The 288,358-nt window shown below is 39.9% G+C and overlaps 1 protein-coding gene across 1 annotated transcript; it reads left to right on the plus strand.

Annotated features, from left to right (window-relative positions):
- The first annotated feature begins 41,931 nt into the window (after window positions 1-41,931).
- LOC126336305 (protein SSXA1-like) lies at window positions 41,932-191,122 on the plus strand. Its single transcript, XM_049999845.1, has 5 exons — window positions 41,932-42,012; window positions 68,111-68,252; window positions 76,290-76,384; window positions 102,357-102,397; window positions 191,054-191,122. The coding sequence occupies exons 2-5, from the start codon at window positions 68,114-68,116 to the stop codon at window positions 191,094-191,096; spliced, it is 318 nt and encodes a 105-aa protein (XP_049855802.1). The 5' UTR covers window positions 41,932-42,012; window positions 68,111-68,113; the 3' UTR covers window positions 191,097-191,122.
- Window positions 191,123-288,358: the final 97,236 nt, after the last annotated feature.

A 288,358-nucleotide genomic window follows, 5' to 3' on the forward strand; every position in this document is an offset into this window, starting at 1 on the left:
AAGAGGAAGACAAGGCACGTACTTCTTCGCCAGCTGTTGGGTAACGTGCTGCTCTGTGAAGAAGCGTCTGTTATGGTTCGCAGTTCTGGTCTCACTGAGTGTAGCGTTTTTATCACTTCTGTGAAAGAGCTACAAGCAGTCATATCAAACATGGATAAATAAATCACAAGAAAATACTTTCGGCTCATAGTGCAATGGTGAAAAACTTACAATGCTGCACAACAGGTAACGCCTCTTTCCGGTTTCTAGGAATACGTAACTTTATTTATGAAATGTCACATTTGCATACCTCTTGAGTATGACACAGCATACCAATTAAACACAGATCCAATCAAAATCTAAGTGAGTAGTATCTTACCAATTCGTGACGATAGAGGCATGTTTGTGTACAGATACTCAGTTTCATTAAAACAGACTTTCGTCGTAAGTTTATCGTGGGTAGTTTTATTTCATTTTTTATAATACAGTTCACAACTTTCGTAAGGTTTTCTTTAATGTTGTTAAAATAATAGTAAACATGAGAGAGAAATTAATCATCAACGATATATACGAATTCTCTGATGTTATCTATAACAGTTTGAAAATGCACATGCAGGTTATTGATTCCATGCATGTAGAAAACTTGTTCTGAGTTAAAGCTCTCAAGCAAGGTTTGAAGAAGAATAAAATGCCACTACCAGACGACAGCTAATGTAGAAAATACTTTTCCGACGTATTGTGGCACGATGCGCTCTACCCATACATTATACAAAAGTTTCGAGATGTCTGGCTGTTTGTTAAACCTGAAATGAACAAAATGTCGCAGAAGTTAGCCCTTTTTCCACATACGACTATTTTGGGTTGAGAAGTGAAGGGAATTATGTTACAAGTTCCATTAGATTGATAACTTTAGCAGACAGCAGAATTGCGTTTTAAAAAATATAGAAATGAATTACTCGAACTCGCGACATTTTATCTACTCTGCGCGATACTTACCATTACGCTACTAGCTGACACAGAGGTGCAAGTCCTCCAGAACTGAAAACCAATTCCTCCCGAACTTCTTCATTCCACAGCGCTGTGAGATAATTCATGTGGCCAGGTCTAGAATTCTGAGAGACAAACAGTTACACCTTTTCTTTTGCACTGCACGATGTTTTCAACAAACAGATAGCGCAATAGAGTAGCTCAAGTGGAAAGAAACACTTCCTATTTAAATTTCTGCATCCTACACTGTTTACAGTTCTGTGTTGGTGGCAGTCCCGTGATTTTATTTTGGTGATTACAAAATAAAATTGAATGTATGCACTGGGTAGCTGAGGCAGCTAGTTCATGGTGATTCGGTCAACCAAGTGTATGAATTCACTGAACATCCTGCAAATTGATAAAGAGAGTCTGTGTGTCAGAATTCTCAGCCAGTGTGGCACGACGGCGTTATGATAGAAAAATGAGCCGCTGAGAAGAGGGTTTGGTGGTCTGTTGGGCTGATGATAGGTTCATATTTCTGTGGTCTGTGTTCGATTCCAACGTCGGTCAATCATTTCAGATAGGGAGAGACAGATTCCATTATCTTCTGGCTGCACTAGGTGAAGAAGATATAATGGCACTGTGGTCTGAAATTCACATTAATATGATATACCTTCTCTACCAAGTAGACGTTACGTTGAACCACAATAAAGTCTGGAGTGGCGACATGTAGAAGCTCTATCACCAGTAACCTTTCTTATTCTAGCTATTTATTTATAGTGACGAAACAAACGCTATGTAGGCTCACAGGACACTTATTCCATCTTTTATCTGAGCTTCTGGATGTCGATAAAATTGGTTCTGAACTAGGAATGCAACTCAGACCGCCCTTAAGGCGGAATTTGTTCCCTTCGTGACAATACAGCTCGGCTACAATTTGTTGTTTGTTCAAAACTGCAGATTCCTCAACATCTCCATATATTGCGCGCCAATGGGTTCGAATTCTGTCCCGGCACTGAAGATTTCATTATGTATTATCAAGATCTAGCATGAGAACACCTATCTGCTGGTGGATAGTAATTTCGATTTTTAATGTATTTTTCATTCGTTGTCAACACTAACGATATTTGACTCCCAGTGAGACACAGAACTATTTGCAAGATCACTGTAAGTTCAAGATGTTATTCCGAGCTGCTGGTGGAGAAAAATTCGGTAGCTGACGTCTCTTTGTGTGCAGTCAACAGCGATATGTGTGGGGCTCTATTCCCAGTCAGCACTGAACTCTTCGTCATATTATTTCTAGTTAAAACACGCTCACATGTCGCTGCTGATGCAACAAACCATATTTAACGTTCGTTTTCTCTAGAATATGCCGGCCGCGGTGGTCTAGCGGTTCTAGGCGCTCAGTCCGGAACCGTGTGACTGCTACGGTCGCGGGTTCGAATCCTGCCTCGGGCATGGATGTGTGTGATGTCCTTAGGTTAGTTAGGCTTAAGTAGTTCTAAGTTCTAGGGGACTGATGACCACAGATGTTAAGTCCCATAGTGCTCAGAGCCCCTCTAGAATATAACAGCGATAGGTGCCTGGTTGGAGTCCTGGGAACGAAAAAATTAGTGTTTCGTCTCGTCATTTCAGTTAAAACATATAGCTACTGCCGAGAAAATCCGATATGTCACAGTTGATTGTGCTTCGATATCTATCTTATTAGGTTCTGGGTTCGAATCCCAGTCCAACACAAAGCATTACCTCACGGCATTTCAAGTAAGTTACTTGTTAAGAAGCAATATTTAACATCTCTCATAGTTCGTTAACAGGGACAATAGGTGCTGGGTAGGAATTCGCGTCCGTTAAAAATGTTTGCGTTATGTAATTTAAAGTTGGTATTTGCTAATTGATACTGTCTAAAATCATGGTATATCACTCACTGTATGCCTAATCAGGAATGACTGTTAGTTTCCGTCAGTCAAGAAATCTTTGCTTAGTGTGCATGACCTGGGTTTAAATCCATATGCAGAACGAGACGGTTCGTCGTGTCATTTGAAGTTCATACATATTCTCAACTAGCTGCTCCTGAATAACTTAAATTTTTAATGTCATTTTGTGTTAAATAGTAAGTACGGTGTGTTACTTCGAAGAGGAAATCATGAATACGACGAACTTACTAAGTGCATTACCTATCTGACGTAATAATGAGTGTGGTAACATTTCAGGTATGTTATTTATTGTAATAAATGTGAGCTTACAAGCCTTAAGGACAGTCTTACCTGTGATACGGTGTTCCATGATGTTTGTAGTATCGTAGTATTACTTGACATCTTGAGTCATTGCGATACAGAGCAGTGTTTTCTAGTGGTGACTTGTTGGAACGATTTTCAATAGTCAAACGACTGTACCAAGGAGCGATTAGAGGACCTGCTAGACAGCTGCGTTATGTGGGTTGCATGCGAATCAGGCGAAATGCGATTCAGGTCGTTCGGATACTTTTGAGCGTGACTGTACATAACTATTCACAGATTTGTAAGTCACGGGACTTAGCATGAAATACAAAATACATCACATACAATGGAATAACGTATAACACATACAATACATTGTTTACATTAATTACAGGAGAAACTATCGACGAAAATTGAAAATTTTTTTGACCAGTGGCTTCTTCGTCTTGGATTTTACTGGCACCTTTTTCCATTAATCTGGTAGGAGGAACAAGTCTTTGTTTTCATCCTTGAACTCGAGTGTAAGTTAAGGTTTACCTTACGTTACGCATTCTTCATACGAAAGACATGCATCAGCATACAGAGAATGCACCTGTAGCCGCTCCACTGAAGCTTTGGGAAGGGAATTTTCCACCTTCTACTTAGGGTAGTGGCAACGACTGCGTGTATGCTATGGCTTTTACGTATAAAATCTGAAAATGCAAGGAATAGTCATTTATACGCAGCATAACCCTAATATGCACAGTGTTTTGTGCTTAAGCACGTTCTGGTGTGCTTGTAAATCATTACCCCTAATAAAACTTCCTACATTAACATGGACATATAAACATAAAATCTTGAAGTTCAGGGTGTAACTGCTATTACTGTCTACAGTGTTTCATAGTAGCGGCACGCCCTTGTGTGCGTGTATCATCTTCAATTAAAGTGCGCTTATAGGCGTCTTATGTTATCATGGGAGAAAAAATACAGACATTTTAATGCATCCGTTGTCATGAAAATCTATGTACACGAATAAACCGACTTTCACAGCCTCAGTGCAGCATGAAATTCTGTATGACGTTTTTTTCATAGTTTATTTTATAGACGATTCCTTTGCTTACAGGTCGTCGATCACACTACTTACCTGTTTCTCGTATACCGGCGATATCATTTTCATTCTTTGTGACTATAAATCGTAATATGTGTGAAAGATATAATTTTGATATGATTTATCATTTAATGTTACAAGTGTGTAAAGTAATTCATACCTTCCTTCTGCATACATGAGCGAAGCATCTCTAATGTTGCACTGTGTATCAGGTTTTTCTTATTTCCTCTTAATCTCGTAGAGTCTTACTGTTTTAATTAAGTTGTCTCTTGATGTTAGGTATACCTGTTTATACGAGGTTGTCTTAGAGTTTAATTTTCCTTATACACTTCTATGTTGTTTAGGTTCCGTACATGTACAGAGCTTCTTTCGCCTTTCACATATTCATACATACGTTTATATACACAAAAAATATCTACCACTATAACATACACTTTGATGGTGGGGCTCCTTTTCGGTACCCTGCACCATTCCCTCAATATTCGAAAATAATTCAGGTTGTGCTGAGCATCGTCGCCTCATACTAATAATATTTACAACTAAATATTTCTTCTTACATACATAACTGCCTTACGGTCCATTAATGCGCAATCATTCCATATTTTGCTCCTTTACACTTTAGCTTTCGTACATGTACCCTCGTGTATAGCTTAGATATTCTGCAAAGTTGTTTGCTGAGTGCTTTAGGTGTTTCCTAACGTTAATGTGTTTCTCTCTCTATAAAGCCTAGCTATTTGTTTTGAGGGCGATTCAGTTCATTACTCACGCTGCATAGATTTGTTTATTACTGTCCTATTTTAAAGCTTGTGTCATTCTCTTCCTTAGTCACAAAAATTCAAGCCCTTATTTTGTTGTTCATTCTGAAAACCGTTCGCTACTGTGTAATGTAAATGTATACGTTATCTCTTTGCTTTCCTCTTTGCTGCTACCTTTTCCCTATATGTAATTGTGTCTTGTTCTCGTGTACATAGCCTTTCTTCCAGTTATATATCTGCATTATTTATTTTTGTCTTTTGTGCTATTTTCTTTCTCCTTCCGTACAAGCTAAGATTTTACTCAATATAATATAATATTACAATACCGTCCATGACCAGTATGTACTTGTATGTTCACTTTTATTACCTAGTACCAGCTTGTAATTAAATTTTCTAAGCTACTATTTACAAGACTTGTGTAGTCTTTTCTTCTTTTTTTTGAACGACTTTCGTCACTGTGTCTCATAGAGTGGTCTCAAACTTTTAAACGTTCCGAGCATGCGCGCTTATGCACCATGACTGGACTGCAGGCGCGGGGAAAACTCTGCGTTGTTGGTGAACATTATTCGTGATAGCCGCCATCGTGTAATATGAGTCAATATGGTTCAAATGGCTCTGAGCACTATGGGACTCAACTGCTGTGGTCATTAGTCCCCTAGAACTTAGAACTACTTAAACCTAACTAACCTAAGGACATCACACACATTCATGCCCGAGGCAGGATTCGAACCTGCGACCGTAGCAGTCGCACGGTTCCGGACTGCGCGCCTAGAACCGCGAGACCACCGCGGCCGGCAATATGAGTCACGTGTCGTCTGGACTCGACCGCGCATGCGCCTCGCGCTTTGTATACACTCAGCTGATCGGACATGGAAGGGAAAGATTTCTCCCCAGCTGGCTGCCTACAGCGCGGTCAATGCCCTCGTCTTGCCATGCCGCTATCGCGTGCTCGTCAGCTGAGCCTTGTATTGCAACTTTGACGCGTGGTTTGTTGCTCGTCTGAAGCGAACAAACTCTGACCTTGGCGCTAATTTGTCATTGTTCCTCTCTCTTAAATAACTGAGTTAGACTAAAAAAGTACCGCATTGTTTATTTTATAGTGTTAAAACACAGTAACACATATTTCATTAGGTGTGGTTAACTATGCGTTTTTAAGCTGGCATATGCCCCCATTTGGTTACTAGTTTCGATGTTTAATTGAAACTTCAGTTATGTTTTCTAGTTTAATGCATGTTTTTCACCAACTGATTGTCTTTTTCAATGTACTTCTTAAACTACGAACACAGGATTTAGAGGATTTTTTTCGTGTACGCATGTTTCTTAGGTTAATGACAGCAATTTTACTATGTGATCCAAGGTTGTATAATTTCAATTTTGTTAATATAACATATAAACTTTAATGAAAAAATTTCTTGATATCCTTGTGGGGGTATAACCCTTTCACCTTGAACGTTCATGTGTTACCTAACAGATAACATCCTGTGTGAGATTTATCTATTATAATGAAAGGGCCATCATACAACAACTGCCACTTTTTGCTTAATGCCTTAATTTTAGAGGATTTTGGGTGGGTACGTAATAGTACTTCCTGTCCAATGTTAAATTCTGTAACCTTTCTTAACTTTTTGTTGAACTTTTTTCTCCTTATTTCTGCTTGTTCTTCCATCTATAGTAATGCTTGACGTACCTTTTCTTCTAGTGTTATTTCCTCTGTGGCTAGTTTAGGTAAAGGTTTAGCCCATTCGTCAAGTTCTGAGCCTTGAAACGTTAACTCTGTAGGTGTAAAGCCTGTTGAGGTATGAATTAAATTATTTACAATATGCTGAAATGGGGCTATGTATTCTACCCATTTTGTCTGTTTATTTAGTATATAAGTTCTTATAAAGCGATTAAATTCTTTAAAATTTCTCTCAATCGGGCTCGATTCTGGGTGAAATTTGGATACCAATATATTTTTTATGTTTTGAGATTCGAGAAATGTTTTCCATTTGTTATTGTTGCAATATCAGTTAATATAATTTTCGGTTTTCCCACTAGTGCTATGTAGTCTTCGATCATGCGTTTGATTATCGATCCCCACAGTACTGCTTTTATAGCATACATTTTTAAGTACTTTGTGAAGACATCATAAAATCACATATCTAACTCCTCCCCTAGCTCGTGGATATGGTCCTGCTCCGTCCACGGAAACTAGATCTCTTGCTCTAGTTGGAATGATATGGTGTAATACGTCCAAACAAGATCTATTACGATGTTTAACCTTCTGGCATATTATACACTTTTTATTATTTGTCCAATCCTGCGTCTGAGATTCGGGAAATAACAATTCGTTGATATTTTCGCTGCACATTTTGATACCCCATAGTGTCCCGATGCTCTATGTGTGTTTCTTATCAAATTGTCTATGTATTCTTCCGGGATGCATACACACCAGGTGTTGGATTGTGGATTGCGCCTGTAGAAAAGAACATCGTTTAACAGTGTGTAATATTGTTTCAATGTACTATTGTCATCTGCCTGTAGTTTTTGTATAACTTGTCTCCATCTATTGTCTTCCTTTTGTAATTTGCTCATGTCTTTACACATCTTTTTGTAATATGGTTGAAATGTGCCAGCATGCATCAGAAAAACTCTAAAATCGGAAGTCTGTTCGATCAATTCATTGAACTCCCTCAAGCCTTGTGGCAAGCGCGATAATGCGTCGGCAATTACATTCTGTTCACCCTTGATATATACTATCTCGAAATCAAATTTCTGGAGGAACAGACACCAACGTGCAATCCGTTTGTGCAACAATTTACATGTGAGTAAAAACGATAATGCTTGATGGTCACAAAACACTCGTGTATATCTTCACCAGAGATAGTATTGGAACTTGCGGAAAGCCCACACTACAGCCAATGTTTCAAGTTCAGTTGCCGAATAGGTTCTTTCACATTCCGTTAACGCTCTACTGGCAAAACTAATTATATTTACCTTCTGTTCTCCATTATCATTTACTAGTTTGAACAGACAAGAGCCTAATCCCTGACATGATGCGTCCGTGCTCAAACAAAAGTTGTAGTTCGTGTTTTGATGCCTCAAAATGGGGGCGTTTATGAGTGCCTGTTTGATTTTTACGAAATCTTCGACACATTTTTCTGTCCACAACCATGTGTGGTTTTTTCTTAAAATGTTGAGTAGGGAATCACTACACAGTAACTGTTTGGGCACGAATTTTCGAAAAAATGACGTGACCCCCAGAAAAGCTTTCAATTGTTTACGTGTTTGTGGTGAGGGGAAATATTTTATGGCATCAAGCTTTTTTGGATCTGGTAAAAGTCCGCCTGGTGAAATAATATGGCCTAAAATTTTTATTCGATCCCTTCCGAATTCGGACTTTTAAAATTTGCTGTGACGTCATATTCTTTTGGAACACCTTGCGTACCAATTCTACATGCTCTTGCCAGGTCTCCGGGGCTATCAAGAGATCGTCGACATACAACGTCACTTTGCTAATCAGTTTTGGACCCAGTACTCTGTCTAAAGCCTCTATAAACACCCCAGCACTCACGTTGAGTCCAAATGGCAGTACTTGGATCAGATAGCTTCTGTCAGCATGAATGAACGCAGTATATTTTCTGCTGTCACTATGCAGGGTTATTTGCCAATACGAAGCCTTCACGTCAACGGATGTTAAATACTTCACTCCATGAAATTTAAGCAATTGCTCATCTACGTTTTCCGGCCTAGTGCGTATTGGTACGAGATGATCTTATTAATTTCCCGCGCATCAAGTACTAATCTGACGGACCCGTCAGGTTTGCTGACAGCTAGGATGGGACTGCAGTACGGTGAATGCGAAGGTTCTATCACCTTCCACAGAACCATTCTATCTATTTCTTTGCGAACCGCTTCCTTCTCTGCCCATGGTATCGCATATGATTTATGCAGTACTTTTTATGGGGGTAGACTTCCATTTTGTATTCATAATTTTTATTTATTGTCGGCTGTTTTCTAAAAATGTCTCGGTATTCATAAATAAGATCTGCAAGTTCATTTTGTTGAGTTTCTGAAAGACAAGCGGATTCCCCTACCTTCTCGTGGGCGGCCTGTTCGTTAATTATATCCGTGTGTAATTGTTCGGGGAAAGGAATATCTGTCAATAACACTTGTGGGTAAACTAATTTGACTTCAGCTTGTTTCTGTAATTGGCCATTACGCTGTATTGTTGACTTTACAAGATTGACCTTCACACTACGACTTCCCACTCGGAAATAGCAAAGTCCACTGCCTATGTCGATGTTTACTTTATACTGCCGCAAAACTTCCATACCTAAAATACAATTGATGATTTATTTGTCAACGATTGATAATGTACAGTTTATTGTGACATCGCTAATGGTAACAGGTATTTGCGTCTGCCACTTAATACTTTTTGACTTGTTACCTACAGCTGTCAGGATTTTACAATTTTCCGTTGGCAACACTGGTACTTTTAATGTTTCCGAAACTTCTTTAAATAAACAATTAGAAATAATATTCGTAGATGCGCCTGTATCTAAAATTACGTTGGTAATTATAATTCCTATCTTTGCTGTTATTACAGACTGCACGAAGTCACTTACCTTGTTCTGTGCTTTCATCTCTTCTTCACATAGATCTTCTTCTACGGTATCATCCTGATCATATCTTAAAAATAATTGTTTAAGATGTAATGTGTGCTTGTTTGTGCCCCCTGTTGTCAAATCGGTCGGCCGTTGGGGGCTCATTATACGACCGATTGTTGTTTACCGGGGGGGGGGGGGGGGGGGGGGGGGGGACAACGGCGTTGCTTCATTACTGTCCGTTACCTCTACGAAGTGTACTGAGTTCCGGACCGCTGCGTGCAACATTTTCTTGCGGCCGGCCGTCGCTATTTCTCCTTGGTCGGTCATTCCTATTACCGTAACTATTGTAATTTTCATTTGTTTGCCACCTTTCATAACGCGGACCTGACCAATCATTCACGTGATTTCTATCATTTCAATACCGGCGTGGACCGTAATCTGTATTATATCTTCGGTCTTCACGTTTCTGTGGCACCAAATTCCTCCGATTGCCGTGATTCCAGTTTCCATTATTTGGCCTTGTCGCATACGGATGCCAACTGTGTGGGTTTTGTCCACTGCCATTAAAATGATTCCAGTTACCGTTGTTTTGATTGGTTACGGAGTGTTCATTCCGATTACTTGTGTTCGGCTCTTCTTCATATATTAGATCAATTGAGTCAAGCACGGAAAGAAAGTATTCAAGGTCGTTCTCCGGTATGGTTACCAATTTTTCGCGGTTCGCTGGTAGACTGTTTTTCAGAATTTTGAGAACATCTACGTGCGGTATTGGATTGTTCCAATAGCGCGTCTTTTTCAAATACTTTTCGAAATACTTTCTCAACCCGCCGTTTTTTAGGTTGAACGGTTGTGGGTTGAATACCTCACGTCGCAGTCTTTCTTGGACCAATATTTCTCCAAGAAAGCCCGTTCAGATTGTTAGTAGGTGACGCACTGTTCAGCCATGTCTGTGGCCCACAAAAGTGGGTCACCTTGTGTGAAGCCTACTACATATCTAATCTTCTGTGCCTCAGTCCAGTTTTTTGGTAAGACATTTTTAAATGCTCTTGCGAATACTACTGGATGGGTTTTTCTGGATTCTGTGGAGAGAACTGGAAATTGTCTATGCTTTAAAAGGCTCTCATCGACTACAATCGTCGAGATGCAAGGCGGCACGCCTACTGCCCGTTGCAGCACCGCAATAGCCATTGTCTGCCAGCGCCGGTGCGTGCACATACTCCGGACTGGGTACCTGATGTTCTGCGTTAGAGGTGGGCCAAACGGTTATTCTGGAGTAACGGTTATCACAGTTCCATTTATTCTTTGATAACCGTTATTGTTAACGGTTACTAATAGCTGCCAAGTTAGGAGCTACAGTTAAATAACGACATAGTTGGAATCCATCAGTTTAGTTATCAGTATAACTGCGAGTAGTGTGAAATGGCAGGAATGTCGTATGAATCATGTCATAACCTTAGGTTATTAACTCCGGGTACATTTTAGTTGATGTTAGAACGATTACTAGTGTTTCATATTACATGTTTGTAGGTTATCGGTCGCTATTAGAAATGTTATCTTCGCAGCTGCAACAGAAAGTACGCTGAACTTCGCCACAGCACTGTTTAAGTAAAATGTGAACAACGTGCGTTTTTAAGTATGAAGTAATATGTAAACTGAGTGCTGTAGGTTTAAATACGAAGCTTAATTTCTTGTGCTGCTCACATAATACACAACAAAAAATCTACGTAATGTGACAGATTCGTTTACTCCTGTGCTGTAAAAGATAGTCCTATCGGGGAAAGTGTGAGTGCGCTAATCCTAGTTTTATGTGAGATTTGGAAACTGCTCGATTTCTCCTGCTACAGCATGTTTATAACATATGAAGACATGCAGATCGAAAAGGTTGACAGTGTTACATTTCTGGGACGACAACTCGATAATAAATTCAGTTGGGAAGGGCATACCACAATTTTTACTCTATAATTTCATAAGGGAGCATATTCTGTGGCAACTGATCAAACGTAGCAAAAGTTTTTCGTATGTAAAAGCATGTAATAAAAAAAATTTGTGGTATAAATTCAAAAACATCATGTAGGAAACTGTTCAAGAAACTTTGTATTCTAACCACTGCTTTCTAGTATATTTATTCCTTAATGAAATTTGTTACAAGTATTTCCAACCAATAGCTCAATACATAATATCAGTACTAGAAATAGGAACAACAATCTGCATAAAGACCTAAAATCACTCACCTTGGCCCAAAAGGGGTCCTATATTCAGAAACATGCATTTTCAATAAACTGTCAGCAACCATTAAAAACTTGGTTTCAAATAAAGCACAGTTTACAGTGTGTTTGAAAGATTTTATGATACAGAAGTGTCTGATTCCACCCATCATCAATATGCCGGAAATGGCTATTTTAAGTGTGTCTATGACGTCACTACATACACATGGCAACAAACACGAAGATACATATAGGTAATACAATAACATCTCCTACCAAAAATAAAATCAAACCAACAGGACAACTACAGGAATTTGGGGGTTTTAGGGTGAGGACAAGCTAGTAAACAAAACACACCATGACCCAAAACACAAAATGAAGAACAAAAAGAAAAAAAATACAGCATTCTGCTACACCAACAAAAATCTGCAGGAATCGGACACTTCCCTTGAACACTATAGGTCAACCATAGGTGACCATACCAAAACACCAATACTCACAACTAAAAGCACGAAAATTGGAATCGGACATTTCCCTTGACCTACATCGGTAAACCTCAGATGACGATACCAAAACATCAACACATGCAACTATGAAAATGGGAATCGGTCATTTCCGGTGACCTACATAGGTCTACCACAGCTACTGATGCCAAAAAAACAACATCTACAACTGCGAAAAATAAAGCCACAATCCCAAAAGTCCATAAATCAATCATCCCTACATAAATTAAATCACATTCAATACTCCATAAATATACAAAACATCACAGCTACAAAAAAAAATTACCACCAGAAAATTCCGGCACTGCAAACTAGATCGGCCAGCCCCCCCCCCCCCTCTCCCCATCACACACATACACACACAAACCAACTCGTAAACACCGTTCCATAATGTCATTCACACACCACAATACCTTTTTATGTCGAAGCAGACGGGTGGAATCGGACACTTCCATTGACCCCTCCTTCTACTCTGTAGATGAATATCGTAACAGAGACTGATAGACCAGCTTAGGTAAAAATTCTGCTATATTTCAGTTTTGACAGCACTTGGTTGCAACAGTCAAGATCAGGTATTCTGTGTATGATGAATTTATTAAAAATGCGTAACTGTGTTTTAGTCTGACAGTGTATCAATTAAGTAAATATTAGCAGTTACTGTAATATATTCACGTATTTTGACAATCTCCTGACAAATGATGAGGATAATAATTATTATATTCAACTGTATTATGTTATACTTCCTGACATGTTATTCGTCATTCGCGATGGCCAGCGGCTATTTCCGAAGAAGTACGTAAATATTTGCTTGCTCCAGTAACTATCATCTCTGAAATATCACCAGGGCCTAAGACTGGAGTCACTGTGTCAGGAACACAGACACACAGTTATTCCGATACCAACTTCCAGGTTACCTGTAATGGTAGCCCGATAACTGCCAGAGAGCGAGAACTGTGGGACAATAACGATAACTGTTAGAGGAAAATACCGATCTCTGGCAGTTATTTCCATAGTCGCTCGAATTCCTTATGGTCCTCACTTTATACTACCCGTCCAAGCTAATTGACATATGAGGCGGTGGCTTAAGGGAACGTCTGTACTTGTTAATGCCTGTACTGCAGCTCCTATCAGCCACCGCTCGGACATTAACTTTATTTCATTGTTTGTGCTAAAAGTAACGAAGACGCACGATATAGTACACTGTTCCTATCAACAGATGGCGCGCAGTCTCACAGTTATTCTCATGGCCTATAGAACACCTTCCAAATGGTCTACCCTCTCCGTAGTTCCTAGCCACATCTCCTATGAGTTGACGGGAAAGCGTAGTACGATCTTCGGTCAACAGATGGCGCGAGACACTGTTGACATTAGACAGTTATTGAAATAACTGCCTGTATCAGAGGAACGGTTATAGCAGTAACCGTTACTTCTCAGTAACCGCTTATTTCTATCAGTTACGCTATTTTTTGCCACCTCTATTCTGCGTTATTGACATCGTAATCTGGCGCGGGCGAATAAGTGTCACGCTGCCTGTTGCTTGGCGTGCACCTCCCCCTATGAACCATGGACCTTGGCGTTGGTGGGAAGGCTTGCGTGCCTCAGTGATACAGATGGCTGTGGCGTAGGTGCAACCTCAATGGAGGGGAATCTATTGAGAGGCCAGACAAACGTGTGGTTCCTGAAGAGGGCCAGCATCCTTTTTAGTTGTTGAAGAGGCAACAGTCTTGATGATTGACTGATCTGGCCTTGTAACATTAACCAAAACGGCCTTGCTGTTGTGGTACTGCGAACGGCTGAAAGCAAGGGGAAACTACAGCCGTAATTTTTCCCGATGGCATGCACCTTTACTGTATGGTTAAATGATGATGGCATTCTCTTGGGTAAAATATTCCGGAGCTAAAATAGTCCCCCATTCGGATCTCCGGGTGGGTATTACTCAAGAGGACATCGTTATCAGGAGAAAGAAAACTGGCGTTCTACGGATTGGAGTGTGGAATTTTAGGTCCCCTAATCGAGCAGGTAGGTTAGAAAATTTAAAAAGGGAAATGGATAGATTGAAGTTAGATATAGTGGGAATTAGTGAAATTCCGTGGCAGGAGGAACAAGACTTTTGGACAGGTGAATACAGGCTTATAAACACAAAATCAAATAGAGGTAATGCAGGAGTAGGTTTAATAATGAATAAAAAATAGGCGTGTGGGTAAATACTACAAACAGCGTAGTGAACGCGTTATTGTGGCCAAGATAGACACGAAGCCCACGCCTACTACAATAGCACAAGTTCATATGTCAACTAGTTCTGCAGATGAGGAAGAAATTGAAGAAATGTATGGTGAGATAAAAGAAATTATTCAGATAGTGAAGGGAGGCGAAAATTTACTAGTCATGGCTGACTGAAATTCAAGTGTAGGAAAAGGGAGACATTTTTGCACAGAGCACAACTTAATCATAGCTAACACTTGGTTCAAGAATCATAAAAGAAGGTTGTATACATGGAAGAATCCTGGAGATACTAAAAGGTATCAGATGGATTATATAATGGTAAGACAGAGATTTAGGAACCAGGTTTTAATTGTAAGACGTTTCCAGGGGCAGATGTGAACTCTGACCACAATCTATTGGTTATGAACTGCAGATAAAAATTCAAGAAACTGCAAAAAGGCGGGAATTGAAGGAGATGGGACCTGGATAAACTGACTAAACCAGAGGTTGTACAGAGTTTCAGGGAGAGCAGAAAGGAACAATTGACAGGAATGGGGGAAAGAAATACAGTAAAAGAAGAATGGGTAGCTCAGTGGGATGAAGTAGTGAAGGCAGCAGAGGATCAAGTAGGTAAAAATACGAGGGCTAGTAGAAATCCTTGGGTAACAGAAGAAATATTGAATTTAATGGATGAAAGGAGAAAATATTAAAATGTAGTAAATGAAGTACGCAAAAAGGAATACAAACGTCTCAAAAATGAGATCGACAGTTATTGCAAAATGGCTAAGCAGGCATGGCTAGAGGTCAAATGTAAGGATGTAGAGGTTTATTTCACTAGGGGTAAGATATATACTGCCTACAGGAAAATTAAAGAGACCTTTGGAGAAAAGAGAATCACTGGTATGAATATCAAGAGCTCAGATGGAAACCCAGTTCTAAGCAAAGAAGGGAAAGCAGAAAGGTGGAAGGAGTATATAGAGGGTCTATACAAGGATGTTGTACTTGAGGACAATGTTATAGAAATGGAAGAGAATGTAGATGAAGATGAAATGGGAGATACGATACTGCGTGAAGTGTTTGACTCAGCACTGAAAGACCTGAGCCGAAACAAGGCCCCGGGAGTAAACAACATTCCATTAGAACTACTGACGGCCTTCTGAGAGTCAGTCCTGACAAAACTCTACCATCTGGTGAGCAAGATGTATGAGACAGGCGAAATACCCTCAGACTTCAAGAAGAATATAATAATTCCAATCCCAAAGAAAGCAGGTGTTGACAGATGTGAAAATTACCGAACTATCAGTTTAGTAAGTCACAGCTGCAAAATACTATCACGAATTCTTACAGACGAATGGAAAAACTGGTAGAAGCCAACATCGGGGAGGATCAGTTTGGATTCCTTAGAAATATTGGAACACACGAGGCAATACTAACCTTACGACTTATCTTAGGAGAAAGATTAAGGAAAGGCAAACCTACGTTTCTAGCACTTGTAGACTTAGAGAAGGCTTTCGACAATGTTGACTGGAATACTCTCTTCCAAATTCTAAAGGTGGCAGGGGTAAAATACAGGGAGCGAAAGGCTATTTACAGTTTGTACAGAAACCAGATGGCAGTTATAAAAGTCGAGGGACATGAAAGGGAAGCAGTGGTTGGGATGGAAGTGAGACAGGGTTGTAACCTCTCCCCAATGTTATTCAATCTGTATATTGAGCAAGCAGTAAAGGAAACAAAAGAAAAATTCGGAGTAGCTATTAAAATCCATGGAGAAGAAATAAAAACTTAGAGGTTTGCCAATAACATTGTAATTCTGTCAGCGACAGTAAAGGACCTGGAAGAGCAGTTGAACGGAATGGACATTGTCATGAAAGGAGGATATAAAATGAACATCAACAAAAGCAAATCGAGGATAATGGAAATGTAGTCGAATTAAGTCGGGTGATGCTGAGGGTATTAGATTGGGAAATGAGACACTTAAAGTGGTAAAGGAGTTTTGCTATTTGGGGAGCAAAATAACTGATGATGCTCGAAGTAGAGAAGACATAAACTGTAGACTGGCAATGGTAAGGAAAGCGTTTCTGAAGAAGAGAAATTTGTTAACATCGAGTACAGGTTTAAGTGTCAGGAAGTCGTTTCTGAAAGTATTTGTATGGAGTGTAGCCACCTATGGAAGTGAAACATGGACGATAAATATTTTTGACAAGAAGAGAATAGAAGCTTTCGAAGTGTGGTGCTACAGAAGAATGCTGAAGATTAGATGGGTAGACCACATAACTAACGAGGAGGTATTGAATAGAATTGGGGAGAAGAGGAGTTTGTGGCACAGCTTGACGAGAAGATGGTACCGGTTGGTAGGACATGTTCTGAAACATTAAGGGATCACATATTTATCATTGGAGGGCAGCGTGGAGGGTAGAAATCGTAGAGGGAGACCAAGAGATGAATATACTAAGCTTATTCAGAAGGATGTAGGTTGCAGTAAGTACTGGGAGATGATGAAACCTGCACAGGATAGAGTAGCATGGAGAACTGCATCAAACCAGTCTCTGGACTGAAGACCACAACAATAACTACAACACTTCCTGATTAAGCGTTCAGACAAACTGTGAAATTCTTTTGTACTGACCATATTATGAAAAGGATAGTCTGCTACAAACCACATAGACAGGATGTCAGGTCTGAGACAGGACAACAAAAAGAATGCTAAACAGGTGTGCTTTTGGCCAACAGGTCTTCTAAAGTAGACAGTACACTCACACATTCATGACCATCATCTCTGGGCACTGACGCAAGCTACTGTGCATGCTGAGAGATGCAATCTGAGTGATAGCAGTAAGAAGGTCATTGGGGTGGGGGAAGGAGGGATAGTAAGGTCGGTGTGAGAGAGGGTGTGCTGCTTCTTGTCGAGGCGTACAGAGCCGACCCATTGTGACCGAGCGGTTCTAGGCGCTTCAGTCCAGAACTGCGCTGCTGGTACGGTCACAGGTTCGAATCTTGCCTCGGGCATGGATGTGTGTGATGTCCTTAGGTTACTTAGATTTAAGTAGTTCTAAGTCTAGGGGACTGATGACCTCAGATGTTAAGTCCCATTGTGCTTAGAACCATCTGAAGCATACAGGGACATAGTGAGGAGAAGATTAGTAGCTAGGTGCAGTCAGGAGATGTGACAGTGCAAGGGGGGGGGGGGGGGGGGTTAGAAAAGGAGATAAATAGGAGACTGTTGGTGTGCTGTTGGAATAGAAATTTGTCTAGTGCTGGAGTGGGAGCAGGGAAGGGGATATGTGGGTGGAGAACAGGGACTAACAAAGGTTGAGGCAAATGGGGGAATGTAGGATGTATTTCAGGAATAGTTCCCACCTGTGTATTTATAAAGGCTGGTATTGGTAAGAAGGATTAAGATGGTTCAGGCTGTGGAGCTGTCACTGAAGTAAAGAATGTGGGTTGAGCAACAAGCTCAGCAACTGGGTAGTCCAGTTGCCACTTTGCCACAGTTTGTTGGTCGCCATTCACACAGACAGACAGCTTGTTTGTTGTCATGCCCACATAGAACACAGTACAGTGGTTGCGTCTTAGCTTGTAGATCACATGACTGCTTTCACGTGTAGCCGTGCCGTTGATGGTCTAGATCATTCTTGTGACATATAAGAGTAGGTGATGGTGGGAGGATGTATGAGACAGGTCTTGCATCTAGATCTACTACAGATATTGGAGTCTGGAGCAGAGTGACCGCTCCAGTCGCAGGTTCGAATCCTGCCTCAGGCATGGATGTGTGTGATGTCCTTAGGTTAGTTAGGTTTAATTAGTTCTAAGTTCTAGGCGACTGATGACCTCAGAAGTTAAGTCGCATAGGGCTCAGAGCCATTTGAACAGATATTGGAGCCATGAGATAAGGGGCTGGAATCAGAGGCAGAGTAAGGATGGGCAACGATACAGCGTAGGTCTGGTGCCTGGGGGAATACCACTAAGTGAGGAGTAGAAGGATAGTAGGTACGATATTCCTCATATCAGGGCATAACGAGAGGTAGTCGAAACACTTGTGGAGAATATGATTCAGTTGATCCAATCCTGACTGGTATTCGTCCTTTGTGGACAGACAGTTGGACTCTGTGATGTAGCAGTTGACTGGAGAGATAGGGCATGGGAGATCTATTTCTGTGAAAGATTGGAAGTGTAATTTCAGTCTGTGAAGGCCATATGGGGGCCCTAAGTATATTATGAAGGGGATTGCTCATCACTATAGTTGTGATGGCCATGGGTGACTAGGCTATATGGAAGGGACTCCTCAGTATGGAATGTGACTGGAGATTACTGTGTTTATGAAAATTTCCTTTATATTTTCTTTATTTTCATACGACTTAATTAATAGTTTAGTAATAAGAATAGAACAATAACCAAAAACGATAAATTTCAACTGAATATAAAACTCTTTGGAGGACTATATAAGCCTTTGTTAGCATATTGTTAAGCTACTACCGTTATTACTATTAATGTTTCGACTACTGGTACAGTTACTAGTACCTACTGCTCCTTGTCAAATGTAGATGCTCATGTGACCCATTTATGCCTTGTGAAGTGAACTCTGTGAAAGTATATTGCAAAATATATTTTAAGGTATTTTGTGTTCAGAGTAATTGGAAAAGTTAACCTTTGAAGACAGCGTTTTTGCCCAAGCAAGAGCTTAATTACAAAAATGAGTTAATTCAGCAAAATCCCAAGCTGAAAGACATAAAGCAAAAGATAAAGACAACGAAAAGTCAGAGATGTACCAAGCATTCTTGAGGGTTGCAAGGAAATAATATCGAATGTTTTTAGTTCTATAATGCGCATTTGCTCTAGTAGCAGGACACAGTCAGAGTGACGTCACATAGAAATCTCACATGTCTCTGCAATGAACTGTGGGTGTATGGATGTGGTGAACCTAATGTTTTGGGCTATTTAAGGTGGCACCCTCGAATTCCCATTCATGGAGTCATGCCACCTCCCTTGTTTTTTTACTTCCTTGGGATTTTGCAATAGAACAGAAATATCTCTGGGGTGAGCCTTAAGCTCTGCACATTGAAATGGAACCACTTTCCCATTTCTATCCTTCCAATTATTATGTGCAGATCTCAGTATCTACTTTCGGTTTTATGCAAATTATGTACATATCTTAATTACGCATTATTAATTTTAATTGTTATTCAAATAACTTTTATATTGTGTGCAGATCTTAATTATCCATTTTCTGGTGTGACATGATTATTTATATTAATTTTAATTATGAATTACTTAATCTTTCCAAAGATGTTAATGTTTTGTCAATTGTTTGTTCTTTGGGGGAGATGTGTTTTGAAGGGAAGCTGCAACGGCGGTTGAATGCATGTCGCTGGTGTTGATGGAACGATTGGACAGTGCAAATGTTTTTCATTTTTTGTGAACAAACGACAGTGACTCAAAAATTCTGCAGATTATTATTGCAACATACACATACAGGAAGACTAGTTGCAGTAAGACCAAGGATTCTATTTCCTAGCGGAGAAACCTACATCCAAAGTAATTTAGGTTAAGTATTCCTTAACCAGCAACAGAGAACTGACTCTATAACTACAAGATTTTCAGTTTTTCCAGATGTGTAACCGGTGGTGGAGGAGACAAAGAAGCATGTGGTTAATTCTGTAAGTGATGATATTACTATTCAATGAAATCTTTAACATGTGAAGAACTCGCTGATTACATTGTTAGTAATTGGAATGCTTCCCAAGGTAGTGGGAACATTTGAATGTGGTCGAGGAGCTGGTATTGCACAAAGCTGGTCTTTAATAAGTTCAAATGTTTGCAGTTAATAGGAGTGTTGCCATGAAAAAAATTCGAGCAAGGATATGCGGATAAAAGAAAGTGATAAGTGAATGGTGACCAAATCATTCCTGAACTGCCACACAAAAGATGAGTACGATAATTTGCGGTAATTTTCTCTTCAATTCCTTTTCGTAGCGTTTGCAAGTGACAATATTGTAGGCAGGCTAAAGCGTAAAATGTGTGTGACGAAGTTTGAGTTTAGGATTTGCTGTTGTGTATACTGGTCCTTGCTATAACAATCACCATGACTAGTTCCAAGAATATAGGCGTTACAGGAGAAACATATACTCCACCACAAGAAATCCACATGTCGACACCAAACCGGCAGCAATCGTCTGAAAGCCCGCCATTTTTGGGGTTTGGATCAAGGGAGAAAGCATCTGGTTTACTAACGAACTTAGCAGAACTATTAAAACAAAATAACAAAGCTCTGCACACAAGTTGTCAGCATTGAACACTGAGTGGCAAGTGATCTCGGGATGAAATGAGGGCTATTCTACCTACTATCCCTCTACCCTCACTTAATGGTATTGTGCCACCCACTAGACCTATGCTACATTGTTGCCCATCTTACTCTGCCTCTGCTTCCAGCCACTTATCTCATGGCTCCAATATTTGTAGTAGACCTAGATGCAAGACCTGTCTCATACATCCCCCCACCATCACCTTCTCCTATATGGTCACAAGAATCATCTATACTGTCGAAGGCATGTGATCTACAAGCTAAGACACAACCACTGTACTGTGTTCTATGTGGGTATGACAACCAACAAACTGTCTGTCTGTATGAATGGCCACCAACAAACTGTGGCAAAGAGGCAGCTGGATTAATATGGTGTAGGCTGTGGAGCAGTCACTAAAGTAAAGGACGTTGGGCTGAGCAGCACGCTCAGCAACTGTGTAATTCAACAACAGCAATGAGACATATTCACTTATACACTCGTGACCAGAACTTGTTATGAATGCAGTTAAGCCCATATTCAGGTTTTTTGCAAACCCTGATTTATGGAGGAAGTGCCTTCATGGAAAGACATAAAGTGTGGATGAAAGCCTCAATAATTTAATGTGGATTAGATGCTCAAAAAGAACATTCTGTGGACATGAAGTACTTGAAATAGGTGTCTATTATGCAGTTTCGTGTTCCAATAATGCAAAGAAAGGTGCTGAAGAGAGTTGGTATAGATCCTGGTGTGTTTACAACAAAAGCATTTTACACCATCAACAAGAGCAGAGTCAAGAAGGCTAACAGATCAGTAGTGTCTTACCTGCAAATATAGGTCAGGCAGATCCAAGGAGGATAGAAGAGATACCTGGAGGATGATGAGTATCAATATGAAGGATTCTAAAATTGAGGTAAGCTTAAGTTAATTTTAGATGAGCAAAATTAAAGACTCTATTAGTGATATAGTTTCTACCATAAATTAATAGCTGTAGCTCAGTGGTCTTATAACATTTTCAGGACACTATAATAAAAGTTTCAGATTATCTACTTGATTAGAATTTGAGTTAAAGCTTTTTATAAGAAAGACAATAAAAAATTACAAATTCAGATTTCTGGAAAAATAATAATCCTGCATACTTTATATTTAATTATATTTTTCCGTTAAAACACAGCTCTTTTGCCTTACATGTGCAAAATTTTAGAACTGTAATTTAATAAATATGGCTGTAATGATTTTAAATAAATGTTTACATCCCCTCTTAATCACTGTAATGACAAACCTTGTAGTTTAAAGTCGATACTATAAAGGGATGAACATCGGATAAAGATATCTGGAAGAATGCAAATTTGTCAGTATCGACATAAAGGTAAGGCAAAGGAATCAGCAAGATCGTGTCTTCTTTTATAAATTTTCTGTCTCTATCTGGATACATTTCGCTCTAGTAGAGCTTTAGTAGTTTGTGTTTAATCATTCATGGCAAGATCTCAATAATTTCATAGATTGTAAAATTTTCTTTCACCTTTTGGAGGACACATTCCATTGCTTTTGAAAGCAGTGCCTTGGAATGATACAAACGAAGCATGTGACGTTTAAAGTAAGATTTTTTTTTCTTTTTAAACTTGAGATAGGACTGTTAACGCTTTAATAAATTTAAAATGGATAAAGGCACTAGACCCAGAATATTAGAAAAGATGCAGTTGATAGGGTTTTGGGTGAGGGAGAATTTGCATGATGAAGATGTCGAATTAGAAAACGATCAGGCGATAATTTGTCATAGCATTTCAAATTCTGACTTAAGTAACCCTGATGAAAGTAGTGTTGGGGTGGCCACTAGTTTGGTCAAGATGTTTCCAAAGTGGTGAAATTATATAATGCTGTGCTACTGCATGAACCAAATATGAATGAGGATATTTGACTGCTCACAGATGCTTGCTCGACAGGGATGGGTGCTTCTCTGTTCCAAACTGAGCAAACAGGTAAAAATCATGTTTCACCAGTACAATTTTATCAAGATGTTAACAGACCTACATAGTGACTGAGCTAGAAGTAATAGCTGTCACTAAAATGTAGCTATTTTGTGTATGGCAATCACATAAAAGTTTATTGTTACTATCAGTCAATGCGTTGTCTTTTATGATGTAGGCTGTTACATGCTAGGTTAGCCAGGTGGGCATTGGTATTGCAATCTTGTGATATTGAGGTAATCCCTGGCAAAGTTGTGACAATATGCCTGATCTATTCTTCCACAAGAACTTCCATATTGTCAAGAAGTGATTGAGGAAAATTCACAATTTAAAGTCTTGTTCATAAGGAAGACACTATTCAAACATTATTACATACAAATGTGTCATAATACGAACAAATTGCAGGATGATGATCCTCAATGATATTGTATAAAAAAATAATTAAGGCAAGATAATGAGGGAACAGAATTCGCAATTCATCTGATATCTGATGATATACTTTATTATAGCAATGATAGGCAAATAAGAGGCGGCGAATTTGTATCCCCCCTCAATGAGTCATGAGCTTTATGTGATTTAGCCATTACACCAGGGGCTACTTCGGCATTGACAAATGTACAAACAATATAATGCAGCATTGTCACTATGTTGTTGTTGTTGTTGTTGTTGTTGTCTTCAGTCCTGAGACTGGTTTGATGCAGCTCTCCATGCTACTCTATCCTGTGCAAGCTTCTTTATCTCTCAGTACCTAGTGCAACCTACATCCTTCTGAATCAGCTTAGTGTATTCATCTCTTGGACTCCCTCTACGATTTTTACCCTCCACGCTGCCCTCCAATGATAAATTTGTGATCCCTTAATGCCTCAGAACATGTCCTGCCAACTGGTCTCTTCTGGTTGTCAAGTTGTGCCACGAACTCCTCTTCTCCCCTATTCTATTCAACACCTCTTCGTTAGTTATGTGGTCTACCCATCTAATCTTCAGCATTCTTCTGTAGCATCACATTTTGAAAGCTTCTATTCTCTTCCTGTCAAAAATATTTATCGTCCATGTTTCACTTCCATAGGTGGCTACACTCCATACAAATACTTTCAGAAACGACTTCCTGACACTTAAATCTATACTCGATGTTAACAAATTTCTCTTCTTCAGAAACGCTTTCCTTGCCAATGCCAGTCTACATTTTACATCATCTCTACTTCCACCATCATCAGTTATTTTGCTCCCCAAATAGCAGAACTCCTTTACTACTTTAAGTGTCTCATTTCCCAATCTAATTCCCTCAGCATCACCCGACTTAATTTGACTACAGTCCATTACCCTCATTTTGCTTTTGTTGATGTTCGTCTTATATCCTCCTTTCAATACACTGTCCATACCGTTCAACTGTTCTTCCAACCTAATATGAAAATAAAAGTGCAAAGATTGTTGATATGTAGGGTGAAAAGTTTTCCCGAATAAACAGGTGTAGTAAGAATGACTTACATCTAATAATTCCAACAAAATCACTCCAGTTACTAGACCGCTCCCCACTGCAAGAGTTAATATTTTTTCTGATTGTGATTTGCTCAGTAGCTATCTTAAATTATATCCCACCTGCTCTGCAAGACTCTTGTTCAGAAATTAGAGCAGAACTATATTAAAAGCCACCCAGAAGCAAGTCCTGTGGAAAGGATATCTCACGAACTAAGTCGCTTCATGAGGTGATATGCCTCAAGACAGCAGACTAAATGGATACAGTATGAACCCATTCTCAAGAATATTTTTAATCATTTGCCCCATTCTTTCACTGATTATATACTGGCAGACGAACTACTAAATGAGAAAGAGTCAAAGGAATAGATAGATCCTCTTCCAAAGATAGCTGATCAAAGTATTAATCAAGAAGAAAAACTAAAATTAAGATTATAAAAGCTGAAACAGACTGCATAATAGCATAAAGTAATATATGACAGTAACTTAGGTAAAGTCATTAAATACCATGTGGATGGAAAGATATTACTCGAAGTTCACTCCAAACCCTCAATAGTGAAGAAGAAAAATAAAAATTGGCAAACAATACACATGGTTCCATACACAATTATCGGTATACCTCACGATGTCAGTTATCTGGCAGTATACCCACCTTATCTTAAATTATATCCCACTTGATCTACAAGACTCTTGTTCATAAATTCGAGCAGACTTTCTGTCGAACCCATATAGTGCAATGAATCTGTCTAGAGAAGATGAAGTGCAGAAAAGTTTCCTTACTTTACTAGTGGCAAAAAGGTTAGTAACATGTTTCAAGAACTATAAAAAGTAGTTTGAGAGCTTATCACAAACATAGAAGGCAAGCGCAAATTCCAGTGTTAGGTAGCTCCAAACTAATGTCATTCTGTTCTATAGAAATCATGTGTGTGAATTACTTTGTGGGAAATCACTAAAAGGACATGTGTAATGTGTACTGCAATCTATAAGAAGGACAGGACACAACTCTTGACTATTGTGATTTATAAATGTGGTGCGCTAGAGATCTGTTTCAGAATTATATCTTAAATAATAAATCTGCCATTAATCTTTCTAACTTCAAGTGTAAATGAAGACCACTATAGCAACTATCACTGATGTGTGGGAAAAAATGGATAGCATGTTCTGGTAACACACTGTGGAGTATATAATATGCATGCTGGTTGTGACAAACTATTTATACAACAATCTCAACATTATACACGAAATAAGGACTGCAAAAGCAACTATCACTACGATGAAAATGAGAAGTGTTCTATCATTGTGAGCATTTGTGTGAAATGAACTGCTTTAGCAACAACCACATTAATGCTTTCGTGATTATTCTATGGCTGTTCAAGTGGAAACTTTATTTTATATCGATGATATGCTCGGTAATGAACTGATGATACAATTGGTATTAGGAAGGTGCACTACAGTGCAAAGTTATTAATAAAATGGTTGATGTACTTCTGCTGTGTTGTAGAGAAATATGCAAACTAACAAACTGTTAATTTGATTAGCTGTGTGTTGAACAAAGATCTTAGGCTATCACCACCATGATTTATGAAATGCACATGTCTATAGACCAAGTGAACGTTTCTTGTATGTGGTTTTTCAGGACACAAGATGCAGATTATTGGTATTGTTTCATATTCAGGGCTACGAGTTCATACACACCTAACTGCAGGCTACCAGCAAGTGGCTGGTCGTCTGGAAGGGCAAGAGTTCAAGCCTGCAGAGCTACAAGAAATGGTCCTGTTAGACCTCCGCTTCTGCTGTCAACCACAGACGTAGTGGGTCATCATATTTGTGGCCTCCTGTCTAAGAGAAATGGTTCTAGCCTTTAGCCACAGGTCTAGCAGGTCATCACATCTGTGACCTGCTGATATCACAGACAACGAAGAGCAGGATCCCAAACATACGTCACTGCTAATTGTAAAACTCAACTTCGAGTTTGATACATGTACATGTATTGAAATATACAGGATGGATTTACATAAGTGAAGCAAACCTGTTAGGTACTTTCCTTAGTTACAAGTGGACTTATTTAAATGGAGCAACCTGTTATGTTGATTTTAATTTGAATCGTGTAAGTATTTAAGTATTGGAGGAATGTGAGGCACATTAGTGGATAACTTGTGAAATATTTAAGTTCAATGTATTTAAGATTTTCTTACTATGAGTATTAAAAAATTCGAACTACAATTTATGTTTTGATTTATGTAGACATGAAGAATTGAAATATTTAAGTTTTCTCTGTGAAAATTACTAAATTATGACCATGTTTGTTGCAGAAATATTTAAGTAGTAATAATGAGATACTTAAGTTATCTTGACCCAATATCAAGTTTAACTGAAATGTGATTTATAAGTGCCATCCTTAAAGCAGCCGACTAGATTTTATTTCACTATTGAGAGCTACCATTAGCATGTTCCAAGCAGGTAAAGTGTGGCATGGTTATAACTGTGATTAGTGAAACAGGTATCCACTCACACTACACAGTTAAGGGGCTTTGTAGCCCCACTATATGTGATTGAAAATTACTGTATAGTTTTATGAGCATTTTCTTTATAATTTTTTAATTTGTGAATGACTTTAGTAATAAGAACACAGCAAATATAAAAAATGATACAGTTCAAACAACCAAATATTGAACATAAAACTCTTCTGAAGACTGTATAAGCCATTGTTAGCGTATTGTTAAGCTACTACCATTATTACTGTTACTCTTTGGATTAGTGGTAGGATTACTTTCACTGCTTCTTGTCAAATGTAGGTTCTCATGTCAGCCATTTATGACTTCTGAATTGAGATTTATGAAAATGTATTGCAGAAAAGTATTTCACAGTGTTTTCGTGATTGGGAAACTTAATCTTTGAAGACAGCGTTTCTGCCGAAGCAAGTGCTGAATCACAGAAAGTATTTAATTCAACAAAATCCCATTCATAGAGACAGTTTCAGATTAGGAAGTTTTTCAGAATAATAATTCGCGACAAAAAGTCAGAGATGTACCAAATGTTCTTCAGAGCTCACTCACAGTGAGTTGAGGAGGTTATCACAAGCAGTAATTAATTTATGTTTATTGGAAATAAAACGGTTCTACACTTGTAAGAAATGTTTTACATATGGAGCAGAGACCAGGAAACAGAATGCAGTCTAACAAATATATATTTGTTTCAAAATAATCCCTTTGGCTACATAGCACAAGTGAAGTGTACAATATGCAGATATGAGATAATTGAAGCCACTACCGAATTCGCAAGAAGAACTTCAAAATATTTATTAGAAAGAGAAAAAAACTGAGTAATGTATAAAAGGTCTATAGCTAGAGTGGAGACCACTATGACGATTATGAACGAAACGTAAACATGCTTATCATAAAATGATCAAAGCTAATATCGTAAAATAAAGTTTTACTACCTAGACTATGTGGAAAGCACAACACATTTGTGTATATTACCAGGAGTAAATAGTAATGGTTACCACAAAATGTAGTTTAGCCTCACGGGAGTAGCGTGGATTTCTGTCACCTGTTCTGAGCCCTAAATTTACCACCTTCCTTTTTTTGCAACTAAGCAAAAAATAAATGAGACCTTAGACAATGCGTGGTGATATTTGGTTAATACGAGGCTCACTTCAAAAGGAATGCACACTTTTTTTAAAAAATCCATCTTTAATTCTACATGTTTGAAAGTTTTACAGTGTATAAATACATCCGTTAGGAACAATATTTTCATATCTCCACATAATTTCCATCCCTCTCAAGTGCCTTAAACCATCTTGGAACCAGAGCCTGTATACCCGCACGGTAAAATTCTGGACCAACCTGCTGGAGCCACTGTTTGGCAGCGTGCACAAGGGAGTCATCATCTCCAAACCTTGTTCCACGAAGAGAGTCTTTCAGTTTCCCAAAGAGATGATAGTCACATGTAGCCAGGTCAGGACTGTAAGGCGGGTGTTTCAGTGTTGTCCACCTGAGCTATATGATCGCTTCCATTGTTTTTTGACTGAAATGTGGAAGTGCATTGTCGTACAACAGCAAAACATTCTGCTTTTGCCGATGTGGTCGAACACGACTCAGTCGAGCTTGAAGTTTCTTCAGTGTCGTCACATATGCATCAGAATTTATGGTGGTTCCACTTGGCACGATGTCCACAAGCAAGAGTTCTTTGGAATCGAAAAACACTGTAGCCATAACTTTTCCACTAGAAGGTGTGGTTTTGAATTTTTTTTCTTGGGTGAATTTGCATGATGTAACTCCATTGATTGTCTCTTCATCTCTGGTGAAAAATAATGGAGCCATGTTTCATCACCTGCCACAATTCTTCCAAGAAATTCATCTCCACTATTCTCATACTGTTCCAAAATTATGCTAAATACCGTTTTTCTTGTTTCTTTGTGAGCCACTGTCAACATCCTAGGAACCTACCTGGTATAAACCTTTTTTAACGCCCACCCTTTCAGTAGTCTGCTAATACTTCCTTCCCCTATCCCAACGTAGCATGACAATTCGTTCACTGTGATGCGTCTGTCAGCAGTGACCAATTCATTAACTCTCTGCATATTGTCTGGAGTGTGTCCAGAACGAGGCCTGCCACTGCGAGGACAATCCTCAATACTGCCGTGCCCACTTTCATCATGGAACCTGCTTGCCCACCGGCTAACTGTACTGCGATCGACAGCAGCATCTTCATACACCTTTTACAACCTCTTGTGGATGTTTCCCACTGTCTCGTTTTCACAGCACAGGAATTCTATGCCAGCACGTTGCTTCTGACGAACGTCAAGTATAGCAGCCATCTTGAAGACATACTGTGGCGGCACCACTCACGGGAACAGGTTGAACTAAGTCTGAAAACAAGCGGGAAGGATGTACCTACACACTATAGAACTTTCACACATGAAGAATGAAAACTGTATTTTAAAAAAATAGTGTGCATTTCTTTTGGAGTGACCCTTGTACTTACAATTAAAAGATAGGGATGCATAACGTATTAAGTGTTTTCTGTGCTTTCCATTATGTGGAGCAAATAGTTCTCGAAGATTATTTACATTACTTGTTTGTGAGAGTTATCCATAGCAGCAAACAAAACCATTATATCGTTAAGAAAGTTTCAACAAAGAAAATATATACAGTCATGCAACGAGAATTACATAATTTACTGCATCCAAATCTACAGGGAACTGGATTTCATATCAATAAATTGTGGTGTCCTGATGTAAGTTTGGGGAGTTCTTATACATATATTACTTTCCCATGTATTACCAGTAGGATCTTAGTAGGCAGTTCCACTGCACATCACACGAGGTGCATCCAGTCTGCATATGGAAAAGCATGCACCAGTTCGTCTGCTTACTACTAGTTGCTGGGATCAATTCAGTTAAACTATGCCTTGCCACGTTCAGGAGAATTTCACGACTCACAAGCTCTTAGCTTGATGTATAAGCTTATCATAATGTTAGAAAAAAAACAGTAATGAATATTCACTCCAATAAGCGACATCAAGGAGGAAAGTGCAAGTAGCAGAGGAGAATGGGAATGTTTATCCAGGGGCAGAAGCCAGTCAGTCAATTACCACAGTACTTTTCCTCCAGACTATAGATTTGGAATACCTAATAAGAAACCGTTGCAGAATCTAGAGCAAAAAGCAGGCATCCTGTGACATTTGGGAAACAAAAAGTCGATTTCTAATTTTGCACCTCTGATTCTCAAGTGGGTCATTACATATTGAATTATGCATCTTATAATCTCGCAGTGTAGCAATGTAATAGGTTGTAAAGTTAATAGGTAGTTGATGAAGGCTTTTGATTAAGAAAATAGACTTATCTGTAGCTAAGGCTAATGTCAGTGGAATATGGCATAGTAGTTGTAACAGAATATCCTTGTCCTGAGATTTAAAGCAAATCTTTAAGTATATCTTGAACAGCGGATAGAACGTTTCTTTCAGGGACTGTGATACGGTTAAGCTTACTTTTTTTTCTAGTCATAGAACACAGGCAATCAGCTGCAAATTAGCAGATTTATTAAAACCCCTTTACCACAGTTTCAACTTTTATAAAAACATCTTCTTCAAAAGGCAATATAGGCAGCCTGAGCAAGTTAACAACGGAAACATACACACAGATACGATCATGTCATATTTTTTTCAGCTCCGATTTTTGAGGGTGAATGGTTATCTATTAATTTAAATTTCTGGAAATTCGCAGTGAAAGTTATCAAAGTGTTGCTGACCTTGTTGTTGGCAAAACCAAACTTCTGTGTCAGCACAAAAATCCAAAATGTCTCGATCAAGGTAAATTCAAAACGCTTCCTGAATTTGTCAGGAATCAAAGTCTGAAGTTTTCAGCCAGTTGATTGCATCACTCTAAAGTAGATTTGGGAACTAATCTGCAAAATTTTTCAAATCGCTAGAAAAATTTACTCTTGGGCATCCTATAGGTGTCGATTAAATTGTAAAATTTTAGAAAAGAGATTCTGATGGAGAGAGACTGATAAATGATAGAGACATGTTTTTGTACGTTTTGAATAGATAAAATGAGCACGAAAAGAACTTGAGAGGAGGTTTGGAGTTCTTAAAAAAACATGAAGGGACAATGGGACTAATTTCTAGAATTTGTGCACTTCCTTCGTTGGCCTATTATATTTATCATCCTTTCCTAATGAATGAAGGTTTTCGGTTTTACATCCATCGAAACTTACTTACGATAAATCTACTTAATTATGTTATTTTACATATTGCTGAGAGTTACTGTATCACAAATCACTATTTACACACTTGAAAAACACAGGAAGAGAAACGAACATTTATACACTTGAGCGACACAGGCTTTATTCAAAACCACACCAGACAAAGGCGCATGACCAAAAGGTACAAGGTTAAACACTTGTAAAGCCAACTGCTGAATACACAGGTACAGAGTTCAGCTATTAAATTTCCAAAGATGAAAAGAAAATACAGCAGCACTCTCCCTTATTTACTAGCTCGCACAATCCAATATTATTTCACAACCATTGAAATCTAACTGAAAACAATGGTTTTGTTGATATGTCAGTACGTTTACCTTCAGTGTCCACTTTTGAGTCTGTAATTTCACCAGTACTAACTAACTCACGAACAAAGATGTCTTATACGAATATTCTTCGTTTGTCGATGAAATTCATGATTCTGGGCTAGCTGGATAGCAGCTTCGCTGTCAATCTGTAAATTCGGTGTTGATATCAACTGATCCAATTCTGTGTAATGCTTCTTCATCTGGACTATCCCTCAAGCAGCTTCGCCAGCGGCTACAATCTCAGCTTCAGTTGTGGATATGGGAATAGAAGATTACCTTTGACTAATCCAGGAGATAGGTGCCCCAGAATATAGACAAAGGTCACCTGATTTTGAGCGCCCTGTGCCAACATCACCACCAGGACCATAATCACTATAGTATTCAAAAATCCCCACTTTTTTAGCTGTTTTTATAAACAAGCCCACAATTTGTTGAACCTCTCAGATATCGTAGAATCCTCTTTAATCTCACAACATGACGACCTCTGGTTTTTCCAGATTTGTAGATACCACACTGACAGTATATGCAGTATCAGGAACTGTCCCACACATAAGAAACATTAGTGTTCCGACAACTTGTCTGAACCGAAATTCAGAGTTATGATGACCTTCTTCTGCATTACTGTCATTTGCAAGCGAGGTAGATAGCGCCTTGCAGTTGAAACTTCCTGGCAGATTAAAACTGTGTGCCAAACGGAGACTCGAACTCAGGACCTTTGCCTTTCGCGGGCAAGTGCTCTACCAACAGAGCTACCCAAGCACGACTCACGCCGTGTCCTCAGAGCTTTACTTCTGCCAGTACCGCATCTCCTACCTTCCAAACTTTACAGAAGCTCTCCTGCGAACCTTGCAGAACTAGCACTCCTGAAAAAGGATATTGCGGAGACATGGCTTAGCCACGGTAGAGCACTTGCCCGCAAAAGGCAAAGGTCCCGATTTCGAGTCTCGGTCTGGCACATAGTTTTAATCTGCCAGGAAGTTTCATATCAGCGCACGCTCCGCTACAGAGTGAAAAATCTCATTGTGGAGCCTTGCAGTTAGTCATGTTTAAGTGCTGTAATATCTTATCTGCATAATGAGACTGACTTACGTGAACAGATCCGCTTCTTTTTAATCAGTTTTCAGTCCTAACAGTCCTAAGAGAAATGATGCAGGTGATGAAGTAATTTTGAACTCTTCTCTTAAATCACTGACAAATTATTGTAGTTACTATTCACTGTGAGCTGCAATCAAACCATGATCAACATAAAGCACAAGGAGTATTTTATTTTAAAGAAATGGCTCTAAGCACTATAGGACATAACATCTGAGGTCATCAGTCCCCTAAACTTAGAACTACTTAAACCTAACTAACCTAAGGACATCACACACATCCACGCCTGAGGCAGGATTCGAACCTGCGACCTTTGCAGCAGCGCGGTTCCGGACTGAAGCGCCCAGAACCACAAGGCCCCAACGGCCGGCGAATATTTTATTAGCCTTTCTGTCTCATGATAATACAAGGATCAGCTTCGGTCCTCTGGAAGCCAAGTTTAGCAAGATGATTACTGAACTTTTCATTCCATCAACAAGGAGCCTGCTTCAATCCGTACAGACTTATATTTAAGCTACATTCTCTCCCAGACCCATCATCACATCCTTCAGGTTGCTGCATGTATGTGATTTCTTTCAAATCACCATAATGAAAAGCTGTTGAAACACATCAGTTTGTGAAAGTTTCATGCTCTCTCTTGCGGCAACACAGAGTAGTCTTGATTGGTAGACACTCTAGTTACAGGACTAAAGGTTTTATCATAGCCAACTCCTCTCCTTTGAGAGTAGCCCTCCATCACCAATCTTGCATGGAATTTTTTTACTGGTCCATCGGCATTTGTTTTTACTTTGTATACCCAACTGATCGGAATGGCCCTCTTTCCTGGTGGTAGTTCAACAAGGTCCCATGTTTTATTTTCCTGGAGAGTTTTTATTTTACAATCCATGGCTTCTTTCCAGCCAGACTACATGGCTTCACTGAATGTTTCTGGTTCTTGGAACAATGCTGAGAGATGCATCACACAATCTCTAAACTTTTGTGGAGCTCTGGGAGTTGATTAATCACACAGATGAAGTGAGGCTCCTTCATTTATGCCTCCTTGATCTTCCTCCTGAGTGTCTTCATTTATATTCACACATCTGTTATCTTCATCAATAATGGACTGGTCATCAGTGTGTTGTGCTGAAGCCTGGTGATTAAAAGTAGTCACTGGGGAAATTAAAAGTTTCTCAGATTTCAAATACATCTCTTCAAAGATTACATCTCGTGATGTAATCAGTTTGCCCTCCTCTTTACAATAAATTCTGCAAAATTCACTGTGATCGTATCCAATAAAAATTCCTTTCACTGCTTTCCAATCCGTCTTCCTTCTCTGATATTTCGGAATATAAGCATAGCAGGTGGAACCTGTCTTTTGCAAACGTTTCAGTCCTGGGTTCTTGCTACACCATAGTTCATATGAGGATATTCTTGGACTATTGGAAGGTCCTGTTTAGATCAAGATGTAAGTTGCACTGTTCACCATCTTCGCCCAAAGCTTTTGTGGAATATTTCCATGTGTATGTATTATGGCTCTGCCAGTTTCCACGACATTGTGAAATTCTGTTCCATTGTCATTGAGAAGTTCCTTCATGATGTATCCAGCAGTTTTTGCTTCAGCTATGAACTGACATAATTTATTTGCAACTTCAGATTTTTCTTTGATGAAATTTAGTCAACTAAACTTCGTATAATCATCTTTAAAAAGTACAAAATACCGATATCCTGTCATTGAATTCTGAAACCGACCACAGAAGCCTGTGTGGATAAGGCCATCCAGTTCTGCCAGTTGCCATAAATAAGCCTTCACACAGTTTACTGTCCGTTTCCAGATTGATATGTAGCTCGCTGCTGCGTACAGACTTCACATGGCACTTGTTTTGGTGTCCAAATCTTTAATTTATTTTTAGCTAAAAGATAGATAATTTCTGATTTAGCTAGTTAAAAATACTGGAAAAAATAGGACGATTTGATTCTTGAGATGAATATGTAAGGGCAAGTAGTGCATACAGGGACATTCATAATCCTTACTGTTGTTTTAGCAGAGTATGTCATTCACTGTCTTTTGAAACTGGAGATGTTATTCAGTTCTCTAATCAGTTATTCTATAGCTGGGTTCCTGCCCTGAGAAAGACTTCAAGAAAATGGTTAGAGTGAACAGAGAGAATTTTGTCATGACGGGAATCGGTGCTTATGTCATGTTTTCAGATGAGAGCATTAAGATCGAATAGAAACATGAGGGTCAGTGTTTGTTGATAAGACAGTAGATAAGACAGAGAATATGGTAATCTCTGCACTTGTCTCTTGCAGCCAGAATAGCTGAGCAAACGATACTGAAATATGGTCAAAGAGTCGAACATCATGGATATAACGATCAGAGGGTTTCACACCCAGTTACAGGCACCATGAGATTCCTGAGAAAGGCCTTGTATGATAATATAGCTCTAATCCATAATTGGAAGTGTAAGTGTTGAGGAGTAAATGAAACAAGAATTTTTTACTATGACAAAAGAGACATAACGAAGTCTCTGGTGGTTAGTATATGAACTAAGAAATCTGTCTATACTAAAGACACTGCTGCTGTTTATAGGAAAATCATGGTACTAACACTCCTATCAGTAACTGTTGCCTCTGACAACAGACTGAAGCTTTTTTCCTCTTTGGACTAACAGTAACACTGAGGGCTCAAGTAATCTTAGTTTATGGTATAATTGTTTAGATTAATTTTTATTTATTTATTTATTGTTCCGTGGGACCAAATTAAGGAGAAGTTTCCATGGTCATGGAACGAGTCAATACATGAAATTATAACACGATAATAGGATCAGTTAAAATGAAATATAGGAAATGTATTAGGCGACAATTCGTAAGTTTAAATAAAGAAAATCAACATGTAACACTGACATTTCCTTAACTTTTCAGCTCTTCAAGGAGCTTCTCGACAGAACAGAAGGAGTGAACCATGAGGAAACTCTTCAGTTTAGACTTAAAAGTGTTTGGGCTACTGCTAAGGTTTTTGAGTTCTTGTGGTAGCTTATTGAAAATGGATGCAGCAGAATAGTGCACTTCTTTCTGCACAGGAGTCAAGGAAGTGCATTCCACATGCAGATTTGATTTCTGCCTAGTATTAACTGAGTGAAAGCTGCTAACTCTTGAGAAAAAGATAATATTGCTAACAACAAACAACATTAAAGAAAATACACTCCTGGAAATGGAAAAAAGAACACATTGACACCGGTTTGTCAGACCCACCATACTTGCTCCGGACACTGCGAGAGGGCCGTACAAGCAATGATCACACGCACGGCACAGCGGACACACCAGGAACCGCGGTGTTGGCCGTCGAATGGCGCTAGCTGCGCAGCATTTGTGCACCGCCGCCGTCAGTGTCAGCCAGTTTGCCGTGGCATACGGAGCTCCATCGCAGTCTTTAACACTGGTAGCATGCCGCGACAGCGTGGACGTGAACCGTATGTGCAGTTGACGGACTTTGAGCGAGGGCGTATAGTGGGTATGCGGGAGGCCGGGTTGACGTACCGCCGAATTGCTCAACACGTGGGGCGTGAGGTCTCCACAGTACATCGATGTTGTCGCCAGTGGTCGGCGGAAGGTGCACGTGCCCGTCGACCTGGGACCGGACCTCAGCGACGCACGGATGCACGCCAAGACCGTAGGATCCTACGCAGTGCCGTAGGGGACCGCACCGCCACTTCCCAGCAAATTAGGGACACTGTTGCTCCTGGGGTATCGGCGAGGACCATTCGCAACCGTCTCCATGAAGCTGGGCTACGGTTCCGCACACCGTTAGGCCGTCTTCCGCTCACGCCCCAACATCGTGCAGCCTGCCTCCAGTGGTGTCGCGACAGGCGTGAATGGAGGGACGAATGGAGACGTGTCGTCTTCAGCGATGAGAGTCGCTTCTGCCTTGGTGCCAATGATGGTCGTATGCGTGTTTGGCGCCGTGCAGGTGAGCGCCACAATCAGGACTGCATACGACCGAGGCACACAGGGCCAACACCCGGCATCATGGTGTAGGGAGCGATCTCCTACACTGGCCGTACACCTCTGGTGATCGTCGAGGGGACACTCAATAGTGCACGGTACATCCAAACCGTCATCGAACCCATCGTTCTACCATTCCTAGACCGGCAAGGGAACTTGCTGTTCCAACAGGACAATGCACGTCCGCATGTATCCTGTGCCACCCAACGTGCTCTAGAAGGTGTAAGTCAACTACCCTGGCCAGCAAGATCTCCGGATCTTTCCCCCATTGAGCATGTTTGGGACTGGATAAAGCGTCGTCTCACGCGGTCTGCACGTCCAGCATGAACGCTGGTCCAACTGAGGCGCCAGGTGGAAATGGCATGGCAAGCCGTTCCACAGGACTACATCCAGCATCTCTACGATCGTCTCCATGGAAGAATAGCAGCCTGCATTGCTGCGAAAGGTGGATATACACTGTACTAGTGCCGACATTGTGCATGCTCTGTTGCCTGTGTCTATGTGCCTGTGGTTCTGTCAGTGTGATCATGTGATGTATCTGACCCCAGGAATGTGTCAATAAAGTTTCCCCTTCCTGGGACAATGAATTCACGGTGTTCTTATTTCAATTTCCAGGAGTGTAGTTATAACTACAAAGGAAACGACTTACCTCACTCGTCGTCGACGTTGTCCTCGTCACAGAAAGTCCATTTGATGTGTATGCTACGGGAAGCATTCAATTTTTGTCGCAACCTGAATAGATTCTGCCAATGTCACTCAAAAATATGGGTAGAGTGTCACATTTCTGACAAAAAAATTCAAACAATTTTCTACATTTGCATAAACATGGAATTAAATTCTATCACGTGAGGCAGTTGGCCAAAGGAACATCTACAACACCAGACATCCCACTCACTACCGATATAAATCGTTTGGTTTTTCCTAGTAACTCGGAAATCTCGATTTAGAATCACATGTTCGATATCCATCATTTGGAGCCCACAACTTTGTTAGGCAAAATTCTTGGTAATTACCATTGAAAACATCGTTTTGAAGTTATAAGTAATACTTTCCATCATCCATTTCATTTAGTAGTAATGTGAGACTAAATTCAAGTTTAAAAGAGTTGATGAAATCACAGGTGCAAAAAAGGCTGAAGTTAGATCAGCATTGTACATTGCAACAGATGCTGCAATAATGAGTACTGATTATCTGCCACAATTATACAATAAGGTATTTTCTTTGAGCGACAGTAAAAGAGTGATCCTCATCTGCATGTGATATAATGTATGGGCATAACTCAACTCGCATCTCACTTTCTGTTAGTGTGAGATACAGACAAACAGAAATTCAATCTTACTATAGATGAATTGACTGACATCTCAGGATCCAAATTATTAGTAGTTGCTGGGCATTATTACAGCACACAGATGAACGAAATTTTTGGGTATCGTTGAGCTACTAAAATGTAATTATGCATCTTTAGGAATAAAACAACTTGACCCAAAAAATATTCAGGGGCTCAAAGTAGACAATACCAGCATGATGCATGGTGTTAACACTGGGGTATATTTTCAGATGAAAAAATAATTTTAAGCTAATTGTTTTGTTCTTCTGCTTTGCTTCTGTCATTAACAACAGTTTGAACTTTCTCATGCTACAGAGGAAACTCTGCCCAGAAACTATTAAGTACTTATGCATGAAACTTATGAATAATTGCCATGTTCTTCTCGGTGCAACTTAAAAAAAAACGTTTAGGCACATGCACATTTATTGTGAACAAATCCGCAATACTTGCTTCTTATACAGTACCACAACGATACATCCATTAAGATGCATTCTGTGATTGGTGGAAACTGGCTGCGTTCTGGCAGCTGTCAAATGTTCATGGGTGCTGCCAACGTTAGCTACATAACAGTGTTGTGCTCCGTTACAATAGGCAGCTGTTATGTAGTAGTGTTGATCAGTAGTGTGGTGTTGTGCTTAGTGATTGTTTATATTATTTACCAAAATGGGCGAAGAGGCTATACCTCAACCTGATTCTTCTATTGACTCGCCATCAACTTTTGTGTCACTTCTGCAGCTCATTAACCTATTACACATTCTTATTTTCCATGAGCTGTAAGCTGGCTGCTCTTAGAAGAAAGAGGCAGGGTGTGTTTTAGCAGCGAGTGTGGTACATGCCAAATGCAAGCTTCCACCTCCAGCATCCTCCGTGCAGGAGCCAAGTAAAAGTATGTGATCAAACTAAAAAAAACCAATAAACTTTCAATCCGAGACTGCGGATCCCTATAAGTTATTAGATAGTTTGGCCGATTTAGTTCTGTCCATAAGATGCAACACAATAAATCCGACAGCTAAAATTGATCCCCTTCAAAGCAATATTGCTAATCATATTGATCCATCCCCATATCTCTGTTACTCGGTCGAAAGTGAACTAAAACTCTCCAGTCTGTCCGATGACGAAAAGAAAACTTTATGGCACAGACGAATTTTACAAAAAAGCTGGTTGAGGAGTTTCAAAATAACCATACAGATAACTTTGAAGTAATCCACCAAATGACATTGCTAAATATTAGAGACACCTTGACAACAGTGAAACATCCTATTACTGGTTTGGTATTAGTTAACGATATGAATTTTAAGCAAAATGACGACAATATTGAAAACCAGAGGGGAAACATTAGCTACATAAAGTGGATATCTCAGACATCCACTTCTGAATTCTGCCAAGAAGTAAGAACAGTGATGCCAGAGGTGAAAATCATTTTACAGAATTAGTCTCACTCTCATTTTTAGTGTTAATTCTAACATGCTCCAGTGCAGGAGCCAAGAGAATTTTTAGCCAGGTAAACTCGGTGAGAAAAAAAACTCAGAAACAAAGTTAAAACGAATTTGCTCTGTATTATTATGACTGTAAGACATGGATTGAAATGTTACCATTAACTGTTCTTCACATGAAGTCCCAGCAGAAATAGTGAAGCTTGCTGGTACAAATGCCGCATATGCGAGGGTGACCAGTGAAATCTGCAGCACCAAGAAAAGGAATTAGCCCGAGGAGAACAATACTTATTTTTGCTGGATAAGTGTTTTTTCGTATTTTTATTTTTTTATTAATTAAACACATTGCTTGTGGCTTAATCACTGTCTTGTAATGTGTAATTTTGGACCCACACGAAAGGAGGGATTTTTTGTTGTATATATTTTTTGATAGTTGGAAGTCAAATTCAAGTACATTTTTTTATGGATCCCATTACTTTCCCCGCCTCTCAACTAGTCCATTCTCCGAGATATTTACCCAGTATTATACCACTCTTAATATATGTGTTCCATTCTCTGACTACTTTCTCAAGCCCACAATTGAACAGCAATGTTGAGAATCCATCCTCCACTTACGTTTTTATTTCAAGGGATTCCGATAGTTCGCCCATAAATTTAATGTACGAAAATGTATTTGTAAGGGTCACTTTTATAATATTAGTTGTTTTCTTATCCAAACCCATTTCTTCCAGGACTGTTAATAGAGATTCTCTATCAATCGAATCATATGCTTTTTTGAGATCAATGAAGGAGATTATGTATGTCTCTGCCCTTGATTTTTGGTATGCCACGATGTTTCTGAGGTTTAGTATTTGTTCTGAACATGATCTAGCCTTTCTAAAACCTCCCTGGTATTCCCTGATTTGCGGGTCCATTTGCGGCTCTGCCCTGTTCAAAAGGACCTTAGAAAGAATCTTGTACGTTATATCCAGCAGTGATATTCCCCTGTAATTGTTGGGGTCTGTCTTCAAACCTTTCTTGTGGATAGGGGGGATCTCTTCTTCTTTCCAGATTTCTTCGAAAACACACTCGAGGGATGTAATTGCACTTTTGTTAGTTTGGCTACTATTTGGCTTTCTCTGGATGCTTCGTTGTTTTTAAGTTCTGAAATGAAATTCTGTAGTTCTTCAGTCGTCGGTGGTTCTGAATCCGGCATCTCACGGTTATTTGGGTTGGGTTCAAATTTTTCAAGGATGGGTTCACAATTGAAGATTTCCCCAAAGTAGCTTGCTAGTAATCTGCAATTTTCTGCGTTATTGTGAGCGATGGTCCCATTTACATCTCGAAATTCGAGGGTGGGTGCTTTGTATCATGATTACCTTCGTTTGAAAGTTCTGTAAAAGCTTCTTGTGTTGTTTTTAGTAAATTCTTCATCAGTTTGGAGGAGAGTTATGTTTCCATGTGTCTTCTTAATCCTTTTTATATTTTTATCTACTAGTTTTCTAACTCTAATGAAATTCAGTCTACTTTCTGTGATTGCCAGTTTTGCCATGCCTGTTTCTTTTTACAATGAGGACATCACATTCCAACGACCACCAGGCATGTTTTTTTACTTTTTGTGTTAGGTGCTATCCATTCAGCTGTAGTAATGAGGTTTTCCTTGATAGCCTCCCTGCTTTGTGTCTGAATGGTTTCTGTTGCTTTTGTGAATTCATCTGATTTTAATATCTTCTTCGAAACACTAAACATGAACTTCAAAGGCCAAATGGAGATACTTGAGCTAAAGGAAAGAAACATTTTAACAAAAATTATAGGACCAAAATTTCAAGACAGTTAGATTATAGTCATCAAAAATGAAACTCTCTGCAAGAAAACTGAAACTTTTAGATATTATGCGAAAAAGGAGGATAAATTTTTATGGCCATTCTCTCAGAATGAGTTCGAACAGATTAACCAAACAAATCTTTGACTTTTCCGTAACCGCAAAACGAAACCCAACTGGTATAAAGAAACTGAGAAAGACCTAGTAGAATTAAAGATTTCAGAAAATTCACTTATCGATCGAGCAGCTAAATTAATTACTAAAGATGAAAACATAAGGTTCCAAGACAAATCTACACAAAAGTCGAAACCCTTTATCTCGGAAGAAGAGAGGAAAAAGTAGATCAGATAGAATGAAGAAATACTGGAAAGAACTACGCACAAAGAAATCATTGATCCAGTGTACCCCAAAGAGGGTGAAACGAAAGAAGAAGAAGAAACATATAAGTTATAGTTTAGCCATTTTGGCCGTTTTGTGAGAATGTTTTAATATTTTCATTGTATGATAGTTGGCAACCCTGCGACTACTTTCCAAATGAGCGCCAAATTGGAATTGATATTGAACATATTATATTGTAGCTTGTTACACATTTTTCTGTGTGGATATTTAGTAGTAAATAAATCTGACAAGGTATAAAAATGTATAAATTTTAATATTCATGTTTAGTTACTATGTAGCATTGATACGATGCTGAAAAGTTGTTCGTTCTAAAATAATGGTTTGCTGTTTCCGAAACATTGTTGTTATTTTGTGTTTGTCATTAATGCTTTTGGTTTGTGGAGGTGAAATGTTAAGTGTTCAATGTTTTATGATTGTGTTATTCGTCGTATAGATTTCTGTACATCGTATGTTATAGAACTACTCTCGTAGTTGGATATACACTTTAGAACAACATTGTTTATCATTCACAGTGACGGCGTCATATGAAAATGATAATTTTAGTTCAGAAGCTGACAGTAAAACTCAACGACTGAGTTCAGAATGCCTTGGTTGCTCGTAAATAGTGAAAGCTGATTGTTTTAATATCGTAACTGCAAGTAGAGTCCTTGATTAGGTTTGAGTTTAATTACTAGTAAATCTTGAAGTTCAGGTATGAAACGCTTACAAATAATAGCGAAATACGTTTACAATTGTTAGTTTTGCTATCAATCTGTGAATACATAACAAATCCAAAAAAAGCCTATTTAAAGAAGTAGATTAATGATCGCATACTTTGGTGTGAAGCAAGCAATCCAGAATACTGAAAAAAACAGTGATTATTCGTTTGCCAGCTTTCTAGTATTAATTATTTCAGCGAGAATTGCAACTAATTATCTAACAGTAAATATCATACGGTATCTATTAAATACTGGACAGTTATTATTTATTTATTTATTTATCCGACATACTTGTGTATCCTTTTATGTGGATCCCTTCAGTGCCTTAATGACATGTCATTTCGTTTGGCTGTTTTTCTTTGGTTACAGGGGTCATCCCACAATGATATAGAATTTGCCCCACAATACAATAAAAATAAATAGCTCCAAATATAGAGAATATGTAAGATTTTATCAGTGGTCGTCCACGACATTATCCATCTTGGCATTAGCCTGAAATGATTTAGGAAAATCATGAAAAACGTTAATTAGGATGGCCAGATAGAACAAACTCCATCCTACTTAGTTTGAAGTTAGTAACTGACAGATACTTATGAAACATTTTCACTAACTTCAGTCTGTTTAGAAAACTGACTCTGGACCTTTACAAGTCACATGCATATTTGATGTTTGTCATTAAAACTGTGTGAGCTTCACCCCCCCCCCCATCCCCCCGCCCCTAGTGTGATGTTGAGCTCAGGAAAATTACAAGGCACACAGTGTAGATCTTTTTCTTTTAAAAGAATTTCATTATGACCACATATTGTGATGTGACAGGGTGCTATAGTTATCCCCTTCCATTATTAACCACTGTTCAGACTCATGTAAATGATCCATAACTGTTTACATTACTTATGAAGAATGCTATAGCTGTATAGCTGTCTTTTTAAACAGATATATTTTAGTATTTTCTCTCATTTTCTTGGATAGGATGTATTATACAATTTTATTTTCTGATAGGAAATGCTGTTTTCAGGTTTATGTTTGTTTTTCCATCTGTAAATGTAAGTCTGGATTGATCTTGTTTCATGATTATGTATGAAACTACCAGCTGTTACCTGCAGATGCTCTGGCAGATCAACTGTCCTGTCATGACGGGTGATGAGTAAGTAGGCTATTTTACATGCAGTAACATTAGCAACCCTCACCTGTCTGCCTGTTTGAGTAACCATAGCTTGTAATATGCACTGCCCCTCCTCCCAACTTCTGCAATGCACGAGATGGCTGTGTTGCTGCCAAGCAGTGTGTGTGGAGGGCCATGGGCAGGAGCACACACCTGTGCACTGTACAATTGAAGTAGCAACATATTATATGGTATATAGCTTACATTTTCTACAGATTTAATATTTTTTTAACATGATATATGTTCACTGATGTAAAATTGATACAGTGGTTTGGTTGTGAAAAGGTAACAGGCAACACATACTTTTGTTTTTATAATATTAGTAAGGGTTATTGGATACTTGGTAGAGCAGATGTTGTGCCCAATGTGCGCAACAGATTATTGGATGTAGGCATACTCACTCGGTACTGTAAGTATAGCCAGTTTTCGTAATAATTCTTTACACTGAGCCTTAACTTCCTCTTAGGTATTATTCTTACGACCCTTTTCTGATATTTAGAAATGGTGTTCAGAATATCGTAGCTAAGAACTGAGTGTATGTAGGAATAGTATGTCACCACAGGACATTGGCTGTTACACACTGATAGTAGAACCCTAAGAACATAACATGCTGATGACATTCTTTTGTTAATATATTTGTGTATTCATTCCACGTTAATTGACAATCAATATTCATTCCTAAAAACTTTGTGTGTGTTACAGAATCCTTAGATGTATCATCAGCTTAATGCAACATACTTGTTTTCCCTTTTTATGCAGGCGTGCACACTGTTTTCTTTTTGTTCAGTGTTCATTTATTACATACGGCCTAATTGTAAAAGATAAGAAGTGAGTAGGTTTAGATACATGTTCCAGTCGATGTGGTGAAGTGTTGCTGTACTGCCCAGTTCTAAAAAATTAGAAGCCAGCAGATATGGATATTGTCCCAGTCTCTGTTCTGAAGGGGTGCATATACAGCACACATGCCCCATTAAGAAACAGAATAAATGAGCCCTTCAATTCAGGTATTTTTCCAGAATACCTAAAGCATGCACAAAGGGAATTTCAAACTTATCAGGGAAATCAGGAAAAAAATACCACTGGAAAAATCTTTTTGTCTCAGTATATGAAGTGGTTTGTTTACTGAGATGTCATGCATTGTTACTGGCTGGGCGGAGCTCAGTACATGTGCCACTTCCCAACTTTCTCATTTTTACTGCTTCTCCCCTTTCTACCGCTCTCCTTAACTTGCAGTCAGTGCTGCCACCACTTCTTGCCACTAGTCTAGCAGCTGCCGACAGCAGGCAGGGATGCGTGAGGTGTAGTTTGTTTGAGTCTGATTCTCAGAGATTGTTGACACGGCCCGTAGACGGTGGTCACATGTGCATGAGTTGTGTCTGAATGATTGTGTAAATGCGTGTGTGTGATTTCATTTTCTGACAATGCCTGTGGCTGAAAATTTAATTGTGAGAGTGTGATTGTCTTTTCTGTGTGCCTGTCTGTGACTCAGTGATACTCTTTATGGTGAGTTGCTACCTATCCTCATTAGTATTGATTCTTAGAGTATTTGTGCATGCTATCTGTTGCAAGGATTGATCACTCTAGTCTCATTTCATCAACATGGTGTCTGTGATACATGAACAGCTGACCACACGAGTGGACTTCCATGATGGACCAAAACCGCAGACCATTTCTGCAGGTATCGCTAATGGATCTGGCCTGCTGATCTGAAGCCCATAATTTCCCACCAATATGAAAGCCCTGCTTGTCAGATCTGGTCTCACTAATCTGCCCACAGGCTGGGCCTGTTTTTATATGGCATAATGTGGCGGATTTTCGTAACTTATCTAAGGACCCAGGACTGCAGTGCTTCTTGGCAGGCCAGAGGCCACAGGCAATGGATTTCAGGAATTGTGACTGTCTCACCACAAGTACATTGTACAGTGTGGTGTTTAATAGACATTTTATTTAATCTAGTACATTTTGGCACTCTGAAAGTAATTTTTATATTACAGAGTATGGATAATAAGAAGGAAAAAAATTTGGCAGTCCCTGGCAGTTTGTACGTTATATATTCATATATTTCTCTAAAGAAAAATTACACAAGACCTTTAAAATAATAGACATAACACAATGGGTAATAACTGACAATAATGAATATAATAGCACTAACATTTTATTGGCAGTCACATATACTGTTGGTTACACTAGCCTTCTGCGCCTTATACACTTCTTCCCAAGGTGTCTACTTTTTTATGAGGTTATTTCTGGAATCAGTGAAGGTATTTTAAATCTGTTTTGTGACTCCAAGGAAATGTGTATTTTTGTCACCAAATGTGTTATGTTTAATTGAAATAAAATAACAACAGTGGCCTTAATAGAAAAATATACCGTTGGGCTTGCTTTCTCCATCTAAAAACATTTCATTACAGAAGATGATGTTACTGCTGAAGATTTTTGCTCACACAGCGGAGAAATACAGAAGTCTTTAAATTTTTTGTCACTTTATGTCTTTACTGACCCTTGAGATGTCAAAATTTGTTAAGGAAAAATGCTAAAACTTGTCTGGAAATAAGTGAAATATCAGGGAATTTCACTTGGGAAAACTTGTGGCAATCCTGGTTATGTTCTCAAGAGTTTTTATCATCAGTATGTAACAACCAATGCCTTGTGGTAACTTACTCTTCCAACATACACTCGAGTGTAACTGTGGCATACTTTTCTGGAGCTGAAGGCGTGAAACATGGACATGATTTTCGAGCTGCTGAAAAGGGCCACAGGAGTAGTAACTAGAAGTAGTCGGGTTTATTGTAAAGAGCCATACTGAATGAGTGCCTCTAAACTATCTGAAGTGTATATCAAGGAAAACATTACTAAATAAATTGCTAATAGTTTTATACATAGCTATTAAAAAAGAGCCATTTTGGACTTACATTTACCAAGGAGAAACAAATAAAAACCCAAAACAGCATTTTCTATTGGAATAAGTAAGTGGTATGTACTACACAATCAAAGACTACTTTGAGGGCTCAGAGTGGTGATTAATAATGAAAAGGGACAAGTACATCACCCTGTCCCATTTCAATACATTATCATGGTTCACTGCTTTTGCAAGAACATCATTTATCAGTATCTAAATTGCATGTCATTCTCCTGTGTTCAGCATTTCACTTATCATGGAAGGATGCTGACTTAATTTTTCAGGTGGACAAAAGAAAGAAGTGGAGTCAGTTTTCAGAACAGATTGGAGCTAGTGCAAGTGGCATATCTGCATCCTTAGGGCCAAAAGTCATCAGTGGAAAAGCTTAGTGTGTATGGCAATGAAGAGCAAAACTGTTTCGTATTATAAGCTTTATCAGAGTACATTGCATAGTAGGTGCCTATTGAGTGACCAGCTGAATGAGGTGGTGCAGCTGTTAAGACACTGATCTCATATTTGGGAGGATGGAATTCACTTTGTCCGGCCATTCTGGTTTAGATTTTCCATGGTTTTCCTAAATCAATGCAGGAAAACATCAGGATTGTTCCTTCAACACGGGTGTGGCTAACCACCTGTTCTAGAGCACACTTATGTATCCTGTGCAGTTATAAATTGAGCTACCCATGACAATTGCTATGTCTTTTATAAGAATGAGTGATCCCCTTCAATTTACATACAATTGCTTCATCATTGTGAGGTGAGCATTAGATTGGGGGGAGGGGTGGGGGTGGGGGGGGGGGGGGGAATTAAATGAAACATCCTTCAGGGTTTCATTTGGTTTTTCTAAAAGGGGTTCTTGTGTTCTGTTCGTGAATATGCTGTTGCTGTCATAAGCAAAGAGAACTTTTCCTCCATGTCTTGTACTGCATAGAAAGTGATTGCTATAGGCATAGTCCATATCAGTTCAGGAAGGCTAGGAAAAATATCTTACCTTTACAGTCTCGGATGTTATTGAATTTAGCACATATTAAAATAAAGGACTAAGTAAGGAACACACATTTTTTTGTTTTCTCAAAAAAAAAAAAAAAAAAAAAATTGTTCTCCGAGATACAGCCCTCCAAAGATGCATGTGGAAGATGCAAATTTTGGAAAAAATTTAAAATGCTGTATACCTGAAACAGTTTCAGGTATATTGTTGTTTTTTTTTATTTGAAAGATAATTGCTTTATGATTACAAAGAAACCCTCCATTTGTAGATATGTGTCAAAGTTCTTTTACTATCGTGTTCTGAACTTTTTTATAATTTATGGAATTTAAAAAAAAAATGCTAATCCATAAATGTTTTATTTTTTTCTGTCGATTAGTACAATATAGTTCACTTTCCTTGAAAAGGAGAGCTTCCACTTTTAGGTTGAACAGATTTTATAAACAATTGAAATTTTTAGCATACATATAACCTGTTTTATTGCCACATTATCACATAATCGGCTCATAAAAATCGAAACCTAGCCTTATTTAACATAATTTTAGTTTTTAAAGATCAGTAAGAGAGACGTTTTTCGAGCATTTTAAATGGTTCCAAAATGTATGTGAAAGGCCCAAAGACTTAAAGGTTTCAATTTATACAACTTCTTTGTACTCTGTTTTGTACTGAAATTTGCCAGTCGTTGAACTAAAAATGTGTTCCACTGCTTCAGTATCTTCCTTTGATATAGAGTGATGCCTTCTTGTTGAACCAATAGGAACTGGAGCACTTACAGTCTTCAAAACATTGTGAACAGGAAGTCAGCACTGATGGTGTTGTTGCTGTCCTTAAGCTGATAACCTATAACCAGCAGCTGGTCCATGTGATAACATAACATTCACTACAATTTCGTTTAATTCATGAACTGGTGTCTATAATCTCTGCAATCCACCAGTCACAGTCATACACAAATGCCATAAACATCCACCTTCTCAGGTTGTGAATCTCAATATTATCCTGCTGCTTCTGAGGTGTTGGTCGAACAAACGATATTTCTTCTGTCTTTCTCTTTAAAGTGCCCATCACTTTGAGTCCAGTAATTTTTCTTCTTTGTTCCTTTCACAGGAGTAGTTTGGTTGGACCATTCTTCTTTTTCCTGTTAATATTAACGACATAGGAGACAATCTGAGTAGCCATCTTAGATTGTTTGCAGATGATGCTGTCATTTGCCTTCTTTTAAAGTCATCATATGATCAAAACAACTTGCAAAATGATTTAGATAAGATATATGTATGGTGCGGAAAGTGGCAATTGATCCTGAATAAAGAAAAGTGTGAAGTTATTCACATGGGTACTAAAAGAAATCAGCTAAATTTCGATTACGTAATAAGTCACACAAATCTGGAAGCTGTAAATTCAGCTAAATACTTACATCTACATCTACATCCATACTCCGCAACATCTACATCTACATCCATACTCCGCAAGCCACCTGACGGTGTGTGGCGGAGGGATTTCAATTACAAATAACCTAAATTGGAATGATCACATAGATAACATTGTGGGGACTGATGGATGACATCGATAAAGCGAAAAAGTACAAAGAAGGGCAGCTTATTTTGTATTATCGCGAAACAGGGAAGATAGTGTCACAGACATGATATGTGAATTGAAGTGGCAGTCATTAAAACAAAGGCGTTTTTCGTTGCTACGGGATTTTCTCATGAAATATCAATCACCAGTTTTCTCCTCCGATTGTGAAAACATTCTGACATTCTGTTGGCACCCACCTACACAGGGAGAAATGATCATCTAAATAAAATAAGATAAATCAGAGCTCACACAGAAAAATTCAAGTGCTCGTTTTTCCAGCATTCCGTTTGAGAGTGGAAGAGTAGAGAGACAGCTTGAAGGTGGTTCATTGAACCCTCTGCCAGGCACTTTATTGTGAATAGCAGAGTAATCACAGAGATGTAGATGTAGAAGTGGATGTGACAATAATTGTCAGAGAGGTAAAGATCTTTTATAAATACTTTAAAATTTTCTCTGTTGATGTCTCTCAGTACATGATGTAAGATAGATTCTGAACTTTTTGATACCATAGTAGAAGGGGTTTTATCGTTTTGCCATGCCAAAAGTGTTAAAAATGTTTAGAAAGTTATTACTAATTTCACCCTTGACAGCACTGATATAAACGCATGGGCCTTCACCTTATAAGGTAGTAACTTGCACATTCATATGGTAATAGAACTACATGCTTTATTTCATAGTCTCCACACCAGTGCTGTGTAATGCATGTCACACTACTTTTGAAAGACTGTTATTCAACTTCAATATGTTGTATTTTTAATAGACTCCAGATTCTGCTGAAAGACAAATAATTATGAACAAATTTTTGTGGTGTTTGTGCAGTCTGGAGTGGTACATTCTATTTTTTGTGTACAAGCTGAAGAAATCTCTATTGTTGATATACTTTGAAAGGTGTGAAGCGTTGTCCTCCTACTTGTGACAACAAATATTTGACAGTGTGTGGCCCGACACTCACCTGCTTTAGTCTCACTAATTAGTACCACCATCTTCCTTTCCCAGTCCTGTTGAGGTGCAGACGATGCCCATTGTAGCTCCACCTCCCAACATTCCCCACCGGCACCAGTGCAATGCGTGACTTGTTAGCAGTTATCAGTGCCATTTCCAGCTGTGCGTTAACTCACCATTAAGCACTGCCAAGATGAGGCTGATTATTCTGCTGGAACAGCACAACTGTCTTCACATTGGTGCTACTTGTCCTGTACGCCCAGTTCAGGTACCTACACTTCTGCCATAACTGCTACCTAGCGGCAGTATTATCTTTGTCCTAACAGTAGTGTTATTCTTATTCTTCCAACTCATGAGTAGAGTCAACTGCACCATCTTGAGGCTCCTCTGCCCCCAACTCTACTAGCTGGAACCTGTCAGTGGTAGACACAACAAAACTGTCCGATCACAGCCTCCCCTACTAGCCTTGTTACCAACTGCTAGTTCCCAACTAACCCATTCATCATTGCCATCCTTCATCATCACTGGCTCCATCCTAGCTTCATTAAAATGTGTGTGAAAGGCACATATCTTCCTTTTCTGCTTCTCTATTAAACTGTTTCTGCAGAATGTTTTGGCATTCCAGACATTCTCTCTCTCTCTCTCTCTCTCTCTCTCTCTCTCTCTCTCTCTCTCTCTCTCTCTCTCTCACTCATGTTTTTCAGGATTTTCCCATCATCCATGTTCTGGTGGGCACTAAGCACAAGAGAATCTTCTTTTGGTTGTTTTTTGATGACATCTTGTTTGTGTTGTTACCTTGGTTCCCTTCTCAGATTTTTTGTGTTTTCTTTACGGCCACTAGTGCTGATCGCTTTTAGATGGTAAATGGGAGACCAGTCTTCAATGCTCTCCAACTCAGATGTCATTGGGAGCAGCTGAATGAGCTGGCAGTGGTGCAGCCATGTGGCTGCATGGGCAGCCGGCATCAAGGTGTCAACAACTCTGCAGCATTTTGGCAAGGAGATAAACGTTACTCATGGCCACAGACATTGAGACAACAAGGCCAACCAGGTCACCAGTGATAATAACCTCTGCTGGTGTGCTGCTAGGTGCAGCAGCTGCTGTAGGACAACTTTGTGCGGTGTCAGTGCTGATGGCAGCTGGAGTGCTTGCACTCCTGCTGACAGCCATTGTGGTGTTGTCATCTGAATGTCGTGTATTTCCTCCCTAGGGAGATCAAACCACCGTCTCTTTGGTTTCTGTCTCGAGCATGCTGTCTGGCTTGCAGGCACCATCTTCTTCCACTTCCAGGGGAGGAGACAGTTGTGGCAGCATTGCTGGCCATCATGTGCTTGATGTTGCTCGAGTCCTCTGTCATCCATGCACCTGATAGCAGCCTGTCTTCGGTTAGCAAGGCACACTGCACTGGTGAACAGTTGCTGACTTAAAATCCATACAGCCCCAGTAACTTGCAACACGCATACCACCATTGTTTTTGCACTTTGATTTGTGCATCCTTGGTAGTGGGCAGATCTCTCTCAAATGGTTTCCTGCACAGTTAACGCTTGCTTCAGAGAAGGAGCAGCAGTCTGCCACCTGTCTCACCCTGTGGCAGCGAAATTTCTGACGTGCTCCTCTCTTCTTGCAAAGTGTCTTGACAGTCACTGTGGTGTAGGCCACTCTCTTCAGCTGAAACAGGAGCAGTGGTGTCTCTTTCTGCATCTGGTGGCCCATGATGCATGACACAGTATGCTCTGTCAATCTGTCTGAGACCCTCCAGTTCTTCTTTAAGGAAGTCTGGGGTTGTCAAGTGTGGAAATCTCTTGAAGTTTGCATAGATGAGCTTTCCCAAAATTGTGGCTGCGTATAGAAGGGCAGCAATGGTGCTGCCGCCTTGCTCGTCACCTCCTCGAAATTGTCAAAGTTAACGTGCTGTATTGCTGGTTAATTCGCAGTCATCCACTGCTTGAGATGTTGCAGGAGCCCCTTTTAATCATCTCTGACCTCTGTAATGATTTGGTTTGACCCGTTGTGCCTGTATCAGCTGCAGGTGATACATGGGGGGCATTGAACATGGACGCTACAGGTGCATTTCCCACCATGTTTTTCTTCAGTCACAGCTGCCTTCTTTGAGCTGGTCTTCGAGACCACAACTGGTTTTGTCATCTGTGTTGATTTCTTGCTCACAGGGTGTGGCTCTGGCCTGAAGTAGCTTCTCTTTTCTTGATTAAGGCAGAATAGCACTGCCTGTGCCGTGCTTCTCTTCCGAGCTGCCTCGGTGAACTTGGAATTACATGTCAAGGCAGAAGGATGGTCATCATTTACCACAGCTCCCACAATGAATCCCACTACTCACTAACTTTTGTGCAGCAGCTTCCACAGTTTCCGTTCATAGCCCTTAACATAAATATATGAAACTAAAAGAAAATCCTGAGATGTATTAAATTTTGTTTCCTGTAAAAGAATGTAACCTCCAAAAATGGGATGAGTTCACTACAAGCATGAGTTCAGTACAGTCATATGTATGCACATAATCAAAATGTTTATTTCACTCCATGTAGTTCCATGCTTACCCATCATTACTAATTCATTCACAAATTTCAGTGCCATAGTTTTTTATCACCTTCTCTTCACAGAGTTGCTGTGTGTTCATACATCTCCGAAACAGTGAAAACTAAAAGAAAACAGCTGAAACAACACTGTGTCGATACATGCACAATAAAAACCATAGACCTATAGTCTTTCAGCAAGTAAATATACTTTGTAAATTTCACAAGTAATTAGCATTTCTGTGGGGTAAAGTATTCGCTTATTAATTTATTCATATTTTGTGTTCTGTGAATTCCATCATACAGGAGATCTTTAAGAAATGTGGAATAAGTCAAACTATACAGTAACAGGCAGAAGGAGCTATTGGAGGCAGTGTATAACAGATTCCAACAGCAACTTAAAACTATTGCTAATCTATTCACACTGAAAATTATAAGAATTTCACTATAAATGTACAAGTACTGTGCATGAAAAATGAAAGCAGCTACTTTGAAAAAGTCACTTAGCCTCCTACTGCATTAATTAGTTGCTGTTTTTATTGTCTGTTACTTCATATTAATCATTTGTATGACTTTACTCCCCCCCCCCCCCCCCCCCCATGAACCATGGACCTTGCCGATGGTGGGGAGGCTTGCCTGTCTCAGCGATACAGATAGCCGTACCGTAGGTACAACCACAACGGATGGGTATCTGTTGAGAGGCCAGACAAACGTGTGGTTCCTGAAGAGGGGCAGCAGCCTTTTCAGTAGTTGCAAGGGCAACAGTCTGGATGATTGACTGACTTGGCCTTGTAACAATAACCAAAATGGCCTTGCTGTGCTGGTACTGCGAACGGCTGAAAGCAAGGGGAAACTATGGCCGTAATTTTTCCCGAGGGCATGCAGCTTTACTGTATGATTAAATGATGATGGCGTCCTCTCTGGTAAAATATTCCGGAGGTAAAATAGTCCCCCATTCGGATCTCCGGGCGGGGACTACTCAAGAGGATGGCGTTATCAGGAGAAAGAAAACTGGCGTTCTACGGATCGGAGCGTGGAATGTCAGATCCCTTAATCGGGCAGGTAAGTTACAAAATTTAAAAAGGGAAATGGATAGATTAAAGTTAGATATAGTGGGAATTAGTGAAGTTCGGTGGCAGGAGGAACAAGACTTCTGGTCAGGTGACTACAGGGTTATAAACACAAAATCAAATAGGGGTAATGCAGGAGTAGGTTTAATAATGAATAGGAAAATAGGAATGCGGGTAAGCTACTAGAAACAGCATAGTGAATGCATTATTGTGGCCAAGATACATACGAAGCCCACACCTACTACAGTAGTACAAGTTTACATGCCAACTAGCTCTGCAGATGACGAAGAAGTTGAAGAAATGTATGATGAAATAAAAGAAATTATTCAGATAGTGAAGGGTGATGAAAATTTAATTGTCATGGGTGACTGGAATTCGAGTGTAGAAAAAGGGAGAGAAGGAAACATAGTAGGTGAATATGGATTGGGGGTAAGAAATGAAAGAGGAAGCCGCCTGGTAGAATTTTGCACATAGAACAACTTAATCATACCTAACACTTGGTTTAAGCACCATGAAAGAAGGTTGTAGATGGAAGAACCCTGGAAATACTAAAAGGTATCAGATAGATTGTATAATGGTAAGACAGAGATTTAGGAACCAGGTTTTAAATTGTAAGACATTTCCAGGGGCAGATGTGGACTCTGACCACAATCTATTGGTTATGACATGTAGATTAAAACTGAAGAAACTGCAAAAAGGCGGGAATTTAAGGAGATGGGACCTGGATAAACTGACTAAACCAGAGGTTGTACAGAGATTCAGGGAGAGCATAAGGGAAAAATTGACAGGAATGGGGGAAAGAAATACAGTACAAGAAGAATGGGTAGCTTTGAGGGATGAAGTAGTGAAGGCAGCAGAGGATCAAGTAGGTAAAAAGATGAGGGCTAGTAGAAATCCTTGGGTAACAGAAGAAATATTGAATTTAAGTGATGAAAGGAGAAAATATGAAAATGCAGTAAATGAAGCAGGAAAAAAGAATACAAACGTCTCAAAAACGAGATTGACAAGAAATGCAAAATGGCTAAACCGGGATGGCTAGAGGACAAATGTAAGGATGTAGAGGCTTATCTCACTAGGGGTAAGATAGATACTGCCTACACGAAAATTAAAGAGACCTTTGGAGATAAGAGAACCACTTGTATGAACATCAAGAGCTCAGATGGAAACCCAGTTCTAAGCAAAGAAGGGAAAGCAGAAAGGTGGAAGGAGTATATAGAGGGTCTATGTACTTCAGGACAATAATATGGCAATGGAAGAGGATGTAGATGAAGATGAAATGGGAGATACGATACTGCATGAAGAGTTTGACAGAGCACTGAAAGCTGCAAAATACTAATACAAATTCTTCACAGACGAATGGAAAAACTAGTTGAAGCCGACCTCGGGAAAGATCAGTTTGGATTCTGTAGAAATACTGGAACACATGAGGCAATACTGACCTTACGATGTATCTTAGAAGAAAGAACGTTTCTAGCATTTGTAGACTTAGAGAAAGCTTTCGACAATGTTGACTGGAACACTCTCTTTCAAATTCTAATGGTGGCAGGGGAAAAAATACAAGGAGCGAAAGGCTATTTACAATTTGTACAGAAACCAGATGGCAGTTATAAGAGTCGAGGGACATGAAAGGGAAGCAGTGGTTGGGAAGGGAGTAAGACAGGGTTGTAGCCTCTCCCCGATGTTATTCAATCTGTATATTGAGCAAGCAGTAAAGGAAACAAAAGAAAAATTCAGAGTAGGTATTAAAATCCATGGAGAAGAAATAAAAACTTTGAGGTTCGCCGATGACATTGTAATTCTGTCAGAGACAGCAAGGGACTTGGAAGAGCAGTTGAATGGAATGGACAGTGTCTTGAAAGGAGGATATAAGATGAACATCAACAAAAGTAAAACGAAGATAATGGAATGTAGTCGAATTAAGTAGGGTGATGCTGAGGGAATTAGATTAGGAAATGAAATGAAATGTCGTGTGACGAGGGCCTCCTGTCGGGTAGACCGTTCGCCTGGTGCAAGTCTTTCGATTTGACGCCACTTCGGCGGATTGCGCGTTGATGGGGATGAAATGATGATGATTAGGACAACACAACACCCAGTTCCTGAGTGGAGAAAATCTCCGACCCAGTCGGGAATCGAACGCGGACCCTTTGGATTGACAGTCTGTCGTGCTGACCACTCAGCTACCGTGGGCGGACATTAGGAAATGAGACACTTAAAGTAGTAAAGGAGTTTTGCTATTTGGGGAGCAAAATAACTGATGATGGTCGAAGTAGAGAGGATATAAAATGTAGACTGGCAATGGGAAGGAAAGCGTTTCTGAAGAAGAGAAATTTGTTAACATCGTGTATAGATTTAAGTGTCAGGAAGTCATTTCTGAAAGTATTTGTATGGAGTGTAGCCATGTATAGAAGTGAAACATGGACGATAAATAGTTTGGACAAGAAGAGAATAGAAGATTTCGAAATGTGGTGCTACAGAAAAATGCTGAAGATTAGATGGGTACATCACAAAACTAATGAGGAAGTATTGAATAGGATTGGGGAGAAGAGAAGTTTGTGGCACAACTTGACCAGAAGAATGGATCGGTTGGTAGGACATGTTCTGAGGCATCAAGGGATCACCAATTTGGTATTGGAGGGTAGCGTGGAGGGTAAAAATCGTAGATGGAAACCAAGAGATGAATACACTAAGCAGATTCAGAAGGATGTAGGTTGCAGTAGGTACTGGGAGATGAAGAGGCTTGCACAGGATAGAGTAGCATGGAGGGCTGCATCAGGCCAGTGTCAGTACTGAAGACCACGACAACAACATACCTGTAACTTTACTATCTCAGAAATATTATAGCTATATTGTGGAAAAATTACAAACTTCTTTAACATTAGCATTCCGTTTACTGTGAATATTTGCAACCCCACGGTCAGTTGTTCTGAGAAACTTTGGTAGATGTACCTAATAAGGAACACTTGCGTTTAAGTTTTGAAAGCTTGGGGACTAATTTCTGCTGACTATACCAGGACATGAAAGTCCATTTTAAATCCTAAACATGGATGCATAAAATACTAAGAAGTTATTTTTAATTCTAATATTGTTATTGTGAATTACCCCAAATACCATTATGTATTTAATATAAAAGTCTAAGAATACAAAAGTTTCAGAATGGTCTTAGCTTCAACCTGTTTGGTTATCAACTTTTCAAACAGTTACAAAATATTCTTACTATACCATTGTGTTACATACATACTTTTTTTGGTTATATCTGTGAAGCCCAAGCAAATTATATCACTGGAAAGGTTTAGTTTATCATGATGTTTCCAATTTCAGTTTGTTATGCATCTGGGTACATAGTTAGAAGTTGCAGTAATGCCTCATCCAGTGTGTATCCTAGCCATTGACCTCTACTTCCAATACATGTGAGTTAGTCATATTGGCATGCATAATATGAGTCTTTATAAGATTAAAATTAATGGTTAAACTGTTTACTATATATTAGCTGTAATCCTGTTCCATTATCGTTATTGCTCTGTCCTGTTATAGGTGTGTTTGGGATGAGTAGACCATACATTTCATCAGCAAACATCACTATGTGTGGTTCTTTTTCTTTCTTTCCTTCCTTTTTAATGATTTCTCTGTTGCCCCTGCTAAATGTGTGTGCAGCTCAATAACTGGAGCAGATCAGACAGAAAAACATCTTTGAAGTCGATTTTTTAAAAATTAATAATGTCCTAAAACTTCTGTTCTCTTCAACCAATTTGATGTGTGCTAGTAACACATTATAAATTATAATTCCAGAATGATTCATGTGTCTTTGAGTACAAGTTCATTCTATTCATTATGTGTGGAGAGCTGTACAGTTGTGTTTGAAATAATGTTGGTAACCAGTGTTAGTTTGTAGATAAGCAAACAGAGCGCTGATCACAAGCACACACTTGTAGGGGGTGTACCAAAATTCATGCAAGAAGTAATTTTGATAAAAACCAAGTTTATAATAAAAAATCATAATTTTCATATTGATTCATAAAGTGTAGAGTGTAGGGTTATGTATGAAATAGCATACCTGGTAAGTGGTCTTCACAGCGTAGTGGCATACACACATTTTATTTGACAATTTCCGTGGCTGTTTTGCATAAATATGGCTGTATTTTCTTGGTACAATGCTCCCTCATGGTGTGGGTGGTCTTGGACCGCAAAGAAAACAGTCCATGTTAAATCACATGATCCGGACTGCCAGTTCTGATCACCCTAAACTGGCAGGTTATGCAACCAGGAAATGACTCGTGCAATACTTGAATTGTTTTCTGGGTCGTATGGCATGTGACACAGTTTTGTTGAAACCACATATCATCCATGAAACCACATATCATCTGCACCCATGTATTGCAATTTAGGCAAAAAAAAGCCTCAATTATAATTTCACAACAGTGAGCACCACTTACTCTTGTTGTCTGCACAGTCACATTTTTGGAAAAGAATGGTCTGATGATGCTTCCAACACAAACTCCACAGAAAACAGTAACACACTGTCAATGCATTTTATTTCTCAACAATAATTTGAGACTTTTCTGTACCTGAAATAAGACAATTTCATTGATTAATCAACCCATTAAGATGAAGATGAGCTTCGCCACTGAAAATAATTTCCAAGTAGACAGTTCTTGTGTCAGCTGAACTTTGTAACCATTAAACAGCCAGTTTTTTGCATGAATACGTTGTAGAGAGCTTCTTGAAATATCCAATCCTTGACCACAGTGTTGATGGGCTGAATTGATGTCCCTGGACAGTCTGCAACACTCTCACAAATTGCTTCTATGTTTGGAGTTGTACGAATTGCTGAAGGACAGCTAGAGTGTTTAAAATCACAAGTTTATGCAGTTTCTGTCCTTTTTTAAAATTAGTCTCTTCAAAGTTGATAAAGTTAAGTCACTATTCTGACCATATGTTGCACGAAATTTTGTAACTGTTGCTGCCAAACTTTCACTATTTTTAAATTATTGCTCAACAATGAAAACACACTGTTCTTTCATTTAGTGCTCCATTTTTAATATTCTTGTACTTTCCTGCTCATATATAAATATGAAAATCTTACTGCGCAGTGGTGTGTGCAGTTACTTAAAAAAAATTCTTCAAAAAGCTTTCATTTGCTGAATGAACTTTTAAGAAGAGGAAAAATCCCATGGAACATGATTTGCCAGACAGTAAACTCATGGCTTGAGTCTTTCTCAGATAGTCTTTACATTATCAAAAGAGAAAGGAAGACTGTGCTGGGGGTTCAGAAAAGGGTATTGTTGTATATAAATGAAGGGCTTCACTGTATTACTAGGAGACTAAAATCTTTCAAGCAGCTGAGTAGTAAGATGGCTTTAATAGAAACAACCACATACTGCCAAGCCATGTACATCTATCTATACATCCACATGATTACTCTGCAATTTATAAATAAGTGCCTGGCAGAAGCTTCATTGAACCACCCTCACCCTATTTCTCTACCATTCTATTGTAGAATGGTGCATGGGGAAAAGCAATCACCTGAATCTTTCCATGCGAGCTCTGGTTTCTCTTGTTTTGTTGTGATCATCATTTCTCCCCATGTATGTGGGCACCCACAGAATATTTTCACAATTGGAGGAGAAAGTTGGTGATCAAAATATCATGAGAAGATCCTTTAACAATGGAAAACACCTTTGTCTTAATGGTTGCCACCTCAGTTTACGTATCATGTCTGGAGCTTTCTCTCCCCTATTTCTCGATTATATAGAATGAGCTGCTGTGCTTTGAACTTTTTTGATGTTCTCCATCAGTTCCATCTGATGCGGATCCAACACCACACAGCAGTACTCCAGAAGAGAGCAGACAAGCGTGCTGTAGGCAGTCTCTGCAGTAGTCCTATTGCACTGTCTAAGTGTTCTGCTTATAAATCTCAGTGTTTGATTTGCTTTCCCTGAAACATTATCTGTGTAATCATTCCAATTTAAGTTATTTGTTATTGTAATTTCAAAGTATTTAGTTCAGTTTACAGCCTTTATTTTTGTGTAATTTATTGTGAAACTTAAATTTAGTGGATTTCTTTTAATATTCATGTGGATGACTTCACATTTACCATTATTTAGAGACAGCTGCCACTTTTCGCACCAGGCGGATATCTTGCCTGAAGTATTTTGGGGTTGGTTTTGATCATTTGATGAGTTTACGTGATGGTAACTGACAGCATCATCAGCAAACAGTCTAAGAGGGCTGCTCACATTGTCTCCTATGTAGCATATGTAAATCATGATCAGCAGAGAGCCTTTAATACTTCCTTGGTGAACGCCAGATATTACTTCTGTTTTACTTATTGACTTTACATCAATTAGTATCAACTGTAACCATTCTGATAGGAACTCACTACTCCAGTTGCAAAACTGTGGCCACACTCCATAGGTATGCAATTTCATTAGAAATCACTTGTGAGGTGGCATCAAAAGTCTTATAGAAATCTAAAAACATAGAATCAGTTGGACGCCTCTTGGTGATGGCACTCATTACTTTGTGAGAATAAAGAGCTAATTATGGTTAGAAAGAACAATAGTTTCTGATTCCTTGCTGAGTATTTGTCAATAAATTGCAATTAGTATCAACTGTAACCATTCTGATAGGAACTCACTACTCCAGTTGCAAAACTGTGGCCACACTCCATAGGTATGCAATTTCATTAGAAATCACTTGTGAGGTGGCATCAAAAGTCTTATAGAAATCTAAAAACATAGAATCAGTTGGATGCCTCTTGGTGATGGCACTCATTACTTTGTGAGAATAAAGAGCTAATTATGGTTAGAAAGAACAATAGTTTCTGATTCCTTGCTGAGTATTTGTCAATAAATTGTTTTCTTCAAGGTAATTCATAATGTTCAAACATAGTATATGTTCCAAGATCCAATTACAAATAGACATTAGTGATATGGGTGTGTAATTCAGTGGATTACTCCTATTTTCTTTCTTGGTTGTTGGTTTGACTTGTGCAACTTTCCACTCTTTGGGTACGGATCTTTTGATGAGTGAGCTGTTGTGTATGACTGCTAAGTATTGAGCTATTGCATCAGCATACTCTGAAAGGAACCTGACTGGTATACAATCTGGACCCGAGACCTTTGGTGAGTGATTTGAGCTGCTTTGCTGCAGCAAGGATATCTATTTCTGATTTACCCTCATGTTGGCAATTATGCTAGGTTCAAATTCTGGAATATTTACTTCGTCTACCTTGGTGGAGGAGTTTTGGAAAACTAACTCAGCTATAGTGGCTCTGTCATCAGTGACATCACCATTTTTTTTTCATGCAGTGAAGGTATTGATTGCATCTTGCTGCTATTGTACTTTACATATGACCAGAATCTCTCTAGATTTTCCGCCAGATTTCAAGACAGAGTTTTTTTGTGCAAACTATTAAAATAATACCAGTGGTGCTAAATTTTGAGCTTCTGTACAACTACACCATTCGTGGGGATATTGCGTTCTTTAAATTTGGTATGCTTTTTTCGTTGCTTCTGCAACAGTGTTCTGACCTGTTTTGGGTACCATTGGAGATCAGTACTATCTCTTATTAATTTACTTGGTATATATCTCTCGATTGCCATCAGTACCAATTCTTTGAATTCAAACCACATATTGTCTATGCATAGTCAGATTAGAAGGAGTGGAGGGTGTATCTTAGAAAGGTGTAAAGTAAATTTTTATCCACTGTTTTAAATAGAAAGAAGAAAAGTAGATATGTAAAACTAAACAACTCAAAGAATGCCCAATAGTAACAGAAGCAAACAGCACTTTTACTTCTACCAAGACTGTTGTGTCTTCCAGAGAATCGATAAGTATTGGGTTGCATAGACGAAAGAAGAGTGGGATTCAGAATGAGTAATTGATGTGAATGGTGTTATGATGTAAGTAGTAAATGGCAAACTTGAGAAGACAGTGTTCGTATTGACTGTCAGTTCTCCATCATTTCTTGAACTTAATAGATTCTGGGTTTATACACCTTAATGTGAGACCATACATTCCAATTCAAAATGGGCACAGCATCATAGGCAGCAAGAGAAGTACAACATTGTGGAATTACTCATAGAGTGGCACTATTCTGTGTCAGCTGTTCAGACAATCAAGCTTTAGGCTTTAGCAGGTGAAACCATTTTGAACAGTTGTACCTGAAAGTACAGCTTCAATGCTTGAGTTCTCGTAAACCAGTAGTGATCTACAAGTAATGGAGGCTGCAAACAAATATACTTTGCAGACCAAAATCTTATCTCTTCAAGCAGATCAGATAAAATCAAACATTATGCCACTAAGAATGTAATAGCCACGATTTCATTTAAGAAGGAGCAGTTGATAATAAACATAACTGCTGAAGGGAAGAACACAATGCCCTCTGAACATGGAGCATTGCCTTTTGGCAGTGAATTTGAAGATGTCTTGGATACTGGTCTGTCTGAGGAAACCAGTAAGCTCCTGATACAACTCTCATCCATCACAGTATCCCCACCTCATTGGAAAGTTAATATAAAGGTAAAGGTAAAGTCAAAACACACTGGTAAGATTGTTGTTATAATAGTACAAAATGATACCTACACTCCGGGAAATGGAAAAAAGAACACATTGACACCGGTGTGTCAGACCCACCATACTTGCTCCGGACACTGCGAGAGGGCTGTACAAGCAATGATCACACGCACGGCACAGCGGACACACCAGGAACCGTGGAGTTGGCCGTCAAATGGCGCTAGCTGCGCAGCATTTGTGCACCGCCGCCATCAGTGTCAGCCAGTTTGCCGTGGCATACGGAGCTCCATCGTAGTCTTTAACACTGGTAGCATGCCGCGACAGCGTGGACGTGAACCGTATGTGCAGTTGACGGACTTTGAGCGAGGGCGTATAGTGGGCATGCGGGAGGCCGGGTGGACGTACCACCGAATTGCTCAACACGTGGGGCGTGAGGTCTCCACAGTACATCGATGTTGTCGCCAGTGGTCGGCGGAAGGTGCACGTGCCCGTCGACCTGGGACCGGACCTCAGCGACGCACGGATGCACGCCAAGACCGTAGGATCCTACGCAGTGACGTAGGGGACCACACCGCCACTTCCCAGCAAATTAGGGACACTGTTGCTCCTGGGGTATCGGCGAGGACCATTCGCAACCGTCTCCATGAAGCTGGGCTACGGTCCCGCACACCGTTAGGCCGTCTTCCGCTCACGCCCCAACATCGTGCAGCCCGCCTCCAGTGGTGTTACGACAGGCGTGAATGGAGGGACGAATGGAGACGTGTTGTCTTCAGCGATGAGAGTCGCTTCTGCCTTGGTGCCAATGATGGTCGTATGTGTGTTTGGCGGCATGCAGGTGAGCGCCACAATCAGGACTGCATACGACCGAGGCACACAGGGCCAACACCCGGCATCATGGTGAGGGGAGCGATCTCCTACACTGGCCGTACACCTCTGGTGATCGTCGAGGGGACACTCAATAGTGCACGGTACATCCAAACCGTCATCGAACCCATCGTTCTACCATTCCTAGACCGGCAAGGGAACTTGCTGTTCCAACAGGACAATGCACGTCCGCATGTATCCTGTGCCACCCAACGTGCTCTAGAAGGTGTAAGTCAACTATCCTGGCCAGCAAGATCTCCGCATCTGTCCCCCATTGAGCATGTTTGGGACTGGATGAAGCGTCGTCTCACGCGGTCTGCACGTCCAGCATGAACGCTGGTCCAACTGAGGCGCCAGGTGGAAATGGCATGGCAAGCCGTTCCACAGGACTACATCCAGCATCTCTACGATCGTCTCCCTGGGAGAATAGCTGCCTGCATTGCTGTGAAAGGTGGATATACACTGTACTAGTGCCGACATTGTGCATGCCCTTTTGCCTGTGTCTATGTGCCTGTGGTTCTGTCAGTGTGATCATGTGATGTATCTGACCCCAGGAATGTGTCAATAAAGTTTCCCCTTCCTGGGACAATGAATTCACGGTGTTCTTATTTCAATTTCCAGGAGTGTATATGTTTCATTCATTTGTGCTTTATGACCGTGTTGAACAAGAGACACTTATTAGCCTTCCACACACATCTTTCAGTACTCCTCATGTCTGGAGGTTTAATGCACACTATGTGCTGTGATATTCTACTACCACGTGTCCCAGGAGTGAACTGTTTGGAATCTCTTGTTGACAGGATCTATGTTTTGAACAAGGGGCAGAACGCAGGCACTTCTGCACTACTGCTGGAGCAAACAATGCCTGTCACCTGGGCTTTGAGGTTACCTATACTTGAATCATTCCAGTGACTAATAGAGAAGATTGAGAACACCAGCCTTGCTCATTGAGTTTTAATGACTCTCACAATAAGCAACATTTTCCCCAGGAGTGATCATAATCCCATGGTTCTAAATTGAGTGAAAGCTTGAACCGGAGAATTTGAAGAATCTGTGACAAGCTAGGCTGAACATCCTAGATTTGTGCCACAGGATTAAGAATTTTGGGGTTCTGTAAATGGGTCAGATGTGCTCTGTTCAACAGAGACTGCTGTCCAGGTAGCTGACTTTGTGTGGTTTGCACACAATGTTTGTTGGAATTAAGTTACTCACCACTCTATTCAGATAATGATAGCTGTAAGAGATCTGGAGGTATCAGGGCAAGATTTAAACTAAAATAAAATAATAAATAAAAAATCTCCACAGAAGACAGTGTTAAAATCCTAGTGATTAACTGCCTAAGCATTAGTAACAAAGTGCCTGTGTTGAAAGTGCTTCTGAGAAACGGTGGAAGTTAGATAATATTAGCTGGCTAAAACATGAAATAGATAATAGTAGATCTTTGCATAAAATTTTACTTAGTATCAAGGGAGAGTATAAACTTATATTTGGATATTTCTGTTAACCACCATATTCATCCCCTCCAAGTGCAATTGAGATCTTTAGAGAAAATTTCTGTTCACTAGTATGTAAGTTCCCCAATACTACTGTTATCATCAGTAGAGACTGTAATCATCCAACGATTGATTGGGATGATTACAGTTTTGTAAGTGATGGACATGACAAGATATCCTGTGAAAAATTTCTAAATATTTCCTGTAAAAGTTTCCTTGAACAGATGGTTCAGAAGCTCACATATGTATCTAAGAAACCTGACCACTTTGAGGATGTCCACTTTGAAACTTGTTTCAGTGACTGTGATGCAGTAGTTGCAACAATTATTACCAGAGTACAAAGGACAACTAATAAACGTACAAAGTTTGATATGCTCAGCAAACTAGATAAAGAGACAATAGTGACATATCTCAAAATGAATCCTTCTGCTCTGGACAGGAGTGTGTTTAAGAACAGTGACTCAAGTTTAAAAAGAATAGTTGAGCACATACTTGATGAGTACACAGTTCATTGTGAATGGGTCCCTTGTGGTATTAAGTCACTATAAACAAACATCTAAAGGAACAGAGACTACTGCATAATATGCATAAAACAAAGAATGGGGCGATAGGTAGAGATTGTGAAATGAAACTCTTTTGGTTGTTGAGAAGACAATATGTGAAGCCTTCAATGACATCCTTAGCAGAACATTATCAAAAGATCTCTAACAAAACCCAAAGAAATTTTGGTCATATGTAAAAGCTGTTAGTGGTACCAAAATCCGTGACCAGACACACTTGCGGATGTGGCAGGAACTAAAGTTGAGGGTAGGGGAAAAAGAAGAAGAAGCAGAAGAACAAAAGAGAGAGAGGAGGTATCTGAACTCCATCTTCAAATGTTCCTTTAAGAAAGAAAATCCAAGAATATTGCCCCAATTTAATTCTGACACCACAGAGAAGAGAGAAATAGAAATTAGTGGCAGTGGTGTTGAGAAATAGCTCAAATAGTTAAAATTGAATAGTTAAAATTGAACAAAGGTCCATGACCCAGCAGAATCCCTATCAGATTATATATCAAATGTGCAGCTGAGTTGGCAACTTTTTTGAATCATTATATATTGTAGATGCCTCAAACAGAAACCTCTATCCAGTGGTTGGAAGAATGCACAGCTCACAGCTGCCTACGACAAGAGCTGCAGAAGAGATCCAGAACTACCATCCAATATCCTCCAATATCCTTGACATCCATTTGGTATTGAATCTTATAACATATTATAAGCTCAGATGTCATAAGGCCTGTGGAATAGAATGATCTCCTCCTTGCCAACCAGCATGGATTGCAAAAACATTGGTCATGTGAAACCTAACTAATGTTTTTCTCTCATGACTTCCTGAAGCTCATGAATCAAGGCAGTCAGATAGATTCAGTATTTATTAATTTCCAAAACCATTTATCTGTGTACCCCACCAACACTTACTAACAAAAGTACAGCTGTATGGGGTATCAAACAAGATACATGGCTAGATTGAGGTTTTCTTCATAGGGAGGAGATACCCTGTTATCTTTGATGGATAGTCATTAGCAAATGTAGAAGTAACTTCAGGTGTGCCACAAGGATATGTGTTGGAAGCCTTGCTGTTCATGTTATGTGTTACTGACTTGGCAGATGATATTAATTGTAAGCTCAGACTTCTTGCAGAAGATGCAAATATCTAAATAAAGTACCATCGAGAAAAAAAGCTTCACAAATAATCAGTTAGAACTTGATAAGAGCCATCCTAGAATGTTGCTAAAGTGTGTGAGACCTACATGAAATGGGATACTAAGATTAAGAAGGGCAACACGAATGGTCACAAGTTGATTTGACTCATTTGACTCACTGGCAGAAGCTTGAAGATAGTTGCAAACTATCTGTGGTGTCACGGCCAGACACCACACTTGCTAGGTGGTAGCCTTTAAATCGGCCGCAGTCTGTTAGTATACAGCAGACCCGCGTGTTGCCACTATCAGTGATTGCAGACCAAGCACCGCCACACGGCAGGTCTAGTCTAGAGAGACTCCCTAGCACTCACCCCCATTGTACAGCCGGCTTTGCTAGCAATGGTTCACTGTCTACATACGCTCTCATTTGCAGAGATGACAGTTTAGCATAGCCTTCAGCTAAGTCATTTGCTACGACCTAGCAAGGTGCCATATTCAGTTACTATAATTACTATCTTCAAGAATGTATTCTGAACAGATAATATTGTGAATCATGTAGCGTCAAGAGCGACGTTCATCATTAATGGATTAAAGTTAAATATCAAACTAATTATGTCCACTTTCTGAATTCTCATCCCTTGTCATGTTCCAGACCTCACATCAGTATAGTTCTTCCCTCTTCAAGCCAGCCTGCGTGAGCTAAAACGCGTGCATTTCAGCCTCCACTCTTAACACCATGTTGGCTCTTCTGCTAACACAAAATTATTCAGTGAAAACTTACTCACCAGCTTTAAGAGATGAATCTAGGAATATACAACAACCTTCTATGCATCACTCACATAGGAGTAGTGAAGCTGAAATTAAAGTAATTACAGTGTGAACAAAGATGTTTAAACAATTATTTTTCTCATGTTCTGTATATGAATGAAATGGGAAGAAGTCCTAGTAACTGGTCAGATGGGAATTTCCCTCTGTTGTCATTTCACATTTGTTTGCAGAGTAGTAATGTAGATCATTGTCTTGCAACAGTGTTACATTATGCTCTTCTGCCCTTAAGGAAACTGGTCGGTGGTGGTAATTAATTGGTAATTTCATCTCCATTGACCACTTACTGATCTGGATGCTCGTAAGAGACTGACCAGAAACTGAAAGGAAGCTGCTTAGATGGATGTCGGAAATAATGTCCATGATTGGATAGATCACTTCACCAGCACTATTAACTCCAATCTCTTCAGGACTCTTCAGAAGACAACCTGTTCGTTGATTTGAGAAGTCAGGAAGAGATACCTTGCTGGGTGAATGTTTTAAGTGCAAACCATTCATGAAAACCCTTGAAGTCTTTGAGTTAAAGAGGGCAAAATATTGTTGTATTAATGAAAGCATGAAGTTTCCGAACTGTTCCACCAAACCAGTGCAAGTATTGGGAAAAATTTATACAATCAGTGAGGGAGTACAAAGTGTCAAATTAATGCAGTAATGCAAAATAGGGAAGTTGTCACTTTCCAACAGGTAACACCTCCTCATGCCGTGAGAAGCATATGAAATATATTCAGTAATGTGGTCACCTGCACACCATGCCATTTCTTAGGCATCTATCAAATGATATTTTGAAAACTATTTGCAAACAGCATGGTCGTGTGAGGTCTGTCCAACAACAACCTTTTAGAAATTGGAGTATGAGGTACCTTGTTATGTAAAGGTTGAAGTAAATCACAACTTGGCTTCTTATTACACTCAAAACTATTGTAGGTGTAACGATTTTTGCAGGACTCCAAATGTCATGTTTATACGGACTTTTTACAGTATTTTAGTGAGATGTGACCTTACTTTTGAGCTAGAAAGTCATCCACCAAAGGGAGAATGAGTCGTTGGAAGTGATATACAACTGGCTAGCTGTGGTGTTACTACTCAGTCACTGAGATGGAATGGAGTGGCACGGTGTTGGCCTGTAACCCAGGGCTATATACGAACATGATACAATGCACCTGTTCATTCTGCCTCTGCTGTACACATTTTAATGGAGTGTAAATTTAATAGAGGAGCTGCCCTCTACTTTAGCTGAGAATGGACTAGTGTTGTGCTGCTTGTTTTGAAATGTTTTGTGTTATCTACATTCAAGGCTAAACTATTAGGTAGGAGAGTTTCATGTGTTGCATAGTAGCTAACTATTTCTTTTTTAGTCTAGTAATCAGCCAGATCCAAGAATTTGCAGTTATATTTTAGTCTCTTTGCTATTTGTACCTTCCCTCATTTTCTCTCAAGTTTGAAGACATGTTCATTGTTTTTGCCTCAAGCTATTTTGGTAAAGGGACTACAGACCAAAACAAATCATATTAAATCTTTTAAAATGACCAGCTAAATGAAGTGCATCTTTTTTTCAGGCAATGGCAGATGAAGATATGGTTGAAGTGCCCGAAAAACTTTCAAAATGGTTCACACATGATGAATGGAAACAGATGTCTTACTATGAAAGGAAAAGAACTCTTAACGTTTTGGAGAACTATCACACACTGACTGGTTTGGGTGAGTATTTTATTCTGTTCCATGTGTGTGAGAATAAACCGTTTTTTGCAATTTCAATAGGTATCTGTGTGCTAACATAATTTTCCATATTGTATCTGATAAGATAATCATATATCTAAAAACAAAGATTCTGTAACTTACCAAACGAAAGCATTGGTACGTTGATATTGGTATGTTGATAGAGACAATAATAAAGACAAACACACACTCAAATTTCAGGCTTTCGCACCCACCAAAATTGGAGCTATGCTGGGGAATGTAAAAGATGACCTGGGGCTACGAAAGCCAGGTATTACAGCAGTGTGGGATGTCATACATTGGTCAGACCGCCAGAACTGTGGACATCGTGGGTAAAGAACACCAGAGACATACCAGACTCAGACAGGCAACTAAATCAGCCATATCAGAGCACTGTCTGGAACTTTTTCATTCAATGGATTACAGTGACATGGAGATTGTGACACAGACAAGATTTTTGGGCAGTTTCATTAAAGAAGTCATTGAGATTAAGGTCACAGATAATCTAATCAACCGTGACTCGGGATACCAAATCAACACTGCCAGGAATCCAGCACTTGAGCTTGTGAAAACGCAATGCAGGACACTCTGGGATTGTACAAGACATAGAAGTGGAGATTGAGAGAACAGCCATGAGACAAGGTGTCAGACATTAGAACAGATTTGACACACCCCAGATCATAAACTTGACTTCAGAAGATGGCCAGGCCGGGCGCAGACGGTGATCGGAACACCGGCGACCAGAGAGGGCCAATGTAGCCGTGTCTGGCTGGCACGGACCGCAGCCGGAACACAGGTCACAGCGCGGACCGATTGTGGAGTGCCAAGCACGAAACAGAAGTGGTAATCATAGTAACAGTCAGGAGACAGAGAACCCAATATCTCAGATGGGGTTTGACACACCTCAGATGACAACCACAACTGTTTAGGATGGCCAAAAAGGGGCACAGATGGCAGTCAGAACATCCGCTACTGGAGGGGTCCATTGAAGTCGAGACAGAACACTTGACCTGGCGCGGACCGATTAGGGAACACCCAGCTCATTCCAGGCATAAATACTGGACTCAATCGACCCAAGGACCAGTCTCAGGTAGCACCTGAAGAAGACAGTGAGGCACGCTGTTGAAATATCGTGTGAGAACGACACGAACATCCGGCTTGATTCCTGAATATCCAAGATGTCAACAGATTGGCGGGAAAGCATGAAGAATTACGTCAATATTCCTATATTTTCCATTTCTTGGACTGAAGCTAAGTCTTCCTCGGTGGCTTTGTTAATCTTCAAATCCTCTACTATTTTACACAGTTCTTTTCTGTCTGATGGGACTGAATCTTTGTTCTGGAATTATTCTTCGCCATTTATCTTCAGGTTGCTCACAATTTGATAAATTTACTATGTATCTGGCAAAGATCTCACTATTTCTGTCCTTGTGTCTCCCAGTTTCCCATCTTCCCTCTCAAAACTCAGGCCTCATGGCTGGTACCCATTTAAGTGTCACTTGGAAGTCATGTAGGAGGTGTGTCTAATGAGCTCGCAGTTTAGTCCTGTAACCCACAGCCTGTTAACCAATCAATTGTGTAGCAGGTTGCACTGTTATTCTTCTTAAATTCTGTCTCCATGCTTCAGACTTCTAGGATATTTGATTTATTTTTGCTTGTCACTAGGTTTTTTCCCTTCTTTTTGTGCACCTCTTAGTTCTTAAATTTGGTTTCTGGTTTGTCTATGTATAATCTTTAATTGGCGTCTACTCTCATTTCAGCTGTTTCATCACAGTCTTCAGTCCACCACTTGTGCTAGCATGTTTGTTGTATGAGGGTGGTCTGATAAGTCTGGTAAAAAGTAAGAAAAAATGTTTTTTTGGTGAACAACTGTCCTTACTTCTCAACAACATAGTTTCCTTTTAGAGAAGTACACTTGGTTCTGTCAGACTCTGACTACAACTATGATTTCTTCATTTAACGAAAATTTCTCCCCAGCAATCCAATGTTTCAGTTAGGGAGTAGGAAGAAGATACTTGGAATTAAGCCTGGTGAACAGGGTGGATGAGGAACCAATTGAAAGCCCAATTCATGCATTTTCGCTATTGTTACTAATTGTATGTACTAGTGCATTATCCTGGTGAAAGAGCAATTTTTGGTCAATCCGCATGAAGTGATCCAGTGAAGGTTGCTTGCCCATTTATAAGTATTTTGATTTTTTAAATGTGGTTACCCTGTAATTGTGAAGTTAAAAATAGGCTTTTTTTTAAAAAAAATATTGCCTTGCACTGTTACTGAATGGCGGCCATTTTTATTTCTAAGCGTACAACAGTTTTTCAGTTTGGAGTCATAAGCATTAATTTAAATATCTGTGCTATGGGTTAAGTTGCAACCGACATGATTGTATTTAGAGAAGTCTCTTCTACAACATTGATTTTTTCCTGAAGCAACCGAAATTCAAAAATAACCAGTCCAAATGACCTCCAAAGTGTGTTATTGAAAATTTAGAAATTTCTAAAATGCACTTTTTAGACTCAAAAATAACAACCAAGGAGTGACTAATCAGAGTGTATTTTTTCCCTCTAGTTAGATATCATAAACTACTAGATAAATTAAAAACAAAGATTCCAAGACTTACCAAGCGGGAAAGTGCCGGTGATAGGCACAATGAATAAAACACACAAACACACACACAGAATTTCGAGCTTTCGCAACCGGTGGCTGCTTCGTCAGGAAAGAGGGAAGGAAAAGGAAAGATGAAAGGTTTTAAGGGAGAGGGTAAGGAGTCATTCCAATACCGGGAGTGGAAAGACTTACCTTAGGGGGAAAAAAGGATAGGTATGTACTCGCGCGCACACACACACATATATCCATCCATGCATACACAGACACCAACCGGCGCTTTCCCGTTTGGTAAGTCTTAGAATCTTTGTTTTTAATATATTTTTCCCATGTGGAAGTTTCTTTCTATTAAACTACTAGATAATATATACACAAAAACACTGACAGATGTTTCCCTAATTACTTTATAAGTTTGTCAAATTTGAAAATTTTATTCATTGTACAGTTTGGGGGATAGTTATCTGTTGTGAGACTATAGCAGATTACTGTGAAAAATTTCAACTGTGTTAGTTGACTCTGAGCAAAGACATGAATTTTTGAAAATGAGGAAATAATTCACATTTTGCTACTTTGACCTTATGGTTGTATCCTGCTTGAATGGTTTATTGTTTCATTGTAATAAAATTTAGTTGTAACCTACATTTAGTCAACACTATCACCCTATTATAGTTAGTATTATTTATTTTGATAAGGAAATATTAAACAATAGGAACAATGCCAAACTAGTTCTACGATTTAAAAAAAAAAAAATTGCCCATTTGCATCTATGTTCATTTTAAACCAAGCACTACATTATTACAAGTTCAAAATGATAAATATAATATAATAAACATGTGAAATTTCTCTGTTGTGCATGAGTTTAGTCCTCAAAACAAATATGTACAGGTGCTTAGCCTCGTAATTTTGTGTGTGTGTTTGTATGTTATTTTATTGTGCCTGTCTACCGGCGCTTTCCTACTTGGTAAGTCTTGGAATGTTTGTTTTCAATATATTTTTCCCTTGTGGAAGTTTCTTTCTAATATATATATATATATTAAAAACAAAGATTCCACGACTTACCAAGCGGGAAAGCGCCGGCAGACAGGCACAATGAACAAAACACACAAACACACACACAGAATTACTAGCTTTTGCAACCGATGGTTGCTTCTTCAGGAAAGAGGGAAGGAGAGGGAAAGACGAAAGGATGTGGGTTTTAAGGGAGAGGGTAAGGAGTCATTCCAATCTCGGGAGCGGAAAGACTTCCCTTAGGGGGAAAAAAGGACAGGTGTACACTCGCACACACACCCATATCCATCCACACATACACAGACACAAGCAGACATCTGATCTACACCTGTTCAGATTCTGCCAATCCTTAGCCCTCATCAACATAGTCCTGCAAAACCATGTCAGTCAGGCACAAACCTCCTTGCAGCAACTTCTCTCCATCCGCAAAATTCTCCTGCTGTGCAATCCCAAATTTCTGGAACCCGTAACACACACTGAAAGTCTTGCCCTCCAGGAACTAGGGCAACATGCACAATGTCACTTCAAAAAGCTCTCCACCCTGCTCTCTTCCTACTCCTACTACTGTCCACCACTTCTACAACAGCTTCCAAACCTCCTCCATGTCCCCTCATAGCTGAGAAATCCTGTCTCGCAGACCTACTACATTTACCCAACCCTACAAAACTCCCTCCCACCACCACACAGAATCCAGAACCTAAATAGATCCTGAAACAGTCATGAAGCTTTCCTCCAGAAGCCTTAGCCCCACAGAAATATGGAACCTTTCCAAAGACCTCACATTTTGCACCACTCCCAAATTCAATCATGCAGGGCTTGTTAAAGACCTTCTCACCTTGTCCTGGTCCCTCTAGTGCAAACACGTTTTTTCCGCCAACCCACCAATCAGGCTCAACCAAAGACCAATGTTGAACCCTGCCTAACTCAGTTCACTCCTCCATCCAACCATGAGCCACCACCACTGCCCCCAGATCACCCCTGTTAACTTTCCAGAATTTCTTAACCTCATAATTTGCCTCACCATCATTACACAAATCCCTCAAAATTCAAACTTATTTTACATCCACATAAAGAACTGCAGTCCACAATCTAAACTCTTATCCCGACCTTATAATCCTATCTGCGGATAAAGGCTCCACTGCTGTTGTTTTGAACCGCAAGCATTACCTGTCAGAAGGACTGTGCCAGCTGTCAGATACATCCACCTACAAACTTTGCCACAGTGACCCCATTCCACAAACCGAGCAGGATCTCCAAAATCCTTAGCCCCATCCCAGCACCTTTCCCTCGAATCCATCTTTCTCTTCATCCCTATCACTCCACACACTCTTATCTTCTACATGCTTCCTGAAGTCCATAAACCCCCCCCCCCCCTCAGGACGTGCCATTGTGGCCAGTTACTGTGCCCCCCTGAGAGAATCTGCTCTCATAGACCAACAGCTTCAACCTGTCACCCAGAACCTACCCTCCTACATAAAAGATACTAACAATTTCCTCCACTGACTCTCCACAGTTCCTGTCCGTATACCAGACGGTGCCCTGCTCATCACTATTGATGCCACCTCCATTTATACTAATATCCATAATACCCATGGCCTTACCGCTATTGAACACTATGTTCCCAAATGCCCGATGGATTCCAAACCAACAACTTTCTTCCTAATTGCCATGACCAATTATATCTTCACACACAATTACTTCTCCTTTGAAGGCATTAACTACAAACAAATTGGGGGTACAGGTATGGGCACCTGCTTGGCACCATCCTATGCCAGCGTATTCATGGGCCATCTAAAGGAATCTTTCCTAAACACCCAGAATCCTTAACCCATCACCTGGTTCAGATTAACTGATGACATCTTTGTGACCTGGATCAAGGGTGAGGACACCCTATCCACATTCCTCCAGAACCTCAACACTTCTCCCCCATTTCCTTCACCTGGTCCTACTCAACCCAACAAACCACCTTCCTAGCTGTTGACCTCTATCTCAAAGACAGCTACATCAGTATCTCCGTCCATATCGAACCCACTAACCACCAGCAATATCTCCACTTTGACAGCTGCCACCCGTTCCATACCAAGAAGTTCCCTTCCATACAGCCTAGCCACACATGGTCGTTGCATCTGCAGTGACGAGCGGTCCCTCTCAAAATATACCAATGGTCTCACTGCCTTCACAGACAGTAATTATCCTCCCAACCTTGCACAAAAACAAATCTCACGTGCCTTATCTTTCCAGTCTCCCACCGCCTCCCAAAGTCCCCTCGTAAGACAGTACCACCCAGGACTGGAGCAATTTTGAATTACATTCTCTGTCAGTGTTCTGAGTACCTCTCATCATGCCCTGAAATGAGAAATGACTTGCCCATGGTCTTTCCCACCCCACCCACAGTACAATATTCCGCCATCCTCCAAGCCTACACAATATATTATTCCATCCCTACACAACCCCTGCTCCCAACCCATTACTTCCTGGTTAATATCCCTGTGATATACTTAGATGCAAGATCTGTCACATACATCCCCCCACCACCACCTACTTGAGTCCGGTCGCAAACATCACCAATCCCATCAAAGGCAGGACTACCAATCTGTGATCTACAAGCGAAGCTGCAACCACTGAGCTGCAGTCTTTGTGTGCATGACAAACAACAAGCTGTCCGTCCACGTGAATGGCCACCGATAAGCTGTGGCCGAGAAACAAGTGGACCACCCTGTTGCTGAGCATGCAGCCAAACATGACATGCTTCAATTTCATTCCAAAACTACACAGCCCTCGTTCCACTAACACACCCAATCTCCTTACTTCTCTCCTTTTCTGCTACCCCCCCCCCCCCTCTCCGCCCCGTCATTCCCCAACCCACTGCCTCCTGTCCCTTGCCCTCCATCTAACCTCCCGACTATACCTAGCTGCCCTACCCTCTATCCACCTCTTTCTTGCGCATTCCCCAGCAGCACTTCTCTGTCTCCATTCGCAGCTCGTGGTCGTGTGGTAGCATTCTCGCTTCCCAGGCCCAGGTTCCCGGGTTCGATTCCCGGCGGGGTCAGGGATTTTATCTGCCTCATGATGACTGAGTGTTGTGTGATGTCCTTAGATTAGTTAGGTTTAAGTAGTTCTAAGTTCTAGGGGACTGATGACCATAGATGTTAAGTCCCATAGTGCTCAGAGCCATTTGAACAATCACTGTCCCCCATCCCTGATCTGCTATACCTCCCCTGCCCCGACCCAGCCTCCTTCTTACCCACACCCAGTTGCCACTCCCATCATGCACAGCTGCCATTGCTTGCAGTGCTGCTTCAGCTGCCAGAGGCTGCAGCTGTTTGTGTGAGTTGTATTTGCATGTGTGTGGATATGTGTGTGTCTGTCATCTGTTTTCAACAAAGGCCTTGTTGGCCGACAGCTTATATTGTGACATTCTTTTTGTTATGCCTATTGGTGACTCAGCATCTGCATTAGATGGTGAGTAGCAACTTTGCTTTTCATAATATGTCACCATGTAATAAATGTTTCTGAGCACATGCATTTTTAAAAGGATAGATTGTGTATGAAATTATGGAAGTTTGGAGGTAAATTCAAATTACACTATACGTTTGCAATGAGTGTGTGTGTGTGTGTGTGTGTGTGTGTGTGTGTGTGTATTTTTGACAAAAGGCTTGTTGGCCAAAAGCTTGTTTTTTGACAGTCTTTTGCCTATCTGTGACTCAGACTCTCCACTGTATGGCGAGTAGCAGCCGTCCTTTTCATAATATTGTTACATTCCATCCTAGATTTTCTATTGTTAAATAATATTTTTGGTTCATGTTCTTTGATCATATTGTTCTTCACTGTCATCCCAAATATCTTACCTTTTTTTTTGCATGAATTCAATTTTTTTTGAAGCTACCTTAAAGAATATTAAAATTTAATTCGATATTATTCCATCTTACAGTAATAATACATTATTAATATAGTCCAAGTTTACTGGGAAAAAAAGAAAGAATGCAAAAATCAAGAGTTTTTGCCTGTAAAGCTCTGTATTTAGTTCAGTTTCTGGAAGCAATTTTGATATAGTGTTTACTCCATCTGTTTCTTTTTAAATCCTTATGTAACTATTAATATTACAACTTTATTATTCATTCATTCAGTTATATGATTGAAGCTTTTGTAACTGAACAGCTTAGTTTAAAATGTCAAGTAATATTTTTTGCATGGATAACAAACCCCAAAAATTTTGTAGTGCAGTACATTTTATTTATTAGTGTTTCCCCCTTTGATTAAACCTACATTTTTTAATTTTATTATAACTGTTGACGTTTCTTAGAAAGATTGAGATGTGTCCCACAAATAATTGTTAATTTTGGTTTGTAAGTGTGGTAACAGTTTTATTGTGTTGCAATAGTCATGTCATCACATTTTTCATTGTTTTAGGTATTAATGTCCCAAAACCTGATTTTATGTATCCTGCTCTCCACAAGACACCCAGACCTCTTTCCCAGATAACTCCAGTTTTCAGCACAAACAAGGTACAGTCTTAGAATTATAGTTAGCTATAGAGTTTTGTTTCTGTACGTTTTGTAATCAAACCCGACAGAGGTGAGAGGGTGCAGGAAAGCATTGAAAACAAGAAGTACATGATATGAAAAGGAAAAAAGTGTATGCTTAACTTTCACACTGACATACAAGATTAGCTGTGGCATTTGTAGCACAATAATAATTTTCTTTCTATTTATTATTTGCTAATTACCCAGTGTTATTGAGCATTTATCCTGTGTTAGAGAAATTGTATTTTTGTGGATTATTTGGTAGCACATTACTAATTTACCTCCTGTTTAAAGAAATGGTTTCAAGCTTATTGCTCTCTTTTGTATCTCATTGTTTATTAAACTTCCTTGCCAACTATCTGAAGTAGTTAATTAAGTAACTAACTCCTGGCAGATTTCATTTGTTGACAGTTAAAATATTGTTGGAAAGCCAAATAGAGAAACACAAACAATGACAACTGTAAATCTTTAGTAAGGGTAATTAACTGGATTTCAACAAAGCACTTGGTTTACAGTTTCAAAAGGCTAACTATCTTCAGTTTTGAATTGTGAAAAGTACAGTAATATCAGTACTTAAATGAGTAAAGTAGAAATAATTTTTTGGCATGGAAAATGCAAAATTATACCCACATGGACAAAAACTTGATAGAACAGGTAGATTAAATTGTGCAGTAATCTGGTGAACACAGTTACAAGGTTTGACATTTGCAGAACTTTTTGAGAACTATCTTCTACTTCCAATCCAGAGGGAATCATAGCCTTGGTAAAACACATGCATTGAAAGATAGCAAACAAGCAAAGAAAAGTGCATCACTCATGAATCATAATACTTTTAAGCATCAGAATAATAGCCCATTAAGATTTCAACATCTGGTTTCATGTATATTGAAGACATCTTCATTCCTTACAGTATGTATCTTGCCACATCTATCTAACTCTTACCTCTAAGCACTCAAACTAAGGGAGAGGGTATACTTATTATAACATCGGAGAAGAACGACTTTCAAATTGCCGTCTTGCCACCCTTTCCTAGATTTTCCATAGTTTCCCAAAATCTGTGAATACTGGTACAGTACCTTTGAATATGACATTGACAACTTTCTTCTTCATCTTTGTCCTGTACTAGCTTGTTTTCTGTCCTCAGTTACCTTGTCATGAATGGGACTCCAAACCCAAATCTTCATGCCATCCAAAAAATTGCTGTTTGTGAGTTCAGTAAACAGAAAGGGTACCAATGAGCAGGAACAATTTTTTGTCTTTTATGCTAAAGCAACAAATGGTTCATAAAAGCCTGTCCACTCTTCTAACAAGTTAGCAACAAATTCAAAGTAGCCAAAACGGAAGTGTATTGCCTTGTCAACCAATCATTTCTCCCCCCAATCTTATAATAGTTTTATTCTAAATAAAATAGAAAGAAACTTCCACATGGGAAAAATATATTAAAAACAAAGATTCCAAGACTTACCAAGCGGGAAAGCGCCAGCAGACAGGCACAATGAACAAAACACACAAACACACACACAGAATTACTAGCTTTCGCAACCGATGGTTGCTTCTTCAGGAAGGAGAGGGAAAGATGGAAGGATGTGGGTTTTAAGGGAGAGGGTAAGGAGTCATTCCAATCCCGGGAGCGGAAAGACTTCCCTTAGGGGGAAAAAAAGGACAGGTGTACACTCGCGCACACACACACACACACACACACACACACACACACACACACACACACACACACACACACACATATCCATCCGCACATACACAGACACTGCTTGTGTCTGTGTATGTGCGGATGGATATGTGTGTGTGTGTGTGTGTGTGTGTGTGTGTGTGTGTGTGCGAGTGCCTGTATTTTACCCCTGCCACCTTCAGAATTTGAAAGAGAGTATTCCAGTCTACATTGTCAAAAGCTTTCTCTAAGTCTACAAATGCTAGAAACATAGGTTTGACTTTCCTTAATCTATTTTCGACTTTCCTTAATCTATTTTCTAAGATAAGTCATAGGGTCAGTATTGCCTCACGTGTTCCAACATTTCTACGGAATCCAAACTGATCTTCCCCGAGGACAGCGTCTATCAGTTTTTCCATTCATCTGTAAAGAATTTGTGTTAATATTTTGTAGCCATGGCTTATTAAACTGATAGTTCTGTAATTTTCAAATCTGTCAACACCTGCTTTAATTGGGATTGGAATTATTATATTCTTCTTGAAGTCTGAGGGTATTTTGCCTGTCTCATACATCTTGCTCACCAGATGGTAGAGGTTTGTCAGAACTGGCAGTAGGCAGGCTATCAGTAGCTCTAATGGAATGTTGTCTACCCCTGGAGCTTTGTTTCGACTTAGGTCTTTCAGTGCTCTGTCAAACTCTTTGCACAGTATCATATCTCCCATTTCATCTACATCCTCTTCCATTTCCATAATATTGTCCTCAAGACCATTGCCCTTATATAGACCCTCTATATACTCCTTCCATATTTCTGCTTTCCCTTCTTTGCTTAGAACTGGGTTTCCATCTGAGCTCTTGATATTCATGCAAGTGGTTCTCTTTTCTCCAAAGGTTTCTTTAATTTTCCTGAATTCGGCAACTTATGCTTTACCCATTATCTGCTCTTACAGAAATACGGCAACCAGTAAATCAGCTGATTATGGTTATTTTCATGCCATTATGGCATATGGAATCATATTCTGTGGAAATCAGCCACTTGCTAGGAAAGTGCTATCTGCACAGAAAAGAGCCATAAGAATCATGAGTGGAGCCCACCCTAGAGCCACATGCAGAAATCTTTTTAAAGAACTTCAAATCTTCACATCCATTGCACAATATATATTCTCCTTGATGTGTTTCATGAGGAAAAAAAAAGCCCCTCTTCAAACCTAATAGTGTTTATCATAATCATGATACCAGAAGAAAAGATGATATCCACTACGAGCATGCAAACCTGAGTAAGGTACAGAAGGGGGTCCACTTCAGTGGTTGTAAGATTTTTAATGCCCTCCCTTCACAAATTAAGTGTTTAGTAGATGATGAGTTCTCGTTTAAGAAAAGCTTAAGGCAGTTCCTATTGCAAGGGTCATTTTATACTATAGAAGAGTTCCTGAAGCACGATGAATAGTACCCTAGTACCTGTACGGATAAGTCTCAGATACATTTCCCACTCTTCATTTGTGATCCTGTATATCTATTACTTGTAAACATCTTAAGTTTTCAGTAGTATATTTTCTGTATGTACGTGTATAGAGTCTGTAATACTTAGCTTTGTAACATTTATTTTTTGTGATTTTAATTTGTAATGTTAATCTAAGCCATATAATTTTAATATGAATAATAGCAATACTTACAAAACACCATAAAAAGTTTGTAAATCTGACACGTTCCATATCCTGTGATGTATTCACAACATGGATCACTGGAACACGAAATAAATAAATAAATAAATAAATGTAGGCAGTATTTACCTTATCCCTAGTGATATATGCCTCTACATCCTTACATTTGTCCTGTAGCCATCCCTGCTTAGCCATTTTGCACTTCCTGTTGATCTCATTTTTGAGACGTTTGTATTCCTTTTTGCCTGCTTCACTTACTGCTTTTTTATATTTTCTCTGTTCATCAATTAAATTCAGTATCTCTTCTGTTAACCATTTACTTAATTGATCCTCTGCTGCCTTCACCATTTCATCTCTCAAAGCTACCCATTCTCCTTCTACTGTATTTCTTTCTCCCATTCTTGTCAATTGTTTCCTAATGCTCTCCTTGAAACTTCGTACAACCTCTGGTTCTGTCAGTTTATCCAGGTCCCATCTCCTTTAATTCCCACCTTTTTGCAGTTTCTTCAGTTTTAATCTATAGTTCATATCCAATATATTGTGGTCAGAATCCACTGGAAATGTCTTACAATTAAAAACCTGGTTCCTAAATCTCTGTCTTACCATTATATAATATATCTGAAATCTTCTAGTATCTCCAGGCTTCTTCCATGTATAAAACCTTCTTTTAAGATTCTTGAACCAAGTGTTAGCTATGATTAAGTTATGCTCTGTGCAAAATTCTACCAGGCGGTTTCCTCTTTCATTCCTTACCCCCATTCCATATTCATCTACTACATTTCCTTCTCTTCCTTTTCCTACTATCGAATTCCAGTCACCCATGACTATTAAATTTTCGTCTCCCTTCACTGTCTGAATAATTTATTTTATCTCATCATACATTTCATCAATCTCTTCGTCATCTGTGGAGCTAGTCGGCATATAAACTTGTACTACTGTGGTAGGTGTGGGCTTCGTATATATCTTGGCCATAATAATGCATTGACTATGCTGTTTGTAGTAGCTTACCTGCATTCCCATTTTTTTATTCATTATTAAACCTACTCCTGCATTACCCCAAACTGATTTTGTATTTTTAACACTATATTCACCTGACCAAAAGTCTTGTTCCTTCTGCCTCTGAACTTTACTAATTCCCACTATATCTAACTTTAACTTATCCATTTCCCTGTTTAAATTTTCTAACCTACCTGCCCGATTAAGGGATCCGACATTCCACACTCTGATCTGCAGAAAACCAGTTTTCTTTCTCCTGATAACGTCTTCTTGAGTAGTCCCCACCTGGAGATATGAATGGGGGACTATATTACCTCTTGAATATTTTACCCAAGAGGACGCCATCATCATTTAACCATGCAGTAAAGCTGCATGCCCTTGGAAAAAAATTACGGCTGTAGTTTTCTCTTGATTTCAGTCGTTCGCAGTACCAGCACAGCAAGACCTCCTTAGGTCCCATTTGCTTGTGACCTCGCACTGTGTAGGCACTTTAAGGTAATAAGAATACTGTGGGAAACCACAAAACAGGAAAGATTACGTTGTAAATTTCAAGACAAGACCAAATTTTTGTTGATGATGTGTGTCTCTATCAGTGTAGCATATAGCATTTTAATTGAATGCCCATGGCTTCTCTTATGGTCTCTTATTGACCTTCTTACGCTCTACTCATTTGTTTTCTTTTAGAAAGACATCACAATTATAGATATGCCGCATAGGTAAAGCCATTATGTTAAGTTATTCAAAAAACATCTATGCTTGGTTCACAGGGGCTAAATTCTACAATGCACCTGATAGCTTGCTTTTGTCATTAAAACATTAATTTTTAGGCTGTAAAATATCCCATTAGTAGTAATCTGCTACTCAGGTTTGAGTGGAAAGATGCAAAATATACATTTAATAGGAGTTCTTGGCTAATACTACTCCTCACCATGAACAGCAGATAAATGACATGCCATTTGAGCAGTTCTCACTGTGGATTTGTCTCAAACCAAGTGGTACATCGTTCCATGATGAGTCTAATACTATGTTTCTGTTTGCACATATTCAAGATTAGTACATTTGATGAGTCTTTTGTCATCTACATACAGCATAACTGACAACCATAATAATGAACAGGAAATGTCAAAGGACAGACTCCTGAGGCACTCCCTTTGTAACTGAAAGTTAATCAGACTTTTATTTATCTGCACCAACTGTTTCCTCCTACAGCTCAGACAGAAAGTGTAGTGATGGAGTTTTCTGATAGGAATAGTGCAAAGGACCATATCAGATGATCTCCTTAAGTCCAACAAAGTGGCACAGATTACCTCATAAATTTCAAAACAATTGCATTCCTTTGCTATTAAGCTTTCAGCTTCTGTAACTATAAAAAAGCTGGATCTGAACCCATACTTTGGGAAGCTACATGTATCATTAGATTCAAAATTTTGGCTTATCTGTTTATGCTTGGAGAACTCTGCTATTTTTATTTAATAGGTGTACATGACATAAATCAGTTACATAACATTTGTTATGAACTGGTCTAACTACAATTATTTTCAAATATTGTGGATACTTGCCTCCATTTAAGATTGCGTTAATATCTTTAGTCAATTGGTTTACAACTTGCCTTCTGATATATTTAACAACATAATTTGAGAGGTCATAGTGATCCCTTACTCTGGAATTACTGGGCTTAGCTATTACAGTTTGAATGAGGCTCACTAACACACACACACACACACACACACACACACACACACACAGTGAGCAGTTATCTTGACTGGAGTGGGTATTCGGGTAGATATATTGGGTGGGGAGGGGAAGGTGTAGTGGAGTAGGGGTGGGAGCAGACTGGTAGTGCCACCTGTGTGAGTGTACAGGAACATTTCAGGGACTATGTGGTGGACTGCTAGGTGCAGCTGCTGACTTGGGGGAGAAGAGAGAAGCAGAGAAGGGGGAAGCACTATGCAGGTATGCTGGGGGGATAGATGGCACGTTTGGAGCTGAAGTGGCAACAGGGAATGTGGTAGAGGCAGATAGAAGAAAGAGACTTGTGAAGGTGGAGGACAGAGGGGTCATGGAGGTTATGAGAACAAAGGATACACTGAAGGGAGTATTTCAGCCTGCACAATTCAGAAAAGCAGGTGTTTGTGAGAAGAATTCAGATATCGTGAACTGTGAAGCAGTTGTCGAAGTCAAGCACGCTGTGCTGCATAACATGGTGAGCAGGAGTCGAGAAACGTTGGCAGACAATGTGATTCAAGTGCTCCAGTGCTGAGTGGTACTATGTCATGAAGGGGCACTCCTTTGTAGCTGGTCAGTGAATATGTGGGGTTTGGTAGGTTTGAGGTAGACGTTGAAATCACCTAAAGGTGGCTTGTTTGACTGAAGAGGACCAGGCAAACTGAGTGGGGAGAAAGTTTTTAGTTCCAGAAGGAATGTGCTCAGATTCTGAAGATGTCATCAGTGAATCTGAACCAGTTGAGGGGTTCGGGATTCTGGGTTGCTAGGAAGGATTCTTATAGATGGGCCATGAATAGGTTGGGATAGCATGGCGCCATGTGGGTGCCCATTGTTGTACTACAGATTTGCTTGTAGGTGATGCCTTCAAAAGAGAAGTAATTTTGAGTGAGGATATAATTGGTCAAGCAGTGGAAAATCAAGGATGGAATGTAACAATAGTATGAAAAGGGAAGTTGCCACTCACCATATAGCGAAGGGAAGTTGCCACTCACCATATAGCGGAGATGTCGAGGCGCAGATAGGCACAACGAAAAGACTGTCACAAATAAATAAAGCTTTTGGCTAGTAAGGCCTTTGTCAAAAATAGACGACAGACACAGATTCTCTCTCTCTCTCTCTTTCTCTCTCTCGCTCTCTCTTTCTCGTTCCCTCTCTCTCTCTCGCATACAGACACACACACACACACACACACACACACACACACACACACACACACTCACACTCACACTCACACTCACGCAACCGCAACTCACACACATGACTGCTGTCGCAGGCAACTGAAACCACACTGCCAGTGTGGTTTCAGTTGCCTGAGACTGCAATTATGTGTGTGAGTGCGTTTGAGCAAGTATGTGTGTGTGTGTGTGTGTGTGTGTGTGTGTGTGTGTGTGTGTGTGTGTGTGTGTGTGTGTGCACGTGTGTGTCGTATATTTTTGACTAAGGCTTTACTGACTGAAAGCTTTATTTATTTGTGCCTATTGATCTCTGCTATCTGGTGAGTGGCAATTTTCCTTTTCAGAATATTGATGTAGTTGGTCATTGTGATCAGAAATGAGGTTTTAAGTTTGGAGCCAGTCAGTTTTTGGGAAAGGCAGTGTTCAGTGGTGCCAATGCCATGGTCAATGGGGATGTTAATGTAGAAGGGGGTGGATTCAACTGTGACAAGCAGGATGCCAGATTGTAAAGGAATAGAAACTGTTGAGAGTTTGCACAAGGATGTGGTTAGTGTCTTTTATGTATGAGTGTAGGATACAGGTAATAAGCTGAAGGTGTTGGTCCACTAGGGCAGAGATTCTCTCTGTGGAAGCACAGTAACCAGCCACAATGAAGCATTCTAAGTCGTTGGCTTCATGTACTTTATGTGGATGTGATGGGAAAAGGGAGTAAGACAAGATGCCAATTGCAGCATAATGCTTCAACTGCTCATTGGATGCTGTCCACCTGTACTGAATGCCTTTCTTCAACTGGTTTAGCGGATGCATAATAAGGGCTGTTTGTGGAAGGAACTTAGAATAATAATTCATCTTTGCCAAAATAGCCTGCTGCTGCTTTAAGTTTTGGGGGTTGATAGGGAGTCAGTAGCTGTGATGTTGTGCTCAGTGGATTCAGTGGACCGAATCCCTTTCTTATTAAGGAAGTGTCCAGGCTATCTGCTTGCGCCAGAAAAAAAACTGTCTTTTGTGGAAGTGGTGCTTGAGTCCTGCATCATGCAATATAGTAAACAGGATGTGAAGATTGTGTAGGAGAACCTGACATGTAAAGCCTTTGACAGTTACGTCATCAAGATAGTTTGTAGAAGCAGGGTTGGACATGGTTTTCTGTTTCAGGTATCTCTGCGAGATTGCCGGAATGGAAGAGATCCCAAAAGGCAAGTGGTTGTATCTGTATAAGCCAAAGGGATTGTTGATAACTATGATGCTTTGCACCTCCTCATGCAGGAGGCTCTGCAAAAATATGTCAGCAATGCGTATCTTAGTAAAATATTCGCCTATGAGAAGCTTTGTGAGGAGATCCTCTGGTTGACACATGGGATAGTTTTATACTTGTGCTTGGACATTGACTATCGATTTAGTCTCCACATAGCGGGAGGGAGCCATTGGGTTCCTTCACCACTACCAGGAGTGTGGCCCAAGCTTTGGTTTTAACAGATTTGATCACCCCAGTCTCATAGAGAAGATTCAAGTTCCTGCTTAATGGCTGTCTGTAAGTAGACAGTAGTGGCTGGACACAACAGAGGGTGTCTGCCAGTCCAAATGTCTTGAAAAAGTAATGAAAATGAACAGAGGTCATGAAAGTAATGAAACTGAGTGAGTGGTCATGAAATTTGTTTTGTGTGTCATCATGTGTGGTTATATAAGGGAGTAGCAACTTGGCACTGCCCCATAATTGTATACAGGAGTCCATTTATTATTTATAAAGATTAACCAAAACTCTTAAAGAAATTTTGGTATCTGTAGGGGTCTTGTATCTGCACCTGTGGAAGCCAAGTTAGCATACCTCTATTACTGTGGTTGGGAGCCTTGAGGGGCAGGTGCAAAAGGGTAAATTTGAAGGTGTGACTTTGTTAACACAAAGCTGTATGATGTATATACTCCTGGTCAAAATGATATGTAAGCTGTAGCTCTGCTGTGCTGTCGTGTATTACGTTGCTGGGGAGTATCAATCAGAACAGTTGTTTCCTTAATTATGTTCCCTCCTTCTTCTATTTAAACCTCTTTAAACTGCATCTTTTCTTGGAAAGGTGTTTCTTTAAAAATTTTAGATGTTGAAATTTCAAATGTACCTAAGAAATTAAGTGGCGAATCTTACGCTGTGAAACAAAAGTCTTGTTCTTTCACAATTGTTATATTGTTTTAAGGAGAACACTAATTCCTTAGCTACATTACTATGTTAAAACAGTATGTATTGTAATTGATGTAATGATAAATGTATCTGAAAATAGCCATACCCCATCCTAAGAGAAAGTTATATGTTTCTATAAGATTTTAGGATTTCATGAATGGTATACTGAAAATCTTGCATAGTTACATTTTTCATGGTGACATACAGTTTAAATGATATAAGAATTAATACTTTCAACTTTCATTTAAAGTGGCTTTTATGTGTACTTAACAAAAAAAATTGTCGCTGTACGATTAACATTTACAATAGGTCATGAATTTAGCTAAAGATGTAAAAGAAAAGTCATGAAAAATAACTTAACACATTGGAGCCTAATGGGCTGGCAATCCCTGAGAAACTTGCTACGATTTACAATTTTTTAATAAATTTACTAATCCACTTCCCTGTTTAGGCAGTATATCAGCTTAACCTTCCATCGTTCCTATTTATGAATATATGTGTTTAGCACAAATAAATTATACAGGGATTTGTAGATATTACTCTAAAGATACAGTTTTTCAGCATTTTCATTTTCCCCTGAAGTGGACAAAATTTTCATAAGTAATAGGGAATGGTAGACTAATGATTTAAAATCACTTGTCAGCAGGAAATACTAAATGCTCCATTTATAGGTAAAGTCTTTTATTGTGAAATGTTTTTCTCTGTTTTTTTTTTTTTCAAATTAGAGATCTTCACTCAGGTATGAAATGTTTCAAAACACTTGGGAACACAAAGACCTGTGTTACGTGATCTACGGTAGTATCTGGTCTCTTTCCTCACTACCTTTCTCTTGTTGCCAATAGACCTTGCATCTTCTAGCTGAGTTTGTTTTCTTTTCTGTTGGTGGCAGTTTCTCAGGAAAATGACATGCTGTGAGTCTGTTTGCACTTGCAACTCCTGATGTTGAATGTGTGTCTCTATTTAGTTCCGCTCTTCCTTTTTGAACCAATTGCTATGCTAATTCATGGATAAAATCTGCTAATGCAGCCTTTTTTGATATTTTGATGTTGCGAATAAAAATCTGCTAATGCACACTTTTTTGATATTTTGCAGTTGTGAATAATGTTGACTTTCACAACTGCCCTCATAAAAATATGAAGAAAATCTTTTTCCACCATTTTAAAATCTTTCGCTGGAATGGATAGTAACTCATCAGCTGATCTACTCCATCAACACCTGTTTTAGACAAGTTGTAGACTAGTACAATGCTTGGCTTTACTTCCTCAACATATCCACTCCTGGATTTTACACCAACATGTGAATCTGTCATCTTTTGCTGTGTTGACAACATGTGTACATTGTGTTTGTCTTTCCATTTCAAGCACAAAAGGTGTTCTTTGTGACAAAATGTCATTTCTCCTTTCTTTAGGTTTTGATTTATTGGGTAACTAGGCAAAACTTTCCTGTTTTTCATCACAGTTCCATCTCTCAATGTATTTCTTTCCCATAATTCTTCAAGGACTGCAGGACCTGTATAAAATCTGTCCATGGATACCATATGTCCTTTTCCCAGTTAAGAGGAACATAGCCTCAGCAGCAGGGATTTGATAGAATTATCAGCATTTCGTTTTCCTCCAATATAAACTTCAGCACTGCATATGTAACCTATTTGAGCATCACTTACAACATATTTATCTCTGGTTTGTCTTTCATACAAACATGGAATACAAGTCTTCCTCAAAAAGGACATATTGCTCCATGATGATGGATGAAAAACTTTTCTGCATCTTTCTGTGAAAAAGTCCAAACAGGTCTAATTTTATGCAGAAGGTCATGACCTGGTTCCTGTTGAGGTATCAATAGTGCATTATTGTTCACATTCAGCATCTTGCGACATTAGCTGAGAAGCAAATGATGAAGAAGCACAGGGTCTTCAGACCAATAATCCCTAAGTTTATGGTTCTTTACAACACATACATGCAAACTGATTGCAAAAAATTAATATACTTCATTTATCCTCACTGCTCTCCATTTATTCCTTAAAGATTTTGGTTTGATTCTGTTCTGACGGCAAAGTTCAGAAATAGTATTTGTAGCATATATATTTGTCTCTGACTTTATTTTTAGGAACAGGCTGTCATTAAAAAATAGCAACAAACAGTCCAGTTCTGTCGATATTGTATTGACAGGAAACTGAATTCCACTCGTTTTTTCAAACAAAGGTAATTCAGGGAGTGCATCAAAATGACACCATTCATTATGGAGGACAGGCTGTTGAACTCAATGACAAACCTGACTAATAGAAACTTGTGCATTAGCTTCTTCATACTCACTACCATTGGTTCTATCGGCAGCACAGCTTTCATTCTCCACTTTACGTGAGTCATCGTCGTCTTCTGAAAAATCTCCATGTCGTCTGAAAGATCACCAAGTTCTGAGCCATTGTTCAAGAGTTCTCCAATCTCTAAGTTTGAAAAGTGATGTCTGTTAGCCATATTCACTATTTATATGTTTTTGCACATGGGAAGGATGCACATAGTAGCACAACACTGCAGCTGACATAGGACAAAACAATATTCCGTGTGCTCGCGCAGTTCATGTAACACTGGTACCAATCATGAGGGACTGGCGCACTCTAGCCATCAACAATGCACTTAAGACAAGCCAAACGATTAGTCTCGCCATTTACAAACATAAAACACACGTTTGAATCACAAATAAATAAGTCGGAAGTTAAGAATGTGTGACATACGTCCGTTGGATTTTATGGTTAAAACATAGCGAACGTGCCTAGTACATCAGTCGGCTCCAATGTGTTAATTTGATCTTCTGAAAACCGGTAGTCACATTAAGGAGATGCATGTATGAAAAACTGTGTAGCACTTCCAGGGCAGATTCGAATATAGTTGCAAAAGCTGCACAAAGATTATTGATTTTCCTTGAAGGTACTGTGTCACCAATGACCTGAACTACATTAATGATTGAGAATCCAAACAATGAATAAGGATGAGGACCATATATGTTTTTGGCTGAGTGACTATCTACAACAAACAGCATTATTTGTCATGTGACACAGGTTCTGGAAACCATGGAATATCAGGGAATTTCAAGCTCATCAGGGAAACTGGGGAAACATCAGGGAAATCTGAAAAAAGAAAAAGAAAAACACTGGAAAATTCACATTTTTGTCTCAGTAGATGAAATGATTTCTTTATTGAGGTGTCATGCATCATTGCTGGCTGGGTGCAGTACAGTATGTATGTCGCTTCCCTACTGCTTCTGCCCTCCTATCACTGCCATCAGCTTGTAGTCAGTGCTGCCACTGCTTCTTGCCTCTAGCCTAGCAGCTGCCGGAGAGGCAGGTAGGCATGAGAAGTGGTTTGTTTGGGTCTTATTCTCAAAGACTGTAGATGCAGAGGCGAGAGACGGCAGTCTTGTGTGCATGAGTTGGATCTGAGTGATTGTGTGAATGTGTGTGTGCTCTCGATTTCAGACAAGAACTATGGCTGAAAATTTAGTTTTGAGAGTGTGATTGTTTTTTCTGTGTGCCTTTCTGCAGTTCAGCATTCATCTTTACAGTGAGTTGCTACCTGCCTTCATTATTATTGATTCCCAGGGTATTTGAACAAGTTATGTGTTGCTTGGATTGATCACTGTGGTATCATTTTATCAACATGCTGTCTGTGGCTCATGAACAGCAGGTCATATGAGTGGATTTCTGTGATGGACCAAAACTGCAGGCCATTTCTGTGGGTATCTGTAGTGGATCGGGCCTACTGATCTGAAGCAATTCGGTTTCCACTAATGTGCAGGCCCTGCACATCGTTTTTAGTCTCATCGATCTTCCCGCAGTCCGGGTTTGTTTGTGTGTGGTGTAATACAGCAAATTTTCTTGGTTTATCCATGGACCCATGACTGTGGTGCTCCTCAGCAGGCTAGATGCAATGGGCAATGGATTTTGGGAATTGTGACTGTCTCACCTCAAGTACATTGTATAATGTGGCATTTTATCGACATTTTATTTGTTCTAGTACATTCTGGCATTTCAAAAGTAATTTATATAAAAAGTATGGACGTTAAGAAAAAGAAGAAGAAAATTGTGCTTTTCTCTGGCAATTTGTATGCTATGTACTTGTATATTTCATGAAAGAAAAATCACACAATACTTGTAAATTAAAGATATAACAGAGTGGGTAATGACTGACAGTAACTATCATAATAGAACCAACATTTTATTGTCAGTCACCTACAGTGTTCGTTCACACAAATCTTCCTGCCTTATACACTTCTTTCAAGAGGCCTACTTTTTTTGAGGTTATTTCAGAAATCAGTGAAGGTATTTTAAATCTGTCTTGTGACTTCAAGGAAATGTGTATTTTGGCACCAAATGTGTTTTGTTTCATTGAAATAAAATAACATCAGTGTTGTCAATGAAACACATGCACCATTTTGCGTACTTTCCTTGTCTAAAAACAGTTCATTACAAAAGTTGTTGATGTTAGTGCTTGAGATTTTTGTTCACATCAGGAAACATCATCAGCTTGCATGCTTTTTTAAATATTTCCTTGTTTTCACTGTTGTTTCTTGTAATATAGGTGTAAAGACAGATTGTCAACTTATGTCTTAACTTACCTTTGAGATCTCAAAATTTATCAGGGAAAAATGCTAAAACTTTTCCGGAAATCAGTGAAATATCAGGAAATTTCACTTGGGAAAACATGTGGCAACCCTGTTCACACGATGGGTGCTGTGCACACAGTGGTGTGGAGTAGCCCACTTGTGTCTATGCTGTGAGGCAGTCTGCCCGTTGCCCACACAGATGGGGTGTGATTGGCTGTTCAGAAACCATCTCTGCATATCATGATGCTGTCATTTAGGAAATGGCTTATGAGTATTGCCACCCTGCTCCCCGTTGAGTGCCTTCCCCCATCCCCCTCAAAGCGTTAAGCAACAGCTGGAACTTGCTAATTGTGAGCTTGCCATGAGGTGCTCATTCCTTGCCTGCATTATTTTGAAAAAGAGTGCACTATTTTAAAAATATTGTACAAAGAATGGTTGTCCAGTTTGAGGGCAACCGTGTGTACCTTTAGATCAAGAGCCAATTGACCACTGTGTCTCGAATTAGAGGTTTTGCATACCGTGTTCGCACAAGTGAAATTGTATCGACAACTCAATCCTTGTAAAATGGTTATCCAGGAGTGATAAGAGTGACCAGAATGCTTGTAATATTGATGAAATTTGAGTTGCAATCCTACCACGTCGAATATTTGTGAATAGTAATTTGAAGGCAACACGCACATTTCCTCACATGTGAGTGTAACTGGGTGTGGGTAGGAGCCAATTTCTTTACTAAGAAAGATATCTCCAGTGAACTTGAAGAAAGAAAAAGCAAGCTTTGAAGAGTATCATTAGAGACTCAAAAGTCACTGTAAATGAAAGTCCCAGTTTCTTTGGCATCATTGAAAGGTAGAAATGCGGGTCGATAGCTCTCTGCCTGGGAGTGACTACTGCCTGTATTTGATAAGTACCCTGGATCTGCTGTTGATCCTTCAAAAGCTGAATTTTCTGTCAGAGGATCTCAGGTTTGCTGCTGCTGTTGTTGAAACTGCTACTGGAACTGCTGTTGCAATTGCTGCTGCATAGGGCAGCTGTTGCATTTATATTCCAAGAGCTGGATTAGAATTTATGATTATGCACTTTATTTATGAGCACTTATAGTTCAATTTGCAGTTTTTCACAATTTCTGTAATAGCTCTATTGGCCATCTCATTGGATGGTGAAATTCTGTGCTTATAGATATATTTGTTCTTATTGTATTATCCGCAAATGATCCTATGGCATCTTTATCCTTATATAAATATTTGTTTGTATTTTACTATCCGCAAGTGATTGCCTGCCACCTTTGTCCTCCATGTACTGGACACATTTCTGTCTGCCACCTTTGTCCTCCATGTACTGGACACATTTCCACTGTAGATGGTTGTATTATTTCGTAGATGGAACAATTCTAGCACACCAACCAAAGTCTAGTGTTTCATTCACACTCCAAATGCCATTTTATAGTGTTTTCATTTGCTTCTCACATTTTCCACTTTTGAGAGTTTGTTCAGAATGTAGAATGTGTGTAGAGTGTTTTCTGTTCAGGTTGTTGATATTCTTCCAGCAGCTGTTTTTGATTTTCTTCCAGCAGCAATACATATATAATGTTTATATTTTTAAATTGTCAGTTTCATATAATAGCTTTGTGATAACTTAGATTACACAGTCTGCAGTGCACATTTGTATGCCTAAACCTTTGTCACTGCATTTCCAACAAAATCAGATATTCTGGCTGAGATTGGATTTATGCAGTATAATGATCACAGTTTTAAGCTTTATACAATACGAACAGGATCTTTATCAGGAGATAGAAAGCTGGTGTTCTACTGATCAGAGCATGGAATGTCAGATCCCTTAATCGGGCAGGTAGGTTAAAAAATTTAAAAAGGGAAATGGATAGGTTAAAGATAGATGTAGTGGGAACCAGTGAAGTTCGGAGGCAGGAGGAACAAGACTTTTGGTCAAGTGAATACAGTGTTAAAAAAACAAAATCAGATAGGGGTAATGCAGGAGTAGGTTTAATAATGAATAAAAAAAATAGGAGTGCAGGTGAGCTACTACGAACAGCATAGTGAACGCATTATTGTGGCCAAGATAGACACGAAGCTCACGCCTACTACAGTAGTACAAGTTTATATGCCAACTAACTCTGCTGATGACGAAGAAATTAATGAAATGTATGATGAGATAAAAGAAATTATTCAGGTACTGAAGGGAGATGAAAATTTAATAGTTATGGGTGATTGGAATTCTATGGTAGGAAAAGGGGGAGAAGGAAACATAGTAGGTGAATATAGATTGGGCGTAAGGAATGAAAGAGGAAGACACCTGGTAAAATTTGGACAGAGCATAACTTAATCATAGCTAATGATGTGGTTGCTACACATGCAGTTTAAGTTATGTGTTTTCTTCTTTCTGATATATTTTTTCAGTCAGTTTTGTAATAATATTACAGGTGATCCACAGTAAATACTTAATTTCTCGCAGCTGGAAATCTTTTATCGCTATTTTTAATTATAGTAATGGAGCTACTACACGTGAATTTTACACGCATTGTCATCTTCCTTACTTCCTTTTCTAGTGAACAGGGGTACTAGACATATGTTCTCTAACAGGAGTGTTATGACACATGCTCTCTCTGACACTGCAACTGATGAGGTCAGATAATGTGAGCTACTACTTCTACATCTACATCTACACTCTGCAAGCCACCTGACAGTCTGTGGTGGAAGGTACCTTGAGTATCTCTATCGGTGCTCCCTTCTATTCCAGTCTCGTATTGTTCGTGGAAAGAAAGATTGTCGGTATGCCTCTGTGTGGTCTCTAATCTCTCTGATTTTATCCTCATGGTTCCTTTGCGAGATACATGTAGCAGGGAGCAATATACTGCTTGACTCCTCGGTGAAGGTATTGTAACAATACGAGTAAAGATAAATGTAACGGAACTTGAATAGTGTATTTGCCTCTATTGGTTATGGTAGAGAGATCGATATTTTGGTCCTCTCTGTATATTTATATATATATATATAATATTGCATGAAGAAAGGCTGGGCGAGTGTAAAGCTATCGTTAAAAACACACGCCGCGCGATTTATGATTTGGTCGGTAATAATAATAACATGCTTTTGAATGCAGTTAAAATATAACGGCGATACCTGTTTAGTGTTATTGGAAATAATATGTAGTAAATTAATGATTAAGGTAGCCGATCCTATAAGAAGAGGTAAAATTGGCCATATTGAGCTGTTTTGCTTTATATCGATGAAGCTGATGATACGGCGTCATTTTTTTTCATTTACTCTTAGAAATAAACAAGTAAAGAAGTTCTAATTGTGCATAGTGAAAAAATATATGGACGAGTTTTAAATAACTACAGTATATAATCAGAGTAACAAAAGGGCATTTAATTACATGAAATTGCAGATAGCAAAGTGTGGTCATTAAATCGAGCACACCTACAGGGCGGTCAATTCCAGGATAAATCTATACGCGTTATTTAGACCATTTTTTAAATTATATCGCAGAGAGTGGGCTCCAGTTCATGGAAAGGAGAAAAATGTTAACTTTTACGCGAACTCTTAATAATTGCGGATCGGAGAGAAAAGTGTGTAATTGTCTTATGCCTAACAAACATTCGTGGAGGCGGTGGCTAAACTAGAAGAGTCAATTACAAAATACTGTATCATTATCATTGACTGTTGGTGTCGAGCAAACAAAACTGTTCATCAAAGGGTTCCGATGGAACTTGGGAGTTAGGGTTCAGGCACTCACTTATACTCCACATCAGAGTGTGAATGAGTGGTGAATGCAAAATAAAACTGTGAACAAAGTTACGTTGAATAAAACAGAAGAAACAAGGCATTTTGGTCGTATCTGTTATTATTCCATAAACTGTAACATTTCTTATCATTGTACGAAGCCTTTATAGACGATAGTTATGACAATTTGCTTTGAAAGGATATCGTTATGAGTTACGTTTTGGGGACCTGGTCAAGAGGGGGTAGCTCGTAAATCCTAACTAATGCAGCTATTCTGGAATCAGGTGCTACCGTGACCGTTGTGTGTTGTTAATGACTTACGGTTACCATATCTCATGCTCTAAGATCGACACACCTTTCCACTTGTTAGAACGGTGCCTCATGGCAACAAGGATAACGCCGACGACAAAGCAAGATACGGTAGAGTATGTTCTCGAAACAACAACAAAAGCCCGTACCGAGCTATTGAGCGTCTCTTTCTATAATCTCTGTAACACTTTTGCAATTACTAAATGATCCTGTGACAAAGCATGCTGCTCTCTGTTGGATCTTCTCATTGATTAACTGTGGTAGCAGAGCACATGTTGATGTTGCAAAATATCTGTTTTATTTGATAATTTATTTTTAAACTTTAAAATCCCACATTTGATTGTTGTGAGCCACTTCTTTATTCTGTGTTTCCCCATGAGTGTCTTTGACTGGTTAAGTATGCAGCTGTGTCCTGTTAAAGGTCCCTTTTATGTGTGTCAGCCGATTATGAGTTTACATGATGGAGTTGTGTTCTCAGTGCATAAAAACATGGTTAAAAAATTATAGAAACTAAAAAGTTGGGAACTTCAGTCAGATTCAAGAACAGCTATTAGTTGTACTTGCTTTCAAGAAAATGAAGGCAACAATGCAGTAAAATGTAAGGAGTGAGTTTACCTAAAGTATGTTGTTTATAGTACCAGGGAATTGGCTTTATGTAGAAAACACATTGGGAAAAACATGGAATAATAGTTGGGGGGGGGGGGGGGGGAGAGAAAGAGAGAGAGAGAGAGAGAGAGAGAGAGAGAGAGAGAGAGAGAGAGGGGGGGGGGGAAGGAGGGAGGGGGGTGATTTGAGGAAAGATGCAAAATTTGTTTACCAGGACTTAAAGAAGGAACTGAGCTTATTCAGTAATTGACATGATGGAAGTTACAGAAACTACTACTATTATTGTTATTATGAGTAAGTATTAGAAAATCCAAGATGGAATATCAATATTAATTAGAATAGATTGTTACACACCACATGTTGTTGTGGTCTTCAGTCCTGAGACTGGTTTGATGCAGCTCTCCATGCTACTCTATCCTGTGCAAGCTTCTTCATCTCCCAGTACCTATTGCAGCCTACATCCTTCTGAATCTGCTTAGTGTATTCATCTCTTGGGCTCCCTTTACGATTTTTACCCTCCACGCTTCCACGCTGCCCTCCAATACTAAATTGGTGATCCCTCGATGTCTCAGATCATGTCCTACCAACCGATCCCTTCTTCTAGTCAAGTTGTGCCACAAGCTCCTCTTCTCTCCAATTCTATTCAATACTTCCTCATCAGTTATGTGATCAACCCATCTAATCTTACGCATTCTTCTGTAGCACCACATTTCGAAAGCTTCTATTCTCTTCTTGTCTAAGCTATTTATTGTCCATGTTTCACTTCCATAATAGCTACACTCCATACAATTACTTTGAGAAACGACTTCCTGACACTTAAATCAATACTCGATGTTAACAAATTTCTCTTCTTAAGAAACGCTTTCCTTCCCATTGACAGTCTACATTTTATATCCTCTCTACTTCGACTATCATCAGTTATTTTGCTCCCCAAATAACAAAACTCCTTTACTACTTTAAGTGTCTCATTTCCCAATCTAATTCCCTCAGCATCACCCGACTTAATTCGACTACATTCCATTATCCTTGTTTTGCTTTTGTTGATGTTCATCTTATACCCTCCTTTCAAGACACTGTCCATTCCATTCACCTGCTCTACCAAGTCCTTTGCTGTCTCTGACAGAATTACAATGTCATCGGCAAACCTCAAAGTTTTTATTTCTTCTCCATGGATTTTAATACCTACTCCGAACTTTTCTTTTGTTTCCTTTATTGCTTGCTCAATATACAGATTGAATAACATCGGGGATAGGCTACAACCCTGTCTCACTCCCTTCCCAACCACTGCTACCATTTCATACCCCTCGACTCTTATAACTGCCATCTGCTTTCTGTACAAATTGTAAATAGCCTTTCGATCTCTGTATTTGACCCCTGTCACCTTCAGAATTTGAAAGAGAGTATTCCAATCAACATTGTCAAAAGCTTTCTCTAAGTCTACAAATGCTAGAAATGTAGGTTTTTCCTTTCATTACTCTTTCTTCTACGATAAGTCATAAGGTCAGTATGGCCTCATGTGTTCCAACATTTCTTCGGAATCCAAACTGATCTTCCCCGAGGTCGGCTTCTACCAGTTTTTCCATTCGTCTGTAAAGAATTCGCATTAGTATTTTGCAGCTGTGACTTATTAAACTGATAGTTCGGTAATTTTCACATCTGTCAACACCTGCTTTCTTTGGGATTGGGATTATTATATTCTTCTTGAAGTCTGAGGGTATTTCGCCTGTCTCATACATCTTGCTCACCAGATGGTAGAGGTCTACATCTACATCTACATCTACATCCATACTCTGCAAGCCACCTGACGGTGTGTGGCGGAGGGTACCCTGAGTACCTCTATTGGTTCTCCCTTCTATTCCAGTCTCGTATTGTACGTGGAAAGAAGGATTGTCGTATGCTTGTGTGTGGGCTCTAATCTCTCTGATTTTATCCTCATGGTCTCTTCGCGAGATATACGTAGGAGGGAGCAATATACTGCTTGACTCTTCGGTGAAGGTATGTTCTCGAAACTTTAACAAAAGCCCGTACCGAGCTACTGAGCGTCTCTCCTGCAGAGTCTTCCACTGGAGTTTATCTATCATCTCCGTAACGCTTTCGCGATTACTGAATGATCCTGTAACGAAGCGCGCTGCTCTCCGTTGGCTCTTCTCTATCTCTTCTATCAACCCTATCTGGTGCGGATCCCACACTGCTGAGCAGTATTCAAGCAGTGGGCGAACAAGCGTACTGTAACCTAGTTCCTTTGTTGTCGGATTGCATTTCCTTAGGATTCTTCCAATGAATCTCAGTCTGGCATCTGCTTTACCGACGATCAACTTTATATGATTATTCCACTTTAAATCACTCCTAATGCGTACTCCCAGATAATTTATGGAATTAACTGCTTCCAGTTGCTGACCTGCTATTTTGTAGCTAAATGATAAGGGGCCTATCTTTCTATGTATTCGCATCTCATTACACTTGTCTACATTGAGATTCAATTGCCATTCCGTACACCATGCGCCAATTCGCTGCAGATCCTCCGGCATTTCAGTACAATTTTCCATTGTTACAACCTCTCGATACACGACAGCATCATCTGCAAAAAGCCTCAGTGAACTTCCGATGTCATCCACCAGGTCATTTATGTATATTGTGAATAGCAACGGTCCTATGACACTCCCCTGTGGCACACCTGAAATTACTCTTACTTCGGAAGACTCCTCTCCATTGAGAATGACATGCTGCGTTCTGTTATCTAGGGACTCCTCAATCCAATCACAGGTTTGTCAGGACTGGCTCTCCCAAGGCCGTCAGTGGTTCTCTTATCTCCAAAGGTCTCTTTAATTTTCCTGTTGGCAGTATCTATCTTACCCGTAGTGAGATAAGCCCCTACATCCTTACATTTGTCCTCTAGCCAACCCTGCTTAGCCATTTTGCACTTCCTGTCAATCTCATTTTTGAGACGTTTGTATTCCTTTTTGCCTGCTTCATTTAATGCATTTTTATATTTTCTCTTTTCATCAATAAAATTAAATATTTCTTCTGTTACCCAAGGATTTCTACTAGCCGTAGTCTTTTTACCTACACTCCTGGAAATTTTAATAAGAACACCGTGAATTCATTGTCCCAGGAAGGGGAAACTTTATTGACACATTCCTGGGGTCAGATACATCACATGATCACACTGACAGAACCACAGGCACATAGACACAGGCAACAGAGCATTCACAATGTCGGCACTAGTACAGTGTATATCCACCTCTCGCAGCAATGCAGGCTGCTATTTTCCCATGGAGACGATCGTAGAGATGCTGGATGTAGTCCTGTGGAACGGCTTGCCATGCCATTTCCACCTCGCACCTCAATTGGACCATCGTTCGTGCTGGACGTGCAGACCGCGTGAGACGACGCTTCATCCAGTCCCAAACATGCTCAATGGGGGACAGATCCGGAGATCTTGCTGACCAGGGTAGTTGACTTACACCTTCTAGAGCACGTTGGGTGGCACGGGATACATGCAGATGTGCATTGTCCTGTTGGAACAGCAAGTTCCCTTGCCGGTCTAGGAATGGTAGAACGATGGATTCGATGACGGTTTGGATGTACCGTGCACTATATAGTGTCCCCTCGACGATCACCAGAGGTGTACGGCCAGTGTAGGAGATCGCTCCCAACACCATGATGCCGGGTGTTGGCCCTGTGTGCCTCGGTCGTATGCAGTCCTGATTGTGGCGCTCACCTGCACGGCGCCAAACACGCATACAACCATCATTGGCACCAAGTCAGAAGCGACTGTCATCGCTGAAGACGACACGTCTCCATTCGTCCCTCCATTCACGCCTGTCGCGACACCACTGGAGGCGGGCTGCACAATGTTGGGGCGTGAGCGGAAGACGGCCTAACGGTGTGCGGGACCGCAGCCCAGCTTCATGGAGACAGTTGCGAATGGTCCGCACCGATACCCCAGGAGCAACAGTGTCCCTAATTTGCTGGGAAGTGGTGGTGCGGTCCCCTATGGCACTGCGTAGGATCCTACGGTCTTGGCGTGCACCTTCCGCCGACCACTGGTGACAACATCGATGTACTGTGGAGACCTCACGCCCCACGTGTTGAGCAATTCGGCGGTACGTCCACCCGGCCTCCCGCATACCCACTATACGCCCTCGCTCAAAGTCCGTCAGCTGCACATACGGTTCACGTCCACGCTGTCGCGGCATGCTACCAGTGTTAAAGACTGTGATGGAGCTCCGTATGCCACGGTAAACTGGCTGACACTGACGGCTGCGGTGCACAAATGCTGCGCAGCTAGCGCCATTCGACGGCCAACACCGCGCTTGCTGGTGTGTCCGCTGTGCCGTGCGTGTGATCATTGCTTGTACAGCCCTCTCGCAGTGTCTGGAGCAAGTATGGCGGGTCTGACACACCGGTGTCAATGTGTTCTTTTTTCCATTTCCAGGAGTGTATTTGATCCTCTGCTGCCTTCACTGTTTCATCCCTCAAGGCTAGCCATTCTTCTACTGTATTTCTTTCCCCCATTCCTGTCAATTGTTCTCTTATGCTCTCCCTGAATCTCTGTACAATCGCTGGTTCTTTAAGTTTATCCAGGTCACGTCTCCTTAAGTTCCCACCTTTTTGCAGTTTCTTCAGTTTTAATCTATAGTTCATATCCAATATATTGTGGTCAGAATCCACTGGAAATGTCTTACAATTTAAGACCTGGTTCCTAAATCTCTGTCTTAACCATTATATAATCTGTCTGTTACCTTTATCTCCAGGGTTCTTCCATGTATACAACCTTCTTTCATGATTCTTAAACCAAGTATTAGATAGGATTAAGTTATACTCTGCGCAAAATTCTATCAGGCGGCTTCCTCTTTCATTTCTTAACCCCAATCCATATTCACCTACTATGTTTCCTTCTCTTTCTTTTCCTACTGACAAATTCCAGTCACCCATGACTATTAAATTTTCGTCTCCCGTCACTACCTGAATAATATATTTTATGTCATCATCTATTTCATCAATTTCTTTGTCATCTGCAGTGCTAGTTGGCATATAAACTTGTACAACTGTACTAGGCGTGGGCTTCGTGTCTATCTTGGCAATAATGCATTCACTATGCTGTTTGTAGTAGCTTACCCGTACACCTATTTTTTTATTCATTATTAAACCTACTGCTGCATTACCCCTATTTATTTTGTATTTGTAACCCTGTATTCACCTGACCAGAAGTCTTGTTCGTCTTGCCACCCAACTTCATTAATTCCTGCTATATCTAACTTTAACCTATCCATTTCCCTTTTTAAATTTTCTAACCTACCTGCCCAATTAAGGGATCTGACATTCCACACTCCGATCGGTAGAACGCCAGTTTTCTTTCTCCTGATAATGACGTCCTCTTGAGTAGTCCTCGCCCAGAGATCCAAATTGGGGACTATTTTACCTCCGGAATATTTTACCCAAGATGACGCCATCATCATTTAATCATACAGTAAAGCTGCATGCCCTCGGGAAAAATTACGGCTGTAGTTTCCCTTTGCTTTCAGCCGTTCGCAGTACCAGCACAGCAAGGCCGTTTTGGTTATTGTTACAAGGCTAGATCAGTCAATCACCCAGACTGTTGCCCCTGCGACTACTGAAAAGGCTGCTACCCCTTTCAGGAACCACACGTTTGTCTGGCCTCTCAACAGATACTCCTCCGTTGTGGTTGCACCTTCGGTATGGCTGTCTGTATCGTTGAGGCACGCAAGCCTCCCCACCAACGGTAAGGTCCATGGTTCATGGGGGCAGGTGATTAACTGTAGACAGGCACAGTTAAATGTAAACTGTTGATTAGTTTTTAGCTGTCAGACAAAGTCCTACATCAGTTGAAAAAACACACTTACACATTCATACATGCACAACTCACACACAATGAATGGTGCACTGAGATGCCAGTAGCTCTCTCTTTCTCTCTCTCTCTCCCTCTGTGTGTGTGTGTGTGTGTGTGTGTGTGTGTGTGTGTGTGTGTGTGTGTGTGTGCGCATGCGTGCTGACAGATAGAATCTTACCGAACTATCAATTTAATAAGCCATGGTAGCAAAATAATGACATGAATCTTTTACAGGAGAATGAACATGAATCTTTTACAGAAGACTGGGGGGGGAAAAAAAAAAAAAAAAAAAAAAAAAAAAAAAAAAAAAAAAAAAAAAAAAAACTGGGCAAAGACAGTCTCAGGAGAGAGGAGTTCGGGCTCCAGAGAAATGTAGAAACATGTGAGACAATACTGACCCTGTTGAGATAAGTTGAAAATAGGCAAACTTACATTTATAGCATTGGTAGATTTAGAGAAAAATTTTGATTGGTGTACACTTTTGGAAATTCTGAAGATACCTGGAACAAAATACTGGGAGCAAAAGATTGTTTGCAACTTATACAGATATCAGGTTAGAGTTAATGGAGTTGAATTGCATGAAACGGAAGCAGAGGTTAAGAAGGGAGTGACATAAAGATACAGCCTATCTCTGATATTATTCAGGATATACATTGAGCAATCATTAAAGGAAACCAAAGAAAATTTTTGGAAGGGAATTAAAGTTCATTGAGAAGTAATCAGAATGTTGAGGTTTGCCAGTAACAGCGTAATTCTGTTGGATGGCAAAGGACTTGAGTATGAATTAAAATAAAGAAGTGGTAATGAAATGTAGCCAGTTTAAAATATGTAATGCTGAGGGAATTAGATTAGAAAATGAGACACTAAAAGAAATAGATAGCAAAATAATTGATGATGGTCAAAGTATAAAGAAATGGCTATCACAAGAAAATCTAAGAAAGTCTAATACAATTTAAATGTTGGCAAGTCTTCTCTGAAGGCATTTGTTACATTTGCCTGGTGTTCAACTGTGTATGGAAGTGATATGTGGACAAGAAGGAGTTTAGACAAGAAGAAAATAGAAACTTTTGTATTGTGGTGCTACAGAGGAATGCTGAAGATTTGATATGTAGATCAAGAAACTGATGAGAAGGTACTGAATCGAACTGCATAGCATAACTTGACTAAAAGGAGAGCTTCGTTGAGGCATCAATGAATCATTAATTTGGTAATAGGGGGAAGTCTCAGCGGTACCAATTGTAGAAGGAAACCATGGGGTGAATACAGTAAACAGGTTCAACCGCATATAGTTTTCCTTAATTATACAGAGATGAAGAGGTTTGCACAGGACAGAATACACTGGAGAGCTGCATCAAACCAGCCACAACATCATATAACAGAAAACTCTTGCACTCAGGCTTGTCTTTTTTTTCTATGTTTAGGAAAATCATTGATGAGTAATTAAATGTGTCCTTTTTTACAGGTGACAGAGAGACCCAAGGAAAAAGACCAGTACTCTTTCAGGTAGTGGCAATTTATTTCATTAAGCAGTCTTGCAAAATACACATGGACATTTTGGTTTTAATAATCAAAAAACTAATACTAGAGAAGATCTTAGAAACAGTGTTTAGAATTTAATTAGACTAGTGAAATATTTGTCGTATTGAAGAATATGCTAGTAATCAATAGAAACATGTTTTATTTGTACAGTTTAGATGACACTGTGATTACTAATTATGGTAGTTGCTTGACAATGTGTAGTGTTAATATGGTAGCAATTTTTTTACTTCATTCAGTTTAGTGTAAGAAATAAAGTGTTAAAATGCTTCCTTGAGAGAGTCAACATCATGGTTAAATAAGGTATTTCTGTGTAGCGGAAACTATGAACAGAAGCCATTTGGGTTGTATTAATGTAACAAAAATATGCCAGATTAATGCAAAGGTGACTCTACCACATTTACTCAGAGTTAATGCTATTGTGATTTTATCTCTGAGGAAAAGCAGATCACTTTGAATCTTGGGTTTTTATGATGAAAGTTTTCTTCTTTGGGAACTGAAATGAAAAGTTATGTAAAAACTATAAAAGACTAGAATTCACTGTGTTCATTTGATCTTAATTCCTATGTGTATAAATGTATTTTAAAATTACTGTCAACTGTTTTCAGCATATCTCATAGCAGTTTGAGAAATTGTGTTATTTTGAGCTCCGAGTTTATCTAGTGGGACTTACACCATATTTAGAAGCCTTAAAGAACCTGAGGAAATAATGAAACATTCATCATCAAAAAATTATCTTGAACAATTAGTAGCTATCCTGTGACTGTGAATTTTTTTGTTTTTATTTTTTACTATTATTATTTTTTTATATATTTTTAGAATCTGTCCAAGGACAAAAGAAGAATTGTGTAGACAATTCCAAAAATTCAATTCTAGTGGCCTCCAAAGGTCTTACAACTCCAGTATGTTCCTTATGTGCTGCAAGTATAACCTGTGACTGCCTTTTTTCACCCCTCATGGTCCCAGCCTGTAATGACTGGGTTTGGGCCTGGTAGCCTTATGATTTCCAAGCTGTAGGCTGTCCAGCAATGCCAACTAGTGATGCAAAATGCCTGGGCATTTTTATATGTTGGGGCAAATGACCAGGATAAATGCCTGGGCATATGTCCAAAATTTATAAATGACCAAGCATTTATGCATTTTAAAGGTTAATTGATAAGTGGTGCTCATAAAAAATCTAAACTGATATTTTGTATTGGAAAAGGTGTTTTGCAACAGTGCTTTGGTAGTGGTTGGGTAACCAAGTAGAGAAAGCTGCTTGAGAGTTAGGGAAATAAATTGGACTGTAAACGTAACTATACATTTTCAGTGGGGGTAGTGCACAATAAAAAAAAGAAAACAAAACTCAAGTTTAAATGTAATTGTGGAAATATGGTACAGTTTGTATTAAGTTGGTGGCCTGTAGGTAGTATTTTTACTTTTGCTATCACCATAAGTCATTGTTCTCATTGCTGAGTGTTGTGACCTCATGAACCAAGTGTCTCCATCCCGGACGGCTGCCAGCTTCTCTTAGTGCCTATTGAAGAGGTAGACCTGAGATCTTCTAATTTGATCTATCTATTTGCTTGCTACTCTTCCTCTTGGTCTTATGCCCTCGATCTTTCCCTGCCAGATTATTTTCTCTAGATTTTCTTCATCTCTTCTCACAATATGGCCAAAGAACTGGAGAATTTTTTCGGTGACTCAAACAGAAAGGCACCTGGAGATATCGAGTTGTACGATAATGGACACATCTGTCCTTCTTTTGGTCCATTTTATGTGTATCATCCTATGCCAGCACCAAAGCTCAAACGCATCAATGTGCTGTTTGTCTCTGGCCTTGAGTGTCCATGTTTTGCAACCATAAAAGAAGACAGAAAACACGAGTGTTTTGACTAGCCAGATCTTCATGGTGTTTGTTACTGCTCTGCTCTACCAGATCTTGACGAGCTTCTTCACAGCTATTCACCCTAGTTTGATCTGTCTTCTTATCTCATCTTCACAACTTCTCGTACTGCAGATATTCTTCACGGGTTTGCAGCCGGATCATTTCGTCCTCCAGACACAATATTTCGGCGGACCAGCTGGCCGCCATCCTCAGGTGAGTTAATGCTGGTGCAGTTGGTTGACCCAAGATAGGTGAAGAAATGCACGACTTCCAGTTCCTTTAATCGATCTGTAAGATGGATCTGTTCTTCCTGATCAATTATCATGAGTTTGGACTAGCTGATGTTGATGTCTAATCCATATGCTAGACTAATGTCCTTTATTCTTGTTAGTAGATCAGCAACTTCATCTTCACTGTTGGCTAAAAGCACAGTGTTATCAGCAAAATGAAGATTGTTGATAGTTCTCCCACCAATTCAGATGCCTTTGGTCCAACCATCAAGAGCTTTTCTAATGACATGTTCTACATAGATGTTGTACAGTTGTGGGGATAGGACACAACCCTGTCGCACACCTTCTGATACTCTGAAGAAGACAGACATGCCAGTACTTGTCTTTACAACTGTGAAGAGATTATTGTATAGACTTTTGATCAATGCTATAAAGTGAGGTGGGACACCGAACTCTGCAAGCACCTGTCACAGACTTTCCCAGACAACACTGTCAAGGCTTTACTATTGTCAAGGAAGCAGATGAAAACTGTAACACAGAACTCTCGCAATTTTTCAAGTATTTGTCTTATGTTGAGGATCAGCTCATGAGTTCCTTTCCTTTCATTCCTTTCGACAAAACCTGCTTGTTCTGTGGATATGTGAGGCTGAATGTATGGCTTCAAATGTTGGTTCAGAATGTGGGGCAAAATTTTACCTGCATGAGATATGAGGGCAATGTAGTTGTAGCAGTACCTGATAGACCCTTTCTTTTGTAAGGGGATGAAGAGAGACTTAAGTGCAAGTCTTGTGTAGTACCTCCAAGTTTAGCATTGAAGTTGCCTTGGATTATTGTCTGTTCTTTGGTAGGGATCTTATTAAGGACATGCTCCAGTTGGTCATAAAACTTCTCCATCTCCTCATCTGACACTAGCTGTAGGAGCATAGATCTGAATTATGATGAGTCTGCATGGAGAGCATTTAGTTTGATAGAGATGATCCTGTCATTAATGGATTCATAACCTATAACACAGTTGTTCAGATTTCTAGGAACAACTATTGCAACACCGTTTGTACTTTGCTCACTACTCCCTGAAAAGTACACAGTGTTCCTTCCTTTAGTCATGAAATGGCCACCTCCTATCCAGTGAGTCTCACGAAGCCCAAGAAAATCCAGGCCACACAGGTTCATTTCTCCCTCTACTATGGCAAGTTTTCATGTCTGAATTAGCCCACACACATTCCATGTTGCAATCTTTCTTACAGTGCGCAGGGATAATTTGCACCGTGTTGTTGGTCTAGTGACTTCTCTCAATCCTGTATCCCCCAGACATCCAACTGGGGGACTTGAAGCTCCGGATAATTTAGAACTGAGCAAAGCTACGGGGTTCTCATGTGAAAAGCATCAGTGGTGCCTTCCCATTTCCTTCTACCTCCAATTCCTGTCTGCTCACCGACTCAGTTTCCTGCTGTGGTTGGTTACCCAACCTTCCTCTGAGTTGCTCGGCTTAACAGGGGCACCACATGTAGGCAGAAAGTTGGAGAATAAAGGTGACAGAGGCTAAGAGAACTCTCTTGCTGAGTTCTTGTAATCGCGTATCATCCCAATTGTTTTGCCAGAGTCTCAAGGTATTCACAGAGATTACTCAAGGTCATCTCATGGTCCTATTACTTATACTATACTACTGCAAAAATATTACAGTAAAAAAAGTTTATCTGCAATGATTGTAATTAGGGATGGGTCATGTGCCGATTGCACATCCACGAGTCCAAGAGTCGCCGATTCTGTAGGAATAGACTAGTGTCACCTTCGGTATCGACTCTATGTTATTAAACCTTTTTTATGAATGTTCTCATTTTATTTTCAAAGCAGTGCAATTATACAAAAGTTGTCTCACATGTCACTACATCTGACAATAAAGTATTTTTTTTACTGAAAAGGGTTTAACATTTATTATCAAGAAACACATGCCAGTTGTTTAATACATTTGTTAGTAATGTTGTTATCAATAATAATTCTTCAGGAATATTCAGAGATTTCACATGGATTATAAAGTGTGTTACATTACAAAGTGATGACCTAAGGCCAATGTTATTTTGTACCAGCTTATCACTACATGGCAGTTCAATGCTGTGTGTGTGTGTGTGTGTGTGTGTGTGTGTGTGTTTGTGTGTGTGTAGAACTGGTAAAGATAAAAAGGACATTGTAAATGATAAATATCTGTCAGTAACATGTGTCCATCATTGGTATAGCAAATTTAAAAAATTTTTTTGGAGGGGGGGGGGTGAGGATTTTCTCTCATCTTTCCTTTTGTTCTTAGTGATAAAGGCAATAAATGAAATAAATATGTTTAAATGTAAACATTTACTAACTTCTAATATCGGGAGTTTTCTCCAATCCCTTGTTTTAATTGTTAAATTATACATTCTAGTAGTAAAAATTTTGAAAAATACTTTTTTTTTAATGCCCAGATTTTGGGCCTTTAAACTGTTTTGGGCAAATTCCTGAGGAATGCTCATTTATAAATGTCCTGCCCCATGGGCATTTGCCCAGCTCACTTCACTACTACCAACTCTCTATTAATGTAAACTTTCAGTATGACCATCATGAGATGTGATGGTGAAATGTTGTGTGCCTCAGAGAGCTGGGGTCTTGGCTTAATTGCCTAGATCACAAGGATAGTAAAAACTTCCCACAACCTCAGCATCAAGGTTTATGACATGCTGATGGGATGGATGGCTGTGGAGGAAAACAAGTCAAATGCAGGCACCCTCTGCAGCAAGTGCTGCACCCCACTTCTATGGGCCTCTGTCTGGGTTAGATATTTGTGTCCCTCACACCTTGTCGGATTGAAATGATTCTTATGGCTCAGAATCACACTCCTGATGGAAAGAGTGGACTGTCAGTGAGTTGTGATGCCAAGTCAATAAAAATATCTCAGGTGACGCTCCTTCTGAGAAAACACACCACGAGAATAGTGTAAATATTAATAGGACACAAATTTGCAATAGTAATAGGCCACGAGTTTGCCAAAGTTCATTTGTAGTAGTTAAAAGAGATACAAGATCTATTGAATAGATCCCACCTTTCTACATTCATAAAGGCTTAAGAGTCCATTGATAGTTTATTGAAATAAGTCAAACATCTTTGAAATGGCATTCTGCTGGTCGAAACAACTACATCACAACAAGTGTCAAAGCTTTTAGGTTTCAAAAATAAAGTTTTATAACCTATTTCAACTGAAGTACATAATGCCATTAATTTTTGCAAACCTGTGTTCCAAAGGATTCGAGGAAAAATTGGCAAGTGTTAGTATCCCAGGGGTGAAGAACTTTATAAAGAAAAGTAAATGGGTAACCAGAAAAAATTGCAGTATTTTTTCTAACATTCAATCACCTATACTACCGGACTATATCAGATCTTAAAATTGAAACTATATATCAAACTCAGTGAGGTGTTTTCAATGCCAAAAATTTCATCACACAACTCTTGAGTGTGCTGGTGAAGCCACATGTAACAGACACTGATCAAAGACACAGGAAACAAATTAATCCTATATATCTCCTCCAAAGTGTTTAAATTGTTCAGTTGATCATCTTGTGTGGAGCAAGGATTGCTGTCTTTATGCAAAGGAAAGAAAAATTCTAGGCATCAGAGGATATCTGTCTTCTGAATGGAGGCCAAGCAACACATTCAGCTCCACCACAGATTCCATCTTGGCCATACTTTCTGTTTGCTATTCAAAACCAGACCAATGAGAAAGAACCTAGCAGTATTTTGGGTCATTAGGGCAAAAGTATGACAAACAATTAAAGAAAGCAGAAAAACATTAGGACAAGTTTTTTGAAATCCATTAAATGCTGCAAACCAGCCACAAGAATGCAGGTGTCTATCAGGAAGATCTCTGGTAAAGGAAGATCGACACCTATCCATGCCGTAATGAATAATGGGAGTATGTGAACTTCCCCAGCTGACATAATGCACGCAATGATGGCATAAGAGAGCCAACATTCCTGTACCAGAAAGAAGCTGTAGGGAGGATGCATATGGAATTTAGTTCAGACAGCCAACAAGAATGTAACTGCTCTTTCTCTTTGTGGGATATGGGAAGCATCTTGTCAGTAGCTATGGATACAGCCCCAGATCTAGATGCTATTGTGCATAGTGTGTTGAAACAGCTGGGTATAGTATCAAAAGAAACTCTTGTTTCATCTTTTAAACTGTATATTGTCAAAGGCCTATATTCAGATTCGTGCAAGGAATCCATAATTGTTCGCCTCCTAGAACCAGGGAATGATGGTACCTCCACAAACTATTCCTGTAGTTTTCCCCTCACAAGCTGTGTAGGTAAAACCATTGAATGAATGGTAAATCACATCCAGTGTGGTTCTTAGGAATAAACTCAGTAACTTCTTCCTGTTTGGTTGCAAGAAGTGTTGTTTTACCCAAGATAACCTGATGCTTCTGGAGGAAGTTTTACAAGAAGCTTTCCTACATAGACATCACCTTATAAGCGTATTCGTAGATACTGAAAAGGCGTGTGACACAATATAGATATGCAACAAACTCAGCCAGCCTCTTAACTGGAGCTTCTGTGGAATGCTACCAGGCTTATAGAAATCATTCCTTGCACAGTGATCGTCCCCTTGCCATATAGCTGATAAGCTTTCAAGCAGTTTTATACAGGAGAATGGTGTTCTTCATGGAAACATTTTAAATTACACCCTTTTTGCTATTGGTATAACCTGTGTAACTGACACAGTGAAAAGATATTTGTTTGTTGTCAGTTTTATGGGTTCCTGCTCCTCCTCCTGTCCTGCATCAAGAGCTAGTCACTTATGAAGGCAGTTCCAGATTGATGAACACTTTATTTATTCCCTTGGTTCATGGTGCACTGTATGATGTATCATTTCAGTTGTATATATGTGATATTTTGGTCTGCATGTAAGTGATAGGACAATTATTAGTAGTGCAACCTTTGCACAGCACAGCCCATTTTCCCAACTACGTGAGCAGACAACATGGAGTGTAATTATCAAGCACAGTGCTGGCTGAAGTGGTTTCTGTGGAAGGGGGTGTAAACGCTACGGATGAAATGAAATGATCGTGGTGGTGGTGGTTAGTGTTTAATGTCCCGTCGACAACGAGGTCATTAGAGACGGAGCGCAAGCTCGGGTAAGGGAAGGATTGGGAAGGAAATCGGCCGTGCCCTTTCAAAGGAACCATCCCGGTATTTGCCTGAAGTGATTTAGGGAAATCACGGAAAACCTAAATCAGGGGGCCGGAGACGGGATTGAACCGTTGTCCTCCCGAATGCGAGTCCAGTGTGCTAACCACTGCGCCACCTCGCTCGGTGAAATGATCGTATGGCATTGTTGGCTGGGAGGTCCCCATCGGGAAGTTCGGCCGCTGAGTACAAGTCCCATTTCAGTCGACGCCACATTGGGCGATTTGCGTGACGGTGATGAGGATGAAATGATGATGAGGAAAACACAACACCCAGTCCACGAACAGAGAAAATCTCCAACCTGGCCAGGACTCAAATCCGGGCCTGCTGCATGGGAGGCAAGCATTGTACCACTGAGCTAAGCAGGCGAACTCATGGATATTTGCAGGTGATTGGTGGCAGTCTGTGCAAAGTGTGCACCATCATGTAAAACCAGGTACAGCCGGACGATTAACTGGAAAAGTGGCTGCACATCAATGAAGAAAGGTACCTGTTCTGGAAGGAAAGTGACTGTGATAACGCCAGTCAGCACTTCAAGGATAGAAAATCATATTTAAGAGAATAGGTGCATCATATTCACAGAGCTGGAGTACTTGCCAGAAGCACTCTGCACTGCATGGTGCATGAAAACCTTAAGTTTGGAAAAGTGTCTTCCAGATGGCTCCCCAAATCCCTAAAAGCAACACAAACACGACAGTGGAAGGATTATAAAATGATCTCCTTTAGTGCCACAGCCAGGATCCAGAAGACTTCATGTTGAACTTGTGACTGACAGCAAGACTTGGGTCCCCCTACTTTGAGATGGAGCTTAGAGCCCCTTCGATGCAGTGGAAGTGTACAGACAGCATCTCACCAAAGCAGTTCTGTACAGTGCCTTCAGAGGCTGGCCAGTCTTTTGGAACAAGGATGGAATCATCTTAATTGATTGACTGGAATCAGTATCCACCATTAACAGCATGGCATATGTGGAGACTCTTTGGATGTTGCATCATGGAATTCAAAAGAAACGGCAAGGAAAATATGTGAAAGGAGTGCTTATGCAACACTACAACCTTCCTCCCTACACAAGCCAAAGAACTGTGGCTGCCATTGCTTACCCCTTACTTGCCATCTATTTTAGGCTATGAAGAAGTTTTTGGGGAGTGTGTATTTGTTTAATCAAATGTGCCACATTTTTAATGACCCAGAACTGCTTATTAATGGCACTATTCTCATTTTCAGTCAGTCAGCTAGGTTCCTGGCGTCATACATTATAAAAAAACCCACAGGCTACCACACTTGTGAGGCCTTAAAATAACAGCATTTAAATTCTTAGTCAAAATAAGTATGTCTCAGTCTGAGGTGCTGATGGATCTAGTCTACAGCAATTTTATAAAGCAGTCATACAGCGTGTCCAAACTTAAGGGTGCACCATTTATGATTCAGCTCCACTTAAATATGTAAAAATATTGGATGCAGTACACCATGTGGGATATTGGACTAACAAAATGGTCTTACAGAACAAACCATATCCCTAGCTTCTTGTGTTAAACGTAGTGAGCGACTACTTTCTGTCTGACAGTTGCTCTTCACTGTACGACATGCCTTCAGAGTACGTCAATGAATGTTCAGCGTCCACTGTCACTGCACATCCCCTAGCTCAACAAATGCACCTGAAACCTCCCCCAACCTCCCCCCCTCCTCCATCCATGAAGCTGTCAGTGATTTGGGTGAAACGTCTTTTAGTAGACATCAACATAGCAGATATCAAGGTTATCCCAGAGTGTTGAGGAGAGCAGCCTCCTGAAACTCTGAAAAGAGCTACAGTATGTTGTAAATTATTGGAGTGATATTGCCAAAACTTCGCTACTACTACCATGACACTTGGGCTAATGTAACAGCACCTGACACAGATCTCCATGCATTATTTGAATTTTTGCATCTGGAAGAAGATAAATGAATGAGAGAGAACATGACCCACAATGCTTTTATTTCAAAACAAAGTAAACACTTTTTCAAAGCAAGTCAGCAGAAAAAGTCTACTGTTCACTCTATCAAATGTGCCAAAAATGGGCATGTAAAGAAACATTGCAAACATAAACCAAGTGACAAATATTTAGCATATAGTAGAGAAAATTATTCATGTAACTGTAAGCAAAAGGATCATTTTGCCAAGGAGTGCTCTAGTGCAATGTTTGACAGAAATATGACAAGTGAGAGACCTGACAAAAAAGTATCAAAAGGTTTCAAACATAAAGTACTATTCACTTATGAGTTTTCTATTGCCAAAATAAATAACATTAATTTGCAGCCTAGTCAAAAAAACATTTGGTACCAAGATTGTGGTGCCATGCAACACACGACATTTAGAAGGGACTGATTAAAACATTAAGTAAAATTAAATCTGTACAAAAGTGTTAATTGACAATGCTACTGAAACAGAAGGAATTGGAATGGGAAATGTTGAATTAGAGGCCTTCGATGGTGAACAGTGGTATGACACAGCTCTGTAAAATATGTTATAAGCACCAAATATACACTCATGCTCATAAATTAAGGATAACTGCAGAATGTGGTGCCATACAACGTGACACTACACAAAACTGGCACTGATAGCATTGGCACATAGGGAACACATACGACACAGATCTGTAAGTCTACGGTATTGGTGATAAGTTGAGAAAACTGTCCCGAAACACATGTGCTACAAAACGCCACTGTTTCCTGCACATGTACCCTGACATCAATATGGGATATGATCACCATGCACACATCCACAGGCCGCACAATGGGTTGGCATACTCTGGATCAGGTGGTCAAGCAGCTGCTGGGGTAAAGCCTCCCATTCTGGCACCAGTACCTGTCGGAACTCCCGAAGTGTCCTAGGGGTTTGAAGATATGCAGCGATACGTTGACCAAGAGCATCCCAGATGTGCTCGATGGGGTTTAGGTCTGGAGAACTGGCAGGCCACTTCATTCGCCTGATATCTTCTGTTTCAAGGTACTCCTCTACAGTTGCAGCTTGGTGGGGCCGTAGTATTTCATCCATCAGGAAGTAGGTGGCACCCACTGCACTCCTGAGAAGGTGGACATACTGGTGCAAAATTACATTCCGATACACCTGACCTGTTACAGTTTCTCTGCCAAGGACATGCAGTGGTGTACGTACACCAATCATAATCCCACCGCAGACGATCAAACCACGACCTCCATATGTCCTTTCAAGGACATAAAGGGGTTGGTATCTGGTTCCTGGTTCATGCCAGATGAAAACTCGGCGAGAATCACTGTTCAGACTATACCTGGACTCGTCCGTGAACATAACCTGGGACCACTGTTCCAATGACCATGTATTGTGCTCTTGACACCAGCCTTTATGGGCTCTCCTGTGACCAGGGATCAGTGGAATGCACCTTGCAGGTCTCAGGGTGAATAAACCATGACTGTTCAATCGTCTGGTAGACTGTGTGTCTGGAGACAACTGTTCTAGTGGCTGCGGTAAGGTCCTGAGCAAGGCTACCTGCAATACTCTGTGGCCGTCTGCGGGCATTGATGGTGAGATATCGGTCTTCTTGTGGCATTGTACACTGTGGATGTCCCATACTCTAGTGCCTGGACACGTTTCCTGTCTGCTGGAATTGTTGCCATAATCGTGAGATTACACTTTGTAGCACACGGAGGGCCTGTGCTACAACCTGCAGTTTTTGACCAGCCCCTGGTCACCCTAGTATTCTACCCCTTATAACGTCATCAATATGTGTTCTTTGAGCCATTTTCAACACACAGTCACGATTAGCACATCTGAAAGTGTCTGCACACTTACTCGCTGCACCTACTCTGACAAGTACAAACACACTTCTGTGTATGGACTGCTGCCAGCACCACCGTGCGATGACCGCAGGTCAAATGCACTGCGTGGTCATACCTTGAGGTGATTTAAACCCGCAGACCACCCACCAGAGCATTGTTTCACCATGTCACATTATCCTTAATTTATGAACATGAGTGTAGAATTTAATTTATTTTCTGTGTCTTAAGTCTGAGATAAAGGCTTTGTTCCAAATGCAAATGCAGACATCTCAGTTGTCAAAGCTGATGACAGAAAACTAGCAATAAGCAGACATGAGGGACAGCTGTACAGAATGTTGTTTCATACAAAAGAGTCTAACAAATATGTGACAGCAGTCTCAATTAAAATGTGTCAAGAAAAGTCAGCATCTCAAACGTCGCATTGTCAGAGATGTACTAAAAAAATTGTCATTGATTATATTGATGACTGGAGTGAATGTATACCTGTTGGTTGTATCTACAGCAAACATCACAAATCTCATTTGACGATATGAAGGTTGCTGAAAATACTCTTGATCTAATTCATGTTGACTTGTGTGAAATGAATCTCATAAAGTGATTGTGGAGTACTAATGAATGGATCATGCAGTGTAGTAACAAGTGTGAGCTATTTGTGAAGTATGTGCTTCACATAACATAATCTATGACATAAATTTATTCTTTGCTTTTCATTAGTATTCTGTTGTTGTTCGTATCTAGTTGCTTGGATACCAGGTGCACCAGTATGAAATGAGCGTTTTTTTGTTGTTGTTGTGAAAATGAAACAATAATTTTGAATTGAAAAGTAAAAACATTTTATTCCAAGTACTGACCATTGCTTTCTATACATTTTGACCTCCTTTATGACAATTTGTGGATGCCACGCCAATAGAAATGTTTGTCTTTTGAAGCAAACCAATCAGACAACCAATATGGAATCACCATATGCCTCGACAAGCATTCGATGCCACTCTGCAGCACTTTTTTTCAAATGAAAACAAAAAATTAATGCTTTCCGCAAATCATCACTTTCTGGTACAAAATTCGACATTGTTAACACGATGAAAACTTATGATGTTGATGAAATGAGCGTTAAAATACAAATGTTCCCTATTGACACATTTGTATCTTAACACTCAATTCATACCGGTATATCTGGTAGAAGAATGTCAAGTTGCATTTATGGTGTTTAATGGTGTGAATAAACCTTCTGGTAACACGATGTGATATCCTGTGTTAACTGACTCATGTGCTAAATGTGGAGCTTTCACATAAGCCCTTCTGTGTGTTTTCTGCATATTTCACCATTGTAACTTCATGATGCAAGACCTGCCATTGACTGCTGACCTGCGCAAAAGCACTCTCATTAACCATGTTATAGTTAAGCCACCACCATTTTGACAACAGAACCCAGTTTTATGGTTTGTGCAACTGGAGAATGAGTTTGTGCTTGTTTATGTAACTGTTGATGACACAAAGTACAGCTATGTTGTCACTGCATTAAATGAGGGCATGGCTGCAGAGCTTCAGGACATTCTAGTATCGCCACTGTGCGCCAACACGAGCTTTGAGAACACATTTCCCACATGGTGCAGTATGAGACAAAGTGGCTAGAGAAGTTACTTTGTACTGAGGAGCTAGGTGATTGCTCACTCTCCTTCGCAGTTACTGCACTGCTTAAGGACTCAGGCAAGTAACACAATTAAAAAGGACATCTTACATACAAAATACTTGGTTGTCGCACCATCCATCCGATGCGCAGATAATACTGACGGTATGCACTGGTGATCTTGACACATTTGTATGGATTACAGATCACATAACAGAAATGTACCAATTCATATGTGTCACAGCCTCAAGTAGATAATAATCTTGCTGCACAGCAAGCACAGATCGCTGAACTTACTTCACAAGTCGGTGCCTTGCAGAGACGGTCACATTGGTACCGTTCACCAAGGAAGTCCAGCCACTCACCTTCCAGTGCGACAGTTCAGTACTGATATGTAGAAATGCAGTCCTCTGTGTGACATGGGGCATGCATCCAGAAGTCAGTGATGATAGTGGCTGGTTCTCCAGATGGTTGCTGTCGACTGTTCTTCATGGAACATTACAGAAAGCTGCAATTCTTAGTGTTCGCAGGTACTGACATGTCAATATATCCATCTGCCTGGTTACCTCGCAGCAACAGTAATGACTACTGCCTATGTGCCGCCAACGATTCCACCATTCTGAAGCTTGCTTATGTCACACTAGTACTGAATCCTAGGCATCCATTGTAAGCCCTTGTGACAATTTATCGTGACAGATGTGGCACACCCTATTCTCAGGGCAGATATTTTGTCCTTATACGGACTACCTGACCTCCATCGTCGTTACCTCCTTGACACTACTACCAACTTGGAATGGAAGTGATCGCTGTGTAGACGATACACAGTGTGGACGATTGCATGTGATTCGCTGTTTATAGAGCTACTGAAGCAGTTTCCGGAAATCACTCAGCAACTACCTACACTAGCACTGGTTCAGCATTCAATGCTGCATTATATACTAATCACACCAGGACTGCGAGTTCTCAGTCAGCCTTCTTGTTTAAAACCAGAGAAGATGAAAGTAGCAAAGTGGAATCCTCCTTTATGCTCACACAAGGGTTCTGCCATCCATTGAGCAGTAGTCACAAATCTCCACTTCACATAATACCAACATTGATACCTCTCCTCAGTGCAGCACGCTGTGAACAATAGGCTGCCATTCCCCCATAAACCTTCCAGCACCTGACTGATCGTATGCCTGCGAGAGTGGAAGCTGTCATCAAGGCTAAGGGTGGGCCAACATCATATTGAATTCCAGCGTTACCGATGGATGGCGCCACGAACTTGTAAGCCATTTTCAGCCAGTTGTTCAGATACTTTTGATCACATAGTATTTATGTTCTCCACATTGTACCTTGTATGTGCCTTCTATCAGAAACCTTATCGCTCCAGACAATGAAGCTAAAACTGCCGTCTTCACTCTGTTCCAACTCTCTGAAGTTACCGGACTTCATTTAGGACGATGCAATGCTGTGGAGACCTTTCAACAGTTCATGTATGAAGTCATGCATGGCCTTGATTCTTGCTATGTTTACATTGATGATATCTTGATTATTTCAAGCTCGGAGGCAGAATGCCTAACACATGTATACCAAGTTTTTAATCATCTCTGTCCAAATGGATTAATTATTAATCTGTTGGAATATGTATTTGAAGTAGCTGAGGTCCAGTTCATGGGTTACACCATGAACTCCCAGGGAATACGGCTGCCACAGGAGAGAGTCAAGGCCACAACTAACTTTCCACAGCCTTCAGCTATTGAGAGTTGGGACAATTTCTTGTCACCATCAACTTTTATTGCATTTCAGGTGTCACCATGCTCTCTTACCTGCTATGCTGAATAACTTGGTACAAGGTTAACTGAAATTGAATGATAAACGGACATGGACTGAAGAGTCTTAATTGGCATTTACTAAAGTGATGACTGCCACCACAGAGGCTACTCTATTGACACACAGTTCTGCACGCCCCTCTCATTCTATTGGTCAGCGCATCTGATACTGCAATGGGTGCCATACTGCAACAGTGAGTAGTCAGACTCTGGAAGGACTTGGTTGTTTTGAGCCAGAAGTTACCACCATCCCAGTAGAGTTGGACAGCCTACAATGGTGAATTGTATACAGCATACTCCGCTATCAGTTCTGCCATCTGCTCGAATGGCAACAGTTTACACTGGTTGCAGATCACAAGCCACTGGTGTATGCTTTCCATCAGTGACCGGAGAAAGTGCCACCACACCAACTGTGCCACCTGGATTACATAGCACAGTCAGCTCTCACATTTTTCACTTCCAAGGGGGAACTGAATGTACCAGCAGGTGCTTCCTCTTGGATAGAAGCAATCACAAATGTGACAGATTTTGAAACAATTGGTTTGGCATACCAGTCTGTCACAGAGGTGTGGGATTTGCTGACACAACCATCAAGTATGCAGATCCATGTCCAAGCATTGTCACTGAGTGCATTGTAATACTGTAACGTTGCTTCCGAGAGTGTTTGTGACCAATGACTTTCATCAACAGGCAATAGCATCGTTACAAGATTTGTCTCATTCTGAAGTGCATGGTATGACAAGCCTATTGAAGTGAGCATTTGTGTGCCAAGCATTGACAATGACTGCAGACAGATCAGTCAAAGGGAAAAGTTCTGCTGAACTGTGTATGGACAAAAAATAGATCTTACTGAGTTGAGATGTTTTGGATGTGACTGCTGTGTTTTGATTGAGGATCACAGATGGGGAAAGATTGAGAAGAAACCAAAGAAGGGACCCTTTGTTTATGATTTATGTTTGCTGTGCGACAGAATCTACCTACCTGATGGAAATGATGTTGTTACCTCTGATAATGTGATATTTGATGAAGGAATAGAAAATGAAGAGGTACTATAGTAAAGACCTTCACAGGAGAAAAGAGTGAAATTAAGTGTCCAGAAGAAAACCACTCATCTGATGACTCACTGTGTTATGCCTCTGAAGATTGCAGCATGTCACCTGATTGTATAACACAAATTAGAGTATTGATACCAAAACTACATGATCAAAGAAAACTTAGGCAGAAAGTCAGATTTACAAACTACAAAATGAATCCTGTGCAATGCAGGAATAATGCAAACTTTGTCATACTTGGTGAACTTGGAAACATTTCTATTTCAAATGTCTTGAGTGACAAAAACTGATATAGGGCAATGCCTGATGAATGCAGTTCCCTAATAAAATTGAAAACTTGCACTAAAATCAAGAAATATGTTATAATCCCCGAGTAGTTGCAAGAGCAAGGGCTATGCTAGTCAGAAACATTTAGTCCTGTAGCACATTGTGGGCCAATGAAATTGCTTTTTAGTCTTCCAGGTAAAAATTTAAAAAATATTACATCTTTTGATCTACAGACAGCATTTCGATACACTGATGTGCAAGAGGTGATGTACATGAATCAACCTGATGAATTCAGTGATGATGCAAATAGAGTTTGTAAGCTGAGGAATAGTTTATATGCTGTAAAACAAGGTCCAAAAAACTGGAAAGAAAATTGTCTGATGATTTTAGGATTTGTTAATACTGACAATTATCCTTGTGTCCATTATAGTGAAGACACAAGCATCATTATAGCTTTGCTTGCTGATGATGGCCTGGTTATCTAAGAAGGACAGAAAGCATTACTAAAGTTTCGAACATAGCTGAATCAGATGTTTCAAAAGACATTTGATAGGATATTTCAAATGTCATTCCTTGGAATGGAGATTAAAATAAGTTCATAAGGAATTTATGTACATCAATCACCATACACAAAGAAAATCTTAATACAGTTTCAGTTTGATGATGCAAACCCAGTAGCTATACCAATGGAGCATAGAGTGGTGACAGTTGAAGAAAATCTTGTGAGTGATGAGTCGTTGGAAAGGACTGAACCCTGTTGAGAAGCTATAGGAAATCTACTCTACTTTTCATCATTATCTCATCCAGATATCATATTTTGCATTAATTACTTTAGTAATAAATAGTGAGTGGTCACTGAAAAATTGTGAAACCCATTTTTCATTATCTAAAGGGAGCTATGAAGTATGGATAATCTCTGTTTGAGGTTCAGCACTGCTTACCTATGCTGATTATGATTGCTGTTTGACAACAATGACTTGACGATTTTGCTAGTACTGTCAGAAGTGGAGAAAATCAGTACTAGTTGTCAGATATTTATTTATCTCTGAGCATTGCCAGTGCCAAACTGTCCAGAGATGCGAATTATTACTGTACACATTGAACAGCTAGTGTCCAGTAGCAAGTAATGTCTGAAAACACTTGCACAGGTGTTTATATTAGAACCAAAACTTATTTTAAGTTGGTGGAACAAGTTAATTTCAGGAATGTTCTGCAATTACTTGCAGAAGTGCAGTCATGCTTAAAACCCAGAGCTAAAATCAGAGGACTTCACTTGAATTAGAAACTTTCGGAGGATATCGTACAAAATTTGAAACATCTCTTGTCTATTGTATAATCAAATATTTGACAACAGGAAAAAAATGCAGTCAGCAGTCTCACCAAGAGACTTCTTGTAATTACTGTTTGTTTTTTGCAAGCAGTATTTATCACTTACATTATAAATGTAACATTAAAAAATTAGCTATAGTTTAAAAACGTCTGTACTACCATTTTACTGTCCTTTCCTGAGGAAAAATTTGATTGATAAACTAATTTCACACTTTCTTGACTGGTAGTGCAAGTTAGATGTGTTTAACGGTTCCACTGGTCCACTTTTTTCAGCCCATCTGTCTTTTTGCCATTCTCCTTTTTGAAACAACATTTTCTCACTGGTACTGAATACATGCAACTTCTGTAAGTGTAAGAAAAATTCTCAGGAGCTGAGAAATTCACCAAGTACTTGCAGCAAGATGCAAGAACTAGAACGAATTTTCACCCTGCAGTGGAGTGTATGCTGATTTGGAAATTCCCTGCAAATTAAAACTGTCTGCTGGACCAATACTCAAACCTCGGAACATGGTCTGGAACACAGATCCGAGAACAGATTTATCAAGCAATCAAACCTCCAGTTCTGATCGAAGTTGACTGTGGGTGTTTATCGCGGATAAATAAACTCTGCTAATTTTGAAAAGCAGTTAGCAGTTTCAGTGAGGAAGATTGAACTGTTATCTAAAATAAAGGGAAAAAAAACCTAGCTGAGAAGGTTTATGTCATGGTTAAAATCACTGAGAGCAGAAGCCAAAAATTAGTCCGTTTACAATCCTACCACTGCAATGTAAATCCCATAGGACAGCCACGGGCCAAAACAATACATTGTTCCAGGGGGAACAATGTCATTGGTGGCATATTGAAGGAAAGATTGCAGAATGTTATTAATTCTGCTTCCTTTCAGTTACTTGACAGTACTAGCAAAGTTACTGCAGGAAATTGCAACAGTTGGAGCAGGAGTTGTGGACATGAGATGGATTAATCGAAATGGCCTTCGATGAGTTGTCGCCAGTGCCCCACCCTCAGACGATGATGGTTTTGAATCAAACACAGATGACAGTGATCTGTAGCGAATATCATTTTGACAGTTTTTTCAGGCGTAGTTAATTATACTTCGTAAACACTGCTGTTGGGATGTGTTTAATAAAAACAATGCACAAACAGATCAATTTTTGACTGTTGATTCAGAGTGCCATAAGTTTTATATCCATCTACTTTCATTATTTTCGATAAACAAATCATAAACTAGAGCTAAAACAATTGTGCGTGGATATGTCAACAAATTAGGTGATTTATGATCTGATACAAGTCTCATTTAAGTAGCCAGTGTTTCTTCGAGTGCCTCTTCCAGTTTCATGTTAAGCACAAAAAACAGTTAGTGGTGCCAGCACTGCTGCAATGAGCCAACACTGCCTTCTTCTCAGTAGCCATTATGCGGGGATGTGGCTGTTCCCAACAGCCACCATGCCAATCATGAAATTATTGTGGCCAGATAGTATAGAGGTGATATCTTCACTAGATCTCCATCAGTGAAGTTCTTATTGTGCAAGGATTACTCATTGTCTGGTAGGCCCAGAAGCAATGTCTCAGGACAACTGCAGTAGCTGAAGCAGAGTACCCAGCTGCTTTCTTGTCAGTTGCTGTGTATGTTGCACATCATACCTTTGCAAGAACTTAGAATTTTTGGTTTTAATCAACTGACAGAACTGTGTATTGACAATCGAGCTGAAACATATATGTTGAAGAATACCTTTGAAGGAAAAGTGACAAGAGGCAAGAACATATTGAAATTCTTCATTGAATAAAACATTGGAATGACCATAAAATTGAAACATGTGGAAAGTTCAAGTCAATTTGCTGACATACTGACTAAACCACATACTCGTGAAGTGCTTGAAGTATGAAGAAGAATAACAATCAAAGAAGAGAGTTGAGAGCTAATTATTTTTCACGTTATGTTGCAATCTGTTATGCAAGCTGTTTATGAATATGTTCCATGTATTAATGTAATAATGCTGTAGTAATTACTCTTTGATCAGTCAGTTATTTTTTATCAAGCATTTTGTATGTGAATAAATTATATTAAAGTATAATCCTTTAAGCATTAGCAACAGTTACTTATCATTCAAATCCGGAATTTATCAAGGTTTTGGCTGTTTTATCGAAGTCATTTTCCGGTGGAGTTGACAGTGGCTTCAATTTTGTTGTTGTGGTCTTCAGTCCTGAGACTGGTTTGATGCAGCTCTCCATGCTACTGTATCCTGTGCAAGCTTCTTCATCTCCCAGTACCTACTGCAACCTACATCCTTCTGAATCTGCTTAGTGTATTCATTTCTTGGTCTTCCTCTATGATTTTTACCCTCCACGCTGCCCTCCAGTACTAAATTGGTGATTGCTTGTTGCCTCAGAACATGTCCCGCCAATGGATCCCTTCTTCTGGTCAAGTTGTGCCACAAACTTCTCTTCTCCCCAATCCTATTCAATATTTCCTCATTAGTTATGTGATCTATCCATCTAATCTTCAACATTCTTCTGTAGCACCACATTTCGAAAGCTTGTATTCTCTTCTTGTCCAAACTATTTATTGTCCATGTTTCACTTCCATACATGGCTACACTCCATACAAATACTTTCATCCTCCTTTCAAGACGCTATCCATTCCATTCAACTGCTCTTCCAAGTCATTTGCTGTCTCTGACAGAATTACAATGTCATCGGCGAACCTCAAAGTTTTTATTTCTACTCCCTGGATTTTAATACCTACTCCGAATTTTTCTTTTGTTTCCTTTAGTGCTTGCTCAATATACAGATTGAATAACATCGGGGAGAGGCTACAACCCTGTCTTACTCCCTTCCCAACAACTGCTTCCCTTTCATGTCCCTCGACTCTTATAACTGCCATCCGGTTTCTGTACAAATTGTAAATAGCCATTCGCTCCCTGTATTTTACCCTTGCCACCTTTAGCATTTGAAAGAGAGTACTCCAATCAACATTGTCAAAAGCTTTCTCTAAGTCTACAAATAATAGAAATGTAGGTTTGCCTTTCCTTAATCTTTCTTGTAAGATAAGTCGTAAGGTCAGCATTGCTTCACATGTTCCAGTATTTCTACGGAATCCAAACTGATCTTCCCCGAGGTCCATTCGTCTGTAAAGAATTCGTGTTAGTATTTTGCAGCTGTGACTTATTAAACTGATAGTTGGGAAATTTTCACATCTGTCAACACCTGCTTTCTTTGGGATTGTAATTATTATATTCTTCTTGAAGTCTGAGGGTATTTCGCCTGTCTCATACAGCTTGCTCACCGGATGGTAGAGTTTTGTCAGGACTGGCTCTCCCAAGGCCGTCATTAGTTCTAATGGAATGTTGTCTACTCCTGGGGCCTTGATTCGACTCGGGTCTTTCAGTGCTTTGTCAAACTCTACACACAGTATTGTATCTCCAATTTCATCTTCATCTACATCCTCTTCCATTCTCATAATATTGTTCTCAAGTACATCGCCCTTGTATAGACCCTCTATATACTCCTTCCACCTTTCAGCTTTCCCTTCTTTGCTTAGAACTGGGTTTCCATCTGAGCTCTTGATGTTCATACAAGTGGTTCTCTTATCTCTAAAGGTCTCTTTAATTTTCCTGTAGGCAGTATCTATCTTACCCCTAGTGAGATAAGCCTCTACATCCTTCCATTTGTCATCTAGCCATCCGTACTTAGCCATTTTGCACTTCCTGTTGATCTCATTTTTGAGACGTTTGTATTCCTATTTGCCTGCTTCATTTACTGCATTTTTTATATTTTCTCCTTTCATCAGTTAAATTCAATATTTCTTCTGTTACCCAAGGATTTCTACTGCTGTTTGTAGTAGCTTACCCGCATTCCTGTTTTCCTATTCATTATTAAACCTACTGCTGCATTACCCCTATTTGATTTTGTGTTTATAACCCTGTAGTCACCTGACCAGAAGTCTTGTTCCTCCTGCCACCGATCTTCACTAATTCCCACTATATCTAACTTTAACCTATCCATTTCCCTTTTTAAATTTTCTAACCTACCTGCCCGATTAAGTGATCTGACTTTCCACGCTCTGTAGTTTCCCCTTGCTTTCAGTCGTTCGCAGTACCAGCACAGCAAGGCCGTTTTGGTTATTGTTACAAGGCCAGATCAGTCAATCATCCAGACTGTTGCCCTTGCAACTACTGAAAAGGCTGCTGCCCCTCTTCAGGAACCACGCATTTGTCAGGCCTCTCAACAGATACCCATTCCGTTGTGGTTGTACCTACGGTATGGCTATCTGAATCGCTGAGGCATGCAAGCCTCCCCACCAACAGCAAGGTCCATGGTTCACGGGGGGCGGCATGGCTTCAAAATAAAAGCTGAAATTAGTCATTGACTAAAACAAGGAACATATAAGCAACTGACTTGGCTATTCTTTAATTCAGTACACAGTTGCAGATCAAGAATGCTACTGAAACACGAAGAAACTAATGGATTTTATCATAACACATGTTCCAATTTGGCATTATCTTCCACTGTGGCCATGTGTAGGTTATGTAAAAAAGTCTTAACAATATAATATTAAACTGCAGAAATTATGTAGTAATTTTACTCATGTATATTTCATTCCCGTTATTAAACTGAGCAATGATGTGTCCACCAGACATGGGCTGCATGTGAACAAAGATGATAAGTTGAAGCTAATTAAGAAAAAAAATTAAGGATGGAACTCAGTTGTTCTAAATTACAGTTAAGGGGTTTCTTTAGGAAAACAAAGTACTGTACTGTCACCAAGCCCAATGGGAGGGTAAAGCCTAGCATCCAGCAGCATCTCAATAATCCAGAAGAAAGTAAATCCCAAGAAGGGTAGATGTTGTGGTTCATCACAGACAATGGTATATTTGGGAGTGCCCAATGGAAACGTGATACGAGTGCTCTTATTCTCTGCATACCTAAATGTCGGGGGAAACAAGATGTGTTAGACGGAATTTCACAAGCTGGTGTGATGAAAGGCAGCTTGCTCTACATGTAGAAAAATGTACGTTAATGTGAATAAGTAGGGAAAACAATCATTTGACATTCAAATACAACATTAGTCACATTTACTAAATATCTATGCATAACACTGCATAGTTATATGCACATCAGGTTGGTAGTGAGGAAGGTGAACACTCAACTTTGTTTTATTAGCAGAATTTTTGGTAAGTGTAGCTTATCTGTAAAGGAGAGGGTGTACAGAATGCTAGTGCGACCCATTCTTGAGCACTGCTCGAGTGTTTGAGATCTCCAACGGGTCAGGTTAAAGAAATTTAGAGGCATGCTGCTAGATTTCTTACCAGTAGATTCAGTCAGCCGACAAGTATCTCCGATATGCTCTGTAAACTCAAATGGGAATTCCTGAAGGGCAGACACTCCTTCTCATGAGGAACTATTGCAGAAATGCAGAGAACCGACATTTGAGGCTGACTGCAAATCAACTCTACTGCTACCAATGTACATTTTGTTTAAGGTCAATGAAGATAAGATGAGAGAAATTAGGTGTATGGAGGCTTATAGATAGTCATTTTCCCCTTGCTGTTTTTATGAGTGGAACAGGAAGGGAAATGACTAGTAGTGGTGTATGATGGCTTTTACTGCAGTTGTCAAGCTATCATTGTTGTGTATTCTTTTAGCTAGTCATGTAGTATGTTTTTAATGTACTTGGTATGCTGAGATAATGACCCACTGCAGAAGAGGTAGCAATGGTACAATCTGAACAGTTTTCATTATACTCATCTTTTATTCTTCTTCTCTGTTGTAAGTTGTAGGGATGTATTCCATTCTGAAAGGGAACTTTGTATATTGATGTAGAGGATGCTCAACTTCAATTTTTTTTAAAATAATAATATGAACACTGATGGACGTTCTGTTGTTGAATAGATATATTTTCAGTCATTTCACTTCGTAATACAAATCAACATCAACTACCATGCTAACATAATAGATATAACTTCTACTCTATCCTCGCACTTCAAACTCATTTTCCAGAAATATCCAATCTGGAAATGGTCAAATAAAGTCTACATCAAAAAGATAAAGTTTTCATATATATCATCTGTTTCATAAATTTGCTTAGAAGTGGAAGTAAGTAGGTAAACGTTCTTATAACCTAAGTTTATCAGTAATTATTTAACCTCCATTTATTTTACAAATTCAGAAATTCTATTACAGAATAGAAATTGTGCTGTATTAGAAATGCCCTTTGTTTCATTCTAAATACTGGATATGAGGGAATTGTGGACAAAAAATATGGAAGCAGCATAAGAAATTCATGCTTGAACATAGACAGAGATGCTAGCCAAGCCAGCACGTTACGCTATTGTATTTGACCACTAACAGCGCCTGTGCAATTCCCTCCATATGTTGCAAGTGCCAGTTGTGATGAGAACAGTGTTCCGTGAAGTTGTGTGTAAATTATGTCGGAGCTAAATGAATTTGAGCATGGGCAAATTGTTGGTGCTGGTATAGTGAATGCTTCTGTGACCAAGAGAGCTGAAATGTCTCAAGAGGCACTGTATCAAAGATTTGTACTACATACCAGTAAAGTGAAAAAATATTATCTGCTATGTCACAATGTGGGCAAAATGTTTGTCGAGTGATCATTTTAGATAATCATTGAGGAGGATTATGACAAACAATAAGCGCACGACAGTGGCAAAAGTCACTGCAGAACTGAACGTCACACTTGCAAACCTAGTCAGCACTAAAACAACACTAAGGCAGCTCCAGAAGCTTTGCTGGGTGACCTGAGATTCCGATGTAAATGGCTGTCACTGGAAAACATGGTGCCAAAGCTATAAAACCTGGCTGCAGAGTATTGTAAGAAGGCCATTTGGTCAGATCTACATCTACATGGATACTCTGGACCTTCACAGTTCTCTATTATTCCAATGTCGTATAGCGCGCAGAAAGAACGAACACCTATATCTTTCTGTACGAGCTCTGATTTCCCTTATTTTATCATGGTGATCGTTTCTCCCATGTAGGTTTTTGTCTACAAAATATTTTTCCATTCGGAGGAGAAAGTTGGTGACTGGAATTTTGTGAGAAGATTCCGTCACAACAAAAAATGCCTTACATGCAATTAATTTTATGTTGTCATTCCACTCTAAATTGCTCCATACAACACTCCTTGATATTTGATGGAAGTAACTGCTTCCAGTGACTGTTCTGCAATAGTGTGATCATACAGTAAAGGGTCTTTCTGTCTATGTATACTCAATATGTTTCATTTGTTTATGTTGAGGGTGAATTATCACTCCCTACACCTATGGTTGATCCTCTGCAAGTCTTCCTACATTTCACTACAATTTTCTAGCATTGCTATTTCTCTGTATACAACAGCACCATGTGTGAAGAGCCTCAGGAAACTTCAAACATATCTACTTGCTCAGTTATATATACTGTGAAAAATAATAGTGCTATAATATTCCCCTGAGGACGACCAAAGGTACTTTTATGTCTGAAGACTTCTCTCTGTTCAGAATGACATGCTCTGTTCTGTTTGCTACAGACTCCTCAGCCCAGTGACTCAGTTGGCCTGATGTTCTGTATGTTCATATTTCGTTCATCAGGCAGAGCTGTACTGAACACCATCCAGAAGTCGAAGAACACAGCATCTGCCTGGGCGCCCATATCTACTGCTTTCTGGGTCTTGTGGGCGAACAGAGCAAGTTGGGTTTCACAGGATCATTGTTCTAGGAATCCACGTTGCGTGCTACAGAGATATTTGTCCTCCAGAAATGTCATAGTATGCAAGCATTATACATGTTCCAAAACTCTATAATAGACTGATGTCAGAGATAAAGGTCTTTCATTTTGTGCATCTGTTCAACCAAGTTTCTTGAAAACAGCAAAGGCCTACCCTTTTTTTTCCAATCGTTAGGAATACTTTGCTACTCTAGAGACCTATGGTACGCTCCTGCTAGAAGAGGGACTAGTTCTTTTGCATACTCTGTGTAGAATCAAATTAGTATCCCATCAGGTCCAGCAGTGATTTCAGTTGCTTTTCTATCCCTTCGTCACTTATTTTGATATCTGTGATTTTGTCATTTGTGCAGTGATTTAAAGGAGTAACTACAGTGCCATTTTCTGTGAAACAGCTTTCGAAAAAAGATGTTTAGTATTTCAGCCTTTTCTGTGTCATCCTCTGTTTCATATTGTTGTATTGCATATTTATGGATACCATGAATTGTATGTTGTAGAGGGGTACATAGTGATATAGGACAAGTAAATTATTGCAATAAATTTTGAAAAGAAGCTGCTGTGTGGTTTAAAGTATATAGCAATAGAAGCCAAACATATAGGGAAAACAGTTCACAGATATGCAAATAAATTTTGCACATACACAGTTCTTACTTTTGGCCTTAATTATATACATTTCTGTAAAATCTTCTATCAAAAGCAGTAAAGGCATTGTAAGCAATCTTAATAGTGAAAACACGCAAAGTGACAATACTCATTTTTCTGAACCCTTAATATCCACTGATTGTGAAGAAGTGCAAAGTGAAAACCCACATTCAAGAAACAAATATCATAACAACACTACTTAAAACAAATCAGTTATCATAGTACTGAAAATGAAAATCAACAAGACTTTCTCATTAAAGATGCCTCATTTCTAAATATGTCTGCTAAATATGTCTGCTTGTGTCTGTGTATGTGCGGATGGATATGTGTGTGTGTGTGTGTGTGTGCGAGTGTACACCTGTCCTTTTTTTTCCCCTAAGGGAAGTCTTTCCGCTCCCGGGATTGGAATGACTCCTTACCCTCTCCCTTAAAACCCACACCCTTTCATTTTTCCCTCTCCTTCCTTCCTTCCTGACGAAGCAACTGCCAGTTGCGAAAGCTTGTAATTCTGTGTGTGTGTTTGTGTGTTTTGTTCATGTGCCTGTCTGCCGGCGCTTTCCCGCTTGGTAAGTCTTGGAATCTTTATTTTTAATTCATTTCTAAAAAGTGTTGATGTGCTAAAATTGAGACACAATGTTCGCCCTAGTATCAGGATCCATCAATTAAATAATCACTTAATCAGTATTCGAAAATCAAATCAGGGATCTTCAGGTGAAGCCACAAGAATCTATAAAGGTGTTTACATTCATGTAGGAACTTAATCCGAACAGCAAGAAACTTATGCAGGTCTTCATGAAATGTAATCAGCAGAATAATCTACAGAAGGTCTATGAGTGATTCTTATATAGAGAGGATAAATTGTAATATTCGTGAGATCTGTAATAATCTAGGAGCAATATTTATCCATCCAAACAAGTTTTTAAGCAACAGATGTCTGGGGAAAGATGGTACTCACTTAAACAGATATTAAACCCCACTTACTAGTTGTCAGTGAACACCAAAAATCTGCAGTTAACATACACCTGTTTAAAATGCAAAATTATTCATTAACTGATCTTTACTGTTGTTCTAACCATAAAGGTGGAGGAATGGCTATCTACCTGAGAACAAATAATTTAGTAGAATCTTACGAAGATATTGCTTGGGTAAAAGAGTATTTCTCTGATTTGCACTATGAAATTGTAGCAATTAAGTTAAAATTCTTGTATGTTGTATACTTTATCTTAGCATTGTATAGATCACCAAATGCAAAATTTTGAATTATTTCTTAATTCCCTTGATACAGTATTATGTCAATTAATGTCCAAGCAAGAACATATAAATGTTATATTATTAGGGGATATTAATGTCAACATGTTACAAGATTCCCAAGAAAACAAATGCTTCAAAGACTGTATCTATTCTTATGATGCAAAAGATGTGTTGGAAGACATACCCACTAGAATCACTCGAGCTAGTATAAGCTCTATAGATCATGTGCAGTGTTACATGGCTTTATGCTTAATTACAGACTTACTATTTTATTAGTTGATTTGTTTTCGCCCGCCGTTTACGTCCTTCTTCGTTGCTGAGCAATGTGTCACTTTTCGTTATGACGCCACAACTCTTCCTTTCCTATATCTTTACTACTTTTTATCTATATAAATGATGAACTATTGGTTTTGCTGTTTAACAACTTTTTAATAACTGTGGAAGTATTACAAGCATTGGGTCCCACCTAATGTGTCACCCGCCTATACGTTTTACATGAACCTTTCAAGGCTCGATCGATCTGTTTACAAAGAGAAAGCAGAGTATCTCTTTCTTTGACGTTGTCCAACAACGACCTAGGAAGCTCGACGGCCTCGCGGCCCATGGCTTGCGGTAGTTTACGGCATTCATTTTATTCCTTGCCCACTTGCCGCTATGTCGAACTTTCGTGGTGATTGTTGGGCAACGTCTTCCACGTTATCTGCAACATAAATAAACTTTCTTCACACAGTATTTCTGGAAACCCAGAAACAAACTTAAAGAACATAATAATAATAACTGTTCTTACAATTATTCGTATAAATCTTGGTTGATTTAATGAGGGGTGGGACGGGCGTAACCTTTGTGACACCACACATGTTATTACTATTTGTGAAAATATTTCCCCAGCTGCTGTTGTAAATGGTCACATCTCTGACCATCTAGTCCAACTATTACTGCTACAGGGAGATCCTTGTATAAAACCAAAGAAAATTTGTGAATACAAAAGAAATCTCTCTGTTATCAACACTGCCAAACTGAGAGAGAGCGTTGGTCATGAGTCTTGCATCTAGTATTTCAAGCCAAAGGAGTGAATAATAAATGTGATGCCTTTCTAGATACATTATCTTATCATCTAAATAATACTATTCCCATCAGAAAGATAAATATTAATAAGAATAAGACAGTCAAGACCCATGGAATTTAATAATTCTACCAAAGAACTGAAAGAAAACTGGAAGAAGTGTTTGTGATACAAAGAGAGACCAAAAACAATGATCACAGGGATAAAAACAAACAATACAAGTACCAGTTTCAGAAGCAAGTCAAAAGATTGAAGGTGAAAAGATTAACTCGAAAATACAAAATTCAGATTGTATCTCCAAGACCTGCTGGTCAATAGTAAATGAAATAAGAGACAATAAAACAAAACTAAAAAGTAATATCAACATACAGATGTCTCATAACAATATTGATGTCATCAATCTTCAATATTGATGTCATCAATCTTCAAGAGATCAGTAACATTTTTAATGACTATTTCATAGATATCATAGAATCTGACTTCTGTACCACAGATAAAATACCTGTTGGAACTCTTGCTGAGGACAATTCTGAAGCTAATCAACTCCACGAACTTGAAATCAAGGATATTTTGCAGCTCATCAGAGAATATAAAAACAAAAAATCCGCTGGCTGGTATGAAATTTCCCCATTTTTACTTAAACAATGCGAAAACAATCTAGCATATTCTTTGGTGCATATAATAAATGGTGTCTTAAAGAAGGAGTGTTCCCTGACATACTAAAATTAGCTATTGTTAAAACTCTCTACAAAAAAGGTGATAAACAACTAGTAGAACATTACAGACCACTCAATTTAACTTCCGTTTTTAGTAAGTTAATTGAAAAATAATTCTGAAATATATGTTAGAGCATTTTAATAAGCGCAACATCCTGGGAGACCTTCACCATGGTTTCAGAAGTGGTCGTACCACCATGACTGCAACACTTCAATTTATTCTGAAAGCTCTTGACAAAACTGATGAAGGCATGCAAGTAGCTGGAGTTTTCGTAGACCTATGAAAGGCTTTTGATAGGGTTGATCATAAGGTACTTCCGTCATAATGCCATGGATGGCATAAGTGGAAAACTGTTGCACCTCATCATATCATATTTAAAAAACATAATGCAGTGTACCTCAATCTCACACAATAATGGAGAAACATTAAAAAATTATACATCAAGGTCATTAATATTAAATTTGGTGTGCCCCAGGGATCGATAATTGATCTCTTCCTTTTTATAGGTTACATTAATGACTTCCCAATGATAGAAACAAATTATACCTTCATTACAATGTATGCAGATGACACTTCAGTCTTTTGTTGGGGAAATGCTATTCTTAATCTCGGCATAGAAGGAAAAGATTTATAGATAATGCAAAGGAAAAGTTTGAAAATGACAATCTAAAAGTAAACTTACAAAAAAAACAAATATAATCCCCTTCAATATTGGTGATTCTCAAGATAGTAATATTTTAGGGAAAATCTGCAGTGAGTGTAAATTCCTAGATATGTGCATAGATAGCAAACTACTATGGACACAACAAATTGACAATGTATGTGCAAAACTATCATCTAGCCTACACGTTTTAAGAAGAATAGCTCCATACATCAATATCCAAACAATGAGGATGATGCATCTTGATTTAATACATCCATTTCTAGCATATGGTCTTTCATTGTGTTTCGGGGCTTCCAAAACTCATGTAGACCGAGTATTTAAAATCCAGAAAAGAGCCTCGAGAATATTAGGCAAAAAAGATGCTAGAACATCATGTAAGGGATAGTTTAGAGAATTTAAAATTCTGACTGTCTATTCTATGTATATGTTCGAAACAATAGTATCAATTTAGAAGATAAGAAATATACATGTCATGATGCAGAAATTTATAATCACAATACTAGACAAGTACAAAATTACCATATGATACACAGAAGACTGAAAAAAAAAAAAAAAAAAACAGCAAACAGTCCATATGTTAATGGAGCAAAATACTTCAGAGCACGGTCAAGTGAACTGAAGGTAATAACTGGAGAGACATTCAAAAACATCTAAAATCGTGGCTCATTGAGCAGTGCTTCTGTAGTCTACGGTAGAAACTAAAATCTAAACTATTATTATGTCAGTTTAAACTACATTATTAAGTTCCTATTATAAAGTAAAATTACATAGTATCCTGTTGTATTGTACTACCAATTGCTATGCATCTCATTACATGTTTCACGCAAACAAATTACATACACACACACATACGTATAACAGTTGACACATACATGGAATATAAAATTAAATTTATACTTAAATATTTCTTATTTTGGCTTGTGGATGAAAATTCAACACTATAGTAGCAATTCTCTAGCAGGTAGCCACTCAATGCAGTTTTGAATTTATGCAAGCCAGTCATTGCCTTAATTTTTTTGCTAGTTTGTTGGGCAGCTTTTTTTTCATGCCTGGGGGGGTCCTTTTTGTTTTAGTGTTCTATTTTCAAAATGCACATGTAAACCTTGATTATTCCTTGTGTTGTATGAATGGATAGTTTGGTTTTTTGGAGCAATCTTTCTGTTGTTATCCATTATTTTCCTTATAAACATTATTTCTTGTAAGATGTCCACCCCCGGTAGCTGAGTGGTCAATGCGACAGACTGTCAATCCTGAGGACCTGGGTTCGATTTCCGGCTGGGTCGGAAATTTTCTCCGCTCAGGGACTGGGTGTTGCGTTGTCCTAATCATCATCATTTCATCCCCATCGACGCTCAAGTCGCTGCAGTGGCGTCAAATCGAAAGACTTGCACCAGGCGGGCGGTCTACCCGGCTGGAGGGAAACATTCCACGTGGGAAAATATATCTAAAAACAAAGATGATGTGACTTACCAAACGAAAGAGCTGGCAGGTTGATAGACACACAAACACACACAAAATTCAAGCTTTCGCAACCAACTGTTGCTTCGTCAGGAAATAGGGAAGGAGAGGGAAAGACGAAAGGATGTGGGTTTTGAGGAAGAGCCTAAGGTAAGTCTTTCCGCTTCCGGGATTAAAATGACTCTTACCCTCTCCCTTAAAACCCACATCCTTTCGTCTTTCCCTCTCCTTCCCTATTTCCTGACGAAGCAACAGTTGGTTGCGAAAGCTTGAATTTTGTGTGTGTTTTTGTGTCTATCAACCTGCCAGTGCTTTTGTTTGGTAAGTCACATCATCTTTGTTTTTAGATATATTTTTCCCACGTGGAATGTTTCCATTTGTTATATTCATATATATCTTCTAAGATATATAAGTATGATAATGGAAGAATATGAAACATTTTAAAATGAAGGTTTGCATGAAGATCAAGTCACTGTGCCTTCCATGACTCTTATAATTCTTTGTTGTGCAATTAATGAGCTTTTGCAGCAAAGTAAACCACATCTTAGCAGCAATTCTGTTTAAGCATAGTACACATTTTTTATGACTTGCATTGATGTGCACTCAGTAAGAAATTTAATAATTAACAAATGATATTTAATTTACTACATAGTTGTGTGTGGTTCTGCCATCTTAGGTCATCTTGGATTAAAACTACTAGAAGTTTGGTGCAATTTGCAGTTTCAAGTCTTTTCCCCAACAGTTCTTTGGTTGCAATTAGAGGCTGTTTCTTCTGCACTGCATGTAGATGCATAGTGTTTATTTGTGTGTGTTTATTATTAAGCTGTTCATTGTGAAACATTCTGATATATGTGAAGTTCTCTTTTTTATTTCATTTAGGAGCTCTTTGATTAGAATATTTGTATTGTCAGAATGTTTAGTGTACTTATAGTGGTTCCAAATTATTTACAATCAGCAAGAGCAGGATTGGTCCCACTATGGAACCCTGTGGCATATCATATTTAACATAGTGTTTTTTTTTGAATGATTGGAAGTTAAACATTTTCATTCTTTGTATTAGACTTCAACGATTTATTGTCTGTTTTGTAGCTATGGCTTTACCCACTCATAGGCTGGCCTCTGACATCAACATTTTCTGGCTTTCTAAGTAATAGAATTTGGTTAATGATGTTAAATGCTCTCAAAAGATCTAGGAATGCTGTTGCTATGTGTTCATTTTTGTTTAATGTGTTCAAAGATTCATTTAGGAAATTGATAATAGCTGTCTCAGTGGATTTAAATTATCAGAAACCATGCTGTGTGGTCAAGAATAGTTGTTTTTTTCCCAATGAAAACTACGAATCTTTTGTAAAAGATTTTTTCAGTTATTTTAGAAAAAATAGTAGGGAGACTAGCCTATAATTTGTTTCATCTCCTTTTCACCTGTTTTGTAAAATGTTTTCACTGTAGGGCAGAATATTGAAAGTTTTGCTTCGCCAGTATATCAGCTATCTCAGTGGAATATGAGTTAATATTATTTTCTACCTGCTGGGAATTAGATATTACAGATGAATTTTCTTTCAGTTTGATATTAAGGTATTTTCTCTGTTTTACCCCTGTTTCTTGTCTTACAATGTCCCAATGTGGCTTTCTTTCCATTTGGTGTGTTTGCTATGGTGCTTCTTTTACAGCTTTAGTTAAAATCTTTTTGTAATTCTTAAAGAAGGAATCAAATTCTGGAGATGTGTTGTGATATGTAGATGTTTCAAGAAGTAATCTCTTTTTCCTTGCAGATATTTGTATCCCAATTGTGATCCAGTTTTTTTTTCATTTTTTATTTTTTCAAATCCCTTTTTGTGTTGTCTTTTTGTGCAGTGGAAAGCAAAGTTAAAAATAATGGCTAACTTACCATTTGTACTTTTACATTCATAGATCACTTCCCAAGTTACTGTACTCAGAATGTGAATGTCCTGGTCATTGTACTTCCTGGATGTAGTTGTTAGGCATTCTGTTGAACCAAGCTGTTTTCCTTGTCTTACATTAATTTTTTGGGTTCTGTGGTTGTGGCAGAGGTTTTTCTGATGTGTGGTGGTGTTTCTATAGTAGCCTGTAAATTGAAAGTTGCTAAGAGGTTTAGTAAAACAGGTTTTTGCTTGGACTCTCTTTCAAAGTTAATACTGAAATTTCCACATATAATTACTTTTCTGATTCTGTGTAGTCCTGCATGAAATCGCTAAATATGATGAATGTATTTCAAATTTACAATGTGTAATCAACAGCTTCAGAAGAGAAAATGACAGCTTGAAGTATGAAAATATGCAGCTGTCATCAAAGCAAAACATGGATGATCTATTGAAAAAGAATGCCGACAATTTGGCTGAATGGAAGAAAATATCCAACATACAGAATGCATTAGGTGCAAAAAATGCCACCGAAAGTAAATTATACAAGGTTTTAGAATGTAAACAAATTTAGTATCCTCTGTTCTAGTAACAGTTTTCCAGTGAGTGAGTCAGAACTAAAGCTGAATTTGAATGTTAAAGCAACCTTGGCAAACATTCCAAAAGGTGTAAGTTGTCACAAAAATTATGTTTGATTTGCCAAAGCCTGAACTTCCAATGTCTAGAAGAGAAGCTTCTGCTGTGAATAAAACAACAAACCGTGTCATATTTTTGCAGACAGTTATGGAAGAGGTATGACCGAAATGGTAAAAACAGTTTTAATAGTGCTGATGTCTGTGGAATCGTGAAACCTTGTGCGAAAATATAGGAAGTGTAGCAGGCTGTGATCCTGACATAGTAAAAAACGATTATGTGATTATAATAAGTGGTTTGAACAATATAGCCCTCAATGAAGGTTTTGATGTTACACGATCACTCAAGGAGAAATTAATGGCACTTCAGCAGTCTAAGGTATTTATTGTGAACATTCGAAAGAGACACGACTTAATCCCACAGTCCTGTGTAAATGATCCCAGTCAGTGTTTCACCCATAACTTTGTTTCCTGATGACACAAATATTGTGTAACAGACATAAATAGGGTATTGCCAACATCTGCAACCAGAGTTTTGGAATACATACAAAACTGGTTTGAAGAGAACAGGCTAACCTTAAATATTTCAAAAACTAATTATGTATATTAGAAAAAAAAAAAAAAAATGCACATTGATAATTAAAGAATGAACTCAGATATTCACTCGTACAATTCAAGAATGTGCAATGACATCCACATAAAAGAGTAAACAAGGCTTTAACACAAAAACAAACCAACATTCAGGGTAGTATTTTGTACAGCACACTTCCAACTCAGCTAAAATAAATAAAAACATTGTCTAAATTCAAGGAAGCAATATTTAAATTCTTAATGACCAACTGCTATTATAGTATAAACTAATATCTGCAGTAACCTTGTAGCAAGTAACTACATTCATATACTATATGTTAATAGTACCATAATCAAATGCTTGACACAGCCTCAATGTTAATTTTTCTGAACATAAGTGTTAAATCTATTATTTACCTGTAATGTATTTCATGTAAAATATCCTTCTTATATTTTTATATTACTACAATAATAAACCCCCCATGAACCATGGACCTTGCCGTTGGTGGGGAGGCTTGCGTGCCTCAGCGATACAGATGGCCGTACCGTAGGTGCAACCACAACGGAGGGGTATCTGTTGAGAGGCCAGACAAACGTGTGGTTCCTGAAGAGGGGCAGCAGCCTTTTCAGTAGTTGCAGGGGCAACAGTCTGGATGATTGACTGATCTGGCCTTGCAACATTAACCAAAACGGCGTTGCTGTGCTGGTACTGCGAACGGCTGAAAGCAAGGGGAAACTACAGCCGTAATTTTTCCCGAGGACATGCAGCTTTACTGTATGATTAAATGATGATGGCATCCTCTTGGGTAAAATATTCCGGAGGTAAAATAGTCCCCCATTCGGATCTCCGGGCGGGGACTACTCAGGAGGATGTCGTTATCAGGAGAAAGAAAACTGGCGTTCTACGGATCGGAGCGTGGAATGTCAGATCCCTTAATCGGGCAGGTAGGTTAGAAAATTTAAAAAGGGAAATGGATAGGTTAAAGTTAGATATAGTGGGAATTAGTGAAGTTCGGTGGCAGGAGGAACAAGACTTCTGGTCAGGTGATTACAGGGTTATAAACACAAAATCAAATAGGGGTAATGCAGGAGTAGGTTTAATAATGAATAGGAAAATAGGAATGCGGGTAAGCTACTACAAACAGCATAGTGAACGCATTATTGTGGCCAAGATAGATACGAAGCCCACACCTACTACAGTAGTACAAGTTTATATGCCAACTAGCTCTGTAGATGACGAAGAAATTGAAGAAATGTACGATGAAATAAAAGAAATTATTCAGATAGTGAAGGGAGACGAAAATTTAATAGTAATGGGTGACTGGAATTCGAGTGTAGGAAAAGGGAGAGAAGGAAACATAGTAGGTGAATATGGATTGGGGCTAAGAAATGAAAGAGGAAGCCGCCTAGTAGAATTTTGTACAGAGCACAACTTAGTCATAGGTAACACTTGGTTTAAGAATCATGAAAGAAGGTTGTATACGTGGAAGAACCCTGGAGATACTAAAAGGTATCAGATAGATTATATAATGGTAAGACAGAGATTTAGGAACCAGGTTTTAAGTTGTAAGACATTTCCAGGGGCAGATGTGGACTCTGACCACAATCTATTGGTTATGACCTGTAGATTAAAACTGAAGAAACTGCAAACATGTGGGAAATTAAGGAGATGGGACCTGGATAAACTGAAAGAACCAGAGGTTGTACAGAGTTTCAAAGAGAGCATAAGGGAACAATTGACAGGAATAGGGGAAAGAAACACAGTAGAAGAAGAATGGGTAGCTCTGAGGGATGGAGTAGTGAAGGCAGCAGAGGATAAAGTAGGTAAAAAGACAAGGGCTGCTAGAAATCCTTGGGTAACAGAAGAAATATTGAATTTAATTGATGAAAGGAGAAAATATAAAAATGCAGTAAATGAAGCAGGCAAAAAGGAATACAAACGTCTCAAAAATGAGATCGAGAGGAAGTGCAAAATGGCTAAACAGGGATGGCTAGAGGATAAATGTAAGGATGTAGAGGCTTATCTCACTAGGGGTAAGATAGATACTGCCTACAGGAAAATTAAAGAGGCCTTTGGAGAGAAGAGAACCACGTGTATGAATATCAAGAGCTCAGATGGCAACCCAGTTCTAAGCAAAGAAGGGAAGGCAGAAAGGTGGAAGGAGTATATAGAAGGTTTATACAAGGGTGATGTACTTGAGGACAATATTATGGAAATGGAAGAGGATGTAGATGAAGACGAAATGGGTGATACGATATTGCGTGAAGAGTTTGACAGAGCACTGAAAGACCTGAGTCGGAACAAGGCCCCCGGAGTAGACAACATTCCATTAGAACTACTGACGGCCTTGGGAGAGCCAGTCATGACAAAACTCTACCAGCTGGTGAGCAAGATGTATGAGACAGGCGAAATACCCTCAGACTTCAAGAAGAATATAATAATTCCAATCCCAAAGAAAGCAGGTGCTGACAGATGTGAAAATTACCGAACTATCAGTTTAATAAGTCAGAGCTGCAAAATACTAACGCGAATTCTTTACAGACGAATGGAAAAACTGGTAGATGCAGACCTCGGGGAGGATCAGTTTGGATTCCGTCGAAATGTTGGAACACGTGAGGCAATACTGACCTTACGACTTATCTTAGAAGAAAGATTAAGAAAAGGCAAACCTACGTTTCTAGCATTTGTAGACTTAGAGAAAGCTTTTGACAATGTTGACTGGAATAGTCTCTTTCAAATTCTAAAGGTGGCAGGGGTAAAATACAGGGAGCGAAAGGCTATTTACAATTTGTACAGAAACCAGATGGCAGTCATAAGAGTCGAGGGGCATGAAAGGGAAGCAGTGGTTGGGAAAGGAGTGAGACAGGGTTGTAGCCTCTCCCCGATGTTATTCAATCTGTATATTGAGCAAGCAGTAAAGGAAACAAAAGAAAAATTTGGAGTAGGTATTAAAATTCATGGAGACGAAGTAAAAACTTTGAGGTTCGCCGATGACATTGTAATTCTGTCAGAGACGGCCAAGGACTTGGAAGAGCAGTTGAACGGAATGGACAGTGTCTTGAAAGGAGGATATAAGATGAACATCAACAAAAGCAAAACGAGGATAATGGAATGTAGTCCAATTAAATCGGGTGATGCTGAGGGAATTAGATTAGGAAATGAGACACTTAAAGTAGTAAAGGAGTTTTGCTATTTAGGAAGTAAAATAACTGATGATGGTCGAAGTAGAGAGGATATAAAATGTAGACTGGCAATGGCAAGGAAAGCGTTTCTGAAGAAGAGAAATTTGTTAACATCGAATATAGATTTAAGTGTCAGGAAGTCATTTCTGAAAATATTTGTTTGGAGTGTAGCCATGTATGGAAGTGAAACATGGACGATAACTAGTTTAGACAAGAAGAGAATAGAAGCTTTCGAAATGTGGTGCTACAGAAGAATACTGAAGATAAGGTGGATAGATCACGTAACTAATGAGGAGGTATTGAATAGGATTGGGGAGAAGAGAAGTTTGTGGCACAACTTGACTAGAAGAAGGGATCGGTTGGTAGGACATGTTTTGAGGCATCAAGGGATCACAAATTTAGCATTGGAGGGCAGTGTGGAGGGTAAAAATCGTAGAGGGAGACCGAGAGATGAGTACACTAAGCAGATTCAGAAGGATGTAGGTTGCAGTAGGTACTGGGAGATGAAGAAGCTTGCACAGGATAGAGTAGCATGGAGAGCTGCATCAAACCAGTCTCAGGACTGAAGACCACAACAACAACAACAACAACAACACAATAATAAAAGTTGTATTACGCAAAAATAATGTGATGGGTACAATGAACCATTGTATTATGTAGGAACTGTACACCCTTATCTTATTTTGTTATACTATGTTCTTCCTGCAATGTACATTGTTGCTGGATGGATAAACTACTTCTACTACTAATATTTACAAGGTTCTTTAACATGAGGTTAATATCGCTTGTTATAGTAATATTTCTCATCACTGATTTCAGTTCCATTCATCTCAGTATCTTTCTTTATGTATAATTTTTCTAAGTAAGCTACACATTTATATTCTGTGCAATTTTTAATGTAAATGCACAGAAATGTTTTTTCCATGTCATTTTCTAACAAAATATGAAATTTGTTTAGTTTGTTGGAAAGCAATTGTTCATTTTGGTGAAATACCATCATGTTCCCCCCATGAACCATGGACCTTGCCGTTGGTGGGGAGGCCTGCATGCCTCAGCAATACAGATGGCCATACCGTAGGTGCAACCACAACGGATGGGTGTCTGTTGAGAGGCCAGACAAATGTGTGGTTCCTGAAGAGGGGCAACAGCCTTTTCAGTAGTTGCAGGGGCAACAGTCTGGATGATTGACTGATCTGGCCTTGTAACACTAACCAAAATGGCCTTGCTGTGCTGGTACTGCGAATGGCTGAAAGCAAGGGGAAACTACAGCCGTAATTTTCCCCGAGGGCATGCATCTTTACTGTATGGTTAAATGATGATGGCGTCCTCTTGGGTAAAATATTCCGGAGGTAAAATAGTCCCCCATTCGGATCTCCGGGTGGGGACTACTCAAGAGGACGTCGTTATCAGGAGAAAGAAAACTGGTGTTCTTCGGATCGCAGTGTGGAATGTTAGATCCCTTAATCGGGCAGGTAGGTTAGAAAAATTAAAAAGGGAAATGGATAGGTTAAAGTCAGATATAGTGGGAATTAGTGAAGTTCGGTGGCAGGAGGAACAAGACTTTTGGTCAGATGAATACAGTGTTATAAATACAAAATCGAATAGAGGTAATGCAGGAGTAGGTTTAATAATGAATAAAAAAATAGGAGTGTGGGTAAGCTACTACACACAGCATAGTGAATACATTATTGTGGCTAAGATAGACACAAAGCCCAAGCCTACTGCAGTAGTACAAGTTTATATGCCAACTAGCTCCACAGAGAATGAAGAAATTGATGAAATGTATGATGAGATAAAAGAAATTATTCAGGTAGTGAAGGGAGACAAAAATTTAATAGTCATGGGTGACTTGAATTTGATAGTAGGAAAAGGAAGAGGAGGAAACATAGTAGGTGAATATGGATTGGGGCTAAGAAGTGAAAGAGGAAGACATCTGGTGAATGCAGCAGAGGATCAAGTAGATAAAAAGACAAGGGCTAGTAGAAATCCTTGGGTAACAGAAGAAATACTGAATTTAATTGATGATAGGAGAAAATATAAAAATGCAGTAAATTAAGCAGGCAAAAAGGAATACAAACGTCTAAAAAAAAAACAGAAAGTGGAAGGAGTATATAGAAGGTCTATACAAGGGCGATGCACTTGAGGACAATATTATAGAAGTGGAAGAGGATGTAGATGAAGATGAAATGGGAGATACAATACTGTGTGAAAAGTTTGACAGAGCACTGAAAGACCTGGGTCGAAACAAGGCTCCGGGAGTAGACAACATTCCATTAGAATTACTGACAGCTATGGGAGAGCCAGTCCTGACAAAACTCTACCATCTGGTGAGGAAGATGTATGAGACGGGTGAAATACCCTCAGACTTCAGGAAGAATATAATAATTCCAATCCCAAAGAAAGCAGGTGTTGACAGATGTGAAAATTACCGAACTAACAATTGAACAGAATGGACATTGTCTTGAAATAAGTGTGTAAGATAAACATCAACAAAAGCAAAACGAGGATAGTGGAATGTAGTCGAATTAAGTCGGGTGATGCTGAGGGAATTAGATTAGGAAATGAGACACTTAAAGCAGTAAAGGAGTTTTGGTATTTGGGGAGCAAAATAACTGATGATGGTCGAAGTAGAGAGGACATAAAATGTAGACTGGCAATGGCAAGGAAAATGTTTCTGAAGAAGAGAAATTTGTTAACATCGAGTGTAGATTTAAGTGTCAGGAAGTCGTTTCTGAAAGTATTTGTATGGAGTGTAGCCATATATGGAAGTGAAACATGGACAATAAATAGTTTGGACATGAAGAGAATAGAAGGTTTCGAAATGTGGTGCTATAGAAGAATGCTGAAGATTAGATGGGTAGATCACATAACTAATGAGGAGGTATTGAATACAATGGGGGAGAAGAGGAGTTCGTGGCACAATTTGAGAAGAAAAAGGCACCGGTTGGTAGGACATGTTCTGAGGCATCGGGGGATCACAAATGTAGCACTGGTGGGCAGTGTGGGGAGGAGGGGGGGGGGGGGAATTGTAGAGGGAGACCAAGAGATGGATACACTAAGCAGATTCAGAAGGATGTAGGTTGCAGTAAGTACTTGGAAATGAAGAAGCTTGCACAGGATAGGGTAGCATGGAGAGCTGCATCAAACCAGTCTCAGGACTGAAGACCACAACAACAACAACAACAACAACAACCATCATGTTTGGAGTTAAGTGTGAGTGCCAAACCCTACTATTCTTGGTACTTACATTTTTATCAATATTTTTGAATGGGACATATTTTTTATTTTCAGTTGCCACTTTTGAAATTGTCGCACTTCACACAATATCAGTTTCCCTTGTTCTTAATGATTTCACAGATGTCCGTGACCATTTTACTGAAATTCATTGAACATAGTCTGTTTAAATGCATGCCATCCTTTCCCAAGCATTTGTCACTTAAAATTTTTTTAGATCAACAAATACTGTGGCAAGTCCGTTGCACTGTTCCCTGATATCGTTCTTTATTATGTTTATGTAGTGACTGCTTACTGACCTTCTGTGCAGAGTTCCATTTATAACCAGTTTTGAGTTTGTGTACAATGCTTTGCCTGAGCTGATAATGTTTCTGGACTCACTTACAATTGATTTCTCGCTATCACCTCATACTGAAGTTGTCCCAGAATGAATAAAAACACCATTGAAATTGGCCTTTGTATCTTTTTCTTTTTTAGTTGTAGACTGTTTTGCACTTAGTAGGATATTTTTAAAATGTTTGTTGAGCTGATGAGTATGGGTACCAGGGTGAGCATCAATTTCACATGTTGGTGGAACTATGTAGTTCAGTACAGAATTGTAAATAACAAAGAATTCATTTTCATTAATCTGTTTTGTGAAGCAATTTCAAATTTCACTTTTTTTATGTTACTGTTTTCCAGCTATATTTACTTACAGATTTTTCACAGTTTAAAGACCGTTCGTCTGTTTTGGTTGTATTCTACCCATGAGAATTTTCACTGTTCCTTTTCGCACTACGCACTGGATTCATAGTTTGCACATGAGAAGTTTCACAGTTGTTTTTTCTGTGTTTGGCACTGGATTCCCATAAACACAGGGTGCTGATTCACTTAGTAATTTGGCATTTGGTTCTTTAATAGATTTAATTTCACTTCTAAGTGATTCAATATAACTTTTCAGGAATTTGATTATTTCATCCTTTGATTTGATTGTACTTTCTAGGTTATTTGTTTCATTTTTTAAATATACTGGTTATGTTCACAGAGAATCATTGTTTATGAGTTTTAGATTTACTTTTGCCCATTTTTTGTGCAGCCTGACATTGCACTTTATGCATAAGATACCTTCCGCAACTTGTTCTACCGCTGTTCATATGATGAAGTGATTGTTTTTTTCCTTTTTATGACAGAGTGATGTGTCATTACACTGTATACCGGGTGCCATCTTTAGTATTAGTAGTTTGAACTAATGCCATTATGGTCCTAGAATGCCTGGATAGTTGGCTTTGATTAATTTACTGATTTAATGAGTCCTGTCCACACTGTTTCAAAATTCTGGCCAAGTTTATGTTTGGTGTACGCTGTCCCAAGCATATGATGCAGACTGATCTATGCCAAGAATGATGATTTGAGCGTTTGATGATGATTTAGGCAGCCATATTGTGGCATTCCATGTGTCCCATGGTTAATCTGCAAGGTCTCATTGCTGCAATGGATTAGGTGACCATTGTGGCTGATTGAGTCTATCCTGTGGTACCGTACAATATTTGTTCCTCTGTGGGGATGCTGTGTTCCAAGACAACACCGCCCTATTCACACAGTTCACATAGTTCAGTACTGGTGTTATGGTCTCAGGGATGAATTTTCGCATCTGCCCTGGCGACCGGAGGCACCAGATATAAATATTATTCAGCCTTGGTGGTCTACTATGGAGAGAAGAGTTCATCTTCGCTACCCACCTCCACCACCATTACCTGAACTTGCCACTATTTTGCGGGAACAGTAGTATAAGATTCTCTTGAAAACCATGCAGGAATTTTATTTACCCATTCTGAGATGACTGGAAGTTGATTTAATGCCAACAGTTTTCCGACATTGTATTAGGCACTGTAACGTATTGTGTTCTTAATGTTTCCATGTTTTTGCCTACTCCTTGTATGACATGAATGTTAGTGATGCTCCTTAGATAGGATGTTGTTCTGAAATTGCTTAGTGTATATTTGATTGCCCTCCTATAGAGTAGTTGTGTACATTCATCTTCTTTCGTAATTTGTCTGATTTAGAGAGGTAATCCTGAGGGAAAAAGATAGTTTCGTAAGTGGATAAGCATAGAACATTTAGAACACCAACCTAAGTAAAGTGAGATTTATACCACTTCATAATTTTACAGCCACAAATTATTCTTAAAGCTGTTTTTTGCATTCTAAAAAGTATGCTATGAGTTGAGTGGCCACAAAATATTATCTCACATTGGAACTCTGGGTGGATCTGTGCATAGTAGTTTGCAGTACTGTTGTAAAATTCAATATACTTAGACCATAGCACACAGATGAAAGTTTCTTTTGTAAGTTGTTGATAAATTAGTTATGTGCATGTTCCATTTTAAGTCTTCTTGAACCCACAGATCCAAACATTTGTCATACTGTAGTGATACTGACCTGACTCTCATAATCTCTCACTAGCGACACTGCTCTTGATCCATAGAGCTGAAACTCTTAAAGTTAGTTAGTTACTCAGTTAGTAAGTAACATATTCCATGGATAATTTTGCACAATACATCATAATGATGTGGAACGAGTCATTATACATTGATATTGCAAATTAATTTGTACATACAATTTCATTCAGAACATTTTTTTGAGAGGAAACGGAAGGATACACAGATGTGAATTAGTAATTCATGCCTTCCACCTTTTACAGATTGCAATAGCTGAAATTCTTCTGTGGAATAGGAGTTGTCAAGGAGAAACTTTCTCAATTTGTTATCAAATTTTAATTTTGTTATCTGTAAGACATTTTACATCTCTTGGTAAATGATCGAAAATTTTTGTTGCACCATTGTGCACCTCTCTTTTTGTGCTAAAGAAACCTTAATGTGGAGTAATGAATATCATTTTTCCTTCTGATATTGTAATATGTACCCCATTGATCCTCTTGGACTGTAGTGGATTATTTACAACAAGTTTCCTGAGGGAATAATTATACTGTCAAGCAGTAGTCAGAACGCCCAACTCCTTAAACTGATGTCTACAAGATGACAGTGGCTGAGCACCACATATTATTGACACAGGATGTTGTTGCGCAATGAAGACTTTCTTTCTTAAAGATGAATTACCACAGAACATTATACCATATGACATTATTGAATGAAACTATGCAAAATATGTCAACTGTCTGATTTTTCTCTCCCCAAGATATGCAGTGATTCAAAGCACAAATGTGGCTCAAGTCCTTTGTTTCAGGAGCTCCAAAATATTTTTTCCCATTTAAATTTTCATCAATATGTGCCCAAAGAACATTGAAATTTCAACCCTACTTACTATTTCCTCACCATGTGTTACACTTATCTGTGGTGTAGTTCCTCTAGATGTATAGAACTGAATATGTTGAGTTCTTTTTATAAATGTCGGTGGGACTGTTCACAGAAAAACCAGTCAGTTATAGTTCTAAGAACTTGGTTTACCATTTCTTCTGTTGCTGTATGCATGCTTGTATTGATTACAATACTAGTGTCATATGCAAATAAAACTAATTATACCTGTTGTATTCTAGACGGAAAATCATTTACATATATGAGGAACAGTATTGGACCTAAGATTGAACCTTTAGGAACCTCGTACTTGATTTCTCCCCAGTCAAGGTTAAGACCCTGGACTATGTTGTTTGAATTACAAAGTACAACTTTCTGCCTTCTTTTGGTTATATATGACATTACCCATTGGTTGGGTATACCATCAATCTTATACAATATTAATTTATCTATGAGAATACTGTGATTCACACAGGCAAATGCTTTAGAGATGTCGCAGGAAATACCAACTGATGCTAGTTTGTTATTTAAGGATTGTAAAATCTGGCGAGTGAATGTGTAAGTGGCATTCTCAGGAGAGCAGCCCTTCTGTAACCCAAACTGTGATTTGCTATGGATACTGTTGTTGCTAAGGTGAGATACTATTCTAGAATACATCACATTCTCAAAAATTTTGGAGAATGATGTCTGCAGTGAAACAGCTTGGTAATTGTCAACAACTCTTTTAACACCTTTCTTAAAAAGTGATTTAAAAATGGAATATTTCAGTCTCTCTGGAAAAATGCCTTGAGTTAGTGCTGTATTACATACCTAAGATAAGACTGGGCTTATTACATAGGAACAAATTTTTAGTGTTATATTGGAAACACCATCAAAATTAGATGAGCTTTTATTTTTTAGAGAATGCATAAATTTCATAATTTCAGAAGGAGAAGTTGGTGATAAATTCATATGATTGAAATTTATGAAAGTTACATTTTCAACATCTGGTGTGATTTTGCTCTTCAGCTATTTGTCTGGATACTTTCAATTGTATGTAAAAATGATTATTAAATGCATTTGTTACTTGTTACTCATCATTTATAGTCCTTCCATGCAATTCCATGGAGCTGTTGTGTCATTCTTTTGCTGGTTACCTTGTCTCTTGCTTCACTACACATGATAGTGCCTTAAGTCTGTTGCCGGTAGTACTGATTTTTGTTATTATGTATATGTTCTGTGATTTTTTAATAACTTTTCACAGTAATTTTGAATATTTTCTGTAGTATGCAACTGCTGCAGAATCCCTACTTGTTCTTGCTGAAAGATACATTTCCTTTTCCTTTCACAAGATACTTTAATCCATCTAGGAACCATGGTTTTTTTCCCTGGCTACTTAGTGTCCTTTCTGACTAGCTTATATGTAAAGCTATTTTTAAATAATGATTGAATTTATCATGGACTATATTAAATTTTATGTTAGAATTTGGTTCATACATCATTACATCTCATGTCATCTCCTGTAAACTATTCTCAAAAACATTTGTCTTGGAGTCATTAATTATTCTATCTGATTTCCACTGAGAAATAGTCACTGTAAGGTGCTGTGGTATTTACCATAACTACTTCTGCATCATGAGCAAGGAGAGCATTTGTAAAAAGTTACTTTCTTACTTTGAGCTTCATCAAAGAAAACATTATCAATTAGGGTCCTACTGTGTTTATCCATCCATGCTGGAAAGTTGATTTCTGAGAGCAAATTGTAGGATCCGAATAAGGTTCCCAGACCATTTTTCCTATTAGAATTCTTTAGGAAATCTACATTGAAATCATCACAGACAATTAACTGCTTGCTGCTGTCTGACAGATAGCACATTAAGGAATCCAGATTCCTCATAAATAGTTCAAAATTTCCCATTGTTGATATATATACAGTTACAATTAAAAAGTGAACTATTTTTGAGCATTAATTCACAAGCACACACTTTTGTGTGCTGATACTACAAAATCCACTTGTCTGGTTGCTTTTGAATTTGTGTTCTGTCTTAATGTATCTAACAACTCCTCCTTTTCCTATATTTTTACTGTGTGAATAAGCTGCAATTGTGTAATCTTTTATATGTAACACATCTAACTCTTTGGTTTGTGGTGCTCAGGCAGCCACAGGATGTCTGTCTTTTCAGAGCTCTAAATTTTCCAAACAGACAAGAAGCTCTTCTACCTTATTACTCAATCCTCTAGTGACCCTTTTGATGACATAAGCTTTCTTTACTTCTCTGTGCATTATTGTTCATTTTGTGGGGCTGATCTGTTATTTTCACTTCTTTCAAAACAGGTTGCTTGAATCCGGATCGTAACATAAAAAACATGCCCACTGACACCAGTAATAACAGATATCTTGCCACATACAATGATGGACCCCCCATATATTATATGCAGGAAGCTGAGCTAACATATCTTTTCCTGGAATTGTGTTTGTTCAAACATGTACAAGACACATTAATTTAGTTCTCACTAACACACATATTTATTCTTCACTATGTGTCATTACTAGGAATGGTGCCCAGTTTGTCAACTGCAAAAATATATGAGCACACTGAACCATATCAGCATTTGTAATACTTACCAGTGACAGTCCAGTGGCACTTAAATGTGGTACAAAACATGATTCACATTTACAAGGAAGTGTCACAGTTTGCAGTCAGTTCTGTAATAGTTAATCAAAGAAGAACACAATAGTGTAATATGACTAATTCAGTCCATTATGACTGCCACAGTGTCCAATAATAAATAGTTTCAATGAAAATTCTCTCCATACTACTTGTTAAATGTAATACAGTTCACTTAAAATGTTTATTAATTTAGTTTACAGAAATCATTCTAAAATTATTTAACACTGAATTTTTGCCGCTGTCACAGGAATATACATTTGGGTGTCTGTTGTTGTGTGTGTGTGTATTTTTGCTGAAAAAAGGGCTAGTGCTCAAAAGGTAGGGTGAACACTGTGTTCTATTACACGTTTCTGTGCTGCACATGTCAAGCCACTGCAGGTGGTGGTTAGCTTTCCCTTATTTTACATATTGCTCCAGCCAGGAGATTCAATTATTATTAAACATTAAAGTTCATGGATGTCAGTGCATTATTATTGTGTACAGAATATGCATGACTGTGGCATGAGCCAACACTGAGAGTGCAACTGACATATGTTTTACTCATGGACTTTCCAACAGCAAACTGCCAATTTTTGGTGATGTCCAATTACTTATAGGTGGTTGTAAGAATCATAAATACTATATATCAAGTCAACATCCCTTTTACTCAACGCATGCTAATTATACAAGGATGAATGAAATATTGTTGGAAAGGTTTTTAGGTGGCTTAATACATTGCATACTGTTTTTGTGCTCAAACTTACTATTTGTGGAAAAATTTACCGTAAGAGACTTTTAGATATCATAGGCAAAAGCGTATCACAGATGTCCATCTTCATACCTATATTTGATGAAGCTAATTTATTAATGAAGAATAAGAGACTCTCTTTTCATATTATCTTATTACAAATACACTTTCATTTGTTTTAAAGTACTTATTAACTGGGTAATTTGTAAACAGGATTGTCATAGATAATAACTTTGACCACTGCAGTAGTCCTTTATCTCAGCCCATTGTACAAGCTGATTTTTCAGAATGAATATCCATGGCTGAATCCTTAGTTCATGTCACAACCGGATTTAGTGAAACATTTCCTCACCCAGTAGATAGTGCGTAGTGTTTCTGACCTACCTTGCTTTGCTTATTCAATATTGTCTTCCTGATAGCTGCGCCTGTCTAACCTAAATCACACTGCAATTAAGAATCCAGGAGCCTAGATTATGTTTTCCAAAATCAAAAGTCAAGACTGTATTCATTGTTGAACACTTATTACAACCACAGTGTGATTTACTTGTTATCACTCACACACACAATATTCATGTGACCAGGCCTCTTACACTTAATAATCGTCACATTAGGTAAGTCAAAAACTTCCAGTATTTAACAATGTTCACAATACATGTTAACTGTTCAAAGCCGAATACAATTACACTTTTTTGGTACCAACCGGAAAAGTTAACCGACTTGCTGCATTTGCGCTCCATGAGAATCTGACTGAGAGCTGCACCAGCTCGGACGTTATATAGATGAGTGCTTGAATATTTTCCAGGGTTAAAATGATCCTTTCTAATTAGGTTTTGAAGTTAAGTATTGGGTTTTATTGCTTAAATAACATGAGTGAGCTGTATCAATTTAAATACGCAGAACAAACTTATGCATCCGCAGTGGAAATTCCCAACTTATAACCATGGCAGCCCTCTTGAACAATAATTTTTACTTTTTCAAATTTACTTAATTCTTAATTAATGCACTTACAAGGTTGAGACTGGAGTCATTTTACGTAGAAAAATAAAGGTAGCAAAAGTATCAAAACAGATCTTGGAATTATTCAGTAGTTTCTTTTGGATGCAGTCTTATAGCTGAATTCGATCTATTAGCTCGCTCGAATTTTACTTAATATGTATTGCACAAAATACGTCATTATTCATAACTTTTATTTCCAATAAAACTAATTAGCTCATTACTTTCAGAATAGACATTAGAATATATTGAAATAATAGATTTTACTAGGGGACTTTTATTTAAACTATTTCTGAATTCTGTGCTATGAGGTTGAAGGCCACAGAATATGTAGTCGGAATCTGAGTAGTGAAAATGGAAAAAAAGTTCCTTGCTTAAATGGAGTGTAAAAACAAAACAGGATAGCAGTGGGCAACCCTGATTCATTACGTCACCCCCCCCCCCCCCCCCCCCCCCCCATGGAATTATCCTGATGATTATTTTTGAATATGAATCTGGATAATTCCATGGAAAAAATTATATACAAGTGTTACGTATATACCAACATCATTTAACTTTAAATTCACACAATAGCTTTTCATACCCTAAAACATTTCCATAGAAAACCCAGGAGGAACTGGTCACCAAATAGCACAGCATAAGAATCAAGAAGTAAGTGGGAATTAGAGAAGTTCGGTGGCAGGAGGAACAAGACTTTTGGTCAGATGAATGTTTTCATACCCTAAAACATTTCCATAGAAAACCCAGGAGGAACTGGTCACCAAATAGCACAGCGTAAGAATCAAGAAGTAAGTGGGAATTAGAGAAGTTCGGTGGCAGGAGGAACAAGACTTTTGGTCAGATGAATTCAGGATTATAAAGACAAAATCAAATAGGAATAATGCAGGAGTAGGTTTAATAATGAATAAAAAAAAATAGTAGTGCGGGTAAGCTACTACAAACAGCATAGTGAATGCATTATTGTGGCCAAGATAGACACGAAGCCCACACCTACTAGAGTAGTACAAGTTTATATGCCAACTAGCTCCGCAGAGGATGACGAAATTGATGAAATGTATGATGAGATAAAAGAAATTATTCAGGTAGTGAAGGGAGACGAAAATTTAATAGTCATGGGTGAGTGGAATTCGAGAGTAGGAAAAGGAAGAGAAGGAAACGTAGTAGGTGAATATGGATTGGGACTAAGAAATGAAAGAGGAAGCCGCCTGGTAGAATTTTGCACAGAGCATAACTTAATCATAGCTAACACTTGGTTCAAGAATCGTGAAAGAAGGTTGTATACATGGAAGAACCCTAAGGCTTCAGATAGATTATATAATGATAAGAAAGAGATTTAGGAACCAGGTTTTAAATTGTGAGACATTTCCAGGGGCAGATGTGTACTCTGACCACAATCTGTAGGTTATAAACTGTAGATTAAAACTGAAGAAACTGTAAAAAGTTGGGAATTTAAGGAGATGGGACATGGATAAACTGAAAGAAGCAGCGGTTGTAGAGAGTTTCAGAGAGAGCATAAGGGAACAATTGACAGGAATGGGGGAAAGAAATACAGTAGAAGAAGAATGGGTAGCTTTGAGGAATGAAATAGTGAAGGCAGCAGAGGATCAAGTTGGTAAAAAGACGAGGGCTAGTAGAAATCCTTGGGTAACAGAAGAGATACTGAATTTAATTTATGAAAGGAGAAAATAAAAATTCAGTAAGTGAAGCAGGCAAAAAGTAATACAAACGTCTCAAAAATGAAATTGACAGGAAGTGCAAAATGGCTAAGCACGGATGGCTAGAGGATAAATGTAAGGATGTAGAGGCTTATCTCACGAGGGGTAAGATAGATACTGCCTACAGGAAAATTAAAGAGACATTTGGAGAAAAGAGAACCACTTGCATGAATATCAAGAGCTCAGATGGAAACCCAGTTCTAAGCAAAGAAGGGAAAGCAGAAAGGTGGAAGGAGTATATAGAAGGTCTATACAGGGGTGATGTTCTTGTGGACAATATTATGGAAATGGAAGAGGATGTAGATGAAGATGAAATGGGAGATGTGATACTGCATGAAGAGTTTGACAGAGCACTGAAAGACCTAAGTAGAAACAAGACCCCGGGAGTAGAAAACATTCCATTAGTACTACTGACAGCCTTGGGAGAGCCAGTCCTGACAAAACTCTACCATCTGGTGAGCAAGATGTACAAGACAGGCGAAATTCCCTCAGACTTCAAGAAGAATATAATACTTCCAATCCCAAAGAAAGCAAGTGTTGACAGATGAGAAAATTACCAAACTATCAGTTTAATAAGTGACAGCTGCAAAATACTAACACGAATTCTTTACACACGAATGGAAAAACTGGTAGAAGCTGACCTCGGGGAAGATCAGTTTGGATTCCTTATAGAAAGCTTTTGACAATGCTGACTGGAATACTCTCCTTCAAATTCTGAACGTGGCAGGGGTAAAATACAGGTAGTGAAAGGCTATTTACAATTTGTACAGAAAGAAGATGGCAGTTATAAGAGTCGAGGGGCACGAAAGGGAAGCAGTGGTTGGGAAGGGAGTGAGACAGGGTTGTAGCCTCTCCCCAATGTTATTCAATCTGTATATTGAGCAAGCAGTAAAGGAAACAAAAGAAAAGTTAGGAGTAGGTATTAAAATCCATGGAGAAGAAATAAAAACTTTGAGGTTCGCCAATGACATTGTAATTCTGTTAGAGATAGCAAATGACTTGGAAGAGCAGTTGAACGGAATGGACAGTGTCTTGAAAGGAGGGTATAAGATGAACATCAACAAAAGAAAAATGAGGATAATGGAATGTAGTCGAATTAAGTCGGGTGATGCTGAGGGAATTATATTAGGAAAGGAGACACTTAAAGTAGTAAAGGAATTTTGATATTTGGGGAGCAAAATAACTGATGATGGTTGAAGTAGAGAGGATATAAAATGTAGACTGGCAATGGCAAGGAAAGCATTTCTGAAGAAGAAAAATTTGTTAACATCGAGTATTGATTTAAGTGTTAGGAAGTCGTTTCTCAAAGTATTTGAATGGAGTGTAGACATGTATGGAAGTGAAACATGGACGATAAATAGTTTAGACAAGAAGAGAACAGAAGATTTTGAAATGTGGTGCTACAGAAGAATGTTGAAGATTAGATGGGTAGATCACATAACTAATGAGGAGGTATTGAATAGAATTGGGCATAGAGGAGTTTGTGGCGCAACTTGACTAGAAGAAGGGATCGGTTGGTAGGACATGTTCTGAGGCATCAAGGGACCACCAATTTAGTACTGGAGGGCAGCGTGGAGGGTAAACATTGTAGAGGGAGACCAAGAGACTAATACACTAAGCAGATTCAGAAGGAAGTATGCTGCAGTAGGTACTGGGAGATGAAGAAGATTTCACAAGATAGTGTAGCATGGAGAGCTGCATCAAACCAGTCTCAGGACTGAAGACCACAACAACAACAACAACAACAATAACAACAAGAATTAACACATCTAAATTTGAATTTTCAATGACATATTGAAATCTTCCTATCTCAATACAAGAATAGTAACAAAACAAAAGAAAACTTACAAAAAATTTACATAATAATATTTATATTACATGAAAACATTCTTATTTCACACTTATGACTGCTTGTCAGTTATATCGACCATAAAACAATTTGTAGCTGACTGGTAAGTCATTCCTCACACTTGAGCTATCTCATTTCACTTGAGATCACTGCCGTAGTGTCCATTATTTTAACACTATTTAGTACCGCAGATCAACAATGATTTCCTCCAAGCTTTCTATAAAGTTATATCATTACATGAACATTGCATATGAAAAAACATTTCTCTTTATGGAAACTGTTTCTATGATAAGTTCTCCACTTATTGTTTCCTAATTAATTTTTGAAAAGGAGGTGAGATGTGATGGAGTCTAACCAGCAGTACACGTACTTTGTCAAATGCTAAATATTTTTTTTAAAATTTGGATTCAACAGGTGCCATTTTAATAATTAATTCCTTAGGAGTGCCATATTGATTATAGCAGAGAACCAATTTGTTGCCTTTCTTTACCCAGGTGTCATAATACCTATTTGTATTCTAGTTCTTAACTCCTCATTATAATGCTTATCTATATTTCAGTTGTGCCATACTCTCTTTTTTCCTCTCTTAACTGTAAACATGTGAAGTGTATCCCTACTAAAACATTAATTACAGCAGACACAGGGTCCCTAACTATTCTCTAACCATTACTTCATTTTACTATTTCATACTCATTGACTTCATATTCCTTATTCATCATTATTCTCATTATCATCATTAAATAATTAATTAACTAACCCCCTGCTCTGCCTTTACTCAACCTCTAATTACGAGAAAGACACTTCATTGTCACAGTTTTTCATTCTTTCTTTGACTTACTTGACATACAGAACTTCATTATTGCACACTTGATATTCTTCAATACTCATCATATTAATGATTATTCATGCTTGAAGTGTCAAACTATTATCACTCCTGAAGACGTTTACTTCATTCTATTTATACTCCAGATATGCAACTCTGTTTCATCATTTGACGGTATAACCAATATTCCTTCTAATTATAATTGCAAAAAATGGCATTATATTTCTCATATTATTTTATAACCTCACAATATTATTGCTGCTGTTCACTGATAAGCTTTTACTCTACAGTTAGGCAAGTGTTTTCTTACTTTAATTTGCATTTTCTCATTTTGCTTTTTACCTCCTAGGTTCCAAAATAAACATAATTGTTGTCCAAGTAATCCGTAACATTTATATTCAAACACTAATACATGTTGTATTTTTAAAACTTATTTCAAATCACTTTCCAGCTTCCATTTTCACCTGTTACCAAATATCATTACTAATACATACATAAATAGTAAACTGAAAATTAAATTTGCATGGCCTTACTTATATGATAAGAACACCAACCACCTAAGATATTCTCAACGGGCACTTGCCAAGTAGAAAAATGGGTAATATCAATAAAGTTTATCATTAATCATATTTCCTCCTCTGCAGCTTTTTATCTAATTATTTCTCCAAATACTGTTACAAATACTATGACAGCACCTCCAAATAATAATTATTCATATACCATAGCAACATTGATCCAGCTTATAGACAAAGGGATAGTTAAAGATAATTGGTTTCACTTATACACTTAACACAGGATAGCAGAAAAAGAAAAAACTTGCCTGGAAAAGAAGAATGGCAAACACAGCTGGGGAGGCACCAAATGCCAACTTGGTGTGTCCATTAAAATAAATATAGACACCCTACTTTAGTAGGTTGTGTACTTTTATGTCCTATTTACCATGCCCTCAAATCTATTTGCAAATTGTACCTCTCCCAGTTTTTTAAACAGCTCCACTTGCTGTGGATCAATCTTTAAATGTCTGACTGGCAGAATATATGGGTTTAGATCAATAATGTTTTTAAGGCCATAAACTTTACCTGATGTAACATCCGCCAATTCATATGCGTCATCATGTGCTATCCTTACTGTTTTAAAAGGTCCATTAAAAATGTGTAAAATTTTCTTAATTTCTTCATTTACTTTACTTGACTTTTCCTTGGTTTTTACTAACACCAAATCATTTACTTTAAAAGTAACAGGGTTTAGATTCTTGTCATGCGTTTTCTTCCTACCCATTGCTTTCTTTTTCATAGTCTCTTTTGCAAGTTATTTGTTCTGTCATGAGATATATCACTAATCACTGGAAAATCTACCTCCTCACTTATAATATTTGATGGTCTCTCTCCAAACATTAATTCCACTGGACCAAATCCTGTTGATTCATTCCACACATGAATAATGATATCTTCAAAGGATTTAATATGACTTGCCTATGCAGTGTGCTTTTTGCTACAGTAAATTTGACACAGTCTATTTATTTCTTTCATTACTCTTCCACTCACATTTCCTTGGAGAAAGTAGGTTGATATCTTAATATGTTTTGTTTTGTATATGCCCATGCAGTGCATAAATCTTTATGATAAAAATTAGGGCCAATTCTCAGACAGTAAAGCATTTGGCACTCTTACATTAGGAAAATAATCAGTCTCTAATTTTTCAACTATTGTTTTAGCTTGGCCCTCTTAATGGGATACAACTTAATGAATTTGGTGAAGGTGTCCAAAACAACAAATATATATTTACAACCTCCTGTAGAAGCAGGAAGGGGTCCTAGTAAGTCAATCGCTAAAAGTTCCTTAGGTTCAGAAGGGAGGACAGGATGCATTAAAGCCCTAGAAGTATTATTAGCTGTTTTTACTCTCTGACATAAGTCACTTTTCTAATCTCTGTTTTACCTTTCTCCAGAGATTATTGAAAGTTACTGTTTCTTGAACCTTAGCAACAATTTTTCTAACCCCATAGCACCCATAGCTTTCATGCAAACAATCTATCAGTTAGTCAACATGTTGTTCAGGGAAACACAGTTTCCAGTCCTGATCATTTAAGGATTTTCTTCTAAATAGAACCTCTTTATACATAGTATAATATTGTTTTACCTTGGGATAATCATTGGATTTATGTTATTGTATAACCAATTTTAAATTAAGGTCATCATTCTGTTCTTTCTTCATTCCTCACACTTGAGCTATCTCATTCCACTTGAGATCACTGCCGTAGTGTCCATTATTTTAACACTATTTAGTACCGCAGATCAACAGGGATTTCCTCCAAGCTTTCGTTAAAGTTATAGCATTACATAAACATTGCATATGAAATTTTCCCGACAGCTCTCTCATTCTTCACCCCCTGCATATAGAACAGTTTAATATGGTCTTCCTGCCCATCTTCATTTTCCTGGTCGTTTCTACCCAATGGCATTCTAGATAAAGCATCGGCCACTATATTAATTTTCCCAGTTACATATCTCACTTCCAAATCAAATTGCTGCAAATACATAGCCCACCTAGTTAACCAGCCATATTTCAGTTTACATTTTTGTAGGTAGCTCAAATACTATTACTCTATGACCCAACAAATAGTACTCAAACTTTTGGCACCCAAAGATGATAGCTAAGGTTTCTAATTCTGAAAGATAATAACTTTTCTCATGATCATGTAATGTACGGCTGGCAAAGGCTATAGTTCCGTGTTCAACACCAGTTTCAGTCATAATCAATTGAAAGATTTCAAGTCCCAGCCCACAAATACTGGCATCAGTACTCATACAAAAAGATTGTGAAAAGTCAGGATGGTACAATAGCTTACTGTTTACTAATTCTGTTTTTAATTTCTGAAAAGCTTCTTGGCATTCCTCGGTCCAAACCCAGGGTACATTTTTCCTGAGTAATTTACCCAAACATGGATGACTGAATCATTGATCAGACACATATTTTCTGTAGAACCCAAATAGACCGAACATGGCTTTCAATTCTTCCTTATTTCTGGGAGGTGCAAATTCAGCAATTGCAGCCAATTTACTTTTGTCTGGTAGTATCCCTTGTTCATTAATTATGTGTCCCAAAAATGACAGTTCCTTCTTAAAAAATTCTGATTTACTTAATTTCAGTTTCATCCCTCCTTGGTATATAGCTCTCAACACAGTTTCTAAAGTCTTACAGTGCTGAATTTGCAACCAATATATCATCTACTTTTTTATTTCCTTGGATAATACATCTCCTAATACTTTAACAATAGAACTGATAAAAACACATACAGATATATTTAGACCAAAAGAAACCACACAATATTGGTAGACTAATATTCCAGTATCCACAAGTTACATCAAAAGAAGTCAGAAATTTACACCCATAAAACTTTTGTAAAACCTCATCAATGTTAGCTGGTCTGTCACTCTCTTTTATTACTATTTCGTTCAATTTCCTAGCATCAAGGACCAGCCTAACACCTCCATCCTTCTTTTTTACTACAACTAAGGGGTTTGAGTACCTGCTGTTTGATCTTTCAATTATATTCCAGGACAACATCCTTTGTATTTCTTTCCTTACAGCTTCCTTTCTAGAAAATGGTATAGCACATGGCTATTTAAAGAATGGTTCATGCTCTTGTATTAGGGGAAATAAGTTGGACTGTAAACATAACTACACATTTTTAATGAGTTCAGTTCTGAGGCTAGTATATATCTACAAAAAAAGTATCAATGTTAAAAATGTTTATCCATAATGGTTTTAATTAGGTCTGAGTCATGTGTCAATTCCAGTTTCACGAGTCCAAGAATTGCTGATTCCCTTTACCACTAAACCTTTTTTATCTTCATTAGTAGTACAGTCATACAAAAGTAGATAAAGAAAGGACAAGAATAAAAAACTTTTTTTTTTCCTTAGCTGAAAACAGTTTAACATTTAAGAATACAATTATTATTGACGAACATATGCCAGCTGTTTAATAGTTTCTAATAATTTTATCAATAGTCATTCTTCAGTAATATTCAGAGATTTGACATGGATAATAAAGTGTGTTACTTTACAAAGAGATGGTCTAAGGAAAATGCTTTCTGTATATTAGATTAGATTCAGTTTTTGTTCCATAGACCTGAAAGGGAGATGATTCTTATGGATGTGGAACATTTCAGAAAGTACAACATACAAGACATAAAACATGTGAATATCATTCTTACTTCCCTGCATCTGTCAGGAGATTGTCAAAATGGGTGAATACATTACAGTAAACTGGAACTGCTGATATTCACGGAATTAATACACTGTCAGAATGAAACATTGTTATGCACTTTTAATAAATTTATAAACAAAGATTCCAAGACTTACCAAGCGGGAAAGCGCCGGCAGACAGGCACATGAACAAAACACACAAACACACACACAGAATTACGAGCTTTCGCAACTGGCAGTTGCTTCGTCAGGAAGGAAGGAAGGAGAGGGAAAAATGAAAGGGTGTGGGTTTTAAGGGAGAGGGTAAGGAGTCATTCCAATCCCGGGAGCGGAAAGACTTCCCTTAGGGGAAAAAAAGGACAGGTGTACACTCGCACACACACACACATATCCATCCGCACATACACAGACACAAGCAGACATATTTAAAGGCAAAGAGTTAAGGGCAGAGATGTCAGTCGAGGCGGAAGTACAGAGGCAAAGAAGTTGTTGAAAGACAGGTGAGGTATGAGCGGCGGCAACTTGAAATTAGCGGAGGTTGAGGCCTGGCGGATATCGAGAAGAGAGGATATACTGAAGGGCGAGTTCCCATCTCCGGAGTTCGGATAGGTTGGTGTTGGTGGGAAGTATCCAGATAACTCGGACGGTGTAACACTGTGCCAAGATGTGCTGGCCGTGCATCAAGGCATGTTTAGCCACAGGGTGATCCTCATTACCAACAAACACTGTCTGCCTGTGTCCATTCATGCGAATGGACAGTTTGTTGCTGGTCATTCCCACATAGAAAGCATCACAGTGCAGGCAGGTCAGTTGGTAAATCACGTGGGTGCTTTCACATGTGGCTCTCCCTTTGATTGTGTACACCTTCCGGGTTACAGGACTGGAGTAGGTGGTGGTGGGAGGGTGCATAGGACAGGTTTTACACCGGGGGCGGTTGCAAGGGTAGGAGCCAGAGGGTAGGGGAGGTGGTTTGGGGATTTCATAGGGATGAACCAAGAGGTTACGAAGGTTAGGTGGACGGCGGAAAGACACTCTTGGTGGAGTGGGGAGGATTTCATGAAGGATGGATCTCATTTCGGGGCAGGATTTTAGGAAGTCGTATCCCTGCTGGAGAGCCACATTCAAGGTCTGATCCAGTCCCGGGAAGTATTCTGTTACAAGTGGGGCACTTTTGGGGTTCTTCTGTGAGAGGTTCTGGGTTTGAGGGGATGAGGAAGTGGCTCTGGTTATCTGGTTATCTGCTGGTTATCTGCTTCGGTACAGAAGCAGATAACCAGAGCCACTTCCTCATCCCCTCAAACCCAGAACCTCTCACAGAAGAACCCCAAAAGTGCCCCACTTGTAACAGAATACTTCCCGGGACTGGATCAGACCTTGAATGTGGCTCTCCAGCAGGGATACGACTTCCTAAAGTCCTGCCCCGAAATGAGATCCATCCTTCATTAAATCCTCCCCACTCCACCAAGAGTGTCTTTCCGCCGTCCACCTAACATTCGTAACCTCTTGGTTCATCCCTATGAAATCCCCAAACCACCTCCCCTACCCTCTGGCTCCTACCCTTGCAACCACCCCCGGTGTAAAACCTGTCCTATGCACCCTCCCACCACCACCTACTCCAGTCCTGTAACCCGGAAGGTGTACACAATCAAAGGGAGAGCCACATGTGAAAGCACCCACGTGATTTACCAACTGACCTGCCTGCACTGTGATGCTTTCTATGTGGGAATGACCAGCAACAAACTGTCCATTCGCATGAATGGACACAGGCAGACAGTGTTTGTTGGTAATGAGGATCACCCTGTGGCTAAACATGCCTTGATGCACGGCCAGCACATCTTGGCACAGTGTTACACCGTCCGAGTTATCTGGACACTTCCCACCAACACCAACCTATCCGAACTCCGGAGATGGGAACTCGCCCTTCAGTATATCCTCTCTTCTCGATATCCGCCAGGCCTCAACCTCCGCTAATTTCAAGTTGCCGCCGCTCATACCTCACCTGTCTTTCAACAACTTCTTTGCCTCTGTACTTCCGCCTCGACTGACATCTCTGCCCTTAACTCTTTGCCTTTAAATATGTCTGCTTGTGTCTGTGTATGTGCGGATGGATATGTGTGTGTGTGTGCGAGTGTACACCTGTCCTTTTTTTCCCCTAAGGGAAGTCTTTCCGCTCCCGGGATTGGAATGACTCCTTACCCTCTCCCTTAAAACCCACACCCTTTCATTTTTCCCTCTCCTTCCTTCCTTCCTGACGAAGCAACTGCCAGTTGCGAAAGCTCGTAATTCTGTGTGTGTGTTTTGTTCATGTGCCTGTCTGCCGGCGCTTTCCCGCTTGGTAAGTCTTGGAATCTTTGTTTTTAATATATTTTTCCCATGTGGAAGTTTCTTTCTGTTTTATTTAATAAATTTATCATGCACAAAATACCTCATCTTCACTGTTGTGCCTAAGTACTGTCAAAACTGAAATCTAACAGATATTTTTACTTCAGCTGGTCTAACAGTCCCTGTTAAGATATTCATCTGTAGAGCAGAAGTAGCCTATCAAAAGTTTTTCAAACTCTGTTTAAACAGTGCTTTATCTGAATTCAAGTTTTTAATGGTTGCCGGAAATTTATTGAAAATGTGTATTCCTGAGTATTGGACCATTTTTGGGACCAAGGTAAATGATTTTTGGTTTTTATGTAGCTTGTTCTTATTCCTAGTATTGATGCTATGTATTGAGCTATTGGTTGGAAACAGAGATATATTGCTTTGCAACAAATTTCACTAAGGAATAAATATACTGAGAAGCAGTGGTTAGAATACGGAGTTTCTTGAACAGGTTTCTACATGATATTCTTGAATTAACACTACAAATCATTCTTATTACATGATTCAAATAAAATAGAAAGAAACTTCCACATGGGAAAAATATATTAAAAACAAAGATTCCAAGACTTACCAAGTGGGAAAGCGCCGGCCTACAGGCACAATGAACAAAACACACACACAGAATTACTAGCTTTCGCAACCGATGGTTGCTTCTTCAGGAAAGAGGGAAGGAGAGGGAAAGACGAAAGGATGTGGGTTTTAAGGGAGAGGGTAAGGAGTAATTCCAATCCCGGGAGCTGAAAGATTTCCCTTAGGGAGAAAAAAGGACAGGTGTACACTCGCACACACACACATATCCATCCGCACATACACAGACACAAGCAGCCTTGATTCTGAATGCTAAAAACTTTTGCTTGGTTTGATGAGAATTTGATCCCAGAGGCCATAATAGAATTAAAGTATGCAATGTTTTTTTTATATTTATATCTCCTATGTTGAACATCATTCTCACTGCAAATACAGATATGTTTATGAAGGTCAACAATTCGGTGGCATGGCATTCCCAACTGAATTTATTATTGAGTTGTAATCCCAGAAATTTAACAATGTCAACCTCTTTGATCTGCATGTCTTCATATGTTATACACATGCTGGAAGGAAATCTCTTATAGGCTGTGACCTGCATTCAGTGGCTATTTTCAAAGTGTAATGACAGTGAATTATCTTTAAACCATTTACTAATGTCAGTGAAAATTTGATTAGCAGCTATTTCTAAATATATTCTTGACTTGCTATTTATTGCAATTTTTGTATGATCTGGGGAAAAAAAATAAAGTAAAAATATTAGCATCTGGCAATGTAACAGACCAGAGGTCATTGATGGATGGAACTTTAAGAACACTACACGTAATTAATTCCCAATTTGAGGAAGACTGATTGCTTACTGTACAGGTATTTTGCGGTATCCTTTGTTTCCTGTTAGTTAGACAAGACTCAAACCATTTTGTAGCATTGCCAGTGAATCATAATATTCTAATTTACTTAAGAAAATCCTGTGATTCACACTGTCAAAGTCTTTTGACAGGTCACAGAAAAATGCCATTGTTATCTAATGAATTAATTACATTCTCACTGTTAAGTGTAAATAGCTTTCTCTATATCAGAACCCTTAACAAACCCAAACTGTGACTTGGACAATATATTATTTGTAGTCAGTTACTTAAGAAAATGCTTGAAAACAACCTTTTCAAATATTTTCGAAAAAGCTGACAAAAGTGAAATTGGTCAGTAATTGGATGGTATTTCTTTATCCCCTTGCTTACAAAGAGGCTTAACTTCAGCATATTTTGGCCAGCCTGGAAATGTTCCATTGATAAGAGATTGTTTACACAAATCAGATATAATTCAACTCGCATGAGCACTCTTTCATTAACTTCATTGATATGTTATCATACCCACTAGTACTCTTAGATTTTAAGGATGCTACTTCTTTGGGAGATATGAATGTCATTTCCATTTTACTGATAACCCTGAGCCGTTAGTAACAGTAACAAAGTACTTGTTTATGAGGTTTGCAATACTACGTGCACTTGTTACCAATGTCCCATTTATTTTTAGAGCTATCTGTTCCTCTTCCTTTTTGGCCTCATCTGTCTCTGTCTTCACTATACCCCATACAGTTTTTATTTTGTTGCCTCGTGTAATTATCTTTTTCTCATAATAAAGCTGCTTTGGTTTCTGGATTATTTGCTTCAATATTTTGTAGTATTCTCTGTAATGCGTTACAATGCCAACTGTTTGATACTGGCTTATCACTATACAGCTGTCCAACAGTGTGTGTGTGTGTGTGTGTGTGTGTGTGTGTGTGTGTGTGTGTGTGTGTGTGTGAAGATTGGAAATGGTGAAAATAAAAATAGCATTGTAAATGATAGGCAGCTGTCAGTGACACATACCCTGCCTTGGTACAAGAAATTGGAATGCTAGTGTTCTTTTTTTATGCTTCCCTCTTCTATTATTTTGTTCTTAGTAATAAAGGCAATGAATGACATACGTATGTTTAAATGTAAACATTTATTACCTTCTAATATTGGGAGTATCGACCCATTCCTTATTTCAATTGGTAAATTATAAATTCTAGCGGTAAAAACTTTAAAAGTACTTTTTTTTATAAATACCCAGATTTACTACTTTGGGCATTTGCCCAGCCCGCATCACAAGTCTCATGGTACACTGTTATTACATAAACTGCTTTCAAATCAGCTAGGCTGGACACAGTTTTCGATGAGCTACCAAAACTAATGTGATTTTGGCTGACAAAAAATGTTGGTGCTTGGAAATTCAAAATAGTACATGGATACTACTTTTCTTACATTATGTGGATTCCCTTGTTTACGAGTATGATTACTATATTGCAAATTAGGGATATTACATGAATTTATTAATTAGAGGGTTAATTGATTTAAGCTGGTTGTCATTTTGTACAGAAAAGTTAAGGTAACAAAAATTGGTTGTCAAAGGTCTTGACCTAACAGTGATTAAGGCAAAATCTGCAACAAAAATTATCAGTGACTGAGTAAGACAAAATTTGCAACAAAAATTGCCAGTGACTAAGAACTTTAATCACATCAAAAGGTAATTATTTTAAAGTAATTTAAAATATGTTACTGGAAAGTGGGAATGTTTAGCTTTTGAATGGTATTCGTCATCCTTCTCAGATACATCGATTAACTTGTGGAGACTATTGACTGCGAATTGCAGTGTAAACGGTCTTTGGGGCTCATGGTTCTTTGGCTTGGGTCTTGTGGACTTGTGTTAAAATGTTCATGTTGTGATTCTCTGTATTGTTTTCCTTGTGTTTTGTGTAATTGTACGAACCTTAATAAAAGTGCCTGATCTTAATAAGCTGGAGTTTTCTGTGTGTAGCCACTCGCTATAGCCAGAAAACCCACAATGGTGAAAATATGTTGCATGTCCTCACTGTGCATCACCGGCTTCGTGCCAATAGACAGTGTCGCAACCTCCAGTTTTTCCTGCAGTACAGGACGCTGCAACCGCAGAATGGACCTCTGACTGTGAAGCGCAACGCTTTACCTTATGTACTACTAATGCACCTGGAATGTTCATGTCTCCGGTGTTTGCTTCAACTGGCCAGAGAACCCTAACCTCTGCCGGCACACCACACTGGGTGCTGTACACATCAGTGCAGACGCCTTCTGTGGCATTCTATGCTCAACAGAATGCTACTCCAGCAAAAGATTCAAGAAAACCCTCGCCTGAGTTTTGCCGCACAAGATGGACCATGCCCTGTCCAGTTTCGGGGTTCACTCGCATAGCTGCTCCCTCATCAGGCGGCCTGCTGTTTTAGGTGTTTCACTCTGCGTGGGTTGAAGGGACCCTCGCATCACATTGCCCATCAGTCAGGCACTGTTCGCATAAGTGAACACTGTGCAGAATCGCCGTATGATTCGTGTCTTTCCTATGCCTCCACAATCACTGGCCACTGGTCGTTTTCCGAAGCTGCCGCCATTACATCCCGACAACCCAGAGACGTGGTTTGCCTTGGTGGACAACTTGTTGGACATACTCGTACATGGCATTGGGGACGACAGCACTCGTTTTGCGTGGTTAGTGAGCCACCTGCATGACCACCCTGATTTCATCAGTGACTTGTTGCTGAACCCACCAAGGAGCAACAAATATGCCTCTGTGCGTGAACTACTCATCGAACGTCTTTCTTGTTCGCTGTCTTGATACTGTTCACAACATTATTTCTGCTCATGTGCAGGTCAGTACCGAGATCTTGCCGAACACAGTGCTCTGGTCGTTGTGATTGGTGAAGCTACCACAAGAACTACAATTACATTTGTTTCCGCATACCGCAGCGTCACTCAAGGGTAAACTAAGGCTGGCAGACTGGGCATACGACATTATTCAGCACTGCCACCTTCCTCCATGGAGCACAGTGCCTAATACAGGTTGGTAATCCTGTGACTATTCTTCCACCCTTGGGCGGAAGAGGCCAGGTGCGTGTGTATCGCAGACAGCACACAGAACTGCAGCCATCTAGCTGCCAACACCTGGAACCGCCAGCAGGTCGGTGCCATCTTCTCCACACCCCAACCGAGCTAACACCTGCATGACTCACACATATGCTGGTTCCACTTCGCTCACAGGGACGCTGCTCGAAACTGCTGCCCACCCTGCAAATTCCCAAATGCTGCACGCGGCTGCATTAGGCGCCACAGCTCAGGGCTACATGGAAGGGCGCCCACAGACGCTGCATTCTGTCAGATCTCCCATCTCACGACGTCTGTATGCCTTGGATTTATGTTCGCACTGGTATCTTCTCATCGACACTGGAGCAGATGTTAGTGTTGTACCTTCCACATTTACTGTAAAGGACACGACACCTGCCAAACTGCTGCTTTGAGCAGGAAAGAAATTGCCACTCTGTGTCAACGGTTTTGCTGAGTTACCTTTTGAACTCATACCTGGCAAATGGTTCACTTGGCCCTTCTATGTGGCCAATGTAGAAGACCCAGTATTAGGCATTGACTTCCTTCTTCACTTTAGACTGTCTCCAGACCTTCAGTCAGCTGAATTATTGCACCATGCCTCGTCTATTCATATTGTGTGTTCAGTTGGCTCCTCGGCTCCCCCTTTGCCTCAGTCCCCCGACAATTTCAACACGGCTCTCATCGAGTGCTCTTTACTGGCGGACAGCCTCACAACTTCCATCATCCAGCGTCAGTCCAAGTGCTCTGTAGTCGACAATCGCCGCACTCGTAATGCTGAACTGAACTGTGCCATATTATCGGCTACACAAGCCCTCGCTGAGGCATGATGCACCATACAACTTCTGTCAACATCACCACCCGTTGACACCGATGACACACTGACACTGGAAACACAAGTCGTGGAACATTGTCGTCAGCGAGGCGGACAGCTTCCCTAGCACATCAGGTTAGTGACTCTTGTGTGCTACCAATTCCTTCCTCAATGTGCGGACCGTATTAGACAATTTTCCGATACGTCATATACAAGACTTTGCGCAAGTACTTAATGGAGCAAGCATCTTCAGTGTCTTGGACTGCCACAGGGCATATTTACAGATACCCATGGAACAGAGTGACAGCGTTGATCACACCATTCAGCCTCTATGAATTTTATTACATGCCTTATGATCTCAAAAACGCAGCCCAAATTAGGCAACATTTTACAGACTCACTTCTGTTCCATTGCACATATTCTTACGCATACCTTGACAACATACTCATTTTTTCCTCCTCCGACAGAGAACATGAACTCCACCTGGCCACGATACAGGACTTAATGACACGTAGTGGAGTCAAAATCAATAATGCAAGTCACAACTTCGAAGCACCATTGTCACTTTTCTGGAGTACACCTTCCCTCAGAAGGTATACACCCCATCGCAATCTACATCTCCCAGTGTCATTTCATGAATTACAACAGTTTTTAGGGACTATCAGTACCTACCACCCATGAACCATGAACCTTGCTGTTGGTGGGGAGGCTTGTGTGCCTCAGCGATACAGATGGCCATACCGGAGGGGTATCTGTTGAGAGGCCAGACAAACGTCTCAAAAATGAGAGTGACAGGAAGTGCAAAATGGCTAAGCAGGGATGGCTACAGGACAAATGTAAGGATGTAGAGGCATATCTCACTAGGGGTAAGATAGATGCTGCCTACAGGAAAATTAAAGAGAGATTTGGAGAAAAGAGAACCACTTGCATGAATATCAAGAGCTCAGATGGAAACCCAGTTCTAAGCAAAGAAGGGAAAGCAGAAAGGTGGAAGGAGTATATAGAGGGTCTATACAAGGGCGATGTACTTGAGGACAATATTACGGAAATGGAAGAGGATGTAGATGAAAATGAAATGGGAGATATGATACTGCGTGAAGAGTTTGACAGAGCACTGAAAGACTTGAGTCGAAACAAGGCTCCGGGAGTAGACAACATTCCATTAGAACTACTGACGGCCTTGGGAGAGCCAGTCCTGACAAAACTCTACCATCTGGTGAGGAAGATGTATGAGACAGGTGAAATACCCTCAGACTTCAGGAAGAATATAATAATTCCAATCCCAAAGAAAGCAGGTGCTGACAGATGTGAAAATTACCGAACTATCAGTTTAATAAGCCACGGCTGCAAAATACTAACGCGAATTCTTTACAGACAAATGGAAAAACTGGTAGAAGCCGACCTCGGGGAAGATCAGTTTGGATTCCGAAGAAATATTGGAACACGCGAGGCCATACTGACCTTGTGACTTATCATAGAAGAAAGAGTAATGAAAGGAAAAACCTACGTTACTAGCATTTGTAGACTTAGAGAAAGCTTTTGACAATGTTCAAATTTTAATGGTGGCAGGGGTAAAATACAGGGAGCGAAAGGCTATTTACAATTTGTACAGAAACCAGATGGCAGTTACAAGGGTCGAGTGACATGAAAGGGAAGCAGTGGTTGGGTAGGGAGTGAGACAGGGTTGTAGCCTCTCCCCGATGGTATTCAATCTGTAGATTGAGCAAGCAGTAAAGGAAGCAAAAGAAAAATTCAGAGCAGGTATTATAATACATGGAGAAGAAATAAAAACTTTAAGGTTCGCCGATGACATTGTAATTTTATCAGAGACAGCAAAGGACGTGGGAGAGCAGTTGAATGGAATGGACAGTGTCTTGAAAGGAGAATATAAGATGAACATCAACAAAAGCAATGTAGTCGAATTAAGTCGGGTGATGCTGAGGGAATTGGATTAGGAAATGAGACACTTAAAGCATAAAGGAGTTTTGCTATTTGGGGAGCAAGATAACTGATCATGGTCGAAGTAGAGAGGATATAAAATGTAGACTGGCAATGGCAAGGAAAGCGTTTCTGAAGAAGAGGAATTTGTTAACATCGAGTATAGATTTAAGTGTCAGGAAGTCGTTTCTGAAAGTATTTGTATGGAGTGTAGCCATATATGGAAGTGAAGCATGGACAAGAAATAGTTTGGACATGAAGAGAATAGAAGTTTTCGAAATGTGGTGCTATAGAAGAATGCTGAAGATTAGACAACTTGACAAGAATAAGGGACCAGTTGGTAGGACATGTTCTGAGGCATTTAGCATCGGTGGGCAGTGTAGAGGGTAAAAATTGTAGAGGGAGACCAAGAGATGAATACACTAAGCAGATTCAGAAGGATGTAGGTTGCAGTAAGTACGGGGAGATGAAGAAGCTTGTACAGGATAGGGTAGCATGGAGAGCTGCATGAAACCAGTCTCAGGGCTGAACGACTACAACAACCATCAAACCAGTCTCAGGACTGAAGACTACAACAACAACAACAACAACAACGACAACAACATCAGTTTCCATCATCGTAACCTGCTGGCAGCAATTCAAGCCCCTCTGCCTGACGCATTTGCCAGGAAACAAACCTCGGGCAGTCACCAGGTCCAGTGCTCTGACAACATGATTATAGCTTCTGAAGACCTTAAATCAGTGTTAGCACATGGTGTCACCCTCGCGCACCCATTGTCACAGATAGAGCAGCTGAAAGTGTTTTTGCAATTGGTGCAGTCTTCCTACAGCAGGTCGATGACACGACGCAGCTACTCCTTTTTTCCCCAAAAAACTATCCACGGCCGAACATAAATGGGATTAGCATTTGACAGAGAATTGCTTTTGTTTTATGAAGCTATACAATATTTCTGCACAGACATCGAAGGAAGGAACATAACAATTTCCACAGTGCATTGCTCCCTCGCGTAACCTTCCTCCATGTAGGTTTCCACAGATGGATTTAATTTGCCATACCGAACAGGCATGCATTAGATCTGAGGTTCAGAAAATGTGGCAGCTGACTACCTATCACATATCAACGCAGTCTTGTCTCCCATCAATTTTGATGGATTGGTCCACTTACAAGACAGTGATAAAAAATTGCACAACTGCTGACAGGACCCAGGTACTTCCCTCCAGATAGTTTCCTCCAACCTACCGGGCTCAGTCAGGCACTGTGTTCCTCCTGCGCTGTGTTTCCAAGTATTCACTGTGTTGCATAACCTTTCACATCCTGGTGCTAAGGCTACTACGCGCCTTGTTACAGAATTCTTTGTGGCCCGGTGTGAAGAGGGATTGTCGTGCCAGTGCAGCAATGTCGACAGACACACAAACCCTGTCTAGGTAAATTTGACATCCTGAAAGGCCGATTCTGACATGTGTTTCTGGACCTCGTAGGACCCGTGTCTGATGGTTTTAGGAATATCCTCTCTGTCATTGACCATGTTACACCATGGGTGGAGGTGATACCCCTGCAGGACATTACAGCAGATTCCATAGCACGCACATTCATATCCTTCTGAATAGCTGAATTCAGTTGCCCTACATCCATCACCACAGACCAGGGAAGTCAATTAGAATCCCTGCTATTCAACAAACTCTGCATGCTCTGTAGTGTGGATACATTCTGCACTACATCTTACCACCCACAGAGCAATGGATTGGTCGAGCGGTGGCACAGGACTCTGAAAGTGGCCCTCAGGTGCCACGGTGATGAGTGGTCTGACACCCTTCCTGGGTTATGTTATGAGTATGCACAGCTTACAAGACAGACCTCCAGACCTCACTTGCGGAACTCCCACAGGGTTCATCAACGACGAAGCGATCATTGACCTATCCAACGTTCCCGATGTAGTTGAGCGTGTCCGGACACACATAGCCGCGATCTGCAACCCCCTCCATGACCTGTCCTTGAGTCTTTCTGCATTTGGCATTGGACTCTTATGAGTTCGTTATGTTACAGGATGACACAGTCAAACTGGCATTACAGCCACCTTACTCTGGCTGGCACCGAGTAGTGGCTCACACGGTCAATGCTATGGACATTCTCATCAGTGGCTGTCAGCAGACAGTTTCCCTTCAACGAATGATACCAGCCTGGACAATCAAGGAATCTGTACCACACCCTCTCGAGTTGAGTGTACCTCCATCAGGTGAAAACCCCATTCTCACACAGACTGCCCACTCCCCTGCACCCCACCATGACCATATGTGCACCGAGCCTACAACTGTGGATGAATCAGTTGTTGTGTGTGAGACGATACTCTACCCTCATTTCACTGAGGCACTGCGTGGGACAATCCACAGCCTCAGGCCCAACCACGTGTTGCATGTGACACTACCCCATCATACGTGATGGCACCCAGTGCCCCCACAGAGTGTTCTAATGTTTCTCCCGAACTACATTATTCCCCCTGCCCCCCACACCTCCCTCCCCCACTGGATGGTGGACTATACCAGCACTAGTCCACCTGTACAGACAGCATGGACTGTTTGCACGCACCCCTATCAACCAGCGAGCATCCCACAACACCACTACACAGGAAGATGCCCACATCCTTCCCCCTGTGCTCTGCACTCCCGAGGAGGGGGGGGGGGGGGGGGGGGGGTTCTCAGAGGTGCAGTCACTCGTTATAGCCAGAAAACCCACAAACTCATTTTCTTTTGTATTTTGGAGACTATAGTATTGACATCAGTTGATTATATCTTCAGTTTATGAGTGCTCTAATGAAAACTGATTACATCAGTGTAAACATAACAACCAAAATAATAACCTGAACAATAAATTTAAGTGGAATTAAGTCTAAATAAAATCTTGAGAGTTTCATCTAAGTGCTGCATGCCAGTTTTGTATTTTGGGAGGAGGGCAAAAAGATTTTAAAAATTGTTACTTCCTTGCAGATTAAAGCTGTGTGCTGGACAGAGACTCAAATTCTGACTGAGGTAAAGCTGTGAGGATGGATTGCGACTCATACTTGGGTAGCTCAGTTGGTAGAGCACTTGCCCGCGAAAAGCAAAGTTCCCGAGTTCGAGTCTTGGTGTGGCACACAGTTTTAATCTGCCAGAAAGTTTCAGATCTGCACACACTCTGTTGCAGAGTGAAAATTTCATTCTTAAAAAGATTAATTATGGGAGAGAAAAAGGGTAACAGATGAGAAGACTCCATCATGTCATGTCACAACATCTATATTTTCTAGAGAATCATTCTTTAATCTCACTTGAATAGATGTTTGGCTAGGTTGTGGAAATAAATGGAAGTTGACACACTGTTTTTTTTCCCAGTATTTACAATGAGTTTGTTTTTGAAGAACCACTCTGAAAGTATTTTCATAGACCTTTCTGCAGTGGGCTGGAGGTTTTCTGGGATGGATAGAATTAGCAATGTACTGTTGTCATGGGGAAATAGTATAGTTTTTTCGGGACTCATATAGTCAACAAATTCACCCACATAAATCAAAAAGAGGTCAAGAATTGAACCCTGAGGTTCAACATATTAGTAATTCAGTGGAAGGAAAAGTTGTTTCTTGTTTTATTCAGTATGTTTTAACTCTTATTGTAGTAATACTTACCTACAGTTTCTTAGGCTTGAACACAATCACTTACATGCTAACACCTCTTACACCTCATCTGATGAAACCTCACATAACTAAACTGACATCAAAGTAGGTGGTCACAACTAAGGCTTTTATTCTGAATTCTATGATTTAAAATGCTTAAAGTCTTTTACAACATGTTATTCTGATCATCATAAGGCTGTGAAATAGAATATGTAGAATTGTCTGTTGGCAGAGTTGGCACTAAAATTAAAACTACTTGTTGAAAGCAAGGGAATGTGAGTCAAATGGAGATATGTTTAGTTGTTGTTGTAATATATCACCAGCTGAGCTGCTACCATGCTCCTTCTGATATACGTAGTAGTTTGGAATTGAGTCCAATGTGAGAGATCTTAAGTACGTTTAGTGGCATTACCAATGGGATATACCCTGTCTGTTACCTTTATAATTCCAGGCTTGCTGCCAATGGTGGAAGTTCCCAGAAAGTGATGGAAGTTCCTTTCCTGTTGAAGCTATTTTCATCCTTGTATATTCCAATTGCGTCTTTGAATTCAAGCATACTGCTTCCTCTTGAGTGCAAGCTCTTGTGTGTCACAGAAATCCGTTCCACTATCTGTGCTGACTCGAGAGTGTGATCAGCTGTGACTGATTTAACTGTATTTCCCAGCCTTCAACACTGTTTTATGTTCAGTGGTCCTTATAATTATGGTTTTGCCTGCCATCTCTACAGAAACTTCTTCACAAGTTCACACTGTTGCATTGAATATTGACGGAAGTATGCCAACATATAGCACATTAAGAAGCAGCAACAAAAGCATCAGTGAATTTAGGTATGGAACGTAACGGGCTGCAATATGATCATTTTACTAGATTTTTACTTCCTTCTTCCTTGGTGTCAATATTAATATTAGAAGTAATTGTCATGTAACATTCAACTTATTCTCTGTGTCTATTGTATTTTAAAGTAGTGCAGTAGATAATATTCATAAGGTGATTGCCATATTTTTTAGTTCAAAAACCTTGTCATACAGTTTCTGACAGTTACTGAACAGGATCTATGGCATCTTTTCACAAAGAAATCGATAAGTGCTGCAAAGAAACATTATCAAGTGTATAAGTAATTAGAATTTTATCACGAATTATTAATATTTCGAGTTGGTGCATAAGTTCATTGCATTATTCTATAAGTTTAATAAAGATAATAGATACACATAACAGAAAATTAAGTCATCAATAATATATTCTCCTTCACAAGTCTGCAAACACTGGGGTAACTTCTCAATTGTACAACTGTAGAAATCACTTGATTTTGAACTCATCGAGCCATGTTTGGAGTGCATTTTCATCTGGGAAGTAATTTCCTTGAAGGTTGCTGGATAGAGGGCAGAAAAGGTGGAAATCTGAGGTCGCAAGGTTGGATGAATAAGGTGGGTGCAGAATGACTTTCAATCCCAGCACCTGTATCGTTTTTGTAAGTCTAGGAGAATGTGAGCAGGCATTGTCGTGGAGTAGCATCACTTCACACAGTCTTCATGGTCATTGTTCTTGAATTGCATCTGCAAGATGTCTCCGTTGTTGACAAATAAATGTCAGCAGTGATGGTTACCATTAGAGAAGCAATTTATAGAACTCCACGCCATCACTGTTCCCCCAGAGACGTAACATTGTCTTTTGTTGATGCACCCAGGGCTTGTGTCTGTGTATGTGCGGATGGATATGTTTGTGTGTGTGAGTGTATATCTGTCCTTTTTTCCCCTTAGGGTAAGTCTTTCCACTCCCGGGATTGGAATGACTCCTTACCCTCTCCCTTAAAACCCACATCCCATCTCCTTCCCTCTTTCCTGACAAAGCAACCATTGGTTGCGAAAGCTTGAATTTTGTGTGTATGTTTGTGTGTCTATCAACCTGCCAGCACTTTCGTTTGGAAAAACAAAGATGATGCAACTTACCAAACAAGAACTTTGCCTTTGCATATGTCTGCTTGTGTCTGTGTATGTGTGGATGTGTGTGTGTGTGTGTGTGTGTGTGTGTGTGTGTGTGTGTGTGTGTGTGTGTGTGTGTGTGTAGCTGTGCGCGCGCGAGTGTATATCTGCCCCCCCCTCTCTCCACCCAAGGTAAGTCTTTCCAGTCCCAGGATCGGAATGACTCCTTACCCTCTCCATTAAAAGCCACATCCTTTCGTCTTTCCTCTTTTGGCCACCCAGATTGCCCGACATGAATCCTATTGAACATTTGTGAGAGATAATCGATAGGTCAGTTCGTTGACAAAATCCTCCACTGGCAACACTAGGCAGCATGGCTCAGTATTTCTGCAGGGGACTTCCAATGACATGTTGAGTTGCTGCACTATACCAGGGAAAAGGAGGTCTGACATGATATTAGGAGATATCACTTGACTTTTGTCTCCTCAATGTGTGTCCGAGATATTGGACCTTTGTTAACCCATAGGAGGACATACTTATTTTATTGCTATTCCTTTCTTTTGAAATGGTTCTAATACTCCTGTTAGAATAAATTTATGTTCTGTCCATGTTTATGCCACAATAATTATGTCATCAATGTACCCAGAGATATTTTACAACAACTTAGGAGCCAGGGCCCTCATAAATACATTTACTGATACTCTTAAGCCAAAAGGCAAAACAATGAAATGGTGAGAATGACCATAGAAAAGAAATACTGTCCCTGGCCTGGAATTCATGTGAAGGGGGATCTTGAAACTAAGTGGCCATTAAATTGATACAACTAACATCTTTCCTTGATTGCTGCATTTCCATTTCTGTACACTGATTCAATGTGCACGCATTGAGCATTAATTTCAAGTTTCTGAATTGTTCTCTATAACACCTTGCATAAGTATATTATTAATTTCTGTGGTAGCAGGCTCTTTCAGGACCAGCAACATGGTATAGGGTTCAACAAAAAATTGTTTTTCTGTAACCTGAACTTACCAAGGTTTCTAGTAGTTCTTCTTTCTCAGACTCACTCAGTAACCCCCTGATTTGTTGATTTTCCCACATTTGCCTCCGTGCAAGTCAGTTTCAGCTTCTGTTATAGGACCTGATATACTATTATGTCCATCCAAAGTTTCTACAGATGCATTTGAGAAAATTATTGCTCTTCCCTGTTCCACTTCCTCAATTTGGCGTCCGCTAATGACTGGCACTTTTATTTCTTTGTTCTTCAGAAGTTTTATTATCAGGTGCAGCTGTACACTTAACTAACCAATCTATACTGAACAGTTCTGTAAGTTTAACTCAGAAACTATTAAAAATTTATGCTCACCTGTTATCATGTTTAATTCAATTGGTAACAGTAGTTCTTTGTTCATCAGTTTTCCTTTCATTCTCATAATCTGAATAATTTGCATTCCTTCCACTCTATTACTGGGATAACTGCCTTGCTCTCATATTTTTTGTTAGAATTCTTTGCTTGGGACAATTGTCACCTCCCGAATCTAAAATAATGTGTCTTTTTCTTTCACCATGCTAAGCCAGTTATAATGGGTTTTGTACCTTCAGATCCTGTTTTATTTTTGTCCTCTCCCAAAAGTTCTTCTCGCAAGCACTTTCTGGGTCTACTGCTTTGATTCCTACAATTGGCCCTGTATTTTCAAACACTTGGTTGGTCCCTCTGTATGTCCCCAACCAAAGAATCCTTGTTGTTTTCCTCATCTCGATTATAGCCATTACTATGTGCTATTGGTTGCTAGTTCAATTGTTGTAACACTGTTCGTATTCAACCGAAGCATTGTGTGATTTTTGTCTTTTGTCATTAAATTTTGCTCATTTTGTTTCACAATACTGGCTAATGACTGTGTAATACTGTAATACTATGGTTATCCTGGCACACATTTAGGCCGACTTATGACCATTCTTCTTCTACTTCTTTTTCATGTAATGTATGGAGTTGGCTTAAGTAAGGTAACTGTTATAACTTCAAGTTGAACAAATATATTTCAAGGAAGACTCAATACATGAAAGTCACATATCAAGTAAACAGAGTAAGACGTGTGTAGTCTTTAACAGTCAAATCATAACTGAGTGTAAGTCTAGCGGCCGCTGGATGGCTGTGTCGCCGATGATAAAGGGTCGAGATGACAGGAGATGTGGGGATCAAATCTGCTGGGGCCCCGTGCATCAATCTGCCCATTGCGGCAAGTCCGGTTGTTATAACAGCAGACATGGGCGATGTGTCCACGTCCGTAGGAGAAGGAGGCGAGTAGAGTTGTTCCGACAGATGATGGTCATCTGGTTCCTGCATAGTGTCAGTTCTTGTGCTGGCACCGATATAATGGTGAGAGGACTGCATTGTGAGTAATGAGAGATTCCAGTATCCCGAGCGTCAGGTAGAGCCGAAGGTGGTGTAGTGGCATCTGGAACAGGCGTTGCCGGCACATGAGGTCGAAGTTGGTCAGAATGACGCACTACAACACCTGTGTCTGTCTGGATTTCATACAGGCGTCGGCCACGGTGTCGTAAGATGCGACCAGGACTCCATTTTGCCGCCTGCCATATCCCCTTACCCATACAAGGTCATCAGCAGTGAACCGGCCAAGTGAAGGCATCCACGGCCATGAGGTGGAAGGGCGCAGAAGATGAAGTAGCATGCGGGGCTGTCAGCCATGTAAGAGCTCAGCCGGGCTGTGGTCGACCATGGGGGTGAAACGGTAAGAAGCCAGAAATTGGAGAAGCACATCATCAGCAGCAGAAGAAGTCAGGAGGTTCATCATCTGAGCCTTAAATGTGCGGACCAGTCATTCAGCCTCACCGTTTGACTGTGGATGGAACGGAGGGGCCGTGACATGCATGACGCCGAACGGGCACAAAAATCCGCAAAATCAGAAGAGGCAAATTGTTGACCTTTATCAGTAACAAGAGTAGAGGGAAGGCCTTCCAAAGAGAAAATGCGAGCTAGAGCATTGGTGGTTGCCGCGGTGGTAGGCGACATGCAATGGACAATTAAATGAAAGTTAGAGTAGGTGTCAATAACGAGAAGCCAATAAGTACCTAAAAAAGGTCCCGCGAAGTCAGCATGAATACACTCCCAGGACTTCTCAGGCGAAGGCCACAGTGAGAAAGATGACTTTGGGGCGGCAGCCTGTGACTCACAAGGGCCGCAGGCAGTGACCATGTGTGCGATTTCAGAGTCGATGCCGGGCCAGTACACATGACAGCGTGCCAGAGATTTCATGCAAGAGACACCCCAGTGCCCGTGGTGAAGGAGGCACAAGACCGAAGCACACAAAGACGCAGGTACCACAACATGTGGCAAAGCATTTTCGGTGGAAAGGAGGATAACATCATCCCTAGCTGTGAGGCGGTAATGCAAAGCGTAGTAGTTCCGCAGCGGATGAGAAGTCTTACCTGACGGACGATCTGGCCAACCCTTCTGAATACGGCGTAAAACCCAGGAGAGGGTAGTGTCAGAACACATACCAGCCGCCAGTTGGTCCCTGGTGATGGGGAACCCGTCCACAACCTGCTGCTCAGCAACATCCAGGTGGAAACACAAAAGTTCGTCCCTATCTAGTGCCAGGTCAGGACCCATGGGAAGGCGAGACAGTGCATCAGCATTCGCATGTTGAGCCGTTGGCCGGAAATGAATCTCATAATTAAAACGAGACGCTGGAGGCGGTGTGCAGCCTTGTCAGGAAGTGATGTTGATGGATGGAACAAGGAAACAAGTGGTTTGTGATCCGTAACAAGATGAAATTTGGATCCATATAGAAAAACACCAAACTTATGAAGAGGATAAATAATGGCCAAAGCTTCTTTTTCAATTTGAGAATACTTTTGTTGGACATCCGTGAGCGTTTTGGAGGCATAAGCAATGGGTTGTTCAGAACCATCAGAAAAATGGTGCGCTGGGACTGCACCGACCCCGTATTGAGAGGCGTCCATGGCAAGCACAAGATGTTGGTCAGGTCAATAAGTAGTCAGGCACAGGGCCTGTTTCAGAATAGTCTTCAATTTCTCCACATGGCATGACGCGGACCAGCGAAAAGGCACGTTTTTATGCAACAGGCAGTGTAACAGCTGAACCACCGAAGCACCAGACGGTAAAAACTTGTGATAGTATGCTATTTTCCCCAAGAAGGCCTGCAGTTCCTTAATAGATGTAGGGTGAGGAAGGGCATCGATCACAGCAACAGTTTGCTGAAGCAGACGAATACCATCCCAAGCGAGTTGAAACCCCAAGTACGTGATAGATGCCTGAAAAAATTTTGATTTCTGAAGATTACACTTAAGACTGGCAGTCTGTAAGATATGAAAAAGTGTGTGGAAATTTTGAAGATGTTCGTCAGTGGTGGAGCCAGAGACAACAATGTCGTCCTGGTACTTTATACACCCAGGGACAGTGAGCAATAATTGTTCCAAGAATCGCTGAAAGAGAGCAGGGGCACTGGCAACCCCGAATGGCAATCGTTGGTATCGATAGAGGCCGAAAGGCATGTTAAGGACCAGAAACTGCTGGAAAGCAGCATTGAGAGGAAGTTGATGATAAGCTTCTGACAGGTCAAGTTTAGAAAAATACTGGCCTCCAGCAAAGTTTAGTGAACAATTCTTCAGGTAGAGGCATAGGCTAAGTGTTGATAAGACATTGAGCATTTACAGAGACGAATATCACCATTTGGCTTAGCAACGACGACAGGAAAGGACCACTTACTGGAAGTGACAGGAAGCAAGACCCCTGAAGCAGTGAGATGATCCAGCTCCCATATTTGACCTGATCACGAAGGGCCACAGGAATGGGCCGAGCCCAAAAATACTTAGGCCGAGCAGTGGGTTTGAGTGTGATATGAGCTTTAACGTCGTTTGCACGACCTAACCCAGGAGAAAAAAAGGGACGAAAATGTCGTTGACAAGGAATTGAATTGAGCAAAAGGAATAGCATCAGAGATGATATTGACAGAGTCATCTATGGAGAACCCAAAAACGCGAAAGGCATTGAAACCAAAAAGATTCTCCACGTTACTATGCTCGACCACAGGTGTGGGAACAGTGCGAACAACAGATTTGTAAGCTACCTCAGCATCAAATTGTCTAGTGACATGTGACAGGATTGGAGAACCCAACTGAAGATACGTCTGAGAATTGATGATAGTGGCAGCAGAACCAGTATCCACCTGCATGCGAATATCTCGGCCAAGTATTCGGACAGAGGAATAACTTCCCTGTAAGGGAAGAAGTACAATTGACAGACAACACAGAATCAAAATCAGCGTCATGTTCATGTATGCGGTCGGATGTGCAAACGGATGACACATGACGCTTTTTTTTGCATTTGTGACACATGGCCCAATGTTGTTGACAATCTTCTCGTGAATGTTTCGTAAAACACTGCGGACAAGAAGGAAGTTGCTGTGGGTTTTGCTGCAGTTTCTTAGAGGTTTGTTTACGGTTAGGCCAAGGCTGCGCTTGGGAGTGTACTGCAGCCACGGTCGGCTGGCGGGGACACACCACACGCTTCGTCAACATCGCACAGAGGTTGTATTTCTCTGACGTCGCCCCATGCCTCTATTTGCACTCCAGCGGCGCTAGAAAATTCAAAAGACTGAGTGATGGATAGGACTTCATCTAGAGTTGGATTTGCCAACTGAAGGGCACGTTGCCTAACTTCTTTGTCGGGCGCCGATCAGATAATAGCAACCCGTACCATGGAATCGGCGTAGGATTCTTTGTGAACTTCAGTAACAAAATGACACTTTCTACTGAGGCCGTTAAGTTCAGCAGCCAAAGTGCGATAGGATTGATTCGGCTGTTTTTGACAACGATAAAAGGCAACACGAGAGGCTACCACATGCGTGGGCTTTTGAAAATAGACGGACAGAAGTGAGCACATTTCAGCAAAGGACAAAGACATAGGATCTTTCAAAAGAGCCAATTGCGACAACAACCGATACATTTGAGGTGAAATCCATGAAAGGAACAAAGACTTACATATTTGTTCGTCTGCGGCATGAAATGCCAAGAAATGCTGTCGAAGACGTTTTTCGTAATCAGACCAGTCTTCCGCCGTCTCGTCATAAGAAGGAAAAGTAGGTAGAGACAACGACGAGAGACGCTCCGCATTTGATGCCACAACGAAATCACAAATCACATTTGTGAGAAGCATTTGCTGTTCTACGAGACCTTGCAATAGTTGCTCTAAAGCAACCATGGAAACATGTGAGTCAATGATGGAAAAGAAAAATCTCATCCTCGTCGCCAATTGTTATAACTTCAAGTTGAACGAGTAGACCTAGGACGCAGCGCCCAGGCGGTGGGAGAAAGGACGGTGTACCTGGACCATGCGCAGGGCGCAGACTGCACTGACTCATAGGAAGCGTCTGAGGGAGGAGCAGGACGGGGATTGTCCTATATATACATGGCGCTGGCCCATCGCCGGTCAGTACATCAGCATGCCTGATGATGGCAACGTTGTAGATTGCCGATACATTGTGTCCTATGCACACTCATACCAGGCTGTTTACCCGAGATTTATTTCATCATAAAATACACCTGGAAAAATGGAAGAATCACAAAAGGAAAGTTGCTGCTCACATTATAGCGGAGATGCTGCGTTGTAGATAGGCACAACAAAAAGACTGCCACAATAAGCTTTTGGCCAACACGGCCTCTCGCAAAAATAGACCACACACACACACACACACACACACACACACACACACACACACACACACACACATATATACGCACGAGACTGCAGTCTCTGACAGCTGAAGCCACACTACGAGCAGCACCATTGCATGATGGTAGTAGCAACTGGGTGGGAGTAAGGAGGAGGCTGGGGCAGGGAGGGGGAGCAATAGCAAGGTGGGTGTTGGACCCACCGGTACTGCTGGGGAGTGCACAAGGATGAGATGGAGAGAGGATAGGGCAGCTGGGTGCTGTCAGGAGGTTAGACGGTGGGAAGAAGAGAAATTATGTGTGTGCGGGGTGGGGTGGGGGGTGGGGGGGGGGGGGGGAGAGGAATAAAAAGACTGGTTGCGATGGTGAAATGAGGGCTGTGTAGTGCTGGAATGGGAACAGAGAAGGGTCTGGAGAGGTGAGGACAATGAATAATGAAGGTTGAGGCCAAGAAGGTGTAGGAATGTAGGATACATTGCAGGGAAAGTTCCCACCTGTGTGATTCAGAAAATCTGGTTTGGCGGGAAGGACCTATATGACACAGGCTGTGAAGCAACCATTGAAATGAAGGATGTTGTGTTGGGCAACGTGCTCAACAAAAGGTTGGTCTACTCTTTTCCTTACCATAGTTTGTCAGTGGCCATTCATGCGGAACAACAGCTTGTTGGTTGTCATGGCCACTTAAAATGCACACTGTGGTTGCAGCTTAGCTTATAGATCACATGACTAGTTTCACATGTAGCCCTCCGTTTGATGGTATAGGTGATGTTTGTGACTGGTCTGGAGTATATGGTGGTGGGAGGATGTATGGGACAGGTCTTACATCTAGTAGGTCTATTACAGGGATATGAGCCATGAGGTAAGGGGCTGGGACCAGGGGTGGTGTAGGGATGGATGAGTATATTGTACAGGTTCGGTGGATGGCAGATTACTACTGCGGGAGGTGTGGAAAGGCTATTGGGCAGGACATTTCTCATTTCAGGGAACAGTGAGAGGTAGTTGAAACTTGACGGAGAATGTAATTCAGTTGCTCAGGTTCTGAGTGGTTCTTGAAGTTACGAGGGGAATGCTCCTTTGTCACTGGATGGTGAGACCTTGGGAGGTGACGGGAGACTGGAAAGATAAGGCACGGGAGATTTACTTTTGTACAAGGTTGGGAGGACAATTACAGTACGTGCAGGCTTCAGTGAAACCCTCGGTATATTTTGAGAGGGACCGCTTGTCACTGCAGATATGACGACCATAATGCTGTTACAGTCCATCCTGGATTTTCCATTGTTTGACTGATAGCACTTTATTATTAACAAATAATGTTATTATTTCTTTCATAATTCATGTACAATCTGATATGTAGCCTCAAGTTTCCATGATTGTCTTTGTCCTAAATGCCAAAATACCGTACACAAACACTTTACTCCGCTTATGAAGTAATTGTACACTAGAAATATTTCACTAAATATACGACCACATTGTTATCGTTGCCATATTCCCTTACACCACTGTTTCAAGTAATAAGAATCTTTGTGCACAAAACTTTTAGTATATTGTCTCCACAGCACTTCCATCAACACCCTGTTTATGGATATAAGGGTTAATGTCTCATAGCAGTGTCATTGCTTGAACTGATAGGAAAGTGCCGTTGAGTTGTGATGACTGGGTTGCTGTGATGACATGATCAGTCAGCGGATCTGTGCTGTGAAGAGGAGGAGTGTAACGGATCGCAAGACAGTGCTGTACTTCATGCTGCCATCACTTTCACTCCAACTGCACAAAAGAAAAACCTTTTCCCCTCTCCCTGGCATCTTCTTCCTTCCTTGTTGTTTTGTGCTTCATCTTTTTGCTTGCCTCTTGTTTCTTCAGGATATCTCTGGATCTCAAGTAGCATCAAAGTTTTTTCTTCAACCACTTCATGATTTGGTGCAATCCTCTGCCAGTCTTCTCAATCCTGCCATATTTGCCACATACAGTGTGTGTAGTGGTACGACCTTATACATCTGTTGTACACAACTGATGTAAAGCTCTGACAGGTCAGGTGCTTTATTAACAGCCAGGTCAGATGACTATGAAATTGTTGAAGGCCATTTGCAACAGAAAGTCCAAAGATAAATGGCTCACACAGGTTCTTGCCACTTTTTTTTGCATGTAGAAGATTGGAGGATACCTTTTATCTTAATGTTAAAGATTTAATGTATTAATCTTAGATTTTCTCCACCTTTTAGTGGCCTTTTTTGTACTGATTGCTGTGCCAACGACAGGTAAACTTTGTCTCTGGATAGGTCTGGGGCACACAATTAACCAATTTGATTTGTTCCGAATTTGTATCCAAAATCACTGCTCTAATATTATATATGCACCTCGAAGAATGGCTGAACAAATTGTATTTACATAGTCATTCAATGCAGACTTTTTTGAGTTGCTCACTTTTTGTACAACAATGAGCTGGCAAATAGCTACATGTTTTTCAACAACCAAAGATAATCAGTAATGCTGAGCACTGGACTTTACTGTCTCTCACTAAAATGTTGTTACCACTTTGAGCTGTCCAATTCTTGAACATAACTCTTCATCAATTTTATTCATTACAGATAATATATATCTCCAAGCCCTTTCTAAATCATTTGCAGATTTCTGCCGTACAGTGCATGGTGAAGAATACCACTTAACACTACTAGTCATTTCTTTTCCTGTTCCACCTGTATATAAAGAGAGGGAGAACCTACTACCTATAAGCCCCCATACAAGTCCTAATTTTCCTCATCTCACCAACATAGTACTTATGCAAAACTTATGTTGGTGGTAGTAGGTTTGGCCTATAATCAGCCAGTTCCCTAAATTCCTGCAATATCACCTCGCGAAAAGAGTCATCCTTCCTCCAAGAATTCCCATTTGAATTCACAAAGAATCTCAGTAATACTTGCATGCTTATTGAACCTACCAGTAACAAATCCAGCAGCATGCCACTAAACTGCTTCGATGTCTACCTTTAATCTGACCTGTTAGGGATCCCAAACACTCAACAGTATTAAAGAAGGGTTACACTAGCATTCTATAACTGTCTCCTTTATAGATGAGTTACACATTCCCAAAATTCTAACAGTAAAATGAATTCACCATTTGCCTTCCTTTCCACCATCTTGACATGCTCATACCATTTCATATCGCTTTGGGATGTTATGCTTAGATATTTGGTTGATGTGACTTTCAAGCCGAACACTACTAATGCCGTATGTGAACATTACAGGATTGCTTTCCCTTCTCATCCACATTGCCTTCATTTTTCTGTTTTTAGAGCAAGCTGCCATTCATTGCAACAACTAGAAATTCTGTATAAGTCACATTGTATCCTCTGACAGTTGCTCAATGAAGATAACTTCCCCTACACCACTGTTTCAACGACAAAAAGCTGCAAATTGTTGCTCAATTTGTTCATCAGATCACTTATGTATCTAGAGAATAAGAGGGATCCTACGGCACTTCCCTGGGGCACTCATAATGGTACCCTTTTTCCTGATGAACCCTCACCATCAAGGACAGTATGCTGGATTCTGTTACTTATGAAGTCTTAGAGCTGCTCACATATCTGCGAACCCAGTCCATATCCTCAGACCTTTCTACTGGGGCACTGTGTCACTTTCCAAAAATTTATGAATGTGGAATCTGCTTGTTGCCCTCCATCCATGTTTTATGGGATATCATATGAGAAAAGGAAAAGCTCAGTTTTGCACAAGTGATGCTGTCTAAACCTGTTTTTAATTGTGGACAGAAGGTTTCTGTATCAATGAAATTTATTATATTCGAACCTCGAATGTGTTCAAGAATTCTGCAGCAAACTGATGTTAAGGATATTGGTCTGTAATTATGTGCATGTTTACCAGAATATAAGATGAGGTTGCTCCCATATTTGTCATTCAAAAAGTACAGAGTTATGTTATATTTCCAAAGTAAACTATTGTCGCAGAGGTCAACATTTGTCATTGCTTAGTAGTGTATATAATGATAGTCTTATATTTGTAGGGGTTGTCTTACATTTAGGGATGAAGCTTTTGCTTTTGAGGTCATGTGCAGATCTAATATGAAGAATTCAAAAGTGCTGGGCTCTACAGATAATACTCATGTTCCAACAGGCTCGAGATTTCCCTATTTGCTGAAGTGTTATGTGACACGAACTCGCGAGCCACCAACCCAAGAGATATGTGAGAAACTCTGAGCTGTCCACTACAACAGTCTATTGCTCTGATTAAAATTTGACAATTTTGTGAAACACTAGACGAAATAGCATTAAATTCTATGATCTTACAAACTTTTGTTGTATATGATGGTTTTGCAATAAACCTTCTCATACATGTTTGGATACCATCCACAAGCATTAGTGCCGCTTCTTAAGTAAAGGTATCATTAAAAAACAGAAATGTTGTCCTGCAAAAAACACTAGTTGATCCAGAACCCAGACAAATATTTTATTTAGACATAAGAGACTCAAATGATTTACTAAGTGGATTGCAAATGAGAAATTAGGTCACTGTTCACTTAAGAGAGTAGCAGTTAAAACTGTTACCAGCTTTAATCAGTTTTAGAACATGATGGTGACACTCAGTTGAAGCAAAAAGGAAAATTAATGTAGTACAAAATATCTAACAAAGGAAATAAATCATAGTACACTGACTCAAATCAAACAATGGAATCCACAGGTAGGAAAATGAACAATGTAGAAAAATACAGGTTGCTACTTACCCTTATGAAGACACCTCAGGTTGCTGACTGACACAATTAAAAGACACTTACATAAAGCTTTCGGCCACAGCCTTCATCAGCAAAGCAGTGACACACACAAGCAAGCACACCTCATGACTGCCAACTCCCGATTATTAGGCCAAAATGCAACCCTATCAAGTGGGATGCAAGCAGCAATGTGGAGGGAGTGGGGAAGGGGAAGGGGTAGTAGTGTACAGGTGGGGAGAGAGATAAATGCTGTCTGGTGGTGTGCAGGTACTAGACTGCCAGCAGGTGCAGCGTCAGGAGGTTGTGGGGCAGGGAGGTGGGGAAAAAGGAGTGAAAAAGAAGAGAAGCAGGGGAAAATGGACGGATGCATCAGCAGAGGGCTGCAAATAAATAGGCTGGGAGATGAGAATGGGGAGGAGATGATAGGACATAGGAGCTGGAAACTGTTTGGTGGTGCATATGGGGACATAGGCTGAGGCTGGGATACTTACAGGAGAAGAATGTGTGGTAAGGATAACTCCCACTTGCACAGTTCAGAAAAGATGGTAGTGTGGTGGTGGGGGGGGGGGGGGGGGGGGGAGGATGCAGATGGCTCATGTAGTGAAGCAGCCATTGAAATCAAGTGTGTTATATTCAGCTGCATGTCGTGCCGCTGGGATGTCTACTTTGCTCTTGGCCACAGTTTGGCAGTGTCCATTCATCCTGGTAGGCAGCTGGTTGGTAGTCATACCAGTATACAGAGCTGTGCAATTATTGCAGCAGAGCTGGTAAATGACTTGGCTTCTTTACCATGTGGCTTGGCCCCTGATGGGGTAGGATAAACCTGTGACAGGACTTGAATAGAAAGAAAGTGCTGGGTAGATGGATTGGGCAGATTTTGCACCTGGGTCTTCCACAGGGATATGATACTTGTGGCGAGCAGTTTGGATTGGAAGTGTCGTAGGGATGGACTAGGATGTGGTGTAGATTGGGTGGGCAATGGAACACCAGTTTAAGAGGGGCAGGAAATATCTCTGGTAGAATGTCACTCATTTGAGGGCATGATTGTAAGTAATCAAAGCCCTAGCAGACAATGTGGTTTAGTTCTTCCTGTCCATGGTGGTACTGGATAATGAAGGAGACGTTCCTTTGTGCTGGTTAATGGGGTGGTGGGAGGATTGGGGGTGTGAGGGGAATTGGCACGGGAAATCTATTTGCGAACTATGACTGGAGCTGGTGTCTCTCTGTGAAGGCCTTGGTGAGACCACCAGCATACTGAGTAAGTTGGCTTTTGTCACTGCAGATATAACATCCTGGGTTGCTAGGCTGTAAGGGAGGTATTTATTAGTGTAAAAGGGATGGTAACTGTCAAAATGGATGTCCTGTTGGTGGTTGGTGGATTTCATGTGGACAGAAATGCAGATGGAGCTATCAGAGAGGAGGAGGTCAACATCTAGGAATGTGGCATGATAGGTTGAGGAGGACCGAATTAAGTGAATGGGAGAGAAAGTGTTGAGGTTATGAAGATAGGTTGTCTTGGCCTTGAGTCCAGATCTTGAAGATATCATCAATGAACCTGAACCAGACTAGGGGTCTGATGTTTTGGGAGGCTATAAAGACTTCCTCTAGGTGGTCCAGAAAAAGGTTGCCACAGGAGGATGCTTGCAGATGCTCATGGTTGTGCCGCAAATTTTTTTTTTATACTTTTCCTACAAATGAGATGTGATTGTGGGTTAGGATAAAGTTAGTAAGGTGTATGAGGAACGAGGTAGTGACTTTGGAGTCTGAAGGACGTTGGAGAAGATAGTTTTCAACAGCAGTAAGGGAAGTTGGTGTATAGGGAGGTGGCATCAACAGTGATGAGTAGGGAACCAGGAGGTAAAGGGTTGGAGATAGAGGCATTAAGCAGGGATTGGAGTTTGTGTTGGACTTCCAAATACTTAAAGCCTTATGTTCTTCTCAGAACATCTCACCTGAATCCACTTTCCTCCTCAACTGTATGACACCCAACTTCTACATGCTTCTCAAAATCCACAGACCCAATAATCCTTGATGTCACATTATGGCTGGTTATTGTTTCCCCATTGAAAGAATTTCGGTCCTCATTAATAAACACATCCATCCAGTTGCCTGTAATCAGGTCTCCCACATCAAAGGCACCAACAACTTCCTTCACCTTACTAACCTACAACTTTTTTTCGCATGAAGAGAAGGTATATAACAAATCCATGGCACAGCCATGGGCACTTCCATGGTACTCTCCTATGCAAACATTTTTTGGGCAACCTGGAGGAGGCCTTTGTAGCCTCCCAAAACACAAAAACCCTAGTCTGTTTTAGGTTCATTGATAATATCTTTGTGATCTGGACCTAGGGCCAAGACATCCTATCTTCATTCCTTCACAACCTTAACACCTTCTCTCCGATCCACTTCTTGTGATCCTCCTCAACCCAGTGTACCACCTACCTAGATATTGACCTCCTTCTCTCTGATGGCTCCATCTGCACCTCTGTCCACATTAAACTCACCAACCACCAACAGTACCTGCGTTTTGACAGCTGTCATCCATTTCACACCAAATAATCCCTTCCATACTGGCTGGCTCTTCAGGGATGGTGTATCTGCAGTGACAAAAACTCCCTTCCAAAGTATGCTAAGGACCTCATCAAGGCCACCTACATGGACAGAAACAATCCCCTATACATAGCCTGCAAACAGATCTCCCATGCCATTTATCATCACACCCCCAAACATCCCACCACTGTAACAAGAACAAGCTACAAAAGATTGCCCCTTCATCATCCAGTACCACCCTGGGCAGGAACAATTGAACCACGTATGAGGGGCTTCCTACCCTAGATACTTCCCACCCCTCCTAAAGTGATTGTTCCATTGCCCACCCAACCTGCATGACATCCTAGTCCATCCCTAAGCCAGTTTGAATCCAAACCCCTCGCTACAAGTTTCATATCCCTGTGGAAGACCCAGGTGCAAAATCTGCCCAATCCACCCACCTAGCACTTCCTATTCCAGTCCTGTCACCCCCCATCAGGGGCCAGGCCACATGGTAAAGAATCCATGTCATTTACCAGCTCTGCTGCAATCATTGCACAGCTTTTTATGTTGGCATGATTACCAAACAGCTGTCCACCAGGATGAACGGTCACTGCCAAACTGTGGCCAAGAGCAAAATAGACCACCCCGTGGCACAAATGCAACTGAACATAACACACTTGATTTCAGTGGCTGCTTCACTAGTCGAGCCATCTGGATCCTTCCCTCCACTTTCAACTTTTCTGAACTGTGCAGATGGGAGTTATCCATACAACACATTTTCCAGTAAAGCTCCCTGTGGTCTACAATGCAGTTGAAAATTTCACACTTGATTTCAATGGCTGCCTCACTACCTGAGCCATCTGGATCCTTCCCTTCAACACCAGCTATACTGAATGGTGCAGATAGTAGTTATTCTTACAACACATTATCTGCTTCCGTAATTACCCCAGCCTCAACCTATGTCCCCACGCACTCCACTCAACAGTTTCCACCCCATCTGTCGTATTATCTCCTCATTCTCATCTTCCATCCTGTTTATTTGCAGCCCCCTGCCAATGCATCTACCTGTCTTTCCCTGCTCCTCTCTTCTTCACTGCTCTTTTTTTCCTCACCTTCCTGCCCCACAAACTACTCACGCTGCACCTTTTTGGCAGTCTACTCCCTGCACACTCCACCAGACAGCGTTTGTCTCTCTTCCCACCCATCACTACAATCGTTTCCCCTTTCCCGCCACCTCCAAGTTCCTGTTTGCACCCCATATGATTTTTGCATTCCAGCCCGAGATGCTGGAGTTGGTGGTTGTGTGTGATTGTTTGTTTGTTTGTTTGTGTGTGTGTGTGTGTGTGTGTGTGTGTGTGTGTGTGTGTGTGTCATTTGACTGATAAAAGCTGTTGCTGAAAGCTTTGTGTAAATGTCTTTTAGTTTGTGCCTTCTGCAACTTGAGGTATCTTCTTTACGATAAGTAGCAATCTGTCTTTTCAACACTGTTGATAGTACAACAACTGTAATTGTTATCATGAGGGTAGCACCAAGAGGCATCATGCAGATAGTACCGATGGATGTCACAAGATCTCGGGATGAGCAAATGTCTGAGAATGGGACTGAATTTTATTTATGTGTGATTCAGTGTAGTTGCATATAACCTGCACACTAGAACATATGGCAATCTGCTTTTTACAGCTGTTCAAGCTCAGCACTACAGAGGACTTAGAAGGGGAACAGTGACACCAGCTTGGTCGTGAGCTGGGATGATTGTGGGGAGGAGAGCAGTGAGCAAGCTACAAATGTTGTCACGTTACCAACCATGGGAGTGGCAATCTGTACCACTTACTTTGGCTTTTTATGAATGCCCACCATATTTAAACTGTAATTCGCCTGAATCCGTTTGTAATCCGAACCAAACTGACTTAAAATTAGAAAAATACTCATCAATAGTATTCATTTCTGCAGGAAATGGCAAACGTCTAGATAGAGACCAGTGGCGTACTTAAATGTTTCTTGCTGCAATGTTGTTGATGCTCACCATGACATATGATGGGAATGAAAGGAATTGTGTCAGCTGTTTCTACACAGCCAATGAAAGAGTGACGGGCAGGGAATATGTGTGAAAGCAAGAGACATTTAATATTCTCGTGGCAGTATGAGAGTGAAATCCAATACGTATCAGAAGGGGGGGGGGGGGGGGGGCAGGAGTGTTCTCAGGTACCATCATAATGACAATCTCAGAAATAGCAACATATTCAGAAGAAACACCCAAGTATTTGTGACAAGCAAGGTATAAATATCACAGTTGTGCTATTAGGATGATGATTAAAAATAGTGATACCCTAACTCTCAGGGCTAGTAAGCAAAAAAAAAAAGTTAGAAAAGAAAATGGTCTGTAAATTAACATAAACCATTTATTTTCGTTTATTTTATTTCTCTTAGTATTATCAAAGTGTAGACAATCAATAAATGGCATAAGTTTAGAATAGGCATAACATTCCTCCTGTGTGAATAATTTCTTAAACATGAAATTTAAACTTTATTCTGACAATAATTATGAAATTATCATTTATTGGCTTTCACTACCTTAACTTTTCCCCCATTGAATGGTTGTTACGGAAAATATGTCATAGGCTTTCCATACTGTGACACTACAGCAGCAGTAGCAGCAGCAGCAGCAGCAGCAGCAGCAGCAGTGATAGTCAGTTGCTCCTGATGAAGACAATGGTGGTGATAGTTGGAAGTTTAAGATATGGTGCAGCAAGGAAACAATGTTTTATATAAGCTAGCTAAAAAGTTCATGTAATTGTAGTGTAGTTATGCCTAGTGGAGATTACTGTTTATCAATGAGTAGTCCATTCTAGTGAAATTTTATGAAACCTAATTTTACCCATCAGCATGTTAAACAATATTTTAATGCAATCCATAGAAGAGAACATTTCATTTTTTAATTAATTATATGAAATGCTACATGAAAAATTGTAATGAAAGGAAATTGTTCATAACTTTCTGTTTACTGTTATGTAATAAAATCACTAATATGCTTAAAATCTATAAGAATAGCACTCTAATTGTTTTTGTGTTGTCTTCTGTCTAGAGGTGCTGGTGAAGTATCCTCAGTCCGTCATAGTCGTGAGTAGCACTTTTATAATATAATTTTATGTATTTGTTGTTAGTTCCTGTTTATTCAAGTTCTGAAAAGAGTTTTGATGAAGTGTAGTAATACTATAGAATGATCTTATGCTGCACAATGCCTGTCTCACAAGGAAATCAATTTTTACAGAGTTTTTAAAGTGAAGCACTGATTCTTTTTTGAATGTGTAAAGTTTGATAGTTATAAAGTGAAGAATCAAAAATTATAATTTTTGTGGAACTTGACAACATAATTTTCAAGACTTGAACCCATAGTAATTAATGGTCGTGATATTAATAGAAGTGATGTATTTAAAAGTTTTGTATTGTATTTGAAAGATTTGTAAAATGACCGTGTAAATAAGTGACCATTACAATCTTTGCTGTACTATGTTTAGATTGTCCATTAGCATAAAAAGGTTTGGAGAACATCATGTACTCTCTGTTAATAGTTACTCGTTCTAAAGAAAATCAGAGTTTTTGGATTTTGGTACTACAAATACGCATCATTATTGCAAACTGTAATGTGCAGAATAGAAATAAGTCTTCCTACTTGGATGTTTCATTATTTTACTTCCACATGCTACCAGCATAACCACATGTATCTGCATAGAATACTAATCCACTTTTCTAACAGACTTTCTTAAATTCCTCTAAAGTTTAGCTTTGTTGAGGGATTCTTTATTGGACAAAGCCTTACGTGACTTCAGAAAAGAAGACGTTGCAAAGTTCTTAAACAGTACAATTTTACCATTACTAGTTGCTATTCTGTTCAATGAGGCCTTTGATTGCTTAGAATATCAAGCTCTTCTTGTAGAACATGTACACTGTTGGCATTCTATCAGTGGCTTTTAACATTACCACTAGCTGAGTATTTTAACAATAATGGGAACACACCCTTGCAGCAGGTATTCATTTAGAAACCTTATTAAATTCCGCAGAATGTGTGAGTGCAGTTGATGCAGTCATGGTGCACGTACGGTATGAGGATGTGGGGGGCCATTTTTTTCCCTAAATTGCAAAATTGCATCTAAAACACACGTTCTTTTTGTTTTACAATACAGGCATCATGTATCCTTGATGTCAATGTGGTATGTAAACCTAGCAACCTAAGTGTCTCTAATGGTCATATTCGTTCATGTAACTGTCATGTGGCTTCAAATTAAAATTGCATTATGCCTCACCAAGTATTTATCATCTCTTCATGAAGTTAAAAATCTAAGTAGCTTCATTTTTTAGTAATTGTTTTGTGTAGGAAACCATATACTGGTGAGTCATGTAAGATTTAACACTCCATTTATTTTGTGAATTATTTCAAATATTGAAATGAGGTTTCCTGTAATTGATTGCATATAGCTATATTGAAACAATTTTTTTTTACTGTATACTTTTCATAACTGTGTTCAGTAACTTTTGGAAAGGCAGTTGTTAACATTGATATTCAAACCTTTCACAAAAGAGTCCAAGAAACATACTAAAATTGGAAAGCAATGCTGCCAGACTCAGCTTTTGCAGTTTAAAAACTGGGCTCCACCATTGAACACAACATAGATACAGGGTTAGCTTTGACGTCTTTTAGAAAAACAGGTAGAATGTTCTCAAGAAACTGTGTATACTTATTTCCATTTAACACCCCTGGGATGAGGTAAAGTCTTGCAATGGAATTTTATATGATACAGCACCATATGTTTCCATTCCACAGTCATTGGTGTTATACCTGATGAGGTCAGCATGGATTTTCAGCTGTCACCCAACAGTAGTGTGTGTTACATATGTTTACAATACTGTGTAAATGTTAGCTTATTGCTAAAGAGCACACACTGGAAAAGTGTAGTGTTGTCTCCCAGGTGCTGCAGAGCAAACTGACAAAATTCTGTGCAACATTCAAAATCGTGTCCTGATGCAGTGACAGCTTATAAGGGTGGAATTTATGTCAATGTAACATGCAAATGATACTCATCTGGCTGATCCCACAGTCCTTGGCAGTACATGTTGTGGCACCTTGTGGATTGATAAGCATCATAGCCAGAGAAGCTTCTTCTTCTGCTCTGCCAGTTGCAGCCTTTGCCTTTGTTCTCTGTTTATTGTTGTAGCTGCCTGTTTGACCCAATAATTTGTGCAAGTGCCAAGTGTGATGGGCAAGAGTTTCAACAGCATGTCTTTGACATTTTCTGTTTATAAATAGCATATCTAACTTCTCCTGCTTGGTGTTGTATCTGCGTGCAGGAATTCTTGGAGCAGAAATGATGTGCCTATAGATGACACAGTTTCTGTTAGATCTGCAGTGCAGACAAGTAAACAGTCAGAAGGCTTGAGGCAGTGACTTAGATTGGCATGAGCGTGTTTACCACACAATAGCTGATTCCAGCTACTTGCTTTTAAGCTTTACAATATTTCTCTGATTCTTTTGCAAAGAGTTTCAACCTCAAAATTTACAAGCAGTATATCACTGTACTTGATGTTTCAAGTGCCTTCGGATACATTTAAAAAGTTTATCAACATATTAAAAAAATATAATTGCTTAAATATGCCAGTCAGCACAAGAGTTAAGACTCCTTATCATATAAAAATTACACCCCCCTTAGTGTACTATTAATAGCTGAAAACTTGTTTTGATATCTGGAACCATTCATGAAATAAAGGAATGTTATGTCTTACATGACTCACCATATATATCTACTTGTGGTTGATTTTGTAAGTACCATTTTAGCATTGGTTTCTGTAATTACTGTAAAGTATTTCTCTTCTGTTATATACATAACCTGTTTCTCTCTCTCCCCCTCAGAAATAGCATAGAATTATTTTTTACTAAACATGTTACCCTTGGTGTGTGTACCTCAAATATAACAGTATAGTCATCATACTCTTGTGAGATTTTAGACACTATGTAGTATATGTTCATTTATGTGATATCTGATTGTGTAGTTTAATAGTTACCCTTACAGGAAAGTGGGGCATGTTACCAGTCTTTAGATACAGTTCTTGTACACAGTACTCTTTTATGTACTAAATTGTTGGATCTCAGTCATACATTCTCAGTTATAATCTTATTTATTTGGCCTTTCTGTTACAGAACATTTTTTATGTTCAAATTTCATTTCACTTGATGTTAACTGTCAATATCGTTGCAGCATAGCTGGGAGGTACTTTAATAGGTGTCACCACTCTGTCCTCAAATGAGCGACTTCTGTTGTTAAGTACATTATTTGATCCGAAAACTGTGACTAATCCATTACCACTTTGCTGATTTTTGTGGAAAATCGTTAAAGTCAGTTACCAACACCATATTTGTTATCCCCAAGATCTCTTAGGTGAGAGACATAATGTGCTCATAATAACCTCCCACATTCTTTGACTGCTTCAGAGTGGATACTCTCTCCCCTGATGAGGTAGAGATTTGCACTTAAGAATGCTTTCATATCAAATGCAAACATACCATTTACAGTTTTTCTTTGATATCACTAAATATGTGTGCTCCAGGTCAGCTACTTGGATTGTCTTGTACTGTGGGAGAACTCAGAGCTATGGGGAAGAAGATACAATACCAACAATATGTGGAATATCTGATTTTGATTCCTCACATACTGAAGTGAAATGTCTTCTGATGCAAAAATACTCACACACCCACTTGGACAGCCCAGTAGCATTGATTATGCTGGAGGAAAAATCTTTATTTTCATGATCTCCATAACTCAATTCACAACACTACAAAAGTATCTACATCTAGAAGGTGTTGAAGTAAGCTCATTTTGATCTCTGAATACCATTATTCAAAAACCATAATGTTTGAAAATGATACAAACATTCATATTATTGATGGATCATATGTTGAAAACAATAAACTGGCTGGGTGAGATTAAGATATGTGAACCCAAAATAAGCAGTCTTGCATTTGCAGATGACTTAGTTGTGATGGCAGACTCGATTGAAAGTTTGCAAAGTAATATTTCATAGCTAGATCAGAAATGTAAGGACTATGGTATGAAGATTAACATATCTAAAACGAAAGTAATGGCAGTGGGAAAGAGATATAAACGGATTGAGTGCCAAATAGGAGGAACAAAGTTAGAACAGGTGGATGGTTTCAAGTACTTAGGATGCATATTCTCACAGGATGGCAACATAGTGAAAGAACTAGAAGTGAAGTGTAGCAAAGCTATTGCAGTGAGCGCTCAGCTACGATCTACTCTCTTCTGCAAGAAGGAAGTTAGTACCAAGACTAAGTTATCTGTGTACCATTCCATCTTTCGACCAACTTTGTTGTATGGGAGCGAAAGGTGGGTGGATTCAGGTTACCTTATCAACAAGGTTGAGGTTACGGATATGAAAGTAGCTAGGATGATTGCAGGTACTAGTAGATGGGAACAATGGCAGGAGGAAATCAAAGAAAAACTGGGAATGAACTCTATAGATGTAGCAGTCAGGGCGAACAGGCTTAGATGGTGGGGTCATGTTACACGTGTGGGACAAGCAAGGTTACCCAAGAGACTCATGGGTTCAGCAGTAGAGGGTAGGAGGAGTCGGGGTAGACCAAGGAGAAGATACCAGGATTCGGTTAAAAATGATTTTTAAGTAATAGGCTTAACATCAGAAGAGACATCAATGTTAGCACTGAATAGGGGATCATGGAGGAATTTTATAAGGGGGACTATGCTCCAGACTGAACGCTGAAAGGCATAATAAGTCTTAAATGATGATGATGATGATGATGATGATGAATGATACAAACATATTAATCAGTGGGTTGAAATGAACCCTTTTGACACATCCACATGGCAACTGAAAAGGTCTAAAAACTGTAACACAACAAAAATTTGATCCTTTCATTAGATTAGATACATTTCTTTTTCCATAGATCAATAATATGGAGATGTGGACCACATCAAATAAACAACACTGTTGCCATGCTTATCCCTTCCAGAAGTTTCAAAATATTTCCACAGGGCATGAAATGTAAACTAGTGCAGTTTCTGAACCTTCTCCATTGTGATATAATTCAACATGGTACAAGTAGGGAAAACAGTAGACATTTAAAACTAACCATCAATGCTTGTGCATGTTTCTTCTGAAACGTCCATTTGTTTGAACATCCCAGTGCTTCATATGCCCTGTTAGCATGCTTTTGGTCAGTTAGGTAATGGGACTACTATATGCTATGTCTACTATTGTCTCACATTACACATCAAGTACCTGTCATCCAATCACAATGACAACATAAGGGCTCAGAAAAAAAAAAAAACATTTTCCAGTGCTGCTATCTACCTCTGGAATAGGCTACACTACACTCTTTGCGCAAAATTCAGTGTCTTGTTGCATTTCAGAAAAGACTGAAGGACTGCCTTTTGTCGGCCTCAAAACTTTTTCCTAAGAAATTAACATGGCCCTCTATGACCGTTTCTCTGAGTCAGATGGTAAAGCAGATGCTCACTTTGTCTCCAAGTTACTCTTCTTTCTTTTTATCAATTTTCAGAGGGTCACTTTCTTTCTCCCACTCTTCGTTGGCTGTATTCTATCTTGTACCTCTTTCTTATTCTTTCCCACCCCTTTTTCATGCACATTACTGCCAGGGCCACAGTTTAGATACAACTGCATGTAATTTATCTTATTATTCTATTATTCTCAAATGAATATAATATGTGTTATTTCTGTTAAAGTTATTATTGTTTGCACTATTTATGTCTTAATTATATCCAGGGTTTGGAATTAATGTTAGACATAATTTAATATAAAATATGAAGACTGACTGATTACGTATAAGAGAACAACGTATAGAGGGCTGTATGTATACCTCTAGATTCCTTATTAATACTGGTTTTCCTAGATCCTCCTTTATAAAAGGGCATTTGAAAATGTAGTTCAGCATTTTTTATTTTGCTTTGCTACCATTAATTTCAGTTCATACCTCATGCAGAAGGTGTCATCAGTTGGCCTAATTTGTTTGTGTGGATCTATGAGTACAAACACAACTGCAACAGCTCACTAATACCCTACAAAGCCCCATATTTTTGTAATTATTTATAATAGTAAACCATAGACCATCTGCATGTTGTCAGTGGTTAGTTAATTGTTTTGAAATTGGTATGTGAAGTTGGTTATTTGCGGTTTCATTGGAGTGGATGCTGCATGACAGAAGAAAGGATTTCTGGTGAGGTTCTTCCATGGACTGTAGGTTATGTGTAAAAGACAGGAAAACTATAGAACAAGAGGTGAAGACTTCTGCACTACAGGCACACATTAAGACTGCAAAAATTGAATGAGGACAATTGGGGGTTGGGGTTTGTGATAGGTTGTATCAGAAAAGGTAACAGATGACGTGAAAAAGGAATGGTTTGGGGACTTTATTAGCACTGGGAAAAAAATCAGGTACCAACTATTACATGTTGTGAGACAGGTTGGATACTAAGTTGAGTTGAAAAAGAAAGGCCTTGTTGTCTGGAAGTAGTCATGGGAGTGGTGTAGGTCAATACCTTCCAAACAAAACTAGGATCAGGTTGCCAGATTGCAAGTATTGTTGAAGTTAGTGCAAACCTTGGCTTCATAATGGAGGATATTAAGCACTAACTAGTGATTTGAGTGAAGGGGACCAGGTGTTAATAGTTTAGGGAGCAGGCAACAGTCTAACCAAGAACAAAGAATAGAGCATCAGGAGTAACTAGAGAAGCTGTATACAGCAAACTCACACACAAATGTGGGCTTTATTGATGTTCTGCAGAAGCACTATTGAGCCTGAATGAGCAAAGATGAGTTAACTAGAAACTGATCGGGTTGCAGCTGACTGGGTGGGATTCACATTAGTGCTATGCCAGTTTCTTCCATTGGGAGATGGAGATACACAAGATATGGCCTATACCATAAAAGAAGGGGAAAGATAATCTGCTGAACCGATAGCTGAAAATGTTTGGTGAGGATGGCGGTACTTCACCAGATGTAGAATTCTTGTGGCTGTGTACGTGACACACAAGATATTTTTTTAGCTAAATGCTTTATTCAGTCTGCTCCAAAAGAGATCCAGACAGATCAAATGTCAGGTACAAAAGAAATTTGTATAAATAACCTTACTATTATGTATCATAAGAGTCCTTATGTGACAAGTCAACTTTAGAATGTAATTGAGATCTTCTTTATCAAACAATGGAAACTCCCGGTAGGAATATCAGCAATGTAGGAAAAGACAGATTGCTACTTACCATAAAGAAGAACCATTGAGTTATAGACAGTCACAATTAAAAGACACACACATAAAGCTTTCGACCACAGCCTTCAACACACACACACACACACACACACACACACACACACACACACACACACACACCATTCGCATTAAGTCAAGAAAGCACACCTTATGCACACATGACCACCAACCACAGCAACTCGGGTGAGAATGCAACATCACCTGAGATGCAAGTTGCAATCTGGAAGGGGTGGGGAATGGGTATGGGAAGGGATAGTAGTGTATGGGTGGGAAGAGAGACAAATACTGCCTGGTGGAGTGTGCAGGGACTAGACTGCCAACAGGGACAGTGTCAGGAGGTTGTGGGTCAGGGAGGTGGGAAAAAAGAAACAATAAAGGAGAGAAGCAGGGAAAGACAGGCAGAAGCATTGGCAGAGGGCTGCAAATGAATAGGGTGGGAGATGAGAATGGGGTGGAGATGATAGGACAGAGGGGCAGGAAACTGTTGGGTGGAGGGTGTGGTGATAGTATGTTACTGAAGGTTGCGGCTGGAGCAGAAAATGTGTTGTAAGGATAACTCCCATATGTACAGTTCAGAAACGCTGGTGGGGAAAAGGATCCAGATGATGTGAAAGAGATGACAGCTATCAAAATGCAGGTACTGTTGGTGGTTGGTGAGTTAAATGTGGACAGAGGGCAGATGGAGCCATTAGAGAGGAGGAAATCAACATCTAGGAAGGTGGCACGTGAAACATGTGGGAGAGAAGGTGCTGAGGTTGTGAAGGAATGAAGATAGGTTGTCTTGGCACTGAGTCCAGATCATTTAGATGTCATCAATGAACCTGAAACAGATGAGAGGTTTTGTGTTTTGGGAGACTTGGAGGGCCTCCTTTAGATGACCCATACAAAGGTTGGCACAGGAGGGTGCCATGTGGGTGCTCATGGCTGTGCTGTGGATTTGATATATACATTTCCTTCAAATGAGAAGTAGTTGTGGGTTAGGATGAAGTTAGTAAGATGTATGAGGAATGAGATATTGGGTCTGGAGCCTGAAGAATGTTGAATGTTGGCAAAAGTGGTGTTCAATAGTGGAAAGATCATGGGCATGAGGGATGTTGGTGTATAGGGAAGTGGCATCAACAGTGACGAGTAGGGATCCAGGAGGTAAAAGCTTGGGGATGGCGGAAAGTTTTTATTTCTTCTCCATGGATTTTAATACCTACTCCGAATTTTTCTTTTGTTTCCTTTAGTGCTTGCTCAATATACAGATTGAATAACATCGGGGAGAGGCTACAACCTTGTCTCACTCCCTCACCCACACTTCTACCAAATTCCTAAAATTCCAGTTCAGTTAACAAGTGGTGTACTGTTTTCACATTACATATGATACATTAGTTTCAGTTTACTTTAGTTTTAGTTATGTCAAGTTCCGTTGATCGTTTTCGCAATTATTTTATCAATATGATGTGGAACAAGTCAGATTACAAGATAATTTTTAGTTCTACACATGCAACTACATTTAGAAGTACTTTCTTTTACCATTTCTGAAACAGAAACTCGTCCATGGAGTAGAAGGAGTTGCCCAAAAGAAATGATTTTAAGCTAGATTTAAAACTTGATCTGCCATCTGTCAGACACTTTATGTTGTTGGGCAAATTATCGAAGATTTTTGTTGCTGAATAAAGTGCTCCTTTTTGAACAACTGACAGCTTCAATAACGGACAGGAAAGGTCATTTTCCCTCTGGTGTTGTACACGTGATCAACACTGTTCTTTGCGAATTGAGATGGATTAATTGTAATGAATTTCATTAGCCAATATAAATACTCTGATGGTGCAGTTAAAATACCCAACTCCTTGAAAAGGTGCCTACATGATGTCCTTGGATGAACACCACTAATTATTCTCACTGCTTGCATTTGTGCAATCAATACTTTATGTGTAAGTGGTGAGTTACCACAGAAAACTATTCCATAAGGCATTATTGAGTGAAAATGTGCAAAGTACGTTAGGAGGCTGATCTGTTTATTGCCGAGACTAGCAATTATATGAAGAGTGAAAGAAGCTGAACTCAGTTGTTTGAGAAGCTCAGTAATATGCTTCTTCCAGTTCAAGTTGTCATCGATGTGAACACCCATTTTGGAGAAATCTACCCTGTTAACTGAACCCCGTTCATATACTTCATCAATTGTTGGTATGACTATTTGGTGTACAGAACTGGATAGAGTGAGTTTTTTCAAAATTAAGAGAGAGTCCATTTTCTGAGAACCACTTAATAATTCTTTGAAAGACAACCTTAACAGTATCTTCAGCTACTTTTTCTGGAATGGGATTTATTGTAACACTTGTGTCATGTGCAAAAAGTACTAGTGCTTCACGTTTTGGTGGTGCAAAGCCTGTTCCATTAAGTTTCGGGTGTGCAGCCGCAAGAATTCTCCTTCTTCTTCTTCTTCTAAATTTTACCTGTATAACTTTCAGTCATCTTCAGAGTGAGCTGCAAGAATACCACTCCAGTGCTCGCTTCGTCCCTTTATACTTGTGTTGTGCGGTACACGAGTATAAAGGGTAGAAGCGAGCACTGGAGTGGCAGTTTTGCGGCTCGCTCTAAAAATGGCTGAATGTTATGCAGCCGAAATATTAGAAGAAGAAGGAGAATTCTTGAAGCTGCACACCTGAAACTTAATGGAATAGTACTAGTTCTGCATGCTGAATGTTAAATGCGAGGTCATTCACATGAATAAGGAACAGCAGAGAACCTAAAGTTGAACCCTGTGGGACTCCCTTTGTGATAACTCCCAATTCACTAGAATTTACCACCTCCTCAACATTATTTGTGCTATTCAGCACAACTTTTTCCTTTCTGTTCATTAAGTATGATTCAAAGTGTGTAGCCTTCCATTCCATAAAACCTGAGTTTTTCTAAGAATGTGACATGATCCACACAGTCAAATCTTTTGGAGAGATCACAAGAAATATCAACTGGCAATAATTTGTTATATAGGACTTGTACTATTTGATGGGTAAATGTGTAGATAACATTTTCAGTCGAGTAACCCTTCCGGAATCCAAACTGAGACATGCTGAGTGAATTATTTTCACTTAAATGTGAAACTGCTTTTGAATGCATAACTTTTTTGAATATTTTAGCAAATGAAGTCAGCAATGAGATTGGTCTATAATTATTTAAGTCACCTTTGTCCCCTTTCTTATGAAGAGGTTTGACAATTGCATATTTCAATCTGTCTGGAAAAATTCCCCTGTCAACAAAGCATTACATATATTGCTAAGGGCTCCACTTATTAAATTAGAACAACATTTCAAAATTCTGTTAGAGGCTCCATCAACACCACATGAGCTCTTGTTTTTCAGTATATTTATAATTCCCTTAATTTCAGAGACTATTTCTAAAGGCCTAAAGCCCTTGGGAATGACATTTTTAACATATTTTTTTGCTTCTTCAACTGAACCCTTTAACCCTATTTTTGCTGCTACATTCAGAAAGTGATTGTTAAAAATACTTGCAACTTGTGAATTATACTCACAACATCATCATTTAGCTTTATAGCTAAGATATGCTGAGCACTGTCATGCTCCCCCTTCTCTGGTTTGACAATATTCCATATACTTTAATCTTATTGTCTTCATTATTAATTTCTGTCAGAACACATAAGCTTCTCGACTTCTTAATGACTTTCCTTAGCAGTATATATTGTAATAAGCAAGTAACATCGATTCCTGACTTATTTTGGCCTGTCCATATATTTGCTTCTTCCTCTTCCATGATCTCTCCTTAGTAATCCATGGTGTGCTTGACTTTGTAATGGCTTTTTAGGATAATGTTTAAGGAAAGCAACTCTCAAGTATTGAATTTGGCATCAGCATCATTTTTTGTGTATACTTCATCCCATTCTACTTCTTCTAGGCTGCACTTAAAGCTCTTTATCCTGTTAACATGAATAAGCCTCCCTGCCTTGTATGAACCTGCCTGAATCCTATAAGGTGCTATATGTGTTATTTCCATTAACTGTGCATCATGATCAGATATCCCATTAACAACTGGGTACACATTAATTGTTTCTTCATGAGCACTGTCTATGAAAATGTTATCGATAAGTGACCTACTATCCTGCAGCACACAAATTGGAAAATTCACAACAGATACTAGATTAAAAAAACCAAACAAAGATTCTAGCTCATTTTTCCTATCCGTATCTTTGAAGAAATCTACATTAAAATCACCACAAACCACTAACTGCTTCTTTTTCTCTGACAGGTAGGTCAATAATGCCTCAAGATTTTTCATGAGTAGCTGAATGTTACCTTTAGGGGATCTGTAGATTGTTACAATTACTATAGAAGTATATTGCAGTAGCAACTCACAAGCACATGCTTCAAGGATCTGATCTACACAAAAACTATTTGTTTCAACATTTTTGACTTTGTGTCCAGTTTTTATATAAGTAGCAACTCCTCCTTTTTCCATGTTGACTCTACATGAATAAGATGCTAATCTGTGATCCTTTAAATTTAACTGCGGTTACTTGGTGTTCAGAGAGACACAAAACATCTATACCTTCAGAATTTACCCCATTTTCTAGGCATACAAAAAGCTCATCTATCTTATTTTCCAGTCCTCTAATGTTCTGATGAAACACACTAATTTTATTTCCTTCGATACTGCTACAGACATCATGGCACTGTTATGTTTTAATCTATTTCAATACTCTCTGTCTGTAACCTAACCTAAAAAGTGTGCCCCTCTGACTCCAGTAATCACAGGTATTTTGTCTTGTGTGCATGTGCCCCCACCCCCTTACATTTTCTGCAAGATGATCAACTAATCTATCCTTTGCCCTCCTATTCAGGTGCAGGCCATGACCAGTGTAACCCTACCTCCTGTTAACATGGTTGACAGGCGCTGCAAAACATCCACAAACCCCACACGAGTGTGAGCTGTTGCTGCACGTATTACATCCATGTCACACCTAATACTATAGTCCGAATCGCTAGCCAGGATGTTTCCTGCTCCTCCTACTATAAGAACATGGTCCTCACCATCACAATCTTTGCACAAGGCCCCTAGGTTTTCTGTAACCTGGCTAAGCTTAGCACTAGGTTTCACAATGCTTGTGACCTGGTTCTCGACTCCTAGCCTATCCTGTAGCAACTAGCCTATACCTCTCCTGTGACTGCTACATAACAACATAATACTTTTCTTTGTGCTTGATTTTACTCCCGACCTAGCATTACAATTGTTACTTTGCTCTAAAACTGTATGAGGCTCTTCTGCTTCAGGTAACAAATCAAACTGATTGCTCACTGGAATCTGAAAAGTGATTTATGATGTTTTCTCCTTCTGACTACAACTTTTTACCTGTTCCCAGTTCCCATTGTCTCTTTCCCCTTCAACATGTCTAATTCAAAGTACACCATTTCTAGGTCAGCCTGAAGGGCACAAATCTTTTTCCCCTGTTCCATGATTTTCTTGTCATGGCTACATAATCTACAACTCCATTGGCAAGCCTTATCTGGCACTATAACAGCTTCCCCGCTATAATCTCCCCAGTGAAACACCAACCCACAATCCTGACATTTCACTCCCATGCTCACTAATCTATGACAACATCCACATTTGTCACATATGATGGCAGGTTAAATAATACAAATTACAGTACAAACAAACAACACAAATACAAACAATTCAAATTACACTATAAACAATTCCTCTACACCAATTAATAATTAGGAGAAAGTAACTTAACTTGTGGTGAGATGAGTAGAGAACTTCTGGACGTCAGGCGAATGTAATTAGATTACATCAGCTGTCTTGGTTCAATATATTGAATCAATGTGTCATTCCTCTTCAGTGGTATGTATTGACTCATGTGTTACATCTGTCAACTATGAAGACAGTTTACTGTTGATGTCTGTCAGCCATATAGATGTGGAAATCTCTATGTTCAAAGATAGAAGACTATGAATTGGCAGTCATTTTCTGTAGAGAAAATATGGAGAAAGGTTTTCTCATGTATGTTAAAGTAGTGTCACTTTTGAATGTATTAAAACCAATATTATCTGTGTAGTTCAACAGTTGGAAATCTATTCTAGTGAATTGCTGCTACCAGAAAAACCATTCATAATTATGACAGTATACAATCTCCTTTGGTTAATTTTTAAATAATATTAGAAAAAAGTGAGTCATTGTTAGACATCACAAACAAAAGAAAGTAAATGATAATGTAAGTTTTGCTGTTAATTTCCTCCACCAGAAACCAATATACTAATAGACAAAATTTTTGTAAATGAGCCCCTAATCAATGATATAAATTTTTATACATCAATGAACAGTCTCTCTGACCTTGATGCACAACTAGCCACATTAAATAACTTAATCGATTTCAGTGAAGTAATACCATGGAAAATAGTTATAATAATTAGTGAACAACCAATAGCAATTAGTTTGCTTTAGAAAACAGCCAAAGTTCGAAAATTCAGTTTTTTCTGTTTAACTGATGCCTGGTTTCAGGATCAGAACCTATTCTTAAATCATCCAAACAGACTCACCAGTTAAATAAAAAACTCTGATTTTCTAAACTATGTCTACCTTTTGCATCAAACTGGGTGTTATTTTGACTCATTAGAATGTTCTTGGTATGGTGGCCTGATCATTTAATATTAAAAGCCTACGACCAAGGTGAGGACGGGGCCAAGGAATTGACATATCAGACGTGATTTAACACATAAGTAATTTATTGATAACATACAATACATAACACCAACTATGTAAATCCTGCTTTGATGCTTACAATGGCCCAAAATGGGACGGCCAGCACTTTCAAGTTGGAAAGGCTTTAATTTAAGAAACTAAAACGTCTATTATAATTTTTTAAAATAATAATAACGCAACACATAAGTGAGCACTAAGTGAACAAACTCTTCAATCTTTAATTATTAATCACAGCATGGGTTTACCACATTTAAATTCTTATTGCAATATAAAACATAAATACATGAATTCACAACACAGCATGGCTTCAAAATTTCAACCTGGACAACATATGGGCCTAAAACTTTTGTGTTACATTCCAGCCAATCACATTAATAACTTATAAGCATGGTTGGTAAAATACCAAAATACAATCGTTTGCACTATAATCAATTTTAATAATCCACAATCACTCAAAAAACATCAGAAGTTCGATATGGAGCATGTAAGTCCGCTTATACCATTTTTCGGACCAAAATAGGCACAAGGGCCACCATAACAGAAGTGCGCTAGTTGCTTTTAGGATAGGTGCTCCCATTAGCTTAATCGCTGAGCAGATATTTACTTAAGTGACAGGTAAGATAGTTAATGCAAATAGAAGGTATTTCTAAAGTTTTTTTCTTCCTCCCTTTTATGTCCACATAACATCTTTTCTTTATTTGTGTGTGAGGAATGTTTCCTGAAAGTTTGGCCATACCATTTTGTAACACCCTGTATGTCCTCACTTAGTTTCTAGACAGTTCACTGCTTCCTGTTTTTAATGGTAGCTAGTAAGACACTGATCACATACATAAATAAGTGATCATTGTGAGGTAATGCACAATAGGTAGGCAGCACACCTAATGTACAGGACACATGTGTACGACCTTAAGTGACCAAAGTCACTAGGAAAAACTACCATAGTCTACAGAACTGCAGTAAACCTTGCAGATGACACTAAAATGCTAATTAGATTGCACAGTGAAGAAAATCAGCAGGAAACTGTAGCATCAATAATACAAAGTTTAGCACTGTTATTGAGCACCAAGAGACTGATCAAAACTGCTGGAAAAACTGTTACAGTTATCTTTTACACCACAGAAAATCTTTGTCCTGCAAACCGTTTTTCCATCTTTGAAGAAGAAAATGCCTGAAATGTGAGATACACATTATTTTTAGGTGTACTTGTTGGAGAGGCTTTGACTTGGGAGATGTATATTGAAAATCTAAATAAAAAAGCTGCATACACCTGTCTATACTGATGGAATTCTCCCTCAAAATATGAGCTACTCACCAGTGTTGTCAATGTACCATGGCAGTATACAGTGGCCTCGATGTATGGAATAATTTTTGGGAGAAATTCCACTAGTTATCATTTTTGGGGGCTATTCCACTAGTTAATAAAAAAAGTAAAAATCATTTAAAATGCTGGCAAAGATTTATCAGAGTAATAAAGCAAGTAATTATGGGATTAGACTCCATTCTAAAAAATGGTTTCTACCATTCCTTTATGATTGTCAAAAGATTATAGAAATAAAATACAAATACAGTAAAACACACATGTGTGGATGGATATGTGTGTGTGTGTGTGTGTGTGTGTGTGTGTGTGTGTGTGTGTGTGTGTGTATACCTGTCCTTTTTTCCCCCCTAAGGTAAGTCTTTCCACTCCCGGGATTGGAATGACTCCTTACCCTCTCCCTTAAAACCCACATCCTTTCGTCTTTCCCTCTCCTCCCCTCTTTCCTGACGAAGCAACCGTTGGTTGCGAAAGCTTGAATTTTGTGTGTATGTTTGTGTTTGTCTGCGTGTCTATCAACATGCCAGCACTTTGGTTTGGTAAGTCACATCATCTTCGTATTTAGATATATTTTTCCCACGTGGAATGTTTCCCTCTGTTATATATTATTATTTAGTTTCATTGTGCTGATCATGCAGTTTCTCTCAGTCACTACTGTAATTATACATTAATAGTGTTGCAAACAATATACAAAAAAGGATTTACTGGGATAAACAAAAATAAATAAATAAATTAATTAATTAATGAAAAACTTCTACTAGCAGCAGTAACAAAACTTATGGTTTGATAACAATATGGGCAAAACAAATGATTACCTAGTTTGATAAGTGACGAAACTGTGACACACTGTCTGCACCAGATATTGAAGAGGACTCTGATGCACATTAAAGGCTTCAGTGGTTTAGGTTGCCTGTTTGCATTTTTGTTGTTGATTTAATTTTTGGTTTGTAGTTTCTCTTGTTTATTATGAAGCAATAAAAATGGAATTGTCACTCAGTACATCTTTTTTACTTTTAGTATGTATGCAAAAATTCTAATTTGGTATGTCTTTTTTACTTCGTATGTATGCAAAAATTCAAATTCAATATGGCATGATTATTACAGAAAATCAGATGTGCCATCCCTGTCCACCTCTCCCCCTGCCATGGAGAGGAAGATATGATTATGCACCTGATACTCTAAAATTTGTGAATGTGTAACAATAAATGAGATGAAAATCAATTCCTTAAATTATCAAAAATGATATTTAAGGCTGTGTGACACAAAACTAGTATTATGAACTTTCGTTGTTTTGTAACAAAGAGGATATAGTATTTGGGTTTTTGACAATGTTACCATTATATCTAATGCTGAATGGTTCTCTGTTCATCTTCTTGGGGCCTTTATGATATTTGTCAATTATCACTGAGGAAGTTTCAGTTTTACAAATATTATCAAATTCACCATATAGCGGAGATGCTCAGTCATGATAGGCACAATAAAAAGATTCACACAGTCATAGCTTTCGCCCATTAAGGGCTTTGTGAGCAGTAGACAAACATACACACATGCACACACACACTCACGCAAACGCAACTTGCACACACGTTTACAGTCTCGGAGAGCTGAAACTACACTGTGAGCAGCAGCACCAATGCATGATGGGAGTGGCGAGTGGGTGGGGGTAAGGAGAAGGCTGGAGTGGGGAGGGGGAGGGATAGTATGGTGGGAGTGGCGGACAGTGAAGTGTTGCAGTGTAGATGGAGGGCAAGAGAGAATGTGCGGAGGGGGGAAGGGGTAAGTGGCGGATAGGAGAGAAATAATAAGAATTTAAAAGACTGGGTGTGGCGGTGAAGTGACCGCTGTGTAGTGCTGGAATGGGAACAAGGAGGGGGCTGGATGGGTGAGGACAGTGACTAATGAAGGTTGAGGCCAGGAGGGTTACATGAACGTAGGATGTATTGCAGGGAAAGTTCCCACCTGTGCGATTCAGAAAAGCTGGTATTGGTGGGAAGGATCCATATGGCACAGGCTGTGAAGCAGACATTGAGATAAGTGGTCTCATGTTTGGCAACGTGTTCAGCTACAGAGTTGTCCATCTGTTTTTGGCCACAGTTTTTCGGTGGCCGTTCATGAGGACAGACAGCTTGTTGGTTGTCATGCCTACATAGAATGCAGCACAGTGGTTGCAGCTTAGCTTGTAAATCACATGACTGGTTTCACAGGTAGCCCTGCATTTGAGGGGATAGGTGATGTTAGTGACCAGACTAGAGTAGGTGGTGGTAGGAGGATGTATGGGACAGGTCTTGCATCGATGTCTATTACAGGGGTATGAGCCATGAAGTAAGGGATTGAGAGCAGGTGTTGTGTAAAGGATGGACAAGTATATCGTGTAGGTTCAGTGGACGGCAGAATACCATGATACGAGGGGTGCGAAGGATAGTAGGTAGGACGTTTCTCATTTCAGGGCATGAGAAGAGGTAATCGAAACCCTGGCGGAGAATGTAATTCAGTTGCTCCAGTCCCAGATGGTACTGAGTTACAAGGGGAATGCTCCTCTGTGGCTGGACTGAGGGACTTTGGGAGATGGTGGGAGACTGGGAAGATAAGGCATGGGAGATTTGTTTTTGTACAAGGATGGGAGGTTAATTACGGTCAGTGAAGGTTTCAGTGAGACCCTCGGTATATTTAGAGAGGGACTGCTCATCACTGCAAATGCGACGACCATGGGTGGCTAGGCTGCACGGAAGGGACTTCTTGGTATGAAACGGGTGGCAGCTGTTGAAGTGGAGGTATTGTTGGTGGTTAGTAGAGTTGATATGGATGGAGGTACTGATGTAGCCATCTCTGAGGTGGAAGTCAACATCTAGGAAGGTGGCTTGTTGGGTTGAGCAGGACCAGGTGAAGCAAATGGGGCAGAAGTTGTTGAGGTTCTGGAGGAATGTGAATCAAGTGCCCTCACCTTCAATCCAGATAGCAAAGACATCATCAATGAATCTGAATCAGGTGAGGGGTTTAGGATTTTGGGTTTTTAGGAAGGATTCCTCTAGATGGCCCATGAATAGGTTAGCATAGGATGGTGCCATGTGGGTGCCCATAGCCATACCACAGATTTGTTTGTAGGTAATCCCTTCAAAGGAGAAGTAATTATGGTTGAGGATACAGTTGGTCATGGAGACTAGGAAGGAGGTTGTTGGTTTGGAATCCATAGGGCGTCTGGAAAGGTAGTGTTCGATAGCAGTAAGGCCATGGGCATTAGGAATGTTAGTGTGCAGGGAGGTGGCATCAATAGTGACGAGCAGGGCACCACGTACAATACGAGACTGGAATAGAAGGGAGAACCGATAGAGGTACTCAGGGTACCCTCTGCCACACACCGTCAGGTGGCTTGCGGAGTATGGATGTAGATGTAGATGTAGAACTGTGGAGAGTCGGTTGAGGAAATGGTTGGTATCTTTTATATAGGAGGATAGGTTCCGGGTAATAGGTTGAATGTGTTGGTCTACGAGAGCAGAGATTCTCTCAGTGGGTGCACAGTAACCGGCCACAATGGGGCGTCCTAGGTGTTTGGGTTTATGGCCTTGGAAGCATGTAGAAGGTGGGAGTGTGGGGAGTGGTAGGGGTAAGTAGAGAGATGGACCCTGGGGAGAGGTTCTGGGATGAGCCTAAGGATTTCAGTAGTCACTGGAGATCCTGCTGTATTGCTGGATTGGTATCACTGTGGCATGGTTTGTAGGTGGAAGTATCTGACGTAGTCCTTCTGCCACGTAATCCTTGCGGTTCAAAACAATGGTGGTGGAGCCTTTGTCTGCTGGTACGATTATAAGATCGAGATCAGTTTTTAGATGGTGGACATCAGTTCTTTCTGCGGATGTAAGGTTAGTATGCATATTGATGGATTTGGGGAATGGTGGTGAGGGAAGGTTCAAGGATAAGAAATTCTTGAAAGTTAACAAGGGGTGGCTTGGAGGCAGTGGGGGTGGATCACGGTTAGGCAAGGTTCCATACTGGTCTTTGGTTGAGTCTGATTCACTGTCCTCACCAATCCATCACCCTGCCTGTTCCCATTCCAGCACTACTCAGCGGTCATTTCACTGCCACACGCAGTCTTTTAATTACTTATTATTTCCCTCCTTTCTGCCACTTAGCCCTTCCCCCTGACGCACCTTCTCTCCCGCCCTCCGTCTAAACTGCAACATTTCACTGTTCGCCTCTCCCACTGTACTCTATCCCTCCCCCTCCCCACCTCGGTCTCCGCCTTACCCCCACCCAGTCGCCACTCCCATCATGCACTGATGCTGCTGCTCGCAGTGTAGTTTCAGCTCTCTGAGTCTGCAGACGTGTGCGCAAGTTGCATTTGCGTGAGTGCGTGTGCGCATGTGTTTATGTGTGTCTACTGCTCACAAAGGCCTTAATGGCTGAAAGTTATGATTGTGTGAATCTTTTCATTGTGCCTATTGTGACTCAGCATCTCCGCTATATGGTGAGTAGCAACTTTACTTCTCTGATATTGTTACATTGCATCCTGGATTTTCCATTGTTTAATTTTATCAGACTGATCTTTGCTGTATTGCTTTACTGTTAACCTTCTTCCTAATGTTAGCAGTTTCAGTTCTACAAGTTTTCTGCTTCTGATTGTATTTTTCCTTAAAAATCTGTTGAGTAGTAGTTTTATAAAGTAGCTCTGTATCGTGAGTGCATGAGCCTAATCAGACCTAGTGACTGTTTCAGTCTAGAATTTTATTCAATTTTGCCAATGTTTTACCATCTTCCAGATTTACCTGGAAGGGCAGCAATAGTTGTTATTTCTTAGTAGGGCTAAATATAACTTATTCCATATGTTATCAGACACTTTCACCTGGTACACAGAATCCTATTTCTCCTTTGATAGTTTATATTCAAGGTTTACCATTGTATCTAATGCTGAATGGTTCTCTGTCCATTTTCTTGGGGCCTTTATGATTCTCCTTTGATAGTTTATATTCAAGGTTTACCATTGTATCTAATGCTGAATGGTTCTCTGTTCATCTTCTTGGGGCCTTTATGATATTCGTCAATTATCTCTCAGGAAGCTTTGAAAAAAATTATAGACTGAAATAGTCACTAAGTCATGTCTGCAGAAGAACATTTGTAATTTTTGGCACAGATGAATTTGTCTGCTCTATCAATTGACAGAAATGGACAGAATAGTGAAAACATGAGCTACTGTAATTTACATTATTTATAACACTTCTGCTGATTACAGCACAATGTATTCTAGGGGAACAAGTGTCCATTATGTGCTATAGCAAGAACAAATATGGTTTATGGAATGTAATATTTTAGAAAGACGCATAAGATACTATGAAGTACAGGTTGTGCATAGCACTGAACACATTGCATAGACAACAAGTTACATAATAGCAAAGGACCTAGAATTTTTCTCGTCCACTCTGAACATGATTTTTAAGAATCGACCGAACACTGAAGCCATTGCAAAGCAGTCTGTTTCCAAGGGAAAAAAGCATAAATAAATTTTGCCATCAGCATATGATTGTTTGGATAAAGTCATTGCAGAATGGTTTTTAGTAGTATGGTAATGTTTGTTCTGGGACACTTTTGTTATTAAATTGAAGTAAAATTAATTGAACAGTTGATTATCCCCACCCCCTATTGATGTCATGGGCTTTCCCTGCTGGCACATATCTGCTTCACTCCCTCCCCTATCCCCACCCTGCTCCCCCTCCCACCCCTCCCTATGCCACTTGCCTTCCCTTCCTCCACTCCTCCCCCTCCACACCACTCCCCTCTGCTGCCCTTCCTCTCCACCGTCTACTGCCCCCTACACACACCCTTAACTTTACTTCCCCTCCCCCTCACCTCCTCTGCCATCCTCTCCCCACTTCTCCCCTGCCTCTCTACACCATGAATAAATAGAGGGAAATTCAAATTTTGGTGGGTAATTCAAAAAATTGTGGGAAATTCGAAAGTTCATGGTTAATTCGAATTTTGACAGTAAATTCAAATGCTAGTTACATTGTATTGTGGAGGACATAATAATAATGATAATAATAATAATATATTCTGTATTTATAGAAATTCAATTTGCATATCATCTTTGCAGTAGTGACTCAGTGTAATTGTTGTTGTTGTCGTTGTTGTGGTCTTCAGTCCTGAGACTGGTTTGATGCAGCTCTCCATGCAGTCTAATTATTGCATCAAAATCCAAGATGGCCAACCCAGAATACTGGTGCTGCCTATCCCCCGCCTCGTACTGCAGAAAATAAGCAATTCAGATGATTGAAGTGTATGGAATATTGTTCAAACAATTTCAGAAATATTGCTTATTTCTTTATAAAAATGATTTGCAGAAGCCTAGGCAGTGCAGACTATCTTTTATTTAAACAATTTAAGTTGGACAGGGATAGTTGCATTGATTGAGTACTAGACAGTAGTACCATCCAGTTTTGTCTATAACTGCTGGTTGTGTAGAGGATGATTTCACTATTAGTCTAGAACTAGACAGTTGCTCCAGCAAGTCTAATGAATCGTCTTATATAGGCAGGATGGTCAACAATAGTACGGCAACAAACTATCACAGAGGTACAGGCGAATAGCTGCTGGGTGGAACATAAGGTTAGGTAATAATATTAGAACAATGACCCTTTGTTTCAATGCCACTATAAATCCCTGCCTCTATATACAGGACTCCTGTAGTTACATCACTGGGGAATGAAACATACTTGTATCTTTTTACCACTTGCAAATTGCATCCTAGTCGCCAAAAACATGGGAAATACATCACACAATATTTTTACGAATGCAGGGCTCATTATCATTATCTTACTTGAACGTGGCATCTCAAGACAGAAAAACAACATCACCTTCAGGCTAGTACAGCATCATGTACCTAGTATATTGCGTACCTGAAGAGCCAGCCAGCCAGCCAGGAAGCTGCCACTTGTGACAGTCTTAAGGTGCCACGTGTGAATTGTGATTTATTAGTCTCATAACATACACTTACAAATCATGTGATTATGGTACAGGAGACACGTCAAAAATTACAAACTAGAATCTAATATTAATTTTTAAAACTATATTTAGTCTATGTAGCAGTATCTATATTTTCTTATTTTCCAGCATAGGTAAATATCTTTCTTGATAGTGGACGATTTTTTTTTTCACAATATAATGCTAATTTGCGGTTGGATTTTGCTAAACTTATCAGTTCATCTTCCATGAACTCTTCTAATGAGTAATAATATTTGTGCATAAGAATTTCATATAGCCTCTTTTTTAGTATCCCTAGTTCCATGTTTAGAATGCTATTGCCTTTAAGTTTGTTGTAGACTTTCATGCCCACATATTGTGGGGTCTGAGCATATAATTTCAATCTATGGGCAGGATGCATGAAATTATCTTTACTCCTTGTACTATATGGATGATCAAACTGGTTTTTAACGAGCAAGTCTAGTTTGTTGTGTAAAAATATCGTTAGCTCGTATATGTATAGGGAGGGGACAGTCAAAATTTTTAGTTTCTGTAATAATGGACGACATGATTCTCTTTGCTGTGCAGTGCACATATTTCCGATAATTTTCTTCCGGAGCTTCAGTACACGAAAATATATTATTGGAGCTCCCCCAGAAAATAATGCCATATCTTATCACTGAATGCATAGCATAAGCAAAGGTACCCAGTTTGCTGCACAGGTACTCAATATATGTGTTCTAGTTTAAATTCTTATCGAGGTATAGTCCTAGAGATTTGGCAGAATGCACTTCTGTTAATTCTTCACTTTTATGATTTATATTAATTTCCTGGTCTTTTGACTGTTTGGTTCTGAATTGAATCAAGTTTGTTTTTCATATGTTAAGCTTCAGGCCATTTAACTGGAACCATGATTCTAGCCTGTCTAATGTACCAGTGACTCTATCAGGAATCATTTCTGTTTCTTCCCTTTCTATCAAGACAGACGTGTCATCAGCAAACAGAACGGATGGTGAATTTATGTTTAATGGTAAGTCATTGACATACAATAGAAAGAAAATTGGACCGAGGATCGAACCTTTTGGGACACCCTGTGTTATTGTTTCCCAGTCTGAATGACAGTTTACACCATTTGAAGAGATGATTGTTCTTTGTTTTCTATTAGATAAGTAAGAAGTAAGCCATTGAAGTACTGCACCCTTAATCCCATATTTTTCTACTTCTGGCTGCCAAATCCCTCGTGACCACTCCTGCCACTGCAATGGCACAATGCGAGACGAGCAGGTGTGACTTACATTAACTGCAGTTCCACCCCTGACATAGACTCCTCAGTATAAAAAATCAAAAGCAGGGATGTTGTTTTGTCAATACACCTCAAATTTCTCATGTGAAATGTAGATTGCTCCTTTCCATACAAGTTATTTTTTAAGACAGAAGAAATCAGACCATATACACCTTTTCTCATTGCTGAAGTATTGTTACTTGTTGTGAAAATCCTGAACAACATTATGGCATAGGCTATATTTCCTGTAAGTATGTTCACATCAGGTAGAAAAATCTGTTCTTATCAGCTTAGTATCTGCCATGTCCAGCATCATAGGACTAGAATATTAAACTTATTTTTGGTTCATAATGGAATACAAGGATCATGCTCTTTCTGTCACAGGATGTATCTTCACTTTCAAACTCTCCTAAAGTAACCAAATGCCTCATCACCTATGAAGTCTCTCAAGGTAGTTGCACAGAAGATTTGTAAATATCACGTTTACACTATGTATCACTTTACAAATTTGTGATGATGTAAATAAAATAGAAAGAAACTTCCACACGGGAAAAATGTATTAAAAACAAAGATTCCAAGACTTACCAAGCGGGAAAGCGCCGGTAGGTAGGCACAATGAATAAAACACACAAGTGTCTGTGTATGTATGGATGGATGTGTGTGTGTGTGTGTGTGTGTGTGTGTGTGTGTGTGTGTGTGTGTGTGTGTGTGTGTGTGTGTGTGAGTATATACCTATCCTTTTTTCCCCCTAAGGTAAGTCTTTCCGCTCCCGGGATTGGAATGACTCCTTACCCTCTCCCTTAAAACCCACATCCTTTCATCTTTCCTTTTCCTTCCCTCTTTCCTGACGAAGCAGCCGCCGGTTGCGAAACCTCAAATTCTGTGTGTGTGTTTGTGTGTTTTATTCATTGTGCCTACCAACCGGCGCTTTCCCGCTTGGTAAATGTTGGAATCTTTGTTTTTAATATAGTTTATAAATTTGGTAATATAGCTTATTTTATTACAATGATTATTTCTCCCTGCAGAGATGGGAGGTTAAATTTCCATTAAAGATATTCCCACAACGAAACAACACCTGATGACCACTCCATCTTTCGAATCATATCCATGTTACACTCACCCTCACTTCCACCCACCTGGTGGCATGTCGTTGATATCAAATTGATTGACTAATGAATTAAATTGATCAGGAAAGTCCCATTGCATGGTGAGTAGCCTTTTTTTTTCGTGCAGTCAGATGAAAACTTGCCAGGTAACCATTACAGACACTTTTGTGATGTCTCTGAATGCTTCCCATTAGCTAGGTAGACACTTCCTCCTATAACAAAATGAGCAGTAACTGTCATCAAATAGCTGATGACATTCAGTGCTAATAGCTCTCTGTCTCTAGATTGTATTGTCATGTTGGTGAAAGTAAGTCACATAGAATTCTCGTATACTGCTCCCGAACTAATTCTGCTGAGAATTGATGGTGTGTGGGGTAGTAGTGTGTCTCACTCTCCTCTCCACCCCCCGCAACACCTCTGACCCCATCCCCAACTCTGCCACTGGGTTGCATGAGAACTGCTGTCACTGGGTCGCGAACCTCTGACCCCACGTCAGGGCTGTACTACTCACAGCAGACAACCACCACTCACCATGCCAGGCAACTGTTAATGATTCCAGACTAATGCAGAGCTACCCTATCCTTTTCAGAAGGACTTCATTCTTAAATGTTGCTAGGGTAAAAACTGGGAATAAATGGATGGGTGCTTTGAGAACGTAAATGGTAATCCCAGGAGGGAATGCGAAGTTTTTTTTTTTTTTAGGAACATGGCTGGTAGTGGTACACACCGTTTAGTGGCTTGCGAAGTAAGCATATAAATGTAAATCTATATTTAGTTTCCTTATTAAGATGGCACTCCAGCCATTTATAGAGACACAAAACTCACAGGATAATATGTCTCTTATTTATCTATAAAAAAAGATAGACTGCTGCTGCTGACTGTCAGTAAAAATCTTCCTATTAGTTCTTAATTTTCTCATTGCAGTCACTTTGCGAGATCAATACGAGAGGTTGTAATATATTTGCCCATAGCACTTAGAAGAAGCGGTATAGAGCTCACCTCTCAACTCCTCTTTTATCAGAGTATCACTTACCTGCCGTATTCTTATGAATCTTCCAGTCTTCAATATGTAGCGCTTAAAACCACATGATTTCCACAAGTAAGAGATATCCCTCTAAGCCACACAGCCCTGCTAATTCTCTCGAAATTCCATCATGTTCCGACAGCACTGTTCCATTAGTTAGAGGGGTGTCTAGTCCTCCACCAGTGACTGACTTTGTAGAAGGCTGTCACAATGAGAAAAATAGCACAGTAATGTATAGGAGGAAATTCACAACCATGCTGAGTATATGCCGACTGCAATAAAAACTCAAAAGCATAACATTATAATTAACTGATATCAATTGGCAGAGTATAAATATTACCCTCTATATGTCCTGATCTGCTTTATTGTGTTTATATGATTACTACATTAGAAATATGACAGTATAATGCTGTTAGAGACTTCGCTGAAATTACAGGCTCTCTCTCTCTCTCTCTCTCTCTCTCTCTCTCTCTCTCTCTCTCTCTCTCTCTCACACACACACACACACACACACACACACACACACACACACACACACACATTTAATCTCGTCTTCCACAGTGATAAGGTAGCAGATGTCTTGGTGTTTTGTTTTTGAAGAGATCCAGAGAGCTGATTCCACATATTGTTGGTGCATATTGCATGCAGGTATGTGGTTGTTGATTTGGTGTCCTAGGTGATAGTCATCTTGAGCCCCAAATCTTTGGATACTGTGTCATTTATTTTTGTGACATACTATGCATAACTGCATGTGCAACAAGGGGGTATTCTGCAGGACTTAAACCCATAGAGAATGGATAGTATGCACCATCAGCTGTCAATCCTACTGTTGGAGGAATGGAATACATGCAGGTGATGGTGTAAGTACCCTCATTCCTCCACATTTTCATTAATTTTTCGTATTTTACATCAATTTTTGTAATTTTACAAAGTTTTCCATAATTCCAATGCATATTACTCAATTATTTGAGGTCCAAACCACCACTCCTGACAAGTTGTCTTGTCAACGAAACATCTCATTGCATCGATCTTGTGAGGCTGTCAGCCAGTGACATTGCAGCACAGTTCTGAATTTCTGTATCATTGCTAAACCACCCCCTCCATTTCTTTGCAAGGATCATATAATGTGGACATATTACGAACCCCATTACATTGCATACATCACATGTCACAAATGTTGTTTCTTAGTGTAGGAAATAGACATCAGCAGAGAGGACGTGCAAAAACTACATTCCTCAGCTGAAACATTTTTTTAAAAATTTGATAAGATTTTATTACGATTCTCCTCTCCCCCTATGTGGTTGGGAGTCACCTCACATTCGTAGGATGAAGTCAGAGATTCAAAGATCTCTCTCTCTCTCTGGCCTTTATTTAGAAATGAGCAACCCCTTCATTGAACATATTGGCTAAGGACCTTGACAAAACTCTAGACAGCCTCTCTCTAGGATTCTTGTAACTCTTCCTACGTCCTTTTGGCACTGACCAGAAGTAGGGGTGTACTGTACCCACTACATTTGACGTCTCGTGAAGGCCAGAACAAGCTCAGTTCACTTTCATATTTTGCTTTTGAAAATAGTATAATATGTGTTTCAACCATGTACTGACCAACTTCAGTGATGTAGACCAGTATTCTCATTCCAGTACTGTAACTGCCGTTCTGCAAAATCTGTTCCACCCATCCAATTACATACGATCTCTCTAGGTGCTTGTATGCTGCGGAGTTGAGCACTTCTCATTTGTATATAGTAGATACAAACCTGATACATTTGATACCATTGTGGTGATATAACAGAGATGAAGAAGAAGAAGAGGAAGAAGAAGAAGAAGAAGAAATGTATGGTGTACACATAATGCAGCTCCAGAAGCAAGGAGTTTGAAACATTTTATGTAAATCTATCGTGTTATCAACTCTGTAGAATTGTTGTACTGTTTGGATTCCTTACGAAGAAGGTATTGGGAATCACAAATGGTAATAGAACATGAACACATATTCCGAAGACTACACAATTCCAACTTAAGTATGCTATAATGTTAAAGCAGTGTCGTTTCTGATATATTAGTTATGTAGAATGAAATGCTGTTAATAATCCAGCACAGGAAATATACATTCACCCTTCAAATTTTCTGCCACACTCATTGTGGTGAGAAACTTTTAAGAAGAAGAAAAAAGAAGCAAACCATAGATTCTTTGTGATCCATGCACTATGTATCTTTCCAGAGATATAGCACCACTGTACACACACAATTACAGTTCAGAAATTGTGCTATGTTCGTGTTACACAGGCATTGCAGTACCTCACAAACATTTGCCACTAAGTTAGAATCACTGCAGTTATGAAACTGAAGACTTGATTTATGTCCAAGATGTGACAGGGGACTGGAGTACTTCCCTTAGGTCTTTGTCTAGAAGAGGGTGCCAAAATAGATTTGCCATCAGTTGGGAAACATGATTCATCACACATGCATTGGAAGTTCTCTTCTGATTGTGGCATAGAGAAGTGTACTGTTATTGCTGCTTCAATCAGGTTTCTTAATTCAGGGAGGTCTGCTGGTAGCCTCGATGAAGCCCCAAAGGCAAAAATCGCATGGTATTAAGCCGGATGAATGTGGAGGCCATGCAAAGCAAGCCCTGTCATTGGGCCCCTTGCGGCCTATCCAGCGCTTGGGTACATAGAATTTCAACCAATCTAGCAGATTGTGGCAGAAACATTGTGCGCTGTGCATGCGCACTTGTGCCAAACACAACTTTTTGAGTTGCTATTTCATTTGACATATAATTTATAACTATAAGTTTAATGTAATAAATATTATAAAGCGTTAAAAGCCTGATATTGATTTATAAACACCCTGTATATAGCCTGATTCCTGCTGTTTCCATGTTACCTTTCTCTCTTACTCCTCTTCCTATCACATACCCTTGTTCCACATGTGGCTATGCATTGTAAGTCATAAAAATGAAAGACACAGTGTTCAGTGATTTGTGGTACAGGATGACACAAAACAGCAATCACAGACATGGGTGCAATATGCACCACCAATATGAGGAATCACTGCCCTGGATCTCTTCAAAACAGAACTCTGGAACATCTGCTACTCCTGTCACTGTGGAAGATGAGATTAAATGTAGAAGTCATCACTGTTGGACAACTGTTTGGAAACACTCCACAATGCTGCAAACTCTTCCAGTTTTCATATTGAGATGTCTTCCACATTTGTGTCAATAATAAACGCTGCCTCCGTCTGCTTCTTCTTCCTTCATTGTGTGTTCCCCCCCTCCCCCCCCAGCCATCCCGTGCGTTGTGTAAGCAGCTTAACTCAGACAGTGTGATGTCCAGCTGTCTGTGAGAACCGATGGATCAAATCATGTGAATGTTGGTTCAGCACCTGACACAGACCACACAAAGTTATGGTAGAAAAACAAAATGTATGGTGCTGTACAAAGCTGTAGTCAGATACTGCTTGGATGTGTTACAGCTGAAAAACAATGTATCAGGCTGCTTCTTTAAGATCAACAGAGGAATCCTCTCTTGTAATTGATAGTCAGTGGTACATGGACCTCCTACAGAACAGGTGACAAAACATTATTGGGGTCTGTGCAGGCAACTTCAATGACTGGCAGCCTGCTCCAATGGACCAATATGTGTATACTTAATGCACTCAATGTCAACATGCAAATGGTATTTGTTTTTGGTATATCAGAAGAGAGAGACACAGTAATATTTTACTAAGTTTTCTACCCGGTGACATTAGCAAAGTTTTTATAGTTTGTAGTTTTACTCTGTTGAATGTTATAAGAATAACTAGGGCAGAGAGAGAGAGAGAGAGAGAGAAAATAATGAGGAGAGAGGTAGAGAGAGAGAGAGAGAGAGAGAGAGAGAGAGAGTGAGAGAGAGAGAGAGAGAGATTGTGATGCTAGTGAAGTCTCTGATACCATTACACTGTCATATTTCTTATGTAGTAATCACAGAAATACAAAGGAGAACAGGACATTTAGATGGTGATATTTATAGACTATCATTCGATATCAACGAATTATTAGTGTGATGCATCGCACACACACACATATCCATACGCACATACAGACACCTGTGTATGTGCGGATCGATATGTGTGTGTGTGCGAGTGTACACGTGTCCTTTTTTCCCCCTAAGGGAAGTCTTTCCGCTCCCGGGATTGGAATGACTCCTTGCCCTCTCCCTTAAAACCCACACCCTTTCGTCTTTCCCTCTCCTTCCCTCTTTCCTGAAGAAGCAACCGTCGGTTGCGAAAGCTAGAAATTCTGTGTGTGTGTTTGTGTGTTTTATTTATTGTGCCTATCTACCGGCGCTTTCCCGCTTGGTAAGTCTTGGAATCTTTGTTTATATATAAAGAATTGCATTCCTTCCTGGGATTCCCATCTGAGTTCTCAAAGCATCAGCCCAGTAATTTAAATCTCAGAATGTTTTGGTTTGCAGGAAGGATGAGGGGAAGCACGTTGTGCAACATCGTTGTATTTGCCCCGGGAACATTTAAGCACCTACCCCTTCTGAAAAGGATAGGGGAGCATTTGTGAGTCTGAAAGCATTAACAGATGTTCAACATGGCGAATAGTGTTTGTCAGGTGGGAGCAGTACATCCCTGACACGCGGATAGAGGTTTGCAACCCAGTATGGTAGTGGCAGCTGTTCACATGCAACCCAGTGGTATAGATGGGGATAAGGGCAGAAGCGTCGGAGAGGGGGGAAGGATGTGGAGAAGAGAATGAAACATCCTACTGCCCCCACACACTGAGAGGTCTCAGCAGGATTAATATGGGAGCAGTATACCACAATTCTAAGTGATTTACTTCCATCCGTATGAAAAAACAGTGCAGGGACAGAAAGCTATTAGCACTAGATATCATCAGCTATTTGACGATAGTTATTGCCCATTTTGGTGCAGGAGGAAGTGACTACATAGCATGTGGGAAACCTCAAGTGACGTCATGAACACTGCATCAGACTGCAGGAAAAAAAAGTAATTACTCACCATGCAATGGGACTTTCATGATCAATAATTCATTAGTCAGTCAATTTGATATCAATGACATGCCACCAAGTGGGTGGAAGCGAGGGTGAGTGTAACGTGAATATGATTCGAGAGATAGAGTGGTCATCAGGTTTTGTTTCATTGTGGCAATACCTTTAATGGAAATTTAATCTCCCATCTACGCAGGGAGAGATAATCTTTGTAATAAAATGAGCTATATTACCAAATTTATAAAGTGATACATAGTGTAAACCTGATATTTACAACTCTTCTGTGCAGCTACCTTGAGAGACTTCATAGGTGATGAGGCATTTGGTTACTTTAAGAGAGTTTGAAAGTGAGGAGGCATCTTGTGACAGAAAGAGCATGATCCTTGTATTCCATTATGAACCAAAAATAAGTTTAATATTCTAGATCTATGATGCTGGACATGGCAGGTATTAAGCTTATGAGAACAGATTTCTTTTACTTGGTGAGAGCATACTTGGAGGAAGTATAGCCTTCACCAGATTGTTCTACAGGATTTTCACAACAAGTAACGATACTTCTGTGATGAGAAAAGGTGTGTATGTTCCGATTTCTTCTGTCTTAAAAAATAACTCATAGAAAGGAGCAATCTATATTTCACATGAGAAATTTGAGTAGTTGTATAGAGGGAACAACATCCCTGCTTTTGATTTTTTAAACTGAAGAGTCTATGTCAGAGGTGGAACTGCAGTTATTGCGTCACACCTGCTTGTCTTGCAATGTGCCATGGTCACTGGCAGGAGTCATCACAAGGGGTTGGGCGACCGGAAGTCACACCTTAAGACTGTCACAAGTGGCAGCTTCGTGGCTGGCTGGCTCTTCAGGTGTGCAGTGTACTCAAGACATGGCGCTGTACTAGCCTGGAGGTGATGTCGTTTTTCTGTATTGGGATGCCATGTTCGAGTAAGATAACGAGCACTGCATTCGTAAAAATATTTATTTCACATGTTTTTGTCAAGTAGGATGCAATTTGCGAGTGGTAAAAAGGTATAAGCATGTTTCACTATCCCAGTAATGTACACCATGTGATAAGAAGTATCTGGACATCCCCAAAAACATACGTTTTACATATCAGGTGCATTGTGCTGCCACATACTGCCAGGTACTCCATATCAGTGACCTCAGTAGTCATTAAACATCATGAGAGAGCGCGGAACTCACGGACTTTGAACGTGGTCCGGTGATGGGGTGTCACTTGCGTCATACGTCTGTACACGAGATTTCCACACTGCTAAATATCCCTAGGTCCACTGTTTCCTATGTGATAGTGAAGTGGAAACATGAAGGGACAGGTATAGCACAAAAGTGTACATGCCGACCTCATCTGTTGACTGACAGAGACGCTGAAAGTTGAAGAAGGTCGTAATGTGTAATAGGCAGACATCTATCCTGTCCATCAGGCAGGAATTCCAAATTTCATCAGGATCCACTGCAAGTACTATGACAGTTAGGCAAGAGCTAGTAAAACTTGGATTTCATGGTCGAGCGGCTGCTCATAAGCCACACATCATGCTGGTAAATGCCAAATGTCACCTCACTTGGTGTAAGGAGTGTAAACATTGGATGATTGTACAGTGAGAAAATGTTGGGTGGAGTGACAAATCACAGTACACAATGTGGTGATACGATGACAGGATTGGGCGGCGAATGCCCAGTGAACATCATTTGGAAGCCTGTGTAGTGCCAACAGTAAAATTCGGAGGTGGTGGTGTAGTTTAGCATGGCACTATCACAGCACAGGCCTACATTGATGTCTTAAGCACCTTCTTGCTTCTCACTGTTGAAGAGCAATTTGGGGATGGCTGTTGCGTATTTCAACATGATCGAGCACCTGTTCATAATACATGGTCTGTGGCGGAGTGGTTACATGACAATAACATTCCTGGAACAGATTGGCCTGCTCAGAGTCCTGAATCCTACAGAACACCTTTGGGATGTTTTGGAACGCTGACTTTGTGCCAGGCGTCACTGACCAACATCGATACCTCAGCGCAGCACTCTATGGAGAAAGGACTGCCATTCCCCAAGAAACCTTCCAGCACCTGGTTCAATGTATGCCTGTGAGACTGGAAGCTGTCATCAAGGCTAAGGATGGGTGAACACCATATTGAATTCCAGCATTACCAATGGAGGGTGCCACAAACTTGTACGTCATTTTCAGCCAGGTGTCTGGATACTTTTAATCACATACTGCAGCTACATGAGTCCTGTATGTAGAGGCAGGGATTTATAGCAGCACTGGAACAAGGGTCACTGTTCTAATATTATTACCTAATCTTACATTCCTCCTAGCAGCTATTCCCCTGTACTTCAGTGATAGCTTATTGTCCTACTATTTTTAACCATCCTATCTATATGAGAGGATTGGTTAGATGGGCTGGAGCATCTGTCTAGTGCTAGACTAATAGCGAAGTATCGTCTCCACATCCAGAAGTTTTTGACAAAACTGGATGGGATGCTATCTAGTGCTCAATGAATGGCAACTATCCTTGCCCAACTCAAATTGTTTTAAATAAATAGTATACTGCACTGTCGTGGCTTTTGAATTGCTTTTATAAATAAATAAGCAATATCTCTGAAATTGTTTGAGCAAGATTCCTTAAATTGCATTCGATTTTATCAGATATTTCCAACAAATAGGAAGAGGTGAGCTAGATTTCACCTGTATTCTGGGTTGGCCATCTTAGATTGTGATGTCATAATTGGACTGCACCAGTATTCCAAAGATGATATGCAAATTGAATTTCTATAACTAATGAATATATTATTATTATGTCCTCTGCAATACAATGTAATTAGCATTTGAATTTATTGTCAGAATTCGAATTTATAATGAAATCTATAATCTCCCAGGTTTTTTTGAATTTCCCGCCAAATTGGAATTTCCAATTTTTCTTGGAGGTAGGTGAGGTGGTCAGGGAGGGGAGGTGATGATATGGGTGCGGGGGTAGGGGAGTGGAGTGGAGGGGAGAGGATGGAGTTTGTAGGGATGGAATGGGTGTTCCCAGAGGGATGATAGTTGGGGAGGGGATGTGTGCTGAATGGGGAAAACCCATGAGGTCATCAGGGGGTGGATGTAATTAATTGATCAATTAATTTATTTGATATCAAAAGTTCCCTAGAGGAGACATTACCCTACTACTGTTTGTAAGAACAATATCATTGTGTATTCCACTGGCAGTATACAGAGAGAAAAGGCACTTCAGTTTGCTGCCTAACTGTTGATCACCAACTTCATAGCACTGAATGGTTGAACTGATTGATTTAAAACTTGTCATATTATTGTTCATAACCAACTGTGTGGTGAGGGTAAGAATTTATAATGGAGCTGTGGACAAAAGGAAAATGAATTGCAAAATATCTTCAAAGATAATGATGCAAAGAATATTTTAATGTTGATGAAACTGGTTTCTTTTGTAACATATTACCAAGTCTTGTGGTTAACTCAGGAAAAAATTTATTGCCAAATAGTAATTAATTACACAGAAGTATGCAGTTTGCATGACACGCATTGTCAACAGGACAAAACAAGGGAAAACTATAAAATAAAAAACAAAGAATAAACAATGTGGCATGGAGCCATGGAACTTTCATGCAGTAGGCAGTTGGAGCTAACTTTGACAGGCTGTCCAGATAATGTCATCATGCCTTTCTAGAAACCCAAGGGCTTCTCCTTGGGATCAATGTGTAGCTGCATTGTGGTAGCGCTTGCTGATGTTTCCTGTGTGGCAGCATCTGATTTTTGTCAAGGCTCCTGTGTAGCTCACTGTGCTGGAGGATCTTTAGTTGCTGCCTCTCCTTTTTTCATGTTTCTCAATGGCAGTTCTTTTTTGATGGCAGCCAGTCTTGAAATGTCAGTTTGATATGGATGTCAGTCTTGAAATTGTTGTGACTTCAACTAATTACTGTATATGCACCTTTATACATGGGTTGCAGTGGTCTACGTTCTGTGTCATTACCTAATAACACATGTGAACAGGTGGCTCAATCTGCAAAGACAAACGTGCCACATCCTGTTTGTTCCCAAGGCTGTGCAGTATGAAACTGATGTAAGTGGGATTGCAACTTGGTTGCAAAGTCTGATGCTGCAATGGTTTCATCCCTGATATCATGGATGCACACTCCAAGCGGACATGACGATTGGCCATATACCAACTTTGCCGCTGTGGGTAGGAGGTCAGGCTTGAAGACTGCAATACTAGTAGACCTGTTCACTTGTCTGTTGTGTGACATCAAAGGGCAGATTTCAATTTTGGGTACAGCCGTTCTTCCACACCGTTTGCTGTGGGATGATAAGCGGTGGACCTTCATCGCCTAACAACTAACAATGTTGCAAGAGCCTTAAAGAGGTAGGCCTCAAGTTGATGTCCTTCATCAGTCATTATTCTCAACAGTACACCAAAAGGCACAATCCATCTTCTGAAAAACATTTTTGCCACTGTCTCCTCAGTGATGCCTGCCATAGGTAATACTTCTGGCTATCTCAAATATCTGTACACGATCATAAGGAAGTAACTGCAGCCTTCGGACAGTGATAATTGGCCTACAATATCCGTGTGGACATGGTCAAAGTGCTGGTTAGGCAGTACAAATGTACCTAGCTGTGCCTTGATATGTCATGTGATTTTGTTCCTTTGATAGGACTATATTGTCTGACATACAGTTTACACACGACATTCATGACAGGCCACATGAAACATTGTGTAATCTGGTTTGTGATCCCTCAGACTATGGATTGTGCTAGATTGAGTATTTAAGCGATAGTCTGGCCTCAAAAGTGCTGCTGAACAAATGGCTGAGGCTTTAGCTTGTTGACATCATAGTATAGCTCTGTGTTTGTGGCTAGTATTGTCATTCTTCGTAGTTTGAAACCTGACTGTTGTACAAGCAGTGTATGCAGATTCTCATCATCCTGTTGTGTCAGTGCCGTGGCATCAAAATCAATAGCAGCAGCTATGACCTAAACGTGTGGTGATGTATACTAAATTACATTCTTTGTCTCACTCAAAGAGAGTGCATGCGCAGGTACATTAAGTTTGCCATCCACATATGAGATGTTGCTTGTAAATTGGCCAATACCTAAATTGTCTTGGTGATGCCTTACGTAGCCTCACTTTAAAGGCATAAGTTAACTGCTTGTGGTCAGTAAAGATAGTGAAATGGCAGCCTTCCAAAGAATGCTTGAATTTTTTTACTGCAGTGTAGGCTGCGCACAGTTCACGATCACACGTCACCACTTCTGTTGTGAGTGTGACAGCATTTGGCTAGATAAAGCAAGAGGTTTCCAACACTGGTTTATCCTCTGCTGCGATGCTACGATACTGCTCCAACTGTGTTAGCAGAAGCATTGATCATTAATGCTAACAGCATGTTTGCTACAGGGTGTGCTAGTAGACATTTTTCACCCATTGCTGTTTTGATAACATTGAAAGAGAAGTCTGCCTCGCATGTCCATTGCAGTCTCTCATGTGGCCTATGTGCACCCTTGAAGAGTTCATTGAATGGTGCTATTATCGACACATGATGCGACACATACTACTGGTAGAAATTTATTACACCAAGATAACACTGCAACTGCTGAATTGTATCTCGCCATGGGTATGCACATATGGCTTCCACCTTGTCTTGTGGTGGTCAGATGCTACGTACATCCACTGTGTAGCCAAGAAACTGTACTTCTTTGATGCCAAAAATATATTTTGATGAGTTCACTATTAGTCCTTGTGCACAAAAATGTTCAAACTATTTCATTAAGTACTGTATATGTCCCTCTTCAGATGCAGACATAATGAGCACATCATTTATATATACATAACAAAGTTCTAGATCACTTCAGAGTCACCAATTATATATGGATATGGTTAACTCATGAAAGGATTTATTTCCACATATAAATTAATTTTGCAGAAGTATGTGGTTTGCATAACATTCAGTGTGAATGAGACAAATCAATGAATAACTACATAATCAAAAACAAAGAATAAACACACTGTCACAAACAACCATGGAACTCTTGTACAGTCTACACCACTCTGCTGCGGAATGTGTTTCATGGGAGTCATTTCAATCTTATGTTTTAAAGGTGAGAAATGCCACAATGGGAAATTGAGTAAGGAATGGATAACCATATTACTTATGGTCAATACTGATGGTTCTGAAAAATTACCTCCCATGATAACTGGTAAATTGAAAAAGCCATGGTCTTTCAAAAATGTGAGAATTCTGCCCACCTTTACAGCCACCATGCATGCACTAAATGCTAAACTGGGGACAAAAAATAGGAAAAGAATGGTGTTACTTGACACATGTCCAGCACACACAGACAATCTCCAGTTCAGAAATATTAAGTTGGCATTTCTGCCTCAAAATTGTATGAGTGAGCTTCAGCTGTTAGATCTGGGAATCATCTAAGGTGAATGTTCGGGTCAGTTACACCAAACAACACCTTTTTAACAGTAGTTCATTTATTCATTACACAAGCAAGGCTTACAAAGAACTGCCAGTGGCGGAAGAGAGCAAAGTCAATCTTAGCTTAGCGTCCAAAGACGATGCTCAGAGTCTAGAGACAAATATTGATGCTGGTGTCGAACTCATCGGCGCCACATAGCTCCATAGCTTCCACCCCCCCCCCCCCCCCCCCCACACACACACACACTTAGTTTGGAGTACTCTTGAGAGGCCGGGGGGTGGGGTGACCAAGGCGTCGGCAGGGGTGGTCCGCGGGAGCCGGACCACGGTCAGCTTGACAGTGTTGTTGGGGAGCTGCGTGGGTAGATAACATGAAAGAAGGTTCGGCCACCGAACCTGGAAGTCGTTGAATTTCTCCAGGCATCATACTGGGCATGCTGGTTGCACGGCGACAGGTAGGCCGGCAGTTTGTAAGTGGAACAGAGCGACAACGATGATGTCCCCGGTGGGCGTGGCAAACACAAGAAGCATGTCCAGGTCGACGTCTGGCGAGAGGGGAACACATTTCACCAGGTGGCAGGGAATGGCGAAGGTTGTGTCATGAGCACCGGATGAAGGGAAACACACGACAAACAGTGTATCATCGCGTAGTATTATAGAGATGTCATGGGTTATGTCTGGGGAAACAGGCACAAACACCTCGAGTGAGGGCACATTCAAGATGGGGGGTGGGGGGGGGGGGGGGCGGCGGCGTGAGAAACCTCGACAGGACGATGCAGGCGACGGAGGAGAGGTTGAAAGGACCGGTGAAGGGCCCAGCGGCGAGGGCATGATCATAGGTAAGCTCGACATGGGGAGTATGGGGTCACTCGATGGAGTGTGTGAGACCGGAGTAGGTGGCGAGGTTGGGGAAGAGCTCGACGATTGGAGCTGGAAGTCACTCGATTGAGTGTGTAAGTCCGACCTGGAGGGAGTGCTTGGAGCATCCTGAGCCACGACAGTGAGTGGTGTGGTCGTGGCCTGAAGAGGGGTAGAAGAAGGCTTGACATGAGCAGGCTTAAGTCTGTTGATAGAGACTATGACAGCTGAATTTTTCATCTGGAAATCGTAGGTGCTGGCTGAGTGCCGGAGATCTCGGTACGGGCCAGTATATGGAGGTTGAAGGGGAGCACGGACAGTGTCAGCTCGGAGCATGACATACTCGCAATTGTCCAGAAATTTCGGGACGTGAACCTTAGGGCGGGAATGGTTGGTGGGCGGAGTGATGTGGAGGTTGATGAAGTGGAGTGTGACGCGGTCCAGGAAAGACTGACTGAGGGAGAGAAGCAGAAGGGCTCACGAGTTCGCCAGGGAGAACAATGTTCTGGCCATATACAGACTCGGCTATTGTGCCTTTAAGGTCTTCCTTATAGATCACATGAGTAGCATAAGGGGAAGGGCCTCTGTCCAAAGAGAGTCATGGCATTGCAGAGCCGCCTTGAAAGTGCGGTGCCAGCACTCAACTAGCCTATTACTTTGTGGGTGACATGCTGTGGTATGGATGCTCTGGATGCCGCAAATGTTACAAATCTCATTGAACAGGGCTGACTCAAATTGTCTGTCCTGATGATAGCTGGACATCCGAAACGTGATACCCATGGCTCGTCGAAAGTTCGAGCAACAGTTTCTGCCGTAATATTGGGGAATGGGACAGCCTCGACCCAGCGAGTTGTTTGGTCGATAGACGAGAGAATATAACGAGAGCCGTTAGAGGGGAGTAGAGGGCTGACAATGTCAGTATGAATATGCTGGAAACGCCCAGGAGGGATCGAAAAGGTGCCGAGAGGGGGGGGGGGGTTAAGTGTGGTTGTATACTTTGCATCGTTGGCACGCGATGCAGGAGTGTGCCCATTGCTGGCAATCGTTGTTGACATTTCTCCACAGAAAGAGCTCTGCTATTAGGCGGGCAGATGCACGAACACCAGGGTGGACTAAATTATGTAATGCGTTGAAGACAGCTCGACGGAGCGTGGCTGGGGTGAGGGGGCGTAACATGCCCGTACTGTCGTCGCACCATATCTCACCAGAAATGCCAGGGAAGGTGGTGCAGACAAAGTGTAGTGAAGGGGTAGAGTCTGAGATCAGGTTTTGTGTGTCCTCGTCAGCAGGTTGGAGGTGAGGCAGTTTAGAGAGGTCTAACAGCAAATGGCGGCGTCGACTTGTGAAAGGAAATCATCAACTATATTGTCAGCACCCTTTATGTGTCCGACATCGGTGGTGAACTGAGATATGAAGTCCATGTATCTGAAGTGGCGAGGAGGCGGGTCAGCTGGCAGGTTCGTAATGGCCGCAGCCAGGGGTTTGTGGTCTGTTAAAACATAGAAAGGTTGTCCCTCAGCATCAGTCTTAAAATGCTTGATCGCTTCGTAGACCGTGAGCAACTCCCTGTCAAACACAGAATACTTCCGTTGTGCATTGGTGAGCTTGTGCGAGAAGAACTGCAGAGGTGAAGTCCGGCTGTCGATAGTCTGGCTAAGGACAGCACCGATAGCATTATCGCTTACGTCTAAGGTGATGAAAAGCTGTGCATTGGGATGAGGATGCGCGATGGTGCAGGCCTCGGCAAGAAGATTCTTGAGGGCAGTGAAAGAGTCAGTCATGGCAGGGGCCCATGGAACGGGCCGAGATCCAGAAGTGCGGGTGTCTGCCAAGGCGTCCATCAGTGAGCCTGAATCTCCGCACCCCGAGGTAGATGTCGGCGATAATAATTAACCGTCCCCAGAAAGCACTGGAGCTCTTTGAATGATGCAGGTCTGGGTAGGTTTAGTATTGTTTGTACTTTCTCAGGGGGCAGTGAAATGCTGTTGGCAGAGACCCGAAAACCAAGAAAAGTGACAGCGGGTTAATGTAAATGCAATTTGTCCTGGTTGGTCTCGATGCCTGCTGCCGCGAGAGTGTTCATCACAGTTTGCACATGTTGAATGTTGTCCTTGACGGAGGAGCTGAACACAAGAATGTCATCAAGATATGCAAAGCAGAATTTTAGGTCGAATAGCACTTAGTTGATGAAGCATTGCCAGGTCTGGGTTGCATTTTTCAGATCAAACGGCATGAAGCGAAACTGAAATAACCTGATTGGGGTGGTGATTGCTGTCTTCTTGATGTCTTCAGGTGCCATGGGGATCTGGTGGTAGGCCCGTTTGCAATCAGTGACAGAGAACGTGGTTGCACCTGCTGGGAGGGAACTGATAAAATCGGCAATGTTGGGTATGGGGTAGGTGTCCATAATTGTTTGTGCGTTTAGTCGATGGTAGTCACCGCATATGTGCCAGTACCTGTCTTCCTTGGGTGTCATATGAATGGGCGTAGACCAGCTACTGGCAGAGGGTTCAATGACGCCGGAGCTTAGAAGTTCAAAAATCTGCTTTTTAAGGTCGGAGAGGTGCTTGGGACAAAGTCGACGTAGTTTGCTGGAGATCGGGGGACCTGGCGTAAGATGAAGATTGTGAACCGTGCCGTTGGTGACGACGGAAATGTTGCCGGCGGCACGGGAGGCGTTTGTTCACAATGTGTGGCGGGCAGGGCGGGCGAGGTGTGGTCGTGGTGTTCAGAGCCACTCGGCGGATCTGATGGGAGCCAAGGTGGCAAAGTGTCCAAGGAGTCAACGCGACAAAATGGCCGCCGCCCCGTAGCAGTGGCACCAAGGTCAGGTGAGATCGGTAGAGCTCGAGAGCCGTTAGTGAGTTCATTGTTCGAGGTCGCGGCCTGTGGCAGAACAGTTGTGGGTGAAGCACTAGGCGCGAGCGCACTGTTTGTGTTGTCAGTGGCGGTTGCACAGCGGCATGCAAGAGCCGAAGTTGCACAGTTTGAGGTGCTCTCCGTGAGGGTGGGGGAGGGGGGGGGTAGGAGCTGTCAGTTTGGGAATGCTGCCATGTATGGGGGGTGTGGCCCTGTGGAATGTCTGTAGACCTTATGGCAGACTTGATAGCACAGTTGTGAGGGGTAGCGGGAGGTAAGCACATGGAGGCTCAATTGGTGGGACTACAAGCAGATTCGGCGCACTTACTGACCTTGCTTTGTCCTTGCTGCAGTGTCTGTAATTCCTTCGCTGCGTCGGAGAGCTGGAACTGATTTTCGTGGAGCCGGAGGGAGAGCTCGAAGTTTTCCTTGCATAAGCGAGCGATGTTTTCAAGCTTGACAAAGCACTTGTGCGTTGTTTCTTGTAACGTCATCAACAGAGACAAGCATGTATGGATGAGATGAACCGGGACCGATGTGTCAAGGGGGTAGGGTTTGCTCGACGGAGCACAGGGGAAGTGAGTCTTGGACAGGTGATGAAACACGGTGTTTCGAACTAGGTCTGGTGAAAGTTTGTGGTGTCGCAAGAAGCCAATGCCTAGTACAGGTTCCTCAACATCGCACACTAAAAAAGTCCACTCGAGTTTGCAGTTTGCAGAGAGTGAGACGACATGGAAGGTTGAACCCGAAAATTGTAGTTTAGTTGAAGCCTGTAGTTATTCGGTTGTTTCCATACAGAATGGAGCACTGGGGGGTACCTGTCATGTTGTGCGCAGGAGGCAGCACCCGTATCTAACTGCGATTGGCGTTTGGGAAGTAGCAGGGTGGCCTGCTGTTCTGTGCCGCCTCACCAAACCGTGTGTGGATGTAACAGCATGGGTAGTGTGGTTGCATTTCCTGTGGAAAGTTCGTTGCCAGAGGCGGTAGCCGAGGTTCGGTAGCTGCAGCAGGTTCAGTTGCAGGAAGGGGCGTGACCGTGGGCGGAGCCGGTGATGTCCCTGCTGCTTGTTTACTGCTTCTCGGAGCGAGCGGAACAGTCGGTACAGTACAGCAGTACGGCCCCGGCCGTGGGATGAAGAGTCTGAACCTGAGACATACCAGGTAGGCAGCGGCTGGCGAAATAGAGCAGTGATGCATCATGCAGTTTTTCAGCAATTGTCATTCATTGCTCGACAGGTTCGGGAGACCTCTGAGCCAGAGCAAAACGGATGTGAGGAGATAGTTTATCTGACCAGATGGCTAGGAGAGCTATATCAGAGAGTAGATCGTCACTGACCAGGGCCCGCAGCCGTCTCCAGAGTTGGGAAAGTTTGTCGTTGCCTAGTTGCTCGACGTGGAGCACTTGCCCTATTGCTGTCTCAGTTGAGCACACAAGCCGACGTAGAACTGTATTTTTGGCTAGAGTGTGCTGGGTAGCTGAGTCCGGTGCATCGACCACGTCAGTAATCAAGTCCTCCTGGGCGTGCAGGTGGGTGATAAGGCACAGAAATCTGGTTGACTCGTCGAGTTTGTAATGGTCGAACACTTCGTCCACAATTTTGAACCAGGCTGTTGTCCTGTTGGGATTAAATGGCGGCAGTGTCGGTAAGTATTCTAAAATGTTCGGAAGAACAGGTTGAGGTGAATTCGATGGGGCACTCCCTGACACGAGCTGTTGTTGCTGCAGCGTTCCAGGAAAGTGTGCCTCCAGGGGATGTTTCGACGAGGGCTGTTCGGGTGGCAGCGTGAAGGTGACGCGTTGTGGTTGAGCATGATCCATCGCGACGTGGAAGGCCGACGTGGGTGAGACACCCAAATGCGTCAGTTGCGGCTGCGGAAGCTCAACATGTTGTGGATGAGGCACCGAGATGTGCCGAGAATGGTGGTGGAAGCTCGACTGGACCCAGTGCGGGGGCGATAGGTGAGAAAAAGTTCAAAGTTTGAAAATGCGTGTTAGTCAGTGGAAAGCTCGGCATACGATCAGAGCCGAAGCCACCTGTGTTGCAGGGAGGCTGCGGAAGTGCAGTGCGGAAAATGATGTCGAGCATCGTCCGAAATGTGTGAATGTTCACTGTTCATAGTCACTCCACTCAAAACGGTGTGCGGATAAGGTGAATGTCATGGCACAAAACACTGAGATGTAGCAGCGGGACGGAGATGGAGGTCAGGCACAGATAACAAGCTATTGTTCCTGTTGCAGGCTGAGGCATCGATGCAGGAAGGCATGTGCTGATGCTGAACCAAGGCAGGTGCAGACGTAGGCAGATGGTGAGGAGGTTGACCTGTGAACAAAGCAATTCCAGCCACATGGCAGGAATCCACATGATACTGCACAGATTGCGGTATAGCAAATCGTTGTCCTGGTGGTGGTAGGTTGTCCAATAAAGCATTTGCAGAAATCAGCATTGATCCTACACTGCACGGAGATCCATAAGAGGTAACTAGGTAACTGCACTGTTGATGAGGGAGGGCACATGTGGTGGGAACAAAGACATCTGATAGCCAGAGTCATGCACACTCCTAACCTCACTTAATTGTTGCAGGCTCGAAAACGTCCAGCGAAATCAGCATAATCGTCGAATGAGAGGCATCGTGTTGCAGTCCTGGCAGGTGTACGTCACCCACAACATATGCATGTCGATCACAAAATCCGGCGTTAGGCCGAAGTCATTGCTCGAATGTTGTGTTGATGTAATACATGCGAAAATAACTTACGCAGAGGCTGTGGAGACAGTAAAACGGCGAAAACAGAAGACGTTACAACCCAGGGTCACCAGTGAGGTGAATGTTCGGGTCAGATACACCAAACAACAACTTTTTAACAGTAGTTCATTTATTCACCTCTTTGCACAAGCAAGGCTTACAAAGAACTGCCAATGGAGGAAGAGAGCAAAGACAATCTTAGCTTAGCGTCCAAATACAATGCTTGGAGTCTGGAGACAAACGTGATGCAGGTGCCAACCTCATCGGCGCCACACATCCATTCAATTAAAAGGAAATACAGACCATTAATGTGAGAGGATTTGCATTCCTGCTACAAATAAAAGTGAGTACGCCATTTGTTTGTGAATTGTACAAGATGTGTAACATAAAACTGACGCTCCTCTCGTGTCAAGTTAGAATAAGCGTCCTCCAGGATTCCCAAGTAAATGTCACTGGTCATTGTTGTCTCAAAGAATATGGCTCCATAATGCATTTGGTGGAAATGGAAGACCAAACACCAATCTTCTCATCATGCAAGGTTACATGGTGGGTCATGTATGGATTTTATGTTAACCAATACTGGTTGATTTGGGAATTTATGTAGCCAGATAGGTGAAACCATGCCTCGCCACTCATGATGAACCTTCTTCAGTTCTCTTAAAACATGTCTGCAACATCTCTCACTTGCATGAACCTGTTGAGTCAATGTACTGGTTGACTTATGAGGACTTCTTATCATTATCTCCAGCACCTGACTCTTTAATTAAGTTGTGCAGAGAGGTGGTGGTCTGCTCCTAGCAGCATTTTGAACTGATCCTGTACACCACCATTTTTCAATAAATTCCTGCATGGTGATTTTTCCTGGCATAGAACATCCTAGAAATTTCCCCTGAAACAAAATTCTATGTTTTCACGAAAGCTGCAGTGCAAATGAATACTTCAACAATGGTTACATTCCTTGCGTAGTGAATATGGCAGTACCTCACATTCACACTAACCCAGCTTCATGACGAGGTCTTTTCTCAACTGGTTTTGTCAAGTTTCACTGGCTCCGGCTGCAGCTACCTTACAGAACAACAAAGTTCCCCACATTATCGGTACGTCAAAAGAAATGGTTAGTTTGTGCGCGACTGTTTGGACATTGTTTCTCGTTTTCCATTATTATAGATTCACTGGAACATTATTGTTGCATACAACAGGCCGAGTTTACATGCCACACTCTGTATTTATGAACTTCAAACAGGAGCGACCTATTTTGAGTTATCTGTGTGAATACTTGTTTAGTTTTATTTTAATTTCTTGCATGTTTCTGCGCTTACTAGACACAGCATTCCAATATAATAGCAGTATAGTGTAAAGACCCTGCTTGTCTCAACCCTCATAGTGTACAGATTTTTGTTCATTATTATTATTATTATTATTATTATTATTATTATTATATATACTAAGAATAAAAACTCCGTCAGAACAGGCCTTGAAAGGTACAATGATACCGACTGGCCACTGTGTCGTCTTCAGCCCAGAGGTGTCATTGGATGCAGATATGGAGGAGCACGTGGTCAGCACCCCACTCTCCCAGCAATATGTCAGTTTACGAGACCGGACCGCTACTTCTCAATCAAGTAGCTCCTCAGTTTGCCTCACAAGGGCTGAGTGCACCCCGCTTGCCAACAGTGCTCGGCTGACTGGATGGTCACCCATCCAAGTGCTAGCCCAGTCTGACAGTGCTTAATTTCGTGATCTGACAGGAACCAGTGTTACCACTGCGGCAACGCCATTATAGCAAGAATGTATCTTTATTTTGTAAACTGGAATGTAAAATGTTGGCACAATACATGTATATAAAAATAAAAAAGATTGTTGTATACTTTTTTTCATTATAATAGTCTGGATATATTTTCTGCAATGTTTTGTCGCGTAATAGGTATGTAGCTGCAAGTTGTTAATCCTAAAAATTTTGTAATATTACTAATCAGTAATCAGATTAAATAATATGTTTCATACTAAAATTTAAGATTTCAGATTGTTAGGGCAAGCGTACATACATGAGAAACAATATTTAACAAGCACTACTACACATGCCACATAGGTCACATTCTTCAGAAAATGAACTTTCATATGGCTGCTGTCCCATTATGAGAAATGGCGTAAGTTAATTGATGGGGTAGGTAATACCTGTTTTCTTTTCAACATATCTCTTACTCTTTCTTTAGGTATAAGACGAGTTATACCAAGTGTGGTGAAAATGTATATTTCTATAATGTTCTATTTCTAGGAAACTTTTTTTCTACAGATATGTAATGAGAAGAAAAATATTACTGAATACATTTTATTTCTCGATTAAAAGCCAGGGCACTTACATCTCCCAAATGATTTTCTCGGAACACCAGGACATTTATGTGAAGACCAGTACTGTTCTGGCAAAACGGTGATGTCTTAGTCTATAGATTTGCTTTACATATTGTTAGGTGTGTTTTTGTATTTATCAGGCCACCTTTAGTATAGATAGCACCTCTATTTGCTGTGTTCAGATGCGAGGCAAGTTGGTGACCCTTTGCGTGCAGTTCCAGGTGGTGTTGACTTCAGTCATGCAGCTTGAGGCTGTTACTAACGGGCAACACTGTGGAGGTCCAGATGGGGTGATCTGAGGGACAACCAGTAAGACCCATGTGTATGTCCCACAATTGGTCCACTACTGTGGCCTTTGTGAGTAGTGCCCATACTGAGGTTGACCCCTTACCCATGATTGAGTGGTAGTTGGTTTCAGGGTGGGGCTGGTAGTGAAAGACTTTCCGAGAGGCTGATGGGAGAGCCTCACCATTTGTCTGTTGAACAGGTTTTGGGCACTATCTGTGGCTGACAAAGTCCCTGAGTCCGATGAAGTCGCTCGCTCCGTTCCAGTGGAATCCTGTTGGTCTGCAAAGTCTGGGCATTCACAGAGGGTGATATTACTGGTAGTTGAGGATTAGCCATGTCATGGGGTCCCTTAGCGATATGGCTGTGAAGGAGTGGAAGAAATCCAATGTGCACTCTGTGTGCATGCCAAGAGAAGTCTTTCCAGATAAGAAATGGGTGCTTCAGGATGTCATGGAGAGGAGGTGACAGCTTACGTTGGTACTAATGATGTGTGTCGCTTTAGTATTGGAAGTGATTCTCTCTGGTTTTGGGCAGCTAGCTGAAGCAGTAAAGACTAACAGCCCTGCTTGCAAGATGAAAGCAGAGCTCACCATCTGTAGTATCATCGACAAAACCAACTGTTGTCCTTTAGCACAAGTGGAGGGTTTGAATCATAGGCTAAGGCAGTTCTGCGACAGTGTAGGTTGCAGCTTCCTTGACTTGCACCATAGCATGGTGAGTTCCTTGGTTCTGCTAAACATGTTGGTAGTCAACTAGAAGCAGGAAATGGCTACAAGGGTAGCTGGTGGTTTGTGGAGGAGACTGGGCAGTGTTTTTAGGTTAGAGGGTCTCGAGAACATGCATAAAGACCTTCAGTTTCAAAGAGTGCAGGACGAACACAGGAAGCGGGTAGACATAGGAACAATCAGTATTGTAGTTGTAAACTGTCATTGCTGTGTTGCAGAATACCCAGACTCCAGGCGCTGATAGAAAGCACTGAATCTGAAATTGTTATAGGTATGAAAAGTTGGCTAAAGCTGGAAATAAGTTCAGCCACAATTTTTACAAAGGAACGTGTTCAGAACGGATAGATTAAATGCAGTTGGTGGTGAAGTATTTATTTCTGTCACACATAGTTCACCTTGTAGTGAAAGTGAAGTAAATAGTTCCTGTAAGTTAGGAGGGTAGGGATGATACTTGACAACTAGAGTAAATTAGTAGTTGATTCCTTTTACCAACACCCGGCTCAGATGATACCAATGCTGAAGAGAACTTGAGTATTACTTCAAATGGGTACCTCACTTACACAATTATAATTGGTGGCGACTTCAATCTACCCATGATATGTTGGCAAAAATACATGTTTCAAGTTGGTGGTAGGTATAAAATGTTGTTCGAAATTGTACTGAATGCCTTCTCAGAAAATTATTTTGACAGCTATTTCAGGAGCCTACTTGTGATCTCTTAGCAAGAAATAATCCTGACTAAATAATGAGCGCTGTGAGAGGTGAAGGTATTACTGACCACAAGGTAGTTGTAGCTAAACTGAATACCATAACATCCAAACCCACCAAAAATAAATGCAAAATAATCTATTTAAAAAATCAGGCATATATAAACTTGACACCTTCCTAAGGGAGAATTTCCACTCCTTTGTGTAAGAATAGACCAGATGTCATTTGAATTCAAAGAAGTAGTATCGACTGCAGTTGAGAGATATACACCAAATAAATTAATAAGAGACGGTACTGATCGTCAATGGTACACAAAACAAGTCAGAACACAACTGCAAAAAAAAAAAAAAAAAAAAAAAAAAAAAAAAAAAAAAAAAAAAAAACCCATGCCAAATTTAAAAAAAAATTCAAAATCCCCAAGATTGGCAAAGTTTAACAATAGCTCCAAATTTAGTGCAAACTTTAACATGAGGTGCTTTCAGTAATTTCCACATCGAAACTGTGTCTCAAAATCTGGCAGAAAACCCAGAGAGATTCTGGTCATATGTGAAGTACACCAGTGGCAGGACATGATCAATACCTTCACTGCGTGATGACAATGGTGATCTTATTGATAACAATGCCACTAAAGTAGAGTTTAGTAACACTTTTTCGAAATTGTGAAGTAAATATTCCAGAATTCAAATAAAGAGCAACTGCCAACATGAGTAACTTAGAAGTACATATCCTTGGTGTAGTAAAGCTGCATAATATTCTTAAGAAAGACGAGGCTTCTGTCCATAATGTGTATCAGTCAGGTTACCTTCAGAGTATGCTAATACAATAACTCCATACTTAGTAGTCATGCACAACTGCTCACTCATAGAAAGATGAATACCCCGTGACTGAAAAGTTGCACAAGTCACACCAACACCCAAGAAAGGAAATGAAGTACTTCACTAATTACAGACCCATATCACTAATATCAATTTGGAGTAGGATTTTGGAACATATACTGTGCTTGAATATTATGAATCACCTCAAAGAAAATGACTAATTGACAGATAGCCACCATGTATTCATAAAATATCATTCTTGTGAAACACAAGTAGCTCTTTATTCTAAGGAAGTAATGAGTGCTATTGGCTGGGGACGTCAAATTGATTCCATATTTTTTAAATTTTCAGAAGGCTTTTGACACTGTTCCTCATAAGTGATTTCTCATTAAATATTGTGCCTAAGATGTATCATCTTAGTTGTGTGACTGGATTCATGATTTCCTGTCAGAAAGGTCACAGTTCGTGATAACTGACACAAAGTCATTGAGCAGAACAGAAGTAATATCAACATTCCCCAGGGAAATGTTATAGGGACTGTGTTGTTCCTAATCTACATAAACACACAGGGGTGATCGGAGCAGACCCCTTAGATTGTTTGCAGATGATGCTGTCATTTATCATCATGCACTGGCGTAAGATGTTGAGTTACAGAATGATTTAGACAAGATATCTGTATGGTGCAAAAAATGGCAATTGACTCTAAATCATGAAATGTGTGAAGTCATCCACATGAGCACTAAAAAGAATCTGTTAAATTTCGGTTACATGATAAATCACATGAATCTAAAGGCTGTAAACTCATCTAAATACTTAGGGTTCAAATAATGAATAACGTACATTGAAGTGGTAATATAAATACTGTTGTGGGGAAAGCAAATGAACACTGTGATCTATTGGCAGAAAACTTAGAAAATGAAGCAGGTTTACTAAAGAGACTGCTTACAGTATGCTTGTGCACCCTCTTCTGGATCATTGCTGTGCACTGTCATGTCCGCATCAGACAGAATTGATGGAGGACACCAAAAATGTTTCGAAGAAGAGCAGCTCACTTTGTATTATCATGAGATTGGGTAGAGAGTGCTGCAGATATGATACAAAAATTGGGATGACATTCATTAAAACAAAGGTGCTTTTTGCTGCAACAGGTCCTTCTCATGAAATTTCAATCACTAACCCTCTCCTCAGAATGTGGAAATATTTTGTTGGTGCCCACCAACATAGGCAGAAATAATCGTCATAATAAAATAAGAGAAATCAGAGCTCACGCCGGAAAGATTTAAGCATTTGTTTTTCCCATGCACTGTTCGGCAGTTGAACAGTAGAGAAGTAGCTTGAAGGTAGTTCAATGAACCCTCTGCCAGATAATCATGCAGTTATAGATATCCAGAAATATTTGTCCTGATTGCTATATTTATACACGATAATAGCATGGACCCAAAATCTACGACAATATCACTTTTGGATGTCATGCATTATGCAACCAAAGCATGGCTGGATTTGACTCCTGTAACTGTTTCTAACTGTTCCATAAAAGCAGGATTTAAGTTCACAGAAAACACACAGGAAACACTGGAAGAAGATTTGTCTGAGCCTACACATTTTTCTGTGATAGACATATTGTCTATGTTTCAAGTGTATGTCGTTGTTGATGCTTCAGTCGTCACTTCAGATGTGGTAACAGTATGTAGCATGATAGAGCATCAAGTGATGATAACGTGTTTGGTGCTTTGTAAACTGCGAAGAGACAAGTAGAGCTAACTGCATTTAGAAGGAAACAAAAAAGATTGCTACTCACTATATAGTGAAGCTGTTGAGTCACAGACAGACACGGGGTCAACTGGAAAGAGGGTACGGCAGCTAGGTGCAGTCTGGATGTTAGAAGGAGGGCAGGGAGGTGGGGGTGGGAGGGGGGTGGAAAATGGGAGAAGTAAAAACACTGTTGGTGTGCTGGTGGAATAGAAGTCTGTGTAGCGCTAGATTGGGAACAGGAAAGGAGCTAGGTGGGTGAAGAATGGTAACTAATGATTGTTGAGACTGGGGGGTTAAGGAAATGTACGATATATGTCAGCTTTTCTGAAATTGTTGAGACTGGGGGGTTAAGGAAATGTACGATATATGTCAGCTTTTCTGAAATTGTTGGGTGGGAACCCTCCTTGAGGTATATCCTACATTCCTGTAACCACCCTGCTGTCTATAATTGTCAATTTATGCCCTTCACCCACCTGTCCCCTTTCCTGTTCCCACTCCAGCACTACACAGCCTTCTATTCTACCAATGTAATGCACCCACAGTCTTTTTATTTCTGTTGTTTTCCACACACACACACACACACACACACACACACACACACACACACACACACACACACACTCCTTCTAACCTCCTGAAAGCACGTAGCTGCCCTACTCTCTCCTCACCTCCACTGTATGCTCCCACAAGTAGAACTTTACCATCCTTCACCCCTGCCTTGCTATTCCTCCTCCTCTATAACCGAGCTTCCTCCTTATCCCTACCACCCAGATTGCTTCTCCCATCATGTACTGTTGCTTGCAGTATGACCTTGGCAGCCAGAGACAGTGGCCATGTGTGTGTGATTTGTGTTTGCGGGAATGTGTGTGTATGTTTTCTACTTCAGAAGAAGGCCTCTGGGCCAAAAGTTTACTTGTTTAGCAGTCTTTTTGTTGTACCTGACTGCAACTCAACACCTCCACTATATGGTGAGTAGTAATCTATCCTTTTTATAATACTATTATTATTTCATCCCAAATTTTCCATTGTTTGAATGACAAAAGAGTAATTTATTAATTTATGCTTGTTGTGTTTGCTATACTTGACAGTATTTTACATTTTCCTGCATTTTACATTTTTCTGGGTCAGTCCACTGGTCAGTGTAAAAACTTTTCATTTCTCATTCAACCTGCATCAATTTGGGCTTCCCATTTATAGAAACTTTCTCTTTTTGTGAACTTCTGTATCTGTGTTTTACAATTTCAGATTTGTTTTTACCAGATCATCAAAGTGTATTGTTTATCACTTAGAATAGGATGAACTTACACTTACATCTTCAAACCTTCAAGTAGTGTGACATTCCATAAGTATGTGGTTATCAGTAGTGTCTTTAATCACATCTTCTAACTGTGATGAAAAAGTAATTTCTTTGCCAATGTTTATAGTTTCCACATGTGATTGTGGCAGATCAAACTTTTATACATAATGCAAAATATTGTTTTCAGTTCATCAACATTTCCCATGAACAATAAAACATTCAGAGTCTGGAATACATGAGCTGAGAGAAAACAGTAGACTGTATGTCCAACACTCAGCGTATCAGCCTCACAATCAGTGATATGAAGTAAGTGTCCTGGCATGCAGCATTTCCCTCACATTGTACTGGTCCGTGACTGGCAGGAACCTAGATCGATTGACAATGACAAGGGATCGTACTGTACCAACGTCTCTATGCCGTTATTACAGAATATCCTGTTGCGCAAAGTAGTTAGGCCACCAGTCGACCACCACACCTTTAATTAGGTACAGTTTCTTATTTTTAACTACATGTTAAGACTGCAGAACGCTATCTAATTGCAAAAGATTCCAGTTGGAGAGGAGCCTCTGATGACGACAAGAATCTAGCCCGCCGCTGCAGTCACACTGGCAATGAACCAATCCGACATGAAATCAGCCTTAGTACAATTAACATTGCAGCCACCTCAACTGCTGACCATGCCAACAGCCTGTCTGCCAAATAATGGGAACAACACCCTGCCTAGACACAACGCTGAAATCATACCACACCATGACAGAACTGCTAATAATCACTTAACAATATTCACATGCCAATGATTACTGAAGTTAAGCAGTAGTGAATAAATAGGCCTATTTAATGAACCACTCTCGTTGTCTATGATACTGATCTTGTCAGAGCATCAAATTACTTTAATTTCAGTACCTGATTAAATGCGACATCCAACTAGCAATTGTTATCTTTCGCAACGAGCTTTTCACAACGCAGTACGTACTCTCTGACATAAACACGGAACTATTTTATTACTTGTACTAAAATAAAAATCTGTGTACCGTCTTGAAATGATTATTCTGTTTATGGACACTTCCATCACTACTTTTAGGAATTAAAACATTTTAAATTCTCCCTTAAATTTTTTTCCAACTCGACGCAGCTATAATATGTAAGTGATGAGACTTCGCATGCGTCACAGAATAACGAATCTTTGTTAGTAGCAAAATCCTTAGCTTTTCCGTAAATAATTCAATTACTTCAATTAAACTTATTTGTCATTTAGGAAGATTTTTCTCTTAATTGAAATCTTTTCTTTAATTCTGAGAAGATGTACTTTCAGTAGATTATTTATAATTTCATTCTTTCAAGAATCTTTTACCAAACACATTTAAAAACACCACATTATACGTGACATCGACTCCACTGTATCAGTATCTCTAAATTACACTCTTTTATACTTCCGAAAATGATATAGATATATTCACACTAGATACCAACTGAATAGACTGGGAAGTTTCCTTTAACCCCAATAAAATTGGATTTATTTTCCTTCTAGGTATCTCAATACACATTGGATATCACCAGGGAACGAGTGCCAGCAAATATATTATCAGTCCCCATAATATGGAAACAAGTAATAAAAAAATATCAAATAAAAAAAATCGTAAATGTCAACGCCACTTTTCAACTAACCTTAAGTTACAATTTAAAAGCAAATCTTGACCTCTTCAAGCATTGACCACACACGACCCGCTAAATTCCCTAACATTTAAATCGGCCACTCATCACCTTGATGAATCAAGTTTTGGTTTAGCTATATGTAGCTCGTTAAATGGTTCCTTCAATTTACTATCGCTTGTCTACTCAATGTGCACACCATCACTGTATTGTGAAACATTTCGTCGTTCTGTGAGCCAGTTTGCTGTCTGCTGCAAGGTAGTGGTCTTGAAAATACAACTACCAACACATGTTCGAGGCTTTCCCTTCTTGATACGCACACGCACCATACCCAAACCACCTAAATAAAAATGACAAGCAACCCAATTACCTCTGGGTGCATCACGACCACTCAACATACAATGCAAACGGGATATCTGTCACACAGATTCCACAAAACTCAGCACCCAACAAAGCAATCTCTCAATTAAATCAGGCTCACGCGGGACTCACCCCAGCAAATTTTACGGACGAAACTGTTCCCACAACTATAATCTACAAAATTCCATGCACTCTCCCAAGACTTAGGTGTCAACTGAGTAGCCTCACTACACCACTCAGTGAAACGATATAAGACCTGATATACACCACTAACACCACTTGGTCGGTGAGAGGTCTATCCGGGAACTAAGTAACCCTTTTCGTTGTACAATAGGAACCATTTAAAATGAACAAACACACAACGCCATGCCAAATTTTAACAATTAATGTAGTAATCATCGAGGCTGTCGATTCTTCGCAATAGCGGCCAGCTGCTGCGTGTCGCTCAGTAATCATCCCAGGACGCAGTGAGGGCGATATGGTATATCGCTGCAGTCGCGCATGCTCGCCACCTGCTATTCCGTAGACACTCTCGTATCATCTAGAACACAATTTGATTTTGGTTTTACCATATCATACACGTATATTATCATGACCACCAGGTGTTATCATTGATTTATCACGCAGGACGCTCAGCACCAGTAAGGGCGAATGTACCCTGTGCCTTTTGACACAGCACAACATCAGATGTCTCCATTCTGCTTGGGTAAAGAGAGGGAGAATCATCTCTTTCTTCCCGTTCCTGTCTTGAAATTACGCTTGTCTGATGTGCTTGGTGTACAAAATAAAAATGCATTCAGCATGTTTTTGACACAAAAATTCTGTATTTCCTCATTATTGTACAGATTTACAGTAACATTAACACTGTAATGTACAAACAATTTCAAATATTCCTTAATTACATCTGAAAAGGTTACATCTTAATGGAGGGCGGGGGATAAACACCAAATGTAAAAAAGAAAACATAAATACAACATAAGATATTTTATATTGCATAAAATTAAAACACTATATATGTAGAATACATTTGTGTGGGAAAGTTATTAATTATCCAAACATTACAACTGGCACTGAAGTGAGTGCATGTCAGATGTGGGTACAATGATATAGAGATATTTCTAACTTATTTCTGACAAGTGTGTCTTTGGAATATCACTTCATCATGAATGACTGGATTTTGTATTAATGATTCTTATGTTTTACTACTAGTCAAATGTGGAAATGAATATCAAAGTAGTGGGGGAGAGGGGCATCAGAAATGATTTTTTTATAAACCTGATTGCACTGCTGTAATGTACATTGGAAACGATAGCATTTTTAGTACATATACGCTTTATACTACAACATATTCAAAGACGATCAAAACTGAATTGTATCTTATGGGTAGGTTTACTTGTAAGTCTGTTCATGAAGCACATTAAATTAGCATTTTAGTGGGTGGTATAACCCAATCACTTTATGCTTTGTTAACATTTTGATGGCTGGACAGCTACGATGCCTCTAAACTATCTGAAAGTGTGCTTTTTCACAATAGAGGGAAACATGTATGTGCGGATAGATATGCGTGTGTATGCGAGTGTATACCTGTCCTTCTCTCCCCTTTAGGCAAGTCTCTCCGCTCCCGGGATTGGAATGACTCCTTACCCTCTCCCTTAAAACCCACATCATTTCATCTTTCCTTCTCCTTCCCTCTTGCCTGACAAAGCAACCGCCGGTTGCGAAAGCTCGAAATTTTGTGTGTGTGTTTGTGTGTTTTTATTGTGTCTGTCTACCGGCACTTTCCCGCTTGGTAAGTCTTGGAATCTTTGTTTTTAATATATTTTTCCCATGTGGAAGTTTCTTTCTATTATATATATATATATATATATATATATATATATATATATATATATATATATATATATATTAAAAACAAAGATTCCAAGACTTACCAAGCGGGAAAGTGCCGGCAGACAGGCACAATGAACAAAACACACAAACACACACATAGAATTACTAGCTTTCGCAACCGATGGTTGCTTCTTCAGGAAAGAGGGAAGGAGAGGGAAATACGAAAGAATGTGGGTTTTAAGGGAGAGGGTAAGGAGTCATTCCAATCCCGGGAGCGGCAAGACTTCCCTTAGGGGGAAAAAAGGACAGGTGTACACTCGCACACACACACACACACACACACACACACACACACACACACACACACACACACACACACACACAGACACAAGCAGACATATTTAAAGGCAAACAGTAAGGGCAGAGATGTCAGTTGAGGCGGAAGTACAGAGGCAAAGAAGGTGTACACGATCAAAGGCAGAGCCACGTGTGAAAGCACCCACGTGATTTACCAACTGACCTGCCTACACTGTGACGCTTTCTATGTGGGAATGACCAGCAACAAACTGTCCATTCGCATGAATGGACACAGGCAGACAGTGTTTGTTGGTAATGAGGATCACCCTGTGGCTAAACATGCCTTGGTGCACGGCCAGCACATCTTGGCACAGTGTTACACCGTCCGAGTTATCTGGATACTTCCCACCAACACCAACCTATCCGAACTCCGGAGATGGGAACTCGCCCTTCAGTATATCCTCTCTTCTCGATATCCGCCAGACCTCAACCTCCGCTAATTTCAAGTTGCCGCCACTCATACCTCACCTGTCATTCAACATCATCTTTGCCTCCGCACTTCCACCTCGACTGACATCTCTGCCCAAACTCTTTGCCTTTAAATATGTCTGGTTGTGTCTGTATATGTATGGATGGATATGTGTGTGTGTGTGTGTGTGTGTGTGTGTGTGTGTGTGTGTGTGTGTGCGCGAGTATATACCTATCCTTTTTTCCCCCTAAGGTAAGTTTTTCCGCTCCCGGGATTGGAATGACCCCTTACCCTCTCCCTTAAAACCCACATCCTTTCGTCTTTCCCTCTCCTGCCCTCTTTCCATTGGTTGCGAAATCTAGTAATTTTGTGTGTGTGTTGGTGTGTTATTTTATTGTGCCTGTCTACCGGCGCTTTCCCACTTGGTAAGTCTTGGAATCTTTGTTTTTAATATATTTTTCCCATGTGGAAGTTTCTTTCTATTTTATATATATGTGGAAATTTTTATTTCAAATGCAGACAATATTTATTGTTGTTGAAAGACAAAATAGAATGGAATAATAATAATATGATAGCCATAACATGCACAATTCACAAGGCAATGTTATGTCACAGAAGTCGGCTACATGAGAGCTATGTTATTTGTCACATTCGTAAACTTCCAAAAATTCCCTCAAAACAAACTAGTTAATGAGCAAGAAAAGGTGAAAACATTGGATTGATAAGAGAAGTACTTATACCACAGTCAAGGGAAAACTACTGTCCACACTGAAATTAATACCAAAATGTGTAGAAAGCGCAATTGTAACTTCTGAGCATTACTAAGACAATATGCTTGACACTAAAAAACAAAAAATTCTATATATACCTATATTCAGGTACATATTTACTGATATTAGGAAAAGTGATTGACGGAGAATGTTGTAAGTATACAGTCCCATATTCCGGGATTGAGTATAGAGGGAGCCGATGCAGGAATCCTGCACCTTTGCTCATTTCCAGGACCTAGTGGAGATGGTTTGCCTTTGTCTTCCTTTGACCATTTATGAAGACATAAGTGTCTATGACTGTGATGAGTGCTTGTACAGTTTAGTGTTGTTTTGTGTTGGTATGGGTGAAGGAAAGGGAGAAGGTGAAACATGATGCTGGCACATGCCTACTCCTGTCAAAAATCACCAAGGGGGCCAATGAGCTTTACATCCTGTGAATGAGGATCCTAATATCAAAATTTGTGAAATGCAGATGCTTATAACTAATGATATGTAATGATTTGAGTTTTCCATAGCACTCATTTTTCAAATATCAGCAGTCAGTTATATCACAACAAATCAGAAGTATTGATAAAAATCACTGAAATATCATGAGGAAATGGCACAAAGAGGATGCTTAAATTGTATGTGTAAGTTAGAATTTAGATTTCTGAACTGAATTTGTCTGATACATGTGATGTCACTTGTACACAAAGGAAATAACTTAAGTCTGGCTGTATATGTAAATGAACATGCAAAATGTACCAGAGTGGTTTTGTGACTCCTTTACACTAACATGTCAATGATGAACGTAGTAGTGTCAGTTAACAGTGTGAAAAACTGAAAACGCTGCAGTACCGCAAAGGATATTTTACACATGAAATCGCTAACACTGATTCAGCAAAACTTGCTGTAGTAAGTGATAATCAGATGCTGGGACTAAGACTATTTTGCCAGGTGCCACTGGTTGGCAGCTGCATCAGTTTTAATTGTGCTGTCATCACACAGTGTTAGTACTGTTTTACCGTTTAGATTTAAAAGTAAATGATTGAAGATGATGTCTTCAGCTCAAGAAACAGGAGCCAAATCCACTTCCATGCAAAACTGGCATAATTCTCTCAGATGGTTGCCATTTAGAATGACCCATGAGGCAATTGTGAATTCACAAAATACCATGGATGTGGCAAGCATTATTTCCTATTGTTATGTCACTCTGAAATGGGAAGAGGCCCAATATAAAACTGGTTGACACAACATGTTGTGGGACGTCAACCCCAATACAACACATACTAATGATATGAAATTTTCTGTACATATACAGGACAGATATGAAAAAGCCTTTTGGGCATAGATTTTTACTTATTGTTTGTAGTGGTGGTAGTATTGATTCGTAATTTTATACATACTTATGTTACAACTACTATGTTTAACCATTTACTCCAACATGAAACGACCCTGCTTTTTCTACGATTTGCAAGACTGCTGCCTTTCTATCATTACTACTGTAATCACTATCGTTATATGTATTCTTCCATTAGTTCTATCATTATGGCCACCCACGCCTGTGAGGAGCCATTGTATTTAACCTAAATTAACGAAATTCTCCTCTGATGCTTGGCATAACACAATAATAAAAAGAAGAAAACACTTTACTCATATTTTATGATGTCAATAATACATATTCTTGTTCTTTATCCTTCTAAACATGTTAAGGTCTATTTATCACCATTGGACCCACCCTGAAACAACTCAGGCTACAGCCATTGTCTATGGTATTCCTTTGGCTGATGACTACATATGAGCAGGTGTTTCTTTTAATCATAGCATGAATCACTCCACCATAACTGGACATGTCTGAAAAACTTGAACACTAACAAGCTGGAGACCCTTTACTTTTTGCTGATGTTAGTCTCCTGCTATCTATCTGCATGGAATGTTAACTGTTGAAAAAAGTTGTGTGGTTGCATGCTAATCATCTATACAGCATATTGTAGCGGCAGTATAATCCAGTCTGCACTAGACTGGATATATATAGAGTTAAATAATGGAAACTCAAAGTAGGAATATCAACAATGTCGGAAAAGATACATTGCTACGTACCGAAGATGACACAGTATGCTGCAGACAGGGACAATCAAAGAAACTTATACATAAGCTTTCGTCAGAAAAAGAGAAATGCACAACATTCATTCGCACAAGAAAGCACACCTCATACGAACATGACCACCGGCAGCCAGGGTCAGAATGAAACAGTCATTTGGGATGGAAGCAGCAGTTCTGGAGGGGTGGGGAAGGGAAAGGGATAGCAGTGTACAGGTAGGGGGAGAGAGAAGTTATGTATGGTGGGGTGCATAGTGACTAGAATGCCAATAGGTGCAGCATAGGGAGGTTATGGGCCAGGGAGGCGGGAAAAATGGAGTGAAAGTGGAGAGGAGCTGAGAAAGATGGGTGGATGCACTGTCAGAGGGTGGCAAACAAACAAAGTGGGAGATGAGAATGGAGAGGAGGTAATAAGACAGAGTGGGTGGAAACCATTGAGTGGAGTGTGAGGAGACAGTATGTTACTGTAGATCAAGGTCAGCATAATTACGGGAGTGGAGAATGTGTTTTAATGTTATATTCTCATTTCCACTGTAGTGTTCTTGTTGCCTCTGTAAAGTCTTGTACCATAAGAATCAAGGAAGAGGATGTTGCCTGGTGGCCGTTATCTCTTCCCACAACACAACAGCACACATGTATTAACAGGTTCATTATTTACATAAACAGAGAGCTACTTATCTTGAGAGAGTCCATGTGCTGTGGTACAAGCTCTTCTGTAATAGTCTCACTGCTGGTGAAGCACAAATCCAACTATAAACACTACTTGGGTTGCTATACACTCTCGTAGCCGATGATGTGAACTGACAGACACCAACTAGGGTAGTCACAAGAGATTGAGACTGGGCCCTCCAGTCTGCGGTAGCAATCTAAATACTTGAGGTCAAGAGGGTGTTGGTAGTGCATTGCTTGTGAGTCTGTCTTTGGCCTCTCTCCTGATAGGTGCACTTGATCCAGCACCTGCTATCAATCTTCTTGCTACATCTTTGCTGACTGGTGTGCTGGCTACAGCCAATGCCAGCACATTCATCCCTCCCAAAATGCTGCACTGTTGTTGTGTAGGGAAGTTGCAAACTACAATGGGGAGGGAGGCAGGACACTGGATGTAGAGGTGAGCCAGGAGCCATGACTGTGGAGGACGGCATACTCTCGAGCATACCCCACCATCTGGCGAAGTTATCTAGATGTGAGTAACCACTGTAGCCAAACTCAAAACAAACACCGCATGTTGTTATTGTCCATCCAATTTCACCATAACAGTTACAGAATCATCCAAAGAAAGTCTATGTCACACAATAGTGTGTAAGTACCCTGATCATGCAATGTTGGCTGGAGACGACTTTAACCTACTGAGTATAGATTGTGACATGTATGGTATGGACAAGGAGTCTTGCAAAGAAGTTGTGAAAGCCTTCTTCAAAAACTAGCTTTAATGACTAGTAGGACAACCGAGATATAGTGGAAGTATTTTTGACCTGATAGGTCGAAATAGGCCTCACCCTCTTGACAGTGTGCGTAGAGACAGGCATTAGTGACCGTGATATCACCATAGCCACGATGGTTTCTAAAGTTAATAAATCTATCAAGGAGGCTGCTAAAGTTTTTATTTTGAACAGAGTGGGTAAGCAGTTGTTGAAAATGTAGAGAAGGTAGAGGAAATGTGGACAAAGTTTAAACTGATTGCTAATCATGCTATGAGAAGTATGTGCCAAGTAAGTGGATTAAGAATGGGAAAGACCCACTGCAGATTAATAACAAAATTTGGAAAATTCTGAAAAAACAGAGATTGCAGCAATCTCAGAAAAAAAGACTGCAGATATAATGACGGGAAAAAGTTAGTAGAAATTGATCCACGTGTAAAAAGCAAAGGATACAACCACTTCTACAGCCATATGTTAGCAAAATATCTTGCCAATAACCTTAGAAAATTGTAGTCATATATAAAATGATTAATCAAATTGAAGGGTTATATTTAATCACCTGTCTGGTGTGGAAATATAAAACAGCCAAAGAAAAGCAGAAGTTTTAAAATTGAAGACATCATCTTTTTAGTGCTGCTCAAACTCTTGGATGGAGGACACAGAAGTAGGCATCCTTGGTATTGAAAAGTAGCTGAAAGAGTAGGAAAAAATTGTGACTGCAGGAAGGTACAATTAACCTGTGAGTATTACAGAAATGCTTCATGAACCCACATGGGAATCCCAGTAGGGATAAAGATGTCCAACTCTTACTGCAGATCGATCCTACTGACACCAACATATATCTTGCATAAGACCCCTGAAGACAAGATAAGAACAATCTGGGCTCATACAGAAGCATATAGACAGTTGTTTTCCCCTTGCTCCTTTTGCAGGTGGAACAGGAAAGTGAATGAATAGCAGTAGTACAAAGTACCGTCCACCATATGGTGGTTTGCAGATGTAGATGTAGTAGTTCCTCCATCAGGAAACCATATTGAGATACGGATCTGATAATTCAGATTTAGATTTCTGTAGAGCCTTTTTTATCCCCATAGTCACAGCTGAGTGTGAGGACAATACGTTAAGGATGGCCACATTAAACCACTTTGTCTGCCCTTTTCATGTGGAAAGTGTAATGGCATTATTATTGTTGAGACATGCAACACACATGAAAAATGTTTGTGAAACATGCTGACAGCTTAAAACTGTGTATTGGACTTGGACCAGATAATGCTCAATTACTCTTTTGCAGGGTATGCTCTTACCAAATGAATTGTCTAGGCCTGATTCAAGACCCACCTTCATAGCTGTGAGCAGTTGTTTGTAATTTGCCCATGGGTAGATTATTGGTAAGAACAATGCTTGCAAAAGACAAAGGTTTTTGGTTCAAACCCTTCTCACTAACAAAGGAAGTTCAAAGTGAAAGATTCATTTAGGAATAAAGTTATTGCTGTGTTTGGTCTCCTAATATACAGGAATAGGAAGTGGCCATATATCTTAATATTCCATTTGATGAACAAATCATCAACAGCACTGTTTTTATAACGTGGTTACAATATTTTTGTGCTTCAATTCAGGACATATTTTTTAACTTACTGTGTATTGAAACTTACTCTGTGTCACCAGTCTGATCAAAGTGATAGTCAATATAATAATTTAATGTCTTTGCAAGGCCTTAAGCTGTGATTGGCAGATATAAGTACTCATCTACTTATCTACATCTCCATCCATACTCTGCAAACCACAGTGAAACGAATGTCAGAGGGTATGTCCAATTGTACTGATTACCAGGTTTTCTTTCCATTCCAGTGATTTATATATTGCAGGAAGAATGATCGTTTGAATGTCTTTGTGAGTGCTGTAATTATTCTAATATTGTTCTCACAGTCTGTGTGTGTGTGTGATACATTGGGGGTTGTAGTATATTCCTAGAGTCATCATTTAAATCTGGTTCTTGAAACTTGTTAGTAGACTTTTTCAGAATAGTTTACATATATCTTCAAGAGTTTGACTATTCAGTATGTCTGTAACACTCTCTCATGGGTCAAACAAATCTGTGGCCATTCATGCCGCCCTTCTCTGTATACAGTCAGTATCTCCCAGTTGTCCTTTTTGGTGTGAGACCCATACAAGTGAACAATATTCTAGTATGAGTTGTGTGAGTTATTTGTAAGCAGTCTTCTCTCTAAACTGATTGCAGTTCCCCAGTATTCTACCAATAAACTGAAGTGTACCACCTGCTTACCCACGACTGAGCCTATGTGATCATTTTGTGTAGAGCAACATATGGAAGCATGTGCCACTGAACTTAAACTAAAGGATGGCACTTTCATAATTGTAACAGTGTATAGGTCCCCCTCAGGGAATTTCCAGCTATTTCTGGAAAACTTGGATGCTTTGTTGTGCTATCTGTCAGACAGGGGGAAGCAAATTATCATTTGTGGGGATTTCAATGTTGATTCCCTGAAAGAGTGTAATAGGAAGAATGACCTTTTAGTATTACTCAGTTCTTTCAATTTGAGCTCCGTCATTGATTTTCCTACTCGGATAACAAAGAACAGCAGTACATTGATAGATAACTTTTTTTATAGACCAAGATAAGTTTAAGGACATAAATGCTTATCCTGTTGAGAATGGTCTTTCAGATCATAGTGCACAGCTTGTTACAGTACATGACATAGCTCCATGCAGTATAATAAATCAGACTTTCAAAGCAGTGCGTTCAATTAACAATATAAATGTTGCAAACTTTAGGGAAAGCCTACAGCAGCTAGACTGGGATGAAGTGTATAAGGAACCCGATGCAAACTTGAAATATAACTTATTTCACAATACATTTTTAAGGGTATTTGAAAATTGTTTTCCCAAGAAAATAGTTAAACATAATTCCAAGAAAACATATAATAAACCTTGGCTAACTAAAGGAATAAGAATATCTTGCAACCGCAAAAGAGAACTGTATCTAACAGCAAGATGGAGTACTGACCCCGAAATTGTTCAATATCATAAAAACTATTGTGCGGTACTAAGAAAAGTTATTAAAAAGTCCAGAAGCATGTGTATCATGTCTGAGATCAGTAACTCTGATAATAAAATTAAAGCAATTTGGAATATTATTGAAAGGGAAACAGGGCAACCAAGAGCACAGGAAGACTTTAGTGCAATAAAATTGAATGACAAGTGCACTAACAAACAATCAGAAATTGAAAATATTTTGAATAATCATTTTTTAAATGTTGTGGAGAAAATAGGATCTAGATCTTCACTAGAAGAGGCAAGGCTATTAATAGAAGAGGCGATACCTGCACAGTTTGAAACAGCTGTAATTCCACCAACCTCTCCCTCTGAAATCAGTAAAATAATAAACTCACTGAAAAGTAAAAGCTCTTACGGAATTGATGGCATTTCCAGCAAAGTACTTAAAGCTTGTTCCCCACAGATAAGTAGAATTCTCAGCCACGTATGTAATAGCTCTTTGGAGCAGGGTGTTTTCCCTGATAGACTGAAATATGCCATTGTAAAACCATTGCATAAAAAGGGGGATATGTCGGATGTCAACAACTACCGCCCAATCTCTCTTCTGACAGCTCTATCAAAAATTTTTGAGAAAGTAATGTATTCAAGAGTAGCCTCCCATATTTGTAAAAATAAAGTACTAACAAAATGTCAGTTTGGTTTTCAGAAAGGCTTTTCAACAGAAAATGCTATATATGCTTTCACTGATCAAATATTAAATGCTCTGAATAACCGGACATCACCCATTGGTATTTTTTGTGATCTCTCAAAGGCCTTTGATTGTGTAAATCATGGAATTCTTTTAGATAAGCTAAATCATTATGGTTTGAGTGGGGCAGTGCACAAATGGTTTAATTCATACTTAACTGGAAGAATGCAGAAAGTTGAAATAAGTGGTTCGTGTAATGTTAAAACAGCTGATTCCTCAAACTGGGGTGCTATCAAGCACGGGGTCCCACAGGGTTCGGTCTTAGGTCCTTTACTGTTCTTGATATACATTAATGACTTACCATTCCACATTGATGAAGATGCAAAGTTAGTTCTTTTTGCTGATGATACAAGTATAGTAATAACATCCAAAAACCAAGAACTAAGTGATGTAATTGTAAATGATGTTTTTCACAAAATTATTAAGTGGTTCTCAGCAAACGGACTCTCTTTAAATTTTGATAAAACACAGTATATACAGTTCCGTACAGTAAATGGCAAAACTCCAGTAATAAATATAGAATTTGAACAGAAGTCTGTAGCTAAGGTAGAATTTTCAAAATTTTTAGGTGTGTCCATTGATGAGAGGTTAAACTGGAAGCAACACATTGATGGTCTGCTGAAACGTCTGAGTTCAGCTACGTATGCTATTAGGGTTATTGCAAATTTTGGTGATAAGAATCTCAGTAAATTAGCTTACTATGCCTACTTTCATTCACTGCTTTCGTATGGCATCATATTCTGGGGTAATTCATCGTTGAGTAGAAAAGTATTCATTGCACAAAAACGTGTAATCAGAATAATTGCTGGAGCCCACCCACGGTCATCCTGCAGACATCTATTTAAGGATCTAGGGATCCTCACAGTAACCTCACAGTATATATATTCCCTTATGAAATTTGTTGATAATAATCCAACCCAATTCAAAAGTAATAGCAGTGTGCATACCTATAACACCAGGAGAAAGGATGATCTTCACTATGCAGGGTTAAATCTGACTTTGGCACAGAAAGGGGTAAATTATGCTGCCACAAAAGTCTTTGGGCACCTACCAAACAGCATCAAAAGCCTGACAGATAGCCAACTAACATTTAAAAATAAATTAAAAGAATTTCTAGATGACAACTCCTTCTACTCATTGGCTGAATTTTTAGATATAAAGTAAAAAAAAAAAAAAAAAAAAACTTAATCATTAGTGTCATGCAATATTTTGTGTAATGTAATTTCTTGTACAGACATCTTTTATTAACCTGACACGTTCCACATCATTACGAAGTGTCGTATTCATGATCTATGGAACAAGTATTAATCTAATCTAATCTAATCTATGATTTCAAATCCTTACAAAACATTACTCCAAAGTATTTGTATCAGTTGTCGATCCCAAAAGTGAAACATTGATATTGTAGTCATAGGATACTACATTTTTTCTTGTGAAATACACAATTTTACATTTCTGAACTTTTGAAGCAAGCTGCCAATTTTTGCACCACTTTAAAATCTATCAAGAGTGGACTGGATATTTATGCACCTTCTTTCAGACAGTACTTCGTTATTGATAACTGCATAATTTGCAAAAAACTCTGTGGTTACTATTAATATTGTCTGCAAGGTCATTAATATAGCCTCTACAACATGAACAGCCAGGCTCACAACTCTCTTCCCTGGGGCTCACCCAAAGTTACTTCTATATTTGACAATGTCTCTTGATCGAAGCTAACAAGCTGTGTCCTCTCCATGATAAGAGATTACTAAGAGATTACTGTTGCTGTATTTTGATCTATTTAGTGACATGTGATTGATTCAATAGCAACTACAATCACTGTGAGATTCAATGATGGATTCATCATCTCATTGCTCATCTATGAGTTTTTGTTGTGACTAAGCTACGAGTGCACAGCGATGAGTTTTTGTTGTGGCTAAGCTATGACTGCATACCAGTCCAGGAGTGTAGTGGTATGATGAAATGAATCAACAGCTGAGAGGAACACTTGTATTTACAGTCATCCTTTGAGCAAAATGATTCTACCAAATGCTTCTAATCATTGTGAATAGTAAACTGCAAGTAGGGAATATTGTCCAGAACACAAGTGTTGTTGAAAGTTAATATTTTATTTAAGTTTCCAGCATAATTTCATTGCAAGAATTTCAGATTCAGTTTAGATAGAGTAATTCTGAGAGATTTCAGCCAAACATTCCATGTCCATTGTCAAATGGAATGACTGCTAATGCACTGCTGGTACATCCTTATATACTGTAGCTGCCGGGTGTGATGTCTCTGGCACTAACGGCATCACAATACGTGGACACATGTGTTTGATATGCTTGCTTTAACCTCTTGATCACTGGATCCTACTCTGTGGAGAGTTGTGGACTACTTGTTTCTATTCAGGGTGTTGCCATCAATTTTTATTTTCATGGTGTCTTTAATTACACAGTCACAGAAGCCATTAATGCAAGCCACAATAGAAGTTTCATCAAAATTTATCCAGTGACCATGTTTAGGGCATGATCAGTGACCTTAATTTGCCATGGACACATTAAGTCCAAAGAACTTACATTTACCACGCATTTATTCAATTCAGACCCAAATTTGTTGTGAGTGATTGTCTCACACAAATAGTTTCTGAATGCAATAAAAATATAAAAGCAACAAATTGATTTTAAAGTGCAAACAGAGCATTCATAAGCAATGACAGTCACCATCCAAGGCATGGCACTGTGCATCAGTACACCTACAAAGCAACAAAATGTTACAGTTCAACCAGCAAATACAAGTCTCTATACATTAATGAATTCAGCACAGTGGAAATGTTCATTCTCTGATAGCCTGGCTAGATGTCCATGCCCACTATTAATCAGAGTTGCACAATATTTATAAGTCCTGAACTTATACATCCAAAAGATTTCTAAGAAATGAACTGAAATGGTTCAAAACAATTAAAAGTTCCAAATGAAACTTTAGTCATGCAACTCTGGCAATTCGATCATACCAAAACCAACTTTACCTACCAAGTGATGAGGATGAACGACCCAGAATTGTGCTCTTCCTGCCTATTTAAAAGCTTCAGTATGTGTCCTACTGCCAAACTCAAAGTAGCAACTTCAATTCGACCACCACTTTTAAGTTACATCCTAACAGAATGCTGAATTACCTAGACCTTAATTTGACTATAGTAGACAACCAAATAGAATTTAATATCTTTAGAAAGATAGATACTGCCTACAGGAAAATTAAAGAGACCTTTCGAGAAAAGAGAACCACTTGTATGAATATCAAGAGCTCAGATGGAAATCCAGTTCTAACCAAAGAAGGGAAAGCAGAAAGGTGGAAGGAGTATATAGAGGGTCTATACAAGGGCGATGTACTTGAGGACAATATTATGAGAATGGAAGAGGATGTAGATGAAGATGAAATTGGAGATACAATACTGTGTGTAGAGTTTGACAAAGCACTGAAAGACCTGAGTCGAATCAAGGCCCCGGTAGTAGACAACATTCCATTAGAACTACTGACGGCCTTGGGAGAGCCAGTCCTGACAAAACTCTACCACCTGGTGAGCAAGATGTATGAGACAGGTGAAGTACCCTCAGACTTCAAGAAGAATATAATAATCCCAATCCCAAAGAAAGCAGGTGTTTACAGATGTGAAAATTACCGAACCACCAGTTTAATAAGTCACAGCTGCAAAATACTAACACGAATTCTTTACAGATGAATGGAAAAACTGGTAGAAGGCGACATCGGGGAAGATCAGTTTGGATTCCATAGAAATATTGGAACACGTGAGGCAATACTGACTTATCTTAGAAGAAAGATTAAGGAAAGGCAAACCTATGTTTCTAGCATTTGTAGACTTAGAGAAAGCCTTTGGCAAAGTTGACTGGAACACTCTCTTTCAAATTCTAAAGGTGGCAGGGGTAAAATACAGTGAGCCAAAGGCTATTTACAATTTGTACAGAAACCAGATGACAGTTATAGCAGTCGAGGGACTTGAAAGGGAAGCAGTGGTTGGGAAGGAAGTGAGACAAGGTTGTAGCCTCTCCCCGATGTTATTCAATCTGTATATTGAGCAAGCAGTAAAGGAAACAAAAGAAAAATTCGGAGTAGGTATTAAAATCCATGGAGAAGAAATAAAAACTTTGAGGTTCGCCAATGACATTGTAATTCTGTCAGAGACAGCAAAGGACTTGGCAGAGCAGTTGAACGGAATGGACAGTGTCTTGAAAGGAGGATATAAGATGAACATCAACAAAAGCAAAACGAGAATAATGGAATGTAGTCAAATTAATTTGGGTGATGCTGAAGGAATTAGATTAAGAAATGAGACACTTAAATTAGTAAAGGAGTTTTACTATTTGGGGAGCAAAATAACTGATGATGGTTGAAGTAGAGAAGATATAAAATGTAGACTGGAAATGGCACGGAAAGCGTTTCTGAAGAAGAGAAACTTGTGAACATCGAGTATAGATTTAAGTTTCAGGAAGTCGTTTCTGAAAGTATTTGTAGGGAGTGTAGCCATGTATGGAAGTGAAACATGGGCGACAAATAGTTTGGACAGGAAGAGAATAGAAGCTTTTGAAATGTGGTGCTACAGAAGAATGCTGAAGATTAGATGGGTAGATCACATAACTAATGAGGAAGTACTGAATAGAATTGGGGAGAGGAGGAGTTTGTGGCACCACTTGACGTGAAGAAGAGACCGGTTGGTAGGACATGTTCTGAGGCACCAAGGGATCACAAATTTAGCATTGGAGGGCAGTGTGGAGGGTAAAAATTGTTGAGGGAGACCAAGAGATGAATACACTAAGCAGATTCAAAAGGATGTAGGTTGCAATAGGTACTGGGAGATGAAGAAACTTGCACAGGATAGGGTAGCATGGAGAGCTGCATAAAACCAGTCTCAGGACTGAAGACCACAACAACAACAACAACAACAACATCTTTAGAAAATGCACCTTCTCTGTCAATATTATACCAGCTGACTCAACACCACCCACAATCTCACAAAATGGCTTTCTTCCATTAAGATAAGATAAGATAAGATAAGATACTTTATTGTCACATAACATGTTTTTATACAATCATTCGATTGAGAACATTGGTGACTCGTCAGTCTTTAACCTAAGTTGTTACAGTATTTTATATACTACAGGAAATACGACATACATACATTGCTTATTATAATAAAAATACAACATTATATTTTAAATATCTTCCTAACTCATCAAATCATTACTATAGCCTTCACACACCTATACGAAGTATGGATGTACTGAACGGGATAGAAACAGCCATATAATTCTATATATAAAGATGAATATAAAGTGAACGTGTGTGCTTTGCATCTATCTGGCTTCGAAAGTATACCATTTGTACTTGCATCTTTACTCCCTATTCCTATTTATAAATTCTTCTAAAATATAATATTGCTTTTTATTCATTTAGAAATTCTTCTAGACTATAATAACATTTGCTTTTTAGGTATGTGCCAATGGTCCCCAATGTGGATTCACCAAATATTGACCTTATCTTATTTCTGATCTTCAGAGCCATGTAATATGGACTATTTTCATATACTGTGAGTTGGTGACAAGGTAGCATGTATTTCAATTTATATCTAGTTTCATAGGCATGTGTGAATGTATTTCCTTCAAACAGATGTGAGTTTTTCTGTTCAAAGAGAAGTATTTCATATATGAAGATGGAAGGGATTGTCATCAAGTCCAGGCTTTTGAATAGTGGTTTGCATGAATGTCTACTATTGGTTCCTGCCAGCGCTCTGATTATTATTTTTTTTTTTTAATTATTCCATATCTTATAAGTGTTATGAAATAAGTGTGGTATACAGTTTTCTTCACTGTTAAATCCGTTACTTTGTGTAGTACCCTCATTGCATAAACTAAACTATTTAATCTCTTCCGTAAACTGTCCATATGGTCGGTCCATTGCAAGTTTTTATTTAAAATTATCCCAAGAAATTTTACAAAATCAACTGTGGTCAATTCTTTACCAGAATATTCTATTTGTGACATACATTCAGTAGTTTGTTTGGTCCTGAAGTGTATGATTTCGGTTTTTTCAAGATTTAATTTCATAGCATTATCTTTTATCCATTGTTCAAGTTCTTGTAGAGTTTGTTTCGTGGTCCTTACTAATTCGTCAGTGTTTTTGCAGCAGACTACAGCAGTTGAGTCATCTGCATAAAGTATTGTATCTGTATTTACTTTGTTAGGCATGTCGTTTATGTAATATAAGAACAGAAGTGGTCCTAATATCGAGCCCTGAGGCACACCTGCTTGAATTTCTTTCCAGCTAGAGCAAGTTTTCTCTCCCTTTTTATGTATCGCCACCCTTTGGTATCTGTTTTTGAGATAAGATGAAAACCATCTTATAGATTTTCCATGGAAGCCATAGGTACCCAATTTTTGGAGCAGTAGCTTATGGTTTACTGTGTCAAACGCCTTTGATAGGTCACAAAAAATACCAGATACACTTTGTTTGTTGTCAAGGCATTTCCTTACTTTGGAGATTAGTTCATTTACAGCTTGTAAAGTGTTTCGTCCCTTCCGAAACCCATATTGGTTATTGAGAATAATATTACCTTCCTTATTGTACTTTTCTAATTGATTACTATTCGTTCAACTATTTTAGAGAAAACTGGGGCTATAGACACTGGGCAGAAATTTACAAAATCTTCTTGTTTTCCCTTTTTGTAGACTGGACAGATTTCAGCATATTTCAGTCTGCCTGGAAAGCAGCCCTCATCAAATGATTGGTTTATTATTTTACAGAGTTGAGGTGCAATGCTATCACTTCCTGCCTTTATGATATTTGTTGGAATTTCATCCCAGCCCACAGATTTAAGATTTTTTAGGGATTGTATGACGTTAGCTACTTCATGACATGATACTGCAGTAAATTTAAACTCTCTTCATGCCTGCAGTACTGCATCAGGTCTTATTTGTGGAAGTATAAAGTTATGAATTTTGTTTGTGGTTATGAAGTACTTATTAAATTCTTCACAGATGTGCCGAGTGTTAGAAACAGTATTCCCACCAGTTTCTAGTTTGTAATTAAAATGTTTTGTTTCTTCATTACCTGTTTCTTTCTTGACAACCTGCCACACTGCCTTTGATTTATTTGGGGCATTAGCTATATATTTACTGTTTGCCATTCGTTTAGCCTGTTTAACTACCTGATCAAATATTTTTTTAAATTTGATTTTGTACCTAATAAATTCAGCATCACGGATGGTTTTTGCTTCCTTATGCATTTCCCTCTTTCTCATGCTAGAGATCCTGATACCTTCTGTAATCCATGTCTTACTCTTATTGTATTTATCATTTGTTGATATGAGGGGAAAGCTTTCATTGAAAATGTTCTTGAATTCAGATATGAAAGTGTTGTAATTTTTGTTTACTGAACAATGGTTGCTGAAGGTCCAATGGGTTTCCTTTAATTTCAAGATAAATGTGTTTATATTTGGCTGGCTGAAATTTGTGACCAATTTCACTGTTGGCCTATATGTTTTGTCTATGTATGGCAATGACATAAAAAGTGCTGAGTGATCAGATATTCCTAAGTCTAATACATGTTTTCGTGTTTTCCCATAACTTTTGCTGCTCACTATATTATCAATGCTTGTGGCAGAAGTGGCTGTTACCCTGGTGTGCTCAGTAAAATTTAGTGTTAAGCCGTTTGTAGCCAACAGATCCTTCAGGGTGGTAACAAATCTGTTTTCGTCTCTTATATCTATATTAAAATCAGAACAAATTACAATCTTTTTATATGGTTTCTCTACCGGCAACCTACTTAGCAGAGTTTCAAATTTCTCTAGAAATGCCCTAGTAGCCCAATATTCCGGGACATGATATATGCTTATGATTAGTAAACCGTATTCAGACAGCTCAATGCAACAGCTTTCGAATACCTGTTCCTCATTTAAACAATCAAATGTCATTTTGGCTTCGAAGTTGTGTGTCTGTTCAACTAATATACATGATCTCCCATACCCCTTTTTTCTGCAAAAACTCGATGCTAACTTGTATCCTGAGAGTGAATTTAGTAGCTTGACATTGTCCCATTTAAACCAATGTTCACTCAAACATATGACTTTTACAGAGTTAATTTTCCCTAAGAGTATTTCTAAGTCATATAGTTTGTTCATCATTTCTCCCGACACACCACCTATGTTTAAGTGCATGATGAAGCTATTTTTACTGACTAAAGAATTTACAGTATCTATTAAACTGTCGGCAAAGTTTACACCGATGTGAGTTTTTACTGCAAATTTACGGTCCCTCGCTTTGTTAGTTCTTTCGGACCTAATTCCATAGGAATTGGTCCGCCATATTAGTTTCCCTGTGAAGGAGCTTCCATTGCAATAACAGGTCTGTTTTTGTTATCATGAGATATCAGTTCAAGTACATCGTTAATATTCGCAGCTAATCTTTCCCTACCATGTTTGTTGTGATGCATTCCATGGCGTGTGAAACAGTTTCTTTCGTAAGTATCAATATCTATGAGCTTTACATTTACAAATTTGGCACAAAAACTTTTTAACTTATAATTCGTTCGTCGAATTTCTTTGTTAACACACGACCAGTCCGGAAGATCATATCTTTGTGGGAGTGTTGTTACAATTACGTTTGTAAAATGCAGGAACCGCAGCACTGTGATCAGCTTCTTAGCAAAGGCCATGGCTTCATTTCTGTAAACGTTGTTTGCACCTCCTATCATCACCACACTGTCTAGGTATCGCGTCAGATGATAACCATTCGGCCGTAATCTCTATTCCTTTCATAGGTAAAGCCTCACACAGAATAGGATGACTTCTAAGGAACCACGGTTATAAGGCAACATTCTCCACCAATAACAGCCTTAAGAAGAACTTGATCCACTCTTTAAAAATGTCTAATGACAAATTATCTCTTTCCGGGGTATACAAAATCACATGCACTGAATGCCCTAGCTCTTATATCGGCCAATCAGGGAGAGCATTGTCAACAACACATAAGGAACATATTACAATGATATGTGGTGATGATGGCACACATGGTTCGACTTTCGCCAAGCACCTTGTCTATATGGCCCATGCACCCAATCCTCCAAATAGTACTGAGCTGTTACACTTCGAGGTAAAAGGCACTCGACTAGATATTCTAGAAGAGATTCAAATTTTCAAACATACGCTATTGGATAAAGACAACCTTCTAAATAACCAGTTGCTGCTGAGAAATAAGAACTTTTTTGAAGGTTTCCAACCATTGTTTCGTCCTCCGTAATTCATTTTGTGTTAACATCAACCACCTTATTCTCTTTTGGTCATCACGTATTTACATCCTATGAATGCCCACGTTGTTGCCCGGTATGTATAAACTATTACTTTTATTTTGTTAAAGACCTTTTGGCACCATAACTTTGACCTCATGGTCCTATACATAATACACTAGCTTGTAATATTACTATGATACTTAGTACTGTTACATGCAATGTAAGTTTCCAAATCACTATATGCAACTTGAATATAGATGGCTTTTGCAATACAGATGGTCAACATTAACCTATTCAGTCAATGATTAGTTTAGGACTAACAGTTAAGAATGGCACGTAGTTAGGGAACAACACTAACTTTCGTGCCTTGTCACTGCATATCCATTCCTGATACTTCAATGCTTAAGACTTAGAAATTTACCACAACATGCGGTAATGTTCAATACTATGGTTTAATTAGTATTCCTTACAGTAAATATAAGTCTAGTTCCAACACAACTGACCATATGGTAGTCAAACCTTCTAACAATGCTGACACACATTGCCTTTTCTTTCTACCCATAGGCATTAAGGTGGCCAATACTATTCGATGAGATCTTGACGCCAATTTAAGCTACGTTTAATATTTATTCAATATGGTTTAAAGTATTCTTCCATAGGCAGGATCAAAAGCTTGACAGACAGTCAACCAACATTTAAAAATAAATTAAAAGAATTTCTAGATGACAACTCCTTCTACACACTGGCTGAATTTTTAGATATAAATTAAGGGAGAAGGGAAAAAAACTAGCTTAAACTTTAGTGTCATGCAATATTTTGTGTAATGTAATATCTTGTACAGACATCTTTTGTTAACCTGACACGTTCCACATCATTACGAAGTGTCGTATTCATGATCTATGGAACAAGTATTAATCTAATCTAATCTAATATGCTATCGAACTATCAGTCTTTCCATCTCATCCCGTACGGTAAGTCTGCCCGGACCCACAGTTCTGGATGACTTTCCTAAAACCTACCCCTTTTCCTAGACCTCTCAGGTCCTTCCCTTTCAACCCTTCTGCCTGAAGAAGGAGCCACTGGCTCCAAAAACTTGCCAGTCACAACAGTCTTTTATGTGTGTGTTCTGCAGCTACATAGTGAGTAGATTTTTTATCTATCCAATAAAATAATTTTAAAGAATATTATTTGAACTTCATCCAACTAGGCTCACTTAACTCTTCGTTTGTGTTCATCTTGTTATGTTAGTTGAGAAGCAAGCAGCAGTCAAGAAGAGGTGGAATACTAATTGTAGAGTGGTGAATGGGGACCTCACAAAGATGAAGCAGTGAATGGGGTACTGGAGGATACAAAGCAGAGAACATAAATTGTGTAACTTTCATATTATTCTTCTTCAGCATACACATTTCCAATACACAAATACATACAAACTTCTAGTGCTATGTGTTTCTTATATGATTGGTGTTGTGGGGAAGGAGGCAGGCAGAGTGAGGGAGGGGAAGATAGTAAAAGGTTGCATATGCTGAGGATACGGATGGCAAGAGGACAGAGCCTGTTCATAGAGTGAGAGAAGGCATGGATAATTTTACAAAGCATCAGAGGAAAAAGAAAAAGTGAACAAGGGAAGAAGATGTGTTGTGTTCATGTATACACTATTCATGTACAGGACAGAATCATTCACAAGAACAGTACAAAAGTAGAGCATTGCAGTTGTAGTACAGTTCTGGATGTGAAGATAGCAAAGCCTATAGTCTTGGCTGGGTCATTGTGTGATAGCTGGGTTGTCACAGCACTTGGCATGCTTCTGGAGAAGAAGATAAGTGAGTCCAAAAGTTACACACTGTGATATAGAATGTTAATGCGTAGGTGAAGTTGTTGAGTGGATTTGTTAAAAAATGTGACAGAAAAAATAATGATATTTAAATTTGTGACTCACTTATATGCATTACATTAAAAGAAGTCTAGCCTTCCCTTTGTGCTATTGTCACCTCCCTCTTCATCAGTGGTGGCACACTGCACTTAAATTGGAAAGACAAGTGAGCTGCACCTGTTCCCCATCACTCTCTTTCCATATGGCATGGCATTACTTGCTTTCAGTGAGTGACCATTCGCCAATTGCCACTAAGCAGACATGTGGCCCATTTCCTGTGGCTTAGGAAACATGGTGATGAGTGATGCCACAGTGCAGCATGAGGCCTACAAAAGTGCATTGAGCCTGTGAACACAGCAGCTCTGCGCCCTGTGCCCATCCATATGCTATCCTTGTAGCTATGCAAGCTGTATAAGTGGCCCTAGTAGCTCTGCAGCAAGGTGACTAGCATGAGTTTTGGTGTTATCTTTACAATAAGTCATTTTATATTACAATAACATTTAGTTTAGTACTGATTACATGGTAAATAGGTGTATTAGTGTGCTTTATAAGCGTACCATTAAAGGTTTCATTTTTCTTTAGGTAATATAGCAGAAAATGCGAGAAGATCGTGCAGTCTGGTTACAGTCATATTTTCTGTTTGTGTTTTGCCGCAGCAAATAGAATTTCATTTAATTGTTCTTTTCTTTCTCCAGTAATTTAACTATAGCATACCTCTTCATTATTTAACTCACATTTCCAGAAAGTAGCATAAAGTTTAAGTTGTTTCAGAAACTTTGCACTGTTGTTTTTGTTTACATATACATTCCTGGAAATTGAAATAAGAACACCGTGAATTCATTGTCCCAGGAAGGGGAAACTTTATTGACACATTCCTGGGGTCAGATACATCACATGATCACACTGACAGAACCACAGGCACATAGACACAGGCAACAGAGCATGCACAATGTCGGCACTAGTACAGTGTATATCCACCTTTCGCAGCAATGCAAGCTGCTATTCTCCCATGGAGACGATCTTAGAGATGCTGGATGTAGTCCTGTGGAACGGCATGCCATGCCATTTCCACCTGGCGCCTCAGTTGGACCAGCGTTCGTGCTGGACGTGCAGACCGCGTGAGACGACGTTTCATCCAGTCCCAAACATGCTAAATGGGGGACAGATCCGGAGATCTTGCTGGCCAGGGTAGTTGACTTACACCTTCTAGAGCACGTTGGGTGGCACGGGATACATGCGGACGTGCATTGTCCTGTTGGAACAGCAAGTTCCCTTGCCGGTCTAGGAATGGTAGAACAATGGGTTCGATGACAGTTTGGATGTACCGTGCACTATTCAGTGTCCCCTTGACGATCACCAGAGGTGTATGGCCAGTGTAGGAGATGGCTCCCCACACCATGATTCCGGGTGTTGGGCCTGTGTGCCTCGTTCGTATGCAGTCTTGATTGTGGCGCTCACCTGCACGGCGCCAAACACGCATACGACCATCATTGGCACCAAGGCAGAAGCGACTCTCATCGCTGAAGACGACACGTCTCCATCCGTCCCTCCATTCACGCCTGTCGCGACACCACTGGAGGCGGGCTGCACGATGTTGGGGCGTGAGCGGAAGACGGCCTAACGGTGTGCGGGACCGTAGCCCAGCTTCATGGAGACAGTTGCGAATGGTCCTCGCCGATACCCCAGGAGCAACAGTGTCCCTAATTTGCTGGGAAGTGGCGGTGCGGTCCCCTACGGCACTGCGTAGGATCCTAAGGTCTTGGCGTGCATCCGTGCGTCGCTGCGGTCCGGTCCCAGGTCGACGGGCACATGCACCTTCCGCCGACCACTGACGACAACATTGATGTACTGTGGAGACCTCACACCCCACGTGTTGAGCAATTCGGAGGTATGTCAACCCGGCCTCCCGCATGCCTACTATACGCCCTCGCTCAAAGTCCGTCAACTGCACGTATGGTTCACGTCCACGCTGTCGCGGCATGCTACCAATGTTAAAGACTGCGATGGAGCTCCGTATGCCACGGCAAACTGGCTGACACTGACGGCGGCGGTGCACAAATGCTGCACAGCTAGCGCCATTCGACGGCCAACACCGCGGTTCCTGGTGTGTCCGCTGTGCCGTGCGTGTGATCATTGCTTGTACAGCTCTCTCGCAGTGTCCGGAGCAAGTATGGTGGGTCTGACACACCGGTGTCAATGTGTTCTTTTTTCCATTTCCAGGAGTGTACTTGCATATAGGCCAAATTTGTGGAATCGTGTTTTCGTGTTTATCTGTAATTTAACTGACTTATTCTTAATAAACTATTACGTTTATCATGAGTGAAAAGTGCTTGACTTGCTGTAGAATTGTTAGGTTGGGGCTTTGGTGTGACGGGTGCTGTAGCTTTTTCTATATGGGTGACTGTAGTGTCATGGGAATAGGGGAAGTAAATGAGACTCATCAGTGGTTTTGTAGGATATGTAGTAGAGATAGGAAGATACCAGAACAGGAGGGGAAAATTGCTGCCCTTCAGGCTTAGTTAGACAAGGCAAGGGTAGATCTTGACAGGTTAAGGATGGTAAAGGGTAAAGAGAGGTGGGAAATGGCAACACGCAACAGGAGGAACAGGCCTAGAACTTTGTCTGACAGCTTCGTTGTTAATGTGGAAAATGGATGTGACCTGTTGCTTCAGTTAGAAGCTGGTGAGCCTCAAGCAATTGCAGGTGTAGACAGGGCACAACAAACTTTCAGCAGCAAATTGAAAAGTAATAATATAGGGAAATCAGTAAAGGGAAAGAAAGTGTTGTTAGGTAGTTTCCATGGAAGAGGTGTTGGCCAACTTTTGCAGGGTGAACTAGGATCAGAATACCAGGTCACCAATTTTTTTAAACCTAGTACTGGTCTGGAGCTGATGACAGAGTATTTAGGAACACTTTGCAAAGATTTCACTAAGGAAGACATCATGGTTATAGTGGGTGGTAATAATATTGACGTAGATCCTGGGTACTGTATAGAGTGTGGCTTGGCAAAGATTGCATCAGCATCGAAGCTTACTAGTGTTGAGTTTGTATCTGTTCTTGAGCACAATGACTGACCTTATTTGAACTCTTCTGTCAAGAGAGTTAATTTGGACTTGTGACAGCTGCTTATGTCGAGCACAGGGTCACACATTGGTGTGGTTCCTGTTGATTCTCTCAATAGGTGGAATTATACTAGGCTTGGCCTTCACCTCAACAGGAAAGAGAAGGGTAAACTGGCTGGGAAAATAGCGGGAAAGTTAAAGGGGGGAGGCACTGTCATGAGTGATAAAATACCCCTGGTTATAGGGTTCAGAAAAGACCTTTTTTAGGGTAGGGAGGACAGAAAGAAACCAAGTTTTAAGAGAAGTTAGAAAGAAAACAACAAGCTTAATTCTAGCTTATTACATCAGCATAAACAGCTGTTGGTTAAGAATTTTCAACAATCAGCAGAAATTTAAGCTCTACCCAATTTTAACTCAGTCAATGTGAAATGTCAGCTATCTTTATTTCATCAAAATATTCGAGGACTGAGAAATAAAATTAATGAATTAATGATCTGCATAGACGAATTAAAGTCCTCAAATGCAGCTGATATAATATGCCTCCCTGAAGAAGGATTTTGGTTAGCATCACACTTTCGTAGAGCAGAAATGGAGGAAGGAGGAGTTGGCACATTCATCAGGAACTGTCATAAATTTAAGAACATAGACATCCATAAATTTTGCCTAGAACAGCATATGCAAACATGTGCAACAGATGTAGAATTTCACAAAAAGTCCTTCATAATACTAAGTGTACAAGGGGCATTTGAAAAGTGCATTCAAAGTCCGAGAGATGGCATCACCGCCATGTATTGAGGTCATGTTTAGTTAGTAGCATCTTTGGGAAGAACGCACACCAAGTATCAGCCATATTGGTCTATTTCTTTGTGTTTGGCATTCGTGTGAATCCAAGAAGTCGAGTGACTGTCAAAAAATGGACAAAATAGAATTTTTTGTGGAGATTAAACATTACTTTATGAACGGCAAAACGCCTCAGGAGACTAAAGAAAAGCTTGATAAACATTACGGTGACTGTATCTTCAATTAGAACAGTTTATAAGTGGTTTCAAATTTTTCGGAGTGGCCATATGGGCACAAGTGATGCTGAACATTCTGGACGCCCTGTGGAGGTTACGGCTTCAGAAATCATTGATAAAATTCATGATATGGTGATGAATGACAGAAGAGTTGAGGTGCGTGAGATTGCTAGTGCTGTGGGCATCTCGAATGAATGGGTTCATAATATTTTGCATAAACATTTGGACATGAGAAAGCTGTCCGCAAGATGGGTTCTGCAATTGCTCACGCCTGAGATTGCTAGTACTGTGGGCATCTTGAATGAAAGGGTACATAATATTTTGCATAAACATTTGGACATGAGAAAACTATTCGCAAGATGGGTTCTGCGATTGCTCACACTTGACCTAAAACGGAATTGTGTGAAGTGTTGCAAGGATAGTTTTCAGCTGTTCAGGAAGAATCCGCAGGACTGCAAGCATTTTTTTCGTCACTGTGGATGAAACATGGATACATTACTATACTCCCGACACCAAACAACAATCTGAACAATGGGTTACCAAGGGAAAATCTACACCAAAAAAGACGAAGACCATTCCTTCGGCTGGAAAGCTTATGGGGACTGTCTTTTGGGATTCACAAGAGATAATCCTCATTGAGTATCTGGAAAAGCCTAAAACTATTACAGGTGCATATTATTCATCATTATTAGACCATTTGAAAACCGAGCTGCAAGAAAAATGCTGGCGATTAGACCGTAAATAAGTCCTTTTCCATCCCGACAATACACTAGCACACACCTCAGCAGTTGTGGACACAAAATTATTGGAAATAGGATTCCAACTCGTTTCACATCCCTCCTGTTCTCCAAACGTGGCTCCCTCGGACTACTGTTTGTTCGCCAATTTAAAGAAATGGCTGACGGGACAAAAATTTTATTCAAACGAGGAGGTGATTGCAGCAAATAATAGCTATTTTGCAGACTTGGACAATTCCTATTATTCGGAAGGGATCATCAAGTCAGAACAGTGTTGGATGAAGGGTGTAAGTCTAAAAGGAGACTATGTTTATAAATAAAAAAGGTTTACACCAGACACGTAAGTAGTTTTTATTTTTGCATGGACTTTTCAAATGCCCCTCGTATATTGAGCACCTGCAGGTAACTTTAATCTGTTTATAAACCACCTTGAAGCTGTACTGGCCCATTTAACAACCAAAAACAAAGAAATAGTGGTTGCTGGTGACTTCAGTGTACATTGTAAAGTTCCCCACGAGGGTGACCAACTACTCACAAACAGCCATTGATAATATATTTACAGAAAAGTCCAATGAACAAAATTATATTACAAAACCAATAGTCAATGACCTCTCAGATCATGACATGCAGTTCCTTCTGTTAAATGTTAATACTGAACTGGATATAAAATCTGTTAAATCTGAGCACAAGAGGGTAATAAGCCAAAAATTGCTTATTTTAGTACACTCCTCAGAGACATTCACTGGAGTGATGTTTACATGGCATGAATGAAAAATATAACACTTTTGCTAATAAAGTGTTTACCTTATTTGAATAGTGTTTCCCCCAAAACTAAGGTTAGAGCAAAGTCTACAAAGAAGCCATGGAGTACTGAAGGATTAGAGGTATCTTGCAAAACAAAAAGAAAACTGTATCTGTCAATCTGAAACAGTTCTGATGTTGATGCTATAGCACATTACAAGAAATACTGCAAAATGTTAAATACTGTAATCTGCAAATATATTACAGGGAAAAGATAGTCATATCAGATAACAAACTAAAGACAATATGCGGTATAGTGAAGGAGCAGACCGGTAGAACCAGACATGAAGAGGGACCAATAGTATTAAGAGTAAATGATACATTGGTGACAGATGTGTATAGTGTTGCAGAACTTTTTAACAAACCTTTTGAAAAGGTGGGATTGTCAAGTTCTGTAGATGCTGCTATGGTATACCTCAGACCAGACATTTCAAGTAACTTCCATAATATGAATTTGATCATCACTACCCCAGTAGGAGTAATGTCCATCATAAAATCTTTAAAATCAAAAGCATCTAGTGGGTATGATGAAAAATCAACAAAGTGAATCAAAGAATGTGATTCAGAGTTAAGCAACATATTAAGGTATCTGTGTAACCAGTCATTTATCAGTGGAATATTTCCTGTATGGTTGAAATATGCTGAAGTTAAGCCTCTGTTTAAGAAGGGAGATAAGGAAATACAATCAATTTTCCATCCAATTTCACTTTTGCCAACATTCTCAAAAATTTTAGAAAAGGTAATGTACAATTGGCTTTATAACTAACTTATCACAGAAAACATATTGTCAAAGATGCAGTTTTCATTTCTAAAGGGTTCTGATGTTGAGAAAGCTATCTACACCTACTGTGAAAATGTAATTAATTCATTAGAGAAAAAATTGCAGGCAACTAGTATATTTTGTGATGTGTCAAAGCCATTTGACTGTGTAAATGTCTATATCCTTGTAAGTAACCTAAAATATTATGGTGTAAAAGGAAATGCTGCAAAATGGTTCAAATCTTATATCGCTGGTAGGAAACAAAGGGTGTTATTAGGAAAGAGACATGTATTAAACTATCAGGCATCATCCAACTGGGAACTAATTACATGTGGGGTCCCACAAGGTTCCACCTTAAAGTCCTTACTTTTTCTTGTGTATATCAATGACCTTTCATCAGTAACATTGCCAGATGCCAAGTTTGTTTTGTTTGCTGATGATACAAACATTGCAATAAATAGCAAATCAAGTGTAGTCTTAAAAAGATCGGCTAATAAAATATTTGTGGACATTAATTGCTGGTTCCTAGCCAATTCCTCGTCACTAAACTTTGAAAAAACACACTACATGCAGTTCAGAACTTGTAAGGGGTGTCCCATGAGTATATGCCTAACACACAATGACAAGCAGGTAGAAGAAGTGGACAGTGTTAAATTCTTGGGATTACAGCTTGATAATAAATCCAACTAGAAGGAGCACACCACAGAACTGCTGAAGAATCTTAACCCTTTCCACTCCAATGTCGAGTGCCACTCGACATCGCGAAATTTGTTTTGCGCTCTGATGTCGAGCCTCATTCGACATGGCTTTTCAAAGCTTTCAGACGTATTTTGAGTCTACTAGGCATTATTGTTGCAGTGTGCTGCCATCTAGGAGAACTAGTGTTAACTCGGTGTCGAACAGTAGCAGCTGTGTTAAGTCAAAGATTGTAATTATTACGTTCAAATCCACGCACTCAAAATGGCTAGTTCTTCATGCACAGTCCTTCCTGAGGAAGAGATTTTAGATCTTTTAGAGCAATCTCTAAGTGAAAACGAGAGTGAAAATGATTTTGATTATGATAGTGATTCATTTCAAAACAATTCAAGTGACAATGACGAAAAAAACAATGACAATGTGCATGTTTTTAGTGATTCAGCAGAGGATTCGTGGCTAATGTGGAGCGACACTGAGACTGACTTCATGATTTTCCTTTTGTCGAATCAAAGTGTGGTTTTATAACAGAAAGTAGTTCTGTTCCATCATCGCCTGCTGCATTCTTTCAATTAATTTTTACAGATAGTCTATTTCAACAAATAGCAGATGAAACGAATAGGTATGCTACATCAAAAATACGTAAAGTGACACCACTTCCACAACATTCTGCATGGTGGGACTGGAGAAATGTTACCATGGAAGAAATGAAACGCTTCCATGGTGTGCTACTGAATATGGCATTACAAAAGTGTAAGAACTTGCAGGACTTATTTTGAAGAGAATGGTTACAATCATCCAACTTCTTCCCCGACTGTTTTAGTCGCCGATGATTTTTGGAAATTTTCTGGGCACTTCATGTTTCTAGTCCGACAAGTGCTACACATGTCAACAGTCAGGTTCAGTCACGTCTGAGTAAAGTGTCAAATGTACTGAATTACTTGTCTGGCACGTTTCTCGAAATTTATCGACCATATCAGTATTTAGCCGCTGATGAATCTACAGTATCATTCAAGGGTCGTGTATTATTCAAAATGTACAATCCTCAAAAACCAGAAAAATGGGAACTCAGAGTTTATGTAATTTTGGATTCATCAAATGGTTATATCTGCAGTTTGATACCCTATTTTGGCGCTGCGACAACTGAGTCATTGATTTGTCTACACTTGAATTTTTCTGAGAGAATAGTTCTTCAGCTGCTAGCTAATATCAGAAATGCTACAGGGCAATCAGGGTATCATTTATACACTGACCGTTTTTATACAAGTGATGCATTAGCTGATGAGCTGTTGAAACAGAACATGCGTCTCACAGGAATGATTCTGGCCAGTCGCAAAAACCTTCCAGCTGCAATCAAGGAAGGAGCTCTGCATCTAAGGAAGTACGAAATAAAATGCCTCCGCAACAACAAAATGATAAACGAACAGTTCTCATGCTTTCTGCAAAAGCCAATAAATCACTGTCAATTATAGAAAGGAGAAACAGAAAGGAAAGGAAGAAATAAATAAACCAAATGTGATTATTGATTATACTTCAAAGATGGGTGGAGGTGATCGATCTGACCATTTTATTTCCAGTTATGGTTTTCTAATGAAAAGTCTCAAGTGGTGGCGAAAACTATACTTCTGGCTGTTGGAGGTAGGACTTGTAAACAGCCATTTACTATACAAGAACCACTGTGAGAAAAACAACTTGACAATACCGTCTCACAAAGCATTTCATAAAAGTGTTATAGGAGGATTAGTTGCCGAAGAAAGAACTCAAGGACAGAAATGAGGACGTCGTTCAACTTCTGATGACGAGGAATGCTTGAATGGAAAGTTGCACATTATCAACAAGCTTCCTGGGAACAAGCATAAGGATTGTTCATTGTGCTCGGTCAGAAAAAAGAAAGGTGGCAGGTGTGAAACTGTGTATTACTGCAAAACATGCACATGAAACCCAGCTCTCCACCCTGAAGTGTGTTTCAAAAAATACCACACAATGGAAAGTTTTGTACTGTAAAAGCTTACGTAAATATATGAATGAAAGCACACATTTTGCTTTAATGTATACCCAAATTGTTGACCAGCGGCCACATTGTTTCCACAAAGAGATTCACGCAAATCTCTGCAGTGCAGAGCGCGCGGAGCCGCTCTGTGTCTGCCTTACGGAGTGCAAAGGGTTAATATATCTCTATTTGCAATGTAAATTGTGTCAGACATAGTGGATATAAAAATGAAAAGGCTGGCATGCTATGCTTACTTTCATTCCATAATGTCATACGGGATTATTTTTTGGGGCAATTCATCAAGCCAAGCTAAAGTTTTCCGAGCAGAAAAATGTGTAATAAGAGTTATATGTGGTGTGTACTCAAGAACATCCTGCAGAAGCCTGTTTAGGAAACTAGGAACACTAACTACCACTTCCCAACATATTTATTCCTTAATGAACTTTGTCATTAAAAATATATCACTTTTTCAAACCAACAGCTCAATTCATGGAATCAATACTATAAATAAGAATAATCTTCACAAGGATTCAAAGTCACTTACTCTTGTACAAAAAGGGGTGTGCATTATTCAGGAACACGCATTTTCAATAACTTGCCAGAAGCCATGAAAAGCTTAACAACAAATGAAATACAGTTTAAGAAAAGACTAAAGGATTTATTGGTGGCCAAATCCTTCTACTCCATTGATGAATTCCTCAGTAGAGCCAAATGTTTTTTTTTTTTTTTTTTTTTTTTTTTTTTTTTTTTTTTTTTTTTGTCTGTCTGTGTGTGTGTGTGTGTGTGTGTGTGTGTGTGTGTAAGTACAATCTAACTTCTGCACCATTTCAGTGTAGTAATGTGGGTCATTGTAAATAAGCGTTGTAGTAGTTCTAATATGTGTGTATTACCTTATAAATAAATAAAACCTTTTTCTTTAATTTTAAATTCAGTGCATTAATGCGATGTTGGTAAATGAGTGTTTGTAAAATGATTCTTTCATATAATCATTTAAAAAACATGACAATCATCGTCACTTGGGACCTGTGGAAGGTACATTAGCTTATTTGTTTCAGTTGTAAATATTTGTCATGTATTATTGTTTTTCTGACATATTCTACACCCTGGAGATCATTTGGGATGAAAGTAAATCTAATCTAATTTGTATCATTAGATGAGGCAGTGTCTGTCATCTTCAGCATCTTCTGCCAAGCTGTGCAAAGACTATTTGCCCTCTCTCTGACACACTGCAGCTGAATGAACTCTGCCTTGCAAGGGCACGAGCTTACAATGTTCTAATTAGCAACCAAAAGAAACTGTAGTCGTGACTGTATTTTCAGGAAATTATCCCATAAAATTATATCCTAAAATATCTTTCCCAGGTCACAAACCTCCTGCATATGAACTCCGGAAACGCAAATACAATTGTTACAGAGAAGACAGTTCATCTGACGATGATGATTATCTATGTAAGTACGAATATTATATTATATTCCTAAGAATAATATTGGTTCATAGTAGAGTAATTATTGTGTACTGAGGTGCTCATATTATAATACTAAATTTAACTCAATATTTACATAATTATTGAGGAGCTGCTACTGTAACTGTTCCTATTAAGGAATCCTTCTGTCATCAGCAATGTGATCTGAGGATTGCTTAAAACGTAGTTTTTTCTGAAGTGTTCTAATTTAAGCACGTAAGCAGTTGCATACTCACCATGTATTTTCATTTTTAACACTACTTTTTTATGTTAACCAATTATAAGTTACGAGAATATCAATGTGTACCAGCCAATCTGGAATGGCTGGGTTGTTTTTGTTGAGGTTTTGTATAAAAACCCATTGCTTTAAGTGATAACTTATTCAGAATGTTTCACCTCAACAAAAAGTAGGCCATAATTTCTTCATCAACACAAAAACTTGTCTCTGCACATAATAAGTCACACAGGAATTAATTAAGATCAGAAAGAATATTTTGCCTCTTCTTAACCTTCAGCCACAAAGTTTCTGTTTGCTGTGAGCTTAAAAATGGATGTTTGTTCTTTTTGCACTTTTATATGTGTTCTAAAATTATCATCCACTTCTCCATAGCTCCTACATATAAGTTAGACAGAAAAGATAATAAGCTACTACACTTTCTAGCATTTAATAAATTTAATTTCTAGTATGAATCTTTCACCCAGCAGTAGAGTGTGTGCTTCCTGAAACTTCCCAGCAGATCAAACTGTGTGGCAGACTGGGACTTAAACTCAGAACTTGCCTCTCGCAGGCAGTGCTCTAAGTGAGTACACTACCCAAACATGACACGTAACCTGCCCCCTCAAAGTTTTGCTTTGTGTGTGTGTGTGTGTGTGTGTGTGTGTGTGGGTTTATATGTGCCTTGGTAGCTCAGTCAGTAAGACCACTGCACATGAATAACAAGCATCTGGGCTCAACCCCCATCTGGCACAAAGTTTTAATCCAACAGGAAGTTACAAACTTTTCCATCTTGAATTCTTACTTTTATTACTTCCACTCAGTTATTATAGATTACTTCATTTATGTGTACCTTATTTCCATTATTTTCAGGTTTCCGAAACACTTATGTGTCTATAAACATCATGAATATTTTTTTCAGTACACTTCCTTTTGTTAATAAGTATGAGGTTGCTCAGTCAGTACATTTTGGTGTTTCATAGTATAATTAATATGGCAGGGATACAGCAAATGCTTAAGATATTACATGTAATGAGTGTCCCACAATAATACTAAGTCACATTTTTTGGGGGCATTTTACCATTGCACCACATAGTTTATGCTAACAGAGGACAGACAGCTCTGAAATATGCCATATTGGGAACCCAAGTCTAAAGCAATCTGAAACAATGCAGCCATGGCTGTACTCACTGTAGATGTTTCATTTTGGTACCACTTGAGGCACATATTGCTTCTAAATGCTGTCAACACAGTGAGCAGAAGCCACCTTGCCAACTGAGCTTATCCATATTACGAGAACATGTGAAGTCAGGGATGTGCAATGGTAGTTCATAAATTTCACACCTTTCAGAAATACTGTGAATATTTTAACATGTAAGTAGTGACAAACCATCTCTGATGGAGGAGCCAAGGGTCATTGCAAAGGAGCAAGCTTTCTTGGTGTCTAGTAAGTGTATTACCATCCAAACAATTATGGATAGGTTGGTATTAGTGCGAGAACAGTGTGAAAGATCCTGCATGATGCACTTGTGTAAAGTGTCACCCGAACAGGTTCCTCATTTATTAACAACTACTCAAAGGAAGCAGAACAAAGAATTGTGCGCATTAGAGACATGAGATTTTAGTCATCTGTTCACAGTGGACAAAAACTGTGTTCCCCATTACAACCCAGAAATGAAAGGAATGAGAAAATTCCAGAGATTCCTCTTCACCAAGTAAGAAAAAAATGCAGTCCCATTCTAGAAAAAACATGCTGTCTGTCTCTTGAAATTGCCAGTGACTATGCAAGACAGGGACAGACCAATTCGGCATTATGTTACAAAAACCTTCTGACTGTATCACCAGTGATGATGAGGTGATTCTCGTAAGAGATAAAACTTGAGGTGTGATACCCCACAGTACTGTCATCATTGAATTATTGAAGTGACCAATTTCTTGTTAAACTGTAATATCAAAATTAGTGTGCATTTGCTCCAAATCATCAGTGGAAAATCCTTCCACTCAGTGCCATTTTATTTGTACAGTTAGCAACTGCAGTATCAGTGTCCTGAACTTCATTGCAAAAATGAAATAAAATCATGACACCTTTCATCAGCGCTTAATTTTTTCGTGTTATTGCAATTAGACGGTTATTTGTGTTCCAATAATAATGGCAGCCTGGGTATTTTATGATAAAACTGTAGCTGAAGAATGGTGTAGAATGCCACATTACAGTATATACAAGTCTACTAGGTGCTGTATCATTATTGGCATGGCAGACACTGATGTAATAAGTAGCATACTGTATTATGCATAATATAGCAATCCCATTTTAGCATGGTCAGACTTCCTGTGCTAGAATTTTAGCAACGTTTCTAGATACTCTCGAGTAGATACTGGATTTATAATGGAGGCACTGCAGTTCAGAATGCCTGAGTTGCCAGTACACTGCATGATCTGACCACCCACAGTGCGTTGCATCAGGGTCCATTTTAAACTGCATTAAATACTGATTCTACATGCATTGTGACAGCCTCCCAGAAATTTTCAACAAACTGCAGTGGAAGTTGCCAGAAGAAAGATGGTTTGCTCACACCTTAATCACAAAATTATGAGTGTCAACACTTTAAAATGAATCAAGGAACATATCACTTTCTGCAACATACAACTCACTTATTAGGTATTATGGAAAGTAAGAGCAATTTGCAATTATACACAGAGATTTTGGCAGTATTTCCTCCTATGTATCATCTGTATGAATGGAATGGGAAATGAGAATATCATTCTGATGGACTGCATACCTTCCCCCATACGAATGATGGTGGTGACGCATTACAGCAGTAAATTTAGATTATCTCCTTTTTCAGTGAATTTGCCATCTGTGTACATAACTGCATTGTCTCTCACACAACAAGTTTCAGTAGTTCTCAAGTTAGAGCTGTTGGCCAACTTTTGCAAGATAAACAAGGATCAGAAGACCAGATCACCAATAATTTTAAACCTAGTGCTGGCCTGGAGCAGTTAGCGGAGGATTTAAGACCATTTTGCAAAGACTTTACCAAGGAAGATGCCATAGTTATAGTGGATGGGTCAGGTATTAGTATTGACAGGGATCCTGGGTGCAGTATAGAATGCGACCTGACAAAGATTTCATCACCATCAAGATATACAAATGTTGAATTCATATCTGCTTTCAGATGCAGTGACCAACCTCGTATGAACTCTTCTGTCAGAAGTTTTATTTTTGATTTGGAATGACTGCTTACGTTGGGTGCAGTGTTACATATTGGCACAGTTTTTGTTGATTATCTCAGGCTATGGGATTATACAAGGCATTGCCTTGACCTTAACTGAAAAGGTAAGGGTAAACTAGCTGTGCTAACAGCAGAAAACATAAGGAGGAAGGAACTGTCTTGAGTGGTAAAATACCAGTGGTTACATGGTTCAGAACAGTACCTTTTTTAGTTAGGGAGGACAGAAAGAAACCAAGTTTTAAGAGAGGTTAGGATTGAGACGAACCTTTAGTTTGAGAAAGAAGCCAATCATCACAATTCCGGCATATTGTATCAGCAAAAAAAAAAAAAAAAAAAAAAAAAAAAAAAGTTAGTTAAAAATTTTCAGCAATCAGCAGAAGTTCCATTTTCATCCAGTCCTAAATCAGTGTATGTGAAGTGCCAGATATCTTTATATCTTTATTGCAACAAAATATTCAAGGACTATGAAGTAAAATTAATGAACTAATTAATTGCATTGATGAATTTGAGTCATCAAAAATAGTAGACATAATTTGCCTACCTGAATATCTTGTGACCACTGTTATAGATGTGTTCAGTTTTGCAGGGTTTATGCTAGCATCTCGGTTTTGTAGAGCGGAAGTGGAGTGCTTTATCCTGCGACTAGTGTGTGTGAATACGAGTGTGCAGAGTGTGGTGTCGTCATGCATGTATGTTCGAATTGTCCGCCAACTGCTTCAGCATGGGCTGACCACCAGTTTGTCAGCTTCCTTTAACAGACATGGTACTGTTCCAGTAGTCCACCCACCCCCTTTTCCTACGTTTGATGATTCAGCCAACTACTGGAGCGCTTATGAAAAAAGACTCAGACAGCATTTCCTGGCTTTTGGTGTGACAGACTTGAATTTGTGCAAAGCCTCTCTTCCTCTCGTAGATTCCGCTCAAGATGTATCAATTACTGTGTCAGCTTGCCCTTTACAAGATCTAGCAGGTCTAAGTTTCAATTCCTTACTGATACCCAAAATGACTCTTATGCGGACTCTAATGTGCTTGACATAATTATCTGTTAAGTTCTGGACAAGGAAGTGCACCAGAAGGCTCTACTCTGTGAAACCCCCAGTTGACAGAAGTTTTGCAAGTAGCATAACCTTTTGAAGTTTCTTGGGCAGTGGGTGACCAAATTGAGGCATGGGGTGTTGTAGTAGTAGTGTCACAATGTGTGCCTACTAGGACGATACATATCTTACAGCAGGAAGTGACAGTGGTGGCGGTAAACATGAGCCCAGCACGAAGCTTAGCAAGGCTGACCCCAGCAGCCACAACTGCACACCACCAGCATCAGCAGTCTCTGTTTCCATCTTGTCCCTTCTGTTTTGTCCAACACAAATGTTTGGTGCGCCCTAAGTGCAGGGCTCCTTGTAATGCTTGCCATGAGAAAGGCCACATCACCTCTGTGTATCGTTCACCGAAGGTTGCCCAGGATGTGGATATGGACGTAAACTGTGTGACTCCAATGCTTGTGACTTCTCCCAAGTTGTTTGTCGAGTTAAGTGTTTTTCACCAAATTATCAGGCTACGGAGGTCAACACACATGCTGCATTGGCATTATTGAATTGTCAAACTTATGTGAGCTTAGGCTCACTGCCATTACCACTGGTCACTGAGGAACTGCCCAGTTATAACAAATAGAACATTGCACTGTTGGGACAGTTTATGGTATCTGCCTCTTTTAAGTTGATTGTTCACTCCATTACATTTTTGCAGAGGTTGAAAATACCACTGGAGTTGTAAAGTTCTTTTATTATCACACAACTGGTTTTGGGCTCTTATAAGCCCATCTTCAGGTGTCGTAATTTGGTGCTGTGGTCCACGAGCACCGCGGTGGACATCTAGTAGGCGCAATGTGCTACCTATGAGCGCTCATAGGTAGCACACCACACCTAGTACACATCAACTTTGGCGCTCGGAGGCCACAGCACCAAGTTACGACATCTGAAGATGGGCTTATAAGAGCCTGAAACCGGTTGTGTCACAATAAAAGAATTTTACAACTGAAGTGGTATTTTCAGCCTCTGCTGCAATGCTCAGTTGTGGATGTTCGTCCAACAGGATTGTGTGAATTGCATTTTTGCTGGTTGATGATGCTGGTGTTGAGAACTTGTTTGAGATGGGTACATGGGTACAGGCATTTGGATTTTGTATCACGAATGTAGTTCACGCAGTTTCTGATCAGGTATTGTTTTCTCAGTTGGAAATACTGTGTGAGGAGTTTTTGGATATGTATATGATGTGCTACAAATTTTTCTGCTCATGTTTCTTTGAAATCCACGGCTCAGACTCGTTTTTGTCATCCATGTCCCATTCCTGTCGTCCTGGAAGATTAAATAAAAACAGAATTGGAGAGTCTTCAACTTTTAGGGGTGGTTATGGCTAGTGAATGATCATCTCCACAGGTGGTTGTTCCGAAGCTAGTGGGGAAGCTTCGCCTCTGTGGTGACTTCTGCACTATTGTCAGCACAAAATCGATTGTGGAAACACATCCTCTTCTGTGCCAGGTAGAAGTATTGGTGGAAATGTCGGATAACCAGTACTTTTCTAAATTGATTTATGTGAAGCATAACTACAGGTCTCTGAGGACAAAAAGCCTCAGAGAGTTGTGGTTTTGAATACTCCTTTTGGTCTCTACCAGTATTTGTGCCTTCCTTTTGGTGTGGCTAGTGCCTATCCTATTTTCCAATAATTTTTAGAGCAGTTGACTATGCCTGTCCTGGGTTGCATTAATTATCTGGATGATATTTTTGTCACAGGCTCCTCCATGGCCAATTACTTGAAAAATTTGCACACTTTGTTTTCTGTCTTACAGTCCACAGGCTTAAGGTGTAACCTTGCAAAACCTCAGTTTTTTTCAACCTTCCATTGTTTATTTGGGGTTGAAAGTCTTGCAGAATGGGGTTTGTCCTCTGCCAGGCCACATCTTCGCTGTTACATCTCATCCATGAAAGAGCTTCTGGCCTTCCTAGAGAAGATAGCCTATTACCATAAATTCCTGCTGGGAGCTGTCATATTGTCCCACCCATTGCATGCCTTGTTAGACAATAACATACCTTTTTGCTGGAGCTGCGAGTGCAAATGTGTTTCTCAAATGTTGAAATACAAACTTCTCTCAGCCTCTTGTTTAGCCATGTTCTCTCTGGACCACCACACAGTTTTGGTGACTGATTCCTCACAGTATGACTGCAGAATGATCCTAACACACCAATATACCAATGGCTCTGAACAACCTGTTGTTTCCACCTCTATATATCTCATTTCAGCCCAGTAACATTACGCTCAGGTGGAGAAAGAAGCTGTTGCCATAATCTATGCTCACTGGAAATTTCATGTTTTCTTTTCTTTTTTTCTCCAAATTTCATATTATTACTGACCCTAAACCCTCACACTTCCTTGCCTGACAAGGCAGCACAAATCTGTTTTCAACCTACATCTAAACATGCCAATGCGGATGCCTTGTCCCGCCTTCCTGTGTGTCCTTATCCCAACTTTCATTATGAAGAAGTGCTTTGCTGCCATATCGATATTGAAACACAGGCCGTGGCTGAGGGTTCCCCAATTACAAGCTTGCGCGTAACAGTTTCCATTGTTGCTAACCCAGTTCTCCACCAGGTGGTTCAGTCTCTTCAACAGGGCCTACCAGATAAACCACTGTGTCAGGCTCCGGACCCCCTGTGCGTCCACTTTTCCTTACTCTATTGCTTCTTCGTTTTTCACGGTGTTTTTCTGACGTCCATGGAAGACGTCTGTCTCAGAGTAGTCATTCCTGCTGCATTACAGAGCAAGGTTGTGTGCCTTCTCCATAAGGGCCATTGGGGAATTTTGCAAACTAAACTGTTCGCTAGGAAACATGTTTTTTAGCCAGCTATTAATGATTTTGTCACAGCTTGTGAGCAGTGGCCTTGACAACAGGCAGATCCCAGGCTGTCTCTGTCCCCATGACCTTCTCCATGCCAGTGATGGGAATGCATTCATGTAGACTTTGTGGGTCTGTTCTTTAATTCCTGTTGGCTAGTGGTTGTGGATGCATTTTTCTGGTTTTCTTACATTCTCCAGTGTGTGTTGATGTTGGCTGAGGTCACTATTTATACACTTTTGAAGGTTTCTGCTATTGAGGGGTTTCCTTTTATCTTAGTTTCTGATAATGGACATCAGTTTCTTTCTCACACTTTTCAATTGTTTTGTTCCCCTCATGGCATTTGCCATGCTACAGCTCAGCCATTCCACTCAATCAAATAGTGAGGCAGAACAACTAGTGGAGATGATCAAGTCCTTAATGAAAAAAGTTTGTTGTGGATTCTTCGCTGGACAATGCCCTTCTCCATTTTCTGAGCACCTATTGCTTCATACCTACATGTGAGTGGAGCCCAGCTGAGATGCTTCACAGCTGGCAGCCACACATACTGCTCTACTTTCTGTGGTGTGCACCACACCTGCTGTCCCAGTTGGCCAGGATTGCTGATGGGGACGTAAGAGTTTGGTCATCAGTCCATGTAGATGTGGACCACTATTGCCCACTGCCAGGGATGCTGTCAGTGAGATGGCTGATAGGCTGGTGGTGCACCACTTTTGTCAGCTGCACCCCCTCTTGCTGCTATCAGTTTGTATGTGAGTCCCCCATCACCACAGTCCAGCCTGCCACCCTCCATCTCAAGCTCTGGTGTCCACCCGGCTCATCTTCCTGCCCCCTCTGCTGTCACAGACTGCTGGCACTCTGGATCTGATAGATGTGTGTCTCGTCAAGCCACTGGCATCTCCTCCATCACCTGAGCATACACTTTACACATGGGAGAGGTGTGCTGCATACTGCAACTAGTGCGTGTGAACGTGAGTGCACTGAGTTTAGTGTCAGCATCCATGCATGTTTGAATCAGCCACCAACTGTATCAGAGTGGGCCGACCACTGGTGGCTCCTTGTGGGAGGCATGCATCATCGAGGTCTCTGCTGAACTGTCTGGTGGCAATGGACGTGTTGGCGCGTGCTCTGTGCTGCTGGGAGATTTCGCTTCGGCACCCAAGTGGGGCTTTGCCCTTGTGTGTGTGTGTGTGTGTGTGTGTGTGTGTGTGTGTGTGTAACTGATGCTCTTTTATGTCCTTCCAGTGTACCATTCACATCATTGTACTTTGTCTTGTTACGTGGGGATCCATGAGAGTCTGTGTTCCATTATTGTACTGAGGTTCATGAAAAAAGCCATATTTGTGTTACTTGGACCAGTCTCATGTATTACTTGGCTACTATGTGGAGAAAGAAGGGTTGCCACACTCATCAGGGACTGTCATAAATTTAAGAACAGACATTTTATAAATCTTGCATATAGCAGCATGTGGCATGTGTAACAGAAGTAGAATTTCATAATAAATTGTTCATAATAATGAGTGTGTACCAGAACCCACAGGTAACTTTAATCCATTTATCAACTACCGTTTAATGAACAAAATTATATTACAAAACCAACAGTCAATGGTACTCCGATCATGGCATGCAGTTCACTTTTGTTTATTGTTAATACTGATCGGGATATAAAATCTATTAAATCTGAATTCAAGATGGTAGTCCGTAAGCCACAAATTAATTATTTTGGGTCACTCATTAGAGATATGAACTGGAGTGACGGGATACATTGATCATGGCATGAATGAAAAACACCGTCACCTTATTTGAATACTCTTCCTCCCAAAACTAACTGAGATTAGGCCAACGCAACAAAGAAGCCATGGATTACTCAAGGAATAAGGATACTATATTTGTAAAACAAAAAGGAAAATGTATTATCAATGAGGAACAGCTCTGTTGTTGATGGTATAGAACATTACAACACATACTGCAAAATATTATAGATATAGTATGGACATCAAAACAAATATGTTACAAGAAAAAATAATCACATCAGATAACAAAATAAAGACAATATGTGGTCTAGGAAGGAAGAGACTGGTAGAACCACACATGAACAGGGCAGATAGTGTAAAGAGTAAAATGATAACATTGGTAACAAATATGAGCAGTGTCACATAATGGAAAAAGCAGAGAGTATGGCATCATTGGCCGAGACACCTCATTTGGGTAACTGCCAACTGCAAGTCTTATTTCATTTGACACCACATTACAGGACTTGCACTGCGGTGATGAGGATGAAATGAAAATGAGGACAACACAACACCCAGTCCACGAGTGGAGAAAGTCTCCAACCTAGTTGGGAATTGAACCCGGGCCCGCTTGCACAGGTGACAAGCACGTTACCACCCAGCTAAGCAGGTGGACTGTGTCACAAAAATTTTTGACAAACTTTTCATAACTGTTACTGAAAAGATTGGGTTGTCAAGTTCAGTTGATGCTGCTATGGAGTACCTCAGACCAGATATTACAAAAAAGGTTCAAATGGCTCTGAGCACTATGGGACTTAACATCTGAGGTCATTAGTCCCCTATAACTTAGAACTACTTAAACCTAATTAACCTAAGGACATCACACACATCTATGCCCGAGGCAGGATTTGAACCTGCGACTGTAGCAGTCGCGCGGTTCTGGACAGAAGCGCCTAGAACCGCTCGGCCATCGCGGCCAGACCAAATATTACACCTAACTTCACTAATACACTCCTGGAAATGGAAAAAAGAACACATTGACACCGGTGTGTCAGACCCACCATACTTGCTCCGGACACTGCAAGAGGGCTGTACAAGCAATGATCACACGCACGGCACAGCGGACACACCAGGAACCGCGGTGTTGGCCGTCGAATGGCGCTAGCTGCGCAGCATTTGTGCACCGCCGCCGTCAGTGTCAGCCAGTTTGCCGTGGCATACGGAGCTCCATCGCAGTCTTTAACACTGGTAGCATGCCGCGACAGCGTGGATGTGAACCGTATGTGCAGTTGACGGACTTTGAGCGAGGGCGTATAGTGGGCATGCGGGAGGCCGGGTGGACGTACCGCCGAATTGCTCAACACGTGGGGCGTAAGGTCTCCACAGTACATCGATGTTGTCGCCAGTGGTCGGCGGAAGGTGCACGTGCCCGTCGACCTGGGACCGGACCGCAGCAACGCACGGATGCACGCCAAGACCGTAGGATCCTACGCAGTGCCGTAGGGAACCGCACCGCCACTTCCCAGCAAATTAGGGACACTGTTGCTCATGGGGTATCGGCGAGGACCATTCGCAACTGTCTCCATGAAGCTGGGCTACGGTCCCGCACACCGTTAGGCCGTCTTCCACTCACGCCCCAACATCGTGCAGCCCGCCTCCAGTGGTGTCGCGACAGGCGTGAATGGAGGGACGAATGGAGACGTGTCGTCTTCAGTGATGAGAGTCACTTCTGCCTTGGTGCCAATGATGGTCGTATGCGTGTTTGGCGCCGTGCAGGTGAGCCCCACAATCAAGACTGCATACGACCAAGGCACACAGAGCCAACACCCGGCATCATGGTGTGGGGAGTGATCTCCTACACTGGCCGTACACCTCTCGTGATCATCGAGGGGACACTCAATAGTGCACGGTACATCCAAACCGCCATCGAACCCATCGTTCTACCATTCCCAGACCGGCAAGGGAACTTGCTGTTCCAACAGGACAATGCACGTCCGCATGTATCCCGTGCCACCCAACGTGCTCTAGAAGGTGTAAGTCAACTACCCTGGCCAGCAAGATCTCTGGATGTGTCCCCCATTGAGCATGTTTGGGACTGGATGAAGCGTCGTCTCACGCGGTCTGCACGTCCAGCACGAACGCTGGTCCAACTGAGGCGCCAGGTGGAAATGGCATGGCAAGCTGTTCCACAGGACTACATCCAGCATCTCTACGATCGTCTCCATGGGAGAATAGCAGCCTGCATTGCTGCGAAAGGTGGATATACACTGTAGTAGTGCCGACATTGTGCATGCGCTGTTGCCTGTGTCTATGTGTCTATGTGCCTGTGGTTCTGTCAGTGTGATCATGTGATGTATCTGACCCCAGGAATGTGTCAATAAAGTTTCCCCTTCCTGGGTCAATGAATTCACGGTGTTCTTATTTCAATTTCCAGGAGTGTATAAATGTGACCCTCACTACCTCAGGAGGAGTAATATCCACCATAAAAGCTTGA

Source organism: Schistocerca gregaria, chromosome 2 (genome assembly GCF_023897955.1).
Source record: "Schistocerca gregaria isolate iqSchGreg1 chromosome 2, iqSchGreg1.2, whole genome shotgun sequence".
Lineage (NCBI taxonomy): Eukaryota > Metazoa > Arthropoda > Insecta > Orthoptera > Acrididae > Schistocerca > Schistocerca gregaria.

What these genes read in the sequence shown, in the direction of transcription:
- LOC126336305 (XM_049999845.1), top strand. Translation starts at nt 68,114, where the DNA reads ATGGCAGATGAAGATATGGTTGAAGTGCCCGAAAAACTTTCAAAATGG. An exon ending in CAGTTTTCAGCACAAACAAG is followed by an intron (nt 76,385 to 102,356) that starts GTACAGTCTTAG and finishes CCTTTTTTACAG; the next exon opens with GTGACAGAGAGACCCAAGGA. An exon ending in AAAGACCAGTACTCTTTCAG is followed by an intron (nt 102,398 to 191,053) that starts GTAGTGGCAATT and finishes TCTTCTGTCTAG; the next exon opens with AGGTGCTGGTGAAGTATCCT.